Source organism: Marmota monax, unplaced genomic scaffold (assembly GCF_021218885.2).
Source record: "Marmota monax isolate L192 unplaced genomic scaffold, Marmota_monax_Labrador192_F-V1.1 WCK01_AAM20220418_F8-fsc00014, whole genome shotgun sequence".
Classification (NCBI taxonomy): Eukaryota; Metazoa; Chordata; class Mammalia; order Rodentia; family Sciuridae; genus Marmota; species Marmota monax.
Genome location: NW_026695222.1, coordinates 10,407,986 through 10,662,832, shown reverse-complemented (window position 1 = coordinate 10,662,832; position 254,847 = coordinate 10,407,986). Strand labels below are relative to the sequence as shown.

General features: G+C 43.1%; 5 protein-coding genes, 2 long non-coding RNA genes and 5 other non-coding genes across 17 annotated transcripts; 9 read left to right on the top strand and 3 right to left on the bottom strand.

The window, feature by feature from the left end:
• Positions 1-40,614: 40,614 nt before the first annotated feature.
• Snrpb (small nuclear ribonucleoprotein polypeptides B and B1) lies at positions 40,615-49,816 on the bottom strand. 2 transcript variants are annotated; one of them, XM_046433864.2, is made up of 7 exons: positions 49,661-49,816; positions 46,897-47,048; positions 44,715-44,826; positions 42,852-43,004; positions 42,312-42,450; positions 41,866-41,991; positions 40,615-41,174 (listed from the first exon to the last, which is right to left on the bottom strand). In XM_046433864.2, exons 1-7 carry the CDS (start codon positions 49,661-49,663, stop codon positions 41,164-41,166), a joined length of 696 nt encoding a protein of 231 aa, XP_046289820.1. In that variant the 5' UTR covers positions 49,664-49,816; the 3' UTR covers positions 40,615-41,163. The 2 variants fall into 2 exon arrangements, with proteins under 2 accessions (XP_046289820.1, XP_046289819.1); XM_046433863.2 differs by having other exon boundaries at positions 40,615-41,027.
• A 727-nt stretch (positions 49,817-50,543) lies between these two features.
• Positions 50,544-62,515, bottom strand: LOC131423770 (uncharacterized). Of its 2 annotated transcripts, XR_009225805.1 has the most exons (7): positions 62,289-62,515; positions 60,289-60,366; positions 57,568-57,654; positions 56,798-56,932; positions 56,190-56,314; positions 54,369-55,148; positions 50,544-53,249 (listed from the first exon to the last, which is right to left on the bottom strand). It is a non-coding gene; the product is annotated as an uncharacterized LOC131423770 (long non-coding RNA). The 2 variants fall into 2 exon arrangements; XR_009225804.1 differs by having other exon boundaries at positions 50,544-55,148.
• An 82-nt stretch (positions 62,516-62,597) lies between these two features.
• On the top strand, positions 62,598-64,349 carry LOC131423762 (uncharacterized). Its single transcript, XR_009225786.1, has 2 exons — positions 62,598-63,339; positions 63,986-64,349. It is a non-coding gene; the product is annotated as an uncharacterized LOC131423762 (long non-coding RNA).
• Positions 64,350-79,684: 15,335 nt separating this feature from the next.
• On the top strand, positions 79,685-150,633 carry Tmc2 (transmembrane channel like 2). The gene is made up of 19 exons (XM_046432994.2): positions 79,685-79,718; positions 91,303-91,618; positions 94,694-94,846; positions 97,399-97,489; positions 103,323-103,404; positions 103,761-103,867; positions 106,165-106,263; positions 108,178-108,320; positions 110,426-110,573; positions 112,377-112,565; positions 119,034-119,213; positions 120,968-121,117; positions 121,914-122,042; positions 125,226-125,293; positions 126,076-126,315; positions 136,309-136,434; positions 145,883-145,961; positions 146,879-146,996; positions 148,802-150,633. Exons 1-19 carry the CDS (start codon positions 79,685-79,687, stop codon positions 149,017-149,019), a joined length of 2,670 nt encoding a protein of 889 aa, XP_046288950.1. The 3' UTR covers positions 149,020-150,633.
• Positions 150,634-157,777: 7,144 nt separating this feature from the next.
• Positions 157,778-163,024, top strand: Nop56 (NOP56 ribonucleoprotein). Of its 2 annotated transcripts, none has more exons than XM_046433560.2 (12): positions 157,778-157,839; positions 157,991-158,080; positions 158,433-158,547; positions 159,169-159,330; positions 159,431-159,629; positions 159,989-160,176; positions 160,256-160,407; positions 160,591-160,691; positions 161,040-161,188; positions 161,431-161,552; positions 161,746-161,883; positions 162,569-163,024. In XM_046433560.2, exons 1-12 carry the CDS (start codon positions 157,837-157,839, stop codon positions 162,935-162,937), a joined length of 1,788 nt encoding a protein of 595 aa, XP_046289516.1. In that variant the 5' UTR covers positions 157,778-157,836; the 3' UTR covers positions 162,938-163,024. The 2 variants fall into 2 exon arrangements, with proteins under 2 accessions (XP_046289516.1, XP_058431461.1); XM_058575478.1 differs by having other exon boundaries at positions 161,040-161,194.
• Positions 158,970-159,039, top strand: LOC124086017 (small nucleolar RNA SNORD110). The gene has a single exon (XR_006849689.1). It is a non-coding gene; the product is annotated as a small nucleolar RNA SNORD110 (small nucleolar RNA).
• Positions 159,742-159,873, top strand: LOC124086010 (small nucleolar RNA SNORA51). The gene has a single exon (XR_006849683.1). It is a non-coding gene; the product is annotated as a small nucleolar RNA SNORA51 (small nucleolar RNA).
• Positions 160,753-160,838, top strand: LOC124086014 (small nucleolar RNA SNORD86). The gene has a single exon (XR_006849687.1). It is a non-coding gene; the product is annotated as a small nucleolar RNA SNORD86 (small nucleolar RNA).
• LOC124086007 (small nucleolar RNA SNORD56) lies at positions 161,260-161,332 on the top strand. The gene has a single exon (XR_006849681.1). It is a non-coding gene; the product is annotated as a small nucleolar RNA SNORD56 (small nucleolar RNA).
• LOC124086006 (small nucleolar RNA SNORD57) lies at positions 161,599-161,678 on the top strand. The gene has a single exon (XR_006849680.1). It is a non-coding gene; the product is annotated as a small nucleolar RNA SNORD57 (small nucleolar RNA).
• A 2-nt stretch (positions 163,025-163,026) lies between the features above and the next one.
• Positions 163,027-167,820, bottom strand: Idh3b (isocitrate dehydrogenase (NAD(+)) 3 non-catalytic subunit beta). 2 transcript variants are annotated; one of them, XM_046433562.2, is made up of 12 exons: positions 167,721-167,820; positions 167,494-167,574; positions 167,240-167,338; positions 167,004-167,124; positions 165,430-165,490; positions 165,221-165,353; positions 164,979-165,112; positions 164,791-164,893; positions 164,547-164,693; positions 164,252-164,346; positions 164,079-164,139; positions 163,027-163,156 (listed from the first exon to the last, which is right to left on the bottom strand). In XM_046433562.2, the coding sequence occupies exons 1-12, from the start codon at positions 167,754-167,756 to the stop codon at positions 163,076-163,078; spliced, it is 1,152 nt and encodes a 383-aa protein (XP_046289518.1). In that variant the 5' UTR covers positions 167,757-167,820; the 3' UTR covers positions 163,027-163,075. The 2 variants fall into 2 exon arrangements, with proteins under 2 accessions (XP_046289518.1, XP_046289517.1); XM_046433561.2 differs by lacking the exon at positions 163,027-163,156 and adding an exon at positions 163,163-163,469 and having other exon boundaries at positions 167,721-167,815.
• Positions 167,821-186,974: 19,154 nt separating this feature from the next.
• Ebf4 (EBF family member 4) lies at positions 186,975-250,866 on the top strand. 2 transcript variants are annotated; one of them, XM_046433828.2, is made up of 18 exons: positions 186,975-187,283; positions 187,793-187,914; positions 198,496-198,652; positions 198,924-198,987; positions 199,153-199,208; positions 200,966-201,039; positions 202,097-202,165; positions 240,215-240,296; positions 241,014-241,131; positions 241,216-241,349; positions 241,441-241,567; positions 242,793-242,881; positions 243,011-243,076; positions 243,178-243,355; positions 243,447-243,635; positions 246,626-246,823; positions 249,746-249,821; positions 250,066-250,866. In XM_046433828.2, the coding sequence occupies exons 1-17, from the start codon at positions 186,975-186,977 to the stop codon at positions 249,814-249,816; spliced, it is 2,103 nt and encodes a 700-aa protein (XP_046289784.2). In that variant the 3' UTR covers positions 249,817-249,821; positions 250,066-250,866. The 2 variants fall into 2 exon arrangements, with proteins under 2 accessions (XP_046289784.2, XP_046289783.1); XM_046433827.1 differs by lacking the exon at positions 186,975-187,283 and having other exon boundaries at positions 187,778-187,914; positions 241,438-241,567.
• Positions 250,867-254,847: the final 3,981 nt, after the last annotated feature.

The following is a 254,847-nucleotide window of genomic DNA, read 5'->3' as shown; positions in this document are numbered from 1 at the left end:
GGACTATGGACTGATGGGTCCCAGGATCTGCAGTCAGCAAGCTGGAGCCCCCAGGAAAGCTGATGGCGAAGTTCCAGTCTGAAGGCTGACAGGCCTGAGACCCAGGAGGGGATGATGGTTTGGTTCAAGTCCAAAGGCAGTGAGGCCCAGTGTGAAGGTCAGTCTCTTGTTCAGAGGAAGGTGGCCTTTTTGTCCTAGTCAGTGAATTGGATAAAGACAACCCACATGAAGAAGGCAATCTGTTTTACCCAAACTACTGGTTCAAATGATAATCTCATCCAGAAACATCCAGAATCATGCTTGGCAGGAAGTGAAGGATGAGCAGGAGCTTCCAACTTCCTACCTGAGAACTGAAGCCACAGCCCAGGTAATGTGTCACTCAGGGCCTTTGAGACCATCTCTGCCCTGTGAGCTGCCGCTGCTGAGCTGAGCACAGACTTCAAGGGCTAGAAACAATTTCACAGAAATAATGCAAGAAAGTCACCAACCAAAAGCCATAGCAACCAGTACTGGGGACAGAGAGAAACTTGGTTTCTAGAGTTGCCACATTATATTATCTAAAAGGCCTGGTTTTCAAAACAGAACAAAGACAAAAACATTACGAGACATACAATAAACCAAGAAAATATGGCCCACATCTAAGAAAAAAAGAATTCAGTGAGAACTGTCCCTGAGGAAGGCTAGGCATTGAGTTTACCAGACAAAGAATTTAAATCAGCTGTTCTGAATATGTTCAAAGAAATAAAAGAAGCCATGTGTTAAAAACTAAAAAAGGATGAAAACAATATCTCATGAAATAAATATCTCCAAGGGAAAGACATTGTGTAAAAGAATTAAACATAAATTCTGGAGTTGAAACATACACTTAAACAAAATGAAAATTTGCTAGAAGGCTTCACCAGCAGATTTGAGCTGGCAGAAGGAAGAATCAGATTCTTTGAGCCTTCATTTCCTTACAAGGGCTCCCATGTCATATAAAACATATATTAAACTTTAATGCTTTTCTCCTGATAATATATCTTATGCCAATTTAAATCTCAGGCCCAGCCAGGACCTTTCAGCCTGGCTTTTCCACACATTCCCACTAGCAATTGCACTCTGTTTATTCATCCCAGAGAAATGAAATTGGTGTTCAAACAAAAACCTATACATGAGTATTTGTAGCAGTTTTATTCATAATGGTCCTTCAACTGGTACATAATTAAACAAATCAAAGTATATTCTTCCTGTGAAATATTATTTATCCATAAAAGGAAGGAACTATTGATACAACATTTAAGAATCTCCATAAGATTATGTTGAATTGCTAAATTGAAAAAAAAAAAGCTCATTCTAAAAGGTCACACCCTATATGAAGTCCATCTATATAACATTCTTGAAATGATAAAATCATAGAAATGGAGAACAGACTAGGGTTGCCTGAGGTTAGGAGTTGGTTGGGATGAGGGTGAGTGAGTGTGGGTTCATAGGGCAACACACAACACAAGGATCCTTACTGTGATAGAATATTCTGTATCTTGACTATGTCAATGACAACATCCTGGCTGTGATATTATAGTGTAGTTTTGCAAGGTATTACCATTGGTAAAAACTGGGTAAGGGTATGGAGAATCTCTGTATTATTTCTTGAATTTCATGTGAATCTAGTTATCTCAAAATAAAAAGTCTAATTTAATCAGCATACTACAATGACAGCCACAACAATGTTTATAGCAGCTCAATTCACTATATCCAAGCTATAGAACAAACCTGGGTGCCCTTCGACAGATGAATGAATGAAGAAAATGTAGTAGATATACAAAATGGAATATTACTCAGCCATAAAAATGAATGACTTTATGACTTTTGCCAATAAATGGATGGAACTAGAGACTATCATGCTAAGTGAAATAAGTCAATCCCAGAAAACCAAAGGCTAAATATTCTCTCTGATATGCAGATGCTAACACAATAAGGGGCGAAAGGAAAAATAAAAGTTCAGGGGATTAGACAAAGAAGAATGAAGGGAAGGAAGAGAAATAGGAATAAGAAAGACAGTAGAATGAATCAGACATAACTTTCCTATGTTCATATATGAATATACAACCAGTGAAACTCCACCTCATGTACAACCACAAAAATGGGATCCTAATTAAAATAATTCATACTCCACATATGTATAATATGTCAAAACACACCCTACTATCATGTATATCTAAAAAGAATAAATTAAAAATGTTTAAAAGTTTCATTTAAAAAATAATTGAGATTTGTTTTATTGCCTAGTATATATGGTCTATGTTCTAGAAAGTTCCACATAAGATTTAGAAGAACATGTTTCTACTGCTATTGGTTCTACAGATTTGATAGACCAACCTATTTATAACAACTTCTTTGAAGACTTTGTCTACTAACATCTGAGGGCCCTCGGAAATTTACACAAAAGCTCTACGATTTCTGTGTTAGTCAGCTTTCCATTACTGTAACAAAATACCTGAGATAATCAACTTATAAAGAGAAAAGATTTAATCTGGCTCACGGTCTCAGTGGTGTTAGTCCATGATCACTTGACCTCATTGCTGTGGATCTGTAGCAGCACAGCACATGAAGGCAGGAGCACATGACAGAGGAAGTCTGTTCACCTTATGGAAGATGGGAAGCAAAGACAGGGAAAGGTCCATGATTCCAAAATTCACTTCAAAGGCATGCCTCCAATGACCTAACTTCTACTTCCTTCTACTAGGCCCCATCTCTTCAAGGTTTCACCACCTCCCATTGGTGCCAGAGGCTGTCAATCAAGCCTTTAACACATGGACCTGCCGCAGTCTGGCTGGGCACAAAATCACGAGCCACTACACAGCTTGTAGATTCAAACAGCAACTCTTTATTCCCGAACTCACACCAGCCGTCTACAATCACGTTCTGGGGAAATCCACGTTCTCTGCCCAAATTCACGTTCTCTGCCCAAATCCACCCCCACTGGGCTTCTGTCTCCCCAAAAATACTGTCTGAATCCCGTGAGAACTCAAGGGGAACTCAGGCAGCAGCATACGCCCTATTCCCAGCAGGAATAATCTTAAACCTGGAACCACCCTAAACCCGGATAGTCCTAAACCGGGAACGCCCTAAACTCGGATCCGCCTTGGTCCTTGAGCAAGGTCACCTACATGCAATGTCACTGCAAAATGTCCTATTTCCACGAGTCCTTCCACTAAGCAACATGGGGTACGCTGGCAAGGAAATTGTCATACCTACTTGGCTAATGGCTCCCAGCATGGACCTTTGGAGAATATTTCCAAATCATAACATTGCTTTTTTCTGTGTATGGGTCACACTTTTCTGGTGTGTGTGTGTGTGTGTCTGTGTGTGTGTGCTGCATGTTCGTTGAAGACTAGATATTTGATTCCAGTAACTGAATTCTAATCCCACCAAGAAGGGTGGTTTTCACTATTTATTCCTTTGTTTGTGAAGATTAATTCTATGGAATTTATTCTCCTTGTACTGTGTGATGCCTAAGGTCTCAACTTAGGAAAAAAATTTTTTTATTAGTTATTGCTTTTTTTATTAAGCTGACTTCCTAGCAATCCCTCCCAGGTCAGCATATAATTGGTTTGAGGTTGTGCTTAAGCAGTGCAAGCAATAAATATCCCATAATTTGCTAAGAAATCTATGCATGGTTTCAAGAATGCATTCAAAGTTCAGGCAATTTATAGCTGGGTGCAATGGCACACTCCTGTAATCCCTGTGGCTCCAGAGATGGAGGCAGGAGGATTGCAAGTTCAAAGTCAGCCTCAGCAAGTTATGAAGGACCTAAGCAACTTAGTGAGACCCTGTCTCAAAATAAAAAATAAAAAGGCTGGAGATGTAGCTCAGTGGCAAAATGCCTCTGGTTCAAACCCTGGTACAAAAAAAAAAAAACAATAATTCAGGCAATTTTCAAATGGGGTGCCTTTACTCTGTGTTTTCAAGACTTCGCATTTAGGAGGAAAAGCTAGCTGGTGTCCTCTCTGATCTCTCCATAGAGACTTGCAGTCCTGGGCATGTGCACAACCTTCTAGACCACCAGGGATAAGCAGGATTTTATGAAAGTCTACTCTGGGTTGGGGATGTAGCTAGTTGGTAGAAAGCATGTCATGTGAGAGGCCCCGGGTTCAATCACCATTACAAAAAGAAAAAAGAAAATTCTCTGGCTCTCTTCCAGAGCTCCTGTGTTAAATTTCTCACTAGTCTATCTGATGTTTGTTCCAACTAGTATGATGACCTTAGGTCACTGTGATGTTGCCTTCTCTGGTTGTTTGTCGCTGATATTGCAATTGTTTTAACAACAATCCTGAACATGTAATTTTCTGAACTCTTTTCCAAAGAGAGTTTTCAAAAGAGAGCCTACAGAGCTGGGGGTTCGGGGAGAGCAGCTGTAGGCAAAAATGCCCTGGACTCCCATTGTTTTTACTGAGGTTTTATATATTTTCTGAAATTAATGCTTCCCAATTTGGTGTATCTAATTTAACACAGATGCCCCTCAGCTTATGATGGCATCTCATCCCAACACCTCAATCCAAAGTTGAAAATATCGTAAATTGAAAATGAACTTAACACCCTCATCTGCCAAACATTCTAGCTTGTGCACGGTAGAGCCTAGTTGTTTCCCCTGTGATCATGTGGCTGAGTGGGGGCTCTTCTTGATGCCACCCCGCATCATGAGATGGTAGTACCACACATCATCAGACTGGGAAAAGGTCAAACTTTAAAATTTAAGGCATGGTTTCTACTAACTACATATGGCTTTCATACCATGGTAAAGTTGAGAAATCCCAAGTCAAGCCTGTGTAACACAGGAACCACCTGTATATGTGAAACTGAATCCCTCATTCCTGTCCCTTTCTACTATAGATGTCAACTAGTCTTTCAACTCTTGGATGTTGTTGTTGTTGTTGTTGTTTGTGGTGCTGGGGATTGAACCCAGGACCTTGTGAGCACTCTATCAATTGAGAGCTATAGCCCCAGGCCAACTGGACGTATTCTTTACCCCTTGTTTTAGTCAGCTTTTCATCCCTGTGACCAAAATACCTGACAAGAACAATTTAAAGGAGGAAAAGTTTATATTGGCTCACAGTTTCGGAAGTTCAGTCCCCATCAGCTGCTGACCTCTGGTCCAGGTGAGGCAGAACAACATGGCGGAAGGACATGGCAGAGGGAAACAACTCAGGGTATGGCAACCAGGAAGCTGAGACCTCCACTCACCAGGGACAAAATATAAACCCCAAAGTCACACCCACAGTGCCCTACTTCCTCCAGGCACACCTGGTGGCCTACAGTTACCACCCAGTTAATCCATGTCAGTGGAGCAAACCACCTCATATCTAAACATAACACCCCTTTTTTTCTCACTCATTAAAAAAAAAAAAAACCAAATCAGATCTTAGCTGGGCACAGTGGTACTCACATGCCTGTAATCCTAGAAGCTCGGGAGGCTGAGGCAGGAGAATCACAAGTTCAAGGTCAGCCTCAGCAACTTAGCAAGGTCCTAAGCAACTCAGTGAGACCCTGTCTCTAAATAAAATATTAAAAAGGCCTGGAGATGTGGTTCAGTGGTTAAGCATCCCTGGATTCAATTCCCAGCACCAAATATACAGCTATTAGTTCAGAATACTGCAGTAGCCTCTTTACTGATCTCCCTGTTTCTGCTACTGCCTCCCCTCTGTCCCTTCTTCCCTAGACAGCCAGAGAGAGCCTTTCAGAATCTTGAGTCACAGCATGTCAGATCCCCTCCCTGGGCACCCCATTCCACTCAGAGTAAAAAAAGGGTCCCTCAGGGTCCCCTGGTTACTCTGACTTCATTTCCTACTATTTATTATTTTACTCCCTTACAGCCAGGGAGTAAAATAAGACAGAAACCATGCAGTAACTTATATGGAAAAAAACATTTTTAAATACATTTATATTTACTATGAGGGAGTTGGGAACAATTGCAGGTTAGCGGAATGGCAACTTTAAGGTAAGGCTACACCTGTAGATGGAGACTAGAGTACCTAAGGAAGAACACACCCCTGCCTCCCGACCAACAGGGTGGAGACCCGGCCTTGCTGGAAAGGGCATGCTCAACAGATGGCAGAGAAGCCACTGCGGTGCCTCAGGAATGGAACTTGCTGGAAATTCCTCTAGAATTCCAGGGAAAGCCTTTCCTCAGGTATGTAACACTCTGCTACTAAACCCAGGAAGGTGCCACAGGAGGCTGCGGGGTGCTGGAGCTATGACCACTGTGCATTGCAAAAGCCATCTTTCCTTTGGAAGCCTGGTGTAGGAGAAATCACCAGGCTGCAGGAGCCTGCTGAGCCGACCTGTCGGAATCGGGAAAGAAAGCCTCCCTTCCTGCGATGTCTCCCCAGCGCCCTCTACCGGCAAAATGACATGATGCCGGCCGACTGAAGAACAGGAGGCCAGGGCCAGAGCAGGCTCTGAGGATAGACTTGGAGCTGTAAATTTACTTGCAGTAAATTGATAACTGGCCCTGCCATCTTCCTGGTGTTCCCCACGAAATAAAATACCCTCTCATCCCAGGGTCTTTGCAATTGAAGCACCTTCCACCTGGGAATCTTTCCTCAATTTCTAATCCTTCCTTCCTGTGGGCTTCTGCTCAACTTGCTCTTTTTTTTTTTTTTTTTTGGAAGGTGGGTGGGGGGACCGAGGATTGAACTCAGGGGCACTCGACCACTAAGTCACATCCCCAGCCCTATTTTGTATTTTATTTAGAGTCTCACTGAGTTGCTTAGCGAGAAGCCTTTGTTGAGGCTGGCTTTGAATTGGGATTATAGGCGTGGATCACCATGTCAATTTGCTCTTTATGGGCCTTTCCTGACCACTCTAATTAGATAGAACCATACTCGTGGCAGCTTTCATCATCTTTTCCCTGATTTTCTCTCCTTCACAGCAGTTATTACCGCTCCACATAATTCATTTACATGCTAATTATTTATTGTCCACCTTCCCTTTCTAAAATGTGGGCTTATCACATAGAGGAAATTCTATTTTGTTTACTCTTGTACACCCAGGAGAGGTAAACAGATCACAGCCTAACAGCAGTGTTAGGTGTTCAATAAATATTTATGGAGCCTGGCATGGTAGCACATGCCTATTATCTTAGCAATTCCTGAGACTGAAGCAGGTGGATCACGAGTTCAAGATCAGCCTCAGAAACTTAGCAAGATCCTACCTCAAAATAAAAATAAGAAGGGCTGGGGAAATAGCTTAGGGGAAGAGCACCCCTGGATTCCATCCCCAGTACTGCAAAATAAATAGACAAACTCTGTATAATATTGTATATTAAAAGCATTCAGGAAGAGAAGGGAAAACACCAGCCAGCCTCATCATCTGGACACCATCACAGTTAACAAGGCGGTACATTTCCTTTTAGATTTCCCCAAGAGGTTTTTGTTCTGCTTTTTTTTTGTAATTTTTTTTTTTCAGTGCTAGGGATGGAACCTAGGTCCTCCTCCCGTGTGCTAGGCAAGCATTCTACCACAGAACCACACCCCTAGTCCTTGTTTATCAATTTTTTTTAAACAGTGCAAGTTTTTTTATACCTTTATTTTATTTATTTATTTTTATGTGGTGCTGAGGATTGAACCCAGGGCCTCGCACGTGCTAAGCGAGCGCTCTACCGCTGAGCCGCAACCCCAAACCCTTGTTTATCAATTTTTATAGGTGCTTAACATACACTGAGAAATTCATTCATATCAAAAGTATGCAGCTCACTAAATTCTTTCACAAACTGAACCCACTCAGGTAGACAGCACCCAGACCAAGAATAAAACATCAGCAGCACCCTAGAAGCTCCTTCTGCCCCCCCATTCCAGGGTAGCCATTATCCTAAATTACAGAAGCAAAGTTGGCTCTTGTCCTTTATCTGAATGGAATTACATGATCTGCATTTCTCTTGTGTTTGGCTTTTGGCTTCTGTCACTTGACACTTTGTGTAGATGATTCATCCATATTGCTGTGTGTTATTGCAGACCTACCGAACCACTCCTGATTGTGACATACCAATATGTGTATGTAATCCAATCTGTCCCTTTTACAGTTACTTCATGAATATTTGAGTAGTATCTAGTTTGGGGGTGAGTAAAGTGCTACATACATTCTTATACATGTCTCTTTGTGAACACTTATCAGCATTTCTTTTTGGTATCTATGTAGAAATGGACTTGCTAGATCATAAAATAAGCATATGTTCAGCTTTACCGACTAAACATAGCAGAGATAGAATCTTTTATTCACACCAACTCCCACTCCCTGAAACATCATAGGTAAACTGTCCAGCACTGTATATGACTCTCAATACAAGGCATTCTGGAAATGGGCATGTTTCTTCTTTGACTCCCTGCTAAATGCTGTCCATTTGGGGGGAAACAAAGACAAATAAGATACATCATGCTTAAGAGGAACCCAACTCTAAGCCAGGCATAGAGACACACACCTGTAATCCCAGAGACTCAGGAGGCTGAGGCAGGAGGATCACAAGTTCAAGGCCAGCCTTAGTAACTTAGCAAGACCCTAAGAAACTTAACAAGACCCTGTCCCAAAACAGAAAATAAAAAGGACTGGGGATGTGGCTCCGAGGTTAAGCACCCCTGGGTTCAATCCCGGTACCAAAAAAGAAAAGTAGCCAAACCCTGTAACTACGGTTCTCACTCCTTTAAAAAAAGAAAAAAGTATAAGGCAAGATTCAAAAGAAAAGTCTTTCACAAAATTAGAATTGAAAGACTCAAGAACAACAATAATGGTAAATATTCATTGACCACTACTAGGTGCTGACCACATTCCCTGCATTACTTCATTTAATCTTCAAGGACATGAGGTTCTTTATCTGTAATAAAAAGATTGACTTCATGGTTTTATTTGATGGCTGTCAGCATTCAATCAGCACCCTTCTCTTTTCCCTCTTCCCCCGACACCTGCATGAACCCACAAGAGGGCCTAAGGGCGCCCTCCCTTAGCCCATGCAAGCCCCACTCCCTAAGCACAATAGAACAGGCCAATCTCCCCTCCTTGCTCCAGAGCCACTTTTGGACCTGCTTAGGAGCCTGTCTGCCTTGCCTGGAAAGCTCCATCATGCCAATAATAAATATTTTCATAACCAGTTGAGGCACGTGTAGGGTAAACAAACCATATTTGGATTGGAGGAATGGTCCCTTTTAACCAGCCTTCCCCACTGCCAGCTGGAAATACATTCCCCCTGTATAGATGAGGAAACTGGAATGCAGAACAGCTATCTGACATTCATTCATCCAACATTTTTTGTCCCGTGCATACAGCATTAGGAAATAACATGGATGAATTAATTCCCTGTCCTCATCAAATGGGCAGTTCCTGGAAAAATAATTTACTTTTCAGTATATAAAAACATAATTTTTCTCCCTGATACAAGATATCATTTTCTAAATTGAATTTTAAAAAGATATCTTTTTTAACTTACCAGATTGAACATAACTAACACGTAACAATACATTCAGTTAATAAAGATATTAGGTACAGGTACCTACGTGTCCTGTTGTTAGTGGTGTAGGATGATATGGCTGGAGGGCTGCTTGACATCACCTATCAACACTTAAAATTCAATCCTCCCCTTCCGTGTAACTCAACTGTTAGGGATTAATACAGTATAGGTACGGCCACACAACTGAACAGGGACAGGGCCTGGCACTTTCTTCTTTCCTTAAATTTTTCAATGTAGATTTTTTATGTATTTCTACGTAAATTTTTGTAGGAAATTGGGAGAACACAGAAAGTAAGAAACAAATCTCACTGCCAGTCCCAGCACCCAGGCTTAAGACAGCCAATGTATTTGAGGTTTAGCTTCCTCTTTACAGAGCAATGCTGCCCCCTGGTGGAGTAGGGTGTTAAGTTCATTCATTATTTCACCATTTTTAATTTTTTAAAATGTACTTAATTTTTTAGAACTAGGTAATGTACTTACATGTTCAATATTTAAAAGGTTCTAAATGGTATTCAGTGAAAATCTCTTCCATTCTTGTTCCCTTCAAGCCAGGTTCCTTCCCCCACAGGCAACCAAATGGTCCAATTCCTTATGTACAAACTTCTGTAGATATTTAACATATGAACCCAATTCCGTAAGCAAGTTTCTTTCTTCCTAACTTCTACATTTAAATAGTGAATATCACTCCGAAAAACTTATAAAAATTCAAATAAAAATATCTCCACACAAACTAATTCATTACTGTTTGATTTGTAATCATGAAAAATCAGAGATATAGGAATTCCCAAAATGGAAGAAATCACCAAATTATGTCCATCAACTAGCAATCATTTTGAAGACTTACTTAAGAACATGGAAAATTTCTATCACAAGTTCATTTTCTAAATATTTAAACTTATTTCTTACTTCGAAAATAATTCCTTCACTGAAAACAAACACATAATGATATATAACTATTATGTACCATTTTTTAGTCATAAGACTGAAAAGTGTGTTTTTCTTAATGACAATCAACAATTTTGAGGACATATTGTGAAAAGTGTAAGTTATGTCTGATTTTGTTACAGGGCAAATTAAATCAAGTTTTTAAGTTAATTAACTTTAATTAAATTTCTTCTCAATTAAAATGTTTATATCCTTTGACTCAGAAATTCCATTTTTGATTATCTAAATAGAGAAAACATTTTATGCAAAAATACGATCATCACATTATTGTTAGTGGAAAAAAAACTAAACTAAACATCCAACTATAGAGAATTCGTTAAGTAACGGTATGTTCACTTACTGAGATACTAAAATGATATTTGCAAAGATTTGGGGGGTATGTTTTGGTGTTTAAAGAAATAGAAAGTTGTGCCTAACCTGCCATATGGAGGAGGAGGAGCAGAGCAACCACACTGTGCTGGGCCCCCCCATCTACCTGCCACAGTCTGGCTGGGCACAAATGCCGCAGTCTGGCTGGGCACACAATCACGAGCCACCACACAGCTTGTAGATTCAAACAGCAACTCTTTATTCCCGAACTCACACCAGCCGTCTACAATCACGTTCTGGGGAAATCCACATTCTCTGCCCAAATCCACCTCCACTGGGCTTCTATCTCCAAAATATACTGTCTGAATCCCCTGAGAACTCAAGGGGAACTCAGGCAGCAGGATACGCCCTATTCCCAGCAGGAATAATCTTAAACCTTAAACCTGGAACCTAAACTGGGAACGCCCTAAACACGATTATCTTAAAACCGGGAACACCCTAATCTGCCTTGGTCCTTGAGCAAGGTCATCTACATTCAATGTCACTGCAACATGTCAGCAACATGGGGTACGCTGGCAAGGAAATTGTCATACCTACTTGGCTAATGGCTCCCAGCATCTCCCCACTTCTGATTAATTAAACAACAAGCAATGTGGCTTAAGGACCGTGCCTGGTAGGTTGTCCAATTCAACATATGGTTCTTACCCGTCATCGGAAAACTGACCTTTAGGCGTCAGCCTCCTGTCTTAGGTTGATACCACTGCAATTGAATCATACCCGTCACTGACTACCGGTCCAGCATACAGCCATACTTGTGGATAGGTCTATGCACCAGTGCGGGGGGTGAGGTTCTTTGCCTCACCTCTGTTGGCCCCCAAATTTGGCCTTGGTGCCAGTGGGGGAGTGAGGTTAATGTGGCTTATGGACCGTGCCTGGTAGGTTGTCCAATTCAACATATGGTTCTTACCCGTCATCGGAAAACTGACCTTTAGGCGTCAGCCTCCTGTCTTAGGTTGATACCACTGCAATTGGATCATACCCGTCACTGACTACCGGTCCAACATAAGCCATTGGCCCCCAAATTTTAGACCATCACTAGCAGAAGGGAGGAGGATACAGAAATGCCACGACACCAAGCCAATTGACGGCCCCTTGGGAAAAATTGCATCACTGGTGACACCATCAGCAAAGATATGTCAGCACTACCACAATTCGCTGCACCAAACGATAGTTACATAGTCCAGGCAAGTTCTGCAAGCAGTTCAAAGCAGAGGAATCTATCAATATGTCCATTTCCTCCCAAAATCCGTTTCCTCCCAAAGTAAGTTGACTGTTTGAGCATTACTTGTTGAGTTCTTCACCGGCACTGGGATGGAGATAGGAATTCTGGCAATGATGCTAAAGAGACATTATCCTGAAAAGAATTATTAAATATAATGAAAAGGAAAGGTGAAAGTAAACAAACAGATCTGTTAACCTACTTTAAAAACAATCCTTAACAGCTGTTTACATAATTTAAATTAAACCATTTAAATCACGTGAATAAAAAAAATAATAATAATTCGGATCCATTTTTTCATGAGCGCGCCTCATATAATAAATATGGACATATGCACATACAGACATACAACACAAAACACAAGAGTGTACACAAACGTACAACACATAAGAAAATAGTAAAGGCCTTGTAGCTTTACCTAGGTGAAATCTCCATTGCAATGTTTAAAAACTCCACAGTCAAAAAATAAAACTGATCAGAAAAACATTAACCTAGGTTTGTATGAGCTCAAAAAATAAAAATAGAACCTTATGATGTGGAAAAATGCAATAATAAAATAGCTATTGAAAAAAGCATCCTGGTTAATCACTGTCGCAGATGTAAGAATGGCCAAGCTGGAGTTCTGGATATCAGCTGTTATGGATTTGAGTCAAATCATCTTCTTTTCGATCTGTAGAAACTGTTTTAGTTAATCTCTCTGGAATCCAAATCGGCTGCTGTTCTCCGTGTGGAAACACACAAACAAAACCCCGACTCCAGACAATCACTGGGTCAGGACCTTTCCATTGTCCTGTTAGAATATCTTTCCAAAGTACCTTAAGCTTATGTACATTTTTTGGATACATATGCTTTTCCGCAGCACTAAGTCCTTATGAATCCAAATTTAAAAAGTTTAGTGTAAAAAGCGTTATTTTAAGTTTATCTTTGGGGGATATATACCCCCTTCCAATTCCCTCTTTTTGCTTTAATAAGTATGTCTGTATCTAATAGTTGTCTTAGCTTTTTGCATTTTCTATCTGTAATACCTTACTTGATATTTTCAACCATTTTTTATCTTATTTCTATCTTCTAGTTTTTTTTTCCTAAGGTTTGTATATTTACCCTTAGTTGCTTATTTTCCTCCTAGTTTTTTTTTTCTTCCTATTTTGTGGGTTTAAAATTTTTGTCTTCCTACATTTTTTTATCTTTCTACATCTTTTCTATCTTTTTTTGTTTTTAACTTTCTATACTTCTGTCTTTAAAGTTTTTCACTTTAAATTTTTAATCTTCTTTATCTAAATATCTTTTCTTATTATCTTCCCATTTTTTTTAAAGTAATGCCTTTAAGATTAACTAGGCTTCGAATGATGCAATAAAGCAATCTTTTTTCTGCCATGAAGGTATCTCGACCACCTTCAATTTAACCTTTTAAAGCCTTTTAATTATCATCTATACTGTACTTTTAAATGTACTTTTTCACCACCTACAACTTCACTCTTTTAAACGAGGCTTAGATTCTGTTTAAATCGCTTTAATGTTAGTTTACATGGCTGCCCTTCAACCAAAGGCCTTTTTTTTAACTCCATTGAGAAGCTTTGTCTCAATCTGCCATGTACAAATATCTTTTTCTTCTTTCTTCCTTTCTCAAGCTTTTAAAGTAAGTCTAGTTTCCTCAAAATCTTTTTAAATGGCATTTACAACTTTTTACTTTACCACACAGAGATTATCTCATCTAGAAACATTTCTTTTTCCTTTAACCTTTTATATTAAAATATATTTCCACATCTTGAATCTTTTTCTATCTCTTTTTTAACCATTAACCCTTTTTATAAATTCACATTTTGAAACAACTCTTATAAAATTTCTGATTTAGACAAATTACTCCACTTTAATAAGATGAAAGACTTTCATGTTTTTTATGATACTATAATACTATAATTGAAACCTAACTGAAAATTTTTCTACTCTTTGTATATAAATTACACATGATAGAATCTTAACACTTAGTAACCTTGTTTTAGCAAAGACACAGACACAAAGCAATATTAAACCTTTTTCCATTTACCAATTTATGAAAACACACATAATGTTTAAATATATTACCTTATGGAACTTAATAAGTAAAGAGTACTTGATTTCATATTTAGTGGTTGATATTTTAACACTTTAGCTTTGTAAATTAATCAGATGTCTGTAAAAACCAAGATCTTAGACAAGTGTAGTAAACAGAACTAGCCATCTCTTTCTTGTTGAAGAAAAATCCTTCTACAGGATACCATGATGGTCTCATTAATATACTTAATAACTCGTCTTTAAAAAGCCATGGGCTACATTTTTGTATTGTATCAACATATGCCCTAATTGTTCTTGGTCTCACTGGGGCGCCTCCTTCCTCTAACAATTTATCTTGCTCGGAGGCGAACAACTTCAAACCTTGAGTCAACCATTTTCCCCAGTTTGCCTGAGAAAGTTCTAGGAACAGGCAACTTGAAATAAAAACAAAATAAATCAAAACAATAACACATTGTTTTTTGAAATGTTCACCCATTCTTTCTCTCTTCCTCAAGGGTGAGAAATTTCACTTACCTCTAAGCTTCAGAAGTTCCCAGCACGGGCCGCCAAATGCCAATGTCTGGCTGGGCACAAATGCCGCAGTCTGGCTGGGCACACAATCACGAGCCACCACACAGCTTGTAGATTCAAACAGCAACTCTTTATTCCTGAACTCACACCAGCCGTCTACAATCACGTTCTGGGGAAATCCACGTTCTCTGCCCAAATCCACCTCCACTGGGCTTCTATCTCCAAAATATACTGTCTGAATCCCGTGAGAACTCAAGGGGAACTCAGGCAGCAGGATACGCCCTATTCCCAGCAGGAATAATCTTAAACCTTAAACCTGGAACCTAAACTGGGAACGCCCTAAACATGATTATCTTAAAACCGGGAACACCCTAATCTGCCTTGGTCCTTGAGCAAGGTCACCTACATTCAATGTCACTGCAACATGTCAGCAACATGGGGTACGCTGGCAAGGAAATTGTCATACCTACTTGGCTAATGGCTCCCAGCATCTACCAAGGCATGGCTCTCCAGGCCGGCTTCCATCTTGGGACACTGCAGCCACCTCCATAGGCTCCCCCCCACCCCACATGTTAGCCTCCACCTTGGGACAATAGACAGGGCCTGGAGGCAGCAGCCCATCACACCACTGTATGCCACAGTGCTGCATCTCCAAACAGGCTGCTCAATGCCACCAAATGACCTGCCCTCTCAATCCCATCCCTGAAAGTAGGTGCCTCCATCTTGGGACACCACCAACGCCATCTTGGGCTACCCCCACTGCTGCCACCACCATCTTTAGTTGGGGAAGTGTTGGCAACAGGTCCACCTTGGCCCCTGGAGCCCTACCTCCACTAGTTTGTTCTGCATGCCAGTGTGGCCAGCTCACAAGGCCATGGCGAACTTGCGGTTTTTCTGTTCCTGCTTGTCCGTCTGAGACATATGTGTCCCACGGGAATGCCTTGACCTTTTCTGGTCTGATGGACTTATTGTTAAGGGAGGTTTTGGTACCTGACAATAATAGATGTTGAAACTAAATTTCTCCCCCCTCCCTCCTGCTTTTGGGTAGTTTTCCACTTCTGCTGCTTGGGGTATAAAAAAAGGTGTGTTAGCAATAAAGATTATTATTGACTCCTGGATGAAGAACCTTGGTGTCCTGTGTGTCTTTTAACCTCGCCGTCCCTCGCCGGACTCGGCTCCCTTGGCCGGACGCGGCAATTGGAGGTCCTACCGAGATCCGGAAAGCAGGGGTAAGCGGACGGGGCTCACCTTCTAAGAAAGAAGGGGGAGGATTGGTTTAAAGATATTTTAAAGAGACAGGGTACGTACCATGGGTAACTCAACAGCGAAGGTTCGTCTGGCCAACGAACTGAAAGAGCTGTTAAATACACAAGGAACAGGAATAAAAACTAAGACTGCAACCGAATTCGTTGAAATTATTGCCCAGGCTTGTCCTTGGTTTCTGACAGGAGGATTTCTTAATAATAGTGACTGGGACCTGGTGAGGCATGACCTTCAGAAATTATTGAGGGACCGGGGCTCGGACAGTGTCCCAGTTGCCACCTTTTCCTTATGGAGGTTGGTAAAGGATGCTTTATTAACAGATAAAGTAAAGATCAAGGATCAGCTTGCTGAATGTGAACAGGCCCTTAATCAGGTGCAGGAAGAGCAAATGGCAGAATCCTTAAAGGATGAGGGTCCTCTTGAGGACTCGGGCTCAGGGGGTAGGAAACACCTCCAGATTTCTAAGCCCAAAAAGGATCCTGAGGACCTCAGTTCTCTCTCTGAGGAAGAGGAGGGATTAGAAAGGGAGATAGAGGAACTAGAACATCGCCTTAAAAGGGCAAATGTGAGGGTGCCTAGGGCCCCCTCAATTGCCGCACCTCCTCCCTATAATCCTGATTGGAATGAGGACGCCCCTACTAGACGGGCGGGGGTCCACTGGGGTTCTAGAGCGGCTCAGGTTTTTCCAATGATTGAAAACGCCGATGCTGATGGACAGCCGGCCAGAGCCCATGTCCCCCTAGCCTTCAAGGACATAAAACAGCTTAAGGAGGCGGTCATTAATTATGGACCTCATGCCCCTTTCACATTGACCCTCTTCGAGTCTTTCTCAGCCAGTCAACTGATACCTAATGATTGGCAGCAACTTTGCAGGGCTGTGTTATCTGGAGGGGATTTCTTATTGTGGAAAAGTGAATATCATGAAAGGTGCCGCGAGCTGGCTCAGATTAACCTGAATGCGGGCCATCAACGGCGAAATGCTGAAATGTTGACAGGAACTGGGCAGTATGCCACCATAGGCCAACAAATTAATTACGACCCAGGTGTTTATGCTCAAATAGCCTCAGCTGCAGTTCATGCCTGGAAAGCCCTGCCCATTTCTAAGACTGAAGCAAAAATTTCCAAGATCTCTCAAGGACCCTCTGAACCTTATTCAGACTTTATAGCCCGCCTAATGCAGGCTGCAGGAAAAATATTCCCTAATCTGGAACAGGCTATGCCACTTATTAGACAACTGGCATATGAAAACGCTAACACTTACTGCCAAAATGCTATTAAGTCCTCCCGGGCCAAAAGTATAGATGACATGATTCGAGCATGCAAAGATATAGATGGGCCTCATATTACTGGTCAGGTTTTGGCTGCTGCCCTTAAGACTGGAATGCAAAAAGCTGATAACAGGGGAACCCGCTCTAAGGGGTGTTTTAAGTGTGGGAAAGAGGGACATATAAAGAGAAACTGCCCGGAAAGGAGCGAGGGTGCTGGCAGAGGGATGCCTGGACTTTGTCCTAGATGTCATAAAGGAAATCATTGGAGCAGTGAGTGCAGGTCAAAATTTGACATCCAGGGTAACCCAATACCGTCGGGAAACGGGAGCAGGGGCCCGCCCCGGGCCCCGGAAGCCAAAGTGTACGGGGCAATGCAGGGACGAAACAGTGCCCCAGGGAGTGGGCGTCTCCGCCGCCTCCCACTGACCAACCCCTTTCTATCTGGGAACTCCCCAGGGGAACACCAGGAAGCGCAGGACTGGACCTCAGTTCCACCTCCCGAGCGGTATTAACTCCCCAAATGGGACCTCAGACGCTGCCTACTGGGGTTTTTGGACCCCTGCCAGAGAGGACGGTGGGACTAGTGTTGGGACGAGGTAGCGCAACTCAGTGGGGCTTGAAGATTCTTACGGGGGTTGTTGATGCTGATTATCAGGGAGAAATAAAAATAGTAGTAGAAGCTACCCAAGGAATTGTTATTCTTCCCCCCGGGGAGCGTATAGCTCAATTGCTGCTGCTACCCTTAGCTTCCATTCCTGGGCACGCCCTCCGTGGGTCCCGGGGCGACGGCAGCTTTGGCTCCACTGGAACTCCCCAGGCCTTTTGGGTAGCTCATTTGGATTCGCGTCCCAACCTGACCATTGAGATACAGGACAAGGCTTTCAAGGGAATACTAGATACGGGGGCGGATGTCTCTGTCATTTCTGAAAAACAATGGCCACCTGCCTGGCCCCTCCAGAGTCCCTCGGCCATATTACAGGGGATAGGACAGACCCGACCAAAAAGAAGTGCTTCCTTTTTAAAATGGAGAGATGGTGAAGGACATAGTGGCCATTTCCAGCCCTATGTAGTGACTGGACTCCCCACGAACCTTTGGGGGAGGGACTTGCTTCATCAAATGGGGGCTATTCTCACTACCCAGACTTTGAAAGGAAATAATGACTTTGTTAATGATGCAATGCTAGACATGGGATGGATCCCTGGAAGGGGACTAGGAAAGAGACATGAGGGCAGAATATCACCCGTGGATCCAGCAGAACAGGTTACCCGGCGGGGAAGAGACCGGAGAGGACTGGGAAATTTATCCTAGGGGCCACTGAAGTGCGGCCACCTCCACTGTCCATTACTTGGTTATCAGATGACCCTGTGTGGGTAGAACAGTGGCCCCTAACTAAGGACAAATTACAGGCCGCTTCCCTATTAGTTCAAGACCAGCTTAAGTTAGGACATGTGGTGCCCTCTACCTCCCCTTGGAATACCCCTATTTTTGTTATACAAAAGGGGTCTGGGAAGTGGAGACTTCTTCAGGACCTACAAGACCAGATAGACTCCCTAGCAGAAGTAGTTCTTCAGAACAGGCAGGGTTTAGACTTGCTTACTGCCAATCAAGGGGGAATTTGTTTAGCCCTTGGGGAGAGGTGCTGTTTTTATGCTAACAAATCTGGCATAGTTCGCACAAAAATTAAACAACTCCAAGAAGACCTAGAAAAAAGGAGGAGGGAATTATTTGAGAACCCTCTCTGGACTGGACTTAATGGATTTTTGCCTTATCTTCTTCCCTTATTGGGACCATTGTTAGGCCTCCTTCTAGTAGTGGCAATAGGACCCTGCATTGTAAATAAGATAGTACAATTCATTAAGGATCAAATTAATATCTTAGCCTCTAAGCCAATACAGGTTCACTATCAACGCTTGAAGATGGATGATCGCCTCTCTGAGATATACTTCAGACCTATCCGAAGATGAGTGTCCTCCTTAAAAGAAGAACTCCTGCCATATCTTTTCTCTATGCATACCTCTCCCTCTTGCCTTCCTGTATTAGGATCTTTGCTGTCTAATCTCTCGGTCCAATCACATCTGCCATTCGGCGGTGACGGTCATGGGTCCCGTGGGTGGAGACGGTTAAGCGTTTACCGCAATAATGTCTTGATAGGTCATAACACCTTGAGCTGATCTTGTAGTACCCAGTGACGGGCAACTTTCACGCTTGCTGTGCGACCTAAGCCAGGGAATCGGGGCCTTCCCAGAGACGGGTAAGCATCGCAAGGGCTGTGAACGACCTAAGACAGGGGCTACTTGATTCCCACTGGCATGCAAAAAACAAAAGAGGGGGACTTGTTGGCAACAGGTCCACCTTGGCCCCTGGAGCCCTACCTCCACTAGTTTGTTCTGCATGCCAGTGTGGCCAGCTCACAAGGCCATGGCGAACTTGCGGTTTTTCTGTTCCTGCTTGTCCGTCTGAGACATATGTGTCCCACGGGAATGCCTTGACCTTTTCTGGTCTGATGGACTTATTGTTAAGGGAGGTTTTGGTACCTGACAATAATAGATGTTGAAACTAAATTTCTCCCCCCTCCCTCCTGCTTTTGGGTAGTTTTCCACTTCTGCTGCTTGGGGTATAAAAAAAGGTGTGTTAGCAATAAAGATTATTATTGACTCCTGGATGAAGAACCTTGGTGTCCTGTGTGTCTTTTAACCTCGCCGTCCCTCGCCGGACTCGGCTCCCTTGGCCGGACGCGGCAGGGAAGCTTCATCTTAGGACACCGACTAAGGCTTAAAAGCCTAACATCAAGGTACCTACAGTTTTGATACTGCCACCAGCAACAACTAGGAATGTGCCCACTTCCATCTAGAGACAACAGCCAGGACCTGGAAGACCATCACCAAGGTCCCTGCAGACTTGGTTACACAGAGGTATCCCTGATAGCCAACTTCTCTTGATTCCTCTTTCACTCTTCCTAGATCTAATACCTCTATATTCTCACTCCTGCCTCATAAACCCCACATCCTACACCCCACCCCACCCCTAGCTCTCTCTTTGTCCACCTTTAACAACTGTAGACCCTTATGAAAATCTACTATTTGTGTTGTAGACACTAATCAAACACATCATTTCTGTTTATTGTGACAAAACTGTAATTCTCTAAATAAAAGCTAGTTGGTTTAAGGCTGCATATTGTTTGCATTGAGTGTTGTAAATATTGACCTCCCCTTTAAAGGTGAGGCATTGGTAACCTGCAGGGACACTACAAGATTATAGGGTAGAAACTCTAATATCTTGGATCTGCACTGCTAGAGAGAAAGACAGATAGACAACATGAAAACACAAGGGAAGAAAGTGACCCAAACCAACCAAAATGCTACAATAACAGAATCCACTGACAGCACAGTAGACAAAATGACAGAGAAGGAGTTCAGAATGTACAAAATTAAAATGATCTGCAAAGCAAAGAATGATACAAGATAGCAAATACAGGCAACAACTGATCACTCCAATAAAGAGATAAGACAGCAAATTTACAGGTAACAAAAGGTTACTTCCAGAAAGAGAGATTCTGGGGGGAAAAACAGAGATCCTTGAAATGAAGGCAACAATGAACCAAATAAAAAATTCAATAGAAAGCATCACCAACAGACTAGATCACTTGGAAGACAGAACTTCAGTCAATGAAGAAAAAATATATAATCTTGAAAATAAAGTTGACCACACAGTGAAGATGGTAAAAAAATCATGAACAGAACCTCCAAGAATTATGGGATAATGTAAAAAGACTAAATCTAAGAACTATTTGGATAGAGGAAGGCACAGAAATACAAACCAAAGGAATGAAAGATCTCTTCAATGAAATAATATCAGAAAAATTCCTGAACATGAAGAATGAATTGGAAAGTTAAATACAAGAGGCTTACAGGACACAAAATGTACAAAATTACAACAGATCCACACCAAGGCACATTATAATGAAAATGTCTAGCATACAGAATAAGGAAGAATTTTAAACACCACAAGAGAAAAGTTTCAGATTACATATAGGAGGAAAACAATTTGTATTTCAGTGGATTTTCAACCCAGATCCTCAAAGCTAGGAGAACCTGGAACAACATATATCATGCTCTGAAATAAAATGGATGCCAACCAAGAATCATATCCAGCAAAATTAACATTCAGATTTGATGAGATTAAACAAAAGTTAAAAGAATTTACAATGAGCCCTACATGGTGGCACACACCTTTAATCACAGTGGCTGGGGAGGCTGAGACAGGATCGCAAGTCCAAAGCCAGCCTCAGCAAAGGCAAGGCACTAAGCAACTCAGTGAGACCCTGTCTCTAAATGAAATATGAAATAGGGCTGGGGATGGGGCTCAGTGGTCGAGTGCCTCTGAGTTCAATCCCCAGAACAAAAAAAAAAAAAAAAAAAAAAATTATGAGAAAGGCACATTATTCTCAGTGAAATATTCCATGAGGAGGAAATGAAAGACAAAAATGAAAACCAGTAAAGGGAGGAACCACAGTAAAGGAAAAGCCAATCAAAGGGGGAAACAAATCAAGTTAAAAATCTAAAATAAACCAAAATGACAGGGAATACAAACTATATTTCAATAATAACCCTGAAAGTTAATGGCCTAAAATTGTCAATTAAAAGACATAGACTGGCAGATTGTATTAAAAAAAAATAGACCCAACAATACACTGCCTTCAAGAGATTCATCTCATAGGAAAAGACATCCCCAAATAAAGGTAGGTAAAAGGATAGGAAAAAACGTACCACTCACATGGATCAAGTAAACAAGCTAGGGGTTTCCATCCTTGTATTGGCTAAAGTAGACTTCAAACCAAATTAGTGAGAAGGGATAAAGATGGACATTTCATACTGCTTAAAAGAACCATACATCAACAAGACATAACGATCATCAATGTCTATGCCCCAAACAATGGAGCATCCACGTATATCAAAACAAACTCTTCTCAATTTCAAGAATCAAATAGACCACAACACAATAATACTGGGTGACTTTAACACACCTCTCTCACTACTGGACAGATCTTCCAAACAAAAACTAAACAAAGAAACTACAGAATACAATAATACAATCAATGATTTAGTCTTAACAGACATATATAGAATACTCCACCCATCAACAAGCAAATACATTTCTTCTCAGCAGCACATGGATCCTTCTGTAAAATAGACCATATGTTATGCCACAAAGCAAGTTTTAGCAAATACAAAAATATAGAGATAGGACTCTGCATTATATCAGATTATAATGAAATGAAATTAGAAATCAATGATAAAATAAAAAATAGAAGCTACTCCAATACCTGATGATTAAATAATGCACTATTAAATGATGCATGGATAACAGAAGACATCAAGGAGGAGATAAAAAAATTTCTTGGAGATAAATGAGAACTCCAATACAACATATCAAAACCTCTGGGACACTATGAAGTCAGTGCTAACAGGAAAGTTCATTGCATTGAGCTCATCCATTAAAAGAATAAAAAAGTCAACAAATAAACGACCTGATGTTACATCTCAAACCCCTAAATAAAGAAGAACAAATCAACACCAAAAGTGATAGAAGACAGGAAATAATTAAAATCAGGGCTGAAATCAATAAAATTGAAACAACAGAAACAATTGAAAAATTGACAAAACAAAAAGCTGGCTCTTTGAAAAAATAAATAAAATTGATAAACCCTTAACCACTCTAATGAAAAGAAGGAGAAAACTCAACTTACTAAAATTTGTGATGAAAAAGGAAATATCACAACAGACACTATTTAAATACAGAAGATAATTAGAAACTATTTTGAAAATTTGTACCACAGTAAAATAGAAAATCTCAAAGACACCACAAATTTCTAGAGGCATAGGACCTGCCCAAACTAAATCAGAAGGACATACACAATTTAAACAGATCAATTTCAAGCAAAGAAACAGAAGATGCCATCAAAAGCCTACCAACCAAGAAAAGCCCGGGACCAGACAGATTCTCAGCCAAGTTCTATAAGATCTTCAGAGAAGAATTAATACTAATACTCCTCAAATTATTCCATGAAATAGAAAGGGAGGAAACTCTTCCAAACTCCTTCTATGAAGCTAGTATCACCCTGATACCAAAACCAGAAAAAGTCACATCAAGGAAAGAGAACTTCAGACCAATATCCCTGATGAACATATACACAAAAATTCTCAATAAAATTAGGCAAATCTCATATAAAAACATATTAAAAAGATAGTGCACCACGATCAAGTGGGGCTCATCCCAGGGATGCAAGTTTGGTTTAATATACGGAAATCAATAAACATAATACATCATATCAATAGACCTAAATGCTGAGAGCCATAGCCAAGTAGGAATGACACATGCCATTTTTGGTTGAAAGGTGACCCCAGCAAGCCATTGAGATGATAATGATTTGTTAAGATGTGCATTCAATTGGAGATTAGACCCCTGCTGTCTGCCTAGGCCTGCTACTTTGGAGCTCTCGCAGGACTCCAGGAGAGTTCCCATTGGTTGGGGAAGTGCAGTAGGAGGGAATTCCGGAGGAGGGATTTCCTGTTGGAGTAGTGTGTCCTGGAAGGGGCCGCGTGGCATGGTTCGGCATTTTTCCCAGGAGCGTGTGTGGAGTGTGCTGGTGGAGTTCAGAAATAAAGTTTGTTCCTGCTTCAGTGGCTCGTGATTTGTGCCCAGCCAGACTGCGGCATTTGGCAGCCCGTACAGGGAACACCTGAAGCTCGGAGGTAAGTGAAATTGCTCGCCCCTGAGGGAAGGCGAGAGAATGGGTGACCATTTCAAAAAAACAATGTGTTCTGGTTTTGATTTATTTTGCTTTTGTTTCAAGCTGCCTATCCCTAGAAATTTCTCAGGCAAACTGGGAAAAATGGTTGGCTCAAGGTTTGAAGTTGTTTGGCCCTGAGGAAGAGAAAATTGATACAACGATTTTTTATTCCATTTTTGTTTCATTCTGTTTCGGTTTTGTTTTGTGTTCTCTTTTTGGGTTGTGTTATCTTTATAGTGGATTAGAAATTAGTAAAAAACAAACTGAAAGAGTGTTAAGTAAATTGTTAGAGGTCCAGACTATGGTAGAAAACATGTTAGATCAAGCAAAAGAGAAGGTCTCTCCAGCTAGTCAGATAGAGGAAGAAAATTTAAAGGAAAAGAGCTTAAAGGAGAAACAGCTATCAGGGGGGAAGCTACAACAGGAGGCTGCTACTAACTCCATTCTGTCACCAGAGGGCATAATTCAACCAACAGCTCCACCTATAGAAACAGCTGAGTGGCCCTCAACCCCCATAGTTGATAGATGGAATCCTGAGACAGGACCTCAAAGATTTGCATGCCCTGTACTTGTGCAGGCAGGAGGGCAGCGAATTCACCGTGCTCTAGATTTCAAAACAGTGAAGCAGTTAAAGGAGGCTGTAACAACCTATGGTCCCCAAGCACCCTTCACTGTAAGCATGGTCGAATCCATTATCAACTTGGACATGACGCCAGCAGATTGGGATAGCATGTGTAAATCTGTGCTAAATGGAGGACAATATTTGTTATGGAAGGTTGCCAATGAGGAATTTTGCATGGAGATGGCTAGGCGAAATGCAGCAGCCTGTTACCCTTAAAGAAATCTAGATATGTTGTTAGGAAAAGGACCTTATGAGGGTCAATGGCAACAAATTGAATATGATACTGCTATATACTCACAAATTGCTGCAGACGCAGTTAGGGCATGGAAGACTTTACAAGGACATGGAGATTTACAAGGTCAATTATCTAAGGTAATACAGAGAGCTAATGAACCTTACGCTGAATTTGTAGATAGGCTTATTCAAACAGCTGCCAGAGTTTTTGGGGATACAGAACAAGCAATGCCATTAATAAAACAACTGGCTTATGACCAAGCAAATCGTTGCTGCAGAGAGGTTATTAGACCATGGAAACATGAAGATTTAAACACATATATTAAATTATGTAGAGACATTAATGAACAAGGGTAAGTCTTGGCAGCTGCAGTACAACAGGCTTTAGATGCCAGGCCAAAAACATGCTACAATTGTGAACAAACAGGATATTTTAAAAGGAATTGCCCCATAGGAAAAGGGTTTAACAAAACTAGGTATCAAAGGAATAGAATACCGGGTATTTGCCCACGATGCTGTAGAGGGAGACATTGGGCTAATGAATGCCATTCTCAAACCACCATAGAGGGTATTCCATTATCAAAAAACGGACAAGGACCAGGTATTTACCCATGATATCATGGAGAAAGGCATCAGGCTCCATTGCCAAAAAACAGACTGGGGGGCTCAATGCTCCGGGGCCCACAACCACAAATATATGGGGCAATGGAGGAACCCAGCAACACCATCAGGGTAGTGCCCAGGACACATTATCCATTAAATCCCTCATCAGACAAACCAGAGGGAGTGCAGGGTTGGACATCTGTGCCTCCACCAGAGCAGTACTAACTCCAGAGATGGGAGTTCAAATCATTCCCACAGGAGTAAAAGGACCTCTTCCCCAAGGAACAGTAGGCTTATTATTGGGACGCAGTTCTTCTACACTAAAAGGACTTATGATAAGTCCTGGGGTAATTTATCCCAATTATGTAGGTGAAATAAAAATTATAGCTAGTTCTCCAAGAGGTATATCAGTAATTTCACCAGGAGATAGAATAGCACAGTTATTAATAATACCCAGCCTGCATGATAAATTTTCCAGTCGTACTGTAGAAAGAGGTTCCAGGGGATTAGGCTCCACAGGTGTAGATTGGGCTATGCTGTCTTTAAATGTAGATTCTTGCCCAATGCTAAAACTAAATATTCAAGGACATGAATTTAATGGACTACTGGACACAGGTGCTGACCTTAGCATCATATCTCGTCAAGAATGGCCAAAACATTGGCCATTACAACAAGCCACTCAAACGCTTCGAGGCCTAGGAGTGGCGACTAATCCCCATAGAAGTGCAATGGTATTAGATTGGAAGGATCCTGAAGGATGTGAAGGAACTATACAGCCATATGTATTGGATCATCTTCCTATAAATTTATGGGGACGAGATGTCCTAGATCAATTAGGTTTGACATTAACAAATAACATCAATCCTAATGCGCCCACTACTAGGGCTAGACAAGGTTTTAGGAAAGAAAAAAGATTAGAAGAACAAGAACAAGGTATAGCAGCACCAATTCAAATAGATCAAGGAATAAATAGACATGGATTGGGTTTTCAGAAGGGGCCACTGAGATAATCAAAATTACTTGGAAATCAGAAAGACCAGTATGGGTTCCTCAGTGGCCCCTGACTAAAGAAAAGATACAAGTAGCCCATGACCTGGTCAAACAACAATTAGCAGAGGGACATATACAACCTTCTGTATCTCCCCATAATACTCCCATTTTTGTCATCAAAAAGAAATCTGGTAAATGGAGATTATTGCAAGATTTAAGAGCCATTAATAATGAGATGGTTATTATGGGACCTGCTCAATCAGGGATTCCTCAATTGTCTGCTTTGCCAAAAACCTGGCATGTTTTAGCTATAGATATTAAAGATTGTTTTTTTTTTCAATTCCAATTCATCCTGAGGATAGTCCACGTTTTGCATTTACTATCCCTGCACTGAATCATGAAGGTCCTGATCAGAGATATGAATGGAAAGTACTCCCTCAAGGGATGGCTAACAGCCCAACTATGTGTCAAATTTATGTTAACAAAGCAATCCAGCCACTTAGAAATCAAAATCCTGAACTACAAATATTTCACTATATGGATGATGTATTATTAGCACATAAAGATAAAAACATATTGCTAGAATGTTATGCCACACTTACAAATTTATTTAAAAATTATAATCTAGAGATAGCAATAGATAAAGTACAATTAAATTTTCCAATTAATTATTTAGGAGTTCTATTATCCTCAACCATGGTCCGTCCACCAAAAATTCAAATACGAGTAGATCAACTCAAATCACTTAATGACTTTCAAAAGTTATTGGGAGACATAAATTGGATAAGGCCTTATCTAGGCATACCAACAGGAGTGTTGGGACCTTTATTTGATATCCTAAAAGGTCCATCAGATCCAAAATCATCCCGCATGTTAATGCCTGAAGCAAGAAAGGCATTAAAAATCATTGAAACATATATGGAAAATATGCATTTGGATAGAATTGATATAAGTTTGCCTTTATTATTTATTGTACTACCGACAAAAAATATTCCTACAGGGGTATTTTGGCAAAAAGGTCCATTATTGTGGATACATTTATCTTATTCTCCTAACACTATTCTTACTAGGTATCCTGAGGCTGTAGGACAATTAATACTCAAAGGAATAAAAGCAGCAAAGGGAGTGTTTGGAACTTCTCCCAATAAAATTATTACTCCATATACTATGGATCAAATTGATGAGTTAGCTAATGAGTTAAATACTTGAGCAATAATCATGTGTAAATCTAATGTTTCATTTGATAATCACTTACCATCTAATCCTTTGTTGTCTTTTTGGTCCTTGCATCCTGTAGTTTTTCCAAAAATGACAAGAAAAACACCTATCATGAATGCTCCAAATATATTCACTGATGGGTCAAATAATGGTACAGCAGCAGTAGTTACCCCTGATCAAACTTTTACATTTTTAGTACCCAAACAATCATCTCAAAAGGTAGAGCTTAATGCAGTATTACAAGCTTTTGTGATGTTTAAGGATTCTGTATTTAATTTATTTTCTGATAGTCAGTATATACTAAATGCTATAGTATCCCTTGAAGATGCTGGTAGGATTTCCCCTTCCTCTACTGTTTTCTCTTTGTTTTCCACTATACAAAGTCTAATCTGGGACAGAAAAGATCCATTCTTTATAGGACATATCAGGGCACATACAGGATTGCCTGGAGCCCTTAGTTTGGGCAATGATTTAGCAGATAAAACTACACCCGACATACATATTTTTTCTACACTAGAAGAAGCTTCAAATTTTCATAAAAGGTTCCATGTCAATGCTAATACTTTACAAAAGCATTTTAAAATAACTAAGGAACAAGCCAGACATATAATAAAACAATGTCAAAATTGTGTGACCTTTTTACCACAAGTTAATCTTGGAGTCAATCCTAGAGGATTGATACCTAACCGTATTTGGCAGATGGACATCACACACTTGCCAGAATTTGGAAAATTAAAATATTTACATATTACAGTTGCTACTTCTTCCGGATTTTTGATGGGCTCCCTTCATGCTTGAGAAAAAACTAAAGATGTTATAGCTCATTGCTTACAAAATTTTTCCACTGTGGGAGTTCCAAAACAGTTAAAAACAGATAATGGTCCTGGTTATACTTCTACCTCTTTTAAACAATTTTGCTCATCATTTGGCATTACTCACATAACAGGAATCCCATACAATCCACAGGGACAAGGCATAGTTGAAAGAGCTCATCAAACTATTAAAATGTACTTATTAAAAAAAAAGAGGGAATTGGAAAGGGGTATATATCCCCCAAAGATAAACTTAAAATAACCCTTTTTACTCTAAACTTTTTAAATTTGGATTCATCAGGGCTTAGTGCTGCGGAAAGGCATATGTATCCAAAAAATGTACATAAGCCTAAGGTACTTTGGAAGGATATTTTAACAGGACAATGGAAATGTCCTGACCCAGTGATTGTCTGGAGTCAGGGTTCTGTTTGTGTGTTTCCACAGGGAGAACAACAGCCTATTTGGATTCCAGAGAGACTAACCAAAGCGATTTCTACAGACCAAAAAGAAGATGATTTGACTCAAATCCATAACAGCTGATATCCAGAGCTCCAGCTTGGCTATTCTTACATCTGCGACAGTGATTAACCAGGATGCTTTTTTCAATATCTATTTTATTATTGCCTTTGCCCACATCATAAAGTTTTATTTTTTGAGCTCATACAGACCTAGGTTAATGTTTTTCTGATCAGTTTTATTTTTTGACTGTGGAGTTTTTAAACATTGCAATGGATATTTCACCTGTGTAAAGCTACAAGGCCTTTACTATTGTCTTGTGTGTTGTACGTTTGTGTGCACACTTGTGTTTCGTGTTGTATGTCTGTGTGTGCGTATGTCCATATATTCATATATGAGGAGCGCTCATGAAAAAAATGGATCCAAATTTTTTTTTATTCACGTGATTTTAATGGTTTAATTTAAATTGGATAAACAGCTGTTGATGATTGTTTTAATATGTGTACAAATAAGGAGGTTAACAGATCTGTTTGTTTACTTTCACCTTTCCTTTTCATTATATTTAATAATTCTGTTCAGGATAATGTAAATTGTTCAGAAAATTGTTTTCTTAGTACCTGTTGGAATGTTACATAATTTTTTTTTTTAGCATCATTGCCAGAATTCCTATCTTCATCCCAGTGCCGGTGAAGACAAAGATAAAACCAAACTACAGCTTCTTCAATAGTTATCACAACAAACTGTATAAACTGATGCATCAATGAATAATAACTCAACAAGTAATGCTCAATCAAGGAGTCGATTTACTTTGGGAGGAAATGGACATATTGATAGATTCCTCCGCTTTTAACTGCTTGCAGAACTTGCCTGGACTATGTATCATTTGTATACATTGTGAACTATTTGTTGGTACAGCAAATTGTGGTAGTGCTGGCGTATCTTTGCTGATGGTGTCACCGGTGATACAGTTTTTCCAAAGGAGCCGTCAATTGGCTTGGTGTCGTGGCATTTCTGTATCCTCCTCCCTTCTACTAGTGATGGTCTAAAATTTGGGGGCCAACAGAGGTGAGGCAAAGAACCTCACCCCCCCACTGGCACCAAGGCCAAATTTGGGGGCCAACAGAGGTGAGGCAAAGAACCTCACCCCCCCCACACTGGTGCAAAGGCCTATCCACAAGTATGGCTGTATGCTGGACCAGTAGTCAGTGACGGGTATGATCCAATTGCAGTGGTACCAACCTAAGACAGGAGGCTGACGCCTAGAGGTCAGCTCATCCGATGATGGGTAAGAATCATATGTTGTATTGGACAACCTAACAGGCACGGTCCCTAAGCCACATTGCTTGTTGTTTAATTAAACAGAAGGGGGGAGATGCTGAGAGCCATAGCCAAGTAGGAATGACGCATGGCATTTTTGGTTGAAAGGTGACCCCAGCAAGCCATTGAGATAATGATTATGTTAAGATGCGCATTCAATTGGAGATTAGACCCCTGCTGTCTGCCTTGGCCTGCTACTTTGGAGCTCTCGCGGGATTCCAGGAGAGTTCCCATTGGTTGGGGAAGTGTGGTAGGAGGGAATTCCGGAGGAGGGATTTCCTGTTGGAGTAGTGTGTCCCGGGAGGAGCCGTGTGGCATGGTTCAGCATTTTTCCCAGGAGCGTATGTGGAGTGTGCTGGTGGAGTTCAGAAATAAAGTTTGTTCCTGCTTCAGTGGCTCGTGATTTGTGCCCAGCCAGACTGAGGCACCTAAAGACAAGAATCATGATTATCTCAACAGATGTAGAGAAAGCATTTGACAAAATACAGCACCTCTTGGTGTTCAAAACACTAGAAAAACTAGGGATAGTAGGAACATATCTCAACATTGTAAAAGCTATCTATGCTAAGCCCCAGGCCAATATTATTCTAAAGGGAGAAAAAAATTGAAAGTGTTTCCTCTAAAATCTGGAACAAGATAGGGATGCCCTCTTTTACCATTTCTATTCAATATAGTCCTAGAAATTAGAAAGGGATACACATTAAAAAAAAAGAAGTACTCAAATTATCACTATTTGCACATGACATGATCTATATTTAGAAGATCCAAACAATTCCACCAGAAAACTTCTAGAACTAATAGATGAATTCAGCAAATTAGCAGGATATAAAATAATACACATAAATCAAATGCATTTCTATACACAAGCAATGAATCCACTGCAAGAGAAATTAGGAAAACCACACCATTCACAATAGCCTCAAAAAAATAAGATACTTGGGAATCAATCTAACAAAAGAGATGAAAGATCTCTACAAAGAAAACTACAGAACACTAAAGAAAGCAATTGAAGAAGATCTTAGAAGATGGAAAGATCTCCCATGCTCTTGGATAGGCAGAATTAATATAGTCAAAATGACCATAATACCAAAATTGTTATACAGATTTAATGCAATTCCTATTAAAAATCCCAAATGAAATTCTTCATAGAACTAGAAATAGCAATCATGAATTTATTTGGAAAAAAAGAGACCCAGAATAGCCAAAGCAATCCTCAGCAAGAAGAGTGAAGCAGGAAACATCACAATACCAGATCTTAAACTATACTACAGAACAATAGTAACAAAAACAGCTTGGTATTGGTACCAAAATAGACATGTAGACCAATGGTACCAAATAGAAGACACAGAGACAAACCCACATAAGTACAGAGACAAAGGCACCAAAAACATATTGGAGAAAAGATAGCCTATTCAACAAATGGTGCTGCAAAAACTGGAAATCCATAGTAGCAAAGTGAAATTAAACCTCTATCTCTCACCCTGCATAAAAATCAAATCAAAGTGGATCTGAGACTTAGACACCAGAACAGAGATCCTGCATCTAATAGAAGAGAAAGTAGGCCCAAATCTTCATCATGTTGGCTTAGGACCTGACTTCCTGAACAAGACTCCTAAAGCACAAGCAGTAAAATCAAGAATCAATAAATGGGATGGATTCAAACTAAAAAGCTTCTTCTCGGCAAAGGAAATAATCAACACATGATAAAAAATCCTGCAGAATGGGAAAAAATCTTTATCACATACACCTCAGATGGAGCACTAATCTCCAGGATATATAAAGAACTCAAAAAGCTTAACTCCAAAAAAACCCAAATAACCCAATCAATAAATGGGCTAAGGAACTGAACAGACACTTCAAAGAAGAAGAAATACAATCAATCAACAAATATATAAAAAAGTTCATCATCTCTAACAATTAGAGAAATGCAAATGAAAAACTAAGATTTCATCTCACTACAGTCAGAATGGCAATTATCAAGAATACAAGTAATAATAAGCGTTGGCAATGATGTGGGGGAAAAGGACATTCATTCATGGCTGGTAGAACTGCAAACTGGTCCAACCACTATGGAAAGCAGTATAGAGATACCTCAAAAAACTTGGAATGGAACCACCATTTGACCCAGCTATCCCACTCCCTGGTCCATACCCAAAGGACTTAAAATCAGTGTACTATAGTGACATAGCCACACCAATATTTATAGCAGTTCAATTTACAATAGCTAAGGTATGGACCCAACCTAGATTCCCTTCAACATGTGAATGGATAAAGAAACTGAGGTATATATACACAATGGAATATTATGCAACCTTAAATAAGAATGAAATTATGGCATTTTCAGGTAAATGTATGGAACTAGAGAATATCATGCTAAGTGAAATAAGTCAACACTGCCCTCCCCTGCAAAAAAAGTTGAATGTTTTCTCTGATAAGATAATGCTGATCCATAGTGAGGTGGGGGTGGGGGGGTAGGGAAGAATGAAGAAATTTTGGTTTGTGTAGAGGGGAGTGAGGGGAGGAATGAGGTTATGGAGATGGGAAGGACGGTAGAATGAGACAGACATTATTACCCTATATGCATGTATGATTACACCACTGGTGTGACTCTGCACCATGTACAGCCAGAGGAATGAGAAGTTGTGCTCCATTTGTGTTCAATATGTCAAAATGCATTCTACTGTCATGTATAACTAATTAGAACAAATAAAATATAAAAGAAAGAAATAGAAGTTGTATATAAAGATCATAAAATTCAACAAGTAGCTGGGCATGGCGGCTCACACCTGTAATCCCAGCAGCTTGGGAGGCTGAGGCAGGAGGATCGCATGTTCAAATCCAGCCTCAGCAACTTAGCAAGGCTGTAAGCAACCTAGTAAGATGATGTATCAAAATAAAAAGGGCTGGAGATGTGGCTCAGTGGTTAAGTGCCCTTGAGTTTAATCATCATCATCTCTCACACACACACACACACACACATACACACACACATACACACACACAAATCCAAAAAGTAAATAGGTTAGCACTAATTTAGACCTACAAGTATATTTTTTCAAGTCATTCTTCAATTAGCATGTTTATATATTTTATTTATTTATTTATTTATTCACTAAGCAGTTGAACCCAGGGGTGCTTTACTACTTGAGCTACATCCCCAGCCTTTTATTTTTTTATTCTTTGTTTTCAGATAGGCTGCTTCAGACTCCCAAATCATTGGGATTACAATAGGCATGAGCCACACATTCAGTTCTCTATATTAAAAAAAAAAAAGCAGAATGCATAAACTATGGAATGTCATGCATGTGGCTCTGACCAAGTGGAAGTTTAGCATAAGAGCAAACCTATTAATGCCTATTAATTAGCCGTCAAAGCCACAGGTCAGCTTACTAGAATGAACTAAGGGCTATATAAGGGCCTACTATAAAAACTGGAGTGTCAGAGTACATTCTAATTCTCCCCTCCAACTTCTCTCACCACCAGCGGCTTGGGAGCTACCATAAAGACACAATGGTCAGAATGCCGGGATGTAGATGACAGACTTCTCCCTTTTGTTCTTCCTTCTCATCAGTGGTTCTCAACAGCTAAGATTTTTATGCATAGGGTTGTACACACAAACCATGTAAGTTGTACTTTAAGAGAATTTGAATGGATTTTCAAGAATTGTGACATAAGAGGATTTTCACTGTTAGTCACTAAGCAATGTGACTCTATTTTTTTTTCTCCTATGTGAGTATACTTGTTACATACAGATAAAAACCAAGAGTGCCTACCTTTCAGTTCCAGCTGGGAATACAAAACTCTTTTGGGTCATTCCTGGCGGATGAATGGCAACTAACCAGACAGTTGCCTCAGCTCTATTTTGCACTGATGCTGCTCAGAATATTGGTCCTGATATTGAACCAACCATTGACTTTTCACCAAAAGCTACTGCCAAACTCACCTACCTCCCTGATGTCCTTATTCCAGTGACCCAGCACCGACTCCATTTTCATTCAGTCTTTCCTCCTTTGGGTATATCCTCCCACAACCAAAATCCCTGGTCAACTCTTGATGAGGGGGAAAAAAAACAAAACTTGCTTTTCTTTCTTTTTAAATTGAGCTAAAATTCACATGGTGTGAGCAGCCTTCTCACCTGCCCAAAGAACGGACTCAGAGATGCAAGGTGCAGTAGAAACCAGACTTTAATGACGGTCTTGCAAAATCAGGTAGCTGGTGAACAGGCACACCCAGAGTGGTCCCAATCAGGATCTTATCCCCTACTGTGCAAGGTGGCTGAGTACTATGGGGTGCACAATCATCCCAGATTTCACCTAGGTATTTCTGTCTCCTGTTGGGTTATTTAAAGAGATGCACCTTTAGTTGTCTCCATCTTCCTTGGTTCTCTTGGTGACAGGAAAGCCTTCTTTTTTTTTTTTTTTTTAAAGAGAGAGAGAGAGAGAGAAAGAGAGAGAATTTTTTAATATTTATTTTTCAGTTTTTGGCGGACACAACATCATTGTTTGTATGTGGTGCTGAGGATCGAACCTGGGCCGCACGCATGCCAGGCGAGCGCGCTACCGCTTGAGCCACATCCCCAGCCCAGGAAGGCCTTCTTGAGCTGTGTGCAGCATTCTGGCAGGTACGCCATTCATACTTCTTCATCTAAGGTATTACTTAGCAGAGGTACTTCTATCTCTGTTGGTTAGGTTGACCTCTTTCCCACCTCCTGTTCAGCAAGGGGCTATTCAGGTGCTTTAACTTTGAATCTGCCACATCCACAGGCTACTGTGCTGTAGTGAGTTTTTTGTTTGTTTGTTTGTTTGTTTTGCTGCTGTAGTGAGTTAACTGCTGGGAACTCTCCACTCTGCTGTTTTTCCCCTCTGGCTGTTTTGTCTTTCATCCCCAGTAATTTTACATTTCAGGGTAAATACTGTATTCTAAAAATGAATCACTGAACTTTCTACTTCTCATACATAGCAACAATTAAACATAACCATTATGAACAGTTTGTGTATTCAAAACCTGTGTGGCCGCTAGCTCTGTCACATCTTTGTCATCACTCTATGAAGTCACCTATACCCAATCAGTCGTCACTCTCTATTTCCTCTGTCCCCACCCCTGATTTCTGTTGCTACAGATTTGTCTATCATGTAAAAGGAATCATATAGGCCTGGGAATATAGCTCAGTGGTAGAGTGCTTGCTCAGTGTGCATGAAGCCCTGGGTTTGATCCCCAGCACCCTACCAAAGGAAAAAAAGCATTTTATACAGTAGGTGCTCTTTAATGTTTGGAATTTTTTACTTAACACATTGTTTTCAAGGGTCATCTAAGTGGTAGCATCTACCAATATTTAATTACTTTTATGGCTAAATAATAGTCCATTGTCAATATAAACCACATTTGTTCATCTATTCATGTATTAATGGACACTTGTTACCATCTTTTGGATGATACTTGAATTTTATGCCAAAGGGGTGATTCTAGGGGTCCCACAGACTATATCTGGCCATCTGCTGCCTGTAGAGTTCAATCAGAGAGAGATGAATGGTGGCTAAAGAATTTATTAATGGGCTGGGGATGTGGCACAAGCGGTAGCATGCTCACCTGCGTGCACGAGGCGCTGGGTTCGATCCTCAGCACCACATAAAAATAAAATAAAGATGTTGTGTCCACCGAAAAACTAAAATTCTCTCTCTCTCTCTAATAAAAAAGAATTTATTATTCAGGACTGAGGCTGTAGCTCAGCATGCAGAGAGCTTGCCTAGCATGCGTGAGGCACTGGGTTCGATCCTCAGCACCACATAAAAATAGACAAAATAAAGGCATTCTGTCCATCTACAACTACCAAAAATTTTTTTAAAAAAGAATTTGTTATTCAGTGTGGCCACACTGGGAAGAAACAGGGTGACCAATATTCTAAGCCCTGTCTTCTGGGTAGTCACAAGAGCTTCAGGAAGTCAGGGAAGAAACAAAAGCATGGGTCAAGAAGCATGTGCACATGGGCAGTCTTGGCCAAACTGATCTGGTGGATCATTATCTCGAAGGTGGTTCTGCAATGGTTCTGCTGGCGCCAGGGAAACGGGTGTTGTGTGAGGGGGCAGTTCATGTCCCATCATGAGATGACTGCCCCCCCCTTGGTGCATGGCGTCAATTCCCATCATGGGGTAACTGTTCCCACTTAGAGGGCTGTTTCTATCATAGGGCGATCTTACTGCAAGAATTGCTGTTCCTGCAATTTTGAAAATATCTTAATTACTCTTATCTTGGTGTCTTCAGCCTTGCAGAGGTGAAGTAAATTTAGGGCTCTCTACATAGTATTACCAGTTTTTAGACACTCCTTAAATGATTAATATATGTCTATGTGCAGTGCTGAGCAGGAATCTGACCCAAAGTTTAAGGTAGCAAAGGAAGCTCAAGCCCGGAGTCAACGCTTTCAGGAAAAGCAGACTTTTTCCCTGTTGCATTTCTGACACCAATTCTGAAGAACACCACACTCCCTGTTTCCTGCTCTCCTCAAACAATACATAACTTCTGTGACCAGATATGAGATTTTATTCCCCACACTCTAAGCAATTCAGCAGGCACCCAATGGGTACCCTATTACTCAATTCAATTCAGACATTATTTTACCAAAGTGTCAGATCCCACAGATTAAGGGCTCAGTTCCACAAGACTGTCTGTCACCTCAGATGCCAGTAAAGTCCTAGTGCTTCTAACAGACTTATCTATAAATGAAAGTTCTCAACACCCCCCCCCCCCTTGGCAATTTGCCAGGATAATTCACAGAACTCAAAGAAACACTTTTTGCATTTACTAGTTGTGACAGATGAACAGCCAAATGAGGTACACAGAGCAAGGTATGGGGGAAGGACCCAGGGGCCTCTTGCCATCTCCAGGGACCTATTACTTTGGATCTGAAGCGTCCCCTGAAGACTCACATGTTGAAAGTGTGATCCCAGCTGGTGGTACTACTGGGAAGTGGTGGAAACTTGGACAGGGGGGGGCCTATCTGATGGGAGTAGGTCACTGTGGGTATGTCCTTGAAGGGTATATCCTGAGCTGCCTACCACAAGGTGAGCAGCTTTATTCCACCATATACTTCCCACTATGATATTCTCCCTCCCCAGGCACCCAGAAACAATGTGCTAAGTGAGCAGATTGAAAATTCGAACCGTTAGTCAAAATAAATATTTTTCTCGCCAGGTGCAGTGTCCCGTGCCAGTAATCCCAGTGACTTGGGAGGCTGAGACAGGATGATCTCAGATTAGAGGCCAGCCTTGACAATTTGACAAGACCTTGTCTCAATATAAAAAGGTTGGGGGTGTGGTTCAGTGATAAACTGCCCCTGGGTTCAATCCTCAGAACTGGGATAAATAAATCTTTTCTTCCTTTAAGTTGATTTTCTCAGGTATTTTGTCACAGCAACAGAACACACAGCACCCTCTACATGCTCAGCAACCTGAAAGCTTGCCAAATCTCTGTTTTTATAGAGCTTGATCTGCCTTCCAGAGGCTGGTGGTTGGGGCTAGAAGTTCCAAATGTCTATAATCACTTGGTTTTCCTGGTGAGTGCTTCCATCTGGAGACTATCTAGGGGCCTAAATCACCTTATTAGCATGTAGCCTAAGCATACAAAGAGGCTCATGATGAAGAACAAGACCCTCCTATCACAGCAGAAATCCCAAGTTTTAGGTGCCCTGATAGGAATCAGAGACAAGACCAAATGTATACCATATACCACATATATTTAGATATGCTAATTCTGTTTAGCTTTCAGAATCTGCCAAACTGCTTCCCATAGCTGCTGCATCACTTCACGTTCCCACCACACTATAGGAGGGCTCCTATTTCTCCATGTCACCACTAAGTTATTTTTTTTCTCATTAAAATCACCCGGGCTGGGGATGTGGCTTAAGCGGTAGTGCGCTCGCCTGGCATGCATGTGGCCCGGGTTCGATCCTCAGCACCACATATAAACAATGATGCTGCGTCCGCCAATAACTAAAAAAATAAGTATTAAAATTCTTTCTCTCTTTAAAAAAAAAAAGTCACCCTAGTGGGTGTCAAGTGGCATTTCACTGCAATTTTGATTTTACACTTCTTTTAACAACCAACGGTGTTGAACAATCTTTCACATTTGATTTTTTGGTACTGGGAATTGAACCCAGGGAGGCTTTCCCACTGAGCTGCTTGAACAATTTGTTTGAGGCTGGCCTCAAACTTGCAACCTTACTGTTTCAGCTTCCCAAGTCAATGGGATTACAGGTGTGTACTACCTTGCTTGGTTGTAACTCTTTGAAGAATGTCTGTTCAATCCCTTTGCTAGTTTTCTAATGGGTTTACCTGTTTAATTTTACATTTAAACAGTCTGATATTAAACCCTTATTAGACTTGTAAAGTCTCCCCCAAGGGTCTTTTGACATTCATCACCTTTGCCACAAGTTAACTCAGATGAAGTCCTATTGACCTATTCTTTTCTTCTGGTGCTTTGGGTGTTCAATCTAAGAAACCACTGCCAAATCCAAGGAAATGATTTACCAACTTTTTTCTAATAGTTGTAGAGGGTTAGCTCTTGTATTTAATAATTATTGATCCATTTTAACAAGTGACAATATGTCCAACTTCATTCTCTTGCTTATGGTTACTATTGTCCCAAAACCACTTGCTGCAGATTCTGCTCCCCTGGACTAGTTTTGAGCCAGACACGGGACACCTACCTATAGTCCCATCTACTCAAGAGGTTAAAGAAAGAGGATCCCTTGTGCTCAAGAGTTTTGAGATCAGCCTAAGTAAAATAGTGAGAGCCTTAAAAAAAAAAAAAAAGTCCCCAGTGGATTTGGGAACTCTTGTCAAATATCAATTGGCCAAGCCAGATGTGGAGACACATGCTACTCAATTCAGGAGGCTGAGGCTGGAGGACCACAAATACCAAGCCAGCCTAAATAACTTGGTTTAAATAACTCAGAAAGACCTGGTCTCAAATTTAAAAAGGGCTGGGAATGTATTCAGCAGTCCAACATACACAAAGCCCTGAGTTCAATTCTGGTACTATTTAAAAGAAAAAAAAAATCAATTGGACATATATGCAAAGACTTATTTCTGGATTCTCAATTCTACGAATCTGTTCATGCCTAAATGCCAATGGTTTTTATTACTATAGTTCTGTGGTAAATTTTGAGATCTGGAACTTGTTATTTATTTCAAAGCCATTTAAGGCTATTCAGGGCCCTTCATATGAAAAGTGGCACCTCCATTTCTGCCTAAAGACACTGTTAATTTTGTAGGGAATATACTGTACTGATTTGGGAGTAACACTATCTTAACACTGTCTTCTAATCCATGTGTTACCTTTTTAGGTTTGTTGTCCACTCTCTGCCCTCATCCCAATGAATTTTCATGACTTACCTCTAATTTCCTTTTTCAGATTGTTTGATACTGGTGCATACAAAGTTTTTAGACTATAAATCTGAATTCATTGATTAGCTTTAAATTTCTTGTGAATTTTTTATGTATGAGCATATCATTTGCAAAAAAGATTTTTCCTTCTTGGACATTTCCTTGCCTAATTGCTCCACCTACAATTTCCAGTACAAACATTGAATAGCATGGTGAACGAGGGGACCCTTTTAGCTTGACCTTAAGGGAGAAACTTAGACTGGATATGAAGTGGTAGAGATTGCTTGACATGCACAAGGACTATGTTCAATCCATAGTACCTAAAAAAATAAAATAAAAATTAAGGGAAAAGTTGTCTTGCCCTCTCCCCAGTACAAGTCCTTGAACCCAGAAGCACTCCACCATTGAGCTACATCCCCATCCCTTTTTTGAGATTGGGGTCTCGCTACATTGCCCAGGCTGGCCTCCATCTTGCAATCCTCCTGCCCTGTCAGCCCACTGAGTGGATTGCAGGGGTACAACACAATACCTAGGGCAAAAGCTCATCTTTCACTGTTTTGATGATAGCTGTGGTTTTTCATAAACCCTTTTGTTGTGTTTAGAAAATGCCCTATTCCTAATTTGCTGATTATTTTCACTTTTTATTATGAAAGGGTGTTGAAATCTTGTCAAAGGTTATTTTTGCATTGAGATGATCTTGTGGCTTTCTACTGATGTGGTATATTCAACTCATTGATTTTATACTGACCAATTTTACATTCCTAGAGAAGCTCATTATCACCCCAGTGGCACACCACTAGCCTTTTTGCTTTTTTTAACATCTCCTTTGTGTTTAGAACTATCTTCTGAACTTAGAACTAAGTGTCCACCTCTTATTTCTGTACTCTTGAAGCTTGCTTTACTAACTATGGATGGAAGAAGTCATGGAGATCCTACAATTCAAAAACTGTATTTAATTACACATATGTGTGGAAGATAAAGTCATGACCGTTGCTCCTCTCCAAATATGGTTTTCGGTTTTAGCATTTGCTTCATAAAGTGCCAACAAACTATCTAGATGAGGGTCTCCCCAAGTGAACATATACCAATTCACTCCTTACCAACAGCATATGAATGTTTATTTCAACAAGCTGAAGTTTTTTGAGTTTTGATGAGACAAAATGTTTCATATGGTCCAATTTTGCAAATCTCTTATTATGGGACTATTATATATCAGATGCAATGGTGTAGTAAAGTATTTTACAGGGAAGCAACTAAGATTAGGGCTAATTTTTCCAAGGCAACCCTTTTGACTCTAATTATTAAGCACCCAATATATCAAAGGATGCTTACAAATGGATACATCAGGTGCATTTACAATATTCTCTTGAGAGTTTATTATAAACCAGTCTCATAGGCCACAAGGAAAATAAAAGGACTATGTACAGCCTTACAGGAAACAGGCAAGGAGCTGAGGAGGACCAAGATGAGTCTAGGGCCTTGGTGGGCGCATTCCCGGGGGAGGGGGCCCTGTAAGGGAAACCAGACAATCCGGTGAGACTCCGCGAGCAACAGCATAACAAACAAACAGGTCTGTGGTAACGTGGCCCTGGGGAATCGGGCCCACGCCTCTGTGGAGCTACTTCCATAACTCTGTGGCCAAGGGTCAAAGAAGGCCTGAAGTAAGAGTAAGAAGTTTAGTCAGTGCCTGATCTGCAACTCAGATCCCCGACCCTGCCCAGCCTCCCACATTCTGCAGTTACCAAGCAATGAGAGGGACATACACGGTGTTAACTGGGGACTTCTCTGGGGTTGACTGGGTTCCTATGTCTGGAAAACCCAAACTAGAAATAGGGATTATGGCTGTGGGTTATCTTAATAGCCACTATGGCTCGGAAAGAGCACAGGTCTGGGAAGCAGGATGCTAATTAAGCTTTCTCTGAGCCTACTTCCCTGTTCATGTAGTAACTATCTCAGTATTTCTCAAACTGAAGTTAAACAGAAATACTTAATAAATAATATCACAAAGCCCAGAGTTCTTCATTACTAGATACTATCAAATCAGAGGGCATATAACAACTTTATTGCCTTTATCAGGGATCCTCAGAATGCATTATTTATCAGTACCCTGAAGACACTGCCTTAGACTCTGAGAAGTACTCTGGGTACTCTAACTGTTCTGAAAGGGGAGGCAAGGCCAGCTCTTTCTTCCCTATCCTTTCTGGACAATGCTGCTCCCCAACAGTTCATTTCCTTAAACTTAAAACCAGAAAGCCCAAAGGACATGCTCTAAATACAATTTTCCCTTCACTTCCCACTGCCCTAGGCTCTAGGGAAAGAAGCCAAAATCACCTCAGCAGGCACTTACCGCGCATCCCTGGGGGAGGGGGCCGCATTCCTGGAGGGGGCATGCCCATCGGGGTCCCTCGTCCAGGGGGAATCCCCATTGGGGGACCCATAGGAGGCCTCATACCAGGAGGTGGGCCCATCATGCCTGTAAAAGAAAAGCCCCAAGAACACAGTTCAAATGTCTGTATGGAAAATGTAGCTGGAAACAAAGCTGTCCACCAAGTCAGATGGACCACTCCACCCTCAATCTCTACTAGCAAACTGGCATGTGAGCCAAAGAGCGGGGATCCCAATGGCTCTTGTTCAGCTAGCTAGTCCCAAAGTCAGTCAGTCAGGCTGGATCTCAGAGTAATCCTGCTTAATCATATAAACTCATCATCAGTTTCAGTCAAAGTTCTATCTCATCATGAATCCAGCTAAAGCATATTGTATCTATTCACACTGCTCTCTTTATGGGGTCCTCACCTGGAGGGGGTGCCCCTCGGCCCATAGGTGGTGGAGGACCCCCACGGCCTGGTGGGTACTGGGTTGGAGCTCCTGCAATACTGGCAGTGGCAGCAGCAGCAGCAGCTGCAACAGTGCCTCTTCCTTGAGGGGTCATCACCTAAAAGGACACAAGAAGAGTTAGGCAGAACAATACAGTGCAATGCATCTTCCCACTCTTTTCCCCAACTTGGTAAAATATCAGACACCAAATCTCCTAAAGCTACAACTCATGGCATCAGACGTCCCACCCAAATTAAACCTGAATATCCATTTCCTTTATCTTCTAGGATGCCTAATCCAATTTAAGGAAAGCCCTGTACTTTCAAATAAGACCAATGATATCTAATATTGTCATGGAAACATTTTGCTCAAATACAGTTGGTTAAGACACCTTCTGTATCTCCTCATTTTAATAAACACTGATAGCCTAACAATAATACAATGGTCATTCTGAACTATTCCTCAAGTTAGGGACCCTCCCTTTATACATCCTAAGCTGGGGGCTTCCCGATGCCTTACCTGTTGGGATGGCCCACCAACCCCACGGACTGGTCCAGCAAGACCTGCAGGAGCCTGGGGCATAGGAACACCAGCTGGGATTCCTCTGCCAGCAGCCCTGCCAATTCCTGGGCCCCCAGCAGCTCCAGCAAGTGGCACTCGAGCAATGCCAGTCTGAAAAATAAAGAAATATGCTCAGTGGCTTAAAGAATCAGAAGTATACTTTGGCATGTCATTGCCAAGAACATTTCTGATTTATAAGGCATTAAAACAGCTTATAAATATTACCTGCCCACACGTGCTAATACCATTCTCTCTCTACCTAACATTATATGCCTGCCTGTCACCACTGAAATCTAGAAGAAAATGACAATAACTGACTATATACACTCCTATGAAAATTGAAATCAGAGTAAAAGCCCAAGGTTCCATTCAGAAGGATTTCACCTGGCCAACAAAGGGACATAAGATCCACTCCTAGTTCTGACTCTCACCTGCTGGGCAACAGTAGGCAAATTCTGAGACTCAAGTTTTCTCATCTGTAAATGACTGGGTTATAGAAGAACTGTCTGTGGTCATAAAGACTTACAATGGGCTACACTAAAGTAGCCAACTCTACTGGAAGTACCAAGCATTATGAATAGATACACATGCTTTGAACAAAAAAAAGTTGGTAATATCTCTTGCAGATTTTATAGCTGAAAAAAGTTGCAATTTAAGAGTCCAAAAAAAAGGGGCTGGGGATGTGGCTCAAGCAGTAGCGCGCTCGCCTGGCATGGGTGCGGCCTGGGTTCGATCCTCAGTACCACATACAAACAAAGATGCTGTGTCTGCAGAAAACTAAAAAATAAATATTAAAAAAAAAAGAGTCCAAAAAAGGGAAAATGGCTTGAATAAACTATTACTTTGTACTCTCTTGAGAAAATATCTTTGAGTCACTAATATGACTTACAAAAAAGAATAAGTGGAAAAATATTTACAAACTCACAAGATAGCAAAATATCACATGCATATTACATGTTAAGTATAAAAAATACTTACATGGGTTAAAAAAATAGGGTATGGTTATTCTCTTTATTAACGTCTTAAAAATAAAAAAATGGGAAAAAAAACTTGGTTAGATTCTCTAAAGCCTGCTCTATTTATAAATGTAGTTTGGTGTTTACATAACCACGATGGGGATCAAATGTCAGTTTCACCATTTCCTAGTTGTGACACCTTAGGCAAGTTACTAAACCCCAATTTGTTTCATTATAAAAGTGAAGACAGTATATCTCAATATTAAAACAAAGTACTGAAGTACCTGGTACACAGCAGATGCTCAATTAACACTATTATTTTATAATTATAAAAAACACAATATAGATGTGTTCTATTTTAGAGGGTTAAGAATTTTTAAGATCCTCCTAGTCTTTGTCATCACATTAAGAAGTGACACAGATGGCCTTAGGTACCTCCTCCTATGATTCTATATCAACTGAAGAAGAGGGAAGCTTTAATTCAGAAATACTCCAATTCTATCCTTCTCTACTTCTTACTTGCAGGGTAACCTCTTTAAGATTCTAATGGGCTGGGTATGGTGGGTGCTCACCTGTGATTCCAGAGACTTAGGAAGCTAATGCAGCAAAAGAGTTCAAAGCCAGCCTCAGCAACAGTGAGCCGCTAAGCAACTCAGTGAGACCATGTCTCTAAGTAAAATACAAAAAAATGGCTGGGGACGTGTTTCAGTGGTGAGTACCCCTTAGTTCAATCCCAGGTACCCCGCCACAAAAAGATTCATAAACACGGGGGTGGGGGGATGGACGGTGTACGGGGCCCAGAGGATGCCTATGAGGAATGCAATGCAATGCAGGGCTCATCCATAGGCTTCTGGCTCAGACTCACATCTTTGGGAGGGGGTCCTTCTACTGTCATTGAGACCAGGTTCTCCCCTCGAAGCAGCACCAGACCAAGGACTCGCTTCTCTTCCCTTTCTGCTTGTTTGGAGTTCTTTGGCCTAAAGACAGGTTTAGAAGAAACAGAAAACAGCAAGCATTACAGAATAGGTCAAGCTTAGGTTCACCTGCCTAGGGGCCTCCAAGATCTCCTTTATATGCTGTATCTCCTGATAAATGGTAAACAGGTCCTCTGGACAGTCTCTATAGGCTGCATATTGTGACCCCTTAGCTGCTCTTTTCCTACCAAACCAAGAAGATGCACAGACCAAAAGACAGGACAAGAGGCAATAAAGTCCAGCCATGGCTCAGATGCTCTTTCCAATTTAACTGTGAAGGCCCTTTCCTTACCTTAAGGTCTTGCCAATGCCAAGAGGCAGCCTAAACTATTCCACAAGTAATATCCCATTTCCATGCAATGTCCTTCTAGGACGGATTCAACCTCACTGGCCTTCATATCTGTCCCTCATCTCACACCAGAAATAGAAAAAATGATAAAGGAAAAGGTAAGAAAATTTTCAAATATACAAAGGCTGAATTTTCTCATGTGAAATAAAAATTTTCACATCTATTCCTCAAAAGCAAAAACAACAGAAAATCCCAAACAGCAACAACCAGAAAAAGATGAACAAAATTAAAAATGTAAACTAAAACAAATAACTGCAATGGAATAAGGAAAAGGTATGAGGGATGACAGATGAGAGAAAGCCAAAGCCAAGATCCTCAAAATAAAGACAAAAATATTCTGATTTAAAAAAAAAAAAAACACAACTTATTTTTGTCATTTTATATTCTGTTAGCTGGTTTTCTGTGGATGAACTTTTTTTTCCCCTTTTAGCCTATATTTTCTTATTTTTTAATAATAAGCATATACTGCCTTTTCATAAGAAAATCTTATGGGTAAATATTTTTCAATAAACATGTTTATAAGTATAACACGAGTTTCACCTAAAAAACAGAAGGGAACCCATTGAGATAGTTCCCAGCAATCTGCTGGCCTCTCTGTTAATATATACTGGGCACTCAAGGATCTGTACTTTTTTTTGTTTTTGGGTGGGGGTGGTATACTGGGGATTAAACTTGGGTGATTTACCACTGAGCTACATCCCCAGCCCTTCTTATTTTTTATTTTGAGACAGGCTCACTAAGTTGCTTAGGGCCTTGCCAATATGTTGAGGCTGGTCTCAAACCTGCAGCCTGTTTCCCAAGTTGTGGGGATTACAGGCGTGCAGCACCACTACACCCAGTGATCTCTACATTTATTCTACTACACTTCTTGACTTTACAACACAAGGGCTGCCAAAAGAATTAAAGGGGATTTACAGTTAGTGACATCATAATATGGACACTGCATATGATAAAAGTATGCATATAAAGTCATGGGCTGGGGTTATGGCTCAATAGTAGAGCGCTCGCCTTGCATGTATGAGGCACTGGGTTCGATCCTCAGCACCACATAAAAATAAATAAAATAAAGGTATTGTGTCCAACAACAACTAAAAAATATAAAGTCACATAACCCCTTTGGGCCTCAAGATGTTTTGAATGTACGATAGGACAGAAAACTCAACACAACAGTTTGGCCAGAAGCTTAAGATTGGTGAGACTTAAGGGAGTTAGCCAATAACATAGCAAAGCAGAAAACAGCTCTGATTGTCTCTAAAATGCCAATAAAAATCACTGGCCCCAAACCCAAATGGGGAGCACAGCACTTACCCTGAAGAGGGTCAGAGGCTTCTTAAAGCAGTTTCAGACCAGGCTGCATTAGGAGAGCCCTTTAGGCTACAGCTTTACAAATAGGTAATGAGGCCAGAAAATCAAGCTCTCCCCCCTCACACACCTGTGGGGAGAACATGAGAGCCCTTTACCCCAGTACCCAGGGGCACGCAAAGTCAGAGAAACAAAAAGCCTAGCAGCCCTCCTTACAACCTATACTCTGCTAGAACTAGAGAACAAGACTTGCTGAACTAAGGACGGAGATTTCTTAGTGTTCAAGGTTCCCATTTAAGTCTGCCCTCGAAAACAGGAGAGCATGGAGGAACCAACTAGCTACTTCATCACATGTCACTTGTCCCAACCACCCAATCCACTCCCCTTCGCCAGTCCCCACCCCCAACAGCCCTCTCCCTCACTTGATCTTTCTGAACTCATCACAATCACAGAGGATCAAATTCATATGCTTGTCAAAAGCCTTGAAGGTGCCAATGAAGATCCGGCCATCTTGCAGGATGCATCTCATCCTGTAGTCGATGTGCTGCAGCATCTTGCTGCTCTTGCCCACAGTCTGCAAGGAGAAATCAGCAAGGTTGAGCTAATTCTTTTGAACTCACACACGCTTGGGCCTCCCTAAAATCTTCCACTACAGCTTTATTTTTAATGTGCCTATCTTATCTTTCCCAATAGTCTTAGCTCAATTTCCACCCACAGCCCTTTCCTGGGAATTATCCCATGCTACCCTGTTTGATGTCAGCCTTGACCTCTGTCCAGTAATTTGCTTTCACTATTCCCTTAAAAACCAGTGTTTCTCATATTAAAATTGCCTCTATGTTGTGTCCATTTCAGGGAATAGTGTAGGATGCCCCCAAACTAATCAAATCTACCTATCCTAGAGAATAAGCTATCTGCGTAGACTATAGGATTATGACTATGGGACATCCAAATCCCATTTTAAAAACTGAGTAAAAAGTTGGAGGACTAGCCCTAAAAAAATTTTAAAAATTAAAAAAAAAAAAAAAAAAAAGGTTTTGTTTTTGGTGCCAGGGATTGAACTCAGGGCACTTAACCACTGAGCCATATCCCCAACCCTTCTTATTTTTTATTAAGACAGGGTCTCACTAGATTGCTTACAGCCTTGCTAAGTTGCTGAGGCTGGCTTTGAACCTGAGATCTTCCGGTCTCAGCCTCCCAAGCTGTTGGGATTACAGACATGAGCCACCACGCCTGGCTGGCCCTAAACATCTAATCAAGAAGCTTATTACCAGAAAGTTGATCAGCTTAGAAATGAGGCCAATGGAATACCCAAATCAAAAGTTTGTTTGTGTGCCTCCAAGACTTTCTGAGAGTGGTGGCCATGGTACTAACCAGTTTGGGCACATAATAAGTCTTTAAGATCACAGAACACTTAATTCTTAACCCAACACTTCTACTTTCACAAGTTAGCTTTCAGTGTAGCCTTGCTAAAATAAAGACTATATAGACCCCCAACATATGAAATGTCAGGTGGCCATGGCAGTTGTATTTCTCACTAGAAACAAACCACCCAGCATTTGATCTCTATAATCAGCTTCTCATCAATCTGACTGTTGTAAGCCAGCCCTAAGCCCTATCCAAGGGCCTTTTTTACCAGGCATAGTGCTTGCTGTTTATCTCAGTTTGAATGTTTCTGAACCCTTATAAATGAACTTTGAATCCCCTAAGGCACTGTCTGCTACACTGAAGACCAAAGTTATGTGGTTCTTTCCCCTTCAAATGGTCATTTTAAACAGCTTCTATCCACAGGGATCTGAACCTGTAGGGCAACATTCATTTGTCTATTTACCTTATAGCAGCTGTCACTGGAAGCTCACTATGTAGTCAGGCACTGCTTATCTCATTTAATCCTCAAAAAACTGAGCCCATTTGCCAGGCATGTTCGCACATGCCTGTAATCCCAGCAGCTTGGGAGGCTGAGGCAGGAGAATCACAGGTTCAAAAGCCAGCCTCAGCAAAGGCAAGGCACTAAGCAACTCAGTGAGACCCTATCACTAAATAAAATACAAAACAGGGTCAGGGTTGTGGCTCAGTGACCGAGTGCCCCTGAGTTCAATCCCTGGTACCAAAAGGGGGGGGGGGGGCATTATCATACCTATTTTACAGATGAGGCCACTGAGGCCATGATAGCTCATATAACTTGACACGCCACACAGCTGACAAACTATATTGAAACTGTCAGCCAATTCTCCAAAGAATGTTCTACTAGGTTTCCCTCCTTTCAGTTTATCTGATACATAGCAGAGCCATCTTTCGAAACCCAACTAAGTTCCTAATATTTTGCTGGTTAAATCCTTCAAAGGCATGCCTCATCGCCAACAAGACAAAGTAACATGCAAGACCCTTACTAACCAGGTTCCTGCCAATTCCTCCCATCTCTTCTCCCTTTCCCCTCCAGCATCCTCCAGTCGTCCTGTCTTTGTTCTTAGGTTCTCCAGGTCTATAACATTCTCTCCCATTTTCGCCGAGAAAAGTGACAATTTTCCACAAACCATCTACTGGAGAAAGCATTTTTACTCGCCCCTCTCCGTTACTCTCGCCTAAAGCTACATCCCCACACTGAACTATAGCATTCCATCATCCGCGTCCTCTACTAGAAAGTGAACTCGGTGAAGGGAATGTGAATATTTCATGGTGCAGCCCCAGCGCCTGGGAAGTCAGATACACGCAAACATAAAAAGTGTACTTAACAATCGAGTCGAACTCCTCCTCCGAACAATCTCACCCTCCCGCTTCCTCCTCCCCATCCCCTAGACCTTTGGGCAACTGCTTTTCGGGCTCCCACCCCTTTCAAAAGTCTGGGCCTTACAAGGGATCCTCTCTAGTATGGGGCTTCAGGGTCTGATCCGAAACTCTGGACACATTTATTTAGCAAAAGTTTTCTCCGTGCCTGCCGGGTCCCTCCGTGCCTACACGGTTCTACCTTCGCCACTACCGAGCAAGCGGGCCTCAGACCCCGGATTTCGGCCTTCCTTCCCTACCCACTGTCCCGCCGGTCAATGTTCAGGTCTTTTTGGCCCGGACCGAGTAGCCGCGGCCTTCGCCGCCATTAGCGGCTCCAACCCACAACTTTTTCCCCTGCCCGCGGCGGCCCCCACTCCACAACAGACTCGAAAGCTCCTGTGCCCCTAGCCCACGTCTTCTCACCATGGTGGCGGCTCTGATGGCTCCGATTCCCGCCGGATTCGCCTCCGCAGAGGCCTAGACACCCGCCAACAACCGGATTCCCGCCGTCGCTACCGGAAATGCAGCCACCAGCAAAATGCGGTCGGGTAGAAAGCTACTTCCGGTCCCGGCACAGAGCCCTTGAGTTCCTACCGGAGGGAGGAGTTGCGCGTGGTGGTGGAGGCGGAGGTGGGTTGGGCTGGAGAGTGGGTGGTGGTATTAACAACAAAGAACGCACGCCTGCTGGAGCGGCTTGTGTCACAATCACCTTTCTTCCCCTGCTTATCAGTTAACGGTCCTCATCTACCACTCTCCCGGACATTCTCCTCTACAGCAACTGTTCCTATCTAGCTTCGCTGCTCCTGCCTCAGCACCTCTGCATTTGCTTTTGCCACTGTCTGGAATAATAGCCTCCCACGCCTCCAACTATGTGTAATACTAAAGAAATCACCCTCAAGATTTAAGCTTAAACCTGGCATGGTGGCGCAAGCCTGAAATCCCAGCAAGTTTAGGAGGCTCAGGGAGGAGAACAGCAAGTTCAAGGCCAGCCTCGGCAACTCACGGAACCCTAAAGAGATGCTGTCTCAAAATAAAAAAATAAACGAGCTGGGAATATGGCTAAGTGGTTAGGCCCCCTGAATTCAATCCAAAAAAGGAAAAGATTCAAGCTTAAAAAATATTTCCCCAGTGAAGACTTATCTGGACATCCTATTTAAGTCCACAACCTTCCCACCCACCTCACCCCAATTTCTGCTGCACCCCCAGCCTCCACATTTCCTCCCCTCCACCCCAGAAAATTCAGCAAAAATCAACTTGAAAAAGATCATTCTAAAACTAAAATAGAAGAAGAATGATGGAGGTCCTGAATTCAAAGTCATGACTCAAGCAGGACATTTGTCAGTTAAGTGAAAAGGCCCAAATGGGATGGAACTTAAGACTTTGGAGTGGGGTCAGATGGTAGCCCCGAAGGATGTAGGAAGCAATTCGATTTGAGAATGAGCTCCCCAGTTCTCTGAAATACCCCACCAGACACATCTAGAACTTCACCCTTATTAGTAGGGCTTTCCAGGTACTTCAGAGATTTGAATTTAAGACCACGGATCTCATGTAGGAAATAAACAGTACAAAGATAGCTCCTCCTCCTCCTTGGGCACCAAATCCAAAGGACTGGGAAGTGCGGGGCTTGTACCTCCCTTTCTGAGGGTTCATGCTGCCATGGGTGAAGGAGCCCTGATTCCAGCAGCCCTTCCAAGAGACAAAGCCTGAGTGAACAGTATCCCAGAGAAGCCACTTTTCAGGCTACAAAAAAGACCTCTTTACCCCATACCTTGGCTAGGCAGGGCTGAAAGTCCTTTTCCTGAGCCATATCTGAAGTTGCTACCTTTAGTGTGGATTCAATTTTTTAAAGAAATCTAGCTAGGCATTTTTGACAACTACTGGGGCACACCTGTAATCCCAACAACTAAGGAGGCTGAGGCAGAAGGATCACAAGTTCAAGGCCAGCCTTAGCAACTTAATGAGGCCCTAAGCAATTTAGCAAGTCTCTAAGCAATGTAGCAAGATCCTGTCTCAAAATAAAAAATAAAAAAGGCTGGGGATAGCGGTGGCACAGGCCTATTATCCCAGTAGCTTGGGAGTCTGAGGCAGGAGGATTGCAAGTTCAAAACCAGGCTCAGCAACTCAGTGAGACCCTGTCTCTAAATAAAATACAAAACAGGGATGGGGATATGGCTCAGTGGCCAATTGCCCCTGAATTGAATCCCTGGTACAAAACAAACAAACAAACAAACAAACAAAGGCTGGGGATGTAGCTCACTGGTTAAGTGCCCCTGGGTTCAATCCCCTGTACCAAAAAGGAAACAAAAAAGTGTATAATTATTTTAAAATGTGCACCATTTTCATCTTTCCCAATGACAAGACACAGGAAGAGGTATTGGAACTATCTGGAACAAGAGCCTATTTCTTCATTCTTCAGACCCCTGGAGAATATATCCCCATTGACACTCTTTCCTCCTTCCAAGCTTTCCAGTTCTGTCCAGATGCAGAGACTTGGTGCCACAGTGGATAGTTCTAGCAAAGGCACATGGAAACGTGACAGTGTGTTGCTCCACATTCCCAGGCATTCACACCCTTCCCAAAGGCTGATGCCCAGAAGTCACTAGAAAGTTGACTCCACAGACAATGTGGAGGTAGAGGCCCTGGAGCTAGTGCCTTCCTTTGGGCTCCTTTTCTGCCCTCTCCTTTGATGGGCTATAAAAGCACTCTGCATTTTCTGACTCTCCAAGACAGATATCCATTCTGTAGGCTTGGAAAAACTCCAGTTGGGCAAACAAATTTGCGGGAGCCTAGGCAGTCCCTTTCCAGTGAATAGCTATTGGCCCAAACAGAACCAGAGCCAGGGCAGACAGAGTTGTCAAAAATCTGGACGAAGTAGAGGGATGATTTGGAGAGTCATTAGCAGAACAGGATCCTAGGATGGGAAGGCTGAGGGGACATGGTATTGCAGCTGCCCACAGGGGTCTTTTGACATTATTGTTGGTCTGACATGAGAGTGGCTGTGCAGTCCGAAGCACTGACTCATGCTTAGAGAGAAGTCTGGGCATAGCTAGAGGACCTGTCCCTGGAATCCAGAAAGCTGCAGAGCGGGTGTGGCTAAAGACTCCCTGGAACCAGAGGATGTGAACAGACAGCTAAGGAATAGACATCCTTCAGGGGGTAGAGAAGGATTCAGCAGAGACAGAAGGAAGGACACTCAGGAGAGGGAGCTTTCACAGCACAGAAGCAAGTGGAGTGGCATCAAAGGCCCTGGAGGCCCACAAAATCCCCTCTCTGCTGCTGGCCGGCCTCCAAAATCTAATCACTCCTTCTCATGCAAAGGACTAGACTCCCCAAGAAATCTAGTCTAGGATTCTCAAGAATTCTATCCAAGCAGGAAACCCAGACCATGAATTTGAATTCCTTGACCTTTTCAGTCAGATGAGTGACAAGGTCCCACAGCCTGAGCTTCTTAAAGAGAATATGACCAGAACAAGGGACAAGAAACCATGGGAAAGAAATGGTGTATGAAAAGAAAACAAGCGGATCATTCTCTGATGACTTAAATAATGCCTACTTTTTTTATTCCATCTGATTACAAAAGTAGAAAAATGTCTACGTAATTGTTATTGCCTTCTTTACTCTCATTCAGAGGGTTGGGACTGGGGATATAGTTCAGTTGGTAGATTGCTTGCCTCGCATGCACAGTCCCTGAATTCAATCCCTAGTACCACCAAAAAAAAAAAAAAAAGAGTACCTACCGTTGGGTTAAGACTTCTGCTGAATGGACAAGGCAGTGATTTAGGGTGGCAAGACTCTGCCCTCTTGTCAGCTCAAGAAGAAAATCAGGGGAAAACTGCTTCTACCAAAAAGTTGTTTTCCTGGGAAGCGTGCCTGTTTTATAAGTCCTTGTCAGTTCCCTTCTGCCCTCAGGACACCCAGCGCTGCTTCTCTGTATACCCTGGCGTTTGCTGAGGGATGACGCAGCCAAAGCCTCATCCACACCTTTCACACCTAAGGTGCTAGATTAGGTTCCCTGGAGACAGAGATGGAGAATCAGGGTCCACCATGGAGTGAGGGCAGGACTGGGCAGAGGAAGAGGTTGACCTGCAACATATTTGCAACTGAGAGATCATTCAGTCTAGGGGGGATTTCTGGATCTGGAATGATCCTTGGGAACAGGGGTGGAGTTTTAACTACTGGTATCCATAGGTCACTGGCCAAGAGCCCCTCTTGGGAAAGGGTAGAGCCCCCGATTCTGTAGCTCGCTGTGGCTAAGAGCTGGTGCTAGAGTTGAACCCATCTCTGCAAGCAGCAGCTTTTTTCTCTCAAGCAGCTGGGGTGTTGGCCTTGAAAAGGTCACCTGGGCAGGGTCCACAGCATCCCCACTCATAGATTCTCCCTGTGGCATATGACCATAAAAGGCCCTCTTGTGGTGACTTTCACTCTTTTGCGGATGCTCACTAACACCCTGAACATGTGACACTTATTCCTCAGGGCTGTCACTGGATGTTCCCAAGTCTGGACTTACTGCTAATGCTCCCCCCGCCCACAGTCCCTGCACACACAAACCTTTCCCCCTAAGAGTGTCCTCTTGTGCGTGGTGAGGCTGACCTGTGGCTACAGAGTTATCCATGCTGTACCCTCATGATGTTCCTCTCCTCCACGTGTCCTCTCATGTCTAAGAAGGGTAAGGCATCTCTGAAACATCACTCATACTCCACACACACGTGGGGACCATTTCCTATGTGTCTCTCTGGTATAAGATGAAGTTTGACTGAAGGCTCATGTCTTGCCCAGAATTCTTGCCCAGACACACAAGATTCCCCTCGTGTGTCTTCTAGTGTCTGATGAGATTTGATTTCTGGCTAAAGCCTTGCCCACACTCCCCACAAACGTAATGCTTCTCCCCGAGTGTGTCTTCCAGTGGACAAGAAGTTGTGGCTAAAACCTTACCCACATTCAGTGCACACAAAGGCTTCTCTCCTGGGTGTATTCTCTCGTGTTGGAAGAGGGTTGATTTGCAGCAAACGCCTCACCCACACTCCCTGCAAACAGAGGCTTCTCCCCTGGGTGTGTGCTCTGGTGGTTTCTGAGGGTCCCCTTACCCCCCCAAAGCCTCGTCCACATTGCAGGGGCATGGAGGGTTTCTCACCTGAGTGTGTCCTCTGGTGTCTGAAGAAAGATGGCATCTGGCCAAAGCCTTCCCCACGCTTGCTATAAATGCAGAATTTCTCCCCTGAGCAAGTCTTCTGATGTCTACTGATAGACTTATTTCTAAAGCTTTGCCCCACTCCCTGTACAAGAGAGGTTCCTCTTCTGAATGTGGGCTCTGTCGAGGCTGAGCTTTTGGCTAAAGACTCCGCCCACTCTCTGCACACATATGGCAAGTGTGTCCAGTGGCGTTCCAATGATGTCTGTAAAGCCTCACCCACCATCACTGCAAACACAGGACTTGCCCAAGAGGGTCCTGGCGTTTGTAATGAAGTTTGGCGTGGGGTTACAGTCTGGCTCACACTCTCTACAGCTGACTGCTCCAAATCTCAAGGTTTCTAACTGCTCCAATCCTTTGTCCAATTGTACAAGGTTAACCCTTTGGGCTGAGTAGGGCTCTAATTCTACCACCGCATTAACTTCTCTAGGATTTGTTGACTGTCCTTGGAATGTACTGGGTGATGTGCTCAAGGTCTCTCTCTTCACCATCCTCCCACACAAGAGTTTGAAGCTACCTTCTCCCTCTTAACTTCTGGACTTTCATTCTAATAACATGGCTGCTACTTCTGCTGCTTCTAACATCCTGGGCTGGAATCTCCTGGAGGGAAGAGACTTTCTGCACATGACTCTGGAAAGATCTGAAGCACATGCTGTTGAAGAACTGCTGACAGGAGAAAGCCAGAGGCAGGAGGAACAGGGGAGATTTCTGGCTTTGGCTCTGCTGAAAAAAAGGGAGTTTTGGGTTAGAGGAGCCACAGCAGGGCTGCTGAGCTTGGCTGTCTTGTCTTAGGATAGAGAGGGTCTTACTGTCACACCTACCATTGATAATATATATACAACACAATTTGTTTCCCACTTGTAACTCTTGAATATTCCACTTTTACATGCGACATTTTCTATTAAAATCCAGAAAATCCATATCAAAAACATCTTCTATGTGTCAGATAGGGAATAATTAGTCTATTCCTTCTACTAAAATCATCTAAGCTACCACTATCACCAAGTCAAATGTCACTTCCTCAATGATTTCAAATATATAATTTCAAAATTTAGCCAGCCAAAGCCAGGCACAGTGGCACAGGCCTGTGATCCTAGCAACTCAGGAGGCTGAAGCAGGAGTATCGCAAGTTTGAGGCCAGCCTCATCAACTTAGCAAGACCCTACACAACTTAGTGAGACCCTTTCTCAAAATAAAACAATTTTTAAAGGGGGTATAGCAGCCAGAGATGTAGCTCAGTGCTAAAGCACCCTGGGTTGGTACTCAGTACCAAAAACAAACAAACAAACAAAAAAGTCAGATAGCCACCCTGTCACTCATACCATTTATCCTGCTTTATCTTATTATTTTTTTAAAATATTATTTTTAGTGATGAACACAACATCTTTATTTATTTATTTTTATGTGGTGCTGAGGATCAAACCTAGTGCCTCACACGTGCAAGGCAGGCACTCTATCACTGAGCCACAACCTCAGCCCTCATTAGTTTTTACTATAAAGTGATTACTACCCTTTAACATACTATACTATAATAGCCCTGCATATGAAGCCTTTTATTTATTGTCTGTTGCCTTACAATAGAAAGTAGGCCTAACGGAGCAGGAGTTATTATTTCATTTATAAATGTGTTCTATTGTGTCTGTCTATAACTAAAAAAATATTTTTTAAAAAAATGTGTTCTATGTGTCTAGAACATTTTCTGGAAGATAGCAGGGGATCAATAAATCTCTACTGAATTAAGGAAAGGAAAGAAAACAGCCTTACCCAACAAGAGCAGATTCCTGGAGATTTCTAGCATCGCTTCTTTGTATAGGTTCCTCTGCTTAGTGCTCAGTTTTCCACTTTGGCTCCCTGCAGATCACAGTTACACTCCTGAATGTAACTAGTACCTACAAAAAAGGAGTAAGTGAAAGTACACCAGGCCACCACCACTTTCTACAGTGTGAGGACCACAGCTCCCCGGCCCTGGAAAGTATGGACCTGCGAGAGCTGGATCTATTTCATTTCAGGGTACATAGTTCTCTATCTAACTTTTTCTGGGCATGACTACATGCCTGGCTTTCTGTTAAAATCTGTGTAGCACATAAGTGACACAAAACAAATTCCAGACCTTCAAAATTTTATGGTTTCTTTGGAAAAACTATGTGTGCATCAATAGAAAACTGAAGCAGTGTTCAGGACAGTGATCTTGAGGCTCCATAAGGGAGGGATTCAGAGATGGAAGAACAGAGGATGGGACAAGAGAAGAAAAACAACCATCAAGGATGTGGAACTTACGCTGGGCACCAGGGGATAGCAAGGATTTAGAGAAGAAAATATTAGAAAACTTTTTTTTTTTTAATTTTTATTTTGCAGGACACGATGGTTCATACCTGTAATCCCAGTGACTTTGGAGGCTGAGGCAGGAGGATAGTGAGTTCAAGGTCAGCCTCAGCAATTGAAAGGCCCTAAGCAACTTCCGGAGACCTTGTCTCTAAATAAATAGTCAGTACTATTAGATGGCAGACCTAAGGGAAGAAAAAGAGGCTATAAGATCAGAACTCCCGTGATGCTCAGGAAGCAGCTCTTCTGAAATCTGGGATGGGGAAGTAGCCAGTTGACTCAGCTGTGACCTAAAACATGGTAAAGCTGGATATCTGGCCCCCTCATCACCTCTCCAGATCATTAAAAATTCTTACCTTCTGCCTTGTGATTTTGAGTCAGCTACCTCATGGTCTCCATATCTTCCCCATTTTTGAAGGCAAAACCTTTTCCTGCTTCAGATCTCCCAGGCCAGAGGGATCAAGCAGCATCATGGCCTCACAGTCCAGAGTATGGCTTAAATTTCCATTAGAAGGCCAGCGAGATGTGATTTCATCTCAAGATGGAGTTCTGCTGCTGCAGTGACCTCTTCCAACCCTAACTCTAAAAGCCCATCCTGTTTCCATGCATCCAGGGTCCATGGGATAGAGAAGCCATGTGATGTCGCTGGGGCCTTTATTGTGGTCCCTAAGCCCATGACTCTTCAGCAAGTATCCCATCCTTTCACACCCTCTTCATTCAACAAGCATGGAGTTTCCATCTACAGGGGCTCCCTGATTTTCTGCCTTCATTCTTTTCCAGCCTGTAGGCCCTCCACTGTCTCCTGCCACTCTCTCCTTACCTTTCAAGACTTACAGGTTCTTCCATCTTTGCATCATAGATTCAAACTCCATGCTTTGGATCAGTCTTTGCTCTCTGAAACCCAAGTCTGAGAGAGGACAGAAGATAGCGTAATGCCAGTGGAGAAGGAGCCCCTGAACGTCTCCTTCCAGACCAATCAGAACATGCAGGATTTAGCTTCTAACTCCCCCAGGCCAAGTTCCCATGTATGTTCAATCCTCATTGTCTCTGTACTCTGCAAAGTTTTGGGGAACTAAACTCAGGAGAGCTCCATGATGACTCTATTAATATAACCCCCCTTTCTATTTCTATGTGTGCATGCCTCTTAGCTTTATCAGATATGTGCATTCATGGCTTTGGGGGGGCCCAAGTCTAAGTACTTGATTCACATGGTCCTGAAAGAGGCAGGTGGTGTTAGGAGGAAGGCCACCTGCAAGAGCTCCTCAAACACTTTGTCCAGATTCTAAACCCAAGAAACTACAGTCCTCCTGTTGCTAGAACCCTTCTGAGGCTACCTGGAGTTCCCCTGAGGTGCTCCTGAGATCCATCCCACAATACCACAAGCAGAGATGCTCACTTCTTCTGTCAATTTGGGCCTCTGACCTTGGTCACATGATACTGCAACTCCACTATATAATGTTTTTAGAATTTACATAGCTTTTACTAGACTTTGAGCTTCTTGTAATAAGAAATTTCCTCTGGGGCAGGGGTTGTGGCTCAGCAGTAGAGCACTCACCTAGCACAGGCAAGGCCCTGGGTTTGATCCTTAGTACCACATACAAATAAGTAAAATAAAGATATTGTGTCCAACTACAACTAAAAAATAAATATTAAAAAAAAAGAAATGTACCTCTGTCATTTTGCTAGTGATCAAAATAAAACAGGTCTTCGCGATAGACTTTATCACTGTCCCCAATTATTGTTTCTCTACAGTAGGACTGTATTTCCCTGCCCAACATCAGGCTTGGCCTTGTGACTTGCCTTAGACAACGAAATGTGAGTGAAAGTAATAGTGCCATTTCTAAGCACTGCAAGATTCCATCATCTCCTTTCTGAGAATAGCGTGTTTCAAAAAGGGATGCAGGTTCTACTGTGAAAAGGTCATAGTGCAGAGCTACAAACTACACAAAAGGAGGAATAAGACTGGATGTCAGGTTGGATTGCTATGAGAGCCACTGAGACTCACGGGTCATATATTCATACAGCACAACAGCCTTCTTTCTCCTAGCAAAACTGGCACCTGTGGCTAACATGACAAGGTGGGTGCTATACTAGGCACAGAGTTCCATTACTCTCCACAAGGCAGCCCAGAGGTAGATATCGTTCATCTTTCCATCTTACAGAGGAGGAAACCGAAGCACTAAAAGTTCAGCTTTTCTTTGACCTTAAGATTACATAGTAGCCACTGAGTGTCAGAGCCAAGCCTAGAATTCATGATTCTCATTCCAGAGAATGTTCTATGGTAACAAACAACCCTTCAAAATGCCAGTGCTTGATAGGATGAAGATTTATTTCTCACTCAGCCCCCATATCTGTCAACTATAATTGTGCCATCTGTCATCTTCCCTCCAGGATCAAGGGTAACTTGCTATTTGGAAAATGGCAAGCTGAGTGGTGAAGGGAGATAAAAGATGAAGAACCAGGCCTGGGCTCTTAAAATTTCTATTCTGCTGCCAGCCACAGTGGCACATGCCTATAATCTCAGCAATTTGGGAGGCTGAGGCAGGAGGATAATAAATTTCAGGCTGTTATTAGCCTCAAAGTTGTTGACCAATACCCTCAGCAACTTAGCAAAGGTCTCACAAAAGTAAAAAAGGTTTGGGATGCCACTCAGAGGTAGAGTGCTCCTAAATTCAATCCCTAGTATCAAAAAATATATAAAAATTTAAAAAATTCTACCCAAAGAGAGATTTCTGATCACAGCTCACTGGCAAATCAAATCACATGACCACTCCTGAGTTCAACAGGGTAAGAGGTATAAACCTCTAAGGAGAGGCCACAAAGGAAGCACACCAGGATATTTGATGAATAGTAAAACATGCTACTCCAAGGTCCTGAAGCCAAAACCCATTCTCACCCAGCCCCAGTCCTCACTACTGATGGGGATAGCAATATGCTAGGATCTATGGCTGTGTCTAGGAAACGACTGTGTCTCTGCACTTGTCACACCATCAGAGAACAGGCAGGGATGCTGACCAGAAAAAAAGGCTAATAGTACAGAAACAATGCTTAAATTTGGGTAAAATTGACAGGCTCCAAATGCCAATTCCACCTGGACCCAGTCATGTCACACAGGCAAAAGTTTCTTAACTTCTGTACCATGCAATTTCCATAAAATGGTAATCCTGACTCCTAATATTCAAATTGTTGAGGGAATAAAATATTGTGATGACTGTAGAGCCCAGCACCTGGCCTGTGCCAACTGCCAATCGATGGTGGTTACCATCAATTTTTTTGATTTTCATAGCAGCTGACAAAGCCCTGGGAATCCAGCAGCCATGATGAAATGATGTTGGCACAGGATGGTGGGAACCTGAACAAGAGCACAGGCTTAGAGGAATATTCCTTGTCAAAGCTCTTGCCCTCAAAACAGCCCTGGGGGAAAAAAACCTGGAGCCTCAATGGGACATAGCAAAACACAAGACATCAGGAGAAACAAAGCAAATTTGCCCATGGTTTGGAGCAAAGAAGACTTATAAGGTGGAAGGTAAATAGTACCCACCTCAGAGTAGGTTGCCAAGATCCCAGAAGACTTTATAGAAAGTACTTTCCTGGTAGGCAGGGATCTGAGAAAATGGACCTGAGGAGAAAACAGGTAGTGTGAGCTTCAGGATTGTCTCCTGGCCTCAAGAGCCAGAGGAGAAATCCACAAGTTTAAAATGAAGGGGCTCCTCTTCTTAAAAAAGAAGAAGGGGGGGGGGGAGGAGGAGGAGGAGGAGGAAAGAAGAAAAAGAAAGAAAGAAAGGAAGGAAGGAAGGAAGGAAGGAAGGAAGGAAGGAAGGAAGGAAGGAAGGAAGGAAAGAATAAATCAATCCAGGGTGCAATTCTGTAATCCCAGCAGCTCAGGAGGCTGAGACAGGAGGATTGTTAATTTCAAGAACAGCCTCAGTGAGGCCCCCAGCAATTTAGTGAGACTCCTATCTCAAAATTTAAAAATAAAACAATAAAAAGGGCTGGGGATGTAGCTAGCTCAGTAAAGTGCTCCTGGGTTAACTCCCCAGTTTTTGTTGTTGTTGTTTGTTTGTTTGTTTGTTTGTTTGTTTGTTTGTTTTTTAAAGCCATACATCTGTCAGAGAAGAATGAACACAGCTTCTGGGAAACAGAGCCAGGTGTGGGCATCAGAATACATTACATATTCATGCTGCCATTACATATTCATCCTTTAAATATGTATAGGCCTCAAGTTGTAATTATTAGTACTAGTTAACACTTTCTACACTCTTATTATATACCATAGGATTCCAGGAACCAACAAGTTTTATCTCCTAGACACTCCTGAACTGAGGCACAGTTACATATCTAGCTCAAACTGACAAAGCTAGAAAGTGACCAGATTTGAATGCTAGTTGTGCAGTGCCATACCCTTAGCTAATTGGGTCAGTAATGACCAACCCATAGGGGGGTCTGACAACTCTCAAAGTGTGTCTACACACAGGACTTGAGGGGATGTAGATGAAAAAAAAATATATTGGTCTTGAGTTAACAAATACTGAATTTGGTGATGGGTGCATGAGAGTTCACTGCACAATCTACTGGGTAGATTCAAAAGTTGTCCTTAGTCCCCCCCAAAAAAAAAATTTAAAGATAGAATTTTAATTTTCCTGCTCCATCAGAGGCTGGAAGTGATTTGGATAGTCAACCAATATCCCTTGGAGGTCCCCATCCTACCTAACCAAATATCCTCAAATACATGAGAGAAAAGCAGAGAAGGAAAGGGGAAATCAATCAAACTGGCCATTCACATTACAACCAAATCAGGGATCTTTGTCACAAAGCAGAATGGGTACCTGTTGTTCAAGGAACCTGGGAACAGACCTGCCCTCCATCAAAATTCTGCCTACATAAAGGCCAGTGTGGTGTAGTCCACCACCACCACTTAAGGCCAAACCACCCCCCACCATCAAAAAATAAAAATTAAACAAAACCCTGTTCCTGCAGACCAAGGATATCTGACAGTGTGAGACTCACCTTCACCAAGCCCAGCTCCCACCCCAACGAATCAAGTCATATCAAGATCTGAGACTCCCTCCTACCCACATCCACCAACTCACCACTTGGGACAATCTAGCTCCACTAATAAAAAACCAAAAAACAAAAGCTTTGGCATTCATGATCATCCTTGGGTTCCCACAACCATTTGGAGATGCAGGACCCAATGAACGCTACTCCACCCAAATCACCCTGGGATACAGGGCCCTAGCCTCACCTCCACCACAGAGGATGCTCCTCTATTTTTATCTATTTGGCCCTGACTAAAGTCAACCTCACAGCCCAAACAAATTCAGAATGCATGACTGGTACCGTCCTCCCAATCCGGGAATTGTTTGGTCAAGATAATCCTACTTCCTTCAAAAAAGAAATCAGAGTTCCAGGTCCCTGTCACCCCAGCCAAGGGAAGAAATGTCAAAGTAGCTCTAGCGCTCAGCATCTCTGGGGCTCAGGGCTGGTCACTCCCATTGCTTCACCCCCACTAGCCACACTCTATGCGTGTAAGTCTCTCACCAAGACCAGGTGGAAGGGGCCCTCAGGCCATCGCCGCTGACCCACGCAGAACCACAGTTCCCAGGATCCTCGCAGGTTAGGGCTCCCCTTGGGCGCCAAGGAGCCGCTTATGGGCCGTGCAATGGATAATTTACCAGCATGATGCAATAGCTGCTGTAGCGACAGCCTCCCAGTCTCCCGCTGAAAACAGATGCTAGTTCCCGGGAGAAGTGTCTAGCATCCTCAGCCCTTCTCCAAAAAAGGACTACATTCCCCAGAAGCCTCTGCGAGGACTTCCGCAAACCCTTTCAGACTCGGGGGCCAAGCGGCGAAGGGACTTCCGGTTATCGAGTCGGGCCTTCGGTCGCGTGGGTTAGCGGATGTGCTTCTTTCTAGGGTTTTCTGCCTCAGGAAGCCGAAGCCCCTGGGCACCCCACTTACCCTAAGCACCCAGTAGGTTCGACTTCGCGAACCGGGGGATCATCACCATTTTACTCGAGGAGGAGGCAGCCTGGGCAAGTCCATCTCCCCACGTCGCAGTTGGAGCCCTTACCCGCCCACTTCCCCAGGGGCCCAGTTCTTGTCGAGGTCCTCAAAAAAAAATAGTGACAAATTCTCGTCCAGTTCTTGGAGGATGGAAGCCACACTCAGGCGTTTTCATCTGACATCCTGATCGCGGGTGTCTAATCAGTATTGAGACTGTAAAGTGCAGAAGAGGTTCCCGTGGAGTCTTAGGACTTGCAGTTCCGAAGACTCAGGTTCGGGTGAACCCGAAGTGTGTTCCAAAGAACGGAGCCAAGGGATTGGGTTTAAGAAAGAAAAACCCCCAAAACATTTGGTGCAGGCAAGCGTCAAAGTCCATAGTCAATTGATCAACTTGCGGCATCGCTGTGGGTGGTCTGTAGGCTCCATTTCCCTCGTAGAATTTACCGTGAATTCACTTGATTAAGAACTGGCCTACTCTGGTGTCTTTGGCCACAAACTAGTTAGGGTTCTGTGGGGAGAAACAAACAAAAGCAACAACAACAGAAACCCTACTTCACCTCCTGGGAAGAACGTTTCAATTGTAATGGTAAATGAATTGAATTTTCTTTGTTGCCAAAAAGGAACTAGATTTTGGGCTCACCCTTTTAGAGTATTTCTGGGAGAAATCTATTTGTAAATCACTTGCCCTTTTGGTACGTATGTAAATCTTTTGAAAGACTGAGAGAGCCGTCTTGTCAGCTTTACAATTTAGAAGTGTTTTTCTTAAAAGCCCCTTTCCAGCCACGTCTTTGAAATGTTACCAGCTGCCAAAGCCAAGGAACCTGCCTGGATCCCAGCTGTCTGGATCCAGCCCCTGGCTGTGTAAGAAACAAAAGGATGTAGAAAGGGAAAATGAATTTAATACAGTTTGATCAAACGAGGGGAGAAGCCACTAGATTTCCTCCATCCCCAGAACGGTCACATAGGTGGATTTAGCTAGGCTCTGCTAGTGAAGGAACAGGCCAGTTTTAACTTCCTTAGCATTAGCCTGGGCCAGGGAGTAGTTTTCTAGTTTCCCTTTTCAGCATGAGGAAGTTGAAGAACTACAACAAATCAGATTTTAATTTGAAAGGGGCCCTGTTTCATCCCTATCTCCCTGTCACAGGGACTCTTATTGCCTACCTCCAAACTGTCCTGCTTGTCAGAAACAAAAAGGTTTTTTTTTGTTGTTTATTTTGTTTTTTGTTACCCAGGGAAGCTTAACCACTGAACCACATCTCCAGACTGTTGGCAACAGATCCACCTTGGCCCCTGGAGCCCTACCTCCACTAGTTTGTTCTGCATGCCAGTGTGGCCAGCTCACAAGGCCATGGCGAACTTGCGGTTTTTCTGTTCCTGCTTATCCGTCTGAGACATATGTATCCCACGGGAATGCCTTGACCTTTTCTGGTCTGATGGACTTCTTGTTAAGGGAGGTTTCGGTACCTGACAATAATAGATGTTGAAACTAAATTTCTCCCCCCTCCCTCCTGCTTTTGGGTAGTTTTCCACTTCTGCTGCTTGGGGTATTAAAAAAGGTGTGTTAGCAATAAAGATTATTGACTCCTGGATGAAGAACCTTGGTGTCCTGTGTGTCTTTTAACCTCGCCGTCCCTCGCCGGACTCGGCTCCCTTGGCCGGACGCGGCACCAGACCTTTTTTGTATTTTATTTAGAAACAGGGTCTCATTGAGTTGCTTAGCGCCTCGCTTTGGCTGAAGCTGGCTTTGAACTTGTAATCCTGCTGCCTCAGCCTCCTGAGCCACTGGGATTACAGGCATGTGCCACTGTGCCTGGCTTTAATTTTTCTTTCTGACAAAGGCAATTAATAGCTCAGTGTTTACCCCAATACCAGGTGAGTTTAGGATGAATTATGAAAAATTGTATGGCAAACAATGCCAAATCCTTATTTCATTTCACAAGAAGACAAGTTATCATTAACCTTGTGAACAAGTATGTAATGAGTTATATCTGCTTAACTACATTAAAAAGTGAGATTTCTAAGGGTAGATTCAATCCCTGGACTCAATCTCCAGTACCTAAAAAAAAAAAAAAAGATTTCTTTCTGTCTTTGGAATCTCATTAAGAGATTGCTTATGATGTGCTTTAGCCTGGTTTAATGTTATTCAATAATAAAAAGTGCTTTCTATGTTTGTAAGAAGAATCTTCCTGGTTGGTGTTAGCACAAAATGATTCAGCTGGGTATAAACTTCTCAGATCAGCACAGCCTTTATTCAGTGATGAAATCATACATCTGATGGACCCACTTTCATGGTGGAAAATGACCAAAGGGGCAGTCTGTGCTTATGTAGTTTACACTGCAAGGTGACTTAATTTTTGACAGAGCGTGTCTAATAGAGGTTCTAGGGTCAGCATTCAGTATTCATCTCTTTCCCTCCTGGGTCCCTTTATACTGTCAATGGGAAAGGATTTATTTTGGGAAGGATGGATGCTTTGGCTTCTTTCCAGAGACTGCTATCCCAGACTTAATGGATATTTTCCTCCCCAGTGATTGTCTTGCCACTGGATGATGTTTGCTTCCTTTCTAGGACTTGGTTGTCACTGGGAAAGACTATTGGGAAAGGATCGATGTTTTCAATGTGCTGCCTTCTTCCTCACGCCCTCTTCCCAGGCCACACTATTTTCCATATCTTACAGTTGGCAGAAATTTTTGGTTTTTGTTTTTTCCATCATCCTTCTTTCCACTCTGTTATTTATCTTCACCTTCCCTATGTCAGCCTTCTGAGACTTCTCTGTCCTGCTCAAGAGTCAGAGAAAATGGCCGAAAGCCATTGTGAGCCAGGAGAGAGAGAAAAAAATCTTCCTGAAATGCTGTTCTAGCTGTCACAAGAGTCACCCATCCCTTTTCTTGTCTGTGCCCATTGTAATTGTTACTCAGCATATGAAAAACTGGGCCAGTTTAAATAAACATACAAACTGGAGTGGAAAATCTCTGTCCCTTCTGCTCATTTTGCTCTGAACCTAAAATCTCTCTAAAAATGAATTGTATTTATTTGAAAAATAAAACAGAAGAAAAGTTAAGAGAACTTTGCAGAGTTTTTACTGGTTCTTGCCCCACTCCCTCCCTGGCTTAGCATCTATCTTAAACCTATATTCACAGCATGAACCTTTGGTTCCTGCTTCCCTCCAAAGGAAGCAGAGCAAAACTTCACAAAGAATTGTATTACTGAGCCAGGCTCCCAGCGACTAGGGAGGCTGAGACAGGAGGATTGCAAATTTGAGCCCAGCCGCAGCAATTTAGGCCCCAAGAAACTTAGTGAGAACCTATCTTAAAAAAATAAAAAGGGCTGGGAATAGGGCTGGGGATGTGGCTCAAGCGGTAGCACACTTGCCTGGCATGCATGTGGCCCGGGTTCGATCCTCAGCACCATATACAAACAAAGATGTTGTGTCCGCCGAGGGCTAAAAAAGTGAATATTAAAATTCTCTCTCTCTCTAAAAAAAAAAAAAAAAAAAGGGCTGGGAATGTGGTTCAGTGGTTAAGCGCCCCTTGGTTCAATCCCCCTACCAAAAAAAAAAAAAAGAATTGTTACTGTTTCCAGCTGGTGTGTGAGTTACCTTAAGTGTTGAAGCAAATGTGTACCTTTGCCAACTCAGAACAGTGTTTTATGTGGAGGGCATCCTTCATCCATCAGAAACAACAGAAGGAAGGCAAGTAAATACCCAGCCTCCAGCTGGGACAAACAATAGAAATAGATAACCTGGAAGGAAAAGTTGGGGGTGAGCTTCTGGAGGAGAGGTGGAGACACAACCCCAGGGGCAAGGGAAAAGGACTTAGCTTCTTGGAGGAAATGCAGGGAGACAACTTCTAAGGTGAGATACCGTGTTGAGTCTGTGATGTGAGTGGTGTGAACTTAGTTTCTGGAATTGAAACCAAAATCCACCTTCTGCTAGTGTAACAGTGGTATACTTTTGTTGTTGTTTTACTATTGTAATTGCTATTTTATTGTTGGGTCAGCTCTTTTTTTTTAATTGATTTTTAAAAAATGACAGCGGAATGCATTACAATTCTTATACATGTACAGCACAATTTTTCATATCTCTGGTTATATATAAAGTATGTTCAAACCAATTCATGTCTTCATACATGTACTTTGGATAATGATGTCCATTACATTCCACCATCACGCTAACCCCCTGTTCCCTCCCTTTCCCTCACACCTCTTTGCCCTATCTAGAGTTCCTCTATTCCTCTCATGTTCCCCCTCCCTACCCCACTATGAGCCAGTCACCTTATATAAGAGAAAACATTTGGCATTTGTTTTGGGGGGATTGGCTAACTTCACTTAGCATTATCTTCTCCAACGCCATCCATTCACCTGCAAATGCTATGATTTTATTCTCTTTTATTGCTGAGTAATATTCCATTGTGTATATATGCTACTTTTTTTTATCCATTCATCTACTGAAAGGCATCTAGGTTGGTTCCACAGTTTAGCTACTGTGAATTGTGCTGCTATAAACATTGATGTGGCTATGTCCTTGTATTATGCTGTATCCTTTGGATATAGACCAAGGATTGGGATAGCTGGGTCAAATGGTTTCCAGTTTTCCAAGGAATCTCCATACTGCTTTCCATATTGGCTGCATCAATTTGCAGTCCCACCAGCAGTGTATGAGTGTGCCTTTTCCCCCATACCCTCACCAACACTTGTTGTTTGTCTTCATAATAGCTGCCATTCTGACTGGAGTGAGATGAAATCTTACAGTGGTTTTGATTTGCATTTCTGTAATTGCTAGAACAGTGATATACTTTATGCTTTGACTATAGTCCTTGCTGATCTACCAATGCAGCTTACTTTTAAAATGTACATGTTTCTTCCCCCCACCTTAATCTCTCTCTCTCTCTTTCCATAATCCTCCCCTTCATAATCTCATGGGAAACAGGATTACCTTTCTTCCCCATCCCAGGCCAATTTATCTGTCCTTGAGCACACTCCCAGGAACCAAGTAATTCAGATTTCAGAGATGACACTAAAAGATCTAAGAAATGACTATTTCCCAAATTAACAAGTGAATACAACTTGGACAAAGAACACGGAATGCAGTCTGAATCACCTCCTTAAAACCCCCTGATCCCCTGATGAGGAGAATCACAGGCTGGGGACAGGAGTTCCCTGTTTCTCCTTTCCTAGTAAAGCAATCAAACTTCTTTTTCCTTTTTCTCAAAACCTTGTCCTTGTTATTGGATTGTCATGGGGAAGAGGCCCAAGCTTTCCAAAACATGAGGACAAGTATGGACTTGGCCTTTGGGGTAGGGAGTGCGTGTGTAGCTTCTGGATCCAGAGGCAAGAACCTATCTATGGTGAGGGAAGTAAGAACGCAGTCTCTGGGGTGAACAGAGGGGACGTTTCTTCTGGAGTTGGTAGAAACAGCCTCCAGAAGGGGTACTGGGGACTTGGGCTCTGGGGCCAGCAGTGGGTACTTTCCTCCAGAGAAAGAAGCAGGGTTGTGAGAGGTAGCCAGTCAGCCAAGAACTGAGTGAGCAGAGAAAGGACAATGGAGAGTGACTGAAAACCTCCGGGAGCCTTGTCTGAGAAGCACCTGGAAAATGGGGGCCTGCTATGTGAAACCTCCCCCAGCGGTAATGATGTTCCTGTAAGGAAAACTATAGTTTTAAGATCATGTCACATCCTACCTGGTGGCCTAGACCCTCCCTCATCATGGAAACTGTCACAACCCCAATCACTCTGGCAACCTAAACAGTAAGACCCTCACAAAGAAAGCTTGCTGAGGGCTATTCAAAGATTAATAAGCCTTAATTGGAGGCAGGAAATTGAGGCAAAACGGAGGTGGGGGGGGCTTAACTTCCCAAAAGTCTGAACACCCCACTATCCTCTCTGGGAGGCGGTCCACGCCCTTTCTATGCTGTCAGTGAAAATGTGAACCTGGGCTGGGTGCTGTGGCGCACACCTGTGATCCCAGTGGTTCAGGAGGCTGAGGCAGGAGGATCACCAGTTCAAAGTGAGCCTCAGCAATTCAGTGAGATCCTAAGCAACTTAGCAAGACTCTGTCTCTAAATAAAATATTTTAAAAAGGGCTGGGGATGTGGCTCAGTGGTTGAGTGCCCCTGGGTGTTCAATCCTCGGTACCGAAAAAAAAAGTGAACCTGGGCAGGACCCTCAGGAAAATTCCCTGGGACCCCTAATGAAACTTGAGGGCTGGAGGAGGGCATCTCCCTCAGAGGATTCACTCTTTATCTTGTGAGTGTCCTCTTTTCTGTTTTCCTAGCCCTTCTAATAGACCAGTGCCTGTTGCTCTGAGGGACATGTCTGAAGTCTCTCTGGCGTGATTGCAAGAACCAGAGTGAAGGGCAGACCTTTGCAGCTGCCCCAGCTCCGCAGCAGGCCTCTGCCCGGTAACATTAGGGACCACCTATGGAGCCAAAATCTGGACTCAATCTCTGAAGGTTGAGTTGTGGACCTCACCTGGGGAAACAGATCTGGCACTTAGTTTCCAAATCTAGAAGCAAAGTCTTAGACTAGTGCCGCAGTCTGGCTGGGCACACAATCACGAGCCACCACACAGCTTGTAGATTCAAACAGCAACTCTTTATTCCCGAACTCACACCAGCCGTCTACAATCACGTTCTGGGGAAATCCACGTTCTCTGCCCAAATCCACCTCCACTGGGCTTCTATCTCCAAAATATACTGTCTGAATCCCGTGAGAACTCAAGGGGAACTCAGGCAGCAGGATACGCCCTATTCCCAGCAGGAATAATCTTAAACCTTAAACCTGGAACCTAAACTGGGAACGCCCTAAACACGATTATCTTAAAACCGGGAACACCCTAATCTGCCTTGGTCCTTGAGCAAGGTCACCTACATTCAATGTCACTGCAACATGTCAGCAACATGGGGTACGCTGGCAAGGAAACTGTCATACCTACTTGGCTAATGGCTCCCAGCAGACTAGGATATGGATATTTGTACATATCCAAGTTTAGTTTCATATTCATTTTCACTAATTCAAAATAATAAAGGTTCTTTTGAATTACTTTAGATATAAATGAAATACAACACTGTGCTTAATCTATTTAATTTGCTGTAATTAATAGTAAAATCATACTTTGGGGTATGTTTCTGAGTTTGTTTGCACATGTAAAATTTATATAGTACTTATAAAACTTATACTTGAAATCAATGAATGATTTTGAGCTTGATTTTACATAAATTGTGATAAGATTTGTTTTGTTTTGTAGTACTACTGAGGAATCCGGGGCTCTCTACTGAGCTACCCACCCAATCCTTTATATTTTTGAGAGGATTTCACTAAGTTGTTGAGGCTGGCCTGGAACTTGTGGTTCTCCTGCCTGAGCCTCTTGAGTAGTTGGGATTACAAGTATGAGCCACCATTTTATTTTAAAAGAGTGTTTTTAAGCTTGCTTTCAGGTAGACATGATTTTTTTCTAATTATCCATAGGAGGCTGGGTGTAGCAATAATACTTAGTTTTGTTTTTTGTACTAGAGATTGAATCCAACGGCACTCAATCACTGAGCCATATCCCCAACCCTTTTCTATATTTTATTTTGAGACAGGGTCTCGCTAAGTTGCTCAGGGCCTCATCAAATATCTGAGGCTAGCTTTGAACTTGTGAACTTCTGCCTCAGCCTCCTGAGCCACTGGGATTACAGGCATGGGCCATTGGTTGGGCCTGGCCAGGAATATTACTTAGATTTATCATCATTTGCTCTAACTTGAAATACAAATCTTGCAGATTGTGGTGGCACACTCCTGTAGTCCCAGGGGCTCAGGAGGCTGAAGTAGAAGGATCACGAATTCAAAGCCAGACTCAACAGTTTAGTGAAGCCCTGTTTTAAAATGCAAAATAAAAAGGACTGGGGATGTGACTCCATGGTTAAGCACTCCTGAGCACAATCCCTGGTACTAAAAAATAAAAATAGAAATGCAATACCTAGTTCAAGATGGGATTTTCCCAGCTGTTGTGGTGTGAACTGATAAATACAATCAGTAAGTTATAGATTAGTAAAAAAAATATAGATTATAGATATAAGATTTTGATATGCAAGATAAGACAATTATAAAGCAAGAACTGTCATAGACAGGCCTCAGACTCCATTTTGCTGCCTTCTATAAAAAAACTGTTACAAGAGCTGCTTCTGAGAAGCTGAAATGAAAGCTGTTTTCTTATTTTAAAAAATTATTTTTCTGTACTTTCTACCCCACAAATTGTACCCTACTCAGGATGCAGTGAGCTACATCCTGGATTTGAATGCCCTTGTGGGCCTACATGACTTGGAAGTAGATTCTTGCTCCTCTGACACGCGCAGCCGCCCCCCCCCTCCCCGCCCCAATTCAGGATGTGACTCTCTAGCACCTGCTTGAACTCAGGACTGTGGTCAACTGAACTTCAAGCCTAAAGCTTTTTTAGCTTCTGTTTATCACTTGCTGCTGACTGAAAATTTCCAGTCCTGCCTAGAGCCCACAGATCCCACTTATTCATGTTTTAATTTCTATGATTGGCTAGCTTACAAGTGGATAAGTAAGACACTGAGTTGGGGTTTTGTGCTTATATTCTCTTTGGATGGACCAGGAAGCTGCTGTCCTCCCACAGAGCTTGAGTCTCTGCGATGGATGACAGTCCCTGGCCAGGTAAATAAAGCTCTCTTTTGATTTGAAATTCGGACTGACAATGCTTTCTGGAGGGACTCCCCATAACAAAGCCAGTTTGTTAATTTGCCTTTTTGAGCTAATGTGCTCTAGTTAGCAATGAGAAGTCAGGAGGCAGGAGCTGGGGTTGCAGATCAGCGGTGGAGCACTTGCCTAGCAGGTGTGAGGCAACGGGTTCCATCCTCAGCACTGCATAAAAATAAATAGATAAATAAATGGGAATAAACAAAAGGTATTGTGTCCACCTACAACTGAAAAAGATATTTAGATACATTTAAAGGGGGGGGGGGAAGGTCAGGATGCCTTAGTTTGAATTTACTGGTTAGTGTCCACGGCGTCCCCACCTCCCCCACGGTTTCTGGTTCTGACCCCGCCCCACTCGCCCCCTCGTCGTGGCCGAAATTCATTTTGCCGCAATGACGGAGCCAAGTTTGGCCGACAGAGGGCGCACCACCGAGCCGCGGGGACGCCGCGGGCGAAAGCACTCTCAGGCCCAATTTCTCAGGTCCAGCTGTGCCAGAGCGCGGGGACCTTACCCTGAGCCCCGGGTAGGTCTACGCAGTGCGGGTTCTCCTCCGAGGAGCAAAACGCCGGGCGCAGGGTCGGCCCGAGTCCCGCTGGCGAGGACTTGCTCCTCACCCTTGCTGCTTCCCACCGCCTTTCCGCAGGGGGGCGGAGCCCTGCGACACCAGAGGCCCAGGTCCCTCTTCTGAGTCAGAAAACCAGATCCTCACTCCGGGGTCGACCTGGGCCCCCTCCTCTACTTCCGGGTGTCAGGCCCCACTCTTCCCTTAAGTGCAGTTTCCAAATTTTCATCCCAGAAGCCGAAAATGGGAGGTTTGACCCGGGGTCTAAGTCCCACCTGCCTTGCTGAAGACCAAGTGTTAGGATTTATGCCTCTGGGGACTGACTCCCTGTGGCCACTCCAAGGCTCCGCGCCCTGCTCGCGCTCAGCAGATCAAGTCTAGGCCTGTCACTGCAGAGGATGGGCTGTCAGCCAATGAGTCCCCAGTTTCCTCCCCTCCCCTCCCCTCCACACCCTCAGAGGCTTGAGTGCACTTCTCGCCCTGAATGGGCTCAGCATCCCAACTTCTATAAGTCTCCCTTGCCTCTTAAAGCGTTCACCATCTCTCAATACTACTACGTTGGGGACCAAATTTCCAGCACGGGAACTTTTAAGGGACAGACCAGATTAAACCGTAACAGGTGTGTTCCAGGTGGCCACATTATCTCACTTAATCCCCATTTAACAGGTGAAAAGGCAGAAGCAGAGAAATCTTCAGTATCATGGGGCACCGTGGTGCACACCTGTAATCCCAGTGAGTTGGGGAGGCTGAAGTGGGAGGATTGCAAGCTTGAGGCCAGCCTCAGCAATTTAGCGAGGCCCTAACCTACTTAGCAAGAACCTATCTAAAACGAAAAAATAAATAAATAAAAAGGGCTGGTGATGTAGCTCAGTGGTAGAGCACCCTGGGTTTAATCCCTAGCAATCAATCAATCAATCAATCAATCAAATTTCAGTATCTTGCTTATAGTCCGTGTTTAGTGAGGGCCGAGGAAGGATGGGCCCCCTATTTTTTCCTTTTTCTTTCTTTCTTTTTCTTTTTCTTTCTTTCTTTCTTTCTTTCTTTCTTTCTTTTTTTTTGTATGGGATCAAACCAGTGGTGTTTTACCACTGAGCTACAACCCCCGCCCTTTTAAAAATGTTTAAAATGTTGGAACAGGATCTTGCTAAGTTGCTGAGGGTCTTGGTGAGTTGCCCAGAATGGCCTGGAACTTGTGATCCTCCTGCCTCAGCCTCTCCAGTTATTGAGATTACAGTCAAAGCCACCACTCCCAGCAAAACATTTGCTCTGAGAAGGGTTCCAGTTATGAATTGACCTTCTCCTATGTGAGCAGACATAATAGGAATCTTGACTTCTACTCTCCTTCCCTGACTTTGCCTTCTGTAGTGGGGAAGGAACCGACAAATAAAATCCATGACCCGTAGTCACCACCTGGCTACAGTTTTCCTTGTGGACTGTGGGACACATCTCTTATACCTGGCAGCGATTATCCCATATGCTGGGAATAAGGGGTGCTCCCTCAAGTTCTGGGTGTGGGTCCAACTTCCTAAGAGCTGAAATGGCAGACAACCTCAGCAATTCCTTGAAAACAAGACTCCAGTTCTCCACCCTCAGTGCTAATTAAGGAAGATGGATACCTGTCATTCCAGAGGATGGGGAGGCTGAGGCAGGAGAATTGCGAGTTTGAAGCCAGACTCAGCAACTTAAAGAGGCCCTAAGCAACTTAGCAAGACCCTGTCTCTAAATAAAATATTAAAAGGGCTGGAGATGTGGCAAAGAAAGAAAGGAAGGAAGGGAGGGAGGGAAGGAAGGAAGGAGGGACGGAGGGGAAACTAACACAACAAACAGGTCTTAGAAACACTGTTCAGTGTCCTCGCCTGCCTGAGAGCTTGCAAGTACACCTTGCTACCATCCAGATCTCCATGGCCTCCCTCCAGCCCTGCACCACAAACTGCCCATCGATGAGCTCTTGGTGTGGGTTAGTAGGTGGAGGGCAATGCCCTTGTGATAGTGCCAGCTCATGTTATCTAGCTGGGGTGTTACCTGCACGCAACCGGATCCTCTCATTGTGCTGGTTTACAAGGTTGTGTGAGCGACACTAGATGTTTTGTAAGCAGATACCCATAGCTAATTATATATGTATATACACTTTTAATTGGAGAGATAAATTCACAAGATGGCTCAAGAAACTTCCTATTGACAAGGATTTTTTTGTGACAAAACACCACCAGATTCAGACACCCTGCACCTTTTAAGATTGCACATGTTACTTTTGTTGTAGTTTTGGGTTTTAAGGTTCTATTTTCTCTAATCATACTCAGGGAGGAGAATTAATACATAGTTTATCATCCTTAGCCAAACAATAGGCATGTTCCTCCTAATGAAATATTAGAGCACATTCCCTCCAGTGTTATTTATCAGGGCAATGTTTATTTCAGTTGAGTCAAATGTCCAATAAATGTAATTCAAATATCAATTAGCTAAAACCTTATTTTTATTTTTACATTTTTGGTACTTGGGATTGAACCCAGGGGCACTCTATCACTGAGCCACATCTCTAGCCCTATTTTTGTATTTTATTTAGAGATAGGGTCTCACTGAGTTGCTTAGTGCCTCACTTTGGCTGAGGCTGGCTTTGAACTTGCGATCCTCCTGCCTCAGCCCCCTGAGTCACTAGGATTACAGGTATGCCCCACCACACTTGGCCAACTAAAGCCTTAAGAACAAAGAAAAAGAAAATTTCATGAAAGGTTAAAAAGCATTTTTTTGTGCCACCTAATTTGATTTCACTGTTCTCAAACCAAATACCTTTTTCAAAAAACTTATCGATGTGTGAAATCAAGAAATTTCACATTACAGGTATGTTGAAATCACCCCAAAGAAAAGGCAGATTGTGATCAGATGAACTCAAGAGCAGGGCAGAGAAAGACTCTCCCCGGAGCTTGGAAGCTGTCCTGGACCCCAGAGAGACCCTGCTTGACATTTAAAATTTTTTTTTTTAAATTTTGGTGGACCTTTATTTTATTCATTCATTTTTGAGGATTGAACCCAGTCCCCCACACATGCTAGGCAAGCGCTCTACCACTGAGACACAACCCCAGCCCCCACTGCCTGACATTTATTCAGGGATATGGTTCATTCTCAGAGATGGGCCATTGACATACCATGCCACAGTTCCTCCCAAGTAAGGACAGAGCTTGTCTTCTAACAGAAATCCTCAGCATGGTATCATGTACACTGCCCCCTCGTTCTCTGAAAGACCTATGCCACCTACCTCGTGGGAGGCTGTATGCCCAAGTTATTGTGTATCTCACCTGCCAGGGCAGGTGGCAGTGATTCAAGAGTCTGACACAGTAGAATTCTAAACTCTCTTAAAATGACATTAAATAGAAAAGGAAAAGCTTTATAATTTAGTACCTTTAACTGCATTGTTTTTCTGATTTTTTTAAACAAAGAGCCCCATCATTTCATTTCCCAGTGGGTCTTGCAAATTATGTGGCCAACTCTGTTGCTTTTATTATTAACTCTCTGGAGTGACTGAGGATTGAAGAGAGTACAGTAGAATCCTAGTACTCCTTAAAAGGTAGAGTGACAGGTATGTTCTAGAATTATTGTTCAGAGATACACCTTAGACTCCATGTCTAAGCAGGTGAGCCAGTGCAGGGGACGCTCAGGCCCTCTTCTCAGACTCACTACCCTTGGTCCAAGTGAACACCCTCCTCCCCGTCCTCATCTCCCCTGTTCCCTTCATCCCCACCTGTTTAGCTCCCCTAGTCCTCACCCCAGCCTATAACAGAAGGACGTGTGACTCTGGCCCTCTTGTCCAGAAAAGACAACGTTAGTTCTGGTTCCCCGGTAGAGAGCCTGAGATGGAACTGGGGGAGGGCTCTCAGAAGGCAAGAGAGAGGGAGGGGAAGGGCATAAGCAAGGGTCACTGGCTTCATCCTGACCCCACAGGGGGCTCTAGAGCATCAATGACACCAGGAAGTTGTCACCCCTTTTGACAGAGACCTCCATGTCAGCTGTGGCTGCGTGCTGACCCAGTAGTGATGGAGAGGTTACCTCAGGGATCAGAGTTCCCCACTCAGCCAAGGGAGTTCTCCTTCATAGAAGGGGTCAGCTGGCCTTTATCCCTGGTTGGTGGTACACTTACCCCAAGAAGGAGTCTGAACAGGACACCAGCAATGTCCACTAAAGTCTACCCCAAGGCCCAGAGTCAGCATGGAGTCAGAGTGACCTTCCCAATGTCATTCAGAGCTGTTTGGTTGGGTTTTTTTTTTTTTTTGTTTGTTTGTTTGTTTTTAAATAACTGCAATGGTTCTTTTTTAAATTTAATTTTTTTTAACAGAGAGAGAGAATTTTTTAATATTTATTTTTCAGTTTTCGGCGGACACAACATCTTTGTTTGTATGTGGTGCTAAGGATCGAACCCGGGCCGCACACATGCCAGGCGAGCGCGCTACCGCTTGAGCCACATCCCCAGCCCCAAATGCAATGGTTCTTTTAAAAAAGATTTTTGTAGCACTGAGGATTGAACCCATGGTCTTGGGCATGCAAGGCAAGCACTCTACCAACTGAGCTACATCCCCAGCCTCTCACTCAGAGATTTAAAAGCCAATCCAAGTCAAAGCCACATATATTGACTTCCAGACTAGGACTCTGTTAATCTCTGTCTCAGACCCACCCCGGGGCCTGATCTGTATTTTGTTTGTTTGTTTCAATTTCTCTGTCTGAAACATGGAAATGTCACCGTCTCACCAGTCTATTGTGAGGAATAGGGAGATCTAGCATGGATGCTCCCTAGGCAGGACCCAAGCCCAGCGCAGGGTGCCCCATACCTGTTGAATGAATGAGGGCTATGCAAGCCAGCTCCAGAAGCTCATCCCATGGAAAAAAAGAGAGGCAAGTGTTAGAGAGAAAGAAAGTCTACATTCAATAGTCAAAGAGTAGAGAAAAGGGAGGCCATGCTTGGAAAACAGCTTCTCCATTCCAGGGGGTTGAGGATTACAGTATAGGATAGGAATAATGTGGGAGAGGGATAGGCAATAAAGGGGAAGAATATTCGTGTCTTTTTTGGCAATAAGTGCAGATCATCCAAGAACTTTGACAATACCTCTTTTCCCTCCTTTCAGGATCGATGTTTCTGATCATGACAGCTGGTAGGTATCTTTATCCTTGAAGCAGGGAGAAGACTAGGCAAGTCTAGATCTAGTTAAACCTATATTATAGTTTTGGATAAAACACTTCTCAAATGATCAATATGTCTACATGAAGAGCTGAGTATAATCCGACGCAAAGGTTAAGGAAGCAAGAGAGACGTCTAGATACGATAGGAAGACAGAGATGCCGAATCCATCTGCAAGCCTGAATTGAAAAAAGTCAGTGTTTTCAGCAAAAATGGCCTTCAGGTTCCTGAAGAGTAACCTAGGCAACCATTATCATTATAACCCACACATCGGAGGTGTTATCTACAGCAAAGCTAATAGGAGACTAACAATATATTGTTCAGCAGTGAGACCTCAAAATCAATGACTGATAAATCAACCAAGAGCAAGAGAAGCTAGAGGGGGTGTTTAGATTTCTCCCTGTAACAACAGTTTTAAAATAGCATTATCATTTTCTTTTTCACACTCTCTGATATGAGACCTTTTCACTCTTTCCTGGATGTGTGTGACTCTCTGGAAGTGCTGGAATTGATGTAAGTAATAAATGTAAAGTAAAAGGCCTGTGCTTAACTCCCAAACTTGAATTTTGACTCCCTGTCAATGATTGTGGAAAACAGGCTTTGTTGTGAGAGAGAAGAAATTTGTGAATCTCTAGATCAACTCTTCAGACACCAAGGGCTCAACCTAGCCACCTGAGACACAAACACATCAGCCCCTGAAGTCAGGGGCTAGGGTCATTCACTATTGAATCCCCCAGAGCTGAGAATGGGGTCTGGACCTCGTAGGTGCTTGTCCTATCCCAGGAAAGGAGAAAAGTGGTGCATTCTATAGTGTAGACAGTCAGGTGCTTCAACATGAGGGACTTTCCCTCTGGAAACGAAAGGAACATAGAAAACGTTTCTCCTCAGTCAGTGGACAATCAGGAAAAGCAGGGTCCTCCCTCCTTAGAGGAGAAGGTACACCACACCCCAGCAGGGATCTTGCTCCTCATTCCTGTGGGCCAAGTCACCCTGCCACTACATGGTCAGTTGCCTCCATGTGGACAGAGGAGAGCCCTGGGGAGGAGAAGGGCCAGCTGCTGATGTCCTACAGCACGGAGACCAGGGAATGCAACTGAAAGCTCCTTGTATTTGAGGGCCAGGGAGGTACTGCAGAGACCAAAGTGAGGTGACAAAGACAAAGTTGTAAAGCTTGATGTGTCACCAATGAGGCAATTCTTATGCACTCTCCCTCCAAGGGCCCAGGGTGACAGGCTCTTCTACTCCTGACCCCCTTCAAATAAGACAGACAAAGAGGCACCTGGGCCTGGCCAGGAGCTGGGTCTATCCTGGCATCCACATAAAACTGGCCCTGGGGCAGGTGCTTAATCCTGATTGTGTGACAAAAATTCTTTGGCATCCTAGTAAGATCCATAGATGCTTTCTCAGAATATAGACTTTTAAATCCATAAAATGAAATACTAGGATTACAAAGGAGACCAATTATTCTGAAGTAGACATTGATATCATATTAAACATCTTGTCTAATAATTAAATAAAAGGATCTTGTGCCAGGTCTTTAGTATAATTTCAAAGTATTAATAAGAATACATTATGTTTCAAGAAATTCCCAGTTGCTTAACGTGATATAAAAATATGTTACCTCTGTTGGGGGAGAATCCCATTTTTTTTTTTTGGTCTACATTCATAATTGAGGAAAATGCTAAATTTCAGCTAAAGCACAGGATAAATGAAGTTGCCATGGCTTTCCTATCACTGTTAATAGACCCACAAATTTCATCTACAACTGGGAATTTCAGGGTCCCCAGATTAAGAATCCCATACTCTGAGGGTCCCTCTGAAACTCTGTTGATGGTTTTCAAAACAACCAAATTCACCCTCCCTATTGCAGGCAGCAGTGGGAAAAACTGCTGAGCTGAACGGGTGGCTTAATTGGGGACATTCCTCAGAGTAGGCTCAGGACTGCTGCTTCAAGTCCAGGGTGCCAATTCCTGAGACCTAGCCTCCAGATGTGAACCTACTGATTCACATGCCCAGTGTTCACTGGGGAATCTGCATTTTTAAACAGAAGCAATTTACACAAGCATCCTGGAATTTCTCAGGTGCCTTGTCCCCGTCAATGGCTCAAGATGCTGGGAAAGAACACTGGGATGCAACTCACACCTCCCCTGGCTGGAGTGCAAGTGGTGTCATTGCCAGGAGATGAGCCTGCAGCTCCTGGCCCCTCCAGCGCCCCTCATGTATAAGTCATGCCTGAAACATGAGGCCCACGCAGCTCTTGGCAGGGAAACCCGAGCAGAGGAGTGTGTGGCTGGATTGATGGGCTGGGAACTGGCCACCTTCTTCCTTGAAGCTCTTGCAAACTTCACCTACCTCCACATTCAATGTAAAACCAAGGAGCCTTGGCTGCTATTGGGGTCCAGTTAGGAAGGTTGGTCACCATGAGGACAGAAAAGCACCCCAGGCTGCAGGAGGGCATGGAGGAGCAAGCTGTGTGAGCCAGAGGGGGACCTCAAGAGCCCTGCTGACCATGAGCCGCCAGTTAAAGCGCTTGGAGGGGGAAGGTGAGTCCTGTCCTTATCCTCATGGGGCCTACCCACAGGGTTCCTGGGCAGGAGTGGGGACGCAGGCAGTACATCAGGAGAACCTGTGTTTGAGTTCAGGATCTGCCACTCATGCACAGAGCCTCCTCCGTCTGGTTGTTTGGTCTCTTTCTGCCTCTTTGAGATGAAGGTAGTCATCACTTCCTTCCAGGACTGGCTGAAGGAATTAAAGGCACAAACCATGCTTGGGCTTTGAATCCTTTGTGCATGGACCATGCCTGGGCTTTGTGTTATCATTCGTGGTGGAAGCTATCACAGCTGTTGCTTGGTCCCCAGAGCCCACCAGGACCTTTGGGCCTCCTGTTGTCTTAGTTAAGGTTGCCCTTCTAGAGCACTCCCCTCAGCACATATTTGTTTATCTATCTAGAGTAACCTGTAGGGGATATTAGGAACTGCATGACTTTTCCAAAGTGTCTAAGAAATGTCACAGACTGGGGACTCTGGAGTTTATAGAATCAAATAACCAGAGCCAGGTTCCAGCCTGGGGAACTAACTGAGGGGATTAGGATTGCGTTCTTGTGGAGGCCCTTTGCCCAGGGGCAGCCTTTCACCCCTGCTCCTCTCCCTTACAGCGCGTGGTGGAGTGAGGAGGCAGGCTGGGAGCAGCTCCCCACGCACAGGTGAGAGACATGGGGGTTCTTGGGGAGTGTACCCCACCGGCTCACCTCCACAGCCCAGCGGCCCACCCCATTTCTCCTCATCTTCTTTCCCTCCCCCCCCTCCCTTCCTCTCAACTGCATGCTTGATCCCTCCCAGGAGGCAGGCAATTTAATTAGGGAAGGGGCTGAGCACTACACAGAGAGGACCTGCTGCTCAGCCCTGGGCATCAGGGGGACATTTCCAGAGTTACAGACACTTTGAGCTGAGTCTTGGAAAGCCACTAGACCTAAGGGTGGGGCAGCAAGGCCCAGGCTACAGGGGGTGGTACAGCCAGGACTCACACCCAGACCCCCTGATCCAGAGGGCAGGCTCTGCACCTCCTAAGAGGCCTGTGGGAGTGAGTGCTCAGGCACAGTTTCACTGGGAATGTGATCCCAGCTCTTCTGTGAGCCTGTCTAGGAACCAACTCACTCTGGAACTAGCTGGACAGCTCCAGAAAACCACAGGTGTGAGAGAAGCCCTGCGCTGCATGATGAGAGGGCAGGAGTCAGGCCCACAGGTTGGCACCCTATGTTTCAGGTGACAGAACTTCATGGATGTGGTATCGTTTTTTTCTTCTTCACAGCCCAGGCAAGGCTGCACCCCACTGGTGGGTGAAAGAACAGAATCTAGAGGAGCGATAGACATCCAGGGGGTTGGAAGAAATCCCTCCACTCCATCCTCAGGGTAGGGACCATCCTGTCCCTACCATCACCAGCCAGATATAGAGAAGCTGGTCCCAGGAATCACCTCCTCCACTGGGACTTTCTGTTTTTGTCATCCACGGCTCCCCAATTGTTGGGGTCCTGAGACCTCAAGGAAGCTTCCTATTAAGCCGAGAGAGCCAGCAAGAGGCACAGAGAGAGGAGCTAGGTGGGAGGGAGGGATCCAGAGCACCCCTCGTCTCAACACCCTTCCGGCATGCTCCCCAGCAGCCCCTCGCCATTAACCCTCCTCCCCATCCCAAACACCTTCCTCATCACTCCTCACCGCTCTCCAAAGACAGGCAGGTGAGTGCAATTCATGTGTGGCCCCAGTGGGGCCAGAGGAGAACCCCCTTCACAGGAGGGGCTGAGGTCAGGGGTCTCCTTCAGTGGCAGTTGCTATGGGGATACTCCAGGCTGGTTCTCCACATTCTTTCCCCGTCACGTTGTCCTGCAGTGGCTGCTCCTTCTGCATACAAACTGGCTTCTCTCCACCCCAGCAAAGTGTACTGGGGCTTGCAGGAGTCACCTATGGGTAAATCACCTTTGAATGGAAGGTCATTTTGCCTAAAACACAGACCTTCTCCTACTGAAAAATGTCCCCTCTCCTACCACTGCAATTTCCCTCAACCATGGGAAAAGGGGAAATAGGTCAGATTTTCATATCAGGGACCTGGGCTTTTCCAGCTTCTCAGCCTGTTCTGTACTCTATATAAACTCTTGGACCAAAGTCAGGTGCAGAAAGAAGCAGGAGGAGGCCTGTTACTTTCAAGGGCGCACATGCTGAGCCTGGTCTTCCTAGCAAGACAGCTGCTTTTTGAGTCCCTAAATTATGTATTAAGTGGAGTCCATTGAAAAACTGACTGTTAAAGGGGAAAAGAGAAGCCTATCTTCTGTGTAGAAGACGTTTGGATACAACTAAGGGGCAAATTCTTGCTTGTTTTCCACGTTCCTTGTGAATTTTGTTCAGTTGGGAAACCAGGTTACGACAGGAATTACAGCTGGGAAGAAAATTTGCGAACGACCAAGTTATATCTGTGATTCTTGGAAGAGTGCTTGGAACCATTCATTGCCAAAATGAAAAACATTTTGTTAGCTCGTTAGGATGCAGAGGTTGTAGAAGGAGATGCGAATCTTGAGAAGTGACAGACATTTGGGGGTTGGAAGAAATCCCTCCACTCCATCCCCAGGGGGAGGGACCCAAGCTGCCCCTACCCTCACCAGCCAGATGTAGAGAAGCTGGTCCCAGAATCACCTCCTTCACTGGGGCTTTCTGCTTTTTAATCTAGTCCTTTCAAGTAATAGGGAGCTAGTCTTTTTGACTTTTCTCCTGGACCCCTTGTCTCAATCGCTGCTTTTCTCCAGGTGTGTGGTTCAGTCCTAGGGTTCTACTAGGAGTCTCACTGTGTCACTCCATCCCTCCTCCAAGTGTTATGCTCGAATTTGGGACCCCCAAAAGACCACCAGAGACCAAGATCAATGTAAGCAGCAAAGAGGTGTTTATTGTGAACTCTGTCCTCTGAGCGCACAGAGCAACTGGTGACGCTGAGAGGCCCCGAGCCCAGGGTTTGCAGCAGTTTTATACACTCTTTGGGGAAGGCAGGGACTTCACATACATCATAGCATCTCTTAGCAAATCATCACACACTGCAGGAAAATCATAAAAAAAAAACTCTAAAACATGATTAGCACATTCACTGGCGGAAACAGGTTGAGTAGGGGTGATTGGTTAGTACAAGAGGGGGATTCATTTGAACTGATTGGTTTAAGCTACGAGGGGAGTATGTGCTGAACTACATGGTTTCCCAACATGTTATCAACCGCCATAAACTACTGGGAGGGTCAACTGGCATCCCAGGTATATTCCCTGTCTCATGATGATTGGTGGTTGCTAGGGGGTTGCTATGGGTCCTCACCTAGCCTGACTGAGTCAGGGACACCTGGTGCAGCAGATCTCTTCTGTTATTTGTAGATAAACAACTCAGCAGGGTGGGTATGTGCCTAGGAGTGCTCTGTGGGTCTTTCCAAGGACAAGGGTTACGCCCCCTTCCTTGAACAGGCTTTGCACTGAGGTAGAGGCTGGTTTTTCACAAGAAGGGATGGAAGCCTTCCAGGGAATTTTCAGGGCAAACACACCTCTCACAGGTTAATACTACCCAGCTTCCTAACTGACATGAGTTATTATCAATGCTAAATAGACTTTCTTTGTATGCTTCAACCAAAGACTCTTCCCACAGGAAGGGAGGAGGGAAAGAAAAAGGTTAGGATAGGAATCTGTCCTGTCACACCTATAATTATCTATTTTTGAATCTAGTACTCAGTGTTCTTCAATGTACCTACACCAGTTATCTCATAGATCCCTGCAATACCCTCAGCAATTGGAAATCAAGTCCCAAAGGCATGGGGATTGTTAATGGTGGAGTCAGATCCATGTTGAATGCTTCTTCTTGCATTCACAGTAAGAGAAGCAACCAGAGGAAACATGCCCACAGAACATTCTCTACTACAACTGGAGACCAGAGTCCATCCCCTCTCCACATCACCCTCCTTCCATGCTTCTAGCATGATCCTTTGATGCTGACCTCACCCTACAAAACCTGTTCCAGTGTCACATTCTCATTCTAAAATATGCCCTTTGGCAAAAGGATTATTTTGAGCTGAAGACAATGATAGTAGTCCTCCCCTTGTCTGTGGTTTTGCTTTTCACAGATTCAGTTACCTGGGGTCAAATGTTGTCTGAAAATATTAAATGGAAAATTCCAGAAGTAAACAATTTACAGGTTTTAAATTGTATGCTATTCTGAGTAAACCTAAAAAATCTTGCTCTGTCCAACTCTATCCTGCCCAGGACTTGAATCATTCCTTTGTCCAGTGTATCCACGTTGTATATGCTACCCACCTGTTAGTCACTTAGTAGCCATCTCAGTTATTGGATCCATTGTCTTAGTATCACAGTGCTTGTGTTCAAACAATCCTTATTTTACATAATTATGGAGCCAAAGTGCAAGAATAGTGATGCAAAGGAGGCACCAGGGCTTAAACCGAAAAGGCATATAGGAAAAACATTTACTGGCATATAGGAAAAACAAAGTAGATAGTTTGGCACTATTTGTGACTTCAAGAAACATGTGTGCTGCAAATAAAGGGGAATTACTTAATCTTTTAGCCTTCCTCTTTTATTCTAAAAACAGGATATAAATTTTCATCTGTATAGATGTCTCCCTCTCCTATGCCAGACAGAGAACTACTCTGGAGACCATTTTAAGTACTTGAGAATACACTGACCTGCATAGCAAACCTTATTAAACAATGCTTATTTATCATACACATTTCCTAGTGGCCTTCCATAACTTGCTCCTAACCCAGAAGTCCAGAACCCCTTTTTATTTTATTAATCTATATTTTTTCTTGGTGAATTATAATTGTACACAATGGTGGGATTCATTGTTACATATTCATACATGCACACACTATAACCATATAATTTGGCCAGTATAATTCTCCAGTATTTCCCCTTTCCTGCCCTCTTCCTCTCCTCAGTCTCTTTCCTCTACTGAATCTCCCTTCAGTTTGCATGAGATTTCTCCACACTCTCCTTTCTTTCCCTTTTTCCTCTCTAACTTCTACAGCTGAGAGAACACTTGACTGAGTTTGGCCATTTTGCTTAGCATAATTCTCTCAAGTTCTATCCATTTTCCTGCCAATGACATAATCTCATTCTTCTGTATTGCTGAATAAAACTCCATTGTGTATATAGACTACCTTTTCTTTATCCATTTGTCCATTGACAAACACCTTGGCTGGTTCCATAGTTTGGACCTTTTGAGTTGTGCTGCTATAAATATGGGTATGCATGTATCTCTATAGGATGCTAATTTTAATTTTTTTTTTGTCCTGGAGATTTAACCCAGGGGCACTTTGCCACTGAGCCACATTCCCAGCCTTCTTTATTATCATTATTTCTTATTTTGGGATAGGGTCTCACTAAGTTGCTGAGGACCTTGCTAAGTTGCTGAGGCTGGTCTTGAATTTATGATCCTCCTGCTTCAGCCTACTGAGTTGCTGGGATTACAGGCATGCCTGACTGTGCCCAGCTGACTTTAATTCTTTAGGATAAGTAATGAGAAGTGGTATGGCTGGGTCATATGGTGGCTTCATGCCTAGTCTTTTGAGGAACCTCCATACTAATTTCCATAGTGATTGTACTAATTTACAATCTCACCAACAGTATAAAAGTGTTCCTTTTTCTCCACATCCTTTCTAGCATTTATTATTGTTGGTATTCTTGGTAACTGCCAATCTAACTGGAGTGAGATGAATCTCAGTGTTGTCCCCAACTCCTCTCATTATCAAGTCTCTTCTCCACTCTTTGTCACCCTTTAAGAGAGAATATAAGCCCCAAATTCTCACCACCTCCTTGAGTTACAGTTCTTTGTGAACTCCTCTGTATATGTAAGCAATTAAATCTCCTTTTCTCTTATTAATCTCTTTCCTAAACATCAGTTCTTTGCGAAGCACTTCCAACAATCCCAACTAGATTTGGCTACTCATTTGAAAATGGCAATAAAACATTTAAAAACATGCACAGAAGATAATAGTATTACCCACAAGGAAGATAACATGATTGCCTACAAAGCTTTCATAAGCTTTGTTCTCTTAAATCATCAAGACCATAATAAAATCAGCATAAAACACAAGAGATTATTGTGGGAAGATGCAGAATTTTTGCTACATAGGTGGATTACACTATAAAAATCTTTATATGGTAGGTGAAGGCAAAAAAATAGTAATAAACAGAAGCAAAGACAAACTCATCAAATTGAGCAAACTTTGCCAAGATTGTAACACATTTTATAGTTTTCCAAGCTCATTACTTGCACGTCTACAACCCAAGACCAATAAAACTCCTTTTTCAAAACTTCTGCCATTTTCCATTCAGGTTTGTCCTCCATGGTTGTCTTTCTTACTGTAGAACAACCATCATTTCACTTTATGATTCAACTATTCTTTTGTTCTTGACAAAAGCACATTCATTACTTTGTGTGCAAAGTTGGGCCTCATCAATGTTGATCGTAGTAGACTCTAATTTAATTATAATGTTTAGTCAAAAGAACATTTGTTTCACAGAATAAACTTCCATTGTACAGGAAGGATAACTGCCAACTATCACATATTGGCATTTTAGACTAGCAGAGCCCATGACTATGCATTACACAACTTTGTACAGACACACAACCCATATAATAGTTTTTTTCAAAGTCATACAAAAATGAACTTGAAGGTACAATTTCTTTGTAGCATATAAAAATTAGAAGCAAAAGTATACAAGTTTCAAATCATGCTTAAAAAATTTAAAAAGTAAAATAAAATAAAATCATGCTTAATAGTGTTTCAGAATTCTCCCTTACTTAGAAATGATCTAGGAATCTGCTATAGTTTGGATGTTGAGTGCCCCTGAAATATTTGTGCATTAAAGGCTCAGTCCCCAGGATGGCACTATTAGGTGGGCAGGTCTTGAGGGAGGTCCTTAGACCTAGATTCTTAGATCATTTCTAGTCTAAAATGCCAGGGATTGAACCCACAGGTGCTTAACCACTGAACCACATCCCCATACCTTTCTTATATTTTATTCAGAGGGTCTCACTGAGTTGCTTAGGGCCTTGCTAAGTTGCTGAGTCTGGCTTTGAACTCAAAATCAATGCTCCTGCCTTGGCCTCCTGAGCCCCTGGGATTACAGGCATGAGCCACCATGTCTGGTACTGTTTTATAATTAATATTAATAAATCAAAGAAGACATAGCTGTTCTTATTAAACAAACATAATAAACAAGTTCATTTACCAAATTTTCACCTAGTTTCTGGGAAATTTTTGGAATGTTTGATTTTTATAAGCACTTATTTATAGCTTCTAAGTCAATCGAATGAGCACCTTTGGTCTTTAATAAAAATGTCTTGATTACTCACTTGAAATGTGTCATTGATCAATTATTTCATTTTTGAAAAACTGATTTTTTTAGAGCAGTTTTAGGTGTTTAGAAAAACACCTAAAGTTTAGAAAAACTTTGCAGAAATTTGTTTCACATACAACCTTCTTTCCTCCTTTTCCTCCAGGATAGCATCTTGCCCTGGAACACTGCATTCGTTGTATCTGCTGAATCAATATCGATACATTGCTATTACCTAAAGCCCATAGTTTATAATAGGGCTCACTCTTTATGTTATACATTCTATGGGCTTCAATAAATGCATAATGTTGTGTGTCTATAATCCACAGTATCACGCAGAGTAAAAAGTCCTGTGGTCCTCCTATTGAGGCTTCTTCTCTTTCCGCTGAAGCCCTGGCGATCACTTATTATTTTACTGTCTCTCCAATTAGGTCTTTTCCAGAATGTTGTACAGTAGTAATCATTCAGTATGTTACCTTTCCAGACTGCCTGCTTTCATCAAGGAATATGCTTTCAAGATTACCCAGGCCTTCATTTCATTTTGTCACTGAGTAACATCCCTTCCTAAGTATCCCTTCCTGTTTGGTTATGCGTTCACCTATTGAAGGACATGTTGGTTGCTTCTGAGATTCTTCAATTATGAATAAGGCCAAGTATTTGTGTTCAGGTTCTTATGTGGACATAAATTTTCAACTTACTGGGGTAAACACATAGGAGAACGATTGCTCAATATGTGATAAACCATTTTCAAAGTGACTGTAACCATTTTAGCAATAAATGAGAACTGCTGTTGCTTCGTGTTCTTGGCAGCATTTGGTGTTAGCAGTAGGTGTGTAGTAGTATTTCTTTGGTGTTTTGATTCACAGTTCCCTAATGACATGTATCTTTCATATGCTCATTTGTCATCTGTATAATTTCTTTGGTGAGCTGTCTGTTCAGATATTTTCCCCATTTTACTTTATTTTTATTTATGTATTTATTGCTGTGCTGAGGATCCAACCGAGGGCCTCATGCATGCTAGGCAAGTGCTCTACCACTGAGTCATATCCTCAATCCTTTTTTCCTTTCTTTTCTTTTTCTTTCTTTCTTTCTTTTTTTTTGTACTGGGGATTGAACCCAGAGGTGCTCAGCCACTAAGCCACATCCTTAGCCTTTTTTATTTTGAGACAGGGTCTTGCTATGTTGCTTATGGTCTTGCTAAGTTGCTGAGGCTGCCTTTGAACTTGTGATCCTCCTGCCTCAGCCTTCCCAGTCACAGGCATGCTCCACCACAGCCTGCACCAGTTTTTAAATTAAATTGTTTGTTTTCTTATTCTTGAACTTTAAGAGGTCTTTGTATATTTTGTATATAAGTCCTTTGTCAGATATGTTTTAAAAATATATTCTCATAGACTTTGACTTGTTTTCATTCTCTCGACAGTGTCTTTTGCAGAGAAGTTTTAATTCTTTTAAATTAATTAATTTATTTTTTATTTGTTCTACTTAGTTGTAAATGACAGCAGAATGCATTTCAATTCATCAAACACAAATGGAGCACAGTGTAGAGACACACCATTCGTGTGATCATACATGTACCTAGGTAATGATGTCCATCTCATTCCACCATCTTTCCTGCCCTCATAAGCCCTCTCCACTCTCCCCTTTGCCCAGTCCAAAGTTCTTCCATTCTTCCCATGCCCTCTCCATTATAGATCGGCATCCACTAATCAGAGAAAACATTCGGTAGTTTTTTGGGATTGGCTTACTTCACTTAGCACAATATTCTTCAACTCCATTCATTTACCTGCAAATGCCATAATTTAATTCCCTTTTAATGCTAAGTAATATTCCATTGTGTACATATACTACAGTTTCCATTCATCTATTGAAGGGCACTAGGATTGTTCCATACTTTAGCAATTATGAATGGAGCTGCTATAAACATTGGTGTGCCTATGTCACTATAGTACGCTGATTTTAAGTCCTCTGAGTATAGACCAAGAAGTGGGATAGCTGGGTCAAATGGTGGTTCTATTCCAAGTTTTCTGAGGAATCTCCACACTGCTTTCCAAAGTTGTTGCACCAATTTTCAGTCCCACCAGCAATGTATGAGTCTACCTTTTTCCCCACATCCTCACCAACACTTATTATTGTTTGTTTGTTGTTATTGTTGTTGTTAGTACTGGGGATTGAACCCAGAGGTGTTCTACCATGGAACTACTTCCCCAGTCCTTTTTATTTTTTATTTTGAGACATGGCCTCTCTAAGTCTCACTAAGCAAGACATGGTCTAGCTTAAGGCCTTCCTAAGTTGTTGAGGCTTGCCTCAAATTTGCAGTCCTCCTGTTTGAGCCTCCTAAATTGCTGGGATTACAGGTATGTGCCACCATGCCAGCCTAGAAGTTTTTAATTTTAGTGAAGAACAATTTTCCAACTTTTTTCCCCCATGGATCATGCTCTAGGTGTTGTATTTCCTGTTTTTATGCAGGAGCCCTATTGATATGGTGGTAAGGTGTGAGGGAAGGAGGAAGTGTTCTATAGTACAATATGTCTCCGTCTTCTTGTAAGCCTGTGCCCCTGGGCTGTGACCTTCACAAGTACTCCTCAGCTTTTCCCTCCCTTAGTAGAAGGAACCTTTACACTGAGTCCATTAAGACTCACTGTGACAAAACAATTTCCCTTAAGGGCAGAACTTTGTTGAGGACATCAGAATGCTATGGACATATTTCAAAATGATTACTTTTCCCTCCCTCTGCTGGAAGCACCAGGGGATTTTTCCTCTAGTTTTCACAGCAAGAACATGGTAGTACTCCTGGAGGTAAAAATTCCTGAAAGAATGCCCCCATCAACACTTATTTCCTATAGTTTTTAACTCTCAAGCTTAGCCATGTTGAACTCCAGCAATTCATCAATTGCAACTTAAATGTTCCTACCTGTATTAACCATTCCTTTTATTTGCTATAGTCTGATATTTTGACATATTGGGCACTTGCTGATCCTGGAAGGATTAACCCTCCTGGTTTTAGCTAGTTTCTAGAGAAAGCAAAGAATGAAGCAAGGGGCCCTTTCATCTGCAAATCAGCCAACTCAGACCTCTTACCCTCAAGGACTCCTTTGATCAGGTTCTCATTCTGGGCCACCACCCACCTGCCCTAATCACCCCAGGGCCAGACAACTAGGTAAAGTTCATAGCCCCAAAATCCACAGAAATTGTTCAGCTAGACAATTCTAAACCTGCTCACCCTGATTCATTCATTCCTTCCGGTGGAAGTCATAATAAAGACCCATGTCTACATTTCCTCCCCCATTCTCTCTGTCTCCTCAGTGCTTCCCTGTATGGCCCTGCACAGCACAGCATGCTGCCATTCTAGGGATCTGTGAATGAAATAAGCTTCTTCCTTCTCGAAAGTCACTTCCATGTCTGTGCCTCTTGCCACGCCTGATTAAAACAATCCCAGCTGCTTCTTGGAATACTACCAGACTGGTTCATGAAGGGCTTCTGTATTAGTCAACTTTTCATTACTGTTACAAAATACCTGAGAAAAACAACCTAAAGGAAGAAAGATTGAATTTGGTGAATTTGGCTCATGGTTTCAGCGGGTGTTTGGCTGCAGCCATTGTTTCTGGGCCTGTGGTGAGGCAGAACATCTTAGTGGCCAGGAAGTAGGTAGGAGTGGGGATAAGAAAAAGTCCCCAAGTTCTCTCTGCTTTCTTGGATGCCATGAACAGAGCAGCACCTCTCTGCTATGCCCTTCCACCACAATGTTCTCTCTCACCTCAGGCCCACAGCAATGGAGTCAGCTGACCATGGACTGAACCTCTAAAGCCTAAAGGAAAACTACAAGCAAATAGCAATGTGGGTGCTTTACTATGTGGGTGCTTATGGCATGGATGGCGTCTTTAAATCAATGTTCGAATATGCTGACCTCTATTGAATACCCTCCATGTGCAGGGACCTTACCTGTTTTTAATTAACCCTTTCAACCATGCTAGGACATTGGGGCTACTTGAACCAATTATAGATGAAGAAAGTGAGGTGCAGAAAAGGTAAGTGACTTATTTATGAACACAGAGGCCAACTTTCCCCAACATCTAATTAAAACACAACCTTTTGAGGAGGATTTACGGTAAAGCAAGGCGGTCCTGTGTTATTCTGGGGTGTCATGTTGTGGCCCTGGCAGAGCTGTCGAGCTACAGGGGGCATCCTGGACGTTAGATTCCTCTTGGCTGGGGCACTTGCCTGGGCTGAAACCCGCACAGTCCATTTCCTGACTCTGCAGGTGACACGTCGGGGAGATCGGCAAGGAAGCAGGCTCCCAAAGCCGAGGGTCCCCCTGGCAGGCGCGGAGCCCAGCCTGGGCTGAAGGAGCCGGCCCGGGGCAGCCCCAGAACCGGGTCTCCCCGGAGGAAGGCGACGGAACGCCCGGGCCGCCGCGGGGAGCTGCAGGGACAGGAGCGGAGCGCCACAGAGAGGACCAGCGAGGGGGGGAAAAAGAGGGACCGGAGGGCCTCCTTCAAGGAGCAGAGGGCACCCCCACAGAAGGAAAAGGACGCTCCGAGGAAAGAGGAGACGAGGAAGAGGCCGAAGAAACCCAGGTGTGTGTCGCCGGCGCGTCCCTCGGCTCCGCGTCCCTTCCCCTCCCCTGGGAGGGGCTGGTGTCCTGCTGGGCTCCTGCTCCCCCGCTGCCCCTTCACTTTGCCCCGCCTTTGCTACTGCCTGGGGCTCAGAGTCTGGCCAGAGCCGGGATGAGGATCGCAAGGTGCACGGTGACAGGTGGGATGGCCCCTGGGCCCCTCGCCCAGCCACCCGTGCACCCCCGCGCAGGAGAATCTCTTAATGCGGCCCCACGGCTGGGTGGGACGAGACCTCAGGTGTCACCAGGTGACTCGCCTTGGCTCTTAAGGAACTGAGAAAAGTGAACAGTATTGGATTCAGGAATCATCACAGGGATTAAGCACACTCCTTCCTTATCTGGACTGTTTTCTAGAAAAATGGAATTCTGTCTAGAACTCCAAGAGTTATGTTAGCTCGGAAATTCTAGGATTTCAGGATTTGAATTATTTGTTTCCTCTCCTTTGTTCCATTAGCACCAGCACACGAGGGTTAGTGGATAGAGCCAGGTCACTGAAATGAGCAGATCGGACTTTTTGTTCCATTTCTTTGGGACCAGCTTTGATGGATGTCTCTGCTCTGCTCCCTTTGTCATTCACTGGAGATCAGGTTATTGTTGTTGTTTGTTTGTTTGTTTTGGTACTGGAAATTGAACCCAGGGGCGCTTAACCACTGAGCCACATCCCCAGCCTTTTTTTTTTTTTTTTTTTTTTACATTTTAGAGACAGGGTCTCACTGAGTTGCTTGGGGGCCTCACTAAGTTGCTGAGGCTGGCTTTGAACTCATGATCCTCCTCCCTCAGCCTCGGTAGCTACTGAGGTAACTAACAGGCGTACACCACTGTGCCCAGCTCTCAGGATGTTTTAAGCATCCCCTGAAATAATGGCTGAGAGGCTTTTGAAAGGGTTTTAGGATTATGGCAGAGTTGATGTTCCTTCTCTGGGTTCTACAAACCTCCTTTGTGCATACCTTTAGTCAGGTGGTCTACTGTCCTCTCCACCTTCACAGAGGGCAAAGTGAGACCCTCTAAAGAGGCTACTGACTGCTTCTGTCACCCATACCAGCCATCCCTTGTTAGGACCTTTGCTGTTTGTTCCTAATGATAAGCTATTAAAGGGTCAACTTAGAATCTGAATGCTTTGTTAATGGACCCTGAGAATCCTGAACTTTAGAGGGATCCTGTAAGATCCTAAATGACAAATGCAAAGTAAGGTATACACACAAGGACTCATGGCATTTTCCCCTGATGCCATGACAGGGCACTGAGAAATGAAAAAGACTCAGTCCCAGTTCCCCAGGTACAGGCAGGCTAGCAGGGAAGATGAGACACAGGCATCAATTAAGACAAGGCAGAAAGCCATGTGTACACAAGAAGGGCTTTGATAGAGTGCTGTACTGCCCGGGTTCTGGGGCATCGGGTTTCCTTCGTGAAGAAGGTAAGCATTTCAGTAAGTGTTGGAAGAACAGGTGGAATTCAAACAAGCAATGACTGAATGCCCAACTCCCCAGACGGAAGGAACTCACTATGCAAAAATTCAAAGACAGCTATCATGGGATGTGTATGAAGTCCAGCCAAAAGACCCTCCGATCTCAGCTTTCCAATGTTCAAGGGCATGCTCAGACTTCTTCTCCTTTGCTCCTTGGGTGTTATTCAGAAGCTAAAACTCACAGAGGCTGCCGAAAATGGGTTTTAAAAATCTAGCCCAAGTTCACATTCAGATTCTTCTGTTTATGAAACTTACTGGCTGGGTGGGCCTAACCCTTCTCTGGCTTTCTCCTTCAACCCTGTCACCTGCTGTCTCACTCAGTTGAGGGTCACATATTTTCAGTGAGGCTGTACAGAGCACACACAATAAATTGTACACAACTGAGCACATAATATTATCTGAGAGATGGGGAGGGTCGTTGCTTGGGGATTTCTCATGGGAGCTTGTCTACACCTGTGCTGTTCAATATGCCACTACCCACATGAGTCTGGTGGGCATTTGAAATCCAAACACAGTGTGACTAAGGAACTGAATTCCCAATTTAATCTAACTGAACATAATTTTAATTCAATGTTAATACCATTGACTTAAGAGTTTGTGAATCTGACGTAGGTGTACCTTTGAAACTAATTGATATGATTTTGAAGCCAATGCATTTCTTTTTTAATTTTGGGGGTTTTTTTTTGGGGGGGGTCTAATTTTTGGAGGGAGGGTACTGGGGATTAAACTCAGGGGCACTTGAACACTTAGCCACATTCCCAGCCCTATTTCGTATTTTATTTAGAGGCAGGGTCTCACTGAGTTGCTTAGCTCCTTGCTGTTCCTGAGGCTGGCTTTGAACTCAAGATCCTCCTGCCACAGCCTCCTGAGCTGCTGGGATTACAGGCAGGCACCATCACGCCTGGCTCAATGCATTTCTTTTTCAAAATGGCCAAGTAGTTTTGTTAATGAGGATGCAAATATCAAAGAAAAATACTATTTTGCACTTGATTCTGTTACTGGGAAACTTAGGTAAACAATCGGGGTACTTGAATCTACTTTTTCAGTTATAACTTTATGAAACCCAAATACAGATCAAGTGTGTCTGATGGAAATTTAGTGTTTGAAGTGCTCTCCACTAGGAGTGCAATGCAAACACCAGACTTTGAAGATAGTAGAAAAAAAAAAAGACTATCTCAATAATTTTCATATTTTAACTATATGTTAAAATTATAATGTTAGGTTAAATTAAATGAAATGTGTTATTAATTGTATTCGTTTTTCACCACTTTAATGTGGCTACTAGAAACATTTAAATTACAAATGGCTATTTCTACTGGTCAGCACTCCACAGGATAGTCTGTAGGGGGAGGGGGAACACTCAGAGAAATAGAGTTTGGGGAGGCAGCTGTGTGGTAGGTTGAGCTTCAGGTTGAAGTTCTGGCCTCCTCTGACAGGCAGTGGGAGTCACTGGAAGCATCTGAGCAGGAGTGGGCGTGATCCGGGATCATGCCTTGCCATCTTGCCTGTGGGCTGCTCCACATCTACTTCCTTTCCAGCTCTCTTCTCCATTTGCCCTGGCTCTGCCCCTAGATCATCTTCCTTGGCCTCCAGTAACTCTGGTGGGGAGTCCCTTTCTGAGGAGGAACTGGCCCGCATCCTGGAGCAGGTGGAAGAAAAAAAGAAGCTCATCGCCACCATGAGGAACAAGCCCTGGCCCATGGCAAAGAAGCTGACGGAGCTCAGGTGGGTAGGTTGTCAGTTAACCAGGCTTCTTGAGATCCACAAGCCTCAGCTCCTTCTGATGGGAATGGGAAGCCCCTCCTTCTCCTGGTCCCATAGGGACTAGACAAGAAGGAGGATTCACCTTCCTCACCTCCCCAGGCTGAGTGCAGCACTCAGGGAATGCCATCGAAGCCTGCAGGACTTGAGGTTTGCCAGCACCTAGCAGGTCCTGGAGGAGGAGAGATGGAAGACCTGTACCCAGCCCTTCCATTGCCTGCCCATCTTCTCTCCCATGCCCCAGCTCATCTGGTGGTTCTGTGCCTCTCTTCTGACCCAGCACAGGAAGGATTTCCCCAGGGAAGCTGTCCAGGATGCCCCTTCCCAACAAGATCAGCTCTCTCTTGTGTTCTTTAACACCGGTTGTCCCATTGTCCCAGATGTGGAACTGTAAAAATTTAAATTGAACAACAAATTACCACTACCGTAACTTTGAAATAATTATTATTTTTTTAGAGATCTATACTTTTGAGAAAAGTACTGTGGGGAATGAATACAATATTTGGAAATATGTATATATTTCATGTGTATATGAACATATCTATAAAGGGCATATAAGCTCTAGAGTATGATTTCCAACTTATTTTATTGTGCTTGTGTTAATGTCATTGAAATCTTCAAAAAATGGTTAAGCCCCCAACATCCCTCCCCGTGTGGCTCTCACTTGCAGTGACTTACCTGTACAAGGTGGACTTAATTACCCGCACATCCCCAAAACCTAACGCAAGGCCATGCAGGGAGTGGTGCTCTTTGACTATGGTTCTGGAAAAGAGACTGGGCCTTCTGCCTATGCCACTTGACTTTTCTTTTAGACTCAGCTAGTTCTCTGGTTTCCCAAGGAAAGTTGGCCCACCAATCATTTTTTTGATTCTTACATCTCTGCTGTGATTTTCAATCCACACTGCATGGCTTCTGGTTTTCCACTAGAAAATCCCCCTCTGTTCTTCCACCACATCCCTGGAGACGACACTCACTCTCCTCTTTCATCTGTGTAAAGCTCATTTCCCCTGGCTCCTCTCACACCCAAGTTTGCCATGCTCAACTCAAACTCATGTTATTTAGGAGAACCGTTAGGCAGTCATGTTTTAACACTGTTTTGACATAGCAAAGATTTTGACCACATCAACACAGTGCAGAACTTGTCAGGTTTTCTGACACGTAGAGCTTACTCCATTACTGTGCAGATTATTGCATGACCTTCTATGCAGCTTCAAGAAGAAATGCCTCCCTGAGGTGCCTCAGGCTCCTGCCATGGGCTAGCACTGACCAATAGAACTTTCTGTAACAATGGAAATCTCCTGAAGCTGCACCATCTAACCCAATAACCCCTAACCAGCACTTGACATGCACTTAGTGCAACTGGGAAACTGAAAAATTTTTAATTTAAATTTTTAAAAAATGACAATAGTTAATAGCAATGTATTGCATATTAAAAATGGCAATGAGTAGATATTAAGGATTCTCACTGCAAAAAGAAATGCAAAGTGAAAAAGTGCTTATGTTAATGAGCATGATTTTGTCATTCCACAAATATTATAATATTTACATTTTTGTCAGTTAAAACAGTAAAATAAAAAATAACTTGAAATTTCAAGTAGCCACGTGCGCCTAGTGGCTACGATTTGGATAGTGTTTTCAGCTCTAGGCAGTTGGCTGGCTTCTTCCCAGGCTCCTTTTTCTGAGTCCCTTCTCTTTGCTTCTTCTAGGATGGGTTCTTCCTTTTATCAGCAAGACTGAATAGCCACCTGTCACTATCACAGAACCTCACCCCCAACAGGTGTTGCCTGAACACACCTTTTATTAATGGTGGAAAAAAAAAAACAACAACAACCTGGATGCTTGAAGAAATAAGATCTCCAGCAGGCTGCAAATCCTGCTTAGAGGAGAAATCTGCCATCTCTTCCCGCCTCTGAGGGCCAGAATCCCTGCTGCTGGCAGGGTTGGCAGGATCTCTGGGTTGCAGGCTTTGCCAATATCCAGTCTAGGATCTAGAAGACAAAAAGAAAAGCCAGGGAACCCAATGCCCTGTCATCCCCTTGATCCGGAGGTCCTTAGCTGCTTCTGATTTCTGGAACTTTCCCTTTCTCCACACTCTTCTCCAACTCTTCTGCCTTCCACATAGATTTTTAAGGCTTTATGTGACTACATTGAACCTGTCCAGATAACTATGATAATCTCCCTATTTTAGAGTCAGTAATCTCAATCCCACAGAGTCCCTTTTGCCATTTAACAGTTTATTCACAGGTATGACACCAAAGGGCAAAAGTCATGCGGGGGGTTGGGGGGCAAACTCTGCCTATCACAAGTGTCTAGTGTATGCCAAGCATTATTCTAGGAATTTGGGAAGTTTCAATGGACAAGACAGACAAAATTTCCTGCCTTTGTGGAATTCATATTGTAACCAGGGGCATAAAAGCACACAGGCTTTCAGCCCTATAACCCCTCATCGTTTAGATTTCCTTTCATTGGATGTTAATGGAATTCCCACCCACCCCCAACTTTTTTCTCCTGACCAGGGAGGCCCAAGCCTTTGTGGAGAAATACGAAGGAGCCTTGGGAAAGGGGAAGGGCAAACGACTCTACGCCTACAGGATGATGATGGCCAAGGTGCGTGATAGGGGACAGCCAGCCTGCCAGGAGGGTCTGCTCTGCTTGGGAACGTGGAGGACCCCAGCCTCACCTGTCCCCCCACACCATGTGTCAGTTACCCCCAGAATCCTGAGAGTGAGGCCCAGTAGACCATTCTCCTTCCTCCAGTGATGGAAATCAACTGTGTCCTCGGGGTTCCTCTATGCTGATTCTGTGGAGGCTTCCATATACGTAAAACCTGTTTCCTCACCAGCGAATGAACTCACAGAATGAATGGCGTTAAAACCACTGGGGGGGAGGGTGGTGGCTAGGGTTGTGGCTCAAGTGGTAGTGCACTCACCTGGCAAGGCACTGGGTTGGATCCTCAGCACCACATAAAAAATAAAATAAAAATGTTGTGTCCACCTAAAAAACTAAAAAAACAAAAAAACAAAACAAAACCCACTGGGGTTTTTTATTATTCTCCTTTTTGGAGACCCAAAAAGGCTGTGGTATAATCAGCATTGGATGATAAACAGTAATGTTCGCAGAGGCAGCAGGCAGCTCTACTCTGTTATATCACCCCCTGGGCATCTGATCCAAGGGTAATGGTCTGAGGTGGGACATTTAACCTGGGACTTATTGAAATTTCCTTCCTTGAGGGGACTGAAGTACTCACAGATTTGAAAAACTACCACTCGCATCCACTTCATTCTTGCAGAGAGCCTGTTTCAGGGCTTGAGTGTGGATGTAGTTGCTTCAACTCTCAGTTTTGATGCCTAATACTTCCAGCTTCTTCTTTTTCTTTGTTTCCCTAGGCTTGCCCTGCCTGTGAAATGTATTATTTCCATATGCATTTTTTTTGTACCAGGGATTGAAACCAGGGGTTTTTAACCACTGAGCCACATCCCCAGCCCTTTTTATATTTTATTTTGAGGCAGAGTCTCACTGAGATACTTTGGGCCACACTAAGTTGCTGAGGCTGGTTTTGACTTCAGCCTCCAGAGCTGCTGAAATGACAGGTGTGCTCCACTGCTCCCAGCCATCCATATGCACTTTTTTAAATCACTTTGCAAAACTCTAATATAGCCCATTGAGATTTTGATCAATATTTTAAAAAATCTTCCATTTTATTTGTGCAGGCTTCTTATCTTTATAATATTTAGTCTTTGCATCAAAGAATACTGCATGTTTCTCTTGCCTCTTTGAGCAAAGTTTTTCAGTTTCTTCACATAGATCTTTTCCATGTCTTAAATTTATTTCTATGTAGTTTATATTCTAGTTCCTTTTGTGAATGGACTAATCTAATAACTAGCTTTGGGTGGTATGTAGAAAATTACACTTTTTTGTTAATTTTATGTGTGGTTCTCTTATTGTACTGTGGTTTGTTTGTTTCTGCACTGGGGATCATGTAATAGGCAAGCCCTCTGCCACTGAGCAACAGCCCCAGTCCCTTGGCTTCTCTTATTAATTTTATTCATTCTAATAATTTTCATCTGATTAGGCACATTAAAAAGGTTTTTTTGGTTCTTCTAATGTGATATGTAATTTCTACCCTAAAGCACAAGTTAGTAATTTCAGAACAATTTCAGTTGACAATGATAACCATAGGTCTCTGTCTTTTCATCATTTTAACGAGAATGACTTTAGTGTTTCACATTAAGTTTATGGGACTTGTCAGCTCAAAATAGACTTTCCCATAATAAGAAATTACCCTCTAGTTATAGGTCAAGATTTCTATTTTATTGGAAATAGATATTAGATTTTATTAAGCACCTTTGCCTTTTAGCTATTAAACTTCCTTTTTATTTCTGGGATAATCTCAGTCATAGCACATTATTTTTAACTCCTCAGACACACATGACTTGATAGTATTTTATTTATATGTACTACATACATTTTCATAAGATTGATCTGAATTTGTGTCGCACATATGCACAAGGGTGCACTAGGAATATACTTGCTTTATAATAGTGAACAAATAGCATTATCTCCTCCTTATGCTGTAAATCATTTTTTATGGAGCATGAATTTTTTTTTGTTTGTGTGAATTCCATCTTTATAGAATACCTTGATATTTTTTTTCATGCATTCCTTGTTGATTGGTGTATTCAAGTTTTAGCTTTTTTTAGAGCCCTCCTGATAATTCATATTCTTCCCCAAACTTGATCATTTCATTAAAATTTTCATCTGCATTAACAGAAAGTGGCATATGCGCCATAATTTTTGTAATTACTCTTTATATCTGCTGGGTTTGAAACTGTTTATTCCTAGTATTGTTTTTTTCTCCTTTATCAGTTATAAACACCTGGTAATTATTTCTGAGTCATTTTATTAATTTTGTTGAATAACTATTGAATACTTGATGACTACACACTCAGATCTTTTTTTTTCCATTTGAGGAATGTGCTTTTCGATACACCTTTTTTTGTTGTTGTTGTTCTAGATTTTGCTGTAACAAGCTTGCAACAAACAATTTTGTAACACTTATTGTAAATCCAACAAAACACAGTCCCCCAAATAATATGGCTGGTTCAAAAGCATGCATATTTTAAATTTTAAAGCACATTTCCAAATTATTGTTCCCAGTTTGTAGCAACTCAAACTCAAATGAACAACAACAGAAAAAAATAGGTTGTTGTTCCTCTTTAAATTTGTATTCACTGTTTTTTAAATTGTAGAACACTTAATTGAGATCTACCTTCTCAACAAAATTTTAAACGCATGATACAGTGTTGTTAAATATAGGCACAATGTTGTACGGCAGATCTCTAGTCAGATATGTCTTTGTAAATGAGTCTGTTCAGTCATGTTTCTGTCAAGTAGATCCAGCTTCCTCTATAGGGAGAGGATGATCGCTGACCTTCCTTTGTTACCTGCCCTCGCTGTTTTTAATTCTTTGTTTTCCTCTCTCTTTGCAGTCTTAGGAATTCTCAGGCATATTCTTAACACCATGGAATCCATTTTCCTCTGTGTCAGTTACTGTTCTTACTATGTCAAATATTTCTTTTCATTTCATTATAGAACCTTTAGCTTCCTGTAGTCATTCTATACCTCATATTCTTTTTTTTTTTTTTTTTGAGGTGGGGTACCAGGGATTGGACTTAGGGGCACTGGACCACTGAGCCTCATCCCCAGCCCTTTTTTTGTATTTTATTTAGAGACAGGGTCTCACTGAGTTGCTTAGTTCCTCTCTGTTTCTGAGGCTGGCTTTGCACTCGAGATCCTCCTGCCTAAGCCTCCCAAGCCACTGGGATTACAAGCATGCGCCATATTCTTTTTAAAATCTTAAATTGCTCTCTTTTAGAAGACGGATTTTTTGCATTCTACTGAGAATGACAAACTGCTTCCTAGAACTTATTTATATATCCTAAGGAATGTTTTCCACAAATTTCAAAGAATAGGTGTCTCTTTTTCCTTATTCAGCAGTACTGTTTCTCAGGCCTCACTGGTTGCTTTCATTTTAGTCACTAGATCCCAATTTCATCCACAGACAGGATGTGTCACTTGCCTGGATCTTGTTTGATCCCTACTTGAAGCCATTTTCTTATCAATAGCTGGGGAGCCAGATGACATGACAATGACCCAGTCCCACAGCCAGCAGCTCCCACAGTGCTGAGGAAGGGGCTGGGGATCCTCTGCCCACACCCAGCCTGGTTTTCTGACTCTGCAAACTAATGAAAGTGTCCACAGCCTCCACCAGGTGGTTGCCAAGGTACCCGCCAGTAGCCTGGGCCTCACTTGGCCACATTAATTACCTCTCCCCGTCTCCAGCCTTGCGAGCCTGCGTTTTATGCTGATTTTATCAGCACTCTGACAGGAGATCCATCTCTCGGAAGAAGACTCACATTAATAAAGCTTGTGAGACTGATATATAAAACCAGATGCTGGATTATTAATTTAAAAGGAGAAATTACTGATGCAAGAACTGGAAAACTCAAAGTCCACTTTGACAGTCCCTTCTATTTTGGATAGTCAAGCTAGTTGTATGGGAAGCTAAACCTTCATTCTGATTTCAGACTATTAACTTAATGAAGGTCACCGCCAGAGAAACCAAAATATACACAGCCCCAGTGACTAGCAGCTGCTCTCCTTATCAACAGAGCTACATAGGAAGCCAAATGAATCAAAGATTATTTGTCAGCACAGAATCTGAAGTAGGCAGAGTGCATGAAGCCATGGGGCCAGAGCAGCTAGCATCTAGCATTTATTCTTCCCCAGATCTGTGCCAGTCTGGTCAATCACACCTCTGCGTATGGGTCCCTCTTCTCTTTTGCATCTCTGACCATTTCTCTCTTCAGACAGGTGGTTTTCTTCTTTCCATAATAATCATTCCATCAGAATATTGTCAAAACCATATTTAGAAAATCGGATCTGGAAGCTTGCCTGATTCCTTTGCATAAACCTTTCATCCTTTGGTGACTTTGCAAAGTAACATCTCATTTCCTTCATGGACTAGTTTTTAGGAGAATTTTTAATAATAGAAACTAATAGCATCTGTTTTCTAGTACCTCTTTCTTAGCCTGCTATTTTCTATGAGTCTTTTTTATGTTTCTAAATGGCTTTATTTCTAGAGGTTGAGGTTGGTGGGGAGAAAACCCTTTGAATCAACAAAATAGCATCTACCCATCAGACAGACATCTTCTCTAGTTTCCAGTTGATACAAACTCTGGGTGTTGAGCTGGAATCAAACCCATATTTGTGGGCTGGGGATGTGGCTCAAGCGGTAGCACGCTCGCCTGGCATGCGTGCAGCCCGGGTTCGATCCTCAGCACCACATACAAACAAAGATGTTGTGTCCGCCAAGAACTAAAAAATAAATATTAAAAAATTCTCTCTCTCTCTCTCTCTCTCTCTCTCTCTTTAAAAAAAAAAAAAACCCATATTTGTGTTAGTCACCTTTACATCACTGTAACAAAATACCTGAGATAACTTATAAAGAGAAAAAAAATGGGCCCACAGTTTTGGAAGTTTCAGTCCACGAGTGGTTAGCCTCATTGCTTTGGGCCTGTAGTGAGGCAGCACATTATGTCAAGATCACATGGCAGATCAAATCTGCTCACCTCATTGCTGGCAAAAGAAGGGAGAAAGAAGAAAGGGGCTAGGGTACCACTATCACCACCAATAACCAGAAGACCTCCCTCTAGGTCCTACGTTTTAAATATTCCAAAACCTCCCAATAATGCCACTCTGGGGAAGGAGCCTTCAGCGCATAGGTCTTGGGGACATTCCAGATACAAATTACATCACTATTGGAGGGAGGTCTTGGGGACATTCCAGATACAAATTACATCACTATTGGAGGGAGGAAAATACTTCCTAACTCCTTTCAGAAATTCAGGATCATTTTTTTCCCAAAGAAGAATGGGCAGCCATGTGTTGAGAATTTTTTTTTCCAATCCCACCAGTCTCCTAGTTTAACAATTCCTATTAGATTTAGATCCTTGGCTGTCTGCCAAAGGTGACTATGAAAATTGTGAGGTTTCTTTTCCCCTTGAATTTCTATTTGAAGATAGAAAATATTGCATAAAAGATGACTAACCCAATTTGGTTGTGCTCATAAGTTGTACTCAAAATTTCTAAGTTCTTATTTAAACTGTCCAACCCTGAGATATTATCAGCACTGTAGACAAATGCTACGTATTAATGGTCCCCTAACTTCTCTTTCACTCCGCACCTGACTTTGGGAAAGCAAATGTGGTTTAAATATTCACCTCTGGTAGCCTGAGCTCAGGGATGCAGAAGTGAGGATTCCAAGATGGCAACCTCACCCACATGTCAACCTCACATTGTCATGGCAACATCAAAATGTCTCTCAATGTGCCCCAATGTGCTCTAGGACAACATTTAATATTTATCTATTCCATTTCAGAAATGGATCAAGTTTAAGAGAGACTTTGATAATTTCAAGACTCAGTGTATTCCCTGGGAAATGAAGATCAAGGATATTGAAAGTGAGTATTTTGGAATCACTGTTTTTCAGTTGAAGAGTCTTCCCAGAGTTTGGATTGTGTTCTTAAACTTCTGATTAGATTGTTTCACAGATTCTGTTGTATTTTAAAAAGGATGGGTTTTGGACTAGTAGGACCAAGATTTAAGTTCAGCTTCTTCACTTTTCACTTGCAAGTGCTTGGGCAGCTCAGTTAACCTCCTGGAGACTCAGGTTATTTATCTGGAAAAAGGAAATGGAGACCAAGATGTTTGTTCCATAGACTGATGTGAAAATTGAGTCTATCACACACACAAAATACTCAGTAGTGTCAATTTCCTTCGTCTGCACCCTTAAATCCACCATCTTTTCTCCCTCTAGGTCACTTTGGTTCTTCAGTGGCTTCGTATTTCATCTTTCTCCGATGGATGTACGGAGTTAACCTTGTCCTTTTTGGCTTAATATTTGGTCTAGTCATAATCCCAGAGGTAAGCAAACAAACAACAAAAATTTCTGTATCTTTGTATAGTGTTGAGGCTTTATTTTACCCAAATACTCTGTTTGAAGAAGAGTCAGTCATTCATTTTTAAATTCTATATTCTCATTAATTGCCCAGATAGTTCAGAACAAAGAATGGAACTAAAATACTTGTGGTTTTGAATCAAGAAATGGATACTACATATTTTTTACCTTTGACCCTAAGATCAGTATAGAATTATTATCTCAGTGATTTTTTTTCCTTTTACCTAAAAAAATAGAGAGATAGGCAAAGCTAAACAATAAGTGAGTAAAATGTGAGGAAAAACAAAGAAATGGTTATCATAAGATGAACTACATCTTGGCTGCACCTTGGGGTAGAAGAAGGATATGCTTCTGGAGACTCTTACCCAGGGTATTATAAAGTCCTGGTGATTTTCTGTTTGTTAAGCTATTTTTTCACTTTTGTGAATGCCCAATAGTTAATTTTCTTTTTATTACAATCAACTGTACATATGTACTATATATGCTACTTTTTATGCAACTTATTTCCAAATAAGAAAATAAATTAAAAATGAAAAGAAACAGAAGAATATTACATGAAATGATGAGCCTATAAATTAACAAAACAAAGTAGTGAAATATTAAAAGTGGCACAAATCTGAAGTAGGAAGAGTGGATGAAGCTTGTGCTACAAACATCAAGAGTGACATGGTGTATCCCTGCCCTCATTACTTTTCAATATTATTTTGAAATTTCTCCCTCATTCAGTGAGCCTGGAAAATTGAGAATCTGATGCATTTTGTACTAAAAAAAAACTCTATTATTTTATTTTTGAGGTCATCTGATCGCAGACCCTTAAAACTTTAGGTACTCAATCAAAAACTACTAGAAATTAATAAAGAGTATATTGACATGTCTGAAGTAAATTTAAATAGAAAAACATCTTCAGGAATTTTCATACTTCTAACATGCAGTTTAAAATAGAATTCAACATTTTGACACTTGCAACAGCAATAAATCTATAAAATAACTAGTGAAAATGTATCAAATAAGAAGATTCCTATGAGGAACACTATCAAGTATTACTGGACAAAACTCAGATAACAAATGAAAGGATACATTCTTAGAAGGATACAACTTGATATCATAAAAGAGTCAATCCATCTTTTTTTTTTTTTCGTCCTAGGGATTGAACTCAGAGGCACTCAGCCACAACCACATCCCCAGTCCTTTTTATATTTTTTTTAGAGACAGGGTCTTGCTAAGTTGCTTAGAACCTTGCTAAATTGCTGAGGCTGGGTTTGAACTCACGATCCTCCTGCCTCAGCCTCCCAAGCTCCTGGGATTACAGGTGTGGAGCACTGCACCCAGCCAAAAGTCCATCCATTTTAAATCAATATGTAAATGTAATTTCATTCTGATTTTTAAAAAAAATACTTAAAGATGTGAATAAGGCATATGGATAAGAATACTAAGAAATATGTACACACAAAGAACTAGAAGTACTCCACAACAGGGAATTCATAAAGTAAGTTTTTGGTACATGCACAACATTAGATTTTTTTTTTCAATTTTTTAGTTATAGATGGACACAATATCTTTATTTTGTTTATTTATTTTTAAGTGGTGCTGAGGAACGAACCCAGTGCTTCACATGTATGAGGCAAGTGCTCTGCCATTGGGCCACATCCCCAGCCCAACATTACCCCAAATTCACTTTATTTGGGGAAATAGCTTATGACAGAGGGAATTGATCATAAAAGAATATTAAGCTCAATAACCAAGCTAAAATGTATAGAGAACTCAGAAATAATTAAAAGGAAATATGTGATTATCTAGCATATTGAATAGAGTTGGTAGAAGGTGATGCATAATATTTAAAATGTTCTTCTATACTTTCCCACTTTTTCTATGAGTGTGTGTTAGTTTTAAAATCAGGAAAGTACAGCACCAGGTGAGATGGCACACACCTGTAATCCCAGCAGCTTGGGAGGCAAAGGTAGGAGGATTGTGAGTTCAAAGCCAGCCTCAGCAAAAGCGAGGCCTTAAGCAACTTAATGAGACCCGGTTTCTAAATAAAAAATAAGAAAAGGGCTGGGGATGCGGCTCAGTGGTTAAGCGCTCCTGGGTTCTGTCCCTGGTACCAAAAACAAAAACTTTTAAGTCAGGAAAGTGATTGATGTTATTTAAAGATTGGTGCTTTTTAATGAGTGTCTCCTGCTCTGAGGGAAGTTTTATCCAGCTACACTGTCTCGTGTGTTCGTATTTTCTCCATTTACACCATGTCACTCTGTCCCTACGTCAGGTGCTGATGGGCATGCCCTATGGAAGTATTCCCAGAAAGACTGTGCCTCGGGCTGAGGAAGAGAAAGCCATGGACTTTTCTGTCCTTTGGGATTTTGAGGTACTGTTGCCAACATGCACTCCCGTTTTGTGATTGTAAGGTGAAAGATCCCAGGAATGGTGTAAAATATTGCATTTAATTATTGAAAAGTCTGCATGTTCATCAAATAGGAAGCCAGCATCAGGCAAAATGCTTTTCTCATCCTTCTTATGTCTGCTTTGACTACTGCCTTCATTTTCCTAGGTCTGCCACTGAAACAGTCTCCCTCTCCCCCTTGCACAGTGTGGCTCCTAAATCTCCATTTCCTCTGCACCAGAGTGAACTTTCTAAACTGCAGATCTGACCTCAGATATTCATTTCCAAGATGGAATTAAATCACTGTTCCTCACAGGGTTTACAAGGGAACTGTTCACAACCTGGCTGTTCCCTAGCTGGTCCTGGGTTTGTCTAATACTTCCCACCTCAGTGCCCCACCACTACCAAGTTTCAAGGAAGTCCCTGAACGCATGCCACACCATGCTCTGGCTTATGGTCCTCTGGCTCATGATCTTCTACCTGAAACACTCTTCCCGCCTTTTTTTCTTTTGGTACCAGGGATTGAACTCAAGGGTACTTGACCAGTGAGCCTCATCCCCAGCCCTATTTTGTGTTTTATTTAGAGACAGGGTCTCACTGAGTTGCTTAGTGCCTTGCTGTTGCTGAGGCTGGCTTTGAACTCACGATCCTCCTGCTTCAACTTCCTGAGTCATTGGGTTTATAGGCATGTGCCACCACACCCGGCTCTCCCTGCCTTTTTGAGTCCCCACCTTTCCATGCCTTAGCCTGCAGCTCCAAGGGGTGGGTTCCGAAGGCTGGCCACGGCCATGCTGACACCCACAGCAGGTCATTGCTGCTGCCATCCTTTACTCTCAAAATCAGGTTGAATCCCTTCAGAAATGTGTGAAAGTGAGTTGGAGTAATTTTCCAAGTGATTTGGAACAAGGATACCCAACTATACTGCTACTGGGGATTTCCCTTATTCTTTATGTCATCAAGGATCCCAGTTGAGATATTCTATCTGCCAAAAACAAACTGAATATATTCCACAAAGATTGCTTGCTTTATATTTAGCAAAGACATAAAAAGGGGCTAAAAATCTGAGTTTATATTATAGCTAAATCATTACAACCCCAAATTGTACTATTACACCAACAGCCCCAAGTCAAAACTCCCAAGTCAAAAATAAAACAAAACAACATTTGAAATTCAGTTCATCTGTGGGCTTTAGGGTGTGTAATTTTCTTTAGAAGCTGTTAAATATTGAGAAAGCTCACAAACGCCCATCTACTTTTAGAGCATTAAGACTCCAGGGAGGCTGGGGGCGGTGGCAAATGCCTGTGATTCCAGCAGCTCAGGAGGCAGAGGCAGGAGGATCACAAGTTCAAAGCCAGCCTCAGCAACTTAGTAAGGCCCTAACCAACTTAGTGAGACTCTACCTCAAAATTTAAAATAATGATAATAAAAAGGGCTGGGAATATGGCTACGTGGTTAAGCACCCTTGGGTTCAATCCCCGGTACCAAAAACCAAAACCAAACTAACCAAACAAACAAACCAAAAAAAACCCAAAACCCCAGGAATAGGGAAAAATAACCCTGAGCTGTGCATGCCTGTGGGTGCAGGGGTGGGCTACACACTTATGCATGCCCCTTGTCCCTGATTGATCCTGAATGTGGACAGTGCTCTCCTCTCCTTGTCTCTATTCACTCTGTGTTATGGGGAGAAAAAGGGAATGAAGAAGGGAAAGAGGAGAACACCTGGGTGGACCCTGGAGCCACAGTGGGGAGGTGGAAGGAAGAACAAGAGCTTCCAGAACTCTTCTTTAACCCTTCGACCCCAGTGAAAACTGAGACCGAAGTCCCTGGTAGAATGGAAGTATCTGACAGCCGTCTTCTCTGAGCTTGCAAACCCACAGCATCGGCCTTGCTGTCCCGCAGGGTTACATCAAGTATTCTGCTCTCTTCTACGGCTACTATAACAACCAGAGGACCATTGGGTGGCTGAGGTACAGGCTGCCCATGGCTTACTTTATGGTGGGGATCAGCGTGTTTGGCTACAGCCTGATGATTGTCATTAGATCGTAAGTATGATCGTCTCAGTGACAGATTTTTACTTCTCTTCACACAAAAACTCACTCCCTGAGTCTCTTTATGCCTACTCACTTTCTTACGGAGAAAACAAGGAAACATGTACACAAAGCATAGGCAAATTATAACATGTGGTATAAAAGACATAAACCAGGTAATATGGGGAGTTCTGGGATATGGGATAGAAACTCCTTTAGATAAGGCATAGAACCGCCAGCCATGCTGAGAGTCTGAGGTGCAAAATTTTAGACAAAGGAAATGGCACTTGAAAATGCCCAGAGGCAACAAATAATCTAGCATGTTCCGAGATTGCCAAAAGATCAGTATGGCTTGAGAGGAAGCGTGTCATCTGGTAAGGTAATGCCTGAGGTTTGCAAGGCTTGTTTCTGCTTTCCTCCAGAATTTAGCTTCTTCAGAAAAACTGAATATGTAAAGATATAACCAATAAACCAATACTCAATAAACATATGCAGTTGTGATTCACCATGGCAATCTATCTGGCCCCAGCTCTACCTCTCTGTGGTCAGAAATGGCTTTTTTTTTTTTTCCTTTGGTACAGGAGATTAAACTCAGGGGCACTCAACCACTGAGCCACATCCCCAGCCCTATTTTGTATTCTATTTAGAGGCAGGGTCTCGCTGAGTAGCTTAGCACCTTACTTTTTCTTTTTTTTTTTTTTTTTAATTTACTTTTTAGTTCTTGGCGGACACATCCTTGTTTGTATGTGGTGCTGAGGATCGAACCCGGGCCGCACGCATGCCAGGCGAGCGCGCCACCACTTGAGCCACATCCCCAGCCCCAGCACCTTACTTTTTCTAAGGCTGGCTCGAAACTTGCCATCCTCCTGCCTCTGGGATTATGGGTGTGTGCCACCATGCCTGGCAAGAGGTGGCTTTTTAATATGTCTGTGCCTCTTAATTCATTTTCTCTGAGGAAAACATTTGCCCCGTCCTGTGAATTGCTTTCTTAGTAGTTGGGGAACCCATTAGCCATGCTGGGGGTGTGGGGTGCGAGGCACAGTCTCCTACACAGACCCAACCACCAGGGCCCACATCCCCCTCAGCAGAGCCACAAGGGGTGGTTCTCCCAGGAGAATGTGGAGCTGTGTCTGAAAGACAGTTGTAGAGTACTGCAGAGCCTGGTGAGAACTCCTGAGGGTCATGGGGGAGCCTGGCTTGGCTTCCTATTGCATCATCTCAGGGGAAAGTGCTGCTGCTCATAGGCCCTGCCCAGCACTTGACAGTGACCACTGCATGACATGTGGCCACCCGCATCTATCAAACAAAAGGGACAAAACAAGGAGACAAACTCAGTTTTATTCTTAGCTTTCATGCTATAACTTTTTGACCGTTTCTATCCCAGAAAAGTATAGAGATATGGAATGTCTCTGTGATGAACCCAAGAGTTAACTCCTGTGGCAGGTCAAATCCCAAAAGCCAACACGTGAGATAGAATTAGGAAGAAGCACAAAGCCCCCCTACTATCCAGTCGAGCCCCTGCTTGGAATTCTGTGATTCCCACAGGGCTGAACTCCAGGGAGCACAGAGAGGCTGAAAAAGGGCTGAACCATGTGGGCCACAAGGAAGGTCTAAGCTACTTTCAGCCAAGCTTGTTTAAGAAAAAAATGTATTACCTGATAGCCATACCAACTTCCTCAGGGGTCACTGGGTTTCATAACAGGCAAAAAGGTATATGCTCTATCGGAGAAAATAGATGATTTACAGAGTGTGTTTCTCTTTGAGGATAAAGTCCCTATAAAGGGCACTTTTTTCTTAGATTGCATTTGCAGGCAAGTCAAGCCAGAGGAAATCAAGTGCAAGGGTAGAATACATAGTCAGATGTCCTACGTCTTGCATGCTGCCTGTTACCCAATTGACACAATATGTGCTTATAGGGGATTCTGAATTTGAGGAGGAGAAGGCGCCCTGGCTTTCATTAAAGCTGCCTGGGTTCAAGCCCCTGCCTAGCTTGTTTCCTCTTTGGGTGTCTGTTACCTGTTTGTTTGCTACCTGTGTCAAGAATGACTCAGGCCAAGGTCCCCTTGGGGTAACAGAGCAGAAACAGGGCAGGCATAAGAACAGTGATGTGCACCCCACAGGATGGCCACCAATACCCAGGGGAGCACAATCGACGGGGAGAGTGACAATTTCACATTCAGCTTCAAGATGTTCACCAGCTGGGACTACCTGATTGGGAATTCAGAAACAGCTGATAACAAATATGCCTCCATCACCACCAGCTTCAAGGTAATTACCCCAGGGCAGTTACTACTTCCCAGATACCTCCAGGTCCTTCAGTATTAAAAGACTTGTCCCATCTAGGACATTGGAAATAAGATCCTACAAATAATCCATGGCAAGAGCTGTACCTGAAGCATAAGCCCAGCTTGTAGGATGGCTGGGGCAGGTACCCACCACCCATTTCTCACACGGTAGAAAATCCTGGATGCTGGAATCTGGTACTGCCTATTTCCATGGGAAACTGCTTTCTGCTGGAGAAAATGGAAGTACTCTTTGGGGCAACACTTGTCAACATTTTCTGCTTGCTATAGTCACCTAAGGACTACCTCCTACCTCCAAGATTCTGATGCAATTAGCCTGGGAGGGGGTCCTGGCATTCATTTTGTTTTGTTTTGCTGCTACCAAGGGTTGAACCCAGGAGTACTTAACCACTGAGCCACATCCCAGCCCTCCCCACAATCCACCCACCCCCCAGTTCCTGTTTTACTTTAAAACAGGTTCTCACTAAGTTGCACAGGGCCTTGCCAAGTTGCTGAGGCTGGCTTTGAACACGTGATCCTCCTGCCTCAGCCTCCCAAGCCACTGGGATTACAGTCATGCGCCACTGTGCGTGGGCCTGGCATTCATTTAAAAAAAAAAAATCTCTGCAAGTGATTAGAACACCCAGGAGGAGTTGAGAACTCTGGTATAAGGATGTGGGAATCAAGAAATCAACCCTATGTTTCTTACAGTCCACACAAAATGACCACACTGTTTGTTCACAGAACAGATTTGGGGTGGGCTACAGAATGATGGTTCATATAAAGTGACCAACCAGACACTGATAATTGGTAGGAAGTCTCCTCTCAAGGAGGCTTTGGTGTCTGGGAGAAACTCATTTTTCCTTCTAGGTTTACCACTTACTAGTTGTGTCTTCATAGAGAGTTACTGTTACATGACACAAGGTTAGTAAACAAATATCAATTATATTTTTTATATACTAACAGAGGACAATTAGAAAATATTTGGTGTGGAGGTTACCAGGGACTGAACTCAGGGGCACTTAACCAATGAGACACATCCCCAGCCGTTTTTATTTATTTATTTATTTATTTATTTATTTATTTATTTATTTTGAGACAGGGTCATGCTAAGTTGCTTAGGGCCTCACTGAGTTGCTGAGGCTGGCTTTGACTTGCAATCCTCCTGCCTCCAGCCTCCCGAGTCACTGAGAGTACGGGCATGCACCATCATGCCCCACTAGAAAATATTTTAAAAATTCTATTTGCAATAGTATCCAAAACTTAAAATATCTAGGAATAAATTTACCCCAACACACAATATACAAGACCAATAGACCAAAAAGGTACAAAACTATTGAAGAAATTAAGAAACCCTAAAAAATGGAGAAATATACCATATTCATGGATAAAAACTGATGTGGAAAACTATGACCTGGGAGCCATATCCAATCTACTGTATACTTTTGAAAAATTTTTTCTTTTGTTGAGACATATCCATGCCTATTTATTTGTACATCGTCTGTGGTTGCTTTCATGCTATAATGGCATAAATGAGAAGCTGCCTAGTAGCCTAGTAGTTGCCTCAGCCTCCCCAGCTACCAGGATTACAGGCATATGCACCACACCTGGCTAAAAATATGTTTTCATAAAGAAAATAACTAATTCTACTTAGGACACAGGGGATTACATCATTCCCCCTGTATTATTTATATTTATTTATGGAAATACAAAAATTGGTTTTCTCGGGGACTCAACAACCTTGGTTCCTGGCCTGACTTTATTCATATCTCATTTTCATACAACTAAGGAATCTATAGTGGATGAACAAGAGAGTAACAAAGAAGAAAATATCCATTTGACAAGATTTCTTCGTGTCCTGGCCAACTTCCTCATCATCTGCTGTTTGTGTGGAAGTGGGTACCTCATTTACTTTGTGGTGAAACGATCCCAGGAATTCTCCAAAATGCAGAATGTCAGCTGGTATGAAAGGAATGAGGTAAGAAGGACATTACAATAATGAAGTGAATATTGAAGGCAAATACTTGAATCACTGGTTCCTGCATTCTTCAGCAGAATTACTAGAAGTCTGGATTATAGAACTTGTTTTAAGAAGTGGAATTAGATCACTTTCCAGAAGTAGCATGGACATCTTAAGCAAAGAATCACCTGCTTTTAGGCTTTGGGGGCTGAAACCTCTGTAACTAGATAAAGGTGGATTCTAATTATCGTGTCAATCAACTGGATAGACAGTTGTACTAACACCAATTATGAAAAAGGTGATCCTTTGCTCACTGCTCTACAGTGCTACACTTCATAAATCAAATGTCTATTAACATATGAATGTGATTGTGGGCTCTTTTCTATACTGAGAACATACTGACATACTATACTGAGTTTATAGTTTGCCTTGATATCTAAGGCAAATGAGTAGAGTGAGTTCTATAATCTAGTAAAATTAATGGAATTTAAAGAATAAAAATAAAATCCTCTGGGTGTATAGACAAAGGGAGGAAGTAGAGTGAGTTCTCTCATGGAGAGTCACAATAAAAGACATTAAGGTTTTATTGGGTTTATATGGAATTCATAAATCTCTTTTGAGAATTTGACATCTGTAGTAGTTTGAAAAAGCTACAGTGTCTTCCTACCCCTGTACGCATAGTCCTTCACAATGTTAAACCTTAATTATCTCCTTAAAAGACCTGTCTCCAAACATTATCACACTGGGGGTTAGAGCTTCAACATATGAACTGGGGGAGTGGAGACAGTTCAGGCCAGAGAGGCTGAAGAGACAAGGTTTCTGCACTGGGACTTATCAAGAGCCAGGGGGAAGGGAGAACCTTGTAGGCTACACACCAAACTGATCTGCATCTCCCTGGTAACCCTTTATTATTACAATGTTCTTAAATAGATCCTCAGGAAACATTCATGCAGACAGCATTTCCTGAGTTCTGCACATTCATAATTGTCTGAGCTCTTTATACTTAAAAGCCAATTTTGTTGGATATGAAATTCATGGATCACATTTTCTTGAATGTCTTAAATGTGTAACTCCATATTCTTATGGCAAAAAGCACTTCTGTAGAAAAAGAACTCTGATAATATTCTAATTTTCTTTCCTTTATATTACCTCCTCCCCGTGTCTATACACCCAGAGGATTTTATTTTTATTCTTTAAAGTCCATTAATTTTACTAGATTATATCTTTGTGTTATTTATTCTGAATTGATAGAGTTTTCTTTTCAAATTAAAAAATAGGTGAGATCACTGTTTGACCCAGCTATCCCATTCTTTGATAGAACTAAAATCACCATACTATATTGATACTTATCAATATAGTATGTCTATAGCAGCACAATTCCATAGCCAAGTTATGGAACCAACCTAGGTGTCCATCAACAGATGAATGGATAAAGGCAATATGTATATATACACATGAAGTTGTACTCAGCCATAAATGAGGATGAAATTTTGTCATTTGCTGGTAAATGGATGGAACCGAAGAGAATCATATTAAGTGAAATAAGAAAGCAAGGGTCAAATGTTTTCTCTCATATGCAGAAGCTAGAGAGAAAAACAGGAATAAAAAGAGAATCTCATGAAAATAGAAGAAAGACCAATAGAATACAAGGAGGAAATCAAGAGGGAGGGAGGTATGCTATTGATGAATGTTACTGATCAAATTATGTACATGTATGAATATGTCACAATAAACCTCACTATTATATATAATTACGATGCACCAGTAAAAACCATAAAAATTTTAAGTGATCATATATTGTTTTCAGTTTAAAGAACAAGTAATTGAAGTATGGTTTTTAAAATTTGTTCTGTTCTCTTGTTTGGATTTTCTTCGAGAACTCCTTTTATGCTTATTTGGGATCTTCTTTGTCTATCTCCAGTGTATATCATTTTCTCTCAAATTCTTTTAAACTCTTTATTTTTTTAATTTTTAAATTTCTCCTTATTTTAATGTTTTGTCTCCATGTCATTATTATCATATGTATTTATTGTGATTTTTAATTATATTCTTCACTTTTAACATGACCTTTCCCTTCATTTCTAATTCTTTGTTAATTCTGACATTCCACTTTTGTTTTTTTCTGATTTTTATTTATGTTATTATTTCATGACCTGTATCTCTTCTTAACATTTTTCAGCTTGTTTTTAAATGCTAGAGTATAATTTAAACTGCTTTGAACAAATAACTTTTTGGTATGCTTTCATGCCTAATGGTGTGTTATCTTCTCTTTTTTTCTTACCACTTTGCATGGCCTTTGACCTCAAAATATTTTTCTTCTGTTTGTTTTTATATTAAATCAGTTTCCCTGAGCAATTAGTGAGACATGGTTCAGGATACCTTTTCTAGCTTAACAGAGTTTCCACTCCCATTGTTTGTGTGGATTTGGTGGCTTGCTCTCTGAGAATTCCGGACTTTATCCCCTTTCTCACCTTTATTTTTTTCTTTTTGTCTCTGCCCTCCCTTTTCTTTCTCCCTATTTTCCTCCTGTCCGTTGAATTTCAGTTCCATACCCAGAAGACTCTCCTTAATGTTGGGCCCTGTCCTGCAAGGGAGTTTGGTCAATTGCAAGAGTTCAAGTGGCCTTTTTCCAAATTAACCAAAGTTGACCTTGCCCTCATCCCTCATTGGATCGAGCTGGGTTCCTCATGGCTCAGCTGCTGTTCTCAGATTTTTCCACCCTGGTTTCATGGAGTGCCTATTGGCTCTTCTAACATCCTCCCATCCCAACCTATTGGCCGCCCCTTTGCTTCTCCTGGCTTCCTCTCATGCCGACACCAGCATTCCATCAGATTCTGTGGCTATTAGCTGTTCGTTCACACCTACTTGTGCCTCAGGATTCATGGCAACACTCTGTCACCTACTTTCGTTGCTTCTGGGTTTTTGATTATTAGCTGCTTTGTCCTCTTTCACATAGGAATTCAGGGAGATTAAAAAAGTCATGTTGTGGCTATCATTATTTTCCCATAACTCCAATATATATATGTATAATATGAATATATATATATTGGAGTTATATATATATTATTATATATATGATATTATATATATTATTTATATATATTATATTATAATATTATATATATTATTTATATATATAATATGAATATATATATATATATATATATATATATATATATATATATATATATATATAAACTGTCATTGACTGTCAGGAAAAATGTCCTAAATGGCTTTCTCTGACTTACCTCCCCAGCCACCCTGCGGTCACCTCCCTTCACTAAGCAGCAACTGCACTGGTGTTCCTTTTGTTCTACCCAAACACCTCTTCCTCACACTCTCATCTCACTTGAATAATTTCAGGTTTGAGCTTATGTTATGCATTGTATACTTTATGTACCTGCTCTTTGGAACATTTTTTATTTTTGTAATAATTAACTAGTCACATAATTATTTACATCTGCCTCAAGCCCTTTTGGGATAGTGTGACTTTTTTATCCTTTGTTGTATATTCAGATTAAGCAATGTGATTCCGGCATAGTACATGCTCAGTAAACGAGAGACAGAAGAAGGACAAAGGAGAAAACTTTTGATAGAATACCCACAATGGGCCTGACACTATACGTATATCATTTTATTTTTTTCCTTATGGCATATTGACAGGATAGCTATCATTATTTCTAGTTTTTGCATGAAATATCTGAGGCTCGGAAAGGTTAAGACACACAGCCTGTTAATAGAGGAATCAAGATTTGGACCCAGAGTCTGTCGGACCCCCAAGTCTTTCTATGGTAGCTCATTCCTGAGTGTATAAACTTACTTCAAATCCACCATGGATTATGTAAGCAGATATCCATCTGAGCATTCCTGACAGTGGTTTGGGGGTTGCAAGCTAGTGTCTGACCAGAAAGGATTTAGGAGATGGGAAAGGCAAGAACTCTGGAGGCTCCTCTGTAGGAAGAGAGAGAGAGCTAAGGATCAGAATCAGAGGGAGGGGGTAATATCCCTTCTATGAAGCTGTCACTGGATCACTTAGCTATGACAAAGTCTGCCTTGAAGGGAATTGCAGTTTCCTTAGGAAGGAGGCCTGACAAGAATAAACCAAAGCACAAAGAACAGCGGGCAGGATTGATGTGATCCAATGAGATAGCTTGCGTGACACATGTGTCCTAGGTGGAAATATCCACGAGAGCAGAAGAGGTGGGGGTGGATCTTGTTTAAAGGCAGGAATTTGGCTGAGCATTAGGGGACCATGTACAGAGGGCAGTGGTGCAGTGAGGGCTCTCCAGGGGAGAAGAATTGCGGGAGCAGGTATGAGGTGTGGAGGGGATGAGAAGCCAAGCCACGGGTCAGTGCGAACACGGAGGGGAAGAGTGAGGAACATCCCAGAAGAGTTGACCAACCTGCAGTTTAGTCAACCATTCTTGGATGAACTGTTCCCACTATGTAAAGAGTTTTAGTTGCAAAAAGAATGTCCCACTGTGCTCAGATCTAGTTATACTAGTCAGGATCCTCCCTAAATTAGAGCCAAAAATTGAGTATTTACCAGCCTCTGGGGTGGCAGATTTACATACATCATCTCATGATTCTCACAAGAACTGCCATCATCATTTTATTCATGAAGAAACAAGGTAAATTTTGTAACTTTTGCTAAGTTATGAAGCCAACAAATAATAAACAACTGGGGCTGGAAACCAGAAGGCTAACTCCAAATGCCACATTAACCGTACTCTTGGCCTCCACCATCAGTTCTCTTATGTGAGCTGAGTTTCCTGTCTTTGATGCTCTTGAGATGAGGGCCCCATGGTGATGCCTGCCCAACCCCCAACCTGTGCAGAACATCAGGCACCACCCAGCAGAACTCATTTGCTCCTTCATGAAGCAAGTATCCTCTGGTGTGATGATCTCAGTTCCTTTGCATAGACACCCAAAAGTGAGCTGCTCGACTCATGACAGCCAGGAAGCAGAGAGAGAGAGGGAGAGAGGGGGAGAGAGAGAAAGAGAGACAGAGAGAGAGAGACAATGAAAAGAAGGGATGGGGAAAAAGAAATACCCTTAATTGTTATTTTAGTCAGTTTATTTTTTTCTGCTGCTTTGACTAAAAGACCTGACAAGAACAATTTTAGGGGAGGAAAAGTTTATTTAGAGGCTCACGGTTTCATAGGTCTCAATCCATAGAAGGCCGGCTCCATTCCTCCGGGCTCAAGGTGAGCAGAACATCATGGCAGAAGGGTGTGGCAGAGGGAAGCGGCTCACATGATGATCAGGAGATACAAAATGTATACCCCAAAGGCACGACCCCCTCAGTGCCCACCTCCTCCAGCCACATCCCACCTGCCTTCAGTCACCACTCAGTTAATCCCATCTGGGAATTAATTCACTGATTGAGTTAAGGCTATCATAACCCAATCATTTGTCTTCTAAACATTCTTGCACTGTCTCACACACAAGCTTTTGGGGACACTTCACATCCAAACCATAACAATGCACATATAGTGGGGTTCATGGGAGTATTTCAACACATGCGTATGGCATGCACTGGTCCAACCCAGCCCACCTTTATCAGTCCTCCCAACCCCTCCCCTTCCCAAATGCTAGTAATCACTAGTCTACATTTAGGTTGGTGTTTTTTAGTTTCCACATATGACAGAAAACATTAGTACTTATCTTTCTGGGTCCGGTTTATTTCACTTAATGTTTTTCAGTTCCATTTATTTTCCTGTAAATAACAGAATTTCATTCTTCTTCAGGCTGAGAGGATATTTGTGTGTGTGTGTGTGTGTGTGTGTGTGTGTGTGTGTGTGTGACATTTTCTTTATCCATTCATCCATTGATGGGCATCTAGGGTGATTCCATATTTTAGCTATTATGAAGTGTTACAGTAAATGCTGGGTATGCAGGCATCTCTTGGGTGTGCTGATTTCATTTGTTTGGATATATACCCAAAAGTGGGATTACTGGATCATATGGTAGATCTACTTTTAGTTTGGGAGGAAACTTATATATTGTTTCCATAATGACTGTATTCATTTACATTCTCACCAACAATTTATGAGTGTCTTTCTTTCCACATTCTCACCAGCATTTTTTTTAAATAACAGCCATTCTAAATGGGGTGAGAGGATATCTCATTGCAGTTTTGATTTGAAATTTGCCTGATGGCTAATAATATTAGTTTAGTTTTGATTAACTTGTATTAATTGTACCTCTTAGTGGGGTTCAGTGGGATATTTTCTCTTCAAGAAATCTTGTTTGTTATTGATAAACAGTGACAATCATTACAGCAACCAACTAAGGGTCAGTTATGATGTGCAGGCATATGCTGACGGCTCAGGGTCATATAGAAATTCATAGATACACCAGGGGATCCCCAGGTGCAGGGGGGGGACAGCAGGGAGATGAGAAGGCCATGGAGGTGCAAGTATGGTGGCCAAGAAAGTCATGTTGATGACACTGTAACCCAGACTCACTCTCCCGATTTCTCAGGTAGAGATTGTAATGTCCTTGCTTGGGATGTTTTGTCCCCCTCTGTTTGAAACCATTGCTGCCCTGGAGAATTACCACCCACGCATTGGACTGAAGTGGCAGCTGGGACGCATCTTTGCCCTCTTCCTGGGAAACCTCTACACATTTCTCTTGGCCCTGATGGATGACGTCCACCTCAAGGTAAACGAACTCCCCCAATATCAGGAATCCACCACATTTCCTTTTTTAATACAATAATTTCAAGATGCATAATTTATATTAGTTAAATGTTGGAAGTTTAAAAACAGAAAATGAAGAAAAATGTCTACCCAGTCTGTGACTCAAGGACTGTGATTATTAACATTTTACTACTGTCATTTGCATAATACCTTTAGTGTTTTATCTGTATCCTTTCCCATGTTGCTTTATAGCTTCCATAGTGATCCATAGCCAAGTCACTGTCCGTTGCGATGATATGGCATGGTTAACTGAACCGCTCATCAATGCTTACCAGTGTGTGAGGCCCTGGGGCACGGCAGAGAGCAAGAAGCAGTCCTGTTCTAAGTGCATTCATGCTCTGGGCCAGGAGACAGCTCATCCATTACAGCACACTAGGGGATGTACTTCAAAGCCAGAGAAGCATGTCAGTGCACACAGAGGAGGGCTCCATCCAGCCATCTGTACATTCATCCTTTTTTAAAAAATATTTTTAGTTGTAGAGGGACACAATACCTTTATTTTGTTTAATTAGTTTTATATGGTGATGGGGATTGAACCCAGGGCCTCACACATGTAAGCACTCTACCACTGAGCTACAACCCCAGCCCACATTCATTCTTTTATTTTTTTTTAGATGTAGTTGGACACAATATCTTTATTTTTATTTGTTTATTTTTATGTGATGCTGAGGATCAAATCCAAGGTCTCATGCATGCGAGGCAAGCTCTCTGCCACTGAGCTACAATCCCAGCTCCCATTCTTTTTTTTTTTTTCTTTGAGAATAATTTACTCACGATTTATTCTGGGCATATGAGGTAATAGTGACAGAGAAATGGACAATAAAAACAGGGCTTCCCTCAGAAAGTACAGTCTTGTAATAATAACAGATGAAGGGACAGAACAGAGTGATATAAGCTGTGGAAAACTTTCTCTGGGTCCCAAGGAGCATCTCCATCAGACAAATCATAGCAAACATTGGGTAAAACAGAGGAGGAGCCAGTGCCAACAGGAAACTGCAGGACGGCTAAACAATGAGTGGAGAGAAAGAAGTAAAAAAATTAGAGTGGGAGCCAAGAGGGCCACATGGTAAATGGCACCCCTTTTACCCTTCTTCCACCTGAGGCTAATGGTAAACTGCTGGAAGGTTCTAAGCATGGTAATGACCGGCTCTGGCCCTTATCTGTCCCTCTACCCTCATCTCTGGCTTCCTTTCCAACCCAGGAGACTGCTCCTCCCTCCTGAACCTCATTTTGTCTCCACGGGCACAATGCTCTCTTGTCTCTCTCTTCACCCTTCTCCCATGTTTAACTAGTTGACTGAATTAGTCCCTGATGACACTGTCTCTAGGAAGTCTTCTGTGTCTCGCCATTTTCATCTGTCATTTACTAGACTGTAAACTTTCAGAGGGAAGACCTATCTGTCTTGGTCATTCCTGTCATCACTATCTTATATGCCAAGAATAGACCTTGAATAAATCATTCTCAAAAAAGAATGAATGGATGGATGAATAGATGGATGGATAGATGGATGCAAACTTAGAGGAGAAGACCTGAGGACTTCAGCCAATTGCTCCCTTTCCTGGGTAGATTGCAGGGCTGGGGAGAGAATTTTTGCAAAGGCCCTCAGGGATTTGTTGGCAGGGTTGTGGCATCTGCTGGCTTTATGTGTGATTCCTGCAGAAACAGTTGGACCATCCCTGGCTCCTTCCAGTCCCATATCTCCATCTTCTGTTCTAGCTTTCTAATGAAGAGACAATAAAGAACATCACTCACTGGACTCTGTTTAACTACTACAACTCCTCGGGTTGGAATGACAGTGTCCCCCGGCCACCCCTGCACCCTGCAGATGTGCCCCGGGGTTCTTGCTGGGAGACAGCTGTGGGCATTGTGAGTAGTTATGCTCTCTGAAAAGGTGACTATTCTCAGTTCTTTGTTCCTTTCTTGATGTTTCAATTGAGGAAAAACCCTGAAAACACATCCACTGTCCATCCAGCAGGAGTTCCTTAATCACTTGGAGGGTAGACCTCTGCACCCCAAGAACTCCAAACCTATTTGCTATCTTAAACATTGTGTTGGGGTGGATCCTTTCAATTTTTCCAAAAAAAAAAAATAAAAAAGTTAGTAAATGACATATACCCAACAAAAGTAGAGAAAGCTTAGTTCTGTTGCTTTTGGTTCCTCTTCATTTTGTTTTCTCCAAAAACCAAGAAAAAAAATTAATAGGAAATGGAAAAAAAAAATTCATCTCCTGTTCCTGGTGATTGATGGTCATGTTCAGTCCTAGTGGGGAACAGCTGGCATCTCAGAGCAGATGGGGGAAACAAGTCAGGAGCCTTCAGGTTTTACTGATGATAATTATGGCGCACGAGGTATTGTCCATGTACCAGGCAATATGCACACAGTCAGCAAGCCTCCCTGCAAGAGTGATATCATGATCAAGTTCAAGGGGTTTCAAGATTATTCCAAAGTCATACAACTGGTCATTTATAGAGCTGGGACTAAAATTAAGCAATCTCCAGAGCATGAGGTCCTTTCTCTGCACCACCTCTCTACCAGGAAGAATCAGAAGACCACAGAGGTGGATTCTGATGGGTAGGGGTGAGTATGTATGGCTACGGTTGATTGGGAGGGGAGGGCAAGGTCAAACCCTGACCACTCCCTTTTTCTGTGTTCCTTCTTGCAGGAATTCATGAGGCTGACAGTGTCCGACATGCTGGTAACATACATCACCATCCTGCTGGGGGACTTCCTACGGGCTTGTTTTGTCCGGTTTATGAATTACTGCTGGTGCTGGGATCTGGAGGCTGGATTTGTAGGTTACTATTTTATAGACACTCCACATAAAGTTGCTTCAATCATCGTCCTCTTTGGCACTTACAGCCAGATATATTCTTGTGCATTTCATTTCTTTCTTTGCTTAATGCAAGTGTCTGCTCTGTGAAGTGGTGTAGTATTTGATCTTTTTTTAAATTATTTTTTTGTAGTTGTGGATAGATAGAACACCTATATTTTGTCTATTTTTATGTAGTACTGAGGATCGAACCCAGCACTTCACGCAGGCTAGGCAAGTGCCCTGCCGCTGAGCTACAGCCCCAGCCCCTGTATCTCTCTCTCTCTCTCTCTCTCTCTCTCTCTCTCTCTCTCTCTCTCTCTCTCTCTCTCGTAATTTCTTTTTAGTTGTAGTTGGATACAATACCTTTATTTTACTTATTTATTTTTCTGGTGCTGAGGATCAAACCCAGCACCTCGCACATGCTAGGCAAGCATTCTATGAGCCACAACCCCAGCCCCACAATCTGTATCTCTTTTAAGGGTCCTTTTTGCCTTCATAGAAGCAACTCTGCTCTTTCCCAATGTGATCTTATCCAGGAAATGGAGGCATTCTGCCTTGGGAAAAGGTGGGCCTTACACTTTAGTGCTGAGCAAATGATTGGTTAAGAAATACCTGCACCGTGGGTTTTTCATACCGGCATGTGAGGATGGTTATGACACCACTAGACAATAAATTTTCAGCTTCATTATAAAAACAAATGGGGGGTGGGGAGGGAGGGAGGAAGGGAGGGAGGGAGGGAGGGAGGGAGGGAGGAAAGAAATGCCCACAGAGCGTCAACTCTTAGGAAGACTGAAATCCCTAGGATGGATATGAATGTTTTACAAAATCCTAGAACACACCAAAAACTCAATAACCATCTGGATTATGCTTTGAGAAACCTCTTGTGACTCATTCCTTCCACCTAGGATTCTCTTCTTCCCCACTTACCTAGCAAACTGCTCATTCTAAACATGTGCCGTTTCCTCTCCACAGTGACCTTCTCTGACCTGGCAGAACCTCTGGCCTGCTCATTTTTCCTGTGCATGTCTCTTCTACACCTCATTAGCCCACCCATTACTCACTGGTGTTGGGAGCGGGGCTCTCCCTTAATTGAGCTCTGTGAGAGTCTCCATATCCTGATTACCTATGTAACCTTCATCCTGGTTTGCAGCAGGGTGCCTAGCAGGGGTAAGGGTGCAGATTTCTATCATATTTTTAAAAATATTTACTTTTTAGGTGTAGATGGACACAACCCAATGCCTTTATTTTTATGTGGTGCTGAGGATCGAACTTGGGTCCCTCCCGTGCTAGGCAAGCGCTCTACCGCTGAGCCATAATCCCAGCCCATCTATCATATTTTTTTTTATTTTAGTCCACTGCTGGTTTAATTTATTTATCATTGTTTTTGGTACCAGGAATTGAACCACTGAGCCACATCCCTAGTCCTTTTAAAAATTTTTTATTTTGAGACAGGTTCTCTCCAAGTTGTTTAGAGCCTCAGCTATTTGCTGAGGCTGGATTTGAACTTGTGATCCTCCTGCCTCAGCCTCCTGAGCTACTGGGATTACAAGTGTGCACCATGGCGCCTGGCTTTCCCACCAGTTTTTTTGTTTGTTTGTTTTAAATTTTTTATTTATTTTATTTTTTATGTTAATGATGGGTTTGTTGAGAGGTTAGTTTCATTGTTTCTTTTTTTAGTTTATTTTAATTCATTATATATTCCCCACCAGTTTTAAACAAGCTTATTTCCTTACCCCCTCAGTGGTAAGGAAAATTTCATAATCTTGTCTGAGAACAGGATGAAAAGACTTCATCCTCCAAGAAGATGATCTCTTTGATAGGAAGATAAAATATTGCCCAGATGTCTTCATATTAATTTAAAAATTCAAGAAGACCCAAAGTTATACTCAAGTTTCTTCAAAAAATAAACATGTGGGAATATCTAGGAAAAATTTTTGGAATGCAGAATAAAAGTAACTGGACCTACCATTATATTAAAACATAGTATGAAGCTATAATAACTAAAACTGGGTATCAGGGAATAGACTTACTTATTGATGAAACAGAATAGAAAGTCCAGAAAAATATACTCTCTGTGGGGCTTTTGTTGAGGTTAAGAGAGTCTTTCAAATCAGTGGGATAAAGAAGGATTATATAAAATTGAACTAGGGGTGGGCAGAGGACTATATCTCTTACTCATTTTACCTAGATAAAATAATTGAAGTGAATAAAAGTTTTAAACATCAAAAAAATGAAGTTGTAGATTTCTAAAAGAAAGCATATATTCACTTATAATCTTGGGGGTACAGAAGATTTTCCGAAGCAGGGCACAAAGCCCAGTAGATAAGTTTAAAAATATTTTAAAATATTGAAATTTAAATTCTGAAGATTTAACCCTAAGGTATTTGGGTTATGAATCTTTCCTCTTCTGATCCATGTTTTCCTGAACTTTCTTATCTCTTTTCTAACTTCTCATTCTTTCTTTTCTTATTCTTGTCCTTTTAATTTTCGTTTCTGGAAGACAAATTGGGACATGGGTAAAAGTATGCTTCCTGAGGACTCCTGGCTCCTAAGTGCTCAATAACTTCTGAGTCTTCCAAATACTAGAAAAATCACCAAAATTGTGGAAATCAGTCAACCTGAAAACCTCAGTTAGTCCAAGCTTTTTGTTCCTACAAACTTCTTTCAGCCTGAAAGAAAATGAGGAGAAAGGAGAGTTAGAAGAACATTTTTTTCTTTTTCTTTTTTTTTTTTTTGTTTTTGATTGTTTTAAAGCCGTCTTTTTTATTTGAATCCTCAATTAATTATTTGTATCTCATTACTGTAACATTTACATTTGATTATAACATCAAGGTAAATTTCTGGTTAAAGCTTTGATAAAATGTTCTTTTAGGGGCTAAAATACTTCCAAGAACACAGTGTCAGCCTAAACGGCAGAAACTATCATATTTTTAATTGAAAAAAAAATGTTTCAGCTTAGAGAAACTTCAAAACTTTTTTTTTTTAAAGTTTGAAACATGTTAATGAAACAGAGTCCTAAAACTAAGCTTCTTCTCCTGTTACCAAAGCTGGTTCTGTGAGATGGAGTGACTTTGGTTTCATCAGTTGGCTGATAATAGCATCTGGCTGATACCATCTAACATGTTTCTCTCTCTCTCTCTCTCTCTCTCTCTCTCTCTCTAGCCCTCATATGCTGAGTTTGATATTAGTGGAAATGTACTGGGTTTGATCTTCAACCAAGGAATGATCTGGTAAGTTATTCATTTCATCTGAGGATCACCTAATTTGGGAAGCCAAAAAAAAAAAAAAAAACCCACTAGAATCCCAGGCTTTGTCACACAGCTAACTTGGGGGAAGGTGGACAAGTCATCTTAGCTCTCTGAGCTTCCTTCTTTCACATGAAAAATAGAGGGCAGGACGGGATGAGAACCAGGATGGTTTCTGGCTCATCCAAGTGCTACCATGAAAGCAAAGATGGAGAGAAAGAGGAGAGAGGGAGAGAGAAGAAAGTACTGGGTAGAAGAAAGGAGAAAGGAAAGAGGAAAGGAAGGAGGAGAAAAAGGGAAGGGAGAAGGAAGGATAGGAGGGAAGAGGTAAATGAAATAAAGAACTTTCCTCTGGAAAGAAAGTGAGAGGAGGCTACGTAACTTCAGCCAAAGGCTTTCTGCGGTGCTAAGGGCACCTGCAAACCATTGTCCTACCGCAATGCCGTTAATGGAGACCTTGGTGACAGGATGCTTGGTGGAGAGGCCTGATAAGATCTGATCTGATCCAGTTCTGATCAGAGCCCAAGCCAGCAATGCTCAGAGTGTCTTCCCTTTCCTGTGGACAGGGTGGCTATGGCTTGGTGATAAATGCCCTCATTAAATGGGAAGCCCCTGCCACTGGGACCACCATACTGGATGGGACAGTTGTAACCTGCAGGGAAACGGCTTGGTCTCATGCCCCTAACCCTTCCATCCCATTTCCTCTATCAGCTTTTCGACCTTTCCTGCTACCAGGCCAACCAGGTGTCTGGTTTTTGCCCTTCCAGGATGGGCTCCTTCTATGCACCGGGACTGGTGGGCATTAATGTCCTGCGGCTGCTGACCTCCATGTACTTCCAGTGCTGGGCAGTGATGAGCAGCAATGTCCCCCATGAACGTGTGTTCAAAGCCTCCCGATCCAACAACTTCTACATGGGCCTGCTGCTGCTGGTGCTCTTCCTCAGCCTCCTGCCCGTGGCCTACACCATCATGTCCCTCCCACCCTCCTTTGACTGCGGCCCATTCAGGTGCACAGTCTTTGTTGCATGGGAGCGGCTCCCCTCCCCAGGCAGGGTCTGGCTCAGCATTCAGGTTCTGGTTTCAGGTCCACTTGCAAAAGGCCATGGAGCTTTGGGCAAATCATCAGGGCTTTTCCCTAGAGTTTTCCATAAAGATAGACATGTTTTATGTCTGTGCTATCCAATATGGTAGCCACCAGCCACCCATGATTGTTGAGTGCTTGAAATGAGAAACTGGGAAACCGAATTTCTAATTTTATTTCATAGTAATTAATTTTAATTTAAATAAACACACGTGGCTAATGACTACCATACTGGATGGGACCATGGCAACCTTTTAACACTGAATAATCTACCACCTGGGATTACTCTACCATAAGAAAAGTAATGGGGCATATTCAGAAGATGAAATGACTGTAAATGTGTAAGTGCCATCCAGATGTGAAGCAGTGGCAGTTGATCTTGATTGAGACTCTTGACTGGGGCCCCCCCCCCAGTCTGAAGAGCACTGGCCAGCACTGTGGGTTCGGGTATGAGTCAAACTAGTTTAGGAGACTGAATATTGTGTTAAAAGATCAATAGTTGTAGAAGGAGGTAGATAGAGAAATAGTGTGCATCTACTGCTGTCTTTCCAACTGTGTGACCCTCTGAAAACAAAGGGCTCTGCCTACTCTGTAAAAAGGAGCTCTGGGATTAAAGCAGTTTGGAACACTCTGCCCCTTCTGTCTGCCACCTTCTCACTTAAAAATGCTCAATGTGCACTCCTCAGGAATTATGCCATATGATAACATAGTAGCTATTGCTCCCACTTAATGAACAGTCACCCCAAGCTGAAAGCAGGGTGATACAGGTGAGTGGGGCCCTGCACTACACTGATGCAACCCTGACAGAAAGTATCTCCTCAAATTGTGCATCCTGGGACCTCACACACCTCACTCCGGTGTCAGCCCTGACTACCAACTTATAAAAAAACACACGTTGAGAAAGGCCAATCTGGGACTTCTCTGTTTATAAGGGACTCACTTAGATAAGGGCCTATGGTTGGGGGAGCCCAGAAAAGGTGTTTGCAGGAATGTTCTAGCAGAGCATGATCTGGTCAAACAGGGGTTCACAAGAAGGAAGGGGTGTCAGTCTAGAACAGAAGGCACATACTGAACTAGAGAAGGCTGTGATGCCAGGCTGAAGGAAGAACCACCTGGAGAAACCTCAGTTGACCTCTTCCTGAACAAGAGTAGGAGGGCTGGGCCTGGACACGAACACCAGGGATTCACAGGCTGCCCACCTGTGCCCAAGAGGGATACCAGTGAGTAGTCCTGTGCTATCCCTGTCCCACCCCACCTGGGCCCCTTTTGCCTCATCTGCTGCCTTGAGAAGCTCTGACAGCCTATATCCTGATCACAGGGGAAGTGACCTGAAAATGGCACTCGAAGGAAACATGACCACCATCTTCTTCCTCTCGCTCTTTCAATCAAAACCCACCAATGGCTGGAACAGTCTTCTTGAAGATATTTTCATAACCATCTTTTATTTGCTCTAGGTCTTGACTCAAAGGTCATGTTCTCAATGAGCCCTTTCCTGGAGCTCCTAACTAAAATGTCTCATAAACACACACACACACGTACACACACACACAAACATATTGCTTTGGCTAATTTTAGCTCTTGTTGCCCTGTAACACACCTTTTCCTCATTTATCTTGTGGGTTGCCTTCTCCCCTACCAGGGCATAAGCCCCATGAGGGCATGTTTTTGTTTCCTTTCTGTTGGCTTTATACCCAGTGTCTGGAGGAGAATACGTAGTTTATAGTCAATGCTCAAACTAGACCATTACTTCACAGAAATCCAGTTATACAGGGAGGGACTTAGGGTTTGGACCAGATCAAATGTCTACAAGGGTCAGGCAGGTGACATAAATGAATAAGGTGGGCAGCACTGCATAGCTGAGGGGTTGGTAAATTGTAGCCTATGGACCAAATCCAGATCACCACTTGTTTTTGTAAATAAAGTTTTATTGGAACACAGTTACATTCATTTGCTTACATTTAGCCTATGTTTGTTTTCTTATTAAAATAGCAGAATTGAGTCATTACTGCAAAAACTATCTGTCCCACAAAGCCTAACATTTTTATTACCCTGCCCTCTTCAGAAAATATTTGCCAGCCCTCTGATTTTGAGAATAGAATATAGAGCCAACTCTGTCATTTGCCAGCTGGGTGATCTTGAGGAAGTTATTTAGCTCTGCAGGTTCATTGCATGTAAGATGGAAATACTGCTAGTGTTTGTTTCAGGGTTGTTATTAATATTTAATGTGATTTTTTTTTGTGAAGTGCTTACTCCACAGTAAGGTATATCTGTGAGTTTGTTAAGCATGAGCCCTGACCACGTCAAGGGCAGCTGGTGCTTATCTCCAGTCAATAGTTACTATCAGAAACATGAGCCTGATATTACCAGACCTTCCAGATCTTCACAGAAATCTGAATGCTTATTTGAAATTCTCTATTTTATTACAGCCATTAATTCAAGTTAAAAAAAATACTGTACCAGCCCACATAACAAATCTGCACAGGCTCCACCTTGGCCAGCATTTCACCCGTGTTTCCTCCCAGAAGAGCCTGTTCAGGCGTGAATGTGGCTAGGTATGCAGATCTATGGTGTCTGGCCAAAGTCACAGTAAGGTGGTAGTGGGAGAGGCTTGACCATGGGCTCAGCTTTTCCTGTTGCCACTGAACCAAGAACTAGTAGATATCTGAAGCCAATTTAGAGAAGTCTTTTATTACATTTGGTGCACACAAGCATATTGATCACTTTCACACAAGTGGAATCATTAAGCACTACATCTATTTTAAATTCTTCACTCATTAATTAACTCATTTTTTTAAGAAAAGGAGGAGCAATCCCAGGCAACATGGAATATAAGGAAGGGCAATAGATTCTAGTCCCTCAATACATCTAACAGGAGAGGTGCTGTGGATTATAGCTGCTGATGTATCTCCAGACTCACTTCAGTCTATTTGTAACCCAGATCTTTTATTTTTTTAATATATAAGACAGATAGGGTATAATTTTAATTTGCTTTTCCTTCTCTCTGGATTTGTTGAAATTCTACCAAAACTCCTCACTAATTTGGCCAGAAAGAAGAAGGGAAAGACAAAGAAATGAAACAAGGATATTGACAATCCCAAAGTGAGGTGCCAAGGACCCTGATAATCCCCAAAGTGACAAAACACTTACCAGTGAAGAGGGTAGCCGAGGTATTTGGAATGTCTACTTTGCTACAGGCATTGCATGAAGCATGTATTTAATCCTTATAACAACACCATGAGGTGGGAGCATCATCTATATCAAAGGCCAACTAATTTTTCTGTAAAGGCCCAATTGTACATATCTTAGGTTTTGCAAGTTGCAAAGGTTAAATGTTGTTTGTTGGAAGTTGGGACTTTAAGAGGTGATTAGGTCATTAAAGTGAATTAATGCCATTCTCTCATGAGATTGGGTTAATTCTCATGGGAGCAAGTTCATTCTCACACTTGCAGGATTGGATCAGTCACTGCAAGAGAGGCTTGCTGTAAAGGAAGTCTGTCCCTTCTGTTTTGTCTCTTCCAAATGCACCTGCTGGCTCTTCCAATTTCTACCATGAGTTGAAGCAGCATGAGGTCCTCTTCAGATGCAGATGACCTATCCTGGAACTCTCAGCCTCCAGAACTGTGAGCAAAAATAAACCTCTATTCTTTACAAATTTTCCAATCTTGGGAATTCTGTTATAGCAACAGAAAGCAGAGTAAGACTGAGGCCAAAGGGCAAAACCAAGACTATTATAAAGCTATTTATACAACAAGAGAGAAATAAATGTCTATAAAGTTTTTTATTGACAAAATCCAAAATTTGGTAATAAAAATAATAATGTATCATTTTTGTAATAAAATCTGCCAGTGAGAAAAATGTAATTCTTTGGGGGAAGGTGATAATGTTTACATAATAGAGGTTCAAAGTTACTGCTGAGCTGTTGAACTGCTCTGTAATAGAATAAGTCAAGGTGTTCAGTTTTTATTTCTGACAAAAATTTACAAATTAGAAACAAGCACAAGAACAAATGAAGTTCACCATTGACACAACTGATTCAATTGCAGATAATAGATTAAAATGTTTCCTAAAAATTCCCTGCTGATGAACAGTACAATGAATAAACATAGGCTGTAAATACCTAAAATTTTGTAAGCTTTGCAAATTTGTCCACCTAAGTTTTTTTTTCTGCTCCGCACATAATCTGAACATTATCACATGTATTTGCACATCATAGTAGATTCCCCCTCAGGTTGTATTGAATTGGTGCCTTTGCAATTTCTTTGAAAATATTCTCGCCCATATTTGTTCCACACAGAATATTCAGAAGTTCATTTCACAGTCACTTCAAATTTGGCATTGAATCCTCAAACAAACAACTGAGCAGTATCAGCAACTCATCAAAAGTCAAGGAAAAAAACCACTTGAAATTATTTATTTTTAAATGGGCTATTGTTCTCAATGATCTCCATTCTTCAAGCACATTGCTCTTGCTGTATATTATAAATGTCTTACACAAGTTTGTTTTCTCTGGTTATATTCCTTCAACTCCTAATCAAACACACAACTGGTAAATGAGGAATATGATTTGAGAAACTGGAGGAAGGATGATCCTTGTTATACAGCAACAGAAAACTCAGCTGAATTGTGTCCTACAGTTGTATGGAAAGTTGAACTTATGGGCAATGACTTTGGATGTTTAGCCGAGGATATTTAAGATCTATCATGCTGCTTAGGGTAAAGCATGAGAAGGAAGAGATAAATTGAGGTAAGAGCTGATAGGCGAAAAAAGAACCAGGACTTGATGATGATTTTTAGAAATTCTCAGTCTATCCACATTGCAAAAGATGCTTAGATTCACTGTGATGGAAGACTTCTCTAAAAAGAAAGCGAAATGTGAAGCTGGATAACCTTCTGCTAGTGCTTCTGTAGTATTGAATAACTGAATATTCATTCACAAAGAATAAGCATGTGACTCATAGACCCCCTCAATCATCCCAGCAGAAGCCAGGAATAGAGCAGGAGTATCCAGTAAAGACATTATAAAACCCTTTTGTCTAATAGAGGGAATTCCCATGGCGTACATGGAAGACCTGTAAGGGTTTTGAGAATGTCATATCAGGAGAAATGCTGCCAGCTTTTCTGGCAAAAAAGGGCCAAAGTGAAGACAAGGTAGAGGAAAGCTTTGACCTCCCAGAATTTATAGGCAGAAAACAGGCTGATAAAAATCTACTAAGCTGGATGCAGATTTAATGCAACTTCTATTAAAATTCCAATGATGTTCTTCATAGAAATAGAAAAGCAGTCATGAATTTCATTTGGAAAAATAAGAGGCCCAGAATAGCCAAACTAATCCTTAGCAACAAGAGTGAAGCAGGAGGCATCACAAAACCAGATCTTAAACTCTACTACAGAGCTCTAGTAACAAAAGTGGCATGGTATTGGCACAAAAACATACATGAACACCAATGGAACAGAATAGAAGACACAGAGTCAAACCCACATCAATTCAGTCATCTTGTAACAGACAAAGGCACCATAAACATACATCAGAGAAAAAATAACCTCTTCAAAAAATGGTGCTGGGAAAACTGGAAATCTATATGTAGCCAAATGAAATTGAACCTCTATCTCTCACCTGGCACAAAACTCAACTCAAGGTGGATCAAGGACCTAGAAATTAGATCAGAGACCCTGCACCTACTGGAAGAAAATGTAGGCCCAACTCTCCATCATGTTGGCTTAGGAACTAACTTCCTAAACAAGACTCCTAAAGTTCAAGAAGTAAAATCAAGAATTAATAAATGGGATGGTATCAAACTGAAAAGCTTCTTCACAGCAAATAAAGCAATCAAGAATGTAAATAGAGAGTCTACAGAATAGGAGAAAATCTTTGCCACCTGCACCTCAGATAGAGCATTTATCTCCAGGATGTACAAAGAACTCAAAACACTTAACACCAAAAAAACCAAATTACCCAATCAATAGATGAGCAAAGGAACTGAATGGGCAGCTCACCGAAATAGAAATATGAGCGGTCAGAAAATATATAAAAAAGTGTTCAACATTCAACACCTTTAGCAATTAAAGAAATGCAAATTAAAACTACACTGAGATTTCATTTCACTCCAGTCAGAGTGGCAATTATCAAGAATACAAGTAACAATAAATGTTGACCAGGATATGGGGGGAAAGATACACTCATACCTTGCTTGAGAGACTACAAGTTGGTGAAATCATTCTGGAAAGCAGTGTGGAAATTCCTCTGGATGGAACCACCATTTGACCCAGCTATCTCACTCCTCAGTTTATACCCAAAGGACTTAAAATCATCATACTGTAATGACAATGCCATATCAGTGCTTATACCAGCTCAATTCACAATAGCTAAGCTATGAAACCAACCTAGGTACCCATCAATAAATGAGTGGATAAAGAAAATGTGGTACATATACACAATGGCATATTACTCATCCATAAAAAAGAATGAAATTATAGCATTTGCTGGTAAATGGATGGAACTGGAGACTATCATGCTAAGTGAAATAAGCCAATCCCCCCCTGCAAAAAAAAAAAAAGGCTGAATGTCCTCTCTGATATGTAGATGCTAACATACAATGGTGGGAGGGATAGAATTAGACAAAGGGGAATGAAGGGAAGGGAAGGGCTGGGGGATAGGAATAGGAAAGACAGGAGAATGAATTAGACATAACTTTCTTATGTTCATACACATGAATACATGACCAGTGTAACTCCACATCATATAAAACAACAAGGATGGGAAGTTATACACAATGTATGTATGTATGTATGTCAAAATACACTCTACTATCATTTATATAGCAATCTTTTGTGTGTATGTGTCATGCTGAGATTGAACCCCACATCTTGTAAATGCTAGACAAACACTCTACCCCTGAGCCACATCCCCAGCCCTGTCATGTATATATCTAAAATAAAAAATAAAAAATCCACTCAGCTAGAGTATGAACTACCCTTCAAGGAAAAGAAAGGATAATTTCCAAAGGCAGGACTACAGTCCTGGAGGGTGGATCTGTAGACAAAGAGGGTGAACCAAGGATTCAAAGGATTATTCTCAGGCCTTTGCAATCTAATGGATTTGGCTGGTTGGATTTCAAAATAGCTCAGGATGGTGATTCCTTCCTTCCTCCATCTATTTCTTTTGGAATTGGAGAGATGAAGTGAATATATTTTGTGAGTAAGATGAATTTAATTTGGCAAGGATGGGAAAGCAGGGGGTAAGGAGGAAAAAGTGGAGTTGGGTAAGATTAATACAGATTTCCAAAGAAATCCAGGTCCTGATTCCTGGAAACTATGAATCTTAGCTTATATAACAAAAGGATCTTTTCCGATGTATGGAGTTAAGGATCTTGAGATGGAGAGATTATTGTGGATTATCCAGGTAAATGTTAAATCTCAAGTGTCCTTATGAAAAGGAAGCAGAGAGAGACTTGATTATGAAAGAGCAGAAGGTGATAGGACCATGGAACACAGAGATAGTCGAAGATTCTCTACTGATTTTGAAGATGGAAGATGGGGACATGAGCCAAGGAATACATGGAATGTAGCTCCAGAAGCTGGGTAAGCAAGGAAACAGATACGCATCTATTACCTCCCTCTGGAGGGAGTGCAAACCTGCCAACATTCTGGTTTTAACCCTGTGACAAGACCTTCTGCTTTATCATTTTAAGATACCACTATGGTAACCTGTCACAGCAGCTCTTGGAAACTAAAATAATATCTATTTCAATGGTAAAGTAATCCACTCAACTTTGACTTAAAGCATACAATCTGAAGTTCACTTTTCTTGTTTTTATATGCTGGATCTGCACTCACAGTGAAAAATAAATTAAATGTCATGATATGAGAAGTATGGAATGGAATAGTAGTCACTAAAAATGGGGAAAGGGAAGAGGTGTGGGCACAGAAAGAAATTAAGAGGGACTTTCAGGGACTAAGAAGGTACTGGGAGAAAGAGTGGGAGAGGAAGGGTCATGGATAGTAGGGTGGATAGTTATGATCAATGCATTATGTAGGCACATATGGAAAAGCACAGTGAATCCCATTAATTTGAACGATTACTATGGTAATAATGTTAATAACTATAATAATGATGAAAATACATAATAAAAATAATAAACATTAGGACATGGTGACAGACATGGCACTTCAAATGCTGTCAGATTATAATACAACAGCATCACTGTGATTTACAGTGAACTGCACAAGAGTGCTGAGCAATGAGATAGCCACAGTCAGTCTCTGGTGCAGCTGCTCATGTCCACCATAACAGCACAAAATCAGCCATCAACAGTACATGAGTGAATGAGCAGGGCTGTGTTCCAATTATACTTTATTTATGGAAAATGAAATTTGAACTTCATATTTCAGTTTTTATGTGTAATAAAATATCATGGTTCTTTGATCTTTTTTCCCCTAACCACTTAAAGGGTAAAACCTTTCTCAGATCGTAAGCCATATAAAAATAGGTGACATGTTGAATTTGTCCATGGGCTATTGTCTGTCAACCCCGATCTATATTTTACACAAGGAAAAAACAATAAGGCTGCTAGCTGCAACATTTTGGAGGGCACTTACAACTTAACAGCAACATATTCAGTATTTTATATGATTCATGTCTATATTCTCTAAATAATCTTCTGAGTAAAATACTGTTATTACACTTATAATTCCATATTACATTATATTAGTATTATACAAAATTTAATACATATGTATATATATATATATGTGTGTGTATGCATGTATATATGCATACATATGTATATACATACATACATATATGTACTTTTATGTGTTGTGGATAGACAGACAGACAGACTAGGGCAGACAAATTTTCAGTATCTTGCCCAAGATATCAAACTTCAGCACAATCAAGTTTCCATCACATTATTTCTATAATGGTGAAAACATTCCATATTTGCTCTTCTAATATAATTTAGTCACAGGATTATTGGGTTCTTGAATTTATGATTAAAAAACAGAATTTTAAATTTTATTTCATCCTAATTTTTAAAAAATATTTTTATTAGTTATTCATGGATCTTTATTTTATTTACTTATTTATATGTGGTTCTGAGGATCGAACCCAGTGCCTCCACATGCTAGACAAACTACCGCTGAGCCACAATCCCAGCCCCCATAATTTTTTATATTATTTTTAATAGCCACAATTGACTGTATAGCTCCAGTAGAGACAGCAAGAGTATAAATGCAGGTATTAAAAGAAGAAAGAAAGAAAGAAATTAGTCCTATAGCTTATAAAGGGGAAAGCAAGAACTTGAAACAGGAACTGAAAACCCCTCAACCCACATCTTAGCACTAAAATTACCAATCAAGAACCATCAGCTCCCAGGATTCTCTGGCAGGCATTTGTAGAGTCAATCTGAATATTAATTATTAGGAATTGGACGAAAACTGAAATTAAAGTTGTGAATAGTGCAGAAGCCTGTCTTGGGCAATCCAACCTCCTGGAATTATAATATGAAGACTAATTGTGGGTATGTTTGAGAGGCACCACGAAGTTTCCATCATGTCGGCCCCTGGAGAATATTTCCTATGCCAGGGAACTCAGAGGAAGCTCCATGTTGGAGCTATAACATATACAATTTTCTCAGATTAGAATATATGAGACAACCCATTTTTTCTTTCTGAGAAGACCCATATAGTTTGAGAGATTGTGGGGTACCAAGGGCAAGAACAGTGCAGAACAGCTATACCCCCTAGACCAAATGGCAGCCCCTGAAGGAAGACATTTTTCACTTGCAGTCCATTTGAAGCAGGATTCTTGTTCTAGGAAAGCAGTGGCAAGCAGCAGCTTTGGAGCCATGGGGCTTAGACCCAATTGTACGTGCTATGTGAGCTCGGCAGCAGCTGTAAATGTGTCCTCTCCTCTTTCCAGTGGGAAAAACAGAATGTATGACGTCCTCCAAGAGACCATTGAAAATGATTTCCCGACCTTCCTGGGCAAGATCTTTGCTTTCCTCGCCAATCCAGGACTGATCATTCCAGCCATCTTGCTGATGTTGTAAGTTAGCCAGAGCCGTGGATCCACCTTATGGAAACCTCCTCTGTAGTTGAAACTTCCCCAGCATATCCTTCCTTTTCACCCTTTTAGTCTGGATTCCCCAGAAGCAGACCCTGAAAAAGAATTCAAATGCATGTAGCTGAGTAGTAACTGAGACTGGGAAGGGAAAGGAAGGGCATGACTACCTCTGGGGATAAAGGACTTTAATCCTACTGGGGACTCAGGAAGACACGTGCCTGAGTTGCCCCTCCCTGAGGGTCAGGTATCAATTCCCATTGGTTCTCAGTGATCGAGACTCACTGATGTTGGTAGTTCCCTGGAAATTTGGAGGTGGAATAACTTCAAGGGTGGGAGTGGCAGTGGGAGAGAAGGAGAGTCCTCTGGCACAGAGCTGACAATTGCCAATCTTTTAGGGAACACACTGAAAAATAGGATCCAAGGGATATGGTGAAACTTGAGAGTATTCTCAATAACCTCTACAAGGTTCACTGGAAATACCAAAGAACTCTGGGCTCTGAGCGTCTCTAAAAGCTTAGGAGGTGGTTGGGCATGACTGTAGAAGGCTCACAGCCCTACTCCACTAACTCCTTGCGCAGAAGGCTCACAGCCCTACTCCACTAACTCCTTGCGCACCGGAACAGTTGGTTCATTCATCACTGGCCTCCTCAAACATTGTGAAAGGATGGTGGTGAGTTGATGATCTTGGTATTTCCTATTGTGACCAATGCCCATCTTGGTATCAAAGGAAGAAACTAGGGAAAGAAGAAATGAAGACAGGCAGGAAATAAGATTCTTAAATTTGAATTTCTGTGATAGAAAAAAAATGAGCTGATGAAAACATAGGTACTTTTACGTTATAAAAACACTTGGCAGGGACTGGGAATGTGGCTCAAGCGGTAGCATGCTTGCCTGGCATGCGTGCGGCCCAGGTTCGATCCTCAGCACCACATATAAACAAAGATGTTGTGTCTGCCGAAAACTAAAAAATAAATATTAAAATTTAAAAAAAAAACAACATTTGGCATCTGAGGTCACACTCTCAGGAGTAGAGCATGTTTAAGGCCCTGGTTAACCCCAAGTACCAAAGGAAAAAGAAGACGCTTTTTGGTATGTTTTTGTTTGTTTGTTTGTTTTAGAGAGAGAGAGAATTTTTTAATATTTTATTTTTTAGTTTTCGGCGGACACAACATCTTTGTTTGTATGTGGTGCTGAGGATCGAACCCTGGCTGCACGCGTGCCAGGCGAGTGCGCTACCGCTTGAGCCACATCCCCAGCCCCTTGGTATGCTTTTTAAAAATATGATATATCCTCAGCTGAATGAAGTGGCAGTAATTCGGGAGGCTATGGCAAGAGGATCACAAGTTTGGGGTTAGCCTCAAAAACTTAGCAAGACCCTGTCTCAAAATAACAAAGGGCTAGAAATGTTAGCTCAGTGACAGAGAACTCCTGGGTTCAATCCCCAGTACTATATATATATATATATATATATATATATATATATGATATAATCTCAGCATAAATAATACAGACAACCAGGTAAACTAGCACAAAATTAAACAGAAGTTAACATTTTTTTCAATACTTGCTGCCTTTTTAAAAGTAAAAAATGTTACACCTGAAGCTCTACCCAATCCTTCTTTTTTTCCTCTTTCTCTAAAAGTAACCACTATTTGGATTAGCTTTAATTATTTTCATGCATGTTTTTGTGCCTTAATCATGTGTACACACACTCTCATTTGCTGAGTTGTTGTGTTTTTTGTTGTTGTTGTTGTTGTTTGGGAACTGAGCTACATCCCCAGCCCTTTCTAATTTTTATTTTGAAACAGGGTCTCACTAAGTTGCTTAGAGCCTCACTAAGTTGCTGAGGCTGGCTTTGAACCGGCGATCCTCCTGTCTCAGCCCTCCAAGTCGTTGGAATTACAGATGGGCACCACCACACCCGGCTCATTTATTGAGTTTTAAAACTTTCTTTGAATGCCTCATATATCTTTCTGCACTAAATATCCCATTTGGGGGATTTCTCCACATGGATAAATTAGCGCACTCATCAGTGGCTCTGCTGTGTTCCATACTATGAATAAACCACAGTTTATCTACTACTCTGCATAAGGATAGTTGGGTTATTTCCACTTCTGCTATAGGAAACTGCTCCACAAACACCTTGCATATGTCTCCTTGTACAACTGTGGAAGTTTTGCCAAGGTAGATATCCAGAAGTGGAATCACTGGATCATAAGTATTTGCTTCTTCAATCCTTTAAGTATTGCCGAATAGCTCTCCAAAATGGTGTTTTTCCTTTGACTCCTTTAAAAAAAAATTAATTCCGACTCTGGTGAAATTTTACATCTTTATCTTTATTTTCTTGAATCATAGTTATTTTCTCAATTTTTGTCTGATATTCTACAATCTGGATCACCTGAGCATATATTTTTATGGTCATTTCTTTCCTCTTCTTTTTCAGTCATTCGATCTCATTTTAAACAGCATGTAATTTTGCCTGGGTTCCAAACATGTGGATAAAAAAAATTGTAAAGGTTATGGGAAATGTTATCTTTGTCCAAAGAAGGATAGATTTTTCTTCTGAAAGGCAGATGGAGTACTAGATCACTTAATTCTTTCAAGGGTTGGTATTTCTGCTAGCTATTATCTCATTTTTAAAAATCCAAAACTGAAAAAACCACAATAATTTATGTTACTAATTTGGTGGGATTCAGCAGGAATGGTTCTTTTCTTCTCACCTCAACATCAGCTGGGGCAGCTGGCTGGGGGATCCGCTTTCAAGGTGGTCCCTCATATGATGGACCTATAGATGCTGACTTCAGCTGGGAACTCAGCAAGGCTGTGGACTAGCGGCTTCAGTTCCTCTCCATAAGCTTCTGGGACTTCCGCACAGCATTGTGGCTGGGTTCCAAGAGCAAGTATTCCAAGAGAACATGGTGGATATATGTGGCATTTTTATAACCTAGTCTCAGAAGTCATATCCCATTGCTTCCGCCATACTCTATGGAGGCAGTCATGAAGGCCCTTCAAGTTCAAGAAAGAGGAATATAGACTCCATCCTTTGCTGAGTGAATGGAAGATTCTAGACACATTTAAGATGGGAGATATTATGGGCATCTTTGGAAAACATAAACTGTCATTGTTGTGCTGGGCCTTTGCAGGACTAGTTTATTTCAGTTTAATCCCAAGGCACTGACTTTATTTCTAGAATGTGACCCTTACTCTTGAGCATGGTCTTTCAGGGGGTCTCGATAATTACACAGGACTCATAGGCAAGGCACTTGTTGGAGCAGAGTTTGCAGTTTGCAATAGCAAAAAAGTGAAAAGCCTAAGGTGTTTACCACCTCCTGCACTTTGGCAAGATTTGAAACCCAACTTCCCCTTCCCCAGATTGGCTGATCTTTCTCTAGTACTACTGTTATTTCTGTTGAACTCTCTGCTCAGTTCTCTAGTTTTCCTGATGCCATTTTCTTCTGGGCTTCATGGAATACTGAAGATTTAACCAATGGTTTGAGGATGATTTTTATGCAGATTTTTTGACTTCTTTGATTTCTTATAGAAGTAAGAAAAAAAAATGTGACCTCAAAAGATGGTGGTGAATTTAGAGTCAGCACTAGCCCACAGAGTGATTTATGCAAATTAGAATATTTATGCAAATTAGTGCTTTATGCAAAACAGGCAGAGGTATGCCGCATAGGGGGTTTCATATGACAAACAGAACATAGCTGGATTTCAGCCTCAAATCAGCCCCTGAGCCAGGAGCCTTTTGTGCAGAAATCAGCCTGCACAATGATCATCCATTCCAGAAGCTTTTGGCGTGGACTAGGGATCAGAAAACTAAAGTTCACAATCTAAATCCAGCCCACATTTGTTTTTGTAGTTTTACTGGACCATGTCCATGCTCATTCACTTACTATCTATGACTGCTCTGTTCTCCCAAGGCAGAGTTGAATAGCCGTGAGAAGGACTGTATTGTCTGCAACACCTAAAATATTTACTGCTTGGCCCTCTGAAGAAAAAAATTTGCTGATCTCTGAGGTAAATAATGAGGTGATACTTCCAAAAATGAGTTGAGAGTTTTACTTGAAACATGTAGTCACCAAGACTTTAAGATAATGACAAATAATAATAAGCCATTTAGAAAAAGTAGGTCCAGATTCTGGAAGACAGTAAATATTGCATTTGAGCCTTTAATTTATTTTGGAGCTTCAGGAAAAGGAGTTGATTACATTGGGTGGAACTTTTAGTCTTCTCTTGCCTTGATTTTCTCTCTAGTTTTGTCCATTGCTGAAAGTGGAGTGTTGATTCTCCATCTATTATTGCTAAGTTGTCTATCTCCCCTTAAATTTTAGTTTTGCTTCATATATTTTAAGGCTGTGTTGTTAAGTGGACATATGTTTATACTTGTTATGTTTTCTTGTTGAAGTAACCCTTTAACATTATAAAATGTCCTTGTCTCTAATAATAATCTTTTTTCTTGATGTTAGTATAGCCATTCTAGTTGTGTTTTCTTTTTGTCTGTTTGTTTGTTTGTTTTGTATTGGGGATTGAACTTTAGGGCTCATGCATGCTAGGCAAGTGTTTTACCACATATCTGAACTACAGCCCCAGCCCCTTCTTGTCAGGTCTTTTACTATAGTTTGTTTTCGTTATTTTCTTAGTGATGACCCTGGGGATTACAATTAACATAGCAAACTACTCAAACTAATGCCAACTTAGTTACAATAGTATACAAACCTGGTTCATATACAACTTTTCTCTTTCCCCCGCTCCTTTGTGCTGTTATTGCCATAAAATTCCTCTTTATATACTGAATGTTAGCTAAATCAACTAGGAGAAAAAGGCTTACAAAAAGCACTAATGTCTTTTGTATTTGCCTGTATAGTTACCTTTACCCCTGCTCTTTATTTCTTCATGTAGATTTGATCACCATCCATCTAGTGTTCTTTCGTTTGAACCCGAAGGATTTCCTTTAATATTTCTTGTAAAGAATGTTTTTGAGGTCTGGGGCTGTAGTTCAGCAACGGAGCACTTGCACGTGTGAGGCACTGGGTTCTGTCTTCAGCACCGCATAAAAATAAGCAAATAAAATAAAGGCATGCTATCCATCTACAACTACAAATTTTTTTGTATTTTTTTTGTATATTTTGATTGTATCTGGACTTTCTAATCCAGGCTTGCTCTTAAAAAAATATCTTTTGTTGGTAAACTCTGTTTCTGTTTTACTTTATGGGAATTGTTAATTTATCCTTCATTTTTTAAGGACAGTTTTTCTTTAAATAGGATTTTCAGTTGACAGTATTCTTCTTTTAGTACTTTCAATTTGTGATCCCATTGCCACGTAGCCTTCATGATTTCTGATTTAAAAAAAAAAAAAAAAAAAGACTGCCTATTCTTTTTGAAGATCCCTTGTATGCGATTGATGAGTTGCTTCTCTCTTGCTGCTTTCCAGATTCTTTTTGAGTCTTTTTTCAGTTTGCTATGTGTCTAGGTTTAAGTCTTTTTTGAGTTTATCCTGCTTGGAATTTATTGAGCTTCTTGCACAAATTAATATATTTTGTTAGCTTTAGGGAATCTTCGACCATTATTTATTCCAATATTCTGTATGATCCTTCCTCTTCTTTTGGGATTCCCACTGGGTATATATTGACATTTGTCCCACAGGCTCTGTTGTTTTACCTCAGTGTTTTCTTTCTGTTCCTCACACTGGATAATCTCAATTGATCTATCTTCAAGTTCACTGATACCTTGCATGTCAATTCAAATACATACATACTGCTGAACACCTTTAGAAAATTTTTCATTTTAGTTGTTAAACTTTTCAACAGCAGAATTTCTATTGGGTTCTTTTATTTATGATTTCTGACTCTTCACTGGTCTTCTTTATTTGACAAGACATTGTTATCATACCATCTTTTAGTTCTTGAGAAACAACATCCTTTAGCTCTTTGAATATATTTACTATAACTGATTTGACTTTGTTAAGTAGGTTTAGCATTTGAGCTTTGCTTATCATTTGGATCTGGAATGTCCCCTAAAGAGCTATGTGGTAGAGAATCCTTCCCCACTTTGTTGCTATTGGAAGATGGTGGAAATATTAAAAGGTAGGGCCTAGTGGGAGATTTTCTGGTCATGGGGGTTATGTCCTTGAAGGAGATAATGGGTCCCCAACCCATCCTAATTCTATCTTGGCATCCTGGCCATGAGATGAACAACTTTGCTCTGCCAAACTTCCAAACCATCATGTGTTGACTAATAGACTTAAAAGCAATGGGGCCAATGGATCATGGACTGCAACCTCCAAAATGTTTAACCTTTTCTCTTTGTAAATTTATTATCTCAGGTGTTTGTTACAGTAACACAAAGTCGCCTAACATAGCTTCCTCAGGGACAGTTTCTCTTGACTACCTTTTCTTCGGTGTAGAAACCATAATTTCTTGTTTCTTTGCACTTCTCATTAGCTTTTAAAACTTGGATATTTTTAAAAGGCTCGATATTTTTTTAAATGACCTATGGCAACTTTGGAAATCATCTTCTACTCCCCTCTCAGGGTCTGTAGTTGTTGCAATTCTTTGTTATTATTTGGTTGGTGACTTTTCTGAAATAATTCTACAGTCTGTATTCTTTATTGTATGAAGCCACTAAAGTCTGTGCTTAGTTAACTTAGTAGTCAGGTAATGGCTGGATAGAGATTTTCTTATGTTATCTGGAACCATCAAGGCTCCCAGTATTTACCAAGTTTCTCTGTGTGTGTATTGGAGTATGCCTTCAACACTCAGTCAAGCATTTTATGACTCTACCTTAATTTTCACTTCCTGCTTGTGCTGTGCCTCAAGGTTAGTCAGAGTTGAGAGCTTGAACATGTTCACAACCCTGGACATGCACAGAATTTTAACATCATGCACAGGGCCCTCTAAATTCCCAGGAATATTTCAAAGTTTTGTAAAGTCCCCATTGGGCATCACATTTCCCAACTTCTTTAAGCTCTGTAGTTAGCCCATTGTTTGCCCTGTTATCTAACACCTCACAGAGCCAAATGTTCAACAATTGCCTCCTATGGATCATGGACTGCAGTACCAGGGACTGAACTCCGGGGCACTGGACCACTGAGACCAGTGGGCCACATCCCTAGCCCTATTTGTATTTTATTTAGAGATTGTGTCTCACTGAGTTTCTTAGCACCTTGCTTTTGCTGAGGCTGGGTTTCAACTGTGATCCTCCTGCCTCAGCCTCCTAAGCCTCTGGTATTACAGGCATGTGCCACTGCACCCAGCCACCTCCTATTGTTTTTGACAAGCACTGTCAGAGAAAAGTCTGTTCACATTGGTCAGTCTCTGAGGTCAAAAAAGACAGTTTTGTGAGTAGCATCTTCCAGGGAACTACTAGATAAATCAAATAGTAACAATTCTCTGGTAATGAGGATTTGAAGGAGCTCCATCTAACCCCACTTGACCTCCTCCAGTAACTGCCAGGTTACTGGTTTTCACCATGATTTGGGACTGTTGGTTTTAAAACCTATTGCAGAATTAGGTGGAGGAGGGAGAGATTAGGCAACTTAATTCATAAAGTTCACTGGTCTCACTGGAGATTCAGTTGTTTTCCTTTAAAAGACACTGAAAACCTTCAGTCAATTTTCAGAATTCTGAAAAAGTTGTTTCTGATAATTTTTGCCATTGCTCTTATTGCTTTGATGGGTCCTTAACATGGCATTTTTGCTGACATCTGGACTGAACTTTATTTAGCCTTGGAGGATCTGTAAAGATTTTTGTTAAAATCCTCCCTCTCTGAGTATCCTTTTTGTTGCTTAGCCATGTTTCTTTGTCTCTGCCTATTTTATGATTTCCTAAAGAGTATTTCAAGAAGTGACCACTGCAGCTCCTCATCCTAGCTCCCTTGAACTCCAGGATGGTCTGATGGAGCCAGCCTTCCCTGAGTCTGTGGTCAGTTTTCCAGCTGCTCCTGCCAGGCTGTCAGCCTAGGGGAACTGGAGCGCCACACTCTGAGATGGCCCGTTTCCTTCAGCACTCCCACAGTAGCTTTCTGGAGGTGGGTGCAGACCCACAGTGACTCCAGCACTGTAGATGGGGCCAGCATAGATGCAGGACCCTTTCATTTGTTCATTTATTCATGTACTACCAGTTTTTGAAGGTCTGCCCTGTGCTCTGAACACTGTCATTGCCAGCAGCGAACACGTGCATGTCATTTTACATTCTTGATTTCAAACACCCTGACATGAGGGTAATGACATGACAGCGATGACCTGAGCTTCTCTGTGACCTCCTAAGGAAATTATGAAATCCAGACATCAATGTGACCCTTTCAGACAGGAAATAGAATTGCTAGATCTGGAAACAACCTCAGAAGGAACACAGCCACCCTTGAGCATTTTATCCATTATTTGCTAGGTGTGCAATCTTCAGCAAGACAAGTCACCCCTCTGACCTCTGGTTCCTAATAACTTAGTTAATTAGAAGAGATGGCGAGGACTGGCACAGACTAGATGGCTTACAAAACAAATATTAGTCCCTTCATCTGTCCTTCCTTCTCTTCCCCCCTCACCCACAGACCTCTGAGTTCTTGCTTCAAGGGGCTCATATTACATACACAGACACACACTGTGCTCCAGGGATAATGTGGTTCTCTTCTCTGGCCGGAGATAACCCTATTAGGGCAGCTGTGGGTGATCTAACCCTGAGGGAAAGACTCAGAAGACCAAATGGAGCAGCTGAGGCTTGAAATTCATGGGCGATAATGACTAATAAGGATGGACTCAAAACCCACAGTCAGCGCTTGTCCTACCTCCACCCCAGGTAGTACTCTGAGGAGAGGACTGTCAGGACATCTGCAGTTGTGTTTCTAAGCAAACTTGGAGCAGGTCCCTTAGCTCCTCTATCTCTTCTCTCAGGACATGAAGATTGTAGAGAGAGTTTTGGCTTCAAATGTGGGCTTCAAGGAGTACTAAAAGGTGGCGTGACATTGGGCAAATCATTTAATCTCTGGGAATCCCAGAGCATGGATCTATAAACATAGAATCATCCTTTCCACTTATAGAATTTTCATCAAAACCAATGAGATAGGGTGGGGAGAGACATGGCATCAAACCTGGCACAGGGTAGGTATTCAGGAAACATGACCAACTTCTTCTGCAGACAAGAAATCCTGCCACTCCTGCCCTGCCTCTTCAGGTTTCCCTGGGGAGGGGATATTCCTTTGCTAAACTTTATTGAGCACTCTGAGAACAAGAGATATGCAGGTCATGCCCATGCTCAATAATATGGAGAAGCAGCAGGCATATCCAGGACCTTCTCAGTGTTGAGAATTTAGGATGGTAGGATCTCCCCCTACCCTGCGTCAGGAACTCTACCTTATTTTCCAAGCAAGGCACCCAGCTCTGGTTGTCATTTTCCAAGATTCCCAAGCCCACAGGAGACATGCTTTTCTCTTGCAGCCTGGCTATCTACTACCTAAACTCAGTTTCCAAAAGCCTTTCCCGAGCTAATGCCCAGCTGAGGAAGAAAATTCAAGCGGTGAGTCTGGGGAATTTAACTCTGGAGGGTAAAAGATGTCACGATTTTGTTTTTTGTTAATTTGCTCTGTGATCTCAATTGTATTATCTCAATCACTTTCTTCTAAACTAAATCCAAAAATATCTGTGTTATAGAAAGTAGCCTTGTGAGATTCAACAACATGTATTTATATTATGAGGAATTTAGGGTTATGCAATAATAATGACAGGTTTTTTTTTTTTTTTGAGAGGTTGCTGTTGCTCAAGATCAGGAGAAAGTCCATGGGTTCAACCAATGCTGGTACATACCACAAAAATTCCTAGAGGTTAAAACTAATAGTATGAGGGTGTAGCTCAGTGAGAGAGCCCATGCTTAGTATTCATGAGGCTCTGGGTTCAATCTCTAGCACAAACAAACAAAAACAAAAACTAAAATTGTATGAATACTAACAAAAATAATATCAAAACAACATATTGTGGCGCCCCTTAGTCTAAGGGGCGTTCTGAGTTCCTTTCACACACAGCAACCTTTCCCAACATCCCAGCTGACAATGACAGAGTGACTGCTCTCACACACACTAAAGGTCGGAGCCAACCGTCTCTAGGCCCTGTCCTTGCTTCCTCTGCCCCTCTTCTTGAATTAATCTCATCTGTCCACTTCTGCTTCCCCACCTACACTTTTGTTAACCTCACTGGGTTCCTGCCCAGGTACAGAAAACCATTGAAACAGAGGACTGAAGGCATTAGGTATTCCCTTGAACACTGCAAATCTGAGTCTCAGGCTCTTCTTTCCAATTGTCAGAACTAATAACAGGCGGTTGAAGGTAGTCAGCAAGAACTGAAAACACTCTTCTCTCTAGCTCTCACCATCCACACTCTGAGCCTTATACACCCACATCTCCAGACACTACCAACAGTGCATTTTTCTTTTCCCTGTAGCTCCGTGAAGTTGAGAAGAGCCACAAATCGGTCAAAGGCAGAGCCATAGCCAGAGATTCAGAGGACATGCCTAAAAGCAACTCCAAAAATGCCACCCAGCTGCAGTTCACCAAGGAAGGTAAATTTCTTTCTATGATGATGACTTTTTAAAAAAATATTTATTTTTTTAGTTTTAGGTGGACACAAAATCTTTATTTTATTTTTATGTGGTGCTGAGGATCGAACCCAGTGCCTCATGCATGCTAGGCGAGTGTGCTACAACTTCAGCCACTTCCCCAGCCCTGATAATGACTTTTTACAAGGCCACATAGAGAAGTATAAAGAGTCTATGAGGTAAAGTCAGACTGATCTGGGATTGAAATCAGAACGCTGACAGTTATTAGTTACATGTAGTTGGTCAAGTCAATATAGGAGTTTTAGCCCCTACCTCATGGGATGGTAAAGATGAAAAGGGAACGTGCACACACAATGCTTCACAGAATTCCTGGCACATAGAACAGATCCATGAATACTAGTTGGTAATAGTAGTTTGTATTCTCTTAAAGAAAAAAAAAAGCAGCACTGGAATATCTAGAATAAAAGGATGAGAAAAGGTTACATAAGAGGTTCCCTGGGGGCTGGTGTTGTGGCTCAGTGGTAGAGTGTTCACCTAGCATGCACAAGGCACTGGGTTCGATCCTCAGCACCACATAAATGTAAAATGAAGATATTGTATCCACCTAAAACTTAAGAATAAACATTAAGGGCTGGGGATGTGGCTCAAGCGGTAGCGCGCTTGCCTGGCATGCGTGCGGCCCGGGTTCGATCCTCAGCACCACATACAAACAAAGATGTTGTGCCTGCCGAAAACTTAAAAATAAATAAATAAATATTAAAAAAAAAGAATAAACATTAAAAAAAGAAGTTCCCCCAAAAAGTGTGTCAAGGTTTTAAAGGGGAGTGATCACAGACCAGCTCCAGCATCAGAATAAGAAAGGTCAAGTTGAAAAAGACCATCTCTGATTCCATTTTCCAAGGTTTGTCTCTGAACATTGGCAGTATACAGAGGGCCTTGAATTTAAGAACTGAATGAGATGCACAAGAAATGGCTGATAGTTTAGGAGTTAGAATTTTTTTTTTACAAGTATTCCAATTTCTCAGCAATTACATTTTTTTTTATTTATTATTATTCTTTTTAAGAATTAGCTAGAATGATACTAGCTGCTATAACAAATAGGCCCTAACTTCTAATGGCTCAAACACAATAAAAGTTCATATCCTACTCAACTGGAGTCCAAATTAGGTATTTCCACTTGATGGCCATAAGCAAAAATGGGGGGACCTGACTCCTTCCATCCAGGTTCTCTGCCTGCATCAAGTTAGTACAAGTGGAGGACCTAGAGGAAGTGATACACAACAAACCCTATGACTGTGGCATAAGCACACCCATCTACAAGGGAAACATCCATTTCTGTGTCCCAGAAGAAGAGGAACTGGGTATGGCTAAGAGCAGGCTTTCCCTGTTAGAAGAGAGGGGGAAAACAAGTAAGTGAAGAACTGGAAACTGGATCTGATTCCAAATAGTTTGCACAGTCTCTTCCTTTCCATCATCATATTAGACCCTGACAGTCACGCTGGGAGGCTGCTGTTACTATTGTAATAATTTAATACTCTAGAATTTAATATTCTAGAAAAACCCAGGTTAAGAGAGTCTAGCCTAAGGCCAGAATTCACAATCTATTTCCTTAGCCAGTAAACCATAGTCCTCCAATGGGGCCGTTTATGCGAACACCAAGTCAAGGTGCTCCCAGATCCCTCAGGAGAATCTGACAGCTGTCACCTCACCAAATGAGACTAAAATCTCCATCGCTGCATGGTGGCTCCTGAGAGTTCCAATTCAAACTGTACATGACCTCACACATCCTCATTGTCTTCATTTTCCAGAGCCCAACCCTCACTCTACCAGCCAAAGCCAAACCCTGGACAAGAAGGCGCAGGACCCTGTGACCTCCAGTTCCACCAGCAGTACCCTGCTCTCTGGCCCCCGACACCTCCCTGGATCTCGGCCCCCAGGAGTCAGACCAGATTCTGGTCAAGCGCAGTCTCACACTCATCCCTGGAGGTCAACCTCTGGAAAGAGTGCTCAGAGGCCTCCCCACTGACAGCTGGGACTCATGGGAGCCTGCTTCTGGGACTGATTCTTGAATCCCCTGCCCCGCCTTTCACACCTACCCAAGCTGGCTTCTCTCTTCGGCTCTCCTCTCACACAAACATGCATTTTTCTCACCTCTCTTTTAACACGGGAACTTTGATTACTTAGTCTCAAACCCTTGTGGGCTACCAAAAATGAAGGACGATGGCTTCCTCTGCATTTAGGGGAGCAGGAGCCTTCCCTACACTAACTTCCCTTTCCAATATCTTGGTTACAGCAGCCCTGGGCCTCATACTCCAGCGATTTTCCTTGACTCCAGGCTTGGGGACAAAGTGGGTGAGGCAGTGACCTCCCTTATAGACTTTTTCTATGGTGCAAATGTTGGGACCTAGGTTACTTCAAATCCATTAAAACAAAGGAGGATGCGAAGGGGCCTTCATTTCTGATCATCACCTCTCTCTGAGGGATGGAGAAGCAAATGAAAATAAAGGTAAATGAACCAAAGTCCAGTGATATGAGCAGGGAGATTGGTGACACCCCAGCACATAGCCTGGGAAAGGTGATGCCAACTAAGCACCAAAGAATGCATTGGAACCTCTTATCAGCAAGGCAAAGGAGCAAGGGAGTAAGTAACACAGTCCTTCTGATCTAATTGAAAGAAATGTAAAGATTGCTTAAGACAGAAAAGTCTTCTTCATACACCAAATTCTAAAAGGAATTTGAAAACCTGCTTACTATATAAGGAATCTTGGAGATGGCTTCTTTGAAGAGTTTTACAAAGGGTACAATGCAGAGCCTTGTTTCTGGGGATATGTCTGCTTCATGTCGTATCGTGGTTCTGTGCATAATGTGTCCTAGTAGGCATAAGTCAGAGAGTTTAGACCAATAAGAGGGCTTTGCCAACAGAGGCAAAGGCTTAGTAGGGTAGAAGTCACAGGCGAGGACTCTCCAACAGCCCTGGGTATCTTACAGACAGGTCTTTCCCTTTCCTTTACTCTGTGAGCAGTGTGGCTTCAGGACCAAGGGGACATTTCACCCTGTCTCTCCAAGTACTCTAAAGGGAGTCATCTCCCTCAGTCAGCCAACCCCACTGTTATAGCCACAACCCAAACAGGACCTCTAGGGCTTTCAGAGTAATCCCCTACACCCTAGATATCAGGCAAAGTCTTGGTAAAAAGGGGATCTTAGAGAGATTTCATAAGCTAAACAATTAAAATAATCTCCAATTTCCCTCCCGATTCTTTTCCTTTCCCAATTTAGAGCCCAAACTTCATACACAACCTGTGATGGAGTGGAAATGGGACCAAGTGACCAAGAGAAACACAATAAATTATTACACCTCTGCCCATCTCCAGGCAAAGGAAGTATTGTGATGCCTCATTTCCATGGAAACCACAGCCAGCCCCCAACTGCCTGTGTCATGTGCTTTCTTTTGAGGAAAAAAACATCCTGGCCATGAGCTTATCTTCTTGAGACCTCACACAGGAATCCAGGCAGTCTAGCCCAAGTAGTCAACACTGGTCAGCCCACAGATAGCCATCACACTAACCCCACCCCCGTTATCCTGTTTGGGGATAAAGCCAGCCCCTGGGGAAGGGAATGAGAGGTGTACCTTCTTGAACCATCAGCCTCTTAGTGATTATTGTTCGACCGCCAATGGCTACCGATACACTCAAACACACACAACCAACAAACAAATCATCTGTCTGATGAAGCACAATTTATGGGAGGAGGTGTATTTGTTATCTATTGTGGTACAACAAATTATTCTGAAACTTGGCAGCATCAAATAATAAAAATATTTGTTATTGTTGTATAGTTTCTATGGGTCAATAACTTGGGAGTTGCATAGTTTTGCAGTTCTGATTTGGGATATTACAGGCAAATTCTCAGCCTGGTTACAATCATTGGAAGGTTTAACTGAAAATTAGGCTCCCAAAATGTCTCACATACATGGCTATTGGTGAGAGGCTTCAGTTTCTTACTGCCTATTGACAGATCTTGATTATTCTCCTGGTGGACCTTTCCATAGGGCTGTGTCAGTCAAATAAAAAATATGCAGGCAAATCTCCAACAAAGGGAATTTTATTTGGGAACAATGAATAAGAATGCAATCTGGGACACAAGGTGTACGGCCAGAATGACCTGGAAAACAAAGGAAGGTTTGGTTGTTTTGTTAGGACAGAAAGTCTATGCAATTTATTTTGAAAGAAAGTTCATTAGCACATTTGGTTTTCACAGGAGGTGGCAAGGTTTGATTGGCAAGCAGCATTAAGTTACTACGTAAAACTGCTCTTAAGGTCTAGTTGGCAGTTCCACCATCAATCAATTGCTAAGTAAAAATAGTCTTAAAGATAGAACAGGCTGTTTCAATGTAGTGATCTTGTGAAAGTTCCTGAAGCAGTCATTGATGACTTGAGTGTTTCCCTTCCTTTCCCATGGCCCTTCTACTCCATTTCAGCAAAGTATGACAGGAGTGACTCCACTTTGTTTAATACATTTTCACAGCTGCTTGAGTGTACAGACAATATGGCAGCTGGTTTCCTCCAGAGCAAGTGACCCAAGAGGGAGAACAAGGAGGAAGCCACAGTACCTTTTATGACCTAGTCTCAGAAATCCACTACTTTCTGTTCATTAGAACTAAGTCTAAGCTCACACTCAAGGGAAGAGGCTTTATTTCTTGAAAGGAGAGTTCTCAAAAAATTTGTGAACATATTTTGACATAAGTGTTTATTTTTTATTTTTTAGTTGTAGACGGACATAATACATTCATTTTATTTATTTATTTTTATGTGGTGCTGAGGATCTAACGCAGTGCTTCACACATGCTAGGTAAGCACTCTACCAGTGAGCTACAACCCCAGCCCCAAAGATAGTGTTTCAAATACTAGCAATACCTCTGTTAAGAACACTCTAAAGCTTGTTTGAGAGAAATCCACCAGATTAGTTAATAGTGGTGCCCAGGACCCTTAATTTCTATGATGACCTCCATTCTACATAGAATCATGTAAGCAGGAACACATCTGTGGTGAAGATACAAGGAAATAATTATTCTCCCTTTGACTTATACACTAACAGAAACTGGGGGCTAATGCACCAGCCAGTAAAGGGATTGGGACAGGGTACCAACAGCACCCACTATGTTGAAGACTCTCAACTGTAAAGGCACTTCAGGCACACTCTGAAGTATTTATCAAGTCCTGCCCAAAGCTGAGGCACCAAATTCCTCATGTTACCCAATAAGGACACAGTTTTGAAAAAAAGGAAAAGGTTTTTTTGCTTTGCTGGCAAGATAAATAAGGGTGCTCCTGTCCCAGAGTCTGTGATTCTGCCTGTCAGGGGGAACAGGGTTTTAAACGAGGTGATTCAAAGGATATCTTCTAGGTGTGCCCTGTCAGGAGTCATAATTCATTTGCAACCTTGAAAGATAGCAGTTTCTTAGGTCTTCTGACACCATCCCTGAAGCCTAATTACTTCATTCCTATGGTGTGTTTGCTCAAAGACAGCTTAGCCAGGCTGGGGCTGTAGATCACTGGCAGAGAGCTTGCCTTGCCCACGTGAGGCACTGGGTACGATCCTCAGCACCACATAAAGGTAAATACAATAAAGACATGCTGCCCATCTACAACTACAAGGAAAAAAAAGACAACTTAGTCTAGGATGAGAAGAAAGTTTATCTTGCTCTCCCCTTGGTTAGGGAGAGGTGAGGCAGGGAACAAATGTTGGGGGAGAACCGTATCAATTTTAAAATAAGTTGCAGTGACAGAGCAACAAAAGTTAATTTCAAAGCATGATGTACACTCCTGCTTTACAAGAAACTTAAAGAAATTTGCCATGAAAAAAAGGATATTTTTCTCTCTTGACCTTGGCAGAAAGTAGGAGAGAAAAATGTCCCTTGAGAAGTTAAATGGACAAGATAGCCCTCTCACACCAAGGATCTAAATTCCACATTATCTGTACACTCCAAAAAATTCATATGGAAACTTTAATTCAGAGTGATCCTAGTTTTACAGGGCCTCAAAGAGAAGAAAAAAGCAATGAAAACTATACAAATTCTCATAATGCAAAATAATGCATGTAAAAATAATGCATGTGCCACACACTAGGCTAAGTGCTCAATATGTAACAGGTATCATGACTGGCATGGATAAATCAGACATCCACAGGTTCACAAACAATATACTGAACAAATCATTTGCCCTGTTATCCTAATCAACCGCTGGGCTTCAGAAGCTGCCTGCTTCTCAATGCTAAAGAAGAGTAGGACCACTGGGCCAAAGACCTTCCCAAGATGCTTCTCACTCTTCTGTGTCTATGTAAAGGAATGTTACATATATATGTAATTCATCACCAAAGAACGCTGTGGGGCTTCTTTCCTTATTGGGGAAAACAGCCCAGGAATTGCTAGAGGCCTTTTCAAATTCAATGTGAAGATTTTTCTCACTCAGAGATGAGTGTGAAGTGTCGCCATCTTGTGATGTTTCCATGTAATTTCCTTTTCCAAAGCTCTCCCTATTATTGCCTGGATTTTAAATTGCATATTCTATTTTCTGTAGGTTCCCCATTGATGCTGCCCCAAGTAAAAACTCTAATTTACATCTAATCAACACAGCTAAAGGCTGGGCTAAGTGCAAAAGATCAGGTGATATAGTATATGAACCTACCCAGTGGGTGAAGAGTATTAAAAAAAAAAAGCACCAGGCGCCACATGGCCTTAAACTTGAACTAAAGCACACCTGGGAAACACACATCCCCTACTCAGAACTGCTGCCCAGGCCAGGACATTTTCTTAGCAGGAACTCACCAGGCAATCTGCCTTGCACATCAATCACCTCCAAATTAATCTCTGATTGAACTGCTTGGTGGAAAATCAAAAATTTCATCACTGGCTTTCATTCAAAGCTTCTTATAGTTTTAGATTCTAGATCTTTTAGTCCTAATTATTGATCAAGTTAAATTTTTCACCTTTAGCATATTTTTATTTCTGCCTTTTGCTTTCATTCTCTCCATCCTCCAGCTTTCACTGACCTACACATTGTCCTATGAATAGTTAAGTCCCTTCTAGCCCTGAATTCTACCTCAGGCATACTAAGGCAAACTGCTTTCCAGTCAGCCTCCTTATCACTGCAATTTAGCCCTAGATAATAGTCTCCCATGACCATAAAATCTCTGAAGTCAGAGGCCATGGGTTATGGTGACCATTGTTGTTGATATTCTCCTGGACCTCTGCATGGTTTATTTCCATACAGTCTCACGGTCTCTAAAAAAATAACACACTATTTCTTAACACTTAACAACACCAGATGTGCTACACGTTGACTTGATGATCTGTCTTTGCCAGAATGTAAACTCCACAGTGGCAGGAACTTGGTTGTGCTTACTAGCATATTGCAAGACACTTCACATGCAGCAGACACACAGAAATTCATTAAAAATGAATGGCTGGAAGGACTGATTGATTGACTCTAGTTGGGAGCTTCTTAAATACTAGGAGTTGAATGTTGATTCCTCATCTGACAAATGTCAACTTCAAAACAACTCACTGTAGGTGGGTGTATAGAAAAATGAAGTGTTATAGATTCTATGGGAGGCAATGAGAGAACTGGGACTCAACTGAGAATAGGTAATAAGAAATGCTCTCATGCTATTTATTGAGAAAGGGACAAAAGAGCAAGATGATAGCATTTTTGAGTTCCCACTCCCTGTTTCACGTGTGGCCCTATAATAGAAGTTCAGTAAAGGGTTGTTACAGGGAAGAATAAATCTTTAATCTTCATTCTGCAAAAGAAATGAAAGCTTAGGAGCAGAGCTGGGGTTTGAACCCAGGTTTGCTTATTCTCAATCATAAGACTGTTGCAGGGGCTGGAGATGTGGCTCAAGCGGTAGCGCGCTCGCCTGGCATGCGTGCGGCCCGGGTTCGATCCTCAGCACCACATACAAAGATGTTGTGTCCGCCAAATACTAAAAATAAATAAATAAATATTAGAAAAATGCTCTCTCTTAAAAAAAAAAAAAGACTGTTGCATAACAAGTTGCTCCTATATTGTGGTGCTTAAAGCTACAATATATCATGGAAAATCAAAAATTTCATCTGTTCTTCTGGTCTTGGTTGGAGTCTCAGGTGGCTGAAGTCAGATGGTGGCAGGGGTTGGAACACAAAATGTCTACTTTCTTGGCAGGGGCAGTTGAAAGACTGGACCTCTCTTCCTCTCCATGCATGTAATCTCAGAGCCTCTCAGGTTGTCTCACCAGCAAAGTCGGTAGACTTCTTATGGGGAAACTACAAGGCTCCCAACAGGACAAAGCCTACAATTGACAAAGAATAATTCCTGCCACATACCACTGGCTAAAGTTAGTTAGAGACCCAGCCCAATTCAAAGAGTGATACAGGACCTGATACACGGAGGCATGGATCATTGGTAGCCATTTTTTGAGACTAGCTACCACAGGTGTTCCTGGGATATTATGGCCCATAATTTGTCCATTACCTCATGCCACTATGAGCACTCACAAATAGAACACAAATGGATAATCTGCCTTAGAAAGAGTGTTCTGGCAGTAGAGAAGAAGATAGCTTGGATGAGGGAAATCAAAGGTTTTGTGAAAGTCCACTCTGGTGGTGGTAGTGAGCCTATCAAACAGCCTAAGGGGATGGAAGGGACAGCCTACATCACACACTGCAGGTGCCCACTGGGTCAGGATTATAAGTATCAGCAGGAGATACCATAATGAAGAGATGGAGGAGAGGAAGTCATAGAAATACTTTATTTTAGTATTTACACCATACCTCTGTTCAATCACAAGCATTTGTATCTCACTTTTTAAAGTACACTTTTCTTCAGTCAGCAAACTACTTCGTTGCAGCATCCTTGAAGCTAGCAGGCTCAAATCTGCCCAAAGTATAACTGAGGTAATCTTTTGGCTCACTGAATGATTATCAGGTTATTTTTATATCCTGAGTTAATACACAGAAATGCAAGTATATACATATATATATAAACATGAAAATATGAATTTATACGTGTATAACAGTGTATATACACTCTATACAGCGATATATAGATTTATAGCTGAAACAGAAATCTCACAATAACATACTCCTTACTCTATTGACATACACTTACTTCTTATTCTCTTTATTCTGATTTTTAAACTACTGGCCATGAATGAACAAATCAGTTCTGCAATCTAGTGTTGTTATTTTTGTGTGTGTGTTACTGGGGATTGAACCCAGAAGTGCTATACTACATTCCCAGTCCTTTTTTAAAATTTCATTTTGAGACAGGGTCTCACTAAATTACCCAGGCTAGCCTAGAACTTGTGATCCTTCTGCCTTGGCCTAGGATTACAGGAGAGTGCCACCACACCCTTATTCTTCAATCCATTCATGGATTCTGTTTTCTTGAAAATTCTTTCCTTAGTGGATAAGTACCTGTAATCCCTGGAAGATTAGGATTAATTATAGAAACAAGTAAATCAAAGTCATAGCATTATTTTCCATTAGTCGGAAATTATCCATTTAATTTGGCATGTTAAATATTTGCAGTGTTTGAGACTCTAAACACACTAAAGTATGTAATATGTTAAATTTTGCAATTCCATTTTTAAAATGAAAATACAGTAACTGATTCAGACTAGTGATTATAAATCGACATGTATATAACAATTTAACCACACCTCTAAGTAATATTGAGATTATGAGGTTTTTAAGATTTACAATCATACTTTTAGATTTAACATATCAGTGGAACTAAGTTCTTGGATTTTTTTCAAGTCATTGAGTCGTTTAAGAAGAAAATAAAAATACATTAAAGTTGTAAATGTGATCTATAGAATTTAACTTATCTTAAAAATCCCCTTAGAATGTTTTTTTAAAAAACCAGGGTATATACTACTTAAGAATAACCAGGTTTTGCGTTTATAATCTTAATATTAGTTATTGAAAGCAAAAGTAATTTTAAAATCGTCACCCGAGTGCCAAAAGCCACCCTACAGGACAAGAAAGCAGCTGCCATTCACTCTGAGCTACCGGACGCGACACAAATTCAGGGCCGCTCCAGACTGCGCAACACGTGGCCCGCAAAAGACGCTGGTCCTGTGAAGCAAGGCAAGAAATCGGCCTAGGAAGATATGGGATCGCCTTTCCTTTCTACGGCATTGCCAGACATCATCATTTTTTGATTGAATAATACTAAATAAAATGTAAAAGCATGAATAAGCCGCGAGAAGCCATGTTTCCTGCAGGGTCTGCGTCAGAGCGCCCCAGGCGCGGCTCCGGTCCCTGGCAAGAGGGGAAGGCGCGCGGACCACAGGATTCACGGGGTTCCCTGAGTGGGGGTGGAGGGCCCCTGCAGCCGGGGCGTGGGAGAGTGTCTGGGGTCCCAAGTCACCAGCGCGGCGGGAAGCCGGCTCTGCAAAGCTCCAGCCTGGAATGGTCACCTTGGCCCAGATGGTGCCTCCCGCCCCCCGACTTCAAAGAGTTCTCTCGCCCTCCACTTATACAATAAAACAGGAGGGATCCGACTACTAGGAAAAGCGCCTTTTCAAACCGTTTTGGGCCTGCAGGCCAAGACGGCTTCCGCGCGTCCCCGGCAACCGCACCCGCCCGCGCAGCCGCAGAGGCCAGAAAAGTCCCGCTGGCTCGCGTTCGGCACCACCTCCGCCCGCCCTCACGGCCATACCACTCCAGCGGACCCCTCTGAAGTCCGAGAATGGTGCCTTCCCTAGCCTTTGATTGGCTAATCAGTAGAGGGCGTGGCCTCTGGATCCTGGTTCCGCGCGCTAGAGCCTGCTAGCCGCATTGCGAGCCGGGCAGGGAGCAAGCGCCATGGTGAGGAGTGGTTGTGGGTTGTGGGTGATGTGAAGGCCGTGGTTTAGGTCTGGATTAGAGTTTGAGCCAGGGCCTAAGCCAGGGCCTGCTCTGGGAGCGGGGTCGGGACTCGTGGGCCTGGCTGACTTTTGCGCCCCGACTCTCGTTCCAGGTTTTGCTACACGTGCTGTTCGAGCACGCGGTAGGCTACGCGCTGCTGGCGCTGAAGGAAGTGGAGGAGATCAGCCTGTTACTGCCGCAGGTGGGTGAGATGGGTGGGCTAGCCCGGCTGCACTGCAGCCCCTGGGGCCTTGGAACCCCAGCATGCACCGCGCGCTCCCACGTGGCCGGCCGCGCGGGTTAGGGAGGGCTAGACAGGGAAAGCAAGCTCTGGAGCAGGGGGTCTTTACCCTGACTCACGGTTAGAATCGCGTAAGAAGCGCTTAGAAATAAGCCCCCAGATTCCGCCTCGAATGGATTAAAGCTGAACCCGAGATGTGGGGGTGAGGCTTTGGCATATTTTAATAATGTCTAGGGCTGATAATTGCTATTCTGCTACACCGCAGAGGCTAGAATGAAGGAAGGAAACCATACATCCTCTTTTGTCCCCACAGGTGGAGGAATGTGTGCTCAGCCTGGGCAAGTTCCACAACATTGTCCGTCTTGTGGCCTTCAATCCCTTTTCCTCATCCCAGGTTGCCTTGGAAAATGCCAATGCGGTGTCTGAAGGTGAGTTGGCCGCAGCCAAATCTTTCAAGGAGATAGTGAGATGTGGTTCCTGCTGATACTCTATTGGAGGGTTTATAGTATTTGCTTTTCTACATTTGGTTTGTTTGTGCTAGACAGTATTTGTGACCTGAAGGATGTAATTTAAAGCACATAATCCAGGATGTAGGTTTTATGAACTTGTGGGCACTGTAGAGAAAAATGATTCCTAAAAATTGGGGGTGGGAGGGCTATGCTTAAGTTTAAACACTAGTCTGGGTCTCTAACTTTCAATTGACTAGAAAGGGAAATTTTGGTAAATGTAGGTAAGCAAACGGGATTTGGTCCCTGAAGGCTAATAAGGTAGTAATATGTATTTTTCAGTTATGATTTTACACATATGCTTTTGGACCTGAGTCCAGTTCCTCCCATGGTTGATCCAGGCTTTGCAGTGATGACTTGTAAATCTGTCAATCCCCTGAGTGTGATCATTGATGTCTCAATGTCTCTGAGCAATGCCTGAGTGGGAGGGGTCTAGGCATGTCATCCCAGCATGCTTCCAGGGGACCAGCATGATCAGCTGAGCTTTTACAATTCAAACATCCTTCACCATCTTAGTGGGAACTATTTTTTTTTTGCCTTGAGGCATTGTTCATGAGGACCTCCGCCTGCTCCTGGAGACCCACCTGCCATCCAAAAAGAAGAAAGTGCTTTTGGGGGTTGGGGATCCCAAGATTGGTGCTGCTATACAGGAGGAGTTAGGGTACAACTGCCAGACTGGAGGTGTGGTAGCCGAGATCCTGCGAGGTGAGGCTCTCCTGCCATTTTTTGACATTTTTAAGAGGGGTCTAAAAACTTGCTTGAGGTTGCAGCTTCCTGCTTGCTCACAGTCTTGCTCCCCTCTTAGGAGTTCGTCTGCACTTCCATAATCTGGTGAAGGGTCTGACTGACCTGTCAGCTTGTAAAGCCCAATTAGGGCTGGGACATAGCTATTCTCGTGCCAAAGTTAAGTTTAATGTGAACCGGGTGGACAACATGATCATCCAGTCCATTAGCCTCTTGGACCAACTGGATAAAGACATCAATACTTTCTCTATGCGTGTCAGGTAAGGGGCCACCCTTGATAGTGGAGTCTTTGCCCTATAGTTTAGGCAACTATCAGCCCTCAAATTGGGGCTGACAATCTTGTGGATAGAAGAACTGAGTAGGCTGGAGCTGGGCCTCCTGATGCTTACCACAGGCTGTGTTCTTACACTGACTGTATAGAAAGGGGAGGCAGAGTAAGCATACCCCATGTACACCTCAGCCCAAGCCCTGTGCCTGGTCTGCATTGTGAATGGGGAAACATGGAATTGCTGGAGGGATTTGAGTCTGACTTGTTCCATTTCTTCCAGGCAGAGGGCTAAAGCCACAGCTTTATATAGACATGGCAGCTAGGTCAGGAAGTGATTATACCTTTTTGCAGGGAATGGTACGGGTATCACTTTCCAGAACTGGTGAAGATCATCAATGACAATGCCACATACTGCCGCCTTGCCCAATTCATTGGAAACCGAAAAGAACTGAGTGAGGAAAAGTTAGAGAAGCTGGAGGAGCTGACAATGGATGGGGCCAAAGCTAAAGCTATTCTGGATGCCTCACGGTCCTCCATGGGTCAGTGCAGAGCCCGGCAGCTAGCATAAGGTATGGGACTGAATGTCTGACCCCTCTGTTCACACTAGGTGTTTCCTAGGCATGGACATATCTGCCATCGACTTGATAAACATCGAGAGCTTCTCCAGTCGTGTGGTGTCTTTGTCAGAGTACCGCCAGAGCCTACACACTTACCTGCGCTCCAAGATGAGCCAAGTAGCCCCCAGCCTGTCAGCCCTAATTGGGGAAGCGGTGCGTCATGGGGAATACAAAAGTGGGGGATTAGGGTTGTTACCATTCTGCACTGCTATACTTCTTGACTGACCCACCATATATATTCCCCAGTTGTGCCTGATGGGGGGTAGAAAGCAGGGGTTATTTGAATGACAAGTCAGCAATCCCCACTTCTGAATTCTTCCTTGAATCTTTTTCTAGGTAGGTGCACGTCTCATTGCTCATGCTGGCAGCCTCACCAACCTGGCCAAGTATCCAGCATCCACAGTGCAGATCCTTGGGGCTGAAAAGGCCCTATTCAGGTACCAGTGAGGGCACCTGCCCATATCAGGTGCCACTTCTGGTACCCTCTACTTGTTTGGGGATCACAGTGATGGCTGACCGGGGCTCCCTGACCTATACAGGCCTCTGCTATGGGGGTGATGGCCAGTCCTGGTGTCTGAGTGATTCCTAGGGCCCAGCAAAGGGACCAAGTTTCCAGGTCAGCGACATTGTTTGCCTTACCTCTGCCTCTGGGAGCTATGGGTTAGCTTGTGTTGGGGTCTAGCCCAGCCTGAAGCACACTCTGGAGACTTGGAGGGGAGGGGATGGGAGGAGCTGCTAATGGGGTTGAAATTTCTGATCTTAAACTCTCCGCTGAATATTCTCAGAGCCCTGAAGACAAGGGGTAACACACCAAAATATGGACTCATTTTCCATTCTACCTTCATTGGCCGAGCAGCTGCCAAGAACAAAGGCCGCATCTCCCGATACCTGGCAAACAAATGCAGTATTGCCTCACGAATCGATTGCTTCTCTGGTATGGGTGAGGAGGTTGGCACTTATGGGTGAGGGGCTGGGAGCCAGGGAGGCAAACTACCCTAGCAGCTTCTACAATGATGGTTAATATTTTTCGTCAACAGCAGTTCACCTAGTGAGTGTTGATAACTCTGGGTCTGAGTAAAGCTGAGGGTAGAGGGAATACTGGGAACGCGGGGGGTGGGGGGTAGTTTGTCCCTTTGAGGGCTGACAGGCTTTGTTTACTTACACACACACATCCAGAGGTTCCTACAAGTGTATTTGGGGAGAAGCTTCGAGAACAAGTTGAGGAGCGCCTGTCCTTCTATGAGACTGGAGAGATTCCACGGAAGAATCTGGATGTCATGAAGGAAGCAATGGTTCAGGTCAGTTTGGGTTTTGTAGGGTGGTAGAGAACTCTTAAGTAGCTGTTGGAGATGATGAACCATCTTGCTTAGCCTGACCTTGTGAAGTGGAGGCAAAAACAAAAACTGATTTAATGAGCCTGATCCAATAAGGACAGAGGTGACTATGGTAAACCAAGATCTTCAGGCCTTCTCAGAACTTCTTTTTTGCCAGGCAGAGGAAGCGGCTGCTGAGATTGCCAGGAAACTGGAGAAACAGGAGAAGAAGCGCTTGAAGAAGGAAAAAAAGCGATTGGCTGCACTTGCCCTGGCATCTTCAGGAAATAGCAGTAGCACTCCAGAGGAGTGTGAGGTCAGTCACCAGATCCACTCTCAGAGAAGTTTTTAGGTTGGATTCTCCCAGCAGAACAAAGGATGTGCCATGTCAAGCCATGGTCTGGTGTCCAGGCTTTTGGACCAAATCTCTTTAACTATCAAAATTCTTAACTACCTCTTGATTCTGTAGGAAGGAGATAGGTGCTGAGAGAACTTGCTCAAGAGCCCAGAGCTGGCTGTAGCACACACCTGTTTCCTGGGCAAGTGTGCTCTGTCCTCCGCAGCCTCCCAGGAGTCCTCAACCGGGGGTAGTATCAATGCCTGCTCTTGTTCTCAGATGTGTGTCCAGAAGTTTGTGTTCACAGTGGGGGTGGGGACAAAGGAGCTAGCTCTTCAATGCACCAGGTTAGAATCATTTCCTGTTTTCGTTTTAGTGCCTTTTGTGACCATTTCAGTCTCTTCTCTGGAACTTACATGATCACTCTAGTGTAACCAGCATGGTTTCCTGTAGGTTACTTATACAAATTTATTTAGAAAATTTTTTATGAGCCTTCCAGTTCTGACTTCTGAGAGTAGATGTCCAAAGTTAGACCCACACCATTAAACAACCATCCCAAAAGCACTGGGCAGTTGGTTTTCTGCTGCATCTTAATTTGGGGGGGGGAGTGCACATACCATAGATAACACTGTCCTTATGCCTGTTTGCCCGTTTTCCCCTTTAGGAGATGAATGAAAAACCCAAAAAGAAGAAAAAACAAAAGCCCCAGGAGGTTCCTCAGGAGAATGGAATGGAGGAGCCATCTGTCTCTTACACCAAACCCAAGAAAAAGAGATCTTTTTCCAAGGAGGAATTGGTTAGTAGTGATCTTGAAGAGACAGCTGGTGGCAGCACAAGTCTTCCAAAGAGGAAGAAGTCTTCACCCAAGGAAGAAACAGCTAGCGAGCCTGAGGAGGTGAGCAGGAGTGTCTCCAAGAAAAAGAGGAGATTCTTTTCCAAGGAGGAGCCAGTCAGCAGTGGCCCTGAAGAGGCTGCTAGCAGCAAAACCAGCACCAAGAAAAAGAAAAAATTACACAAAGCATCACAAGATTAAAACGGACATTCCTTGGCGGGCAGGGGCATACCCCAAGGTGACTTCCCACCCCATGTCCCAAACCCCAATAAAAACAAATTCACAAAAGCTGATATGCATGTTTTATTGGTAAACACCTTACATGAATATGGGCAGGACCTATGGGTGGGGCAGGGCAGCAATGACAGCCTCAGTGAAGTCGTGGCAAGTGGCATAGCCACCCATGTCAGAGGTTCGAACCTGTGGGGGAGAAGTGTCATCATCCTGTGACCTAGGTCCCACCCCTTAAAACCCCCACCGCCCAGTATAAGTTCCCTAAAGAAGCCAGCCCCAGGACAACCTAGGCTCTGCCCAGAAATCAATTATGGTCCACTGTCTAGAGGTTCAAGGTCTCTTCCCTGGTCCACTGTACTGAAGGGATGTGTAGGTAGTATGGTCCTTGTGAGGTTGGAGGGAATAAAGAGCTCTAGCCCCCATGGGGATGCAGGTGGCCGATGACAGACTTGATGAAGTCGGTTGTGGTGCTGTAGCCGCCCATGTCTCGAGTCCGCACCTACAGCCACCATCAGCAATAGCCGTGGGGAAGAAGAGAAGAGAGCCCATGAAGGGGGATAAGGGCAGCATAGTCAAGGAGATGGAACCCAAGAAAACAGATGGCCAAAAAGAAGATGCAATGCAGCAGGGATGAAAGGAGGTAGCCAGGTGAGGAGCAAATTGCCCACTCTTCTGAGCCACTAGGAAAACTGCTGCAAGGTAGGATGGAAGGCTGAGCAGGAAGTGAGATGGGGAAGTGCATATCAGGATGAGGTTACCTTGGAAGAAATAAGATTGGGCTCCCAGGCATGGACAAGATGAAGCTGGTGCCTCATCCTGACTGCCTCTCCCTCCATTGCTCCACCCCCAGAGAGAGAACTGCAAGTTCTGCATTCAGATGACCATGAAAAGGGCAATGGATGGAGCAGCAAAGAGGGAACAGCAGATGGGAACTAAAAGAGGCAGAAAAGACCAAAAGGATGAAACAGCCAAGAGAATGAGGGTAAGAACAGCCCTGAAGAGGTCACAGAGCAAAAGATGTTCTGGGGACCTGGAGAGAAAGGAGACTCCTTGCAGGTTCCCCAGAGAGCAGTAACAAAACTTTGAACCAGCACCTTTCTAAACTCACCTTGCCAACTTTGATCACCTTCTTCACTGCATCTGCAATCATGCTGGAGTGATACTCAAGGCTGTCAATGTAGACAAGAAGAAACTTAAGATTGCCCACAACACTGTCACCTGTTTTCCCACCTATGCTCCCCTTACAACAACCAGCCTCCACCCGCTGCCTCCGTGACCTACTTGAGATGCCGTAACATGTTGGAAGCTGACAGCAGCATGGCTGTGGGGTTGGCTATATTCCTGCCCACTGCCTGAGCAAATGGGTGCCGGGCACCCTATGGAGAGAGGGGCAGGCTAGAGTTACTGGGAGGAAGCAGGCATATGCCGAGGCTGAGAAAGAGTATGATGGGAAAGAGGGAAGGCAGGCCACAGTCACTGAGAAGTGGGAATCATTGCATGGGTAGAAATGAGAAGAGACCTGAAGTAGGAGAAAGGACAGGTATAAATGACGGAAGGAGAAAGTGACCTCACTCACCGTCTCAAAAACTGCATACTCTGCACTGTAGCTCTCACCAGGGACCACACCAGCTCCCCCAACCAGGCCAGCAGCCAGATTGTCAATAATGTTGCCATAGAGATTGGGCATCACAAGCACATCAAACTGGTAGGGATTCTGCACCAGCTACGAAGGGAGATGTGGGCATGAAGAAGAGAAGTGAATTCTACTCCCTGCCCTTTCTCAGCATCATGAGAGTAGAGACATGGGGAGAAGGACTTACCTGCATGCAGCAATTGTCTATGATCATTGTCTCAAACTTGATTTTGGGGTACAATTCAGCGACTTCTTCACAGCACTGCAGGAACAATCCATCCCCAAGTTTCCTGCTCATGGGTCAAAGTGAACAGAATCAGCCAAGAATCATACTACCTCCCAGGAACTTATCCCATGAAAAGATATGCCCCTCACATGATGTTAGCCTTGTGGACAGCTGTGACCTTGCCCCGCCCCTTCTTGGTGGCATAGTCAAAGGCAAACTTTGCAATCCGCTGAGACTTGGTTCGAGTGACAATCTTCAAGCATTCAATCACACCTCTCGCACTCTGAATGAGAAGAGAGAAGCAGCTGGGTAACATGGGAAAAAAGGATGAAGAGGAGATCTACCTCTCTCCTACATCCATTCTGGCCCTCCCCAGTTCCTGGGGCCTCACCTCATGTTCCAGAGAGCTATACTCTCCTTCTGTCTGCTCACGAATGATCACCAGGTCTAGATTGTTGTGCCGGGTCTTGTACCCAGGAAGTGACTTCACATGGACTACATTGGCAAACAAGTCCAACTTACGCCTAAGGGCAGACATAGCCATCAGCCCTGTGCTTGGTACCTAGTACCCCTCCGACCCATGACCTTCCACCCACCTACCTCAGTCTCATATCATAGGAAGCTAGTTCCCCCTTATACTCCATTGGGGTATGGATCTTTCCTGTACAAACAAAGTGGAGGAAGAATGTTAGTCAAAGGGTAAGTCCAAGCGAGCAGAGACCAGTGTCCAATCCCCCTAGGGACATAATGCAACCCAGACCCTCAACTTCCACTCCTACTCCCAAATCCATGACCTTAATTGCCTGTGGAGGCAAGAAGCAAATAATAATACAGTTAAAATAAGAAAAATTTAGTCCAGTACTTTATTTTTAGTCACCATACTTATGTTGAAACCACAAAATGACTTAAAAGGAGAACAGATTTTTTTTTTCCTCAACGAGCCTGGGTGTAACAGGTTTAGAAACAATGCTATGGTATTCTTCCTTTATGATTCTATGTCAACTTATTTGACATTTTCTCAGTCATCATTTACTGCAAATCAACTATATGTCAGGCAATAAAGGTATCGATTTAAAAAAAAAACAAAAACAACCACACGACCCCTGCCTTCAAGGATCACACAATGCATTAAAGAAGACTGTCCATACCCTATGCTATGTCCATGCCCTATTTCCCAGAATCTGTGAATGTGAACTGATTTGGGAAAAGGATCTTGGCAAACGTAATAAAAATCTTGAGATGAAACTGTTCTAGATTCAGGTAAGCCCTAAACCCAAAGATAAATCTTTACAGAGCAAAGAAAGAATAAAGACACAGAGATACAGAGGGAAGAAAGCCTTATGAAACCAGAGATAGAGACAGGAGAATTGCATCCTAAGCTAAGGAACAACAAGCAGCAATAAAGGATTCTCCCCTAAGCCTTCAAACAGAGTGCCATCACCTTAATTTCAGTCTTTGTAGAATGGAGAGTAAATTTCTGTTATTTTTCGTTACCAAGTTTGTGGTAGTTTTTTATGGTAATTTTAGGAAACTAAAGCCATGAGTAAGCGAGGATTATGACAAGTGGAATCAAAGGAAGAACATTCTGGGCACAGGGAACGAAATTCATCAGGGCAACACATATATTCAGAAACTAACAGAGTTTAGGGCAGTCAAAAGGCACAAAACAAGCAGTGTGGAAACCAAGGTATAAAAGCTGAGGACCAGCAATATAAAGAACTTACTTTCCTATGCTAAGAGGTTGGGCTTGAAAAAGTCAGGCTGGTCTTTCCAAGGAAAATGATGTTAAAAAGAAAGAAGGAAATACCATAGCATTGTTTCTAAACCTGTTACACCTGTTACAAAAGAAAGGGGAAGAACTGAGGGCCGAAAAATCTAATGAAGAGAATAAAATAGAGCAGAGGAAGGTTAGACAGAAGAAAAAGAGCCATTAGAAGTGGCATTCTAGAACCACAACAAATAAGACTTGATAGATGATGTAGTCTCAGGATGGACACCAAACCCTTGATGACTTCCTACAGAGACAATTTACATGGCTCCTGGGTTCCCAATGGGAAGGAACAAAATCGAAGTATCAGTGGTGGGAGCTCTGGGAATGGGGTCAGGGACTTAATGAACACTGCTCTTTTGACTTTAAATGACACATGGGCAGGCTGGAAAGGGGGCACACGTACCAATGATAGCCACCTTGTTCTCCTTCATGGAACTCAGCACCTGATCCAGCTTCTCCTCAGAGGCCATATTCTGCACCTCACTCAGGTGATGCTCCTGGAACTCCACGGGAACAGCGGCAGCCTTCAGGGACAGGTCCCCAAAAAAGTGCAAGGTGAAAGTCGATCAAGTTCTTTTTAACACCCCGCATCTTCTCTGCAACCTCATGTTGCAGTCAGTCATGTTCAAGGACACTCACCTTGAACACCTCCTTGACAGCGTGCATGAGCTCAGGTCCCACGCCGTCTCCTGGCAGCATGGTCACTGGAAAAGCTCCCTCCACCCTCACATCTTCGGCCTGTCAATGCAGCCAGCAGAGTCAGAGCTGAGGTGGGGAGAGAAGGGGAGAACGCGGGGGGCAAGGGAGGACGCGGGTGGGGGGAAAAGCCTGGGGAGCTGCAAGCAGGGGATAGAGAGAGGTGTGGGCGAGACCGGAGCGGAACTCGCGCATACCTGGCTGGGCGAAGCGGCATGAGCAGTAGAGGAGGTACTCAGACCTCGCCATGTCCCAGGGTTTCGGGCGGAAACCACTGCCTACAACAGACATACAAGCCTAAGAGGGCAGATCTGGGACCCCCAGACCCCAAACACTGCGACGACCTTGCCTTCTCCAGAAAACCCTGGGGCGAACCCCCCCCCGACCCCCCACCCAAGCCGGCCCGCCCTGCCCTCGGGCTCACTCGGGTCAGCCAGCGGACACAGCTCAGCGCCGCCATGTTGGCTGCCGGAAGGCGCGCAGGACGTGACGCAGGAAGCCGGCGCGGCCCTGGCCCTGACTTCCGGCGTGCTCAGGCGAGCTTGGTGGTTCTCGGTCTCCCGGGAACCTGCGCCACCTGCCCACCTTCCCTTTCGTGAGGAGGGTCACGGGACACCCAAGCATTTTGCCAATTGCTTTATTTCCAGTCGCCATATTTAATTTGTGTCAAAATTTCCAAATAACCTTAAAGGAGAATGTGCGACTCCGTGCTTGTCGGATGAGTACCTGCGTTTAATGAGGCTGGGAAATAATCTTTTTTGTGTATATATGTTCATTATTTTTTTTAACCAGTACTCACTGAATACTTATGTCAGGCCCTAGCGTCACTAAGGGACTGCCACACAGCACGTGGGAGAGGATGTGTATCTCCTTAAATCTCATAACCTGCCAGGGAAGCCAGAATTAGGCAAGGGTCAAATCCAGAGACTGGAGGGATTGGAATGTTAATTCCTTCAGAGCTCTTCCTCCACCCTTATCAAGAACCTGCCCCTGCTCCAACCTGTTGCTAAGGTAACCTGTCTCAGTAATTGCCCCTCCCTACAGGGAGTTGTAAAAGTTATTAATTAATGTGTCTTGGGCTGCTCCATCCAGGCCTTCCCCCGTCTTATCGGTGTAATGCCAGATTCGTGGGACCCCAGTAGACCTCCAGGAGCCGAATCCGATGCAATCACACAAGAGTCTTTATTACAAGCTGGAGCCTGGACTCACAACCATTCCGACACAGCGGTCCCAGGGAGTGAGTCCTGATCCTTTGTTCAGTGAGATTTTGGGTTTCGGGGGGGATACTCTATGCGTCACAACAACACACAGCAAATCATTCCATACTGTGGGAAAATCAAACAACAACTCTTTAACATTGATTAGCACATTCACTGGCGGGAACAAGTTGGGTAGGGGTGATTGTTTAGTACAAGAGTGGGATTCCTTTGAATGGATTGGTTTAAGCCATGAGGGGTGTACGTGCTAAACTACATGGTTTCCCAACATGATATCAACCACCATAAACTACTAGGAGGTTATCTGGCATCCAGGTATTTTCCGTCTCACGCTGATTGGTGGTTGCTAGGGGGTTGCTATGGGTCCTCACCTAGCCTAACTGAGTCAGGGACACCTGGCGCAGCAGATCTCTCCTGTTATTTGCAGATAAACAACTCAGCAGGGTGGGTATGGGCTTGGGAGTGCTCTGTGGGGTTTTCCAAGGACACGCTCCCTTCCTTGGACAGGCTTTGCTCCGAGGTAGAGGCTGGTTTCTCAAAAATGGAGTCACATCAGTTTCTCATCTGCTTCTCACCTTTTGGCCATCCACTGAGCAACTCTGAGCATCTCCTGGGCCTAGTCAGTATGCAGGAAGAAAAAAGATAAGGGAAAAGAGCAGGAGAACAAAGGAAGACTAGGACATATAAAAAGGCAAAAAACCCTGGCTTCTTGCGATACCAGGATACCAGCTACGGCCCCCATCTCCCTCTGGGGAGAAGTCTATGTTACCCCTTTTTAAGTAGTCCCTGCTTTATATGCTTGCTTCGGGGTGTTTCTCTAATGTTATACTTCAACATGTGTGGGCCATATCACCAGTTGCCTTGTTATTAGTTTTCCTCTTTGTTTTTCCCTATAGAGTCTTTTTCTTTTGCCTTGGGCAGTTGTTTCCCTAATACTGTGTTCTAGTACTTGCACTCCCCAAAGCAGGCCCATATTTGGTGCCAGAAATTAGTTGACACATGTGAGACGAAAGGGGAATTTCAGTATGATTTTTGAGACACCAGTCATGTGTTATTTTCAAGTGGCTATGCCTAAAAACAAAGTGCATCAGAAGATATGCCTAACCCAGTATCCTGGAAGCATGGATTTGAATCACCTGTCCAAGTGGACCAGGAGTATTGATTTAAAATGAAGACTTATGAGTTCTACCTCAGACTTGCTGAATCCAAATCTCAGGGTTGGAACCCCAGGGCCTCAGATAGGCTAAGAACATACTCTTATTATGGAACTACACCCCCATATTTAACAGCTTACCCAGATGATATACAGTGAAGTTTAAGAACCACTAGAGAGGTTCTCTGGGTGATAAGTACCTCATCCAACCAAGCAGATAGCGGGGTGTTCCCCAGTGCAAGGGAGAGGATGCAGTGGTCCTAATAAGGAACCTTGCACAAGTTTTATTTGACCTTATCTGAATTCCATGAGGAGGGATATTCTCTGTAGTAGTAAAATGAGAAGATGATAGTAGGTAATGTGTAAAAGTTTGGGTCCAATGAAAAGCACTATGTAAATATAAGGTTGATTATTATTAGAGTTAATATAATGTATTAATATAACATACTCCTCTACCTCCACTCATATATCCCATAAAATAAGCAAGAGAACACCACCACATTGTCTCTGTAGATTCCCAACTTTCACATTGGTCTTGCTGTTTACCACCATTTCTCTTCTCCAAATCAATGTGTGATGAAAAAAAAAAAAAGTGGAAAATTTACCTTTTTACAAATAAAACATTTTTATTTACTTCAGGACATTAAGAGTAGGAGAGAAGAGAGATGTTCCATTTTTATCCAATCCCTGATGAATATAAAGTGGAAGATTTACTCTTTTGAAAATAAAACTACATTTTCATTTACTTCAGAGCATTTAATGTGGAAAAGAAAATATATCATTTTTATCCAATCTCTGCTAATAATCTAATTCATTTTCTTAAGGATAACTGTGACCTCATTTCCATCTCTAAATTCTGCATGATCTGAACCCAACTTTACACTCAAAAAATATTTGCTGATATAACACTGTCTGTCACCAGGGTAAAGAGGATGGATGGAGATTACCAATTGACCTAGGTCAAGGAGATGACTAAAAGGCCATTGTGAGTGCAGTAAGTTCTTCAGGCCTTGAATCCCCACAAAGGCATCTTTCACCAGTACTGCCTAGTAATGGGGAAATCCAGTCAGGACCTTTGAAAAAGTTCCTTAACCAATCTCTTGAGTCAGGGAAGGGAGGTGATACCATCTTTTTCCTTTCTGTTATGAAATGTCCCCCACTTAGCACCAGAGGCCATAATAATCTGGCCATATATGAGTTCAGTGTGAGACTGAGTAAATTAAGTGTCAGTTTCCTAGAACTACAAGTCCTCTAATACAGGAGTCCTGACCTGGAGTCCATAAAGCTCCATTTGTCCTTTGTCCTTGAGTGAATCTAAATGGTGAAAATCCAAAAATCATATCCTAATTTTCAGCAACCTCTTAAGTGAAATTTAGCATTTCCTCTCATTTTGAATGTAGGTCTCAGATCATAGTGCTATCTGTAATGCCCTTGAATTTATAACTGATAGAAATTATATTTTCATACCCATTTCAGTTGTGACAATATCTTAAAATATAATTTACTCTCATCCCTACTTTGACAGTATTTGACCCAATGGTAGATCATGCTATTTAATGTATTAATAAAACAGCACACATACTACTATATTACATGGTAGCTTTTTTATTACTATAGACCAACATAATAGGCTTTCTTTGTAACCATTAAAAGGCCTTCCCTAAGAAGAAATACACAGGCTTCAACAGACTTCCAAAGAGGTCTGTGACACACAAAGCATTCAGAATTTCAGTGCTGTTAGATCTACTGAGTCTTTTTCTACGACCATGAGCAATCATAAAAGCACTATATAATAAATGACACTTCCTTGAAGATTGCAATCTGAGAACGAATTTTGGAAGAGGGATGATTTAATGTATGATTGAAAGACGAACAGGATTACAGAAGAGAAGTAACTACACTCCAGGGGAAAGTGGGTATGTAAGCAAAAGCTATGTTTTAGGTTCATCTAAGCAGAGCCCAAGACTAGGCTTGTGATGCAAGTGACTTATTTGAATAAGTGTTCTCAGGAGAAACGTGAGTATGCAGAGTAAAGGGGAAAATGCCAAGCAAGATGTGGCCTCAGCTGGAGTTGACCTCAGTCTGCTCTCCTGGGAAGCTCTGAAGCATGAATAATATCTCAAAGTTGTCCCAATTTGAGACAAGGTTTAATAACTGCTTCAGCCTGGACAGACCAGGGAAAATACTCCAGAGAAGGAGGAGGTTGTAAGCAGTTAATAACTAATGTATGAAGCAGTTGAGGGGGTTGGAAGGAAGCTGTTACGTTGTAGAGTTGAGAATGAACATGGTGAACAAGGAAAGGGGCAGATGTGTGAGAAGATGGAGTGTATATAACGAGGAGTAGAGTAATATTGGTGCAAATTCTAAGGCCAGAAGAAATGGAGGGAGATTTATGAGCAATACGAGAGATCCTATTGAGGTTGGAGACTGTAAAATTTATTGTGGTACAATTGTGTGTGGTTTCCATGGAGAAAGCAAGCACTTGGGTTCATCCAAAAGTGGTATTCTGCCAGAGAAAGGTACAGGGAGTTGAGTTGTACAATTGCTGGTAAAATGGAATCAGGAGGTAAATGATGACCAAAGAGATCTAATCAGTAGGCAAATAAGAAAAAAAATTAAAGATCCCAACGTATTCAAAGAGTAGTACTTGTGGGAGTCATTGAGCAAGCAAGATAAGAGAGGAGCCTATTCCACCCATACTTTGTAGGTGGAGCAGATGGGATAATGGAAATAGGTGTCAAGGAGAGCTTGAGGAGACCCTGCAGATGGAACTCAGACCCATAATATTGGATGGCCTAGCCTTGTCATCATGGGAGTGAACCAGCATAGTGACTTTCACCAAGGCAAGGGGATGGCCTTCTGGAAGGAGTCCAAGTGTCATATCTTGATAAGTGGGAAAATCCAGGAGGTCAGAGATGGCAAAGAATGAGTGAGGTGATATCAATGACAGGGAAGACCCCCCAATTTTCTAATAGTTTTAATATAAAAATTTGATAGATTGTTTCTTAATATTTATGTTTTAGTTTTAGGTGGACACATACCTTTATTTTATTTTTTTATGTGGTGCTGAGGATTGAACCCAGTGCTTCATGAGTACTAGGTGAGTATTCTACTACTGAGACACAACCTCAGCCCTGCTAGAGTGTTTTTAGTTAGTTAGATACTAGGTAAATTTTTAAAATATTTAAGTTATGAGCAGGGCATGGTGCTACATTCCTGTGATCCAGTAACTGGGGAGACTGAGGCAGAAGGCTTACAAGTTAGATGCCAGCCTCAGCAATTCCATGAGACCCAAAGCAACTTAGCATACCCTACCTCAAAAAATAATAACATACAACATACCCATAGCATAAACAAGAGGGGTGTTTAAGTTTCACTCACAACGGAGTTCACCAATAGATGATCCAATGCAGAAATGACCCTTTACAATGCTAGTGGCACAGACTTGTTATCTTGCTGGCCCACTTTGCATGACCTTCATTCCCAAAGTTATTCCAGATCCAAGATAGTTATTCTAATTCCAGCATTCCAATCAGCAGGAATAAGGACAGGGAAGAAGAGGCCTACAGCCCCTTAATGATACGTCCTAAAGCTTGCACATGTTATTTACACCTGCATCTCACATAATACAGAAATGTGTCCATCTTTTCCCTCAAAATTATAAATTTTATTTCAGAAGGCCTCCTTGACTTTAAGATAAATGTGTTCTCAATTATTTTTTCTAATACTGTTATGGTTTTGTGTAGTTTAGGTCATTAATCTATGTAAAATTTAGTTTTGTAAAAAGTCAGAGATAAAGACTAAGGTTTCTTTTTCTCACTCCAAAAAGTTTAACTAATTACTCCAGTATTATTTCTCCAGGTAAGAATTTTTACAATATCAAATACAGATGTTTCAGTGAAGAAAGAAACTGAAAAAGATTTTAGAAGATGGAAAGACATCCCATGTTCTTGAATAGGCAGAATTAATACTGTCAAAATGGCCTTACTACCAAAACAATATACAGATTCAATGCAAGCCCATTAAAATACCAATGAAATTCTTCACAGAATTAGAAAGAAACAATTCTTAGGTTCATTTGGAAGAATAAGACACACAGAATAGCCAAAGTAAGAAAAGTGAAGCAGGAGGCATCACAATATCTGCTCTGAAACTATAATATAGAGCTGTAGTACCAAAAGCAGCATAGTATTGGCACCAAAATAGACATGAAGACAAATGGAATGGAATATAAGAAACAGAAACCAAAAAACCTAAAGCTGTCTGATATTTGACAAAGATGCCCAAAACATGTTTTTTTTTTTTTTTTTTTTTTTAAAAGAGTCTTTTAACAAATGGTGCTGGGAAAACTGATAGTTATATGTAGAAAAAAATGATATTAGACCCCTATCATTTACCCTGAACAAAATACAAATCAAAATGGATCAAAGGCTTAGGAATTAGACAGAAAACTTACAATTTCTGGAAGACGACGTAGGGTCAACACTCCATCATATAGGTGTTGGCACAGACTTCCTTAACAAGACCTCCCAGAGCACAAGAAATAGAACCAAGAATCAGTAAGGGGGATGACATTAAAATAAAAAGTTTTGAACAGTTAAGTAAAAGATTGAGAGTGTGAAGAGCCTAGAGAATGGGAGAATACTCCTCTGATAGGGGATTAATACCTAGAATATATGAAGAACTCAAAAAACTTGGCACCAAACAAACAACCCAATCAAAAAAATGGGGAAAAAAAAACAAACAAACAGAAACTTCTCAATAGAAGAAACACAAAAGGCCAATAAATACATGAAAAAAAATGTTCAACATCCTAGCAATCAGAGAAATGCAAATCAAAACTACACTAAAATTTCATCTCACTCCAGTCAGAATGGCAATGATCAAGAATACAGACAACAATAAATACTGGCAAGGTTGTGGGGAGAAAGGAACACTCGTATGTTGTTGGTGGAACTGCAGACTAGTATAACCACTTTGGAAAGCAATTTGAAGATTTCTCAAAAAAACTAAGATGAAACCACCATATGACACAATTATCCCACTCCTAGGTATTTTCTCAAAAGATCTAAAATCGTCATACTACAGTGACATAGACTTATCAATATTTATAGTAGCACACTTCACAATAGCTAAATTATGGAATCAACCAGATGCCTGTCAATAGATGAATGGATTAATAAATAAATAAATATATATATAATATATATTCATTCAATGGAGTTCTACTCAGCTATAAAATCAATGAAATTATGGAATTTGCTGGTAAATGGATGGAAGTGGAGAATATCATGCCAAGTGAAATTAGCCAAACTCAGAAACACAAAAGTCAAAAATTTTCTCTTATATACAGAAGCTAGAGTAAAATATGGAAAGGAGGGAGGGAAGGATAAGATTATATAAGGAACAAATCGAATACAAATTAATAGACTGGTGAAAGGAAGTCTAGAAGAGAGAGTAAAGAAGGATAAGGGAAGGAGGGAAGACAAGAGAGAAAAAGGGGAAGGAACAAGGGGAATTGTGAACTGAAATCAAATTTCGTGCATATATGAGTTTGTAGGGACAAACCCAACTACTATGTATAACTATAAAGCTCTAAAAAGACAAAAAAGGAAGAAAAATAAATTAATGGTGAAAGTAGAATAACAGATGTTCCTTAACTTACAATGGGATTACATCCCAAAACACCCATTGTAAATTGAAAATATTGTTAAGTCAAAAAAAACTTTTATGCTGGACATGGTGGTGCATGCCTATAATCCCAGTGACTCAGATGGCTGAGGCAGAAAGATCACAAATTTGAGGCCAGCCTCAGCAATTTAGCAAGACCCTATCTTAAAATAAAAAATAAGAAAAGGTCTGAGGATATAGTTCAGTGGTAGATACCCCTGGCTTCGATTCTCATTATTTTTTAAAAATGCTCTGAACAACTAATCTACCAAACATCATAACTTAACCTAGCCTCGCCTACCTTAAATGTGCTCAGAATGCATGCACCAACCTACAGTTGAGCAAAATCGTCTAACACAAAACTTGTTTTATAATAAAGTGATGAATAGTTCATGTAACATTGAACAGTGTACAGAAAGTGAAAACCAGAATGATTGTACAGATATGCTTTCGCACTGGGGTAAAGTCAAAAGATCTTAATTCCCAACATCATAAATCAGGAACCATCTATACTAAATTACTATATACATATTAGGTCAAACAACATGAAACTGCTAATATCTATCATCTCACTCAGCCCTATTTTCTCAATTATACCAGTCACTTCTGGATATCATATATTTATTCTTTAAGTATACTATTGCTTATTTTTGTAGTGAACAACCTTGAGAAATGAGGTAATATCTCCCTCCAGGATAAAGTATAGGCTTGCTTATCCCACTATAAAACAGGTGGGTTCCCTAAGCTTGGTGTTCCTCCAATGCCACACAAACCCACTGCATATGCAATATCTATCAGGCTTCTTTTTTTTTATTGGTTGTTCAAAACATTACAATGCTCTTGACATATCATATTTCATACATTTGATTCAAGTGGGTTATGAACTCCCATTTTTACCACGTGTACAGATTGCAGAATCACATTGATTACACATCCACGTTTATACATACTGCCATACTAGTGTCTGATGTATTTTGCTGCCTTTCCTATCCCCTTCCTATCCCCCCTCCCCTCCCCTCCCCTCCCATCTTCTCTCTCTACCCCATCTACTGTCAGGCTTCTTCACATAATAAAGTCCTTCATCTCTGATCCAGGAGTCTTACCTTTGCCAGCATCCATGAACCAGTAAAAGGCTAATTACTAACTTATCAGCAGAGTAAATTCAAATGCCAGACGCTGACAGTTTTAGCAACAAGGATGGGATGCTAAAATACACATGGTTTTCTGGAAGAGGAAGGAAAGGACCCTGTGGACCAGATTAGGGAATACGAAAAAACTTCCTGGAATATGTTGGTGAATTTTTCTCACCCTAGTGGGTCACAGGATGAAAGTGTAAGAGTCTTACACTGTCCTACCTTTTAATGAAATCACAAAGTGAGAGGTAGTCACTTGAATGCTGCCTTGGTTCTTGCTCATGCTCCCTCATGCTGAGGGAGGAAGTGACGTCATGCCATTTAGGGAGCAAGCCCTGAAGCCCCACCCAAAAGGCAATATGAATGTGGCTGGCAATATGAATCAAAGAGTCCCCAAAGCTGAAATAAATGGTATCAACCATGATGTTTAATATGGAGCTTTAGGTGAATCAAAACCCCACAAATTTATTTGGTTGAGCCCCACAAGTGGCCACCCGTATCCAAAAGTGAACACAAAGCCTTGCTTACTGGCAGTCTTGTTCTCTCCCTGGTCCCTCTCTTCCCTCTTCAGTTTACCCTCAGCTGCCTAAATGAAAAAGCTGAGTGTGCTAGGAGCTTCATGGTGGTAAGGACCTCAAAACTTACAGCTCTCTTGAGCCCAAGGTCCTAGGCCACCGTCTTACCTAGCCATGTGGATGCATGCAGGGATGGTTGAAGGCACCAAGGACTGCAATGAAGGGTGGGCAAAAATGAAAGTGTTCCCTGGGCTCAAGCACCCTCTGGACAGATCTAGAGGTCCACAGGGAGAGAAGTAGCAGCAATGACAACTCTGAAACTAGAGGCCAAGGACAAATAAAAGCCTCCCAGCTGCCCACTATGAGGCTGTCATTTAAATGCATCTACATGTTAAAAGATATGTCCAGGGGAGGAGACCTAACAAAATACCCTGTATTTCCTGCTCTCCAAGCTGGAATTGTATGATCTGCAACTAGTAGCACCAACACTAAGCTCCTTGGTTTGTTTGCCCTTAATGGAAAAAAAAAATCACCCAAGTTCAACTAATGGGCTTTGAACAAAGTTTGCAGTAGAGAAGGCAAATTAAAGTAATATGGACTATTGGGACTTTGGCTCAATTCAATGCTTCCACTGCTGAATGTATTCCAATGCTGAATGTATCACTGGTACTGATGTTGTGCAGGCTTGCACTGATTGCCTGTAAGAATCAGAGCGGTCTCACTCAGAGAATGCTGCAGGTACAAAGATGTTTCCTGAGCCTTCTTGGAAGGTCCAGAAGAAGCGGTGTAGACTTTCAAGAAGAGAAAGGAAATCAGAGCATTGATCATTCAGTGACTATCAGATTACTGATAGGTAATCTGTGCAATTCCAGTGCAACAGCGCCCCCTGCTGGACATAGTCACCAAGCACATTTTCCCCCTTTTAAAAAAGGAAACTACTCTTATTACTGATCCTGAGGTCCTGTCACTGTCCATACTGAAGCCCCCATCTTGACATGTGTTAACTGAGATCCTGTGATTATTAAAAGAAGGGCACAAAAATCCTTACTTGTCAAATAGAAATGTTACATTCAAGAGCAAGCACAGTTGCCCTGGCTCTAGCATTATATGGATTTTTTCATGAAAAAGTAGCAGCAAAATCCCTGTGGGGGAAATTTTTTTCCATACTTCACCACCTGAAGTAAAGCTCAAGTCACTGAGGGTTTCCTCAGTGCCTGGTCTGGCATGCTGGTGGTTTGGCTAAGCTGATGCCTTATGGTGTCCATGTTCAACCTACTGCCAACTATGCAGAATCAAAAGGGGGCATAGTCGCTCTGCTCAGTGGCTGTGAGGAAGGAGTACAGGGGTAAGTACAGAGTTGAGTTAGAAAAAAAAAACTGCAGCGCTGGGGTTGTGGCTCAGTGGAAGAGCGCTTGTCTAGCATGTGTGAGGCACTGGGTTCAGTTTTCAGCACCATGTATAAATAAATGAACTAAATAAAGGTCCATCAATGTCTAAAAAAATATTTTAAAAGAAAAAAAGGGCATGCTCTGTGCTTGAAATACATGGCGGGAGGAACTTCCCCTACCACTTTCATTGTTCAGGAGAAACAATAGGACAGCATTAAACAAGTGCAGACAGATCTGACACAACTGCTTGCCCCAAAGTAACTGAGGCTGTCATTTAAATGCATCTACATGTTAAAAGATATGTCCAGGGGAGGAGACCTAACACAATTTTAGGTACCTTTTTAACTGTGTGCATTGGTACAGTTGCAATGAAAGATTGCAAAGTAACTTATGAATATGCTAATTTCTAGTCCTCAAACATACACTGCTGTTCACCTCTTAATTTTCTTGCCATTCAACCTATGAGGTACCTACCTTTCCTCACCACTCTGCCAATAAAACAATCATATTTTCTTGCTATTCTATGAAGCAGACACCTTGCCTTGCTATTCTGCCACCCTGCTATGTGAATCAATGCAACATATAATTCTTACTAACCTCTTTTGTTAGCGGAGTTTAATTTCTATCCTGCATGAGCTAACAGACCCACAGAGCTGGTGACAGAACTCAAGGCAATGCTGATAGTCCTGAACAACACAGCCCATGATGAGCCTCACATTGCCACCATCTTCTGCTATTTCTAATGGCTTAGATGTCTTGTTCACAAGATTGGAGCCCACAAATTGTGGAAACAGAATCAGCTGCCCACCAGACAGCCTGGGTCACTGATGGAGATGCCCATGGTAAGGGTCCTTCTGGAATAAGACCAACCCATACCATCACCATCATTGCCGGGATCCATCATCAAACCAGACATGGCAGCACATGCACCATCATAGGCTAGGTGCAATGCAAATAACTCTTAGGTTCTGATGCAGAAGCCACCACTTCTTGCCATGCAAGAATCACCTCCTCTTGGCCTCTTGCTGGGTAATGATCAGGACAAAGGGATAGAAGATTGCATACAGCTATTCTGAAAGTTGGGGTCTGATCATTCTTGACAATGGTGCTTTTTCTTTTTCTTTTCTTTTTTTCCTTTTTTTCTGTAACAGCAACCCCAGGCCAGCCGGGTTGGTAAATACTCCAGGTGTCAGTCTGGCAAACATAATTCTAATTCTGATTTAGCACCTAGATTCTCTTGATGGATTAATGTGGTCCTAGATCACAAAGGTAATGGCCACTTGGCTGAGCACACCATGTGCCAAGCCTCCCACACCAGCCCACACAGGCCAAGTTGGGAGAAAAAACAAGTCTCTGAACATTTCATTTAAAAAGGCTTTAGTCCTTCTCATGCCCAGCCCATCCAAAAGGTCTAGGTATGATTAGGGAAAGATTAGAAAAAAGATGAAGTTATAGCTACTGGAATGGCATACACTGTTTTCACAGCCATCGAGGCCTAGTAAAAAGACACCTTCAGACACAGGAAGGTACAGAGAGTGGGGAGAGATTAATGTGCCCCTTGTTCCCTAGATTCAGCACTGCAGCCTCGCAAAACCATCATCTGGTCCATCTGAGTTGAGCAGCAGCTTCAGCTGACAACCCGACGCCCTCTAAATTGATCATGCTGCCCAGGTGATATGAAAACAGAAATGCATATGGGCAAAGCCAGTTCTCAGTTATTCATTTGTGCCCTGTTATGGCAGTTCCTGAATATGGAAGCTCCTCCATGACTCATGTACAACAACATTCAGCACAACCTTGTTTCAATCTGGTACAAATGCATGTGCTTTTCCTGTAACCCAAGTGGCCTTAGTTCATGTATAGTGACCAAAGCTGCAGCTATTTGGTGACATATACTATGTGGCTGAACCAAACTAGTTTCATGGTGATCCAAATCAAATTCAGCTACCAATCCTGAATTGAAGTGCTATGTTACTCTTTGGGGTTGTATGTCTGTATGTGGGGGTGTGGATTGTCTCTCTATTAGCAATGGGGACTGACTTTTGGCTCATTATTCCTTCCTATAATTATTGTAGTGACATCAAAGATAAGCTAAAACTCATTTGTGCATGTTGTAATGGATAATGTCCTGGACTTAGACTATATCCTGGCTGTCTAAAATAAGATCTAAAAGTCCCCTTGGAATATATTCATAGGTGACTGGGACTGAAACCTTGGATGGCGTGATTGAAGCTAATACTGAAGATTGGCTTCATCTTACTATCTGAAGTTCTCTTGATAGTAGCCCTAAATTCCAAATGAAACAAATTGAACAGATGTGGGCCCAGCCTCTTGATCATATTAATTGGAGTGGTGAATGGAGCGACATATTGGTGTGAATATTCAAGTTTAGCCAAGAATATGTGGTGCCAACTGTTAGAGACAAGCTACCATTGGCCCTGAACATCCTTAAATGTCCCATTGGCCATGTCCTAATTTAGGTTTTTGCTCTTTCTTACCTGAACTATTCCTACCCAACTCCAGATACCACTAGAAGATATAAGTTTTGCCTGAAATCTATAAATTGGAGGGTTCAGGTCCCTAAGAAGAATACAGAATTGTGAATGCAAAATTACATATAACCATCACAAGAAACCCTGAAGGCATCTTGGAAGGAGCCAGTGTGGATGAGATCCTGAAGACTAAACCTCATGAAGAATCAGCCTCTGCCAGGTCCTCTCCCCACTTTACCCAGGAAAAGAAGAGGAACAGGGCCTAGGGCTATGGCTAAGTGGTAGCGCATTGCATGGCATGTGTGAGGCACTGGGTTCGATTCTCAGTACCACATATAAATAAATAAAATAAAAATCTATCAACAACTAAAACAATATTTTTAAAAAAGAAGAGGAATAGGCCCTTCCTGCCCATCCCCTGACACTCCCCTCACCCTTTACCTTGCCCTGCTCTACTTCAGGGGTGATGGCTTCCTTTCCTGTTGCCTGCTGCCCCACCCACCCATGAACAATCTGAAAAAGTGTTTGATCTTGTTCCATCAGTAAAATACATATATGTGGACTTTTGGTTGAAGATTTTTTTTCCCACTGCTTATGAATAGCTAAGAGGTAGTCAGCCTGCGATAGTGACGGGTACTGTTCTGGTGTAGGGTTAGAAAGCCGTAGGCCCTGGAGCCTCTCTGCAAGCCAGAGGATGAACAAAAGGGGACAGCAGGGCTCTGCAAAATACCATGGAGTGGGCCTCTCTTGTTGCACAGAGAAAGTCCCTTCCTACTCCACAGTGAGGACTGAGACCGATAGTCTTTGAGGTTGTGATTGGCAGGGGTGTGGACAGCCAGGAATAAGGAGGGGACATATCCAGACTTTGCTCCAGCCCAGAAATTGGAAATAGGAACTCAACTCTCCAGCCCAAGGGTCCACCATTATTGCTGCCGTTGTGTTATTATTCAAAATTAAATAACTCAGCCTGGATGCCATGAGTGGCGTGGATCTGAAGGGAAGACTAACACTTGTGGTGTGGTTTTTTTTGTTTGTTTTCTGAAACGATTGAGGAAACTTCAGGAGTCAACAGAGAGTTGGAGTACAGTTTCCAGGAAAACTTCTGGAATGGCCCTCATCTTTTTTTGTTTTCTCTGTGGAACTCCATGAGTTGCCATAACTAGTGCATACTTTAATTTTCCTATTCTTGCATTTTAATTCCCATCAGGGTAATTAACAGGAAGTGGATCCAAGTGCCAGACTGACATTCTGGGACCTCCAGGGGGCGCTTCTGCACAACATACATCCTGGGCAAGGGTAGCTCAGCTTAATACACCACCTTGAATCTGTTTTCTATGGTTTGAACTTACCTCAGGTGAAAAACAAACAACAACAAAAAAGGGGGGAATCCCCCCTCTTTTGACTTAAAAAATGTTGTTCTACGGTCAGACTAATTCCAAGCCCCTTAGTGTGGCATGCCAGGCACCAGCATGATGCTAAAAGCCTTTCATCTTTGAAAGGGATTGCAGCAAATTCACTGGTTCATCTCTGCTTGTCATTTTGTAGGGTGATCCTTCTGCCCCAGAAGCCCTTCTCCTGTCTCAGGCTAAGGCCCTTCTTCTGCATTTGTCCCTGCTTCTGCCTCCCAGAGTACTCTGGAGTGATACTGAGTGCTTTCCAGTCTCCCACCACCAGGCCTTGAGCTCCATAAGGATGGGGCTCATTTTATTCTTCACTTATTTTCTAGCACTGAACACATGACAAGAGCATAAATATCATGAAGGGGAAGGGTGAAGCAGAGGCTCCAGCCTGGGTTTTGGGGGTGAACCCAGGCCTACAGAAGGGAGTGACATTCTCAGTAGGCTTTGATCTAGCCTCTTCTGTCACCACCACCCCTCCAATTCTGTATTCACAGTCATAGCAGGCCCCCCAAATTCCTGTCTATGAAGCAGTTGCAGCAGGTAGAAATGGGGAATCTGCCAAAGGAACTGAGATAAATAATGCAAAATAAAAACATATGGAATTCCAAGAAACGGACTTTCAACTCAGGATCTCTGATCCCAAGGACCAACTCCGAATTCGTGCACTGGCCTCTCTATCTGGGGCCCTCATCACCCACAGGCTTTGCTCCTTAGATCTGTAGCTCTAACCCAGAAACCCTTCTCTGGAGCTGCAGGTTCTGGGAACCTTCTTATGCCATCCTGGCCGGCTCCTTTCTATTCCATGGGGTCAGGACAGAATCAAAACCCATGCAAGTCAAGAGCCTGCCCCAACTTATGACTGATTTCCTTTCTGTCACAGCCTAATTCTGAGTATCTGTCTGCTAAAACTACCTTGGGGAGAATTTTCTGGAAACATGATGCAACACTATTAAAGGCATAGGGACCCTGTTGCCTCTTGACACAAAGGTGTCGCCTAAGTGAGGGCATTTCCTGCTGCACGGGACAGTAGAACAAACTCACTTGGAGCTGGGAGTGTGTGAACTGAGTTTGAGCAGTGATGAGCATTTCCATGTTAAATGAACAAGGAACTCTCGTAAGGGAAGAGAAGGAAAGTTGGCTGGCAAGAGAAACTGGATCAGTCATCAAAGGACCTAGAATTTCCCTAAGCTGAATTGCTAAATGTCTTTTTGGGGAGCCCTGAGAGACACTTCTTAACAATTCTTAAGCAGGTGATGGCCCAATTCAAGCAGGAGGATGGAGGATGGAGGATGTTTGGGGAGTGAGCAGCTGACCGGGAGATAGATGAGGAGGCTATGGCTGGACAGGGCATATATCTCCTCCAAGCCAGGGTGGAGTCCACTGGAGAAGTACATTTCTGGAGGCTGAAGCAGGAGAATCCCAAGTTTGAGGCAAGCCTCAGCAGCTTAGTGAGGTCCTAAGGAACTTAGCAAGATCTTGTCACAAAATTAAAAAAAAAATTAAAAAGGGCTGAGGATGTGACTCAGTATTTAAGCACCCCTGGGTCCAATCCCTGGTACCCCAAAAATATTCTCTGTGAGCACTGGGTCAGGGAGAGAGACATGGAAGAGAGAATACTTAAAACCTGACAAACAGGGGACAGAAAAGTATTAAAAATAATTCAAGTCCTAACCCTGGTGCAGAGCAGGAGGCGGTGATATGAGACATGCACAGGGAAGCACTGGTTTTTAGGAAATGAGTGTGTGGATACCAAACAACTCCACCAAGGCCAACATGCAGAGCCACGTGTGATAGAGACACTTCCTGTAAGTGGATGCTCTTCTCCTGTGCCATGGTCTAGCCCAGCTCTGTCCTCAGTTGATGGTCAGCACACACAGAAGCATGACAGAGGCCCAATGCGAGGAGATCATTTCTCCAAAAATGGTCTCTAAGACTGTGCAAGCACAGAGCACTCCTCTGAGAGGAGAAAAAGAGAAGGGAACAAGTGCAGCAGCCCTGGAATGCTTAGGGAGTAGGAGAAGAAGCAGTCAGTGCTCTGGTCATCAGGATGGCTTCCCCAGGATCATGGGAGGAGGAGGGGGAGGTGGAGGAGGAGGAGGTATGGTGAGGCCATGCTTCAGGAGGTCAGAGGGCCTGGAGCACCAGAGAGATCACTGAGTCTGAAAGCAGAAGCAAGCAAGCAGCTGGGCTCCAGGAGGGGCTTGCTGGGGCTGCATCCTTGGAGGAGTGCTCCTGTGAACTTTCTCAGAAAGTTCCCTAGCTGCCTCTCTTTGCAAAATCCATTCCTCTCTTATTAGTTCCTAGCACAGAATTCATCTGGCCCTTGACCCAGGAGCAGAGCCATTTCTGCCCCTCTCCCCACATTCTGAAGAAAGAGATGGGAACAAGAGAAATTCTTTTAAGAATGGGGTGATCTAAGCCTGGCGCAGTGGTGCACACCTGTAACCCCAGAGGCTTGGGAGGCTGAGACAGGAGGATCTCAAGTTTAAAGCCAGCTTCAGTAATTTAACAAGGCCCTAAGCAACTCAGTGAGACCCTGTCTTTAAAAAAACGGGGGAGGGGTGGTGCTGGGGATGTGGTTCAGTGGTTAAATGCCCCTGAGTTCAATCCCCAGTACCAAAAAGGGGAAGGGTCATGATACACTCCTATAATCTCAGCTACTGGGGAGGCTGAGGTAGGAGAATTGGAAGTTTGAGGCACTGGGCAACTTAGCAAGACCTATTCACAATAAAATGTTTTTAAGGGGCTGAGGATATAGCATAGTGATAGAGAACTTGCTTAGTGTGAGCAAGGTCCTAGATTCAATCTGCAGGACTAAGAGGAGAAAGAAAGGAAGAAGAAAAAGAAAAAAAAAACTGGAGAGATCTGAATAGAGAAAAGAGGGAAGATCAAGATCCTAAAAGGTCATCTCAGGAAGAGCAGAAATGGGACTTAGAAAGATTCCATATCCCTCTCTGGAGAGAGGAGAGGAAAGAATGGGAAGAGACTGAGAAACATGGACGAGTGTGAACCACTGAGAGAGCTGGCAGGCTTCTGCAAGGTTATCTGAATCCCCTTCACTAGGTGAGAGGTAGGTACCTGCTGGAAATTAAGAGAGCCAGGAATAAGTGAGAAGGTTGAAGAAGGGAGTGCAGCAAGTATGGAACAGCTTTGGGGAGATTTTGAGAGCCCTGCTTCTCAAATGCAATATGTATAAATCACCTCGGATCTCATTTGTATGCAGGTTCTGATTTTGCAGGTCTGGGTAAGATTCTATGTTTCTAACAAGCTCCCAGGTGATGTCAGTGCTGCTTGTCCAGAGGCCACACTGAAGAGTAGGGTTTAGAGAGTGGGCTAAAGAAATGAAGATAGGAATTGGGTTAAGAAACCATCCTTTGATAATATTATCTAGGGTAAAAGCCGAGAAGCAGAGACATGGAGGTAGGAGTGGAAGCTCCCTGCAAGGGATGGACAGTGAGGCAGGAAGCAGAAGGGATGGTAAAGAGGAGAGAGGTCAGAAAAGGGCCTAGGGGAACTTCTGGGGTGGGGGGGAGGCCCAATAGTGTCCCCTGGGACATTTCATCTGGGTCAGAATGGGGCAGAATACTGATTGCATACTTGGGGGCTCCTCACAAGAGGATGGGAGTCAGTTGGGACAGGTAGATAATTTTCAGGGGTTTCTGTTAGAGCCAGCAGCAGCAAAGGCAGGCCACCACCATGCTGTTCTGCAGGACAGTGCTGGACTAATTCCAGACCTGTACACAGCCTGGCCAGAACACACCAGGCCAGAATGTGGGGAGAGGGGCAGAAATGGCTCTGCTCCTGGGTCAAGGGCCAGATGAATTCTGTGCCAGGAACTAATAAGAGAGGAATGGATTTTGCAAAGAGAGGCAGCTAGGGAGAAAGAAGAGTTGAGGCTGGACTCTGAGCCCTTACAGACCTACACGTCCAATTTACAATCAGAAATCAAGAGGTTTCTGAAAGGCACAAGTGGGCTACGAAAACACTTTATGATCAGGCAACCCAGGGAGGAGAATAGGGATGGGAGGTGTAGGGAAACCGCTCAGCTTGTCTGGGCCCCAACCTAAGGAGGGGGGGGCGGGAGGGAGAGAGAGAGAGAGAGAGAGATATGTTTAAGTCCTTGGCCGGGGTTAAACCGAGGTCAGGTTCGCTGGGGGAATTGCTGGGAGGACAGCCCGGGCGGATGGAGAACGAGAAGAGTAGAGCTAGAGGCGTCAAAAAGGAGCAAGTCCAGGAACAAGACGTCGGACGTGAAGAGTAAGACGCGTACTTGGGGGAGAGCGATGAGGCAGTAAGGATGCTGGAGCTTCGTCCGGAGGCGACCTAGAGGCAGTGGATGTTCCCCTGTGCGGCGTGGAACGCTCCTCGCCTTGGGCCAGGCTTCCTAGCCGCGCAGACCCAGACCTTCCCTGCCTTGGCTCCTCTGGCCCCCTCCGGTCCCACCTGTTCCCTCTCGCGGCCTTCCGCAGGCCGCAGCCCCCAGCCCCGGCGACCGACTCGCCAGGGTCCGCCCCGCCGCCGCGGCCCGAGCCCGGCCGCTCCTCCCCCGATGATGTCACGTCCCTGGCCGCCCCTCGGCCGGCCGCGCCGCCCCGCCCCCGCCTCCCCCGGCCCCCAGTCCCCTGGGCCCGCCCGCTCCCGACATCCCTCCTCCCGCCCGCGCTCCCTCCCTTCGGCTCCCGCTCCCCCGGGAGCGGCGGCGGCGGCGGGATGGCCCGGGCCCGCGGCCAGGCCCCGGGGAGCGGCGGACGGCGGCGGCCGCGGCGGGGCGGCGCGGGAACCGGGCCCCGGGGGGAGTCCGCTGGGCTGCTGCTGCTGCTGCTCCAGGTGCTGCCGCCCGGGGCTGCGGCAGGGCCCGGACGCCGGGGCACTCGGGGCGCCGGCGGTGGCGGCGTCTGCTGGCCCGGTGTTGCCCCTGCCTTTCCCCGGGACGCTCGGCTGCTGCTGCTCCTGCCGCCACTGCCACCACTGTCGCCACCGCCGCCGAGCTCTGCGCCCGCAGCCTCCGCCTCCCGGATGGTAATCAGCGCCCCGCGCCGGCGCCGCGGGCGGGCGGGAGGTGGGGGCGACGGGGGGGAAAGGGCGGGCAGCCCCGCGCCCCCTCCTTGCCCGAGGCAGCTCCGGGGCGCTCGGGCCCCCCCTCCGACGACCGCGGCCCCGGGCAGCCGCCAGGGCGCGCCTCTGGGGCGCCTCCGTGCGGACCGGGTGCGGGCTCCGTTCCCCGCCCTCCCCGCCCAATTCGCAGTCCGCCCGCCAGTGCTCAGGCCGCGGGGGAATCCCTCCATCTCCCCGCCCCGCGCCCCGGGAGGGGAGGGGACAGCGCCAGCGCCCGCGGACCCGCTTTCTCCGAGGGAGCGCCCAAGAAGCAAGCGCGCACTGAGCCACCCGGACTCCGCGCTGCGCTGCATTCTTGGAGGCGCCTGGTGCCGTCGGGTCCGCCTGAACTGCGACGCCCACAGCCTCGGCGGGACCGGATCCCCGGCGACAGAGGCGCCCACAGACCGCGCGCCCTTATGTTCCCTGCGCAGGACGCTCTGCCCCGCGGCGGGCTGAACCTGAAGGAGGAGCCGCTGCTGCCCGCTGGCCTTGGCTCAGTGCGCTCCTGGATGCAGGGGACGGGCATCCTGGACTCCAGCACAGCAGCGCAGAGGTAAGCGCTCTACCCGACCCAGCGGCGCTCAGGTTGCACCGTTCTGCGCCGCTGTCGCTCCGCTGTCTTAGTTGCTGGAGCCAGGGGTGGAGGGAACCCTAACTCTGGACGGTCTCGTTGAGTTCTGGTGCTTCCCCTGTCCCGAGCGCCTAGGCTTCCTCCAGAGGTTATGGGGCGGGCCGGGGCGGGGCTTCTGCTTTCACTCTCGGGGCTGTCCGGACTCTGATTTCTGAAGGTCGCTCACGGAGGTTCAGGGCTCTAAAGGAGGAGGCAATCTTTTTGCCCGCAGTCCCTAAGCCATCACCCAAAGCCACCAGCCGTCTAGGAACCTCCAACCCCTCCTAGGCAGTCCCAGTGCCTCTGCTTGTCCAATTCCGCGGTCTTCTGCCAAGACAAGAAACTCTGCCCACTTTCTCCTTTCCCACACTCATCAGAGTTACAGGGCCAGAGATGCTGCTGAGGGGCCGAAGGGTGGTGAAGGGATTAGGAGGGCATTGGGCCTGGCTGCACTGATCACTGATCGGGGAATGGGCCGGGCCCTGCCTCTTCATCAGGTGTTTTTCCGTTAGATCCTGTGGGAGGCAGGGGGCCCTTGGGAACGAAGCGCCCAAGCCTATCTCTCCTGACTTTGCAGGGGTCTGGGTGGGGACCTAGATGAGGATGGACTTCAGGATTTGGACGGACCGTGAAAGGCTTATTGACTAGCTTCCTTCAGCACCTGGAACACCGAACTTTTAGTAACCCCAGTTGTGAACGGGGAGAGGCCGACTCTGCAAACAGCTGGAGCAGGGTGGGCTCTGGGCTTTGGGCTTCCTGGAAGTTTCAGCAGCTGCTGTCCAGCCGCTTGAAACGAGTCTGATAGGGTATTCCCAAGGCAGACCAGGCCTGGAACACCTGCCCACGTTCACATCCCCAGTCCTGTCCAGGGACCACCACTCATAATCCACTCCAACCTTACCCAGTAACGCACACACACATCACTTCATGTGCAAACCCAAGCAGTGTTTCTTCCAGCCTATCCTTTCAGGGCCATCAGGGAGGAGCACTGTGGCCTCTGGCTAGAGCTGATCTCTTCAGAAGGACAAAGCGTCTTGCTGATGAATCAATTCCCTAAAGTTTTATGAGTAACATAACTATATTCTAGAAAAACTGGAACACACACACACACACACACACACACAATCTGGCCTCTGTATCAACTATTGTCAGCATTTTAGTGTATTTCTTTCCCATCTTTTTCTCCACTAACTGGTTTTTGTTTGTTTGTTTGTTTGTTAATGTATGCTATGCTTAGAAATGTGTGTCCTGCCTATTTTTCTGTTTATTCTGGTTTTTTCTTTAACTTGAGATGCTCAGTTTCTTTACCTGGCCTATCCTTATCCCTATCGCTAGCTGTGCAGTGAGAGTTCTTTGCAATAACTAGTGGGGAGTTGCAGTGGAGTTTCTGAGATCCAAGTTTCCTCTTTCTCCCTGATCTTTCCCTCTGTGCCTGCCCAGAGGTTGTAGGTTGGCTGAAAGGGAAACATGCAAAGGAGGCAGCACCCTTGTATCCTGTATGTTGCAGGAAGTGTGGGGATGAGCCCCATGCCCAGGACTGGATCATCGGTAGTGAAGTTTGAGCAGGGGGGTTATTGAGTGGGGTTGAAGTGTCCAATCTGACTACCCAGGGCCACATCACTAGGACTCAGAAACCTTCATCAATTTGAACAGGGAGGGGTATCTTCAGGCTGCTTGCTTCCAAGTTCAGAAACTTCCAAGTCTCAGGACCCAGAATGAGAGCCCCACACATTTAGTTGAATCTCTTCTCTACTTTCAGAAGGAGAGGCTAATCCTTGCTCCTCATGCTTCTTCATATCCTGCCATCTCTCTATTGATACTTTATTCTTTAGTCAGTTCTCTACTCAGGTCTTCCCATCCCAAAACAGCAAAAAGGGACATTCCTTTCCTGTCCCCACCTACCTCTTCAGCCTCTGCTGGCTTCCCCAAGGCAGTTTGGAAGTGAAGAGTTGTCACTGATGTCTTCCCTTCCTTCACCCTAAAGCCACCTGGTTGTCAAGGCTTATGGATGTTTCCTTCTGTGTCCCAGTCCCAATCTCCATCCCACAGTCACCACTTTTAACAATGATTCCTCCTTGCTCCTGACCCAATCCCTCCCTGGGTTGAAGGATAGCTGTGCCCTGGTTTGCCAGCTCAGCCTCCTGGTCTGGTTCCCTGCCTCCACCTCTTACTGCTCCCTCAAAACCATCTTTCATGCACCACAGACCATGTCTGTGACCTGATTAAAAATAAAGTGACACACCCCACTGTGGCACTTGCTCTGTGCCCTCCCATCCTACCCAGGGGAATGGTAGTTAGTACCATCTAAGGATGCTTACCACAGGCCAGAGAGCTTCCTCTACCTGTCCCTGCGTCCTCCTGGATAACCTGTATTTACGGCTCATCAAAATCTGATCCCAGCCTTCCTTTCACAGTGTATGATGCTTGGCATACAATGTGGAAAATTAACGGGACTGCCAGTAAGTCCTACCTTCTCTTAAAATAGTCCCCTGCACTCAGTGTCCACATACTCCTAAATAAAGTCTCAGCAGCCTTCAAGACCCCTCCCCCACACCAGCATCTGCTCTATCTGTGCCCTCCCATCCTCCCCATCCCTCAGGATGCTTACCACAGGCCAGAGTTTGCTGTTCTCTCTGCCTGTCTTTATCTTCCTGGCCCTGCCAGCTGGGGCCTTCCTCTAGGGCCAGAATGGTGGCTCATTCATTCTTGTGTCCACGTCACCCAAGACAGGCTCAGTCAGTCTGCAAAGGGATAATGAGTATCTGCTGAAAATAGCAGAGTGCATCTGAGAAGACTCCCAAATCCCTTTCTGTTGGGTTCCCCTCTTCACCTTGGTGGCCTCCAGGAACCTGGTACTGGAGAAGCTATTCCTTCCCCCATTTTATAACTTGGCCTTTACAAAATGCCAAGGTTTTATAGAAGGTGGGTGAGGAGGAGAGGGCCCAGAAGGCTTCCCAAGGTCAATAAGAGTGGCTGTGCCCACAGGAAGGAAAGTTCTGAGCAAGAGAGGTAGGGAGAGAAGAGGAACTGTGTACCCATCACTTGGAGTCAGGAGACAAGGGCAGGGCAGGTGAAGAAGGTGCTAGTAGAGAGGGCTTCTCTCTCCCTGCTGATATCTTCCTACTAGGGAAGTCTGCACAAGGACCCCTGGCCATTGCTGTGACTGCTCCTTACCTGAACCAATAGGACTTTATCTCTGAGACCACATGCACAACCCCAGCCCACTCTCCCTGCCTCCCCTGCAGACCCACATTCTTCTGCTGGCGGGATCAGCACAGGGGCAGCTCCCTCCTCCTTCAGTTGTGTTTCCTAGGCTGGGGAGACCTCTGGAAGGCCCAGACCAGTCCTTTCCCCAGATGAGACCCCTGGAGGACCCAGGCCGGCTTTCTCCCATGAGCCTGTCCTAGCCCATGAGCAGGGCCTCGGAGAGGGAAGCCAGCTGGGGCTGCCTTTCCTGTAAGCAGCTGCAGGCCAGCCTCCCTGCTAGGAAATGCTTTTGTTTGCTTTAATAATTAATAGCCGCTCCTCTGCCTGGGACCTGGCAAGCAGGCCTGCGGGTGGGTGGTGAAGAGAGGGTGGGCAGAAGAGAGGCAGGGTGGGCAGTCTGTAGGTAGAACTGAGGGCTAGAGGGAGAGAGTGAGAGCCTTCTTTCCCCTTGCACCCCACCTCCTTTGGGGACCTGGGTCACTGAACCAACTTCCTGGGGCAAGTGAGCAGAACATCTGCTAGACAGTGGGAAGAAGGGATCTGGAGCCTTTGCAGCCCCAAACCTCCTCTCCAGGAGGACCATCTGCACACAGGTTCTGGGCAGCTGCCTCTAGCCACCAGGCCTTCCCTCTGCCTGCATTGCTGAAGTGGGTGACCCTGTGTGCTACTGCTTTTATCTTCCCTGGTTTGTGGCACTGGGCATGTCGAGGGGTGAGCAGGACCAGGCCAATAGATCTTGGCTGGGGCAGGAATACCAGGCTCAGCATGATGATCATTGGCAGTCCCAGGGGTTCAGAGGATGCCTTTGGGAGAGGAGTGGGTACCAATGGGGTGCTTAGAGAAAGGCAGAATGTGGAGGAAAGGAACAGGGGACTTATGAAGTCATGTCAGGATGGGAAAGAGAAAAAGCTGTATTTAGAGAGACCAGGGATGGAATGCAGGAGACCTACACTTTTTGTTCCTCCCTCTTGATGGAAGCGGAGGATGGCCAACAAAAGGTCGCCTTCCATTGCTGTTGATCCCAGGGCTTGTCACAGTTACCCCAGCATCCCAGACTTGAAGATGGATCAGGCTCAAGCCTTGGGCTGAGCCACCTCTCTGAGCCTTGGGCTGTCAGGGTGGGCATGAGCTAAGATGGGGTGGGGGAAAGAAGGCAGAAGATCAGGGCTCCAGCCTAGGTCATGTGTCTTCTGGGGGGGAGGGGTGGTTGGGATGGCTGTCATTAAATTGCTCATATTTGTAATAAGCATGTGGTCAAGGATATAAAGAGCCACTAGTGGTTTGCGGATAGAGAACAGAGACTACAAAAGGGGGGCTTTATCTATACTAGAGGGACCTGGCAGGGTCCTGGCTGCCCTGAGAAGAGCCCTAGGAAATCCTGTTAAACCTTGCAAGAGAGCATCTCCAGGGATCTGTGAATGGTCCCATCAATAGCAGCCAGATATTCTGTAGCTCCCACCATTTCCTCACATGCCTCCCTGTGTACTCTGGGGTATTATTAATCTGACCAGCTGAGTGGCCACGGCTGTGAAGCCTGGTGTCACTTGGCAGTGCTCAGGAAGCTCAGGCACACCCATGGTTTGGTACAAGGCAGGTTTCCTCTGACCAAAAAGTATGTGTGCAAAATAAATCTTTTTGGTGACACAGTCTCTGATTTTGGAACTAGCTAGGAACAGGAGATGTAAAGGGGGTGAAATGGGGTGTGGGAGAAATACAGAAGTGAATGTTTTCTCCTCCCAATCTGGGTTCTCTAGTACAGGAGCAAGTGCCCTTCAACCTCAGTAGTCCCTGGAGTTGAAAGGAAAGCGTTTTGAACATCGTGTTTAAAACAGTCTTTTTAAGAAAGTGAGGAAATCTGTAATTCATTTTGGAATCTTTACAGAAGTGGTTAATGTAGCTGTTTTTTGTCACTCGGTGCTGCATTTATCTGAGAAAGGTGCTTATGTGGTATGCTTTGTTCACTAATGATACTAAGTGAAGGAAATGTCTCTGAATCATGGGATCCAGCAATGGGGTATGCTAAAGGGCAGTGCGTACTTACAGTTGTCATAAACTGGGATCTGCCAGGCTGCACGCAGGCCTTCAGGGCTGGAGTTTTGCTGACTTTCTTCATACCCCAGCGCTCTGGATGGCTGATAGGCCGTCTCCCACCCATATCCCCTCAGGACCCTTGGTAAAAGGCCTGCTTCTCCTACTAGCATCTGCTTCACTTTGCTTGAGGATTTGTACAGGAAGGCAGAACCCATTCTGTCCATTTGCATGGCAGGCCGGAAGTGCCAGATAAATAACAGCCCTGGGAGCCATCAATGACTGAAGTTGCCTGACAAATGCACCAGCTCACCCAGCCATGGCTCTGGGTGTACGTATTCTATGTGTTTCCAGAGTTCCCCCATGGGATTGAGTTCCAGTTGCCCAAAGGAGTAGCTTGTTGAAAATGCACTCTTTAGGGCTGAGGTTGTAGCTCAGTAGTTGAATGGTTGCCTCGCATGGGTGAGGCACTGGGTTGAATCCTCAGCACCACATAAAAAAAATAAATAAACAAAACAAAGATATTGTGTCCATGTACAACAACAACAAAAAAAAAACAGTAAATGCACTCTTTATCTTCTCATCTTGTCTCCCCTACCACCCCACCCATGCTCACCCCAATGACTCCTGGAATTGCTGCCCAAATAAACTTTGTATTTGAATCATTGCCTCAGGGTCTGCTTCTAGAGGAAGCCAAAGGAAAGATTCGCCTCTCCAGGCTTTGGGGTATCTAGTCTCCCTTCCCTCCATCATTCTTTCTTTTAGATAAAGAGTATAAATCAATAGACATCTTGAAGTTTCTTTCCATGCACCAGTGGTTGTCTGGGCAGCTCCACTTTGAAGACCACAGAATCAAAGACCTTGGCCTTTATCCACATCCCCTGTTCCTCAGCCAGTCTTAGAGCTGAAGTGCCTTACCTCATTATCCCATAACATGCACCCAGGATGTACCCATCAGGGGCCTCAGAACAATGGGCTCCCCTGAGTTGTTTGAGTGATCTCTGTTTCTTTCTTTCTGGTTTTTAATCTTGATTTGTTTTCTCATTACAAGAGCATCTGCTACTCACCTTCCCTCTCCCAGGACTGTCCCTTTGGGGCTTGTAATTGCATTCAACAGATGTGGATACATCACCTACTAGGGTTGGGGGTGAAGGGGTCTTGGGGACAATCATGGAAGGAAGGCACCGTCCAGCTTGCCTGTTTTCTCCCAGTTCCTGTTCCTCCCCACAGGCTGCTCTTTGTGCCATTCTGTCTCCTATCCATAGGAAATACTAGAATGTCTTTAGAGCAAAACGTTCTCTCCTTTTACTTTGATCTCAGGAGATCTCAGGTAGGGGTATGAAGGAAGTAAGCTGGAGACTTGCCAGACAAGGAGCAGCCTCGTGCCCGCAGGTGTCTTGCCCACTCATGTAGTTCTCCCAAGGTCCGGAGTGGGTTAGAGCTGTCATTCATACTGTTCTGTGCTCCTCCATGATAATGATCCTATCTCAGAGATGAAAACTAGTTAACGCTGCCCCACGGACCAGACACTGATGCCTGTGAGCCTGGGAGGATGATTGGGCTTCAGATCCATGAGCAATGAAGTCAGGATGATGCTCTGGGCTGCCTCAGGGGAAGTGCAGCTGAGCGGGACCTGCTGTGGGGCAGAGCTCAGGCAAGTGAACTGTGCCCCCAGCCGGCAATACTGGATACTGGTCCACAGCCCCAGGGGAGCCTGCTTTCTTCCCCTCCCCTAGTCCCTATACTCCCTCACCCCAGTAATCCCCTCCCATGGAGAGACCAAGCCCAGTGAAGGGAGTTTGGCTTGGGGCTTCGACCAGACTTCCTTGGTCTGGTTCTCAGGGGCCTGGCAGGAGCTGGGAGCAGGCAGGACCCAGGACTGACTGATATTTGCCAAAGATGGGGGCAGGGAGAGGATAGACTGTACCCATTTGGAATTTGGCCTGTGTAGTGCAAGGGCCTCTGTGTAGAAGGGGTGTGTTGAGCGGCCAAGGGGATTCTGTTGGCTCTCAGCATATACCCCCTCCTGGACCAAAGTCTTTCTCTGACCTCTCCTTCCCCACTACCCAGGAGAATTCCAGGCTGAAAATGTCAGAAAAAGGGGGCAGCGGTGACCTGGGATTGCTTCACAATGCCACCCCCTCTGGCCTTCTCTCCCACTAGGTAGTCCTGGAACCTTCCCCTTAGTGAGCTCAAACTAAGCTGGCCCTGGGAGCAGGAAGGAGGAGCTCAGGGTTGGCACCTCATTAGCATATTCATCAACAGTAATCAGGAACCTGCTGTGATCGGAAAGCCCTCTTAGGGCTTCCCTGCCTCTCAGCTGGTTAGGGAAGTGGGTGGAGGGGCTGGTCAAGGTCTCCACTTGAAAGGGCTACAGTCCAAGGGGGAGGGAATGGAGAAGGATGCAGGGAGCTGGACATCCCTGGAGAAAGAAACCTTTGACCCCTCCCCCTCATCTTGAGCAGGGGAGGAGAAGTCTCATCATTTCTGCCTCCTGTATCACCATTTCATATGACCACTGTGGCTCCCAAGCACCCTCTCAGGGGGGAGGAATAATGTTCATTATATTATTTATGTGTAATCTGTATGGGTAAAAACACAAGCCCCTCCTGACCATGGCATCTCAGATACTATGACTTAGAATAGAAAAGAGTTGATTGATTTTAAATTATATGGAGATTCCAGGGGTGTTGACACACACCTGTAATCCCAGCAGGTTGGGAGGCTAAGGCAGGAGGATCATAAGTTTGAGGCCAGCCTCAGCAACTTAGGCCCTAGGCAAGTTAGTGAGACCCTTCTCAAAATAAAATTTAAAAATTAAAAATAAAAAGGGCTGGGGATAATAATTGCTCCTAGGTTTAATCCCTAGTATAAGAAAGAAAGAAAGAAAGAGCGGGGGGGGGGGAGGAAGGGAAAGAAAGAAAGGAAGGAAGGAAGGAAGGAAGGAAGGAAGGAAGGAAGGAAGGAAGAAAGAAAGAAATTGTATGGCAAAAAAACATTCAGCAGGAATGGATTTGGCAGCCATTATCCCAGTGGCATGCCTCTGGTGGGCATCTGGGATGCTGGTCTTCATGGCTCTTGGGGCAGTTCCACCATCCTCATTCTCTCCCTACAGCAGCCTCCCATTGGTCCACCACACTGTGTCCTCCCCTGGAGCATCTTCTAAGTTCTGCCTGCCTTCAGAACTTTCTGGTGACCCTTAGTCATGTTTCCCAAACTACACTCCCCAGTAAAAGTACCTATCAAGAAAGAATAAGCATGATGCATTAACTGTCTGTTACTGCATAAAATAGTTATTCCAAACTCAGCAGCTTAAAACCAACATTTATTTCACACAGTTTCTGTGAATGAGAAATCAAGGAGCAGCTTACCTGGGCAGTTCTGGCTCAGAGCTTGTCCTGAGGCTGTGGTCAAGATGGCGGCTGGGACTGCCATCATCCGAAGGCTTGACTGAGCCTGATGGATCTTCATTCAAGGTAGCTCAAATTGACAAGTTGGTGCTGGCTGTTGGCAGGAGGCCTCAGTTCTTCTCTACGTGGACCTCTCCATAGAGCAGTTTGAGTCCTCACAACATGGCAGCTGGCTTCTTTGGAGTGACAGTCTAAGAGAGAGCACAAGGTAGAAGCTGCAATGCTTTTATGATCTAGCCTTGGAAATTATATGCTATCACTTGTGCCATATTCTATTGGCAGCACAGACCAACCCCAACCCAATATGAGAGGAGACTCCACAAGGGCATGGATCGTTAGGAACCATTTTGGAGGGAACACTGGCCTGTGCCAACTCTAGTAGAATCTGGAGGATATCTCAAGGCCCCCCCAAAGACTCCCAGTGAGCCATGAAACTGCATTTCCCAGCAACTGTGGCCACAGAACCCATTCTAAAGGGAGAATCTGGAGCCACAAAACATCTAAGGAACATGCTTTAGAAGACCACAGCCCAGAGAAGAAAGTCTAAAGTCCTTCTCCTAGTGTTTGGGTACCCTGCACATTCTGGCAGGACTTCCCATGCAAATTTTCTCTCCTTGCTTCACTTTTTCTTCTTTCTTTTAATTTCTTTTCTTTCTTTCTTTTTTTTTTTTTTTTTGAGATGGGGGTCTATCTACTGTTGCCCAGACTGGTCTCAAACTCATGAACTCAAGTGATCCACCCTAGCCTACCATATATACCGGGACTATAGGCATGCACCACCACATTCAACCTCCACTTCAGTTTCTGAAATCTGGTCCAGTGACACTAACCCTCACATGCCCAGCCATTTCTCAGGCTGTTGGTTCTGTTTTGTTGCCTCCTCCACTTATTGAGCTCCTATTTACTCCTCAAATCCAGAGGAAAAGCCACCATCTCTGTGAAGTTTTCCCCTCCTCTCCCACAAAAAGAATCCATTTTTTTTTCTTTTTTTAGCATTTCTTAGTTTTATACATGGTGACATCTTTTGGGAAATGCCTACCACTTTGTCTTATGTTCCACTTCTCTATGAAAGAAAAAAAGAAAGAAATGCCTCTCCTTCAAGGCATTTCACTCCAGTCCCATTTGTTGGATGTGTCCAGACCTTGGTACACCACTGGAATTCAGGAAGTATTTGACAAGCAGGACCTTGATTCTTCTCTTCTGTCTGCTCTTGCCCTGGCCTTGCTTCTGGGAATGGCTTCTGATGAGCCAGGAGAAAATGCTTGGCAAGGTCAGACTAGAAGGTTCTCCTGCCCCAGGGAGCCATGGTTGTCTTTCTTTGGGCTGGAGACAGATCTCTGTAAACCTGGGGAAGATATTCCACATCTTCAGCCATATACCAGGGTCCAGACTGAGCAGACTTGTGGCCTGAAGCCAGTTTGATGTCTCTGATAATTTGAGGGACATCATTTCCTAGGCTCATAGAAGCCTCAGCTGTGGGCTAGGGTTCAATGGGAAATTTGTTCCAGAACCTTCCAAGTGCCCCTTAATTGCCCTAACAGGCAGTCCCAGGAGCCTGTGGTCAATAAGATGGGTTGGTTTGTACATCTGGCTTCTGAGATCAGCTGAGGGAAAAGCCTGAGAGGGGGCCTCACAGGAGGCCTCCAGGCGACACCCATGCAGGTGCCCTTTGCTTCCGAGGCAGCAGACCAGGGTGATCCTGGTGCTGGGAGGCCTCATTCAGGGACTGAGATAGCCCAGACCAGGGTGGAAGAGCCCATGTAGTCTGATTTCTTGCCCAAACTCTTGACATCTTGGAGCCGGGTCCTGGCCAGAGACATTGGGGTCTTTCTCACCGGAGGGTCCTTCCGGCGGTTTTCCAGCTCCTTTCCTCCTGCAGTGGCGTGGGCCTGGCACGAGCACATTTTGAGAAGCAGCCCCCTTCCAACCTCAGGAAATCCAACTTCTTCCACTTCGTGCTGGCCATGTATGACCGGCAGGGGCAGCCCGTGGAGGTGGAGCGTACAGCCTTCATCGACTTCGTGGAGAAGGACCGAGTGAGAGGCTCGTGGGCTGGCCTGGGACCAGCACGGGAGGGACGGGAGGGCTTAAGGGACCCCCCACACACAACCTGCAACACACGCACATGTGCACACACACACACACACACACACACACACTGGGGCAAATGAATGGATAGATGTTGGATGAACAGAGAGGGGGTGGATGGCTAAAAGGAAGGAGAATGGGTTTAGGGAAGAGGATATGGGTATAGGAGGCTCGAGCGTCCCTGAGTACCTTGGCAACCTTCCTCCTCTTGTCCTTTAGGAGCCTGGGGCAGAAAAAACAAACAATGGGATCCATTACCGCCTGCGGCTGGTGTATAACAATGGTAAGCAAAGGCCAGTGTCCTCCTCAGCCCCGACCCAGAAGAAGCCTGAGCACGCAGTGACAATACAATGCCCCTCGACAGTGGTGGGGAGGGTGGGGGAGTGATCCAGTCATCAGAGGCCCCAGGTACACCCTGACAGCAACCCTTTCCACCTTCCCACCTTAGGTCTTCGGACAGAGCAAGACCTCTATGTGCGACTCATCGACTCCATGTCCAAGCAGGTGAGCCAGCCAGGGGATGCGAGGCCTGTCCCACCTTCTTCTTGGACCTGGCTCCCTCGGGTCTGAATGAGCTCCTCATCCCATTCCCTGTCCTTGTTGTCCTTGTTCCCCCCACCCCTGTGCCTTTTATCCACACCAGTCTCACTCTTCCAGTCCCCACCCCTACTTGTGGTAGGAGCTAGGACGACTGGGCCCTTTCCCTCTAGTCAGAAACGATGAAATTTGTGTGAGCCTCTGGCCTAGGTCATGTCCCCTGGCAGCTCAGCCTAAGATGAGAATTCAGGTGCAAGTAGTTTGTTGGGGATATGGCCTGGGGTGGGTGGGGGGAGGCTGGGGAGAAGGGGAGGGAGGAGAGCAGGCCAGGAAGATGCACAGCTAGGAGATGGCTACAGACTGATCCACAGAGAGCACTGGAGAAGAAATGGCACCAGTGTAGGCCCAGCCTGAATCGAGGAGGCCAAGATTTTGCACCCTGGATGGGTCAGTTATTGTTTGGGGACCCCTCCTAAGGGAAGTGGATGCAGGAGAGGCAGCTCCCGTCTCTGGGGAGCAGTTCTCAAGAGAAAGCCCTCTGCAGCCAGCACAGTGGGGGCTGGGTGCTCTGGTCCTGTAAAGGGATCTGGGTGAGGCCCCAGGAGCTTCCACTGCAGATCCTCAGCTCCTTGCTGATGTGACAGTCACAGGAAGGAGGGTCAGAGGCCACCATAAGCAGCTTGGAGAAAATGAAACCTGAGTGAAGCCCTGATGGATTGTGTGAGGCAGAGCCCCAAGTCTCAGGGCTTCTCAAAGACACTGTGCTTGCTGTCAGAAGTGGCTCAAGTTGCAAACAGGCCAGATCAGTGGCCTGGAATGCAAGGTAGACACTTGAACTGTCCTGCTTGGGCAGAGGCTTCTAGCAGCCTCCATCCAGTCCTAGGGCAGAGGAAGAAATGGTTTGTGTCCAGAAATCTTTGGTCCCTGTGGTGGGAGAAGAAGGTCAGGCAGCAACAAATCGGGGCTTTGTTGAGGATAAGTGAGGAAGGAGTTCAAAGACATCCAGAGAGAAAGAGACCCCACAGAGAAGGAAGCCTGGGAGGCCCAGAGGGCTACAGACAGGGAAGCCAGATTTGCAGTCTTGGAAGCTCACCCCTTGCTCAGGGCAGATGCAGGCTGGGGAAGCTGGGGAAGATGCTGATCCAAGAGTCTGAGCCAGACACACTGGCCTGGCCTAGGGAGGTGATAGCATGGGGGAAGAGGCAGCTGTGCAGCCCTTGGATCTGATGAGTTAGCAGGGTAACCAAGAGGGACAACATTCATGAGCAGAGTCAGAGGTCCACTAGGAGTGTGGGAACAACCTGCATGGAGGAGGAATATGATGCAGGGTGAGGATAGGAGCATGTCTGTCCCACCAGCAGCCTGGCCTTGGTCCTAGTGGAGAGACCCCCATCACCACAGACCCCAAGAAGAGCTACCTTTAGAAAGAGCTTCCTGCAGATAAACACAATCTGCCGAGCTCATGGCCATTTTTGCTACCCTGGTGGTAGTCCTGGTCTGGGGGTGGGAGGCTCTGCACCAGGCCAGCCAGACTCCAGCCTCCTGCTTTGCACCCCTGGGCTCCCTCAGAGCAAGGTGGAGAGCATGATCTTCTCTGGGGGCAGGGACTCTCCTCAGCCTGGGCTTGGGAGATGCCAGTGTAGACCCACAGCCCACCTTTGCACTCCCCCTGGACTTGAGAGGAGCCTCCTTCCTCTCCAGCCTGTGTGTTCCCCCTCCCCCAGGCCATCATCTATGAAGGTCAGGACAAGAACCCTGAAATGTGCCGAGTGCTGCTCACCCACGAGATCATGTGCAGGTGAGACGGGCTGTGTCGCTTGCCTCGTGCCCCTTTGCCAGAATGTTGCCAAGGCCTCCGCCAGGCCCTGCCCCCTGAGCTTGCCGTCCCCCCCTTCACAGTACCCCAGCTCCCTGGGGAAGCTTGGTGAGGGGAGGGGTGAGAGGAGTGAGGCCCCTGGGCACAGTGCTGGCTGAGGAGAGGGTCCTTGAGGCCCCATTAGCCTGGCCTGTTTATGTGGCTTCTCCAAGTGTTTTTGTAAGAGAGGCCTCCTGCCACCACTGGAAGCTGAACTAATAAAGCTCAGGGGAGGGGCTCTGGGGAGATGGGGGGCAGGGCCTGGGCCAGCCAGCCCAGAGGCCTCCGGGATTAGCTCTGAGACTGGAGGTAGGAAACTTTGCTGCCTCTGCATGAACCTGGGGACAGCTCTCTGACCACAGGGTCAGGGTGAGAACACAGCTCTTGGCTCCGTTACCCCAGAACTTGGCATTTCCAGCAAGATCACCCCAGGGGCCAGTTGCACAGGTTCTTCCCAGGAAGCTCCTGATGCGTGGAAAAGAGAATCATGTTCCAAAATCTGTCATTGGGATGGTGGCCACCTTTGTGAAGAGGAGTGACAAGGGTCTTAGAGGGTGCTGATCTGGTACTCCTCATCTGTATGCTGCTTACACGAACAGCTTCACTTTGTGATCATTTATGAGCTGCGTGCATGCAATTCAAACCCTTTTCTATGTGGAAATGGTGTTTCTATAACAGTGCACACACACACACACATACACACACCCGTTTAGGTGGCCTGCTGCCTACCCTGTCCTAGGTCCTCCAGGAGCAATGCACTTTAGGGACAAAGGCTTCACGGCCAATCTTTTCCTCAGGATGGCTGTCAGGGTCCCTGTCAGGTCCCCCACTGCGTATCTCCCCCAGGACCCTGGGAGTGGGCCCCTGCACCCAGGGATTCCATACCAGAGACAGGACATCGGTACCCTCACAAGGTCTGCCCTACCTACCCGCCCATGCACACTGTTCTCTCCCCTCTTTCACTGCTTCTTCCTCCCCTCCCTCCTCATCTTTCCTCCAGTCGGTGCTGTGACCGGAAGAGCTGTGGCAACAGGAATGAGACACCCTCAGACCCAGTCATTATTGACAGGTACAAGCTGGGGGAGGGGCCTGGAGCTACAGGGCTGGTTTCAGCCTCAGAATATGGGGGCTTGAAGGAAGAGCACAGCAGCTCCCAAGAACACCACACAGGTGGCTCTGACCCTAGGGAGAAGTTGCCAGGGACCAGGGAGGCCTGCCATCCCTGGCCTCCTGAGTGAAGTCCCGGATGGCAAGCTTCCTGGAGCTGTGAACCAGCACCCAGGGAGAGCTGCAGAGGGTGGAGGAGGGGCATGGGAGAGTCCCTGGTCCACCTCTGCACTGTTTGACTTGTCTTCTCTCAATACCTGCTTCCCCCATGGAAAAGTGGGGAATCCTTGGCAGGTTTCAGTCCTAAGATCTGATGATCTTAGGTGACGTATGTGAAAATGCATTCTCTCTCCACGATTTTCATCTTTAAGTTATTTTATTTCTTTTTGAGTAGGAAATGCATAGGGTACAAAATCCAAAAGGTACAAAGCATAATGAAAAGTCTGCCCTCTGCTTGTATAACATACTGTTCACACCCATTTGCACCTTTTTTTTTAACAATATATCTTAAATATCATCCCATATGGGAACATAAGCCATACCTTATTCTCCTTTTAATAGATAAAACATTCACAAGATGCAAAAATTCAAGATGTTTAAAAGGGTTTACAGGAAATGTCTTCCACTCTCCCACTTACCCATCCATTCCCTTCTAAATAAGCAACCATTGTTACCAGTTTCTTATGTATCCTTCCTGAAATATGCTGTGAACCCACAAGAAAATACAGTTATGCACTCTATCCTCTCTATCCTTTTTATACCTTTACTTTTGTTACAAAAAATGATGACATACTAAACACATTTTGCAGGACCTTCTTTTTCTCTGAAAAAAAAATATCTGGGAATTTGTATCAGGACACAAGAAGTCTCCTTATTCTTTTTTTTTTTTTTTTCTTGCTACAAAAGATTCCATTGTATGGATACACCATAATTTCTTTAAATGGTCAGCTCTTGCTGAACATTTGAGCTGTTTTAGTGATAAAAAATACAGTACCGAATTATGTTGTCCTTGTATCATTTCACACATATGTAAATTTATAAGGATTTTTTTAAAAAGAGAGAATTGCTGGATCAAAAGATAGGTGCATTTGTAATTTTTCTTTTCTTTCTTTCTTTTTCTTTGTTTTTTTTTTTTTCTTTTTTTGCACTGGGGATGAATCCAGGGACACTTAACCACTGAGCCAAATCCCTAGTTTTTTTTTTGTATTTTATTTAGAGACAGGGTCTCATTGAGTTGCTTGTAATTTTGATAGTTATTGCCAATTTGTCCTCTGTAGAGGTTAAAATACTTGGATTCATACCCATATTCTAAGAATGCTTGTTCCACACTCTCTGGCCAATTAAGTATTTTGTTTATTTGGTCAGTGATTTTTGAGCATCTCCTCTGTGCTAGGGTCTCTTGTATGAACTGTGGCTTGAGCAGTGACCAAATCAGAAAACTTAGGGGTCATGGGTTTCTAATCTGATAAGGGAAGATAGACATAAGCTATCTAAATGAATAAAACATATAGCATGTTAGATGGTCATAACACAAGGAGAAAAATGAAAGAAAAATCAAAATGTGCCTAGGAAAGGAATATTACAATTTTAGAGTATTTAATGCTGCCTGAAAAGAAGACATTGTAGCCAAGTCCTGGGGAAATAAAAGAGAAAGCCATGTGTGGATCTAGGGGAAGAACGTTTTCAGCAGGAGGGTATGTTTAAGGAACAGCAAAGAGGCCCAGATGGCTGGAGTCAGAGGGATAGATGGAGGAGGTGTCCGAAGTAATGGGTGTGGCAGAAGGAAAGGCTGGACCCTGTAGGACTTGTAGTCTGCATGTGGGCTGTGCTTGTAGGACACTGCAAGAACTTTGGCTTTTATTCTGGAGGACATGGAAGCCATAAGGGGGTCTTGAGAAGAATGATATACATTTTAGCAAGACCACTCTACCTGCTCTGCTGATGATTACCTGTAGGAGTCAGGGAGATGATTTAGGAAGCCCAAGAAGCCACTACAATAACACAAGTGAGAAAGAACAGAGGCTGAGACTAGGATGTTATAGAGGAGGGTGAAAGAAGTATTTGGAGCTGAGCATGATGGTGCACTCTTATAATCCCAGCTAGTTGCTCAGGAGGCTGAAGCAGGAAGCAAGTTCAAGGCCAGCCTGGGCAACTTAGACCTTGTCTCAGAATTTAAAATAGCTGGGCGGCAGCGAGCTGTGTTGTAGCTCAGTGGTATAGTGCTTGCCTGGCATCCTTGAGGACCTAAGTTCAATCTCCAGTACTGCAAAAAGGAAAAAAAAAAGTATTTGGATTTTGTTATGGAAGGAGGGAGACGAAGAGTGGTATCAAAGTCAAAAAATTTCACATGTGTGGAGTTTACAAAGATGATACTGAGCAGAGCAAATTTGCAGGCAAGAAGACTGGCAGTTTGGTTTTAACCATGTAATGTTTAAGATGCTTAGTAAACATTCAGATGGGGGTGTTGAGAAAGAAGCTGAAAACTCAAGTCTAGATTCCAAGGAAAATATTGAGATTGCAGATAAAAAGCAAGAGAATGAGTATTGGTAGAAAATAGGAGAGGTCTAAGAACTGAGTGCTGGGGTGTCCAGTTAGAAGTTATGAAGATGCAGAATTAGCAGAGGAGAATGCGAAGAAGTTGCCAGTGAGATAAGAGGAAAATCAGGGCAGTGTCATGTCTTGGAGCCTCGATAAGAAAATATTCCAAAAAGGAGGCGGTTGGCAACTACATCAAATGCTGCTTGTGGAAAAGATAAAATGACTAAGAATTGACCATTAGGTTTAGCAACCTGGAGAATACTAGGCCTGTCAACAGAAGCAGTTCAGTGGAGTGGAGAGTGAAGCAAGAGTTTGATAGGACTGTGTCTAAGAATGGGAGAAGAAGATTACAAACAACAAACACAGGATCCGTTTAGAGTAAAACTCTTTAGAGGGTCGTGGCTGGAGCACAATGCAAGGGTGAGAAAAAAATTCTTTTCTTTTTTTTTCTTTTTTTTGTGTGGGGGAGTAGGTGGGTGGGTACCAGGTATTGAAATCAGGGGCACTCACCACTGAGCCACATCCCCAACCCTTTTTTGTATTTTATTTAAAGACAGGGTCTCACTGAGTTGCTTAGTGCCTCGCTGTTGCTGAGGCTGGCTTTGAACTCAGGATCCTCCTGTCTTAGCTTCCTGAGCCACTGGGATTACAGGGTGCGCTACAGCTCCCAGCTCCTGATTGTTCTATTTTCTCAGTGAAATAGGAAACTGAGGATGAAGATGGAGAGGGAGACACTAGAGGGCATGACTTAGTTGTCCAGGAGGATGAATAAACCGGGGAAATGTCATGTGACTGTCCAGCAGCACTAAGGACCTGCCGGAGGTTTGCGGTCATAGTTTAGCGAGAACTGTCTCTGGCCAAGTGGGGGTACACAGGTGCAGGTGCAGAACAGGTGGGTGGTTACATAAAACCAGACTTAGGGATTTGCCAGATTTAGGGATTTGAAACCTCAGAGGGCAAGAGAGTGAAAAGAATCTGCCAGGGGGAATTAGCATAAATGAAACAAGGGATTGAAGCTAGTTAAGGAGAGGGAAATTGGAAAGTAAACATAGATTTTGAGGGGAGCTAAAAATTTGATGGGGTTGAGGGACTAGGCAGGAGTTGAGCTGGATGCTGGAAGATAGTTGGAGAGTGAGTTTCCTATATGTGGGATTATTCAGGGTTCATGTTTATTGGGAATATGTGGCCAAGGGAAGGTAGAGACAAGATCAGTGGAGAGGAAATGGTATTAGAATTATCTATGTCGATACTGAAATCACCAAGAATTATCTCAGGACCAGTGATTGAGAATGATATACTAGTCCAAGAGTAAAAGCTTCAAGGAGTGAAGACAAGTGATCTCAGGGTTGATAAATGACTTCAACAAGTGGTGGTGGCCATAATCCCCACCCCCACCCCTACTCTTCTTTCATCATGTAACTGAAGAATGTTTCCCCAGGGACTTCCAGTCCTCTACCTCTGAATGAAGTTGAGCACACTCTCTTGAAAGCTATTTGTATGTCCTTCTCTGGGAACTGTCTGCTCATACCCTATGCATATATTTCTATAAAGGATTCATTTTTCTTAGTGATTTGTAGGAGTGTATATATGAAAGAAATTAGTCCTTTTTCATGAATTACACACATTTTTTTCCCTAGTTGGTAGTTGTATTTTAACTTTGCTTATGGTTAAATTTGTCCAATTTCTCAATCTTTTTAGATTTGTTTTTGTTGTTGTTGTCGTTGTTATTTTTAGAAAAGCTTCATCATTCCAAAATTATTTTATTTTGTCTTATTCTTAAGCTACTAGGGATCCAACTCAGAGTCTTATATATGCTAGGCAAGAAGTATACCCCCGAACTACACCCCCAGCTCCCACAGTTATTTTTTTTAAATTATCATATAGTTTCTTACAGTACTTTGGTCATTTTGCTGCTTACATTTAAATATTTGATCCATTTGGGAAAAAAATTAAGTTTCTATGTCCTATGTGTTACGTGTAAAAGAAAAATATAACAAAATAGAAATCATGAAGCATCATAATTAACATACACTTGTGAACCTACAGACAAGCTCACAATTAGAACATTAAAAAACCACTAAAGCCAGTTCTTCCCGGTGTTAGATCACTGCTTATCCCTCTCCCAAAGATAATCTGAGTTTTGTGTTGTGCATGACTTTGCCTTTTAAAAATAATTTATCACAGATTATATAATCCTCCAATAACATGTTGTGTAGTTGTGCTTGTGTTTAACTTTATAAAATGATACCATGCTATAGTGTTCTTTTGCAATGCTCTTTTTAAATTCACCATTACATTTCTAAAATTTATCTATGTTGTATATTGAAGCTATACTTTGTCATATTTAGTTTTTGCTATTATAAGCAAACCTGCTAGGAATTTTGTTGTTTGTAGCTCCTAATTTGAAAAGATACAAGAGATTGTTTAGGATATAAACCTGGACTAGAACTGCCAGGTCATGGAATATGCACCTGATCAGCTTTACAAGTAAAAAGAGTAAAAGCTTAAGTTAAGGCCAAACTGTTTCCCAAGGTGGGTGTACTAAGTAACCCTCCCCACCTCAGTGTTGCATTCCTGTTGCTCCATGCTCTCACCAACACTTTATAATGTCAAACTTCTTATTGTTTACCAATCTAGGGAGTGTGGAGGAAGTTTCTGGTGGCCTTAATTTGCATTTTCCTAGTTACTAATGAAGCTGATTGCTTCTGTTAAGTGTATGCTAAAGTCTTTTACCCATTTTTTTTGGTAACTATATATATATATTTTTAGTTGTAGATAGACACAATATCTTTATTTATTTTTATGCAGTGCTGAGAATGGAACCCAGTGCCTCACACAAGCTAGGCAAGTGCTCTACCACTGAGTTACAACCCCAGTCCCCCATTTTTTTTTAATTGTTTGGGTTTTAGTGATCCTTTATAGATCCTCTCTCAGGGTAGTATATTGCAAGTATCTTAATATAGTTGGATTTGTCACTATTTTCCTCATGGTTTTTACTCTGTGCTTTATTTAGCAAATATTTTCCTCTGCTGGAGTCATGAGGATTTTTTTTAAATATATATTTTCTTCCAAAGTTTTCAGTTTTCCCTTTCACGTTACATTTGTAAATCTATGTGGAACTAATTTGAAGGTACGTTGTGATTTAGGAATTGATGTAATTATTTTCTACTTACAAATCACTGATCATTCCAGTACCATTTATGAAGTAGCTTCTCCTTTCTCACTGAGTGATAGTGTTTGCTGAGTCCTAAATCAAGTTTCCTTCTACTTGCCAGGTCTGTTTCTAGACTCTCTATTTTATCCCTTTGGTCAATACGATAATCCCTGTGCTAATATTATATAATCTTAAGGACTATGATTTTATAAACTGACATAGTAAAAGGGTATAAAACAAGTCTTATTTTCCTAAACATTCTTCAAAAGAATATTGAATATTTTAGTCTTTTGCATTTTCATATAAATTTTATAATCCACTGATTAAGATGCACACCCACCCACACACACACACACACACACACACCCCTCTTAATGTTTCAAGCATTATTACAATGAACGTACATGTCGGTTTACATCTTTGTGCCACTGAGTCTTTCTGTCCATGAATATGATTCAACTCTCCATTTATGTAGCTCTTCTTTCATGGCTTTCAATAAAGGTGTATCATTTTTCCAATAAAGATCATGTATACTTATGGTTTTTATTCATTCATTTATTCAAAAATACCTGTTAATCAGTTACCACATGCCAGGCACTGGGTACCTAGTACACATATCAGGTTCTAGGCCTTAGGTATAAAAGAGTAAACCAAGAACAAAATTACCTGTTCTCATGGAGGAAAAAGACACAGGGGAGTTGAACAATAACAATAATTAGAAGAATTAGTTAGAATTATAATGAGAATAATTAGAAAGTAATAAATGGAAAAAATAGAGAAATGAAAGTAATCAGGAGGGGTTGCTGCAATTTTAAATGTAGTGGTCATAGCAGGCCAAATTGGGAAGGTGGAGATTGAGGAGGAACTTTAAGGCATGAAAGGGTGAATCATTCAGATGTATGGGTAATTTATTTCTCTGAACCATTTACATTTTATTGCCATGGTAAATGATATCTTGTTGTTATACTGATAGTGTAGAGAAATGCAACTTTTTTGCATGTGATCTTTGTCTTTATATTTGCTTTTTAAAAATTTTTCTACATATATAGTCATCTTATGCAAACAACACCTATTTTAACTATCCAGCCCTTTTGTATTTTATTTCTTTTTCTTGCTTTATTGCACATATTAGGATTCCAAGTATAGCCTTGAATGTAAACAGTAGTAATGGACATCCTTGTCTTATACTTAGTTTCACCACTAAGTATGTTGTTAACTGTAACTATTTTGTGGCTATGTTTCCTCAAAGATGGATTTTTTTTTAAATCATGATGTTGAATTTCACATGCTGCTTTTCTCTACATGTATTGAATTGATCATATAGTTTTTCTTCTTTAATTTATTAATGAACTACATTAATAGGTCTTCTAATACTGAGTTTCTCATAGTATAAAGATAACTTGAGGATGATTTCCTGTCTTTACTGCAACATTTGCTTTGTCAATAATGTGTTTAACATTTTTGCTTTTATTTCCATCAGTGATTTTTTGAAATTTTCTTTTCTTATAATGACCTTGCGTGATTTTGATAATTAATGGTTTGCCAGTCTAAAATAAATAAATGGGAGATGTAGTAGTAGTAGTTGTTGTTGTTATTATTATTATACTAGAGATTGAACTCAGGGACACTTAAGCACTGAGCTACATTCCTCAGCCCTTTTTATATTTCATTTTGAGACAGAATCTGACTAAGTTGCTCAGGCCTCATTAAGTTGTTGAGGCTGGCTTTGAATTCACAGTCCTCCTGCCTCAGCCTCCTAAACTGCTGGGAATTCAAGCATGTTCCAACATGCCCAACTCCCTTCTTATTTTACTTTGAGACAGGGTCTTGCTAAGTTGCTGAGGCTGACCTTGAATTTGTGATTCTCCTGCTTCAGCTTCTGAGTAGCTGGAATTACAGGTATGCACCATGCTACCTGGCATGTACTCCTTTTCCATCTAGCTTCTTTTACTAATCACTGTTTCTTTTTGAGTTTTGTCTGTTATTTCATACACCAATAATTAATTTCTTCATGTTGTTGAGTAGTATTCCATAGTATGAATATGGCAAATTATGTTTGTCCACTCATACCCTCTCCTCCCCTCTCCTCCCCTCCTCCTCCTCCCTCCTCCCTCCTCCCCCTCCCTCCTCCCTCCTCCTCCTCCCTCCTCTCCTCCTCCTCCTCCTCCTCCTCCTCCTCCTCCTCCTCCTCCTCCTCCTTCTTCTTCTTCTTCTTCTTCTTTCTCTCTCTCTCTCTCTCTCTCTCTCTCTCTCTCTTCCCTCAAGTATTGGGGATTGAGTCCAGGGGTGCTCTACCACTATGTTATACTTGAAGAACCCTTTTTAAAAATTTCTAAAATTTTGAGACAGGGTCTTGCTGTGATGTCTGGGCTGGTTTCTAATTTGCAATCCTCCTGTCTCAGCCTCTATGTACCTAGGATTACAGGCCAGGTGTCCACCACTGCACCCAGCTTTATTCATTCACGTTATTTCCAATTTGGGGCTGTAACAAATCAGACTTTATAAACATTCATGTACAAGTCTTTGTGTGGACAAATACTTTCTTTCTCTTGGATAAAATACCTGTGAGCAGAAGGGTTCAATCTTAGGGTAAGTGCATGTTTAACTTATAAGAAACAACCTGTTTTCTATAATGATTGTACTATTTTACATCCTACCAGCAATGTAGGAGCACTGCAGTTTGTCCTTATTCAACATTTGGAATGATTGCTTTTTAATTTTAGCCATTCTAATAGGTGCATAGTAGTATCTCACTATGCACTTATTTATTTTATTTTGTATTTGGGATGGGACCTAGGGACACTTGACCACTGAACCACATTCCCCATCCATTTTTACTTTTTATTTTGAGACAGTGTTTCATTAAGTTGTTGAGGCTGGTCTTGAACTAGCAATCTTCCAGCCTCAGACTCACGAGTTGCTGGGATTACAGGTGTGCACTACTGTGCCTGACTCTCCTTGTGCTTTTCATTTTTGTGTCCCTAAGGACTAATGATGTTGAACATTTTTTATGTGCTTATTTGCCCTCCACATATTTTCCATGTGCTTATTTTTTATCCATCTATTTTATTTGGGGAAATGACTGTTCAAATCTTCACCATCACCCACTTTCCAAAACTGATTCATTTTTCCTTCTTTTCTCTCTCTCTCTCTCTCTCTCTCTCTCTCTCTCTCTCTTTCTCTCTCTCTCTCTCTCTTTCCTTCCTTCTCCTTCTCCTTCTCCTTCTTCTTCTGTATTAAATTATGGGTGTTCTTTATATATTGTAGGTATAAGTTTTTATCAAATATATGTTTGCAAAAGTTTTCTCCCAGTCAATTATTAGTCTTTCCAATCTCTTAACAATGCCTTTTGAAGAGCATAATTTTGTTGTTTGTATTTTTTTTAATTTGAAGTTCAATTTATAAGGTGTTTTTTTTTCCTTTTGGGGATTGTGTCTTTGGTGTCATAGCTAAGAAATCTTTTAAATGTTTTTATTAGTCATTACAGTTATATATAATAGTGGGGTTTGTTTTGATATAATTATACATGCATGGAATTAATTTGCTCCATTCCAGTCCCTACTTCTTCCTCTTTCTCTCCTTCCTCCCCTTTATCTCTTCCTCTGTTCTACTGGTCTTCCATCTATTTGCCACTATTTTACTCTACCTTCTGCATATGAGAGAAAATATTTGTTGACTTTCTGACTCTGGCTTATTTTGCATGTTCTCCGGTTCCATCCATTTACCAGTAAATACCATAATTTCATTCCTCTTTATGACTGAGTAAAACTCCATTTTATATATATATCACATTTTATTTTTCCATTCATCTATTGATGGAAATGTAGGTTGGTTTCATATCTTGGCTATTATGAATTGCACTGCTAAAAATACTGATGTGTCTGTAACACTTAATATGCTGATTTTAGTTCTTTGGAATAAATACCAAGGAGTTAATAAATACCTGGGTCATGGTGATTCCATTCCTAGTCTTTTGAGGAATCTCCGTGTGCCTTTCCAAAGTTGTTGTACTAACTTGCAGTCCCACCATCAACATGTGAGTGTACCTTTTCCCTTACATTCTCACCAGCATTTATTGTTATTTCTATTCTTGATACTTGCCATTCTAACTGGAGTGAGATGAAATTTCAATGTAGTTCTGATTTGCATTTCTTTGATTGCTAGGAATTTTAAATATGTTTCACATAGTTTTTGGCCATTTGTATTTCTTCTTTTGAGAAATGTCTAGTTAGTTCTTTTGTTCATTTGTTGATTGGGTTATTTATTTATTTATTATTTATTTTTGGTGCTAAGTTTTTTTGAGTTCTTTATATATTCTGGTTATTAATCCCCTGTCAGAGGAGTAGCTGGCAAAGACTTTCTCCCATTCTATAGGCTCTCTTCATGCTCTTGTTTCCTCTGCTGTACAGAAACTTTATAATTTGATGCCATCCCACTTATTGATTCTTGGTTTTATTTATTGAGTTTCAGGATCTTGTTAAGGAGGTCAGTGCCTACACCAACATATTGGAGTGTTGACTCTATGTTTTCTTCTAGAACTTGCAGAGTTTCTGGTCTAATTCCCAGGTCTTTGATCCACTTTGAGTTGACTTTTATGCAGGGTGAGAGATAGGGATCTAATTTCATTCTTCTACATGTGGATAACCACTTTTCTCAACACCATTTATTAAAAAGACTATTGTTTCTCCAACATGTTCTTAGTACCTTTGTTGCGTATCAGATGACTACTCTGCTTGGTAATGGTCTTTTTAGCGGTCTATGTAGGTTTATCTCGTGTCTTCTATTTTATCCCATTGGTCTTCATGTTTGTTTCCATGCCAATACCATGTCCAGAAATCTTTCTCAAAGCTGTCCTTTCTCTATTATACCGCCTTTACTCCTTTGTTAATAACTTGTTATATACATATGGATTTATTTCTAGATTCTTTCTTCTGTTCCATTGATCCATTGGTCTGGCTTTTATGCCACTACTACATTGTCTTGATTACTGCTGATTTATAGTAATTCTTGAAATTAGGTAATATAAGTCCTCCAACTTTGTTCTCTATTTTCAGAACTATTTGACTATTCCACATTCTTTTTATAACCATATGAATTTGAGCATCAGCTTCACATTTTTCAGCACCAACAATAACAAAATAGTGGGATTTTGATCAGGATTACATTGAATTTCTAGAGCAATTTGGGAAAATAGTATCTTAATGGTATATAGTGTTCTAACTTGTGAAAAGGTGTTTCTCTTCATTTATTTAAATCTTCCTTCATCTCTTTCAACAGAATTTTACCATTTTTTGGTGTATGAGTCTTTCACATCCTTCATTTAGATTTATCACTAGTTTATTATTTTCATGCTTTTGTAAATGCTATTTTAAATTTCAATTTCCAATTGTTTGTTTCCAAATACAAATGCTTTTTGTAGCCTGCAGAATGGATCTTGTAACCTTCAGCCTTGCCAAACTCACTTATGAGTTCTAGTAGCCTCTTAAAGATTCCATCAGGTTTGCTACAGAGACAATTATGTCACCTGCAAATAAAGACATTTGTATTTATTACTTTCTAATCTAGATGCCTTTTATTAATTTTTCTTGCCCAGTTGTACCAGTAGACTTTCCAGGATAATGTTGAATAGTAGTAGGAAACATGGATATCTATCTTATTCTGATCTTGGGGGCAGAGCATTTGGACTTTCACCATTAGATAAGCTATGGGTTTTTCATAGATGTCCTTGATCAGGTTGGGGCACTTTCCCATTATTTTTAGTTACTAAGAATCTTGCCCTTCTCCCATGATTGTAAAACTGGCACAAGTTCTCTTAGGTATTTTATAAAATCCCTTGAGAAAGACTTCCCTAGGATCCTCAATTCCTAACCAGTGTTTACCAGACATTTTCCATAGTAGGGAGTTCTAAACACTGTCAACTCTCTGTCTCAAAGTTCTGCAATATTTTGTCTACCAGTTTGGTAATAGCCACCCACTGAGTAGACCATGCCATGTAAATTATACAGAAGTAATAAGCAGTTTTTAAAATAATTTTCCCTAAATGACAAAAACACATACAGAAGAAAAACAACACAACATCATTGTTAAAATAAATACACACACACCTACTATTTTTAACCACTGATGTTAGATTTTGTCAAATGCTTTTTCTGCATCTATTGAGATGCTCATAGTTTTCTAATGTGAAACTGATCCAACATTACCCACATAAACTCTGCTTTGTAATGGTCTTTTTAATATGGTTGGATTCAATTTAATAAAATGTTGTTTAGAACTTTTGCATCCCTGTTCTTGATGAATATTTGCAGTTTTCTTATTATTTCCTTAGTTTGATATCAGGATAATGTTGGCATAATTTGAATTAGTTGGGAAACATTTCCTTTCCTTCAATTCTTTGCAAGAGTTTTATAGAATTCATATCCTTTTTTGGTAGAATTTACCAGTGAAACAATCTGGGCCTGAAGTTTTCTTTGTGGGAAGGGTATTAACTGTAATCTCAAAGTTTCTAATAGATACAAGCAGTTATCTGTTTCTTCATGAATGAACTCTGGCATTTGTGTCATTTAAGGAATTTATCCAGTTCTTGTGAATTGTTGAGTTTTTGTTTTGTTTTACACTGGGGATTGAACCCAGGCTTGCTTTTTCACTGAGCTACATCCCAGTCCTTTTTATTTTTTATTTGAAACAGAGTCCCAGTAAGTTGCTGAGGCTAGCCTCAAACTTGTGATCCTCTTGCCTCAGATTCCCAAGTTATGGGGATTACAAGCATGTGCCATAATGCCCAGCACAAATTATTGAGTCTCTTGGCATTAAATTGTTCAGAATATTTAATATCTCTAGAACCTGTGTTTATGTAACCACTCTCATTTCTGATATTGGCAAGTTGTGTCTTCTTTTCCTAATCACTTTGGCTACAGATTTATACATTTTATTGATCTTCCACAAGAACCAGTTTTGAGTTTTCATTGATTTTTCTCCATTGTTTTTCTGTTTTCATTTAATTGATTTCTATTTTGATATGTATTTCTTTTCTTCTGCTTACTTCTATTCAATTTCCTCTCCCTTTTCTGGTTTCTTAAGGTAGAAGCTAAGTCATTGATTTCAAATCTTCCATTTGATCTAACTTAGACTTTCAGGGGTATACATTTTGCTATAAACATTGCTTAAGGGATGTAACACAAATTCTGATATGTTGTATTTTCATTTTCATTCAGTTTGAAATACTTTCTAATTTCCCTTTTGAGATCATTTTGACTCATTCATTGCCTAGTTTCCAAAAATATAGAGATTCTTCTACAGTCTTTCCATTATTGATCTCTAATTCTATTGTTGTCAGAGAGCATACACTTTGTATGACTTGAATCCTTTCAAATCTGTTGAGACTTACAGAAAATGGCATACCTTTAAAAAAGATTTTGTGTGTACTTGTGGAGAATGTATATTCTGTTCTTATCGGTGAAGTGTTCTATAAATATTGAACAAAATCATGGCAGTTGATAGTTACTAAAGTCTAGTATATCCTGGCTAATTTTCAGCCTATTTATTCTATTACTGAAAGAAGGGTATTAAAATCCTTGCCCATTATTGTGTTTTTGCATATTTCTTTTTGAGTTTTGCCTCATGTAATTTGAGATGTTGTTATTAGGTGCATAGGTGTTTGGGCTTATCATATCATCTTGTTTAATTGACTTTTATCATAGCATTTAGGAAATCTACTTTGATACTATATGGTTACATCAGCTTTCTTTCAACTAGTGTTAGCCTTATAAATCTTTTTCTAAACTCTTACTTTAAACCTATTTATGCCTTTATATTTATTTTTTTTTTAAATTTTTTTATTATTTTTTTTTAATATTTATTTTTTAGTTTTCGGCGGACACAACATCTTTGTTTGTACGTGGTGCTGAGGATCGAACCCGGGCCGCACGCATACCAGGCGAGCGCGCTATCGCTTGAGTCACATCCCCAGCCCCTATGCCTTTATATTTAAAGTGCATATATTAGAAGAGCATATAATTGGGTCTTTTAAAAATCCGATATGATATTTGCTCTTAATTGGGATATATAACCCATTTGCATTTAATGCAGTTATTGATATAGTTAGGCTCAGCCTGAGATATGTTTCCCATTTGTTCTATCTCTTCTTTGTTCCCATGTTTTCCTTTCTATAATTTCTGTTGCTTTTTAAAAGATTATTTAGCATTTTAAAAACTATTCCATTTCATTTTCTATATTGGCTTATTAACAAAACTGCATTTTATTAATCTAACTATTTATTTAGAATTTATAGCATATTTCTTTAACTTATTACAATATACCTTCTATTATACCACTTCTTATATAAAATGCTGTTGCTTTCATGAATTTTATTTTTTGTTTTAAAATCTACTATCCATTGCTATTGTTAAAACAATTTTAAAAAATTTTTAGTTGTTGATGGACTTTTATTTTATTCATTTATTTATATGTGGTGCTGAGAATCAAACCCAGTGCCTCACACATGTGAGGCAAGCACTCTATCACTGAGCCACAACCCCAGCCCTTAAACCAATTATTTTAAGAAAATTTAAATCATATGAAAAATATCTTATATATTTAGCCATTTAGTTAACATTTCCTGTGTTTTTTCTTTTCATTTCATTTTGCTGCTCCACATTTCATCTTCTATCACTTTTCTTATGCCTGAAGGGCATCCTTTAGTATTTCTTGCATTATTTTTAAAAAACATTTTTGCTGGGTATAGAATTCTAGGTTGATAGTCGTTTTGTTTTTTTAAATGTTGCTCCATTTTCTTTTCTCTTGCATTTCTTTGTTCTTCCTTCCTTAGTAATTGTTAATTAACTTCTTAATTAATTAATTAATCAATTTACTTATTTATTTATTTTTGTTATGAGGATCAAACTCACGTCCTTGCAGATGCAAAGCATGTGCTCTGCCACTGAGCCATGTCCCCAGTCCCCTCTCTTTCATTTCTGATGAGCAATTTGATATCATCCTTATGTTTGTTCCTCTGTACACAACATGTCTTTTATTTCTGTTTACTTTTAAACTTTTCTCTTTGAGTGACATCATTATGATATCATATTATGATTATGATATACGTTGATAGAGTTTTCTTTGTATTTTTTGTGCTTTGATTGCCCTGATTTTTTCTTTTTTTAATTTTTAATTAATTTTTTCCCTATGTTCATTTTGGAAAGTCTCTACTGTTATGCTTTGAGTTCCCTAGTCTTCTTCTGCAGTGTCTTGCCTACAGTTCATCCCATCACATGTCTACTTTAAAATCTCATATATTGGAGTTTTCATCTCTACTAGTTGGATTTGTATCTTTTATATATCTTCCATGTCTCTACTTAAATTTCTGAACACATAAAATACTGTTGTAATAATTCCTGTGATGTCCCTGCCTGCTAATTTTAACATCTGTGTTTATTTTGAGTCAGTGTCAATTGATTATTCTCTTCACTATGGGTCTAGTTATTATTTTATATTCTTGGATTTGTTGTTGTTTTGGTCTTTTATTTGTTTTCATTTTGGCATGCCTGGTAATCTGTAATAGGATGTCAGATATTGTGAATTTTTCTTATTGGGTGGTAGATATTTTTGTATTTATGTTCATCTGAGTTTTGTTCTGGGATATGGTTAGGTAACCTGAAAACAGCTTTATCTTTTCAAGCCTTGCTTTTACAATTTGTTAGATAGGATGCTCAGTCTAGGGCTAATTATTTCTCACTGCTAAAGTAAGAGCTTCTTGAGTATTCTGTCCAGTGCCCCATGGATGACTTTTTTTTTTTTTTTTTTCAGTGTAGGGGGTAGAAACAAGCACTATTCCTATCCCTTTGTAAGCATCAGGACTTCCTGTATTTAGTTCTTTCCCTGGCCTTAAGTGATCGGTATGCTACAAATCACTCAAAGGGGGCCCACAAATCTCTGATTCTCTTTATGTGAAGTTTCCTCCTGTCCAATACTCTGTATTATGAAGTGTAATTACCTTGTTCTCTCTGTACTCTCAGCCCCAGCCCTCAACTCTGGTACTCTGCGGGGATGCCCCTCAGTACCTCATGCTGTGCCATAGTCTGGAGACTCTCAAAGCAGCATGCTAGGACATTTTTGAAGTTCATCTTGTCCATTTCCCACCTCTCAGGAATCATGGCTTTTTGTTTTCTTGTATTTATTGTCTTGAAAATTTTGTTTTGTGCATTTTTGTCTGGTTTGCTTTATTTTCAGGATGCAGATAAAAATAGTCTCCGTTACCCCATCTTGGCTAGAAGCTGAAGTATGTTTCTTAATTTCCAAATGTGGTATTTTTCTAGTTATCTTGTGTTACTAATTTCTAAGATTGTTAATTGTGTTGTTCAGATATGTCATTATTCATCATTATCTTCTTGACCCACTAAAAATTGAGAGATCAGGAATAATCTCCCACATGAGTTTTAGGCTTGTCCCTATGTTTCCATCAATTTTTGAGTATCTTATTAAGAATGAACTAGTTTGTTTTCGTTGTTGTTGTTTGGGGTACTGTTTAACCCAGGGGCACTCTGCCACTGAGACACATCCCAGACACTTTTTTTTTTCATGTTTTACTTTGAGACAGGGTCTTGCTAAGTTGCACAGGGTCTTGCCAAATTGCTGAGGCTGGCTTTGAACTCAAGATTCTCCTGCTTCAGCCTCCTGAATTGCTGGGATTAAAGGCCTGGCTAAGAAAGAACTAGTTTTTTAAAACCAGTAACTTCCCTCTTTATTGTATCTTTTATCAGTGTTTATTGACTTTATTTCTAGTAATACTTGTTTCAAAGTCTATTTTATCTGATATTATTTGTAGGTTATGCCACCTTACTCTTCATTATGTTTGTCTCAGATATCTTTCTCCATCCATTTATTTTCATCATTCAACCAATTATGTGTTCTCATGTTTCAGACGTTTCTTTTTTAATGTCATGTTGCTAGATGTATTTTTTTTTGGGGGGGGGGTACTGGAGATTGAATTCAGGAGTGTTTTGCCACTGAGTTATATCCCTAGGCCCCTCCTCCATTTTTTTTTTTTTAATTTGTTCCTCCTTTAGTGAAGACATCTGGGTTTTGGGTTCTGATCCAACAGGCATTTCCACATTATAGATATATTAGCCCATATTATTCTAGTGGGTTTGTGTTATTTTAAAATTTTTACTACAGACAAAGGCACAAAATACATCTTAGCCATTTTTAACTATACATTAAGGAGTGTACAGTGTATTCAGTCCAGTACATTCACGCTTTTTTTGTAGACGATTTCCAGAGCTCTTCATCTTGCAAAACTGAAACTCCATACCCGATAAACAACTGTTCCCCATTTCCTGTTCCCCTGTCTCTCAAATCTGTCTTTACAAATTTATCTACGCTAGATACCTCATTAAAGTGGGTTCATATGCTGTTGGTCTTGTTGACTGTCTTGTTTCATTTAGTATATTGTCCTCAGAATATATTATCCATGTTATGGTATACTTCAGAATTTCCTTCCTTTTTAGGGCTAAATAATATCCTTCTGTGTGTGGTGTGCGTGTGAGAGGTTGTATATATCTAATCATCCATCAGTGAATACATGGGTTGCTTCCACCTCTTGGCTATTACAAATTGTACTGCTATAAACATGGGCATACAAATATCTCTTTAATACCCTGCTTTCTATTTTTCTGAGTGTCTATCCAGAAGTAGAATTGATCCCCAGACCTTTTTAATTTTTATTTTGAGACAGGGTCTCACTAAGTTGCTGAGGACCTTGCTAAGTTGCTGAGGCTGGCCTCAAACTTGCAATCCTCCTGTCTCAGCCTCCTGAGTCACTGAGATTATAGGCATGTGCCACTATGCCCAACTTCTAGTCTATTTTTTTAACTAGAAAGTTTATTCCATTTACTCTATTGAGATTATTGATTTTCTCCAGCTCTATTGAAATATAATTAACAAATAAAAATTGTATTTCTTTAATATGTACAATGTATTTTAACTATTTTCTACCATATTACTCTGTGCTGTTTGTTCCATTTTTCTGTTTCTATACCCTTTAAGCAACAATTCCCCATTTCCTGTTGCCCCAAGCTCCTGGTAGCCACAATGCTACTATCTTTTAGATACCTCTATAAATAGTCATATATTATATGTCTTTTTCTGACTGGCTTATTTTAGCATATTGTCCTCAAGGTTCATCCACGTTACAGCATGCGATATGATTTCCTTCATTTTTAAGTTCAAATAATATCCCATATATGTGTATGCCATATTTTGTTATATACTATATATTAATAACACGTTTTATTTATAAACATCTCATTGTATGTATACACCACATTCATCTATCAATGAACACTTGAGTTGCTTCTGTCTCTTGGCTATCATGAATAATGTTGCTATGAACATGGGTATACTAATATCTCTTTGAGAACTTGCTTTCAATTATTTTCAATATATAAATAGAAGTGGGATTTCTGGGTCATATAATAGTAATGTGCATGCTAATGTGCATGAGATGATATCTTATTGTACTTTTGATCTGCATTTCTTTAATGATGTTGATATAATGATGTTCATATACTTCTTGACCATTTGGACATCATCTTTGGAGAAATGCCCACTGAAGTCTTTTACCCATTTTTAAAATCAGGTTATTGGAGTTTTTATTGTTGAGTAGAAATTCTTTATATATTCTTTATATTAACCCCTTGTCATATCCATATATATGTACATATATACACACACATACCTACACACACACACACACACACACTCAATATTGAGTTCACTGCTCTTCACATTCTAGATGACTCTTGTCAGCTTCCCCAAGCACTCCTATTGAAGCTCCCCAACTAGCTTGAAGTAGAACAAAAGCATCCCACACACCCCAGGGCCTCAAATATGCTAAGCAAGTGCTCTGTCCCTGAGCTACATCCCTATCCCCCTGGGGACTATTCTTATGGCTCCAATGATCTCCATAACTTCTATACCAAATTCTTTGACCACAGCAGAAATTCCTAACCTGAGGTCTTTAAGAATTCCTTTGGGTCCATAGATAGAATTCAGGGTGAACTTAGGTGGGAAAACGTGTACACACACACACACACACACACACATATATATATCTATATATCTCCTCTATTCAGGAAACCTTTAACATTTCCTTTGATGGAGCGAACAGGCAACAGACAAGAAGAATATCAGCACTGTGTGTAATTTTGTCACCAGAATAGTTAATTTTCATATCATAGTAGAATTTCTGAAGACATTTTAAAATTCTTTATGCTCATTGCTACTTCAAAATTACTATAGTTGTTATAATGGCTTCTAGATCTTTAATGAATTAACAAAGTATTATATAACCATATCACCATTCAAAATATATTGTAATAACTGTATTTCAGGATAATTGGTTTCCTTTATAATCTTATGTTTTATTTCATATGTATGGAAGCATTCTGAGAGTGGATCTAGTAGAGGCCATCTCACACACACATACATACACACACACATACACACACACACACAATTAAGTATTCCTGATTAAGGGCCCTCCCCCACTCTTGAGAGCTTTTTCATGACAGTTCACAGCCAGCCATCCTCAAAGAACCTGGATCTAGTTGATGAAAAGCAGGCCTGCTGCTTGTCCTAAATAAGCTCTGGAGGAGGGTCAGCTTCCTCAGTGGCCCTCACCAGCACTGTCCCTGCTCAGCTGCCCAGGATGAGCTTGCTGCTCCCAGCCTGTTGCTGTTACACTTGACAGGTTGAGTTCAGTGTTGATTTTGCTGCTGTTCACATTCGAGGAGACTCTTGTCAACTTCTCCAAGCAGTTCTGTTGAAGCTTTTCCACATACCCGAAATGAGACAGAAGCTCCCCATGCACACCCCTTTGAGATGAGATGAGAGCTCCATTCAGTACCATTCCTACTTTTCATTGTAAAGACGGATGATGAGCTCAAGATCACAAGCCCATTTCACATTCTGTTGCCAGGTACCCTAGGTGGTCCAGCTGCTACTGGGTTGTGCCTAACTCTAAGGCCTCAGTGGAAACCCAGATGAAAAGCATCCATTCTCACACCCTATTATACAAATGGTAGCAGTGGTTTTAATATTTATAAACCAACAATCTCCCTGGAGGCAGAGCATGAGACAGAGACTCTTGTGCAAGGGATTTATGGAGGAAGAGCCTTCAGGAGAAGGGGGGTGAGGGATGTGGGACAGGGCAGAGGAGTAGCTGAGCAAGGATGTGGATGGAGCTGGAGTCTAGGCCCAGGCTGATCTGCCTGGGAGCTCTGGCGTGTTGATTCCGGCCTGTGAAATGGGCTAGCCTTTGGCATCCCTATGAGAGCAAGTCAGTCATAGGCTGCAGGCCAGCCCTGTGGTGGGGGAATTATCCCCCAAGCATTTCCAGGTGAGGTGCAGCTGGGTGAATGCGCTGACCTGCAGTATTAGTTTCCGTGGGCCACCATACAAATCCCCGCAGACTTGATGGCTGAAAAGAAAAATCTATCCTCTCATAGTTCTGGAGGCAATAGATTAAAATCAAGGTGTTGGCAGGGCCAGGTTCCCCTGATAGCTTGAGGGGACAATCTTTCCTTGCCTCTTCTGGCTTCTGGTGTCTGCTGGTAGTCCTTGGGGTCACATCACTCCAGCCTCTGCCTTTGCTTTCCAGCGCCTCCCCATCCTCTTCTGTCTGGTCACCCCTTGCCTTATAGTTGTAAGGATCTCTGCCATTGGATTTAGGACACACTCAGATAATTTGGGATGATTGTAACTCAAAATCCTTAACTTAATGATTCCTACAAAGACCCTCTTTCCAAATAAGGTTACATTTGCAGGTTCTGGGACATAAACAAGTCTTTGGGGGACACAATTCAACCCACTACACCCTGTGAAGATGTCTGGGGTGAGATATCAATAATATCTCCTACACAAGTAGTCCTCAAGCCAGTAAGTCACTGGTATAAGTTCAGTGGGCTCTGCTGTTCCCTTAGCTCCCAGAGAGACTCCTGAGGACACACACAGAGCACAGTTCCCTTTAAGCATGCCGAAGCTGGCCTGTTCACCTCTTGTGGAAACAGGACACACGGAAGCTGTCAGCTGGTTGGCCGCTCTGCTGGTAGAAATCTTTCTTTTGCTCCTCCCCCAGATTTCTTGTAGACCATCCTGTTCATCATTGTTCTAGTCATAGAGTCTGTTTCCTCCCTCTCCAATCAGCCCTGCCATGGGATGGCCCTGCCTAGGTTAGGGTAATCTACTGTAACAGAGTCCCCAAATGCAGTGTCCTCACTGTTAGTCTGGTTCTGTCTCCCAAACAGTCCAGAAGTAGTCACACTGGGGTGGTTCTTCTCCATAAAGTCATCCAGGACCAACTGTCTTGTCCCTGAAGATGACACCTTTATCTGCATAGTCCAGGAAGGTTCAGAGGCACCAAAGGGGTTTAGAAGAAATGGGGCGAGCAGCGTCCTTACAGAGAAATGAGCTAAGGTCACACCTCACTTCTGGTCATGCTGCTTGCCAGAGGTTTGTCACATACCCACACCTCCCTGCAAGGGAGGCTGGGGAAGGTAGGCTCTTAGTGGGCCTCCCTGAGTCCAAGTCAAACTCAGAGGATTCTGTCATGAAAAGAAGGAAGGAATGTGGTAGCAGGTACAGTGGGCATTCTCTGCCACAGACACCTTCTGTCTGGCCGTTCTCCCTGTCCTTCTTCCTATGAACAAACTCAAGTTTTCCTGTGTCCATGGCTACTAGACGCCTCTCTCTCTTGAGTGAGTCCGTGTGGTATCCTTTTTAGAACAGGGGGCTGGCACAGAACCAGGCCTCACTCCGCCTGTGACTTGAGAGGCCTTGTGTTCTGGGGGAAGTGAAGGTGAGTTCTTAGGAATGGAACTAACCCAGAATTACCTCTTCTTCCACCTGCCACTTCACCTTGTGCAGAGCTCCGACACAGAATGTGGGTTTCTTTCTTTCTCATGCTAATTTTGACCCCTATTAAATTTGAGTCTACTAAAATGCCTAATTTTCCCACATCCATCAGCCCAGGAATATATACCTATGCTCATGCATTTGAATTTTTTATGATAGAATTTTTTGACATATAATTGACATACCAAAAAAATTCACTCTTTTGGTGGCTGGGGTTGTGGCTCAGTGGCAGAGCACTTGCCTTGCATGTATAAGGCACTGGGTTCAATCCTCAGCACCACATAAAAAGTAAATAAAATAAAGGTATTGTGTTCATCTATAACCAAAAAAAAATATTTTAAAAAATTCACTCTTTCAAAGTGTACAGTTAGGTTGCTTTTTATTATTCACAAAATTGTACAACTATCAGCACTATCTAACTTTAGAATATTTTTATCACCCCAAAAGGAACCTCACAGCCATTAGCAGTCACTCCTTATTCCCCTCTGCCTGACCCTCTGGCAACCACTAATCTGCTTTCTGTCTCTATAGATTTGCTTATTCTGGGCATTTCTTATTATTGGAATCATATAGTACGTGGTCTTTTGTGACTGGCTTCTATTACTTGGTATGGTATTTTCAAAGCTCATATGTACTATAGTACATATCAGCATTTCATTCTGTTTTGTTGCCAACTACCATTCCATTGTAAAGATGTACCAGTTTTATCTATTCATTCATCAGTTGATAGATATCTGAGTTAATTCTAATTTTTTAGCTATGGCGAATAATGTTGCTGTGAACCTTTACATACAAAGTTTTGTGTGTACAAATGTTTATAACTCCACTGGAATTGCTAAGTGATATCGCAACTGTTTCATATTTTGAGGCAATGTGCAACAGATTTCCAAAACAGTTGCACTAATTTATACCCCACCAGTAATGTGTGAGGGTTCTAATTTCCCACATCCTCACCAACACTTGTTATTGTCTAATTTTTTATTGTAGCTATCCTAGAGAGTGTAAAGTGCTATCCTTATTTTTTTTTAATTCCTACATTTTCCCCCTTTTTTCACATTTTTTATTGGTGCATTGTAATTGTACTAATTGTAGTTTTTATTGGCAGTTTCCCCAGACTAATGATATTGAGCATCTTTTCATATGCATATGAGCCATTTGCATATCTTCTTTGGAGAATGCCCAGATTTTTAAATTTGGTAGTCTTTTTATTAATGAGTTCTAAGAGTTCTTGATACATCGTGGATATGAGAACCTTACTTTAATGTAGAATTTGCCAACATTTTCTCTCATTGTGTAGGCTGTTTTTTCACTTTCTTTGTTTTCTTTATTTATTTTTATGTGGTGCTGAGGATCAAACCCAGTGCCTCACATGTGCTAGGCAAGCTCTCTACCACTGGGCCACAACCCCAGCCCAGTTTTTTGTTTGTTTGTTTGGTTGGTTGGTTGGTTGGTTTTGTGGTGCTGGGGATTGAACCCGGGGCCTTGTGCATGCAAGGCAAGCACTTTACCAACTGAGCTATATCCCCAGGCCCTCACTTTCTTGATAGTGTCATTTGAAGCATAGATATTTTAAATTTTGATAAAATCCAATTGATGAAAATTTTCTTTGGTCACTTGTACTTTTGGTGTCACATCTAAGAAAGCATTGACTCTTAGCAGTATTCACTCCTATGTTTTCTTCTAAAATTCTTATATTTTTAATATTTATATTTATGTCTATGTTCCATTTTGGGTTAATTTTTGTATATGGTGTAAGGTAGGGGTCCAACTTTTAGTTCTTTGAAGACTTCTGAGGGATCAATATTTTTCTTTAAATACTGATAGAATTCACCATTGAAACCATGTGGGCCAGGCATAGGGGTGCGCACCTGTAATCCCAGCAGCTGGGGAGGCTGAGGCAGGAGGATCAAGAGTTCAAAGCCACCCTCAGCAAAAGCGAGACACTAAGCAACTCAATAAGACCGTATCACTAAATAAAATACAAAATAGCACTAGGGATATGGCTCAGTGGTCGAGTGCCCCTGAGTTCAATTCCTGATACCACAAAAAACCATCTGGGTTTGGTATTTTCTTTGTGGAAAGCTTTTAAAAAACTAATCCAATCTCTTGTCATGATTCTGTATGATTTTCATGTCTCTTCTGAGGTCGATTGTTCTTTGTTTCTTTTTTTGCAATGCTAGGGATTGAACCCAGGGCCTCACAAAGGCTAGGCAAGTGCTCTTCCACTGAGCTACAACCCAGACCTTTTTAAATATTTTATTTTGAGACAAGATCTCACCGAGTTGCCCAGGCTCACCCTGAATTTGCAATCTTCCTGCCTCCTGAGCAGTTATAATTACAGGCCTGTACCATAATGCCCTGTGAGTCATTTTCAATAGTTTCTGTCTTTCTAGGAACTTGTCCATTTCATTTATTTTTTTTAAGTGGATTAGCAAACAGTTGTTCATAGTGTTTCCTTATAATTCTTTTCATTTATGTAAGGTCTGTTCTGATTTCCCCTCTTTTACTCCTGATTTTGGTAAGTTGAATCTTTACTTTGTTAGTCTCTAGCTAAGTATTTGTCAATTTTGTTGATCTTTAAAAAGAAAAAAAAAAGTCTTTTCATTGATTTTCTCTTTCCTATTCTCTGTTTCATTTACTTCTACTCTAATCTTTATTATTTCTTTCCTACTGTTTTGTTTCTGCTTCTTTTTCTAGTTTTATGTGATAGATTTGAGACCTTTCTTCTTTTATACCATAGGTGTTTACAGCCATCAGTTTCCACCTGGGTGTTCTTTAGCAACATCCCATAAGATTTAGTATGTTGTGTTTTTATTTTTGTTATCTCAAAGATTCTTTTTTTTTTTCTTTTGATTTCTTCTTTGACTCATTGGTTATTTAAAAGCGTATTATTTCATTTCTCATTTCCACATAATTGTTGTGGATTTTTTTCCAAATGTCCTTTTGTTATTGATTTCTAAATTTAATTACATTGTGGCCACAGAACATACTTTGTATGGCTGTAATCCTTTAAAATTTATTGAGGCTTTTTAAATGACCTAATATTTAGTCTTTGTTAGAGAATTCCCATACACACTTGAAAAGAATGTTTAATTTGCTGTTGTTGGGTGGAGTAATCTATGATTGTCTCTTAGTTCTAGTGATCTATAGTGTTGTTCAATTCTCTGTCTCTTAGTTCATCTGCTGCCTGCTCATTCTATCCACTGTTGAAAGTCGGGTAATGTGGTCACCAACTATTGTTGTTGAATTGACTGTTTCTTTCTTCTACAATGCTCCAGTATAGTTCCATTCTCCCCTCTTTAGAACTATGATGATCATTAGTATTACATCTTTAAACATTGTAACCTATCAACCTAGAGCATAATTACTGCTTTATGTAATTGCTTTTTTTAAAATAGAACATATCTTTACAGTAGATTTATAGTTAAAAAAAATGAGTAGAACATATAGAGTTCCCACACATGTGCGGTTGTCTTTCAAATTAGAGAGGAAAAGAAAATAATGAAACGTGCAATCCTTTATATTTATCTGTGTAGTTACTTTTACTGGTACTCATTATTTCTTCATATGAATTTGAATTATTTCCTTGTGTTCTTTTATTTTTAGTATTTCTTACAGAAGATCTGTTAGTGATGAACTCTCTGTTTTTGTTTACTCAAAAATGTCTCAATTTTTCCTTCAAAATTGAAGTGGATAGTTTTGCTGGATACAGAATTTTTAATTGAGTAGTTTCTTTTCAGCACAATATGTCATCTCACTGCCTCCTGATCACCATGGTTTCTGATGAGATGATAAAAGTTAATATTATTGAGGATCTATTATACATGATAAGTTATTTCCTTTCTTGTTGCTTCTCAGATTCTTTTGGTACCAGGGATTGAACTCAGGGGCACTCAACCACTGAGCCACATCCCCAGCCCTATTTTGTATTTTATTTACAGACAGAGTCTCACTGAGTTGCTTAGCACCTCACCATTGCTGAGGCTGGCTTTGAACTTGAGACCCTCCTGCCTCAGCCTCCCCAGCTGCTGGGACCGGCACTTCTCAGATTCTTTTTTTTTTTTTCCTGTAGTTTGAGTATGATATATCTTTGTATGGATCTTTCCAAGTTCATACTACGTGAGTTCATTGAGCTTCTTGGATGTAACAAATAATTTTTTTTCATCAGATTTTTGAAGTTTGGGCCATTATTTCTTTTTTAAAATTTTTAAATTATTTTTTAGTTGTAGATGGACACAGTACATTCATTTCATTCATTTATTTTTATGTGGTGCTGAGGATCGAACCCAGTGCCACACATGTGCGAGGCAAGCACTCTATTGCTGAGCCCAGCCCCTGGGCCATTATTTCTTTTTTTTTTTTCTTTTTTTTAAGAGAGAGGGAGAATTTTAATATCTATTTTTCAGTTTTCAGCGGACAACATCCCTGTTTGTATGTGGTGCTGAGGATCGAACCCAGGCCGCACACATGCCAGGCGAGCGCGCTACCACCTGAGCCACATCCCCAGCCCCCCTGGGCCATTATTTCTTCAAATACTTTTTCTCCCCTTTCCCGTTCTTCTGGTCCTGCTTTATGATGTCCCATAGGTCTCTTAGGCTCTGTTCATTTTTTTGTTTATTTGTTCTTTTTCTTTCTCATCCTGAGTTAGAGCATCTAAAGTCTATTCGGGTTCAATGAATTCTGTCAACTTTTCTGTAAACTGAGATACGCTTTTGAATTCCTCTAAGGAATTTTTTTCATTTCAGTTATTGTCCGTTTCAATTCCAGAATTCCAGTGTGGCTTTTTTTAAAAATCAATTTGTATATCTTTTTTTTTTAACTATTTGTTTTTAGTTGTCAGTGGACCTTTATTTTACTTATATGTGGTGCTGAGAATTGAACCCAGGGCCTCACACATGCTAGGTAAGTGCTCTACCACTGAGCCACAACCCCAACCCTCTATATCTTTTTGATATTTTCTTTCTGGTAAGACATCTTTCCTTACTTTTCATGAATTCTTTAGATATGGTTTCCTTTAGTTTTGTGATCTATTTATAATAACTGATTTAAATTCTCTGTCTAGAAAGAGTAGTATCTAGGCTTCCTCAGAGACAGTTCTCATTGACTACTTTATTTCCCATGTATGGGCCTGAATTTCCTATAATTTTGAAAATATCAAAATTATTTGCTGAAAACTGGACATTTTAATAGTATAATGTAGCACCTTTGAAAATAAGTGTTTGTTTTTGTTACTGTCTCTTTTTAGTGACGTTCCTGAACTAATTCTATAAAGTCTATATTTCTCAACATGTGTGGTCACTGAAGCATCTACTGTTAGCCTAGTGGTCAGCTCATGATAGGACAGGCATATCCTGAAATGCCTTGAACCAATAAGCCTTTAACTCTTTGCAGAGAGGCTGTTGGGGGTGGGGAAAATCTGTTTATTGTTCCAGCAATTCACAACCCTGCCTTGGACTCTACTTCCCACTTGGGCAGAAAGTTAGGGATGGGATTGTTAGGGTCTGTAAATAAGTCAGGATGGTGTCTGGCATTTTGCCAGAGGGAGTGGTTTGTGAAGTAATGCCAGTGAGCCATTAAGTGTGGAGATTCCTTATTGGTTGACTGCTGTATCTAGTTTATGTTAATTAAGATAGGCTGTGTGTAATGTATATATACCCCTCCTGTCCTACAATAAACGGCTCCCACTCCTGCTGTATCAATGTACACAAGTTGTTCGTCACCCTCCCGGTTATTTTGCTGCAGCCGGACTGCGGCAGATGGTGGCCCGTTACGGGGAGCCCTGGGACACTTGGGGGTAAGTGACGAAACAAAAAAAAAGCTGCCCGTCCCTAGGCAGATAGGGTGAGAGGAAAAATGGCCATTTTGAGAAAATTGATACAGTATGTTTATGTCTTGTTTTGTCTTGAAATGTTGTATTGTCTTTGTGACGAAAATATGGAAGGGGTGAGAAGTAAATTACTAAGGGAAGAAGGCACCCCAGTGGAACCAAGAATAGTTAGGGCATGTGTTGATGGAAGCCCAGTAACTCTAGTCAGAAAGAAGAAAGTTCAGAGGAGGAAGGATTATCAGGAGAAAAGTTGCAGCAAAAGGCTATTACTGAATACTTTTCATTATCTTTGCTAACGGTGTCATTGCTGGTATAATTTTTCCAAGGGCTTCTTGCATGGAGCCATCAAGTGGCTTGGTATTGTGACATTTTGTATCCTACCCTTCTGCTTGTAGCAGATTGTTTGTGGTGTTTGTGTAAAAACCACTATGGTCGTTATTTAAATTAAACAAAAGGGGGAAATGTTAGGGTCTGTAAACAAGTCAGGATGGCACCTGGCATTTTGCCAGAGGGAGTGGTTTGTGAAGTAACGCCAGTGAGCCATTAAGTGTGGAGATTCCTTATTGGTTGACTGCTGTATCTAGTTTATGCTAATTAAGATAAGCTGTGTGTAATGTATATATACCCCTCCTGTCCTACAATAAATGGCTCCCACTCCTGCTGTATCAATCTACACAAGTTCCTCGTCACCCCCCCCCCCATTATTTTGCTTCAGCTGGACTGCGGCATGGGATAACAGCCTTCCCAGCCCTTTCCTGGACATGTGCCCTTCCCTACACACATTCATGCTTTCTAGATTTCCAGGAATGTTAGAGCCTTTTGAAGCTGAACATCTTATTCCTCTGCTTTTTTCCCTTAAAAAAATTTTGGCCAGATCAATTTACCCCAACTAGTATTGCTGCCTCAAGAAGCTGCAGTGTTAAACAACTTTTGTTATTTTGTTTATTATTTTTAACAAACACCCTGAAGATAGAGTTTTTCCCACTGAGCAAGCTCTGAGTCAGGTCAAATAACAAGTTCTAACCAGGGCTAGCATGGGGCCACCAAATGGGTCAAATAGTGACACATGTCTAAGAATACAGCTTGTTGAGAAGCTCCAAACCCACTTGTCTCCTTTGGGTAATTGCAAAGATACTTTTTTAAAACAGCTATTATGCTTGCAAGGCTACTAATTTTCAACAAGGCTGGGAGAGAGGGATGGGAATAAAGAAAGTTAATATCACCAAACTTCTTTTTTTATAAGCATAATATTTCTTGATTATATGTTCCTTAGGTTGCAAACATTTGTCAATTTTCAACTAAAAAGTTGATTTTGACCATTTTTGTCAGTGTTCTTGTTGCTTTATGAAAGAATGGATCCTCAGATTGACTCTGCATTTCTCAAAGTCCTGTCCCTGCACCTGACATTTTAAACTTGAGAACAGGATTTGACATTGTTTCCTGTTAAAAATGATTCGGGACTTTGGTCCAGCATGCATTATCACAGTCATTTTTGATCCTTTAATTTCATCATGAATCAGCACACTTGCTGTGGAGGAGGCACTATGATAAATGTTCAGGAAAAGAGAGAGGTTTAAACGATGATTCCTGCCCTCTGAGAGCTTACAGAGCAGTCCAGAGGTCAAAATATAATTATGCAAGCAACATTTCATATTATGAAAAAAAATCAGTGATCTTGAACATAGGTCAGTTGAGGTTGTGCATATTATATAACGATAAGAGGAAATAGAGAGCAATGTAAGACAACATCTGATAAAACCTTCTCCACCAATGGAAACGTTCCTCACTGACCAATATGGTAGCTAATAGCCACACACAGCTATTGGGCACTTGAGGTATAGCTGCCATGACTGAGGAACTGAATTTTTAAGTGCATTTAATTATAATTAAGTCAGATTTAAATAATCATATGTGATTACCTTATCAGATATCACAGCTCTAAGACTTCAAATATTTGCTTGATTGGCCAGGATGATTCTGGAGTAGAGAAGAAGTGGAAGATTCCCTTCCATGAGAGGACCAGGGCTCTCCTCCTTGGCTCCCAGGAGGAGCAAGCAGGAACTTTGAGCTGTGGACACTACCTGGCGTGTGGTTGTGCTTGCTATCCAGTGGGTGTTGTTCAGTGACACTCTTGAAACAGGTCAGGTCTAAGCCACCTGGCAGAGGTCAGCTCTAGTGTACCTTGGTAGGGGCAAATTTAGATCCCAATTTAGAGCCCCAAAGAACCAGTCGCCTTCTTAATGGAGTGGTCACAAAACAAGCCCACACTAGTGTCCTCTCCTTCTGTCCCTCCTAGCAGAGACTCTGTGCTTCCACATTCACCTGTAAGCACAGGGTTCTGTCCAGGACCTTTTTGGCAATTCCCCTTGAGTTCCAGAACCTCCCTGCTGGGTCAGTGCTGAGGTGGGACTTTCCCTCTTGCCATCCAAATGACCTGCGCTTCCTTACCCTGCCCCCATCCTTTTCAGAGCTCAGAGCATTTGAGGGAGAGAGAAGTGGAGGGGGTTTGGGAGATATTCCTCCATTTTCCCTGAATGCCAATTGTAAGGAAAGGGGTCCCCAAGAAAGGACTTAATAGGAAGATCTCTAGGCAACTGAAGCCAAGCTCAGGGCCCAAGTGGTCCTCATGCTGAGGTAGAAGTGGAGCTGGGGACAATGCCCCTAGCAGAAACTGGAGGAGGAGAGGGAGTGCAGAAGCAGAGGCATCCTGGGAACCATAATGGGTGGAGTAGGGAGAGCTAGAGGATGATACCTACACCTTGAATGGTAAGTTCTCTCTTAAAGTGAAGGGTTATTCAGGGTTAGGGACTCAAGCCAACCTAGGGTGTGTGGCCATGTGACTCAGAACAAGGTCTATCCCCTCTCAGCGTCATTCTCCTAATTTGCAAAGTGGAGCTGACTAATAGGCCACCTGGTAGGGAGGTTGGGGAGGGGTTGGATGGGAAGATGTAAAGGAGAGGATGTGGTGAAGTAAGATGTTTATGCAGTGCACAGTGCAGTGTCTGCCATTGTGCCGTCTCTTCCCTGCCACTCTGCCCTGAGTGATCTTCTGGAGTCTAGACAGCAGCAAGAACACTCAGAGCCAAGGAAGAACTTCCTGACTCTGATCACAGTCAGAGATGACTGTGATCAGTTAGGAGAGCACAAACCTGGGATATCTAGGGCAGGCACTAGGTCTCTCTCTGAGTAGAAAAGGGCCACACTCAGCCTTCTCTCTATTCTCTCTGCCCTGCGTTGCTGGGCATTTTGTGAAAATGCCAGACCTTGCCAACACCACCCTACCCATCTCTCACATGATTCTTAAAGAGGAGGTGCCAAGGTCTCTGCCCCTGGAACCCAACTCATCATCCTGCAAGGCCAGAGGAACAGAGACATCCATCCTTCAATTTATCCCTCCCCTTCACATTCTCATGTCACCCACAGCTTGCCTTCCTCCTCTGTGGCTTCTCTGCCTGTCCATCACCTGCTCCCATCCCTCCTATTTTACTCTACCCTCATCTTCTTCTGTTCTTCCTGTGGAGTTCAGTATCTTGCATTCACAGAAGACTCCCCAGGCTGGGGAAACAGGCAACGGATGTGTATGTAAGTGTGTCCATACAGGCACAAACAGGCTTAATGCTCAGGCCACCCACTGTCACCAGCTCCACATGGAGTGCCCTGAGTCCTCCCATCCACAGCTTCTCCACCTTTCCTCCCCTCCCTCAGGCCCTATTTGGAGAAAGTGGAGTCACCACCATTCTTCATGGGCAGCTGGGGGCCCCTGAGCAGTCTCTCCACCCCTTTTCCCTTCTCTTCAGGCCCCATGCCCAGCCCTGAGGTTTGGAGAGCCTGGTAAGTGCCCTATCAACATGTTAATCAAATTACTTAGGAGCTAAAATTGACGCTGTTCATTAATTATACAAGATTATGCTAATTGTGCATGCAAATGCATGCAGGGGAACAGAAGGTGTTCAGGCGCATGGTGGGCCATTAGCATAGAGGATGGGGTGCGGGTGCATTGGCATGCTAATGTATGCGCCCTGGCTATTTATAGTCCCCCAGCCCATCTGCACTGCAGCCACCTCTACCCTGGTTGGGGATCCTGGTGAGGCGACCTGGACCTGGTCTGGCAGGTGGTTATGGCCCTAGGGACTCTCTGACTTAATTATTACTGGAGACCAAGGCCAGGAAGTAGCCCAAGCCACCTCCAAATGAGCCTGAACAATTTCAGCAACCTCCTTGTTCACCTTCCCTTCTCTCACTTAAGCCCTTTGGTCCTTGCTTCTCTCTGGAAGGAAAATGACTCTTCCAAGTGTCACAGTCAGTAAGACACTCTGTGCAGACTTCCCATCTCCCCACAAGGCCCACATTCCATATGATTTGGTGCCAACCCCCCAGGCTATCCCATGCTGTTGGTATACTTCTCCAGGAGTGATGTTCTCCAGAGCTGTTGTTCCCTGTGCCTTCTACTTCTCTGTGAGGTCCTCTAAGACCCAGTGCCCAAGATCAAATGTGAGCTGCAGGAATCCTTGCATCTCTCACAGGGAACACAAGTGGCTGCCCCCAATGACACTTGGGAAATTATCCTGCCACACCCACGTGTTTTACTGGTTGTTCCTTGAGTGTCTGTCTTTCCTATTGGATTATAAGTTCCTTAAGATTTTGTTCACTTCTAGATCCACAACACCTGACATGCAGAAATTATTTAATCAAAAACTATACGTGGGTGTGGGAATGAATGAGGGAACGAATGGGGTAGCATCTGTACACTCCCGTCCCAGAGCTGAGAGTAGAATGCCAGGAAGACACTGGAGAGCCACTCTGCCCCAGGGAAGCTGTTGTGTTTCTTCTGAAGCTCATGAACTCAAAGGCCAATCCTTTAGGATATAAATTAGTAGAGGACCCCCTCCCCCATTCCCCCATTGCAGGCTGCAGTGCCAACTTTGAGTTTGGAAATACATATGCAATTTTATCCTACCGTGTGCTCTGATCCTGCTTTCTTTCCCAAGACCTTCACAGGATACACTGTTATTCTGTACAACGTGCCCCCACTTATGTATCCAGTCATTGGCACTCCCTCTTTCTAAATCAGCACTGTCCAATATGGCAGCCAAGAGCCATATGTGACTAAGTTTACATGAATGAAAATGAAATCAGATTTAAATTGTTCCTCAGTCTCATGAGCCATATTCCAAGTGCTCAATTGCCACATGTGGCTAGAAAACGTCATTCTAGGAAGAATTCTATTGGATAGCACTGAAATCTGGACATTCAGTTCCTTGTTCCTAACAGTCCTGTAGGTGAAAACCCACTTGGACTCTCAGCCCAGTTCTTTCAGTCACTAACAGCTTCCTCTTTGGAAGTAGGAATGTAATTTTAGCCTTAAGTAAGTGTCTCAGTGGGAAGGGAGGGTAAAACCAATGAAAAGCCTCTGGTTTCTTAGGATGGAATTCCTAGAAGAGGCCAGGATGGGGATTCTTGTGAAAGTGGGTTATTAGAGGAAAGCCCTTGGGAGAGAAGGAGCAAGGGAGGCCGGGTAAGGCAGGAGAGGGAGTTTGGCAAGTTTATGGAGCTTGGAGGTTTAGCTTGCTGATCCAATGTGGTGGCAATGGTCCCAAAAGTATGAATGGTCCCAAGAACTGGTCCTTCTTGTTACTTCAATCTGTCATTGGCTGTGGGCTACAGGCAGGAAGGATATGCTCCTGGTTTGGGGTAATTATCAGGTAGTGGGGCAGCTGTGAGCCCTTTAACAGCCAACACTCACAACAGCGGGGGAATGCTAGACAGAATCTGAGCAGGTATCCCACTGTACCACCCCTGGACATTGCCTTCCAGAGAGCAGACCCATCCCACTCTGCTCTCCATCCCTGTGAACCCAGAGTCTAGCAGTGGACTCACATCCATTCCTCCACATTTTCCTCATCTATTGAGTGTGTCTTTTAAGTAAAGCACTGTGCTGGGGAGATTTCCTGATGCAATGGTGTCACCCTTGAGAAGTTGTGTGTAAGTCCAGCGTGTGCACTTGAATCATAATCAACCCAGCATTTGCTTCTTTGGTAGGGAATATTCCATCAACCAGAAAGGCTCATTTTAATTCCATCTTAAGCTATTTTTACTGGGAGGAATAAATAGCCTTTATAAAGGTGATTAGGAAGGCTAGACCAAGTTCAGGATGTAGTAAGGAAGATGTGCAGGTGAGGCACTCTTACCTTTCATTGAAACCATGGCATCATGATGCATAATTATCACACTTTAAATGTTTTTTTTTTAAATATATTTTAATTGGTGATAGACCTTTATTTTATTTATTTATATGCGGTGCTGAGAATCGAACCCAGTGCCTCACACATGCTAGGCAAGTGAGCTGCCGCTGAACCCCAGCCCCAGCCCCACTTTAAATGTTTTATTAGCTGGATGACCACTATTCACAGCTCTTCGTTTGGTCTTTTATTACATTTTTTTATTATGAAGAATGTTGAACATATGGGCAGAATAGAATAATAAACCATATATAACACTGATGATTATTTTTAATAATTATCAACTCTAAGCTCATCTCATTCAATTATTTCTTTTTTTTTCAATTATTTCTTTTTAAAAAAATTTTTTTAAATATTTTTATTTTTTAGTTTATGTGAACACAATATCTTCATTTTATTTTTATGTGTTGCTGAGGATCGAACCCAGTGCCTCATGCATGCCAGGCGAGCACGCTACCACTTGAGCCACATTCCGAACCCTCAATTATTTCTTAATCCTGAAAATCTCAGACCGAGCAATAGTCTAAGCATCCAAAGGTCCAAAACTAGGTGCAAATTTGTAACCTTGAGGAAATCCCCATCAAATAGCTCTACTGGTCCCTGCAGAGGATGCCTTTCAGGGATGCTTTTGAAGGACATGCTGCATGGTCTTGCAGCAGCAGCAGCTTGGTGTGTGGGAAAGGTACACTCTGGTAGCCCCACTTAGAGGGACTTTTCCAGGACTCTTGTCAGCATCAGAGGTTCATAAAGACTCAAGTTCAAATTCTGACATTGACTGTAATGCCAGTAATAAATTACGCTGTAATTTATTCCTGCTTAACCTTGGTTTTCTCATCTGTAAAGTGGGAATGGTTGCAGACCACCTCAGGGTTTTGAGAGGATTAAACAAGACAATGCCAAGTGACAAACTCAGCAGAGTTCCAGGCTTGATTAAGATTAGACCTGGTTCACTTTGAGGTTTTTTTGGATTTTTGTTCCTTCGTTTGTTTGTGAAGCTCTCTCCCTGAAGCATTATGTACTTGTATTTATAGTACTTTCATACAGTAATTCTATGGCAGCTCCTGGGATTTGAACTTTCTCATACCACCCATTCTATGACATGGTCAACATGAGGCAACCATGCTTCTTGAGATCCTCATGACCACTAATGGGGATGGCATTGGGCACAGTCCTGTACTGCTCACCCCAGTGGGGCACAGGGTCAGCCAGAGCTGTGGGCTCGGCTTGCCTTGCTTCCCCCAGCCTGTAGCCCCTCCCAGTCAGGAAAGGGGACATCTCTAAATTCCTCCCAGCCCCATCATGCCAAGGGTCAGGATGGCTGCTCAGCAGACATCCAGACTTTGGGGATGAAGGACATTTTCTTGGTGATTCAGAGCCCCTCAACAAAACATGCCTACCTGCCACATGTCCCGAGAGGGTGTCCCAGACTCTAGAGCCTCACCTTCACTGGCCGAGCCCTTGCCCAGGCTCTCTTCCTTCAAGGAGAACACGGTTCCTCAGTTTCCATATCCACATGTGTATTCATCTCTCTCCAACTCCCCTTCCCACCAGGTTCTCTGACCCTCTCCCACATCTGGCCTCTGCTCAGACATGGCTTGGAGGAACTGCTCCCTCTATTTCTCCTTACTCTGTTATCATCCTTTCCCTACTGCTCAGGTGGAATAAAATGACACCTCACGTGTGTCAGCCTATGGAGGGAGCCCCTCCAGCCTCCATGGTGTGGGCTCCCAGAGGAGGGGAAAGAGGATGGAGCCAGCCCCAGCACCAACCCGCAGCAGAAAGCAGGCACTCTAGGGACTGGGCACTGCAGGACAAAAGAGAGCTTTGGGTACTACTCCTGGTTCTCCTAGACCTTACCAGAAGTCTTTCAACTCTGGCCCAGCCCTGGAAGGCAGGAGATTATGAGGGACAATCAACTTTGCCAAAGCACGATCTTCAAATGTAATAAAGCATGATACTCATATAAATTGTTACTGAGCATGCATTGCAGTTTTCTGTAACTTATCAGTGAGAGAACCAGTGGGATGACAAAGCTGGCTCAAAAAGACTAAGAGAAGGGCCTGGGGTTGTGGCTCAGTGGTAATTACTTGCCTTGCATGCATGAAGCACTGAGTTAGAATCTCAGCACCACAGAAAAATAAATAAATAAAGATATTGTGTCCACTTACAACTAAAAAAAAAAAATTAAAAAAAAGACTAAGGGGCTGGGGTTGCGGCTCAGCAGTAGAGCGCTCGCCTCGCATTTGCGAGGCCCTGGGTTCGATCCTCAGTACCACATAAAAATAAATAAATAAAGGTATTGTGTCCAACTATAACTAAACAAAATTTTTTTTAAGTTTTAAAAAAAGACTAAGAGAAATCTATACATAAATATGAAGGGAGTGGAGGGGAGGAGAAAGAAAGGGTGTGTGTGAAAAATGCTAGACTACAACTGCCAAATCAGAGCTAGGTAATGTCCATAGGAAAATAAAATTGCAACCTTGAGGGCTATTTTCTTTTTCTTTTTCTTTTTTGGTACCAGGGATTGAACTTGGGAGCACTTAACCACTGAGCCACATCCCCAGCCCCTTTTTTATTTTGTATTTTATTTAGGGACAATCTCAGTGCCTTGCTAAGTTGCCGAGACTGGCTTTGAAATTGCAATCCTCCTGCCTCAGCCTCCTGAGCCACCATGTCCAGCTCAGGGCTAATTTCTTACTTCTTTTAACAATATCATTTGTATCTTGTCAGTTCTCCACAAATTAGCCCCTAACTTTATAGTCTGGGCCCCAATTGATAATAAATATGAGTCACTTTCCCCTAGAAAATCAGATGCTCAGAGGTGACTTTGCTAAAATAAGACACCAAAACAGCATTGTCTAATATAATGCAAGTCACACATGTAAGGTTAAATTTTTTAGTAGCCACATTTTAAAAAATAAGAAGAAACTGATAAAATTAAATGTGATGTTTTAATCCAATCTAAAATATTATCATTTCACCTCACAATAAATATAATAATTTTTTATATTCCTTTTTTTAAAAGTAAGTCTTGGAAATCTGATGTGTACATCTCAAATTGGGACTAGCCACATTTCAAGGGTTCAGTGCCATGTAGGGCTAGCAGCTACGGGTAGTGCAGTTTTACAGCAGGTTCTCAAGCTTTAGGGTGCATTGGAATTACCTGGAGGGCTTATAAGAACACATGTCTGGGCCACACCCCAACAAGAGTTTGGATCTAGCAGGTCTAGAGTGGGGCCTGGTTTTGCATTTCTAGCAAGTTCCTGGGCGATGCTGACGCTGCTGGCCTGGGCACCAGTCTTTGAAAACCATGGTTTCAGGATAAGTTTGAAAGAATACATGGTGATTTTTTTTTCCCCAACTACTGTAGACTAGGGAAAAAAAAAAAGAAGAAGAAGAAGAAGATAGTCACTGCATATCTGTTTGGTGGGTATGTGCTCTGTTGATTAGGTTTTGCTATGTGTATAATGGATATAGAATATGTGAGAGGGATCTGCTGAGGGGGTTTCTGCTATGTGGGATAGCTATATAGTATTTGTAATGATTGTATTTTGGGTAATCATGTACAACAGAAAATGGTATATTAATGTGTTCACTGTATTCCATATTGTTTCTGTGCATATACTCTGTAGGCAGGGCATACATGGTACATGGTGGGTATAGACTTATGTATAGCTAGTATATCATATATGTGGGATGAGTATAGCCATACATGGAATACATATTATATATACTTGTGTGATTGCTCTATTTTGTGAGTAATAATATATAAGGCAAACACAGTCTCTATATTGGATATGCTTTTTATGGTGAATATACATTGTAATGGTGATGGGTTTACTCAGGGGGAAAGATATGCCCTGTGATTGATGTACTGTATGTGTGTTGGGCATATGTTTTAACAGACATACATAGCATGTGACAAGTTTTCACTGGCTAAGTGTAAATACATGCTACATTTGGTGTATACATTGTGTGATGTTATACAGTGTGACGGGTATAATGATGAATAATAGGTACATATACTTCAGTACATATAACAGATAATACATGTTGTGTGGGTGTGATAATTATACATTTTGTGGACAAATAAGCACTACACGGTTCATACACTGAGTGCTCATGGTGAGTATTCTGTGTAGTGAGGTGGTTCTTATGATGGGTCTGTTTGGTGTGTACCTAGTACCTGTGCATACACAGTTAGTGATGGGAATATGGGGTATGTCCCCGCACATGAGCACACAGACCATAGTTACTTTGCTGGTAGGGGGACTGGCAGGGAGCAGTTGATCATCTGTTTCCAGAACCCCCAGAACCTTGAGCCCAACGACCTCATTGTTTCAGGTTCTTCCTCAAATTTTTTCTCAAATGCAACCAGAACTGCCTGAAGAATGCAGGGAATCCCCGAGACATGCGCCGCTTCCAGGTGGGTTTGGGGAGAGCCTCCCCTGCAAACCCACCCTTTCCCGATAGGGAGGGGAGCAGGAAAGGAAGGCTGAGACCCTGCCAGGGCAGATCTCTGTTCAACCCTGTGCCTCCACGGCCTGGTGCCTGCTGGGGGTGGGGTAGCTCCATCTCAACTTGTGCTGGCTGCCAAGGGAGGCTTCATTAGAGTCCCACTTAAGAAGATGCTAATTGTGACATTTTTACATGATTAACGACCCAGGTAATTTGCATAGTGTGAAGCAGAGAGCAGCTGCCCTTAACACATCCCCAACCTGCATACCCCTCCCAGTTCAGGGAGAAGGCAGCCCCAACTTCCTCCCCAGAACAGGGTGGAGGCTCCTGCTGATGGGTTCTCCAGCTGATGCACACCCCCCCCCTTATTTGTCTAAGATCTCATTTCTGCCTTGAAGCCCTGGTGTTCCTGGGTGTGCACCAGCGACCACTCTGCCTAAGGAACCAAAGTTTTTCCCAAAGCTTTGATTTTCTAGCTCCTGGGGAGTCAGCTTATCTGGGAGTGTTACCTGATCCAGGTGGCCCCATTTCCACCAGCTCAGAACCAAGGAGCTGAAGCTCCCTCCCCATCCCCAAGTTCTAGTATTCAGCTACCAGCCTCAAATTGCTACTTCCCCACCAGAGTTCCCTCCCTCCCGGGAGATCCCTGAGGGCTCCAGCCAGATTGGTGTGGGTCTCCCCACAGGTGGTGGTGTCCACCACGGTGAGCGTGGACGGGCACGTGCTGGCTGTGTCCGACAACATGTTTGTGCACAACAACTCCAAGCATGGCCGCAGGGCACGCCGCCTGGATCCCTCCGAAGGTCAGGACTCCTGGCCCATCCCTGGCCAGCCCCAGACCCCGCCTTAGCGCGGTCCCCTGACCTGGGTCCTCTCCTGCCTCCCAGCTGCCACTCCCTGCATCAAGGCCATCAGCCCCGGGGAGGGCTGGACCACGGGCGGCGCCACCGTCATTGTCATCGGCGACAACTTCTTCGACGGGTTGCAGGTCGTGTTTGGAAACGTGCTCGTGTGGAGCGAGGTGGGCCATCCCCGCCAGTCTCCTTCCGGGGGCCTCGGGCTGGGCCCTCCCCTCCGGATGGGACCTGCAGGCCTCCCCTCTCCCCTAGCAGCTCATCACGCCCCACGCCATCCGGGTGCAGACGCCCCCGCGACACATTCCCGGGGTTGTGGAGGTGACCCTCTCCTACAAGTCCAAGCAGTTTTGCAAGGGAGCCCCTGGCCGCTTTGTCTACACAGGTAAGGAATCAAGAGGCAGAGGGGAGGTCTAAGATCACAGGAGGGAGCCCTACCCGCGGTGCCCTAACACTGTTCCTGGTGTATTCCCTTTGTTAACCAATGCCTTTCTTGTAACCTGTCACCTCGGCGGCTGCCCCACCTTCACCATTCCCTATACCCGCCTGTATTCTATGACTCCTCCTCAGTCTGGTTCTTCTTTCCCTAGCCCAGCCCCAGCCCAAGCCAGCCGCCAGTTCCCCACCTTGGTGCTGTCCCCTGACCTGGGTCCTCTCCCTATCTCTTCCTCCCACCGCCACTGCATAGTGACCCAACTTACCCTCAGGGAGCTCGCGTCTAATCCGGGGAGACTGAGCAGCCACTAGAGTGGGGTGGGTGGAGTTACACCGTCCAGGACTTGAGGGACAGAAAACCTGCCCTCAAGGAAGTGTGGTCTGTACAGGGCTAGGCTGAAACTGGAGAGATGAATGGGGAGGTAGACATCCAGAAGGAAGGGCTGTCGTGGGAGAAGAAATGGCCATGGCAAAGACCCGGCAATGAGTACTTTAAGCTCTGGGGCAAACGAAAGGAAATTAACTAAATCTGAGCTGGAAATGGAAAAGGTATGGCTTTGAAACTGGTGTGTTATAGGTCCGTTCCAGAGTTTCCAGGGAGGTGAAGGAAGGGGATGGAGGGGGAGAGAAAGAGGAGGGAGGTCCAGAGAACAGGGAAAGATACAGGAAGCCAGGTTAGGAGGCTGCTACATACTCCTAAGAACCCAGGGTGTGGGACAGTTCCTTTCCTGGGGTGCATGCAAACCTCTAACCCTCAGATACTGCTGAGATGATCGGGTTTTCTTTTTTATAACAAACTCCTGATATGACCAAATGCAAACGGAGAAGAGTTCTGCCCCCTGGGAATATAGAAACTAATATGCATATACAGCCCCCCCCCCCCGCCGCCAAGCTCATATAGGACCATATAGTGCGTGTGTGTTAATGTCAAGTGCCTGGTATGGAGCCTGGCTCAGTAAATATTTATGAATGAATAAACCAAGGAATGGAGGAAACTTCCCAGAATCTCTCTGATCCCTATGCCTGTGTGGGGGGTGGGGGGTCTCCCGGCACTTGGCTGGATATGGCAGACGAGTTCTGCAACGAGGTTTCTGGATAGGTCAATTACATGCATTTTATGTCCTGCTTCCCCTCTCTGAGAAGGGTTTGTCCTCCAAACACCACCCTCTCTCCAGCCCTGAACGAGCCCACCATTGACTACGGATTCCAGAGGCTGCAGAAAGTCATCCCCAGACACCCTGGAGACCCCGAGAGGCTGCCCAAGGTACTCAAAGGAGCGGGATGGGGACGAAGGTGTCCTGAGGGCGAGCGGGTGAGGAGGGCCTTCAGAGGGTCCCTCCGCGGCCCCCAGGGGCTGCCCCCTCCGTTGTGCTGTCTCCTCCCCTACCCCCAGGAAGTGCTGCTAAAGCGGGCGGCTGACTTGGCGGAGGCCCTGTACGGCGTGCCCAGCAGTAACCAGGTATGGCGCTTCCGCCCGCCTCCTAGCGCCGCTGGGCCCAGGGCTGTCCCCCACCCGGTGCCTGTGGCTGCCCCGGCCGTGCCCTGCTCTTGTCTTCGCAGGAGCTCCTCCTGAAGCGCGCGGCGGACGTGGCCGAGGCTCTGTACAGCGCCCCCCGCGCGCCTGCACCGCTCGGACCCCTGGCGCCGAGCCACCCGCACCCTGCCGTCGTGGGCATCAATGCCTTCAGCAGCCCGCTGGCAATCGCTGTCGGGGACGCCACGCCGGGGCCCGAGCCCGGTGCGTCCCGTTGCCTTTCCCCGCAGTCCCTGGGCGCCTGGATGGCCCCCACCCTGCCAGCGCGGATCCCCTGACCGCTGCTCTCTTGCAGGCTACGCTCGCAGCTGCAGCAGCGCGTCCCCCCGCGGGTTCGCGCCTAGCCCTGGCTCACAGCAGAGTAGCTATGGCAGTGGCCTTGGAGCGGGCCTCAGCGGCTACGGTGCACCAGGTGTGGCCGGTCTTGGTGTGCCAGGTTCCCCTAGTTTCCTCAATGGCTCTACCGCCACCTCGCCTTTCGCCAGTGAGTGCCCCCTGCCTGTGGGGTGAGGGAACCCGGAATCTGGGGAAGCAGAATGGGAATTGTCCTTACCCCCAGGCCATCCCTGGATGGGCTTCCATCTCCTAACTCGTGAGGGTCCACCGTGGCTTCATATGACCTCTCGCAACTGTTGAACCTCACTCCTCTCCGAGTCCTGGGGTCCTGGGGCCAGGTTACTTCTTTTATTTTTAACTCTCTTTGATGACCCCAGTTGTACATATCGCCTTCAGCCCTCCTATCCCCCTGAAACCAGCTTTAATTGGCAGGACCTGGGCTGAAATCCTGGACTGCCACCTTTCCATCTATGCTAGGACTTTGGGCAGAGGCTGGCGCCCCCTGCCGGAAGTCTATGGAAACTCAGGGCTCAAAAGAAGTGAGCTTTCAGGAGGGCCCCCCAACAATCTTGAAAGGATGGGTGGGCGGAATGAGGATGTGGCCCCCCGCAATACCATCGAGCAGGGCGAGAGAATTCTGTGTGGTCAGAGATGGACTCAGAATGTGAGTGTCAATATCAGGAGCTGTTCGACATTCCCCAAGTGACATTATTTCTTTGAAGTTCAGTTTCTTCTCTGTAAACTAAGATCAATACTACCCCCTGCCTACCGTGGTTCTCAGATCTGAATGTGCCACTGAGCATAAAAGGACAGGCAACATTCTAGAAGAATGGATGATTTCACAGATCCAACTCCTACTATCTCAGATTTTTTGGAGTGGGGTGGCTCAGAACTAGGTGGATGGGCAATGGCTGGATGTCATGGGTGAGTGACATCCAGAACTGCCTTTATGCTTGAGTTTTCTATACTGCCCTACAGTCCTTTCCAATATCAATAGCTTCTCAACAGACATTTATAACGCACCTATTGTGTACAAAGCACTGGGCTTGGGGGGTAATTCCATCCTTACTCACCCATCAGAATCCTCCCTATCACTCCTAAGAGAGGTTGTCCCTCAAGTCCTGGGAGACTGCTAAGAAATGATGAGAGCTGCCCAAGAAGTAGCTGGTGGCGACTTTGCCAAAAGTCCCCTCATCTCCTCTATCCTCTGTTTGCCATTGCTGAGACTAAAACTATCTAGCCATAGGCCTAGTTGTCTTGCCAGGGGTCTGTGTCCTGGGTACTACTGTTCTTTCTGGCTGGGGATGAGTCTGGCACTCTCCTTCTGGCCTGAGCTCAACTTCTAGAAACCAAACACCATAAGCCAGAATCCACACATTGCTTCAACCTCTGGTGTCCCTCACAAGGCCTGTATCCCTTGGCCAGGCTAGGTTCCAATATTCCAATTCCCTTCAATTCTGGGATAGTGCCCTCACAGCCTTTCTCTGGACACCCCTTACATTTCTGAATCTCCTCTAGCAGCCCCACCACCTCCCCTGCCATATACACACAGTGCAGTCAACAGTGGTACACAACTGCCCCGCTGTACAGAAGTCAGCCCACCTGCATTCTCCCCATTCAGCAAGTGTGCCAAGAATTACAGAGCTACTTAAGTCCTGTTTCCACCATCATCCCAGGACACCCGGGACTCAGCCAAGGGCCAGTTCCATCTCATGATGTTGTCTTCACAAGTGCTTACCCAGGTCCCCATCCACTCCCTGTGTGTAGGATGTTTTGTGGCACGATTGCATGGGGCATCATTTCTCACTGAGTTTGCCAGGACAATCCTCGAATGACATCCGAACTGTCCCAGCCAGAGGGTCTCGGGTTATCTGCTCAGGTCTATCTATCTATCTATCTATCTATCTATCTATTTTGCATCAATCTCCAGAAACCTTGGAATGATCTAAAACTCTAAGTACTACCCCAACTAAAAGATGTGTCTGTAAGCACTCTGGGCCTTGAGATATGCACTATATTTTATGGTCGCAGTCTCAAGCCCTCCTTGGGGCTGTAGCTTCACCAGATATCAGACACATTGTCTTAAAGGAGGTTTAACCACGGGGCTGAGAAGATCTAGAAGGGGGGCAGCTGTTGAAGACACCATTGTAATAAAGTCAGAGTGGGGTGCTCTGATGTCAAAGGCATCCTTCTCAGGCTACAGGTTTCTTCCAGGAAGCCCCCATCCACTATCCATTGCCTGCTGCTTGGACGTGCTCAAACCACAGACTTTAGTAGTCTTTAGAAGAGGAGGAAGGGACTTGGGTTCAGGTGAGGATGTAGAGAGGTGGGATCCAGAGATGCCTAGGCGGGAGCCTCCAGGAGAGGAGGCTGCAAGCTCTCTCAGTGTTCCCAGGAGAGCATGCCACAGCCCTGGATGGCTGAGAAATGGAAGAACAGGAAGCTTTGAGGACAGGGATCCCTTGCTTTTCTTTGAAATTGAAAAGAGAGATAGAGGAGACCTCCAAGGTACAGACTGGAGATGACAGAGTCCTATATTATTAAGCTGGAAAGAACCAAAGTGCCCAGGAAGCAGAGTCAGAGATAGACAAAGCATATTGAGAAGGAGAACATATTCATGGATGAAGTTAGGGTGCTTGTGTGGGCAGGGAGGCCTCACAAAAGCCTGTCTGTACCCCCAAACTTCAACCCTTTGTGCCCAGTTCTGCTGTGATCCCTGAACTTTTGACTCTAGCCTTGGTACCTCAAGGGCCCATAAATGTTTCTTTAGAATCTCAGAATCCCTTAACCTACTCATCTCTTACCTTTGGGGGATCACCCAGTGTCTGGTTTTGTATTTGTTTTTGCCTCGTCTGGCCCTGTCATCTCTAGCCCCAAGAAAGGGTCTCCAGAACCCCCAGGAGGTGAGGGTTGGCCCATGACCCCAGAGGCTCCCAGCCCACCTCCAGACCCGGCCCTGTACTGTTCCCCAGGACCCTCCCAGCCCCCAGAGAGGTTTGAGCCTAGTGCCTGGTCAGCAGCCCAAGCGAGGCCCACAGCCCACACGGGGGACCCTGCTGCTCACTTTGGTGCTGTCTCCCTGTTGTGTCTCCCACTGCCTTCCCTGCTGCGCCTGCCCCTCCCTGCCCCGCCCCGGAGTCATGCCCTCTAGCCCCCCGCTGGCGGCTGCCTCCTCCATGTCCCTCCCGGCCGCTGCCCCCACTACCAGCGTCTTCTCCTTCTCGCCTGTCAACATGATCTCCGCCGTCAAGCAGAGGAGCGCCTTTGCCCCCGTGCTGCGTCCACCCAGCTCCCCACCCCAGGCCTGCCCCAGAGTCCACGGAGAGGGGCTTCCAGGTGAGTGATACAAACTGACTCATGATGACCCGTGAGAAAGGTCAAAGACAGTGGCTTGGCTGGAGGGGACCAATCCACGCACATCTCACCAGTGCCTCCTGCAGGTTGAACAGTTTGCTGCAGCAGGTGCTCAGCAGGAAATGCTGCAGGGGTTCAAGGAGACCCATCTGGACCTGAACCTCACAGCTAGGAATGGTTAGCACTCTGGACTCTAAACTGGCCCGTTGGCCAAAAGGAGGGAAATCCCAGCTGGAGAAGGCCTGGAAACCACCTCCATATGCTCATCCAACTGAGCAGAGCAAAGACCAATTCTGAGAGCTGGAGGAACCCACATGGGCTGCATGCCTTGTTCCTGTGCCTCCTTGTGTCCACCAGAGGGTAGTACACACCACTGTGAGACAGGGTCACTCAAGGAACGAAAGGGAACTGACCTTAGATAAGATTTAACCTAGCTTTCCCTCCCCTACTTTACAGATTAGGCATTGAAATCAAATCACCCCTCCTGTTCCTGTTAATGAAATGGTTGTTCATTCACATTATACACACGCTGCAGAACTTTCCTGTCCAACTGGTCATTGAAAACTCACTAGCAGACAGAGGGAGAGACTGGCTGTGGGGAAGGAGGCAGAGTCAATAGCGTGTGGAGCACAGCAGGTCCCAGAGGACAGAGATCCTTGGAAGCGAGCCAGAACCCAAGACAGGTATTCCCTGTCTGGCCACAGGGATGTCTCCAGGAGATCTCCTGGGACTCAGTTCAGAGCTTAGCACCTACCTCAGCATCTGACACACAACAGATGCTTAGTAACTAGTGGCTGAATTAATGAATAGTGGTCGAATGCATCAGTGATCTGCATCTGATCTTCAAATGCAGATGCAGAGAAACTGCCCTGAGCTGAAAGAGGCTGGGCCGAAGGCAAGGTAGAGCATATCCAGAATATAGCCCCAGATGCAGTGGTATTCATTAGAAAAGAATCAGCGATCAAATTAAGGAAATGGGTACATTACTGAAGAATTCATTCAGCCTTTAAAGTGTACTGTGAAACTTCTAAGGTATAGAAGATACAAATTTATTTGAGCACAAAATATACTTCTCAAGATTAGTTCCTGGGAATGCCCGGGTGGCCGAGGAAGAGACAGCCTTGTGGTTTCCTCAGCCTAGTGATAGCTGCTTCTGCTGGGATCAGGCCCAAGAGCAAGGCCAGCACACTGAGCCCAAGTCATTTCCAGATCTAAGGCAGGGACAGATGCAATGGTTCCCATGCCCAGGCAGGGGAGCAACGATGAATAGTGCCCCATGGGTTCTCTGTGCCCCAAGTTCCTTATAGCAGACACTGGAGGAGAGTGGAGCAAGCCTGGGGCTTGATCACCAGAAAAAAACAGCTGTGCTTTGGGGTGAAGGAGGGAACAGAGCAATCCAATGCAGTCTAGAAACTTTTTAGCTCTGCTTCTTCCCTATCCAGGACTGTTCTGAACAGTCCAGGCTGATTCAAGTAATTACAGAATTTTGTGCTGGAACGGGGCTGCTTGGTAAACAATCTGGAGGGTGAGCCACTGTCAGAAATGGCCTGACCCAGGCAGCATTTGAAAAATGAATTCATTTTCTTTTTTAAAAATATTTTTTCAATTGGAGTTGGACACAATACCTTTATTTTACGTATTTATTTTTATGTGGTGCTGAGGATCGAACCCAGGGCCTCTCACATGTTAGGCAAGCCTCTCACATGTTAGGCAAGCGCTCTAACGCTGAGCCACAACCCCAGCCCCATGAATTCATTTTCTAAGTGGAGGAGGAAGGATCTCAATAGGGGAGGCTTCCAGGTAGAGGTGTGTGGAAGGGGAAGCAAGGATGTTAGAGCTCACATTGAAAACATTAAAGGCATAACTCATACCAGAACATGCCAGAGATTTATTTAAGTCATGAGTGAGAGAGCTAGCAGGATAACGGGGTGGCCTAAAGGAAAATGTGGGAGACCCAAGTAAGTGAAATGAAGGATGCTGAAATAAGATTGTCTGGTGTAGGCTGGTTCTACCACGTAGTCAACTCTAATCTGCTTTGGGGGATTATATTTTCTACCAAATAGAAGTCATCTGCTATTTGTCAGTCTCCTCCAAGTTAACATCAACTTAACAAAACCTGGACCCTAACCAGTAATGTATGTATAAGTCGAGAAGAAAAAAAAATCATATTCCTCAGAATAAGAGCATTTAAAAACACTTCATTTTATTTATTTTTTATGTGGTGCTGAGGATCGACCCCAGTGCTTCACATGTGACAGGCCAGTGCTCTACCACAGAGCTTCAGCCCCAACCCCAGAATAAGAGAATTTTAAGGTAGACTTTTGAGATAAATGTCCCAGAGTGACTTTAAAAGGATATGCAGTCCCTTTTAAACTTATCTCCAATTTTTGGATAATTTGTCCTAACTCCAGTGTGCCTGGGGCTTAAAATATGAGGGACAGGTAGGTCAGAAGGTCCTGAGTTTTCCTGCCAGCAAATGGAAGCACTGGAAGAGGTTATTCAGGACAGGGAACAGGGCAGTGATGCATTTTACTCACGTGGAACTCAGGACGCTGCTAGTGAGCATAGGTGTCGATGCTTCTGGAAGGTGGCCTCTGTCCTTACTGTCCTGGTCATTGGCTATCTGCTTTCCTCACCTTGACACTGGCCCTCTGAAGAAAGTGGGCTTGGTAAGAGGAGCTTGGAATTGGAGGAAGTTAGAAGAGCAAGAATGAGGGCTGCACCTCCTGAGAGGTTTGGGGCACCTCTCAGCTTTCCATCTGTAGTGCTGGCCCCAGGGCTAAGGGTGGTAATTTTGGGAAGTACCATATTCCCCGCCTGCTATCTCCAGCCCAGAGGGGCACAGGCAGGTGAGGTCACTAGGCTGTGCAGGGTTTACAGATCCTTTCTTCTTAATGATCCCAGACCAGCCTTTTGAGGATTCTGACAAGTTCCACTCTCCGGCCCGGGGGCTCCAAGGCCTGGCATACTCCTAATTACGGTAGGTCGTTGGCTGGGTATTGCCTCCTCCCCTGGCTCTGGGATGGATTCTCTTTCCAAAAGGCCTTCGCAGGGGTGAGGAGCTGGGGTCCAAGTCTGCCTGTCCTGAGTCCCTCTAGATAACTGTTGGAGGCACATAGCCCACCCCATTGATCCAAACTAACAGGGGACGAGAAGTTACTTCCTGTTCCCTTGCAGCCAGTTCTCCTCCAGGACCTTATTCTCTCCTCCACTCTCCCCCCCAGGTCTGCAGGTGTTACCCCCACGAGCCTGGACTGGAGGTCCCTCTGGGATTCCCAATCATGTCCTGGATGGCGGTACAAACAGATGCAGGGCCAGGGCTGTGGTCAGACCTCAACCCTTGGGCTGAACAGGGAGAGACCTTCCCCCTATGCTCAAGGCCCCTTCAGCCTCACAAGCTTCTCTCATCTCCCTTTCTTGGGTCTGGCTGGAAACCTCAGCACAGTACTGATGCTCTTGGCAGGAGAGCGTCCCAGGGAGGTGCTGGGATGCCAGGCCTCGCTTGTTGGGTCGGTTCCTCTGGAAGAGATGGATTCTGTGCAGACCAGGGATGTCAGTGAGGGGAGCATGGGATGGGGACCATGGGAAAGAGGACAGCTCAGGGAGAGGTGACCTGGAAAGGTCCTGTTTGCATCTGACCCATCTCAATTGGCCCAGCATCCCGACTTCTCTCCAGTGAAAAGGGTGGACCCAACAGCCTCCGGTCCACCCAGGCTCCCATGGAGCTTCCATCAGCAGCTGGATCCTGTGGCTGCCCCCACTTCCTTTGAGACCAGCATATTTATGCTTTTCACATCATGCCTCCCTGTGGGGGCTTTGGGCATGGAGGATACAGAAGAGGGGTTGCCAGGCCTCCTGGATTTTGAGTCTTCCCTCAAGTGGATGTCTCATGAACTCTGGCCCCTCATACACACTGACTCTGGTTGGCCCCATGAATGACCTGGCTGCCCCCCAGGTGGCCTAACACTCTGCTCTGCTAAGTCTGGAGAAAATAGAACAATAAACCAGATGCAGATGGCCACCTAGCCTCTCTCGTCTCCTTCCTTGGTGTGGGTCTGCTTTTCTCAGTAGTTTTGCAGCTCTCATGGGGCCCATCCAAAGCATGCCCTGGGCTGCCTTCTTGCACCTTGGCCTTGTTAAACAACCCAGAGTTCAACTGAGCAAGCATGCCCTGCCAATGTCTGCTTTCAGATCCTGTGGGGGAAAGTTTGGAGGCTGGCTGGCAGGCTTAAGGACCCAGAAGATGGGCTCAGTCCCAAGATCTCTTTCTGGGCCTCAGTCAGGCCACTGAAGACCCATCTGTGTAGCCAGCACCAAGGTGGGGGGTGTTAGAAAGATGTTGCTGGGAACTAGTACAGAGCAAATCAAATACTACCCAGACATACAGAGGCTTGGAATTGAGATCGAGTCTCTGAAAGAGGCTATCGGCCTCACCTGAGTTGGCAGGGCAGCTTTGGGCTCCTGGGGCTGCCCCTCTGAGCCAAATCCCAACCCTTCTTCACTCCTCCCAGGTCCAGGCCTCTCTGGCTGTCCTGCCTCAGAGGTTGAGAGGAAGGTAATAAACAAGATTCCTAGGTGCACTCACCCACCCCCACCCTGGAAGAATCCCAATTGTCTCCCTGATTTCTGCCCTGGACAAAGGTCTGGCTGTTTGACCTTAGAAACCACTTTTCTGATCCACTATCCAGTGAGCTAAGTGTCCAGCTTAGTGCTTCAGGCTTTGCTCTTTCCCCTCCTTGGCACTTCTTGGCTCTGGTCTGTAGGAACTTGTCCTTCCCAGCCCGTGCACCCATGCCCTGCAGCTTTCTAGATAAACATACTTGCCCAGGCAGATGGGCTGCTCCTGTCCTTCAGAGACTTCTTACTTCTTTCTCTGGTGTTCTTGGTCCACACCTGGAATTCACTTCACTTGGGACCTTACAGAGGGTCCTGCCTGTAGTCATCCTCTCCTAGTTTCAGCACTTGCCTGGCCTCCCACTCCGTTCCTACTTGCACTGTGTTACAAAGCACCGGAGCTTGTCTGTCCAAGCTGTATTCCATTCAGTTCTCAGCTACTGCCCAGGGCTCTTTCCCTGAAGAACTTCACTCCATACTGAGCAAGAGTGGTAGCTGGACTATGGTACAAGCTGGTTCCCAGGATAGGTCAATGCCATGATCAATATAGAAGAATCATAATATCTGTTTTCAAAACGATCCCACATTTCTCAAGTCACCATTTGAGTCAGTACTACCCTTTCTCATTCACGCACACACACACACACACCAAGGTCTATTTCCCACCCACAGTACCAATTTCGAAATGATGAAGCAAACAACCATTGAACATGTTTGAGGTGGTTCAAATGGACCCCAAAGTCTCTTTTTCTCTAGGATAACTTTTCCAAATAGGAAAAGGTTCACATGTCACAGTTTCTTTCTCCCCCAAAAGAGACACGCTCTTCCTGGTGATTCTCTAAAGCTCTTAATTCCTCAGTCAGGAGTGGCCACCTTCCCCCACTCCATCCGCACTTAAACCCTCAAGCTTTTCCCCCCTGCAACCACCTCAATCGAAGTAATAACAACCCCTGGATGATGGAAGGGAATGGGCCAGTTCTTTGGAGGCATCAGCCTAGAATTCTGATGTTCACAAGACCCTCAGCTTGAGAGACCTGATGGATGTGAAGCACTGACCACGAACGTAGACCTCACCTCCTTTTATCACTTCTTCCATGTTCCCCTTCTCTTCATTCTCATTATAAAATTTTTGTGAACTGAAACTTCTTAATTGTATGTAGTCTTAAGTTTTCAGTATTTTCTGTATGACTAGTATCTTACACTCTTGGAAAAATATTTTCCTACTCTAAAGAAGATATTTTATAAGTTTCCTTGGTTTTATTTTTATATTAAGACCCATAATCCAACTAGAATTGCCTTTTGTGAACAGTGTGAGCTAGGGATCCAGTTTAATTTTTTGCCCACCATTTATTGAAGTGAACTTATGTTTTGCCATCTTATTACAGTGGAACCTGTGACATAAATCAAGTATTCATATCTATATGTAGGGGTCTATTCTGGATTCTCTGTTCTGATTCATTTGTCTTTTCATCTATTCTTACGTCAGTACTATACTATCATAATGACTTTAAATTTATAGTAAGTTTTGATATCTAGTACAGCAAGGAGTAAAATAGTTATTTATGATGATCTTAGCTATCCTAGGTCTTTTTTTCTATATTAATTTTATAATGGTCTATTATTTTTATATTTTAAATTGTCCAGATTTTCACTGGGACTACATTATATTTATAGATCAATTAATGAAGAATTGACAACTTTAAAATATTGAGTATTTCAATCTAGGAAGACCTATCTTTTTTAAAATATATTTTTGGATGTCGATGAAACTTTATTTTATTCATTTATTTATTTGTAGTGCTGAGGATCAAACTCAGTGCCTCACACATGCTAAGAAAGTGCTCTACCACTGAGCCACAACCTTAGCCCCTGAAGACCTATCTTTTAAAACTTCTCTTATTAATATTTTATAAGCCTCTGTGTCAAAGTCTTACATATCTTCCATTTATTTCTAAGTATTTGATTATTTCATGCTACTATAAATGTCATTTTCTATATATTTGTTGTAGTGTGTAGAACACAATTTGATTTTTGTATGATGCCTTGAATCCAGCAATTTTGCTTGGGTCACTTACAGTAATATTTTATTCATAGTTTGTCTTAAGTGTATAATTTTCTCAAGTACACAATCATGTCATTTGCAAGTAAGAACAGTTTTATTTCTTTGCTTTCAGTTTTTATTTATTTATTTATTTATTTGCCTAAATGCACTGGCTGGAACCTCCACTACAATGTTAAATATAAGTAGTGACAGCAGACATCTTTGTTTTGTTCCTTTGTTTTTTGGACAGCAAATGTTTAGCAGTTTGCCATTATTACACTGGGTTTATGAACATCCTATTCTTAACTTTCTAAAAATTTTTTAAAATTTATGAATAGATATCAAATTTAACTAAATGTTTTCTTCACTATTTTGTTAATGTGCTAAATAACATTAATTACGTCTAATTGTAAAACAGTGCATTGACTGTCTAATGTTTAGTGGTGAACTGCCATATATCCTTACCCACAGTATATCAATCATTAACATGTAACCCTATTCTCTCTACTCCCTCCCTCCCTCTTTCTCCTCTATCTCTGTATTGCTCTTTTTTTAAAATCATTTTTTAGTTGTTAATGGACCTTTATTTTATTCGCTTATTTATATGCAGTGCTGAGAACTGAACATGCTAGGCAAAGCACTCTACCACTGAGCCACAACCCCAGCCTTTCTCTCTGTATTACTCTTGCAGAAGGCACTGGCTCTTGCCCTTCCCTCCCTCTCAAGAAGCTAGGCTTCACTGGGTGCAGTGGCACACACCTACAATCCCAGGGCCTCAGGAGACTGAGGCAGAAGGATTGCATATTCAAGGTCAGCTTCAGCAATTTAGCAAGGCCCTCAGCAACTTAGCAAAACACTATCTCAAAATAAAAAATAAAAGGACTCAATAGTAAAGTGCACCTGAGTTCAATCTCCAGTACCAAAACAAAAACAAAAAAAAGAAGAAGAAGAAGAAAAAAAAAAAAAAAAAAAAACCTTGGCTCTTATTTCTCTCAAACAAACAAAAAAGAAGAGCTAGACTTCCTTAGTTCTCGGGTCTCTCTGACCCTCAGTTGGAGATCAAGAAGAGCCTTTGTGAGTGGTCCAAGCAGAAGCTCTTGCCTCCGCTCACTTTGGAAAGGTGAAGATGTCTAAACCCCCACCTTGCCTCAGCCTTGGCAGGGGAGCCCCAGGGAGTTGGGGGCCTGGTCTGGATTTGGAGCTGCAGGGACTGCTCATAGGGGTGGGTAGGAGAGTTCTGAGCACCTAGATTTCCACCAGAGACAGAACAGAAGAGACTTCATGACTCTCAAGATGCAAAAGAGGCTTCTGGCAGGGCAATAACAGAAACAAGACCATTTTTTACACATCC

Bases quoted from the DNA above. Each gene is read 5' to 3' on its own strand.
- Idh3b (XM_046433561.2), bottom strand. From the start codon at position 167,756: ATGGCGGCGCTGAGCTGTGTCCGCTGGCTGACCCGA. The intron at 167,339-167,493 runs GTATGCGCGAGT...CTGCATTGACAG, and splicing joins ATGCCGCTTCGCCCAGCCAG to GCCGAAGATGTGAGGGTGGA. The intron at 167,125-167,239 runs GTGAGTGTCCTT...CTGTCCCTGAAG, and splicing joins CTGTCAAGGAGGTGTTCAAG to GCTGCCGCTGTTCCCGTGGA.
- Nop56 (XM_058575478.1), top strand. The intron at 160,177-160,255 runs GTCAGTGCAGAG...GGTGTTTCCTAG, and splicing joins TGCCTCACGGTCCTCCATGG to GCATGGACATATCTGCCATC. The intron at 160,692-161,039 runs GTACCAGTGAGG...GAATATTCTCAG, and splicing joins GCTGAAAAGGCCCTATTCAG to AGCCCTGAAGACAAGGGGTA.
- Ebf4 (XM_046433828.2), top strand. From the start codon at position 186,975: ATGGCCCGGGCCCGCGGCCAGGCCCCGGGGAGCGGCGGACGGCGGCGG. The intron at 240,297-241,013 runs GTGGGTTTGGGG...GTCTCCCCACAG, and splicing joins GAGACATGCGCCGCTTCCAG to GTGGTGGTGTCCACCACGGT. The intron at 243,356-243,446 runs GTGCGTCCCGTT...GCTCTCTTGCAG, and splicing joins CACGCCGGGGCCCGAGCCCG to GCTACGCTCGCAGCTGCAGC.
- Snrpb (XM_046433863.2), bottom strand. The intron at 42,451-42,851 runs GTAAGGCATCGG...GTGTCCTTTTAG, and splicing joins TTGGTGGGCCATCCCAACAG to GTGATGACCCCTCAAGGAAG. The intron at 41,992-42,311 runs GTGAGGACCCCA...TTTCTTTTACAG, and splicing joins CCGAGGGGCACCCCCTCCAG to GCATGATGGGCCCACCTCCT.
- Tmc2 (XM_046432994.2), top strand. From the start codon at position 79,685: ATGAGCCGCCAGTTAAAGCGCTTGGAGGGGGAAG. The intron at 145,962-146,878 runs GTGAGTCTGGGG...TTTTCCCTGTAG, and splicing joins TGAGGAAGAAAATTCAAGCG to CTCCGTGAAGTTGAGAAGAG. The intron at 146,997-148,801 runs GTAAATTTCTTT...TTCATTTTCCAG, and splicing joins GCTGCAGTTCACCAAGGAAG to AGCCCAACCCTCACTCTACC.